This window comes from Ascidia mentula, chromosome 9 (genome assembly GCF_947561715.1).
Source record: "Ascidia mentula chromosome 9, kaAscMent1.1, whole genome shotgun sequence".
Classification (NCBI taxonomy): domain Eukaryota; kingdom Metazoa; phylum Chordata; class Ascidiacea; order Phlebobranchia; family Ascidiidae; genus Ascidia; species Ascidia mentula.
The window spans coordinates 8,246,884-8,494,635 of NC_138574.1; the positions used below are offsets into that span (position 1 = coordinate 8,246,884).

General features: G+C 37.4%; 40 protein-coding genes and 1 pseudogene across 54 annotated transcripts; 26 read left to right on the forward strand and 15 right to left on the reverse strand.

Moving 5' to 3' along the window:
* Nucleotides 1-685: 685 nt before the first annotated feature.
* On the forward strand, nucleotides 686-2,589 carry LOC145914497 (carnitine O-acetyltransferase pseudogene; annotated as a pseudogene).
* A 2,366-nt stretch (nucleotides 2,590-4,955) lies between these two features.
* Nucleotides 4,956-11,856, forward strand: LOC145914387 (TGF-beta receptor type-1-like). Its single transcript, XM_083002216.1, has 12 exons — nucleotides 4,956-5,092; nucleotides 5,192-5,310; nucleotides 5,616-5,793; nucleotides 6,641-6,685; nucleotides 7,421-7,546; nucleotides 9,040-9,157; nucleotides 9,365-9,525; nucleotides 9,741-9,908; nucleotides 10,040-10,196; nucleotides 10,274-10,398; nucleotides 10,634-10,764; nucleotides 10,921-11,856. Exons 1-12 carry the CDS (start codon nucleotides 5,023-5,025, stop codon nucleotides 11,044-11,046), a joined length of 1,524 nt encoding a protein of 507 aa, XP_082858342.1. The 5' UTR covers nucleotides 4,956-5,022; the 3' UTR covers nucleotides 11,047-11,856.
* A 46-nt stretch (nucleotides 11,857-11,902) lies between these two features.
* Nucleotides 11,903-13,011, reverse strand: LOC145914395 (U7 snRNA-associated Sm-like protein LSm10). Of its 2 annotated transcripts, XM_083002229.1 has the most exons (3): nucleotides 12,798-13,011; nucleotides 12,243-12,593; nucleotides 11,905-12,022 (listed from the first exon to the last, which is right to left on the reverse strand). In XM_083002229.1, exons 2-3 carry the CDS (start codon nucleotides 12,382-12,384, stop codon nucleotides 11,910-11,912), a joined length of 255 nt encoding a protein of 84 aa, XP_082858355.1. In that variant the 5' UTR covers nucleotides 12,385-12,593; nucleotides 12,798-13,011; the 3' UTR covers nucleotides 11,905-11,909. The 2 variants fall into 2 exon arrangements, with proteins under 2 accessions (XP_082858356.1, XP_082858355.1); XM_083002230.1 differs by lacking the exon at nucleotides 12,798-13,011 and having other exon boundaries at nucleotides 11,903-12,022; nucleotides 12,166-12,384.
* Nucleotides 13,012-15,683: 2,672 nt separating this feature from the next.
* On the forward strand, nucleotides 15,684-17,051 carry LOC145914394 (uncharacterized). Its single transcript, XM_083002228.1, has 4 exons — nucleotides 15,684-15,743; nucleotides 15,882-16,006; nucleotides 16,077-16,467; nucleotides 16,687-17,051. Exons 1-4 carry the CDS (start codon nucleotides 15,704-15,706, stop codon nucleotides 17,034-17,036), a joined length of 906 nt encoding a protein of 301 aa, XP_082858354.1. The 5' UTR covers nucleotides 15,684-15,703; the 3' UTR covers nucleotides 17,037-17,051.
* A 521-nt stretch (nucleotides 17,052-17,572) lies between these two features.
* On the forward strand, nucleotides 17,573-31,256 carry LOC145914380 (transforming growth factor-beta-induced protein ig-h3-like). Its single transcript, XM_083002207.1, has 13 exons — nucleotides 17,573-18,680; nucleotides 24,520-24,639; nucleotides 25,103-25,197; nucleotides 25,767-25,916; nucleotides 26,240-26,364; nucleotides 26,921-27,125; nucleotides 27,430-27,609; nucleotides 27,945-28,103; nucleotides 28,680-28,819; nucleotides 29,678-29,977; nucleotides 30,050-30,157; nucleotides 30,232-30,370; nucleotides 30,563-31,256. The coding sequence occupies exons 1-13, from the start codon at nucleotides 17,626-17,628 to the stop codon at nucleotides 30,778-30,780; spliced, it is 2,994 nt and encodes a 997-aa protein (XP_082858333.1). The 5' UTR covers nucleotides 17,573-17,625; the 3' UTR covers nucleotides 30,781-31,256.
* Nucleotides 31,257-32,080: 824 nt separating this feature from the next.
* Nucleotides 32,081-36,158, reverse strand: LOC145914498 (uncharacterized). The gene is made up of 8 exons (XM_083002321.1): nucleotides 36,027-36,158; nucleotides 35,169-35,324; nucleotides 34,888-35,025; nucleotides 34,613-34,770; nucleotides 34,196-34,376; nucleotides 33,798-34,016; nucleotides 33,399-33,589; nucleotides 32,081-33,038 (listed from the first exon to the last, which is right to left on the reverse strand). The coding sequence occupies exons 1-8, from the start codon at nucleotides 36,156-36,158 to the stop codon at nucleotides 32,081-32,083; spliced, it is 2,133 nt and encodes a 710-aa protein (XP_082858447.1).
* An 869-nt stretch (nucleotides 36,159-37,027) lies between these two features.
* On the reverse strand, nucleotides 37,028-38,483 carry LOC145914500 (uncharacterized). Its single transcript, XM_083002322.1, has 5 exons — nucleotides 38,271-38,483; nucleotides 37,950-38,193; nucleotides 37,709-37,807; nucleotides 37,430-37,525; nucleotides 37,028-37,215 (listed from the first exon to the last, which is right to left on the reverse strand). The coding sequence occupies exons 1-5, from the start codon at nucleotides 38,481-38,483 to the stop codon at nucleotides 37,028-37,030; spliced, it is 840 nt and encodes a 279-aa protein (XP_082858448.1).
* A 1,238-nt stretch (nucleotides 38,484-39,721) lies between these two features.
* On the forward strand, nucleotides 39,722-45,428 carry LOC145914501 (integrin alpha-11-like). The gene is made up of 14 exons (XM_083002323.1): nucleotides 39,722-39,825; nucleotides 39,982-40,110; nucleotides 40,176-40,315; nucleotides 40,546-40,784; nucleotides 41,072-41,210; nucleotides 42,402-42,689; nucleotides 43,021-43,252; nucleotides 43,538-43,655; nucleotides 43,714-43,879; nucleotides 43,971-44,046; nucleotides 44,496-44,638; nucleotides 44,950-45,055; nucleotides 45,156-45,270; nucleotides 45,334-45,428. The coding sequence occupies exons 2-14, from the start codon at nucleotides 40,006-40,008 to the stop codon at nucleotides 45,414-45,416; spliced, it is 1,950 nt and encodes a 649-aa protein (XP_082858449.1). The 5' UTR covers nucleotides 39,722-39,825; nucleotides 39,982-40,005; the 3' UTR covers nucleotides 45,417-45,428.
* Nucleotides 45,429-50,544: 5,116 nt separating this feature from the next.
* Nucleotides 50,545-58,431, reverse strand: LOC145914385 (uncharacterized). 2 transcript variants are annotated; one of them, XM_083002212.1, is made up of 16 exons: nucleotides 58,133-58,427; nucleotides 57,907-58,008; nucleotides 57,597-57,707; nucleotides 57,392-57,480; nucleotides 57,084-57,221; nucleotides 56,906-57,001; nucleotides 56,238-56,397; nucleotides 56,051-56,148; nucleotides 55,413-55,529; nucleotides 55,010-55,119; nucleotides 53,457-53,572; nucleotides 53,138-53,239; nucleotides 52,974-53,045; nucleotides 52,731-52,824; nucleotides 52,090-52,296; nucleotides 50,545-51,718 (listed from the first exon to the last, which is right to left on the reverse strand). In XM_083002212.1, the coding sequence occupies exons 3-16, from the start codon at nucleotides 57,703-57,705 to the stop codon at nucleotides 51,517-51,519; spliced, it is 1,710 nt and encodes a 569-aa protein (XP_082858338.1). In that variant the 5' UTR covers nucleotides 57,706-57,707; nucleotides 57,907-58,008; nucleotides 58,133-58,427; the 3' UTR covers nucleotides 50,545-51,516. The 2 variants fall into 2 exon arrangements, with proteins under 2 accessions (XP_082858338.1, XP_082858339.1); XM_083002213.1 differs by lacking the exon at nucleotides 57,907-58,008 and having other exon boundaries at nucleotides 58,133-58,431.
* A 174-nt stretch (nucleotides 58,432-58,605) lies between these two features.
* LOC145914384 (hyccin-like) lies at nucleotides 58,606-62,283 on the forward strand. 2 transcript variants are annotated; one of them, XM_083002211.1, is made up of 11 exons: nucleotides 58,606-59,362; nucleotides 59,491-59,722; nucleotides 59,782-59,889; nucleotides 59,996-60,135; nucleotides 60,197-60,350; nucleotides 60,515-60,740; nucleotides 60,847-60,910; nucleotides 61,148-61,254; nucleotides 61,359-61,435; nucleotides 61,736-61,901; nucleotides 62,036-62,283. In XM_083002211.1, the coding sequence occupies exons 1-11, from the start codon at nucleotides 59,139-59,141 to the stop codon at nucleotides 62,263-62,265; spliced, it is 1,728 nt and encodes a 575-aa protein (XP_082858337.1). In that variant the 5' UTR covers nucleotides 58,606-59,138; the 3' UTR covers nucleotides 62,266-62,283. The 2 variants fall into 2 exon arrangements, with proteins under 2 accessions (XP_082858337.1, XP_082858336.1); XM_083002210.1 differs by having other exon boundaries at nucleotides 61,148-61,236; nucleotides 61,341-61,435.
* A 569-nt stretch (nucleotides 62,284-62,852) lies between these two features.
* Nucleotides 62,853-65,617, reverse strand: LOC145914391 (uncharacterized). Its single transcript, XM_083002220.1, has 8 exons — nucleotides 64,870-65,617; nucleotides 64,582-64,725; nucleotides 64,383-64,504; nucleotides 64,160-64,301; nucleotides 63,873-63,947; nucleotides 63,409-63,549; nucleotides 63,133-63,349; nucleotides 62,853-63,048 (listed from the first exon to the last, which is right to left on the reverse strand). Exons 1-8 carry the CDS (start codon nucleotides 65,090-65,092, stop codon nucleotides 62,853-62,855), a joined length of 1,260 nt encoding a protein of 419 aa, XP_082858346.1. The 5' UTR covers nucleotides 65,093-65,617.
* On the reverse strand, nucleotides 65,197-68,315 carry LOC145914392 (uncharacterized). Of its 5 annotated transcripts, XM_083002223.1 has the most exons (11): nucleotides 68,079-68,315; nucleotides 67,732-67,909; nucleotides 67,608-67,677; nucleotides 67,345-67,467; nucleotides 66,946-67,073; nucleotides 66,578-66,719; nucleotides 66,367-66,411; nucleotides 66,069-66,221; nucleotides 65,896-65,955; nucleotides 65,658-65,816; nucleotides 65,197-65,311 (listed from the first exon to the last, which is right to left on the reverse strand). In XM_083002223.1, exons 2-11 carry the CDS (start codon nucleotides 67,750-67,752, stop codon nucleotides 65,271-65,273), a joined length of 942 nt encoding a protein of 313 aa, XP_082858349.1. In that variant the 5' UTR covers nucleotides 67,753-67,909; nucleotides 68,079-68,315; the 3' UTR covers nucleotides 65,197-65,270. The 5 variants fall into 5 exon arrangements, with proteins under 5 accessions (XP_082858349.1, XP_082858348.1, XP_082858350.1 ...); XM_083002222.1 differs by having other exon boundaries at nucleotides 67,608-67,909; XM_083002224.1 differs by lacking the exon at nucleotides 65,896-65,955 and having other exon boundaries at nucleotides 67,608-67,909.
* A 1,723-nt stretch (nucleotides 68,316-70,038) lies between these two features.
* On the reverse strand, nucleotides 70,039-78,080 carry LOC145914381 (E3 ubiquitin-protein ligase LRSAM1-like). Its single transcript, XM_083002208.1, has 17 exons — nucleotides 77,759-78,080; nucleotides 77,622-77,690; nucleotides 76,820-76,904; nucleotides 76,492-76,662; nucleotides 76,076-76,123; nucleotides 75,902-76,008; nucleotides 75,472-75,501; nucleotides 75,087-75,209; nucleotides 74,476-74,615; nucleotides 73,737-73,852; nucleotides 73,339-73,526; nucleotides 72,973-73,128; nucleotides 72,720-72,815; nucleotides 72,565-72,663; nucleotides 72,172-72,344; nucleotides 71,610-71,796; nucleotides 70,039-71,354 (listed from the first exon to the last, which is right to left on the reverse strand). The coding sequence occupies exons 1-17, from the start codon at nucleotides 78,008-78,010 to the stop codon at nucleotides 71,232-71,234; spliced, it is 2,163 nt and encodes a 720-aa protein (XP_082858334.1). The 5' UTR covers nucleotides 78,011-78,080; the 3' UTR covers nucleotides 70,039-71,231.
* Nucleotides 78,081-79,039: 959 nt separating this feature from the next.
* LOC145914502 (monocarboxylate transporter 13-like) lies at nucleotides 79,040-83,273 on the forward strand. Its single transcript, XM_083002324.1, has 14 exons — nucleotides 79,040-79,108; nucleotides 79,222-79,371; nucleotides 79,582-79,771; nucleotides 79,852-79,988; nucleotides 80,099-80,270; nucleotides 80,615-80,759; nucleotides 80,958-81,117; nucleotides 81,385-81,602; nucleotides 81,715-81,872; nucleotides 82,150-82,275; nucleotides 82,414-82,571; nucleotides 82,826-82,907; nucleotides 83,011-83,128; nucleotides 83,201-83,273. The coding sequence occupies exons 1-14, from the start codon at nucleotides 79,040-79,042 to the stop codon at nucleotides 83,271-83,273; spliced, it is 1,956 nt and encodes a 651-aa protein (XP_082858450.1).
* A 3,347-nt stretch (nucleotides 83,274-86,620) lies between these two features.
* LOC145914386 (uncharacterized) lies at nucleotides 86,621-88,901 on the forward strand. Its single transcript, XM_083002215.1, has 4 exons — nucleotides 86,621-87,076; nucleotides 87,236-87,374; nucleotides 87,518-87,679; nucleotides 87,970-88,901. Exons 1-4 carry the CDS (start codon nucleotides 86,692-86,694, stop codon nucleotides 88,826-88,828), a joined length of 1,545 nt encoding a protein of 514 aa, XP_082858341.1. The 5' UTR covers nucleotides 86,621-86,691; the 3' UTR covers nucleotides 88,829-88,901.
* A 473-nt stretch (nucleotides 88,902-89,374) lies between these two features.
* LOC145913363 (metal-response element-binding transcription factor 2-like) lies at nucleotides 89,375-94,208 on the reverse strand. Its single transcript, XM_083000988.1, has 14 exons — nucleotides 93,646-94,208; nucleotides 93,360-93,585; nucleotides 93,154-93,288; nucleotides 92,977-93,065; nucleotides 92,830-92,911; nucleotides 92,665-92,776; nucleotides 92,397-92,520; nucleotides 92,203-92,276; nucleotides 91,869-92,027; nucleotides 91,507-91,588; nucleotides 91,231-91,298; nucleotides 91,078-91,131; nucleotides 90,359-90,586; nucleotides 89,375-90,018 (listed from the first exon to the last, which is right to left on the reverse strand). Exons 1-14 carry the CDS (start codon nucleotides 94,144-94,146, stop codon nucleotides 89,817-89,819), a joined length of 2,136 nt encoding a protein of 711 aa, XP_082857114.1. The 5' UTR covers nucleotides 94,147-94,208; the 3' UTR covers nucleotides 89,375-89,816.
* Nucleotides 94,209-95,155: 947 nt separating this feature from the next.
* Nucleotides 95,156-98,681, reverse strand: LOC145912926 (general transcription factor IIH subunit 4-like). The gene is made up of 12 exons (XM_083000373.1): nucleotides 98,406-98,681; nucleotides 98,211-98,315; nucleotides 98,016-98,150; nucleotides 97,586-97,768; nucleotides 97,223-97,307; nucleotides 97,056-97,163; nucleotides 96,899-96,982; nucleotides 96,647-96,788; nucleotides 96,294-96,345; nucleotides 96,102-96,228; nucleotides 95,761-95,901; nucleotides 95,156-95,471 (listed from the first exon to the last, which is right to left on the reverse strand). The coding sequence occupies exons 1-12, from the start codon at nucleotides 98,525-98,527 to the stop codon at nucleotides 95,352-95,354; spliced, it is 1,404 nt and encodes a 467-aa protein (XP_082856499.1). The 5' UTR covers nucleotides 98,528-98,681; the 3' UTR covers nucleotides 95,156-95,351.
* LOC145912927 (Golgi pH regulator-like) lies at nucleotides 98,655-100,299 on the reverse strand. The gene has a single exon (XM_083000374.1). It carries the CDS (start codon nucleotides 100,265-100,267, stop codon nucleotides 98,864-98,866), a length of 1,404 nt encoding a protein of 467 aa, XP_082856500.1. The 5' UTR covers nucleotides 100,268-100,299; the 3' UTR covers nucleotides 98,655-98,863.
* Nucleotides 100,300-100,852: 553 nt separating this feature from the next.
* Nucleotides 100,853-102,609, forward strand: LOC145913980 (uncharacterized). The gene has a single exon (XM_083001750.1). It carries the CDS (start codon nucleotides 100,864-100,866, stop codon nucleotides 102,493-102,495), a length of 1,632 nt encoding a protein of 543 aa, XP_082857876.1. The 5' UTR covers nucleotides 100,853-100,863; the 3' UTR covers nucleotides 102,496-102,609.
* Nucleotides 102,610-102,711: 102 nt separating this feature from the next.
* Nucleotides 102,712-104,593, forward strand: LOC145914078 (uncharacterized). The gene is made up of 5 exons (XM_083001856.1): nucleotides 102,712-102,890; nucleotides 102,963-103,223; nucleotides 103,291-103,479; nucleotides 103,574-103,840; nucleotides 103,980-104,593. Exons 1-5 carry the CDS (start codon nucleotides 102,770-102,772, stop codon nucleotides 104,315-104,317), a joined length of 1,176 nt encoding a protein of 391 aa, XP_082857982.1. The 5' UTR covers nucleotides 102,712-102,769; the 3' UTR covers nucleotides 104,318-104,593.
* Nucleotides 104,594-107,397: 2,804 nt separating this feature from the next.
* Nucleotides 107,398-111,350, forward strand: LOC145913654 (uncharacterized). 2 transcript variants are annotated; one of them, XM_083001386.1, is made up of 5 exons: nucleotides 107,398-108,467; nucleotides 108,810-109,029; nucleotides 109,855-110,029; nucleotides 110,360-110,561; nucleotides 110,998-111,350. In XM_083001386.1, the coding sequence occupies exons 1-5, from the start codon at nucleotides 107,491-107,493 to the stop codon at nucleotides 111,182-111,184; spliced, it is 1,761 nt and encodes a 586-aa protein (XP_082857512.1). In that variant the 5' UTR covers nucleotides 107,398-107,490; the 3' UTR covers nucleotides 111,185-111,350. The 2 variants fall into 2 exon arrangements, with proteins under 2 accessions (XP_082857512.1, XP_082857513.1); XM_083001387.1 differs by having other exon boundaries at nucleotides 107,398-108,464; nucleotides 108,798-109,029.
* A 1,266-nt stretch (nucleotides 111,351-112,616) lies between these two features.
* Nucleotides 112,617-122,072, forward strand: LOC145913359 (uncharacterized). Its single transcript, XM_083000983.1, has 28 exons — nucleotides 112,617-112,750; nucleotides 112,900-112,962; nucleotides 113,395-113,471; nucleotides 114,271-114,475; nucleotides 114,618-114,784; nucleotides 115,246-115,386; nucleotides 115,490-115,554; nucleotides 115,689-115,747; nucleotides 115,840-115,920; nucleotides 116,262-116,455; nucleotides 116,541-116,681; nucleotides 116,835-116,979; nucleotides 117,116-117,229; nucleotides 118,007-118,194; nucleotides 118,305-118,382; nucleotides 118,493-118,600; nucleotides 118,659-118,765; nucleotides 118,881-119,150; nucleotides 119,327-119,454; nucleotides 119,525-119,598; nucleotides 119,656-119,786; nucleotides 119,972-120,062; nucleotides 120,123-120,166; nucleotides 120,354-120,474; nucleotides 120,589-120,673; nucleotides 120,800-120,934; nucleotides 121,000-121,071; nucleotides 121,138-122,072. The coding sequence occupies exons 1-28, from the start codon at nucleotides 112,690-112,692 to the stop codon at nucleotides 121,215-121,217; spliced, it is 3,225 nt and encodes a 1,074-aa protein (XP_082857109.1). The 5' UTR covers nucleotides 112,617-112,689; the 3' UTR covers nucleotides 121,218-122,072.
* A 956-nt stretch (nucleotides 122,073-123,028) lies between these two features.
* LOC145913318 (uncharacterized) lies at nucleotides 123,029-130,571 on the forward strand. The gene is made up of 16 exons (XM_083000935.1): nucleotides 123,029-123,315; nucleotides 123,501-123,731; nucleotides 123,968-124,272; nucleotides 124,708-124,811; nucleotides 124,999-125,386; nucleotides 125,574-125,715; nucleotides 125,973-126,450; nucleotides 127,105-127,243; nucleotides 127,668-127,838; nucleotides 128,183-128,221; nucleotides 128,353-128,465; nucleotides 128,616-128,778; nucleotides 128,921-129,088; nucleotides 129,153-129,293; nucleotides 129,369-129,475; nucleotides 129,613-130,571. Exons 1-16 carry the CDS (start codon nucleotides 123,102-123,104, stop codon nucleotides 129,821-129,823), a joined length of 3,114 nt encoding a protein of 1,037 aa, XP_082857061.1. The 5' UTR covers nucleotides 123,029-123,101; the 3' UTR covers nucleotides 129,824-130,571.
* A 669-nt stretch (nucleotides 130,572-131,240) lies between these two features.
* Nucleotides 131,241-134,395, reverse strand: LOC145913586 (MPN domain-containing protein-like). The gene is made up of 11 exons (XM_083001304.1): nucleotides 134,088-134,395; nucleotides 133,832-133,942; nucleotides 133,607-133,759; nucleotides 133,429-133,509; nucleotides 133,261-133,370; nucleotides 132,879-133,051; nucleotides 132,737-132,813; nucleotides 132,304-132,457; nucleotides 132,075-132,241; nucleotides 131,924-132,016; nucleotides 131,241-131,865 (listed from the first exon to the last, which is right to left on the reverse strand). Exons 1-11 carry the CDS (start codon nucleotides 134,271-134,273, stop codon nucleotides 131,761-131,763), a joined length of 1,410 nt encoding a protein of 469 aa, XP_082857430.1. The 5' UTR covers nucleotides 134,274-134,395; the 3' UTR covers nucleotides 131,241-131,760.
* Nucleotides 134,396-135,687: 1,292 nt separating this feature from the next.
* Nucleotides 135,688-141,547, forward strand: LOC145914504 (prothrombin-like). The gene is made up of 19 exons (XM_083002326.1): nucleotides 135,688-135,748; nucleotides 136,055-136,168; nucleotides 136,264-136,360; nucleotides 136,714-136,802; nucleotides 136,909-137,085; nucleotides 137,616-137,715; nucleotides 137,905-138,035; nucleotides 138,381-138,545; nucleotides 138,606-138,822; nucleotides 139,034-139,164; nucleotides 139,341-139,473; nucleotides 139,537-139,678; nucleotides 139,734-139,806; nucleotides 140,001-140,127; nucleotides 140,347-140,503; nucleotides 140,666-140,789; nucleotides 140,976-141,115; nucleotides 141,289-141,396; nucleotides 141,477-141,547. Exons 1-19 carry the CDS (start codon nucleotides 135,688-135,690, stop codon nucleotides 141,528-141,530), a joined length of 2,340 nt encoding a protein of 779 aa, XP_082858452.1. The 3' UTR covers nucleotides 141,531-141,547.
* A 600-nt stretch (nucleotides 141,548-142,147) lies between these two features.
* Nucleotides 142,148-144,465, forward strand: LOC145913835 (carbohydrate sulfotransferase 13-like). The gene is made up of 5 exons (XM_083001594.1): nucleotides 142,148-142,281; nucleotides 142,561-142,670; nucleotides 143,082-143,191; nucleotides 143,472-143,672; nucleotides 143,904-144,465. Exons 1-5 carry the CDS (start codon nucleotides 142,149-142,151, stop codon nucleotides 144,457-144,459), a joined length of 1,110 nt encoding a protein of 369 aa, XP_082857720.1. The 5' UTR covers nucleotide 142,148; the 3' UTR covers nucleotides 144,460-144,465.
* A 169-nt stretch (nucleotides 144,466-144,634) lies between these two features.
* LOC145913836 (uncharacterized) lies at nucleotides 144,635-148,721 on the reverse strand. Its single transcript, XM_083001596.1, has 9 exons — nucleotides 148,593-148,721; nucleotides 146,555-146,760; nucleotides 146,068-146,200; nucleotides 145,897-145,998; nucleotides 145,703-145,802; nucleotides 145,543-145,627; nucleotides 145,352-145,479; nucleotides 144,929-145,115; nucleotides 144,635-144,757 (listed from the first exon to the last, which is right to left on the reverse strand). The coding sequence occupies exons 1-9, from the start codon at nucleotides 148,643-148,645 to the stop codon at nucleotides 144,717-144,719; spliced, it is 1,035 nt and encodes a 344-aa protein (XP_082857722.1). The 5' UTR covers nucleotides 148,646-148,721; the 3' UTR covers nucleotides 144,635-144,716.
* A 2,722-nt stretch (nucleotides 148,722-151,443) lies between these two features.
* On the forward strand, nucleotides 151,444-160,584 carry LOC145914179 (serine/threonine-protein kinase DCLK2-like). Of its 2 annotated transcripts, XM_083001966.1 has the most exons (16): nucleotides 151,444-151,582; nucleotides 152,066-152,162; nucleotides 153,006-153,207; nucleotides 153,329-153,453; nucleotides 153,526-153,666; nucleotides 153,731-153,853; nucleotides 153,930-154,026; nucleotides 155,667-155,842; nucleotides 156,175-156,354; nucleotides 156,928-157,047; nucleotides 157,256-157,402; nucleotides 157,571-157,704; nucleotides 158,140-158,395; nucleotides 158,716-158,853; nucleotides 159,402-159,442; nucleotides 159,669-159,803. In XM_083001966.1, exons 1-15 carry the CDS (start codon nucleotides 151,527-151,529, stop codon nucleotides 159,417-159,419), a joined length of 2,010 nt encoding a protein of 669 aa, XP_082858092.1. In that variant the 5' UTR covers nucleotides 151,444-151,526; the 3' UTR covers nucleotides 159,420-159,442; nucleotides 159,669-159,803. The 2 variants fall into 2 exon arrangements, with proteins under 2 accessions (XP_082858092.1, XP_082858091.1); XM_083001965.1 differs by lacking the exon at nucleotides 159,402-159,442 and having other exon boundaries at nucleotides 159,669-160,584.
* A 2,680-nt stretch (nucleotides 160,585-163,264) lies between these two features.
* LOC145914700 (ras-related protein Rac1) lies at nucleotides 163,265-168,904 on the forward strand. Its single transcript, XM_083002520.1, has 5 exons — nucleotides 163,265-163,421; nucleotides 164,899-165,007; nucleotides 165,131-165,321; nucleotides 166,680-166,851; nucleotides 167,531-168,904. Exons 2-5 carry the CDS (start codon nucleotides 165,002-165,004, stop codon nucleotides 167,738-167,740), a joined length of 579 nt encoding a protein of 192 aa, XP_082858646.1. The 5' UTR covers nucleotides 163,265-163,421; nucleotides 164,899-165,001; the 3' UTR covers nucleotides 167,741-168,904.
* A 2,111-nt stretch (nucleotides 168,905-171,015) lies between these two features.
* On the forward strand, nucleotides 171,016-175,545 carry LOC145913009 (receptor-interacting serine/threonine-protein kinase 4-like). The gene is made up of 11 exons (XM_083000514.1): nucleotides 171,016-171,093; nucleotides 171,183-171,386; nucleotides 171,856-172,320; nucleotides 172,381-172,622; nucleotides 172,699-172,905; nucleotides 173,030-173,121; nucleotides 173,229-173,421; nucleotides 173,652-173,795; nucleotides 173,890-174,048; nucleotides 174,300-174,450; nucleotides 174,941-175,545. Exons 2-11 carry the CDS (start codon nucleotides 171,208-171,210, stop codon nucleotides 175,056-175,058), a joined length of 1,950 nt encoding a protein of 649 aa, XP_082856640.1. The 5' UTR covers nucleotides 171,016-171,093; nucleotides 171,183-171,207; the 3' UTR covers nucleotides 175,059-175,545.
* A 2,018-nt stretch (nucleotides 175,546-177,563) lies between these two features.
* LOC145914136 (sulfotransferase ssu-1-like) lies at nucleotides 177,564-178,516 on the reverse strand. The gene is made up of 2 exons (XM_083001917.1): nucleotides 177,792-178,516; nucleotides 177,564-177,738 (listed from the first exon to the last, which is right to left on the reverse strand). The coding sequence occupies exons 1-2, from the start codon at nucleotides 178,514-178,516 to the stop codon at nucleotides 177,564-177,566; spliced, it is 900 nt and encodes a 299-aa protein (XP_082858043.1).
* Nucleotides 178,517-181,950: 3,434 nt separating this feature from the next.
* On the forward strand, nucleotides 181,951-184,520 carry LOC145914101 (uncharacterized). Of its 4 annotated transcripts, none has more exons than XM_083001878.1 (6): nucleotides 181,951-182,166; nucleotides 182,227-182,381; nucleotides 183,043-183,184; nucleotides 183,238-183,348; nucleotides 183,973-184,063; nucleotides 184,147-184,520. In XM_083001878.1, the coding sequence occupies exons 3-6, from the start codon at nucleotides 183,107-183,109 to the stop codon at nucleotides 184,185-184,187; spliced, it is 321 nt and encodes a 106-aa protein (XP_082858004.1). In that variant the 5' UTR covers nucleotides 181,951-182,166; nucleotides 182,227-182,381; nucleotides 183,043-183,106; the 3' UTR covers nucleotides 184,188-184,520. The 4 variants fall into 4 exon arrangements, 3 of the variants coding, with proteins under 3 accessions (XP_082858004.1, XP_082858005.1, XP_082858003.1); XR_014403357.1 differs by lacking the exons at nucleotides 181,951-182,166; nucleotides 182,227-182,381 and adding exons at nucleotides 183,414-183,564; nucleotides 183,630-183,791 and having other exon boundaries at nucleotides 182,687-183,184; XM_083001879.1 differs by lacking the exons at nucleotides 181,951-182,166; nucleotides 182,227-182,381 and adding an exon at nucleotides 182,564-182,669.
* A 1,599-nt stretch (nucleotides 184,521-186,119) lies between these two features.
* LOC145913007 (receptor-interacting serine/threonine-protein kinase 4-like) lies at nucleotides 186,120-190,356 on the forward strand. 3 transcript variants are annotated; one of them, XM_083000511.1, is made up of 11 exons: nucleotides 186,120-186,557; nucleotides 186,636-186,815; nucleotides 186,904-187,368; nucleotides 187,430-187,668; nucleotides 187,753-187,938; nucleotides 188,042-188,136; nucleotides 188,378-188,570; nucleotides 188,851-188,994; nucleotides 189,128-189,286; nucleotides 189,486-189,636; nucleotides 189,800-190,356. In XM_083000511.1, the coding sequence occupies exons 2-11, from the start codon at nucleotides 186,637-186,639 to the stop codon at nucleotides 189,939-189,941; spliced, it is 1,953 nt and encodes a 650-aa protein (XP_082856637.1). In that variant the 5' UTR covers nucleotides 186,120-186,557; nucleotide 186,636; the 3' UTR covers nucleotides 189,942-190,356. The 3 variants fall into 3 exon arrangements, with proteins under 3 accessions (XP_082856637.1, XP_082856639.1, XP_082856638.1); XM_083000513.1 differs by having other exon boundaries at nucleotides 186,199-186,557; nucleotides 188,045-188,136; XM_083000512.1 differs by lacking the exon at nucleotides 186,120-186,557 and having other exon boundaries at nucleotides 186,578-186,815.
* A 1,010-nt stretch (nucleotides 190,357-191,366) lies between these two features.
* Nucleotides 191,367-193,091, forward strand: LOC145913348 (protein ABHD18-like). Its single transcript, XM_083000969.1, has 3 exons — nucleotides 191,367-192,282; nucleotides 192,344-192,570; nucleotides 192,727-193,091. The coding sequence occupies exons 1-3, from the start codon at nucleotides 191,424-191,426 to the stop codon at nucleotides 192,976-192,978; spliced, it is 1,338 nt and encodes a 445-aa protein (XP_082857095.1). The 5' UTR covers nucleotides 191,367-191,423; the 3' UTR covers nucleotides 192,979-193,091.
* A 2,125-nt stretch (nucleotides 193,092-195,216) lies between these two features.
* Nucleotides 195,217-204,145, forward strand: LOC145913093 (5'-nucleotidase-like). The gene is made up of 11 exons (XM_083000626.1): nucleotides 195,217-195,371; nucleotides 197,016-197,460; nucleotides 197,586-197,955; nucleotides 199,501-199,740; nucleotides 199,950-200,123; nucleotides 200,214-200,333; nucleotides 200,958-201,093; nucleotides 201,515-201,720; nucleotides 202,073-202,363; nucleotides 202,608-202,886; nucleotides 203,304-204,145. The coding sequence occupies exons 1-11, from the start codon at nucleotides 195,353-195,355 to the stop codon at nucleotides 203,712-203,714; spliced, it is 2,691 nt and encodes an 896-aa protein (XP_082856752.1). The 5' UTR covers nucleotides 195,217-195,352; the 3' UTR covers nucleotides 203,715-204,145.
* A 139-nt stretch (nucleotides 204,146-204,284) lies between these two features.
* Nucleotides 204,285-206,112, reverse strand: LOC145913094 (deoxynucleotidyltransferase terminal-interacting protein 2-like). The gene is made up of 6 exons (XM_083000627.1): nucleotides 205,757-206,112; nucleotides 205,556-205,673; nucleotides 205,302-205,426; nucleotides 205,081-205,213; nucleotides 204,802-204,926; nucleotides 204,285-204,568 (listed from the first exon to the last, which is right to left on the reverse strand). The coding sequence occupies exons 1-6, from the start codon at nucleotides 206,062-206,064 to the stop codon at nucleotides 204,481-204,483; spliced, it is 897 nt and encodes a 298-aa protein (XP_082856753.1). The 5' UTR covers nucleotides 206,065-206,112; the 3' UTR covers nucleotides 204,285-204,480.
* A 484-nt stretch (nucleotides 206,113-206,596) lies between these two features.
* Nucleotides 206,597-208,454, forward strand: LOC145913426 (ATP-dependent RNA helicase DDX18-like). The gene has a single exon (XM_083001076.1). The coding sequence runs from the start codon at nucleotides 206,673-206,675 to the stop codon at nucleotides 208,452-208,454; it is 1,782 nt and encodes a 593-aa protein (XP_082857202.1). The 5' UTR covers nucleotides 206,597-206,672.
* A 2,132-nt stretch (nucleotides 208,455-210,586) lies between these two features.
* LOC145913842 (torsin-1A-interacting protein 1-like) lies at nucleotides 210,587-214,763 on the forward strand. Its single transcript, XM_083001602.1, has 7 exons — nucleotides 210,587-211,016; nucleotides 211,254-211,306; nucleotides 211,550-211,595; nucleotides 212,256-212,445; nucleotides 212,588-212,741; nucleotides 213,121-213,330; nucleotides 214,104-214,763. Exons 1-7 carry the CDS (start codon nucleotides 210,776-210,778, stop codon nucleotides 214,317-214,319), a joined length of 1,110 nt encoding a protein of 369 aa, XP_082857728.1. The 5' UTR covers nucleotides 210,587-210,775; the 3' UTR covers nucleotides 214,320-214,763.
* Nucleotides 214,764-215,682: 919 nt separating this feature from the next.
* Nucleotides 215,683-218,448, forward strand: LOC145914505 (L-proline trans-4-hydroxylase-like). Its single transcript, XM_083002327.1, has 9 exons — nucleotides 215,683-215,766; nucleotides 215,826-215,922; nucleotides 216,045-216,234; nucleotides 216,466-216,557; nucleotides 216,664-216,754; nucleotides 217,363-217,449; nucleotides 217,630-217,712; nucleotides 217,938-218,049; nucleotides 218,305-218,448. The coding sequence occupies exons 1-9, from the start codon at nucleotides 215,748-215,750 to the stop codon at nucleotides 218,446-218,448; spliced, it is 915 nt and encodes a 304-aa protein (XP_082858453.1). The 5' UTR covers nucleotides 215,683-215,747.
* Nucleotides 218,449-219,572: 1,124 nt separating this feature from the next.
* Nucleotides 219,573-223,488, forward strand: LOC145914043 (nucleolar protein 8-like). The gene is made up of 10 exons (XM_083001820.1): nucleotides 219,573-219,769; nucleotides 219,894-219,998; nucleotides 220,222-220,352; nucleotides 220,448-220,554; nucleotides 220,697-220,853; nucleotides 221,235-221,367; nucleotides 221,474-221,627; nucleotides 221,952-222,065; nucleotides 222,438-222,589; nucleotides 223,055-223,488. The coding sequence occupies exons 1-10, from the start codon at nucleotides 219,653-219,655 to the stop codon at nucleotides 223,136-223,138; spliced, it is 1,254 nt and encodes a 417-aa protein (XP_082857946.1). The 5' UTR covers nucleotides 219,573-219,652; the 3' UTR covers nucleotides 223,139-223,488.
* A 39-nt stretch (nucleotides 223,489-223,527) lies between these two features.
* LOC145913420 (neuron navigator 3-like) lies at nucleotides 223,528-236,050 on the reverse strand. Its single transcript, XM_083001070.1, has 15 exons — nucleotides 235,820-236,050; nucleotides 230,164-230,481; nucleotides 229,825-229,970; nucleotides 228,889-229,022; nucleotides 227,937-228,090; nucleotides 227,524-227,725; nucleotides 227,253-227,449; nucleotides 226,817-226,985; nucleotides 226,461-226,608; nucleotides 226,223-226,313; nucleotides 225,924-226,101; nucleotides 225,570-225,690; nucleotides 225,293-225,441; nucleotides 224,824-225,001; nucleotides 223,528-224,584 (listed from the first exon to the last, which is right to left on the reverse strand). Exons 2-15 carry the CDS (start codon nucleotides 230,393-230,395, stop codon nucleotides 224,269-224,271), a joined length of 2,415 nt encoding a protein of 804 aa, XP_082857196.1. The 5' UTR covers nucleotides 230,396-230,481; nucleotides 235,820-236,050; the 3' UTR covers nucleotides 223,528-224,268.
* Nucleotides 236,051-247,752: the final 11,702 nt, after the last annotated feature.

Consider the following 247,752-nt stretch of genomic DNA (forward strand, 5'->3'; position numbering starts at 1 on the left):
TCAGATTACGTCATCACAAAGTTAAAGTTAAACTTATATCATCACACAAAACATACGTCAATGTGACGTCACTGATCGGAGAAACGCAACCATCCCTGTCCTTTGAAGTACAGAGTAATGTCGTTGCCGCTGTATAATTTGTTATACCGATAAAAAGCGACAAATAAGCTTGGAACTTTGGTTAGTAAAGTCACAGTGACGTATTTTTTGTCTAATGACATATCTTGCCCTGACTCTTGTGGTTACGTAAATGGGGGTTCTTCTAAATTCAGAATCATTCGGTATCCTTAGCATAAGCCGCTTTTCCGGAATCCAAACAAAGGCCTTTTTTTCGACCGTAAAACGAGGTGAACCACATTACACACAAAGAATTTTACGTTTCAGTGCGCACAAACTTGCAACGCACAAACTTGGCAACGAACTTCGAGGGCATCTGCTAGTACAGCAACCGGTGGTACAAGAGAAAAAGAAGAGTTGTTTTGACAATCGTTTAGTATTGATTCATGCAGCAATATGTGTCGATGGTTATACAGCCCAATTCTGTTTTTCTTTGGTGTATTTAAATATACCCACCTTCGCGGCTATTATACTATAAAAATATTGCAGAGCACTGGATTAGATCACATTTATACGAATTTCATGCTAATAAAAATATGCAATAATACGTTAACAGGTACATCTTATGTCAGTGGTATAGTGTAAACGAAACTTAAAGTACTATTGCTTCGCAATTGTGACACTGATATGCAATCGCAGTTATTGTCAAAGTCAAGTTACAATCCTGGACGCTTTTACAGTCATCGTGAAAGTTTACCTTTCCTACCGGTTCCACAACTTGACAAGACTTTAAACAAGTATTTAAAAACCATTAAACCATTGGTAAGTGATGTAGAATTTCAAAAAACAAAAAGTTTGGTGGAAGAGTTTGGCAAATCCAATGGACTTGCAGAAAGGCTTCAAAAAATTCTGCTTGAGCGTGCTAATGCAAAAGAAAACTGGTTGTCTGATTGGTGGCTTGAACAGGCGTATCTTCTTTCAAGAGCTTCGGTGGTTGTGCATTGCAGTCCATCTGCAATATTTCCCCGATACAATTTTCAAGGAACTTCTGGCCAAATTCACCAAGCAGCGAAGGTCATTTCTGCCATAATTGCTTATAAAGTGGACATTGACAATGAAGCTCTACCTGTGGAGAAGTTGGGAGGTAAACCTCTTTGTATGGATCAGTATTATAAAGTGCTATCATCATGTAGAATACCACAGCTCGTAAAAGATGATGTAAGGTCATTTGCGGAAACACTTCCCAGACACATTTCTGTGGTGTACAAAAATAATTTCTTCGAATTGATGGTTTATCATGATGATGGTACTCCTCTGACTATAGATGAGCTTGAAAGTCAATTGCATAAAATAACACGGTTGTGTAAATATAATGGCCCTGCTGTTGGAATCCTTTCGTCGTTTGATAGGGATAGATGGGCGAAAGCCTACATCAAACTATCGAGGGACAGTTCAAACCAATCATCAGTTAATTCAATTCAGCAGTCCATTTTCACACTGTGTCTTGATCAATCTAATTCAACATCCAATAAAAACTGGAGAAGTGAGTTTGCTTTGAATTGTCTACATGGTGGAGGAAGCCATCTAAACACTGGCAACCGATGGTTTGACAAAACTATCCAAATGGTTGTAGATGAAGATGGTGGAGTTGGGTTGGTCTGTGAGCATTCAGTAGGAGATGGTGCTCCTATTGCAGCACTTTCAGATCATATTTGCCTTAACCTTGCGAATCAATCCTTTAAATCCCGTCAGAACAGGTCTGGTGAAACAAAAGAGTTGCTCCCACCTAAATCTCTTCCTTTCAATGTAACTGATGATCTATTGACACAAATAAAGGAGGCTTCAATATTTATTGATAAATTGGCATCAAGCATTAAATTGCAGGTGGTTGACTTCAAAGAATTTGGCAAAGAATTTATTAGGACACAAAAAATTAGCTCTGATTCATTCGTTCAAATTGGATTACAGCTTGCATATTGGAGGTTGCATCATAAGCAACCTGCAACTTATGAAAGTGCATCTTTGCGTCAGTTTCGACTTGGTCGCACTGACAATATTAGGTCTTGTTCCATTGAATCTCAGATGTTTGTGGAAAATGTTGATTCCCAATTTATGCAAGCAACAGAAAAGGCAAAACTTTTAAAAGATGCAATAACTTCTCATCGTCAGTATGTAAATGACGCTATAACAGGCCAAGGAATTGACCGACATTTACTTGGATTAAAGCTTGCAGCCAAAGAAATTGGCCTACCAGTTCCGGAATTTTTTAAGGATCATTCTTACAAGCGTGTAATGCGCTTTAATTTGTCTACAAGCCAATTACCATCTAAAGCAGATCTTGGTATGGCTTTTGGGCCTGCAGTCCTTGATGGGTATGGGATATGCTACAGTCCAAAAAGTAACAAGATTATACTGGCTGTCTCCGCCTTTGACTCCAACTCTGAATATGACCCGGTTGTTTTCTGCAATCATTTGTTTGAAGTGTTTTGTGATATGAGATATATTCTTATAGCTGGATCTGCTAAGCTTTAATTGTAAAAAATAATTTTGCTGACACATTTGTGTTTTAAAATTTCTTTTTGCAATAAACATTTGACAATGACTGCACAACTTACTTGGAGAATCCACCAAAAAGAAGTAGCCATTTAATTAGGTGGGGATGGGACCTACGGTAAGAAATAATTGTTTTGCAAAAAGACCAGTGAGTTGCAGACAGTTGTGCACACTGCTTTGACCTATAGGGCGACGACGGTCTTACTGGTTAAAACAACCAGACAGAGAATATGTTCCACTTTCTGACGTCGATCCTTTTGTTCCCCAGCAGTTTTAAAAATTTAACAAAATCACCACTGCTGTCGTGGAAGTGTCATTTTCCTAAATGGATTTTAGAAAAACAAAATTGGGTAATCAAATGGAGCTAGGAATGTTGAACACACTGTAATTCGCCTTCGGTAGTTCGTGCCAAGTTTGGTACCAAACGGATGGACGTCGGCAAGACGATCGAAATTAAAGAGTGTGCATAAATGTCTGCAGTTCACGTGTTTCCGCCGTTGTACTGTACCTTTCCGGCTCAACAACCAACAATAAATAAATATGTGTTTGCATACTTAGCTATACTGGAAAATGTGTTTTTTTGTGATCGTAAAAAATGGCATTTCAACTTTATATCTGTTTGAAACAAAATCCCAATTATAGGCATATCATGACGAAAAAAGAAAAACCTCGTCTCCATATAAATGCAATAACTTTCATCATTAAATTTCAAAAAATATCCTTGGTGTCTTGCGACCCAAATAATAGCATAATAAGCGGTTGCAAAGTCTTTGTGTGACAACATAAGGCAAGCAATGAGAGTAAGAAAAACAAACAGGCACTTGACAATGGCTGACCAGGCGGTGTGCATTAAAAACTAAAGAAAAGTGCGTCGTTACATTTACATTATTCGCCAGTCGCCACCCGAAACGGACAGTCTGGCGAACCAATTCTGGGCAGCCACGCACTATTTGTAAACCCCTGCTATAGCATACTAATTACTAATAAATTAATATACGACAATAGTACTGTATATTGTCATTTGCATCCAGAATCAGTACGAGTGAAGTTTAGAACGAAATAGAAATCATACTCAAAAAAGATAGAAGCTGACAAACGAGACAGCTTTGTTGACACTGTCTAGAAAGTTGTCGGAAATTTTTTTACCAGGGAAGGATTGAGTGTTAGGTTGGTTGTGTAAAACACATCCCAGAGTCATGTATATTGTACATGAATGTTGTTAAATCACTACTTTGAAATTCTTGTTGCCAATAGTTAACGATAAAAGTGAAAAAGTGTTGGAACAAAATACAGTAGGTTGGTTGTGATTTGTAAATCTTGGGGTTAAACTAGTCTTATTTAGTTACTCTTATGTTTATACAATACGGCTTAAGCTTGAAAAAACTAATGTGCTGTGTAAAATGTTGTATTAAAGAACAGATTATTAAATTACAGTATGCCTGGCAGCAACAGAAACATTGTATATTTGTCAAAAATAGGTGCTTGGCCATTCCTATGTTTTTTTTTTATAATTAGTGTAACAGGAGCTTATATGATGTTACACTCTCTTAGACAAGTGCAGTTCATGGTTCAGATTTTGTGTCATCAATAAGTCTGAAGTCACAATGTTGCAGGTAAAAATTAGATTAAATTACATTGGTTTAAATAGAAGTTCTTTAACAAAACGTGTAGCTCAGCAGTAAATCCTTTTTGGGAAAAAAGGTTTATTTGGGAAAAGGCATAATTTGTCAAAGAATGTGAGTACCAAGCACCAAAAACAATAATGTATTTATAAGCGAAGTGAAGCATCAGTAATTGACAGTAACTAGTCCATCTGGTAGCTACTTGGCTTTGGTGTGCGTTTGTACTGTTGTGATAAGGTCTTGATCATATGGAAAATGGCAGCAGATGGACAGTTTATCTGTTATGTTTTTTTTTGTGATCAACTAAGTACCTTTTGCAGAACTTTCTAAACTGACCTAAACAACTAGGAGAACACATAATTAATATTTAGGTTGGTGTCTTTGGATTGATTTTTTATACTATAATGGACAGCAAAAGCGCCAACCAAATCCAAGTAACTGCCAGAAGTGCTAGTTGCTGTTAATTCCAGGCATAATTCTTCAGCTAAAACTTGTTTTTGGTGCCTGGCAGTTATGTTCCCCTACAATTTCTACTTTAAATTGTGCTGCATGCATTTTATTGAAAAACTACTATTCAAACCAAAGCAGTTTCAATCAATTTGTACCTGCAGCATTGTGAAGTCAAGTCCATTAAAGTTGAAACCATAAATAAAGGTGTCTGACATTTTGTGGAACAATTTCGTTGTTTTAATTTTGTCCAAAACATTTTCTCTTTTCAGTGTGAGCAGTAAAACCTGTTTATAAAGTCTATAAATTAACTACAAACTGTTTTTTATTAACTGGTTATGAAATGACGAAACTTCACAGCATAATATTATTCAGTGTGATTTTGTTACTAGTATGTGCTCATTGCACTCTTGGTAAGTAAACTTGTTAAAAGTATATAGTGACAAATACATTTGCTAAAGTGTGACAAAACTAAGTATTGTTATTATTTACAACACCTTTTTAATTTCTAGGTATTTCATGTAATTGTGGTGGGAATTTGCCAAATGACAAATGCAATGGGTCACATGTATGCACTGTTCCAAATTCAGTTTGTTACATTAACATACAAAAACTGGAGAAAAAAGATAAGGTACCACACTATGTCATACAAACTACTTTTAGCAATGCTATGGAAACAACTATCTGTGATTCCATGCATTTTTTATTTTATAATGCATTTAAATCTTGCCTAAAGTTGGTGCCAAAAAACTTTTGGCATGTTTGTTAAATGGACTTTTAAATCAAGTGTAAACTTCCTTGGAAATCCAAAATGAGTACATTTCAATTATAATATTATATATGTATATATTGAATCTAAATTTGTTCCAAAAGTATTTTTAAGCAAATATTATTGCATTTGTTAATTTTGCGTAACTTTTATTCTGGTTTTTGCAGGTCGTAATTCAGTGGGGTTGCCTACAGGGCAATGATCTTTTCCCCCTAGGTCATCCATTCATATGCTCATCTGTACGCAACACACTTATACAAACTAAATGCTGTTATGAAGATTATTGCAACAACCCTGAAGAACCACCCACATTTAGTCCGATTACTGATTCTACACCAAATGAAGGTGTGTAATGGGGACTGTAGAGCATGGTTCCCAAACTTTCTTGCTTGCAACCCCTATCATTTAGTTTTTACATAACCTTTGGTGATCGATAGTCGTCTAATTTATGATATTTTGTTGTCAATATAACTGAAATGAAAAAAAACTTCTATAAATCGGGAACATACAAAAATGTAAAGTAGGTTTATTTCTGTTAACTGCCTATGTACTGGCTCAGTATACATGTTAAGGTGCAGATTTTGTGAAATAGTAGTACAAATAAATGTGTATTTTTTCAGAAATTGATACTTCATGCATTATGTCTTCCATTACCAAATTTATGTTTTTTGTAAGACTTGTTACAAGGACTATGTTATGTAAAGATGCTTTGTAGTTCCTGGCCCTTATTCAGAAATAGGTCAAATGTGTCTCACACACATCAAATCCAGCTGGAGAAAGAAAATGATTTTGCATTGTCCATAGAGAAAGAAATGGGTCGCCAGCTTTGGGTCAGTAGGTTAACACCGTGGCTATTGTAACGCACGCTTCGCCACCAAACAGCCAATATCCTTGATAAGTCCTGCGATCCGCATGCAAACCGGTAACTTTCGTTAGTGCCGATCGATGGGTTTGCCACAATGCCAAATGACTGCTTTTAATTTGGCGTGCAGTGACGTAAAAGCTGTCTCTATTGTTCTGTTTTTCCAGACAGCGCGACACACATGTTAGATACGCTGTCTCCCTTGCAAACTTGTGGTGACAGTTTCTCACGCTGGAATAATGGGCGTAGTTATTATAACCATTTCAGTGGACTAACAAATGCTGTTCGTTTGTCTGCCGTGTTGCCATTTACCAAATTTTATGTTTTTAGAAGGACGTCCGTTGACTGTCTTGGAACTCACCATAATACTTACAAGTAGGTACTTTGCAACGGTAAAAGATTTGTCCAAGCCAGAAATATCTAAAAAAAAGGCAAATTTACTTTAGTAATATCGCACACCCACACAAGTTTCGCCTTGAATGAGCGTTTCACGCAGTGTACACGCCTCACTAAACCTTCTACAACCCCACGCCACCTTACTTTTTTTCATTGTTTTCCTTTTTGATACTTTATCTGTGTTGAAATTCGGCGGTTAAAGTTAACTAAACAGAAGTTTCAAAAAGCTTTAAAGCGGAATTAGGTATGTGTTGCGTAATCCATCTACTAATAACCACCAAAACTTGCGGTACAGCCGATTCTATCAAAAACCTTATGCAATTTTTTTTGCCCATTGGTAATTTTCCGAAATGCCAATTAATCAGAGTTTTGTGCCAGCGAAGCCGGCGAAAATATCTAGGCAAAATCGTGTTGCTGTATAGTTTGGTCTGTCACGTTATGGCATATTTGTATGCAGTCTGTTTGGCTTCCGCATTACGTTATATGACATTCTACCAGCACACCACAAAGCTGTTTCGACGGAAAGCCTGTGTGTTTGCAGGAAGACCTAATACGTTATAAAAATCGTGCAAATACGCATTTGTGTTCTGTGCCGTATACGTTTTCAACCTTTTCACTAATTCCTAATATTTGTCCTCGCCTACAGGACGTGTGATTTCTACCAACTAATTTTGCATAAAGAAACAAAGCCATAAAATAAATTTGTACTTATAGGCAGCATTGGCTGTGCTTTGCTTCTCATTCTGGCAGTGGGAATAGTTTGTTTCAAGCAGAGAAGAATTCCTGGAAAAAGTTTGGTCAATGATTCATCAACTGGGAGTATTCCGCAAGCAATTATTGGTACGTCACATATACGTGATAGGTGGTCATGGATCCTCTTTCATATCCCATTTCAAATGTAAATTTGACAGAAAATGGTACTTGTTTTGTAACAATGCAATATGTTTGGTAACAATGCCACGTTTTCGGTAACAGTGCTCCATGTTTGGAAACAATGGTTAGTTTTAGGTATAACGTGCTTGTTCACTGAACGTTAAAGCAAGTGGTGACAGGTTTTTGCATATATTTTGTATACAAATTGGGGGTTCCCAAACGATGATGCCATCAAGTTTTCAACACTACGTAACCGTTCAGTCAAATGCTGTTGTTTAAAAGTGACTCGAAATAGGCTACAAATTTCTCCCCAACTAATTGTTTGCGGTTTGAAATTAAACGACTTATACTGGCACCAAAGTCTTCGAGCTACTTTTGCCACCAGCATCTACGGCAAAAAAAATGACAACTGTGTGTTAACAGGAAAATCGTTGGCGTCCAATCTTCGAAAAAAAATGATCGATGTGAATGTTGCAAGATTGGCGTGACCGATATGTCAGGCTTTATTAGGTTATCATAGCAATTCAATTTATGGACATTTGCAGATAACAATAGCGTTTGTCTGTTCGTGGTACTGCATACCGGTAACTTAACATTTATTGACGCCGCCCGTGTCGAACAGTGACGTCGCGTGTCGATGGCGAAAAAGGCATAAATCGACACCCTGCATGTATGTAGTCTTTGTGCAAGGTACAATGCAAAGTCTCTTGTGTTATCTTGTATTGATAAAGCAGTGCATTTCTGGTTGCACATATCTGATACCAATGGGCCCTTCTCTCACCTCAACATGCTAACTGATAACGAATGTTTTTGCAGTGAACATCTGATGCCTGTATTGCCTGTCAAGCAGCATGTGGTCCATAATACCTTCCCTAAATAATTTAATCTCTCCCATATTCCTATTTTTCTGTGTTGTACATTTTGTTTGGGTAAAACATGGCATAGAAGGTGATGCTCCCCTATAAATATATGATTTTACAATACTCATCACTTTTTTGTAGTGTCAGGATATCCGATCTGATTATACCAGGCATAGCTTCGGGCGGAAACTTTCGCATGTCACTGTTTTATGCCATCTGCCTATTCAAAGATTTTAACCAACTTACAAATTTGTCCATGTACATACAGTTATAACCATTAGACTGCAAACTGCAGCCCCTAAACTAATATTACCCTTGTAATGCAGTCAAAGCTACCAATATTAAAAACAAACCACAGTTACATTTTTGCGCAAAGTTTAGAGATATAGTTTTGCGGAAGAAACTAAGATGTTGCGGTCAATTGGAAATTGTTTTCACTTCTTAAAATTTATTTCATATCATGGGCTACATTTTTTTTATTTCAGCATTTTATCCATTCTACTGTATTGGTGTATTTTTAAAAAAGTAGTTTTTGACAAACATACAAAGGGTTGTACATTGTTGTATTGAAAGTTTAAAACTGCAATTGTTTTTTCACAGATGAACGCATGCCAGACCTTGATAATTCTACTAGCGGATCTGGTCAAGGCCTGCCTCTACTGGTTCATCGCACACTTGCAAGACAAGTTGTTTTACAGGAAGTCATTGGAAAAGGAAGGTAATTGCCATTTGATATCAAATTGCAAATAATTTTGTTGTTATGATAATATTTGATCCAAACTTTTGTTAAATAATATATTTGTTTCCTACTATATTATATTAAAAAAATGTTTGTGACCAGACAGCTATTGTTTGAAATATAAGTTATAGCAACACTGGAAAATTGGTGTCAAAAGTGAGTGTTATGGGAATTTGTATCTTTAAGGTATGGTGAAGTGTTCCGAGGAATTTGGAGAGGTGAAGATGTGGCTGTCAAAAAGTTTGTGACAAGAGATGAACGCTCATGGTTTAGAGAAGCTGAAATCTATCAAACTAATATGCTTCGACATGAACACATCCTTGGTTTCATTGCTGCAGACAATAAAGGTGCAATGTTTACAAATTTATAACATGTCTCATCATGCACTAAGCTTTTACTTGACACTGCTACTCAAAACAAACTTGGTCTTGAGTCAATATATTTCTTTGTGGCATTGCTTAAAAAATATAAATATTGGCCATATATACTTTAGTTTTTGTAGCATTTCATATAATATAATAAATATTTCATCATATGATTTGCGAAATTTAATGATTTTCAGATGTTGGTACCTGGACTGAATTATGGTTGGTCACCGAGTACCACAGTAATGGATCACTATTTGATTACCTTGGTGAAACCACTGTTGACATACCGACAATGTTCAAACTTGCGTGGTCCATTGCAAGCGGTTTAGCACATCTACATATGGAGATCGTAGGAACACTAGGTGAATAAAAACAAAAAGGACTAGCCAGACATGTTTTTTTTTTGCAAGAGAAGTGAAGTTTATTTATAGTATAAAGTTCGTATCATTTAACAATGCCAAATTGGAAAAATTCACTAATGTTTAAATTTTAGGCAAACCACCTATTGCTCATCGTGACCTGAAATCCAAGAATATTTTGGTGAAGAAAAACACAGAATGTGCAATTGCTGACCTTGGCCTTGCTGTCAGACACGATTCAACCAATGACACTATTGACATACCTTCAAATGATCGTGTCGGTACCAAACGGTAAAACAATTTCTAAGATGCTGTCTCATTATTTTATGACTTTAGGATGTTAAAATGGTAATATGTTACTTCGGCAGATATATGGCACCAGAGGTACTGGATGACAGTCTAAATGTTCAACACTTTGATGCATTTAAGAGGGCAGACATATATTCTCTTGGCTTGGTATTTTGGGAAATACTTCGCAGATGCAAAATTGGGGGTGAGAATGGGAACAACAATAATTTGACCAGCAATTTTACCTCGTAATGTCAATTGGTTTGAACAACACTTGTGTTGTAGATAGCACGTTAATCTGAAATATTTAGATATATTTTGACAATAGCATCACTGTAAATTATAAACCCCAATCATGCTTAGCACATCTAGAAAAGCTAAAATATTTTTACAGCTACAGGCAATTTTTGTAAATTGCAATTATTTTTTTGCAATTCCAGGAAATAACTATGAATATCAGCTGCCATATTTTGATGTTGTACCGGATGACCCTACAATTGATGACATGAAAGCTGTGGTTTGTAAACAACATCTCAGACCAACCAAAGTAGAATCTTGGAACAAATATGATGTAAGATCACCTTTCACTTTGTTATACATGATGGAAAAATTGTTTCCAGTTTGTTTGGATTGTGTTTATGTACCAAACTACTAGATTTGATATTATCAAAGCTGTTCATTCATTTTCATTTCTCAAACTCTAGTGACTAACCACACATCCTTACAGAGCACCAAGGGCATGTGGAGTCTCATGCAGGAATGTTGGTATGAGAATGCCTGTGCTCGTTTGACCGCCCTCCGTGTTAAGAAATCAATAGCTCGTCTACAAGAAGAGGAGGGAGTAAAAGTTTAATGAACTTCATATCAAGTTTTGCGGAAATAATGTTTTTGCTGTTTTAATCAAAAGTTTTTGACAATCAAAAAGATATAAAAACAAAAGTACATTTAGTACCTTACAATTGTGGTCTTTGGTACAAATTAATCTGATCTAAAAAATACAAGTTACCTCAAATAATTACTGCCACCTTACATCTCAGATACATGTTGCATCCAGCGCAAATCAATACATTTCTATGAAAAAGACTGTTTTGAAATAATTTGGAAAGAATATGTGCCACAGTCCTGACCTTTTATTTTTTTCTGTTTTTATCAAATGTTTTTTCATTATTGCCTTTTCACAAAACAACTTTCTTTCATAATTGTTACCATTATGTTTCTTGTGTCCCTCGCACATCACACTTTTTTATAGAATTGGATTTTACTTGTGACAATTGTTGGCATTGTCACCATAAAGTTCAATGTTTTGCCTTGTTCAGCATCTACTACATACCTGATTCCCTAATATGTACAGATAAAGTTTCCACAGCGTACGCAATGGTTTGAAAGCCCCTTTTTTGTATTCGCCCAGAAAACACAAGGCCTCACACTGTTGCAAGATTTATTGATGTAAATCAGCATTATGTGAGAAGGTTGCCCAAATATTCATACTTCATATATGGCACTAGACTCAAAGGAAGTGTATTTCTTGTTTTTATTTTCAGGAAACTCAATCTAATGACATGCTCTTGTGTACAATGTATTTGACAAAAACCCAAAGCAAAATATATCTTCTATTTTGTGTATAATTGTTGTAAACAAATTTTCTGCTTGCTTGTTTGTAAATAAACCTTTATTGCGCAAAATGTGTTGCACATGAAAAGCTGAATAGTTCAAGTTTTAAATTTCTTTACTTTGAACTTTCCGGAGCTTTTTGGCCTGTTTAACTGGTTTGTAATTGCCTTTATTGGATCCACTTCTCTGGGAAGATGAACATACCGCACTGATGAAGCCTTTAAAAAGCAAACAATTTGTCACCAATGGAAGCCACCACAACATTGACAATCCTATTTCACCGAATAATCTTTGCCGATAACATAGTATGAACTTATGAGAAAGTACAAAATATCTTACAACAATTAGTGATCAAAACTACCTTTACAAAAGTTTGTTTTAATTTGACTGCAGGTGCTGTAAGTGGGAAAATAGTGGCATGGGACAGCCACATATTACCAAAGCCATCTGCCTCATCCAGTTTTCCACAAATCATTGATTCATTGACAGTTTCGACTTCAACAGTTTTGTTTTTCATGGCAATCAAAAGAACAGATAGAGTGTTGTGAGCCAAAAACTTTTCCTTTCCACTTGTTGCCATACTTTATTGTGTTAATGTAGGTTTGAATACTGAGTTGTAGTTTCAGGGGTTATGGGTTGTGGTTCAAACCCAATTCTTTGCTGTACTTCAGCTTGTCGAGCAGCAGTATCACTTACACCCTTGATTGAGTTCAGTATTGTGAATGTCTCATTTGCCGACTTTGTTGAACTCAGTTGTTGTGCTTCTGTGTTCTTATCTTGTTGTTCTTTCTAAAAGTAAAATGTCAACTTGGATTATACAATAGGTACTTTAGTTTATCAACAAAGTGTGCCCCCACTACAAAGTATTTGCACTATTGCTTTCTATAGTAAAATTGAGCTATTTACTTTCTTTGTACAAAGTGGTATTGTTTTACATAAGCTAAGCAAACACGAGGTGCACATTTTATTCTTCAAATGACAAAATTAACTTACACAGTGTTCAAGATACTCAGGCAAATCTTCAACTTGCAGTTTGATTTTTGATGGTTTTCTTCGTAGCATATCCGCGTTTCCCGAACAAAACAGTAATTAGCACAAACGTCCAAAAATAGGGACTAAATACAACATACAACTCTGAACTAAATATTAAGGGCAAATCCAACCGCGTAAAACTGTTCAAGCAATCATTTGAAAAAAAGTGATTGTTATTTTTCGGCCCATTCGAAGGGTATTACCCTACTTCGAAAAATATTTTTTGTCTGTGCATAGTAAAATCAATATTCACAGGCAACTAACATACTGTGGTTTATTCATATGTTTGGACTAGTACCCATTTAAGACATTATTAGCTGAAGAATGTACTGAAGGACATTGACTAATATCTCAACAGTAAATTTATAAAGGCGCAACAATAATATAGTTATTTCCATTACTATTATGATGTGATAATTATTGATCCTATTTCCGTGTGAGTAGACATGTATGACAATATCACGTTGTGCCTCTCTTTATTTGACAGTGGTGTAAAAGCAAACACGTATAAATCAATTTTATTTTTGTTTATTTGTTGGTCCCTAACAAATACTAAAGGTTCAAAGTGACAGGAAGCACTGAATCAGCTCGATCAAAAATATAACTACAGAAACTCTGATTGTACAACCGTACAACGTATCTTAATTGGTTACAACCAAGGTTGCCATATCGAAAAAAGGTCCTGTTTTGGACTAAAGCTTTCTTAGTTTTTAATTCTATACCATTAATAATAATAATAATTTTATTTTTCGCGTTGTGATAGCAGTCTAATTACGCGGTAAACATGTGCAGTGAACTTAAAACCGATTATCAGTGATAATGCGATACTGACAGTTTTAGACAAACCGGTGTAACTAAAAAACAGTTTGCATACGAATTATCGCTGTCGCCCACCCAAATAAAAAAGGTTCATCATCCTGACAAAATCGGACAAAGTTTCTGAAATATCTGAAATATCTAAAAATATATCAAAATTTAGCATCAAAATTCATCGTGCTTATATTTTATCCAGACTAATTGTGACCCTGGCTCCTATGGATAACATTCGAATAATTTATATCGTTTCTGTGCGACTCGGTCACAAATGTCTCAAGGACCCACATGGACATGACCCGGAGGTTTGATACAAAATTCTTTATTAGTGCTATGATTTGCCATCTGTCGATTTCTGGGGATCAGACACGGGTCGCGTTTTACTGCGGAAATACCGACATGTGCGTGTTTCGCGCTAAATCTCGGCGTTTTTGCAGGACATGTTGCACTGATGAAGGTGCCTGAATTAAGTAAATCAAACATGAAAACGTCGTATTTAATCCACGAAATCCGAAATTGAAGTCTGACACAAGTTTGCATAATATAAAACTTTATATGCAAGTTAATAGTTTTTAAATCAGTGCAGCAGAATATAAATTGATTCAATCAATATATGATAGAAACTGTGAATAAGAACTAGCAGATAGCAACGACAAGGAAACGTCAATCATACGCACAATATTTGATTGCAAATGACATTTCTGAAAAAGGTGCAGTTGAATAGTCCTATATACGTCTTCACTTCTGCCTCCTTCGAAGTGAGTACGGAAGATTTGAGTTTCACCGATAGCTGCAAGGGTTCATAGTGATTAGATTTTGTGGGAAAGTGAACACAGCTCGGCAGAGAATTTGGCTGTTTTCACTTTATAAGAAGGTTTTCGAAACTTAAGTGCCAAAGTGACAATTCCTATTAATTTCATCAGCTGGTTTGTCAAAAGTGATGTTTTTGCCAGCTGTTTAATATTTCCATATGTCTATTCTCACTAGTGGTGACAAGCGCAATGTTTCAGCTAGTCTTGTTGCTTTGCCTATTCGTAACATCACAAAGTTTAAAGAGTAGCAATAAGTGGTTTAGTGAAACGTATGAAAATGTCACAAACGACTTCTGTAATTGTACAAAATGGGAACAGCAGATGCCCAACATGAACTACTCAACGCATCAAACCAGCAACTGGTCTTGTATCTACGGCATTGAGACTACAACTACGGAGTGTATAGATCGTCAAACACCAGAATGCAAGAGTTTCAAAGTTACCAAACGGTATTTTCTCCCTAAGAAAAGGTGTATTTGGAAAAATAAGAAGTTTGTGGACAAACCGGACAAATGCTCCAAACAGTGTGGGGGTGGTCTTCGCACTAAATATAATCTGTGTTACTCCATCCAAAACAACACCAGTAATCAAGCGAATTTACAATACTACTGTAGAGTTAAACAAGTGCCTTGCAACACACAATCCTGTGGAGGATATGAATGGTCGTTGACCTGGTCGGAGTGTTCAGTTCCTTGTTTTGACGGAAAGAACCCTGGAAAAGTTGAACTTGTTCGTAAAAACTGCATCAAGTTGGCCTTAAATGGAAGAAGTAAGATGGAAGATGTTGTCGCAGATGACAAGTGTCAGCCTTTTGACAAGCAAACGGCGCGGAACTGCACAGATCTACCGCCTTGTCACCCTTTAATTTCTCAAAACTCTACCATGAAGACTTTATCTTCTGCTTCACTGCTTAATACCACCGGTGCTACTACCAGTGCTAACGCCTATACAAAAGCAAAAAACTTTAGCTCAACGTTTCAAACAACGGAATGGGCAACAGAAGCATTAACAAAACAACCGACACCACCAGAGACTGGCTTGCATCCGCAAGACATGGATACCACTAAAGGAGTTTACACGACAAAAACAACCCGTTACACCTTGTTGAATCGAGTAAAGTTTTTGTTGCTTTGTTCACTTGTCACGTTTGTAGTATCTGTGTTCAGTGCATGCGCTGTTTCGTATTGCTGCTTTAACAGCTTGGAGCGAAAAAGGCGTAAACGTGTGCGCCGCGGAAGGAATATGGATATCAGCTCACCCATACCATCAACGCTGGCAATTGGTATGTTTTGATGTATATTAACCGCACATTTTTCCTTGCTCATACAGAAAAAATAGAAAAACCTAATGTCGGTTGAACAAAACAACGCAAGTGGTAAACTTTTAGGAAAAAGTGATTTTTTTCATTGCATGCTTTCAGGGAGAAATTCAACGAACGCTCTACAAGTGCTGAACAATACTATACCAATTAACCAAGCCGCTGATAACAGCAACGAACCTCCACAAGAAGCCACAGGGACAGGAAACCAATTGCCAAAAACATTGGTAAAATATATGCACAAAATATTCTGTACAAGTTTAGGACGTGTTTCTCAAACGCTTTGTTTCGTTTAAGAGCAAGAAGAAGCACAGTCCAAGAAGACCCAATGGTGAAGGCAATCGAAAATTGAATGCACAACAGACGGCCAGCATGCATAACCACACTGGACAAAACTCAATTCGCCGTAAGAACTGCGACGGCGTCTATGACGTATGCTGCTCGAATGAAGATACCGTCACAGGGCGTCATAAGATATCGGCCAAGTTGACTCCACGCAAGGAGACACATGATTCCGTTGCTTCCACTGTTTACTTGACTCCTCACGAACATGGCGCAAATTGTCCACCAGAGTGTGCTGGAGAGCAATTCGACGCCCCATTTCTTCCACCCAGCTATTCAGACATTCAATCTATTTCTGAACTTGGTCTCCCCCCACCTGTTCCTGTTGGCCTTTGTGGCGACCCAGGTAATTGTGTACATATTATCAATCTCGTATATTTTCGTTGTAAAAGAGTTTTTACCAATATCATGAGACTGGAATAATTCCATGTTTAACAAAAAAAAACTTAACCGCTTGGAAAAAGTCGAACAATATTGTTTTTCCTTGCTTATAATTGCTGAAGAAAAAATAGCGTTTTGTTGTAAATTTAATATAGTCATAGTAAAAGAGGTTTTGCTCTGGCAGGTTCCTTTCCGAGTCCCGAATCTCCTTCGGTCGAAATTGATTCCGGTCGTGGACAATACAAAGACATAATGGAGGATCTCACCAAAGTTCTCAGCGAGCTGCAAAACGGCACAGGGAGCAAACAATCCGCTCAACTGTCGCCAGGCGTCAATCAACACCCCAGACAGGGAGACTTGCAGCACATTTATGACGAGGTCTTCGAAGCCGGTGAAACAGCATCGCAAGGTCAAGGCAGCAGGGAAATGAAGGATTACGGAGGTGGTTGCCACGATTCCGCGCAAGGATTTGCCAGTTCGTCGATGCCACACGCTGGAATACAGAGTCTTTACGCCGCCGTTCAGAGGAAGTAATGGATTATAGAAATGCAGCTGTCAGACCTACAAAAAGATTTTATCGTCTGTGCTTGATTCGGGTTACTTAGCCGCTATTACGCGTTTGTTCCGAACACCTTATAATTTCTTTTTTTTCGTTGTCGGTTTACATACAATTAATCATCTTAGTTTACACGGCGCTGATTTTTAAGACACGGCGCTGATTTTACGCTGACTGCGTTTGCCACCGTGCAATTCTCTATTGTTGCTTGTATATATAGCTATCGTTTTTGTAATGAGATGTGAATTCCAAGAACATGGATCTTTCAATGGTGTAATGTACACACAGATTTTGTTTAGTTATGAAACCAACGAGAATATTTATCTTCTTCAACCAGCAGTTGACGAATATGTAACGTGTTTTAAACACACTTTGCTCTCAAACAGAAAACTTTACGCGAGCGGGAATTAGACTCCTTATAGCTTCGCGTCGCTTTTTTCCTACTTCGTTAGGCGGCGAATATAAGTCCAGCGTCTTGCGTAGCGAAAGCTTCAATCGCGGCGAGTCGGTGGAACTTATAGCAAAGGCAGGATTGTTCGACGTTTGCGATTGGTGAAGATCGACAAAATGTCGCCAAGCAAACTAGATATTTTGATTTGGCGATGTTGTCTCATTGCGATAGTGTGTATGTGCTGCGCATTGGAATCAGAAGGGGTTCAGGCGTCCAGAGCTTACAACAGAAGATTGGTGCGACCATCTATGTACAAATATTCGCCCCGAATGGGTTCCCGTCGTCGTGGGTCGGTTTATAATTTGCGCAGCGTTTACTCACAACCCAGATCGCGTCCGACCTCGGCTCGTTTCTATTCGTCCCCAACTACAGTGCAAAGATACAGTGTTCGGCCAACGCGAGAACGCGCCCCACCAACCAGAGTTAACTACGGAGGCAGCACGTACGGCTACCCGGCCACAACGGGTGTAGTAAAAGTACACAACGGAATTCGGTACGTTTTCCACAAAAACCGTCACAATCTTCGCCCGAGGTTTCCAACCAGGTTTACGCCGAAGCACGCCAACTACCTTCGATCAACGGTTCACAGCAAATCACCCTCTACCTCGTTCAATCTGCCGACAACACGTGTTGCGGCTCCAACCACAGTTCATAAGGCGACGAGCAGAGCTGTGCTTGTGGAATTGAACACGCCGGTTTCTCGTTCGCCCACCAAGGTGCCGACACAATTGTATAAAACAACCACTGCCCACAGTTCTGCCACCCCCACTACAAAAACAGCCAGTAACGGTGAACGTTTGTTTGATGTCGACCCCAGTATGCACGCAAGACCAAGAGGCAATCGTCGAAACCCAACGAAAACGTCGCGGATCTCCAAGCCTACCAACCCATCTTCAGTTCTTCGCGTATCCACCACCTCCATGAGCGAAGCCAAGAAGTTGGTCAAAAGTCTCGGTGGAGGCTTCAAAATTTCGTTTGCAAAAACCAGACCAAAAAACATTGGAAAGTTTGATGTAAACGCGACTACCGCAGTTCACAACAGAAGTTCATCAACCGTGGCCATTAGATCTGTCGTTAAGCCTACATTGAGCAACGCAACCCTCATTACTAAAAGACCAGTCGGATCATCAAGAAGAGACACAACAAGACTTCGGAAAAGATGGTGGAAAGGGTAGGATAGCTTATTTCTTGATTGCACTTTGCTAAGTTTTGGTGGAATTCAATGGTCGAATTTCTCCTTCATTTTAAATAAGTAGTAGTTGCTGGACAAAGCTTCACGCTTCGTTTCTTAAGGAATGTGTTCGTTTTTCAGTCTTAAACCCGCTTAAATGTGAGCGTCGGCATACGAGGGCAGGCGACGAGCCTTGTTAGCTGTATGTAGAGTAGAAAAAAGTCTCGAGACGTAACGTTTGCTTAATTAGCGCAAACGAAACATACTTTCGCACTTTGTACTTCGTTCGTTTGAGGGTTGAAATGATTTAAACAATAACGTAGTCATGGTAATAAATCCCAAGGGAATGACGCAATAATAATCTGAGTTTCCGCGCCAGTGTCAAACATCTGCATCACATACAATCAAATCCCGCATGTTTATCAATGCGGCCGAGATGATCCAAATAATCGGATAAAGCGATTTTGGCAACAAACACCTGTTTCCCTTGGGTCGTCTCAAAACGGACTTTGAAGTTAACAGCACAGAACCAAATTTATTTTGTTTGCCTAGAATGTAATAAATATTTTATAGACCCTTGCAATAACACTTATTTCTAAATTCTATTTCTAAAATGATTTAAACGGATTTTGCATTTGCGATATTTTCTTAAATAACTGCGACGAAAAAACGGGTTTCCGGCGCCAGTGCAAAGTCATCTTACCTGCGACCGACTCTTCGCTACATGACTCAATGACAACAACATCTCCGCTTACGCTTGCGATGCGTGTACGGTTTCCTTGCTCGCAGCCGCCGGTTTAGGGACAATTAACCGCAAGTATGCGACCGCCGCGGTAATCAACGCGCCATCGGACTCCCTAAGTTATTGCAGGCGGTACCGGGCGCTGCTCCACACGCCCGGCAACTGGATATACACAAATATACAGGCTAAAAGGGTTACGCATGTCGCTATTAGTAAAAATATTTCTAAAAGGTTTGTTTTACCGAATCGTTGCATTTCACTTCTTCTAAAGATACTGTGGGGGTATTTTTTGTCTAAAATGTCCTTTTAACGTTAAGATATATATGGCATATAAGTGACATACGAAAGCGTATAGTTTGGACGTACGGTAACCTTTACTTTTCCGGTACAACTTTATCGTAAACGCGGTAGTTAAATTGCTTCCGTGAGGATAGGTTCGCAAACTTTCTAACATTCTTGTTTGGGAGAAACTCGACCAACTTCAGTTTGCTTCTGCCTGAGCAAACAAACATGTGGTATCATAGTATTGGGTCACGACGCTTGTGACATTTACGGACTTGCAGATGCCTTACCGTTCGATCGCTATCTAAATGGCCTTTGGCTTATTGCTCAACCATTGTTTATTTTAGACTATCGGTGTATGAGTGTTAAGAAATATATGATATTCGTTCCAAGACCGAAAGCGCGAAATTTAAATGGCTTTCAATTGGACAAAGGGCGCGTGCACCTCGTTATGGCCGACAACAGCGAAGAACGATTGGTGCGGTCTGAGGTTCCTATAAGCCGAAGGCTGCCCGAGGTCGGAAACAAATAAGCTTATTGTTCGCAACGGTTCTTCAGTCGGTATCACATGTTGTGCGGATGCAACTGTAGATAATCTGCGGCTTTCGGTAGGATTACTAAATTGCTCTCGCATCCTTTCGCAAAAATGGATTTTCAAAACCGAACGATTGCTAACAATTAATTACTACGATATTTAGCTTTGCTGCACGGTTCACTATAATAAGCATATATATTAAACATATTTAACATCACCATCAGACTGACAACCCGTACCGATTCACCGTAAAGCCACAAATGTTGCTTCTGCGCGGTTCCAGTTGTTAATAATATTCTATGATAAATATGCAAAGATTAAGTTCATTTGCACAATTATAGCAGGTTAAGTAAATTGTGGTTTGGCAATAAAACTTTTCTCCTTTCAACATTCCGGAGTTTTGTTTTATGTTTCGATCTCGAACATGTGTGTTAACTGGAAGGCCTCACCACAAAACGCTTTTAGCCCGCTGCTGTGTGGTTTTGTAGCGATGCGATTTGAGAACAATGCTAAAATTGGGGAAAATCTTTCGATACAGGACATGTGATACCCGAGCTTTAGATTTATATACTTATAAACTACTCGTTTATACTGTCTTGGCACAACTGTTTTATAAAACTTCTATATGAAGCGAGTTTTCGCGCCGACGGCATATTGCATAATTTGACTGATATAAATGCTTTACTTCAATATAAAATCCTTCGTTCAATCTTATGTGTTTGCGTTGTTTTGTGTTTTCTCCACCAAATTTTGCGTGAAAAGTAGTTGACCCAAGTCTTTTCATATTGACACAAAACCTAAATTATTCTGATAAAAGTGCGCCCAAAAACGTCATAAATTTTGTCGCGACTTCAATCTTGGATCACGCTTGACCTATTTTTAAACCGCAGCCCGATTTATGTTTGGCTTGACGCGATGCTAACTCCATGTTTGCGGGAGAAAACGGATCAAATGCTTGGCGCTGACTTGCACTTGGTCAATAGAGCGCAGAGTTTGTCAATCAACAACTAATCGATACGAGATTTACCGTCGGGCGCGAACCTCACTTTTCACACGCCCCGCCCGCTTCACACATGGACAAGACAACACACTGAAATCGGCTCCATCAGCACAATGATGTGTATTATGTGCGACTGTGGGGGGCGTGTTACGGCGTTATTTCTTGTTTAAAACACTTGCTGTAGTTTAAAAGAGCTTTAAAAAGTTTTTTAAACGATCCTTTGGTGTCATTTTAGGGGGGCTGTTTCATAACGATTTTTTTGGTAAAATAGAACCCACGGGCAACACATTAAAACAGAATAAATATTGTTGATGTTTGTATTACTGATTAAAACGCCAACCTGCACCATCCGCTGTGTAAGACACGGTTTTTGTTTGCAAAACGAACAGGCATTGGAGCAAATTCTTGCGTACCGAAGTGATGTATAACACGGTGTCATGTGCAAAGACACTCCGTTAAGAGCAAGTAATATGTTAGCTAGCAAAAATGTGTGCCCTGTGTTATGCAAGTAAACATTCGGCTTTCGTTGGAGATAAAACTAAACGAGCTAATAATTGGCTTCAGGCATAGCAGCAATCCCTTTCACGGATTTGCAAGACAAAGAGATTTATGGAGGTACCTTCGGCAGTTTAAATTGTAAACGGAAATCGCCTTTCCAGCAGCTTAATACCAAACAAAAACCAAATAATTTGATCTTTTAAGCAAACAACGGTGTAAAGTACTTTTCTGCTGCTTTCAAGTAATTGCCTTTTGCCTTCTGGTGGTTGAAAGCTCTCGGGGAAGGAATTAAGCTAACGGATAAATCCTCCTTTTGTTAAGGACACGGTTGCTTGGTATAATCCTCGAAAATCCTAATTCTGCTAACGACGAAAAGCATGATTGCAGGCAAAAAACGGAGTGGGGATTTAGTCTGTCCAATGAGCCCTATCAAGCGATTGGTCATCATTGTGCCTACAAAGCCTTTGTCTTACAACACCCTATAGCGCACTGGAGGATAATCGTTTTTTGAATGTTTGGTTTTTTGTAGACAACTTCAGCATTCAATCTAAATCTCCACAAGCCGTTTTCTCAGTTTTATCAAACACAACACAACTATACAATGGGGTGGTACACGTGGATTATTGAGTGGACATGACGGAGATTAGAGGTCAGAGTATTCGATCAGAATATTCGCTATCTTTTCTTTGGTCGTTGGACATGGAAGCGGTCGGCATCAAAATAATGAATCGTAGCATTGGCGCCGCGGGGATTGCGGAACTCTTGCTAGGTCAAGTCGACGACAATGAATTTGTCGTCTGTGCGTTAAGAAACCTAATGGATTTCCCCGCACAGCAGGCTGTTAAGCCTCGTCTTTTAGTCCCAAAACGCGGCGCGAAATGGTCTACAAGAAAGCGCGGCAAAAAGAAACCCTTCGTTTTTTGACGAGTTATCTCCTGTCCCACTGATGCAGATTGATGTGGCGAGGAAAATCGATTTGGCAAATCTTATCGTCCGGGGTATTAATGTCTGGACATTGTAAACCAAACACACTGGTCGGTAAACCGGCCACGACACCTTGGATCATTGATGCCGTTTAGACTTCTCGATGCGAGATTAACCGAACTTGGCTCTGTCTCACGGCTGGATTTGCCTCAATCATTCAGCACAGTTTATCTGCAAATCGCAGGTCAGCCGGCGACTCGACTTTCATGGCGAAACCGCTTTTCGTCAGCCTTCGTGTTGCGTTGTTCGTGCCTCTTCAACTTGGAGTTGTGCGGAGCTAAACAGACTAAATTGCGCAAGCCTACATCAATCACTTGAACGTAAACATTCTTGCCGCCAGGAGTATCAGAACAAAGAAAGTTCAAGTAAAGGTTGACGCAGGAGTATCACGGTTTCCTTTCCGTTATATTTACATTATATCTACACTTGGTTGGAAAACTTGGTTGTTTGAAAAGTAGAAGTTCTACAGAAACTAAATTTAGTTCGTCGTTTTTTTGTGATATGCGTGTTGTCTCTGACACCAAATAGTTGTTGCATGATAAATTGCGCTCTTCTGGTTATTTTATGAAGTTTCTGAAAATATTTTTTTGAAGAGAAAAGCCAAAGCTAAGATGCTGTTAATCATGTTAAGTAAATGTTTCGAGCCTATACTTGGTTTATCATCGGTAATACTACAGCTGGTTGCAGAAAAGCGTCGAGTTAATAAAGGACTTTTTCTGGAAATATTAGGACGATATTCAGCGCACGATCTTATGTATTTCAAACTCGCCTTTGTACTTTTTCGCTGTTTGTTGATACTTGTTACTTGGGCCTAACAAAACACTGCATCGGCCACTGCAACGTACGGGAGTTGAATGGAAGGCGAATCGCAAACTTGCTTCACCCGAGTCAATATTTTGTTTCAAAGAAAAGGAGGCGGCTTGTAAGTGTGTTTGGTGTAAACTGGCACAACAAGGTTGGTCTTTGTTCTCAACCTTGCCAGCTGGATGCGCTCAGCGGATTTGCTTGGGAGGTTTGATAAAATCATCGGAATCGCAAAATACAATGTCATACTTGTTTGATACACGGTTCACGTCGATATATTTATCATACTTGGGTTTAATTTAATGAAGTTGTGTCGTTTATGTTGAAATCGTGACAACCAATAGTTTTACGCCTTTTCACAAAACGATAAAAACAAACTTTTTGCAGTTTTTGACGACGTATGTGGCTCGTTCTCAAAAGGTAGTGTCTGTATTCATAAAATTTGGTTGATTAACTTTAATTTCAGTAAATGCGAATTTCATAACCGGTATTCAATGAATTTTCCCCAAGTCACATCCACTGTGACCTTTACAAGCGATTTTTAAAGAGGATCTCCAGGAAAAATCGCACAAGTCTTGGTTTCACTTTCCTCCGATAAGGAAAGATGTCGCATGTATCGCCTGTCTCCCTTCCCGACTTGCGGCAGACGCGACGGAGACGAAGCGCGATACAAACCTTATCGCGTTGCCGCCCTCCTCTCGCACCACTTTGACACCACCAACGATGCCCAAATGGGCCCCAAAGCTTGTGGTTACGCCTCACTTGCAATTCAAGCGGCGACCTTTGCGACAGTGCGATAAAACGTTCAGAAAAGTTTTGCAAGAGAGGTTGGCAATGAAATTTGGCCTCTGTGGGAACGGGATCAATCACTTGCTTGCAATAGAAGGGTCAAAAACGACTATAGCAAACTATGGCTTCTCTCATACTGCGGTGATAAAGGGATTTTTTTGAACTGTCATATACTTTACTGAATGCTGTGAACTTTGCGTTACAGACAACACGTGTGCGTATCCGAGAGTCCTGGATTGTTCGGTCTTCCTTCTGAGATTTTGAGGAGAATTCGCACCGAAGTGAAATGCAAGGAACGAAGAAGAAAATATGTTTGCGTGGAGAGGTACAGGCTGGAATTTTAAACCGGGATCTTTGTTTCAAAGTTATGTGCTAAATGATGAGGATCAAGGGTTTTTGTACTTCTTCCTGATAACCTAAACATTGAAACCCTATTTCGCCTCATACAATTTTGCCATGGGATTATGTTAAACACAGGCTAATTCTCCCATTTTTCGAGAAACAACCTAGGGTGATTTTGTAAATCTCGCGTATATTATCGTGAACCAAACCGACAACAGTATTCGTAAACCTTTTAACAAATAACAACAACGTGATTTAATATTCACGTGCAATGGACAGAGTCGCAATGTCAGCGTACATTTTTTGCATAGCATCACAACGCTGGCGTGTAAGCACCTGCCGTTCGGCTTACGTCAATCTAATCAAGTTTCGCTGCCATGTAACCTTAGTTGCAACGTGATCATTTGTCACATATACAACATCACTCAAAGTCGCTTGATTCGCAGTTACGGGTACGGCGGTCGACGTCCAAAGAAGACTATCACGCACTATTGCTGTAGCGGCTTCCATATCGACAAAGCGCGCTCGTCCTGTCAGCCAGGTATGTGAGGATGAGTACCACTTGAGCGTGCGTAATTACTCTGTTTGCGGCTGGGAATGCGTGGCTTTGAAGTGATGTTCTGCTGCACTGCGTAGCCACAACTGGACACGTGCGGACGATGACAAGCTGCGCTGAGGTTGTTTTGTTATTGCGCCCGAAGAGAATGACTGCGGTATTTTCTTACAGCATTTTTGAAACGGTTGGCTGCCTGGTTGACGCCTATCTGAAATAAAAAGATTACGGTTTTCACCGTGGAAATTTGATCACTTTAAGGTTGACTTGGTTTTGACCGTTACGAGCTTATGAAGACAAAAGACTCAATGCGCACAATAGTTTAATCAACTCATTTACATTTTGTCATGTACCTTGGTTCAAATGAACAAGAAATAAGTGATGTAAAATGACATCCACTGAAGACATTGAGTCACATGTGACAAGAACTAACCCTCTGCGCTCATGTATACAAGGGAAATTCCGTACCGAAAATCATGTCTGCCGTGGGATCCCAACCTTAACTATCGAATTAACAATAAACATAAATGATTTTCCATGAAAGACCTCACATTTAGGAAGCATTACCCGAAGATCAGAGAGAACAGATCCAACGATGTTGATTAACAGAGGCCAATCGCCCGATCTTTCAGGCCGCGGTCCCCCGCAAGCTACCGGCGACGAAAAGTTGACAGTTTTTATGCCTAACGACGACGTGCTTGTTGAAGGTCGGGTTCATATGTTTTTTGTTCAATATTTTGTGTGAAAGCGGGAAATAAATTTAAGCGGGGATTTCGTGCAATTAAAACGTTATAAATATGACACAATGGTACTACCTTTGAACAAGAAATGTTTGTTGAAGTAATTTCAAACTTATAACAGCACTTTTTAAATCTCAATGATGGTGCTGCTCCTACTTGTAAAATTGTGTCTTGGTACTATATAAATCACATAAATTATGTGCGACATTTACGATTTAGAAGTCACAAATGGTCTGTTTCAATTAACTTAACGAACAAGCATAAAGTATAACCTTCAATTTATGATGCAGCACTTGCCAGTTCAAGCGACGCACAACAGAACGACAGCAGCTTAGTGCGACAGTTCCTTGAAAATCACGTCATTCCCGATCAAATGCTGCTCTCCACCGAGATCAAGAACGACCAAATTTTTACGGTGAGCGCATTAGAAGGAGGCGAGCCAGAAATCGATCATAACAAGATTTACTTCAGCACTAAACGAAATATGTATTAAACGTTAAAAAAGCTAAAAAAAGTAAATTTGCGTTACGTTACCCTTGACCTTGCACTTTGTGTGTCAATCAAATCGTTTTCTTGGACAGGACAAAGCACTTAGCTCGGCGGGAAAATAAATGCGATCCAGCGGATAATATCTACAATACATTACGTCAGGCCAAACAAAATTGCCGTGATAATGAATGTGGGATATAATAATCGGAAACAAAATTGTGCGATATTGAGAGCCTTAAATGTCTTTGTATTTCTTTAAGGCCAACTCTTGAATTTTTACTAATATTTGTATCAAAGTCAAGTTTGAGTTTAGTAAAAGTAGTACAGCCATATATGTTACCATCGTACAACATATTACTTCGAAGTGGTTTAAATTGAGTATAAATTCAAAATATAAGCTATAATGTAAATGAGCGTATTGCAGAACAAAGAGAATTTTTTTATGCCGTTAAGAATCACAATTGTGATTTCAATTTTTGTAGGCAATTTCTGGAAACTCGATCCGGGTGAATTTCTTTCCGGCCGATTTGGAACCGATCATGACAGTCAATTGCAAAAAAGTGGGGGTGCGCGACGTCATCAACGACAACTCGGTCGTTTACTTTATTGATGACATTATCAAACCGGTAACAGAAAGCGTTGTGGAATATCTCACGTCAAGGGATGAATATTCACAGTTCCGTGCAGGTGATACAAAAATCTATGTTCAAGTCAGTTCAACTCCGAATCCATTTATATATGTTGTTGTGTTACGTGATTGTTGTTGAATATTAATCCATTGTTTATCTTCTTCCAATTGATATACAGAATTAACACTGATGTTATTCAGCATTTTATTTTTGCAAGAACAAAGCAAACAAACGCAGTGGCAGCAACAAAAGGAACGCCAGCATTTAGTTGCAAGATAGTTGATAATCGTAAATAGGGCTTGACCGACTTAAAACGATCGCGGTTGCAAAAGTTTACAATTGTCGGCCGCATTTTTTCGCAGCACTACAAGAAACCGGCCTGGATCAAGGGCTCATGTCGACAAACGGCTCATTTACTCTCTTTGCGCCCGGCAACACAGCTTTCGAAAATGTCCCCGCGACCCACAAGGCGGGAGGCTGTCTGAAAGCGCTAATGCAGAACCACATCATCAATCACGTGATCTGCACTCCATTTGCAGTTGGTTAGTTGCGTTTTTATGTTAAAGTTATACGATTACGAGGTTTTGTTTTCATGTAAAAAACAACCAAAGGTGAAAAATACAATGAAGTTCTAAATGCAACAGGCATTTTACACGACATTATTCTATTATAGTATGGATGGTGATTCGTTGAGCCAGTTATATACCATATTCGCACGAACAAAACTATATTTCGCTGTAATCCTGTGGATCCTTCGTAACATCGACCGAACCCAGAAACTAACACGTGCTTCCCAGCTTACTCACCTCGTTCTTTTATTTCGGGGAACAAGGTGATGACCCGCAAACACAAAATCGTTCCATTTTTATTTCAACAGTTCACAGCGCTCACGTGATCACTCATCTGGGCGAGAACGTGACAATGGAACGACGAAACGGTGAAATGCGGGTGAAAGAAAGCGAGTTGATCACTTCCGACGTGATGGCGACCAACGGTGTAATCCACATCGTAAATCGAATGTTGGAACCAACATCACGTGAGTGGGCACGACTTCGCGAGGCACGTTTACATTTGTCATCACATCCACATTACACATAACTTTATTATTTCGACGTAAGGGTTTGAATGGGCTTCAAGTGGGATTTTTTGGCATCTGGGTTAAGGTGCTGGGGTGTAAGAGGGGAGTCTCTGTTATTGTTGCTCAGTAGGAAACCACTTACTTTGAGTCATGGTAGAAAATGACTTGAATCCTGGAGAAAATCTGACGGTGTTTGAATAAGAGGAATAAAACTGTGTACACGTTGACTTTGCTAATAATCCAGAAAATCCAACCTAATGTTTGCATAAACTAAGTGTGAGTCATTTTGCTTGGCAAAGGTGTTTAAGTTCAGGGTGCTGGTATAACATATTACAATTGTCCGGGTAATATAATTGCATTTATCTCATGTGACAATTTTACCTAAAATGTAACCATTTTTACCTAAAAAACAACAAATGCGAACCGTTGAATTTTTCACCAAGACTGACGACAACCAATAAGAGTTTTCTGCAAAATAAACTGAACTTAAATGAATCTGTCCTTTCAAATAATGTTTTGTCCTGATTTTCTCAGTTACCGCCGTCCTGGATGTCATACTTTCCGACTCCCGACTATCCGATATGATGGAGATGCTTCAAGCAGCGGGGACACGAAATGTACTTCAAAGACACCACAACTTCACCGTTGTAGCTCCTACCAACAAGGCCTTCAAGGTTTGAAAATTACACTTACGTTCGTCGGGAATTGCACACCAAAAGGAAACCCTACATGCATTAGACGTATAAAAAATGTATGCTGTACTTTGAGCTGGTTAGACGCCATGCTTGGAGTGGTAATGAGGGTTTGGCATATAGACCAGTTGTTGTGGGAGTATCAAAATAAGCGTGAGAGCGAGCCAAACCGGCCCGAGTTTAATTGAATTAGGATGGCTTGAAGTTAATACGGTTTACTTTAGTGCGCGTTGAGAGTATACTTTATTCGAAACACTATACCCTCTCAAAACATACCCGATTGTTATGGAAACCGGTATTATGCGATTAAACACAACTCCTCGGGTGTTTTTTCGAGGAACGCGTGATTTCGGTGTGTATGTGTTTTACGCCCGGCCGTTAAACGGCGTTTGACAAACGAAGGTCGTTTGCCACTACATCTTGTGGTGTCGAATTTCGCCGAACGCATTCTTAGCACCGCCAGCAACAAAAGTCGCTTTCCCTGTGCTGTTGCCGCACACCGCAAACTCGTACGTCTACATTACCGCAACTGCGCATCACTACAGCCTCGCCTGTTGCGAATCAATCTGACTTCAGAGACCAAAAATAGAGCGACTAATCATATTGAATGCGCGTGTTCGTACACGAAATACCGATCTCCCCGTCTGCTTGTTGACAGCGTCCTGCGGTGACATATGTCACACACGCGGTACCATTCCGCGGCACCCACACTTCAATCAGCATTTGTCAAATGCGCGAAAATTGCCTCCTTCAACTTGCAATTGTGGTTTAAAAAGTTTTAATACAGTGCTATTTTTGCTGCCAGGCATAGTAAATTAATTATAATTTCGATGTTTGCAGAAACTCGAGCGGTCCGTTGTCATGCATTTACTTTCCGACCTCGAACGACTGAGGGCGGTGTTGAAATTCCACGTCATACCCGACACGGTCACGGTTGACGGGTTACGATCACGTGACAGCATGGACACATCGGCGGAACCAAACCGAATATTCGTGGAGCGATACAAGCGCAATATTCGAGTTATGCACAAAGGTCGCAAGCGCGTTGTTCGCAAGGAATCGTTCCTCCTGCAATGTGCCAGAGTGTTGCGTAGCCCTAAACTGGAACCATGCAATGGGGCTGTGCTCGTTGTCGACAAGGTTGGAGAAAATAACTTAAGCTTTGCATATGTATGTATTTGGTTGCTCATTTGCCAAAATGTTTTTGTTAAGGTTCTTTTTCCACCCGATGGTCCAATCCTCGCGACGCTCAAACACGATTTAACCCGAAGCAAGTTCTCTATTATTTTGACAGCAATTAAAAAGGCCAAGTTGGAACAGGTTTCAGCTGACGTTGCATGTGTATTGAGGTGGAGATGTAGTTGGTCTCTTATTTATTTGTTTATTTTTTGCAGATGTTCACGACCCCTGGAGAGTTCACTTTTTTTGCTCCAACCGATCAAGCATTTCAACGTCTTGCCCCAAGTGTTTTGCGCAAGTTGCTTGGCAACACCTACCGATTAGCACGAGTTATAAAACTGCACTTGGTTGAAGGTCAGATGTTTATCATTTTGCAGCTAGTAACAAGATCCACTTACACCATTTAATTATTTGAAATCAAGTCCAACTGCTAAACCGGAATCGGGGTTAAAAGGATTTTAAAAGTATAAACATAGCTAAAACAGCATGTGTGAAAACCTACAGAAGAATAATTTCTTCAACTTATTGTAAAACATTCATTTCCAGGTGCGCATTGCTCACACGCGCTGCTGCAGAGAGCAGTTCGCCTTCGTTCAATGCTCGGCTCATCAATTACGTCATGCCCGAGGAAGAAACGGATCATGCTCGGGCGCCGAAGGAGGCGCCTAAGGGCTCATGTCACTGAAGGCGATCTGATCTCAACCAATGGCATCGTTTTTGGGATAGACAACATTCTGCTGCCTCGCCGCTTCAGTCTTCATTGATATCTCATCACAACCAGGGTTTTACGATACTTTTATAGAAAACCAGGCTCTTTGTTTAGTTACTAGTCCTGCCACTGTTACTACGTCTGCGTGTTTGATACGTGGCTCTCTCGCTTATGCGAAAAGGTTATTGCACTGTAGCCATTAAATTATGTAGTGCAGGGCGCTACGCCGCTTGCAATAAGAGATAACTCGAGCGAATCCTCGATTTGAATAGGCCAATTATATTTCGCTGCGCTGAGCTGCATATATAGCAGTACGCACCCCAATACGTTGTCGAGGCCAGTAGCATGTTGCTACTCCAAAACTGTTCAATTTACCATTCCATTCACCATTTGTACCATTGGGCCTTGCACAAATTATATTGCCTTGCCAACTTTTTGCGGCGGTTTGTATCTGTTTATTCACCTCGTTCAGCATAACCCTAACCTTGTTCCAACTTTTTACGCTTATGTTTGCGTTTTGCTGTGGAAATATAACTGCTTCCCTTGTTACCTGAAGTGAGGTTATGTACAGTGGGATGTCGTAAACTTAATACAGGAGCTATCATCAAATGAGACGCATTTCACACATATTTATTTCCATAATTCGTGAGAAAAGTGAGGTTAAATGTACACAAGGCATATTGTGTAAACATGGGAACAGCCTGCGGTATTTTTCAAGCGTTGTGTATTTTTTGCTACCAAGAGGGAGGTGATTGCCAGGTCATATATTTTAGATCCAACTGCAAGCAAACAAGTCAACTTTGCAACTTTAATCTCTGTTGAAATCTCAATTACACAAGCCCAAACTTCTGAAGCTTTATTTTCAAGTGTTGCACTTTGCAAAAAAATAACGCAAACTGCAATTATCTGAATGGGTGAGAAGTGTGTGACGCGAATTCGAGCAAAACAAGCTCTAAGAAGTGTGTGACAAGAATGTCGAAGAGCGTGGAATGGCATGTCAAAGTTGTGAGACTTTCTTGGCCTTGTTCCACGTCACAGAAAATAGATCCTGTCAAAAACGTTGAACGGATTTTCTTGTCGCGAATCTTGCGTGTATCTGGTAGTTATCACAAAAGGAGAATCGACTGTGTCACTGTTTCAATGAGAAAATGAAAATCCCAACGTGTTGATATTTAACGACTGATTCCATGCGCCATTAATTAGGTTGGAATGAAGGCTGGCTTGGGACACATTTTCTTAAACCACATACAAAGTAAGTTTTGCGAAGTAACAACACTTTTATGCAGAATGACCTAGGTAACTACACTGCTTGTTGTATGATGGCCTGCACAATAAAAAAAATCCATGTGTTATCTTCAGTGAAAACGTGATGCGTAACGTCCATGTGGAATCGGGTCATTTCTTAGTACTTCCCAGGTTGGACGCTCCCCTCTCAACGAAGTCTGACTCTCATCACTCAGTTTGTCTCCAGTCGGTCGCGACAGAGTTGGCGGGTATAAGTGGCCGTAATTGTCGCCATACATTCTATCATCATAGCGGCGTTCTACCTGGCGGTTTGAACCTGTTGCAAAAGGAGCAGGTATCGGGTGGCGAGAAACAGACGGGGACGCGAAGTTGTTCTGCGCCATTAGCCTCTGTACGCGACGCTTTACCGCTCCCGGGCGGGGAAAGCTTGGATTACGAGCAAGTGGAGAGTGTTTCGGTGTTGGACCGAACGTCACATTGCGTTTTGCTGAAATTCGTCGAGGACGCGGTTGAGACAGGGGGTCGTCACGTGCCGGCGAAAGTCTTTCGCGGCGCCTGCTCTTCCTCGAAGAAGAAATATTTCTCCAGTAGCGTTGCACCATTTTTGGAATTGAGCCATCACGATAAATCTGCGGCCAACCACGACTGACGATATTTTTACGACTACGCTGCTCGTAGCGAGCTGGATGCGGTCTTTGGTTGTAAGCGTTATACGGATCGAACATGTTTTGTCTGGGCACCCGCGGGTTGTTATTACCCACAGCTTGCGATTCATCCATGTTGCGCCATTTTCGTCGATAGTCAGGGTTGGATTCAAGGGTTGAATACGGGTAGTCCCTTTGTAACGTGTCGTTGTATCCGCTGTCACTTTCCTCGGCTAAAGTTCGAAATGGTTGGTTACGAAAATGCCTTGCTTCTATCATTGGTCCCTTGTCGGTGGTTCTGGGATAACCCCTGTACCTTTCCACTATAAAACTTCTACCGGTGTTGTTCCACGTATCGTGTCCGTATCCTGGTGTAATATCGTCGCTATCGAGGCTGTTCATCTCAAATGACAATGGAGAAACCCTGAATATTTTGAACAAATTTAAACCTTTTTGCAGAGTATTTTTTAGTGCTATACTTTCACAACCATGTTTCCAGCACAAATGGAAGTCATTATACATTAGTAGTTGTAGCAAACGATTTGCAATATGATACTCTGTGACCCTTAATTATAGCCCATTGTCAACAATGTGAGTATAACGTCAGTCAATAAGTAACAGCAGCAGTGCACAACACAGGGCAAGCGTGCTTAATTTAATAGGCCATTAAGTTCCCTTGGCTACAGAATCTCAACATGGCGTTAGCAATATAAAACTACCGCACGTATAATTGAAACAGGAAGCTGGCGTTACGTAATACAATTAACAGTAAATAGGACATAACCTGTTTTTCTTGACTGGTTTGTTGCAACCTGCAAACGTCAACTCCGCTGTCTGACGGTAAGGTTTAAACTGGGTCAGGTTAATGATTGGAATAACGGCAGGAGGGAGTAGCAGGGATGCGTAGATAATAATATCAAACCAAATAAGGACATCGCGCGGAAAGATGAGCGTGAACCTGAGGATGATTCCAACCTAACAAGCAAAAATAGACTTATTTTTGTGAAATCAATTGAAAATAAATAAAATAGTTATTTGAACATTTGAATTAAAACGTGTGACAAATCGGTTCACGTGAAATTTCACCTGAAACATATATTTGCAGACGCATTTGACACATATTTAAAATGATATCTACACAATAAATAAAATTTATATAATTCCTTTCTAATTTAGAACTTGCCGTTAGAGGGAGGTAAAGTATTATGGTCGCCATAGTGATCCAAACAGCGGCGTGACTGTGCATCGACCAGAATTTTGTCTTCATTATAATAATGCCAAAAATAATTGAACATCGGTTTCCAGTACTTTTGTTAAAACTGTTCTCGGATCTATGAGCTTGTATCAGAAGATAGAAGAATCCGAGAAGTAGGAACAAAATGAAAGACAGAAACCCAAATGCCTGTAAATTATTTGATTAGAGGACAAAAATATTGGAATCTTTCTTTTTTTAAAAAAAAGCTTAATTTTTGTACCAATAAATCGTTGGAAAAAATGTATGTTTATGTGGGCTTTTGCTAATTTTTAACATGAAAACCAAGCTGTGCAAGTTAATGATATTTTGCTGTCAGTAAAACTCACGAAGAAGACGAATCTAGTTTCCATGTTTTTTTCCAAGTGAGTTGGTAACCAACATAGCTTGAGGAAAGTATTATAATGGTAATGAGCGCCCGCTTCTACTGCGGGAAGCCCGAATGAGATGACAACAGCCAGGATCATGCACAGAAATACAATGAGACGTATCGACGAGATCGTATGAACCCTGTAAAGGCAATAATATCATAGTAAAAATAGGCAAATTCAATATTTTTAACGACACAATAGCGATAAATTGCTGTGGTTCTCAGATTTGTATGCATAAGAAATTTCTTTTTTTATCAACTTGCCGTGTAAGTACACTCAAACATATTACCCAACTGCGAGTTGATCAAAATCCCGTTTTTTTTCCTTTGCAATCGAAAATATTTGTTCGCTTTTCATAAACCTTATATAACTTACTTAAGTTTATACATTTTCCAACAGAACGCAGCCATGGATGTGTTCAAGCAAATCATTGTGTTTGATACGAAAGGAATAAAGACAAGCAGACTTAAAATCCAACCAATTGCACGACAAAACTGACCTCCAGATTGCTGACAGTGATGATCGCCATTAACCTGCAATTGCAATTGCTACCTATTATACCGACAGCAATAGGACAGCATGTTATATGAGCCCCATCATCTCTTTCGCAAATTAGATGTATGAAAAGTAACAAGCGAAGAAAAACTAACTTTCACAAATTTATAAATCAGACTGCCGTTGGTGTCGAGTTGGTTATAAGTACTTTCCGAAACTGTCTCGGTCGATTTAGAAAAATCTTCTCTGCTCAACCATTGGAACATAAGAGGAACAAGTAGAAGAACCAACATCTGCAGCACAAACAAGTAAATATGTTGTAAAACACATTATGCAGCTGTTAAAAAATCCATCGTTCCGTTGTAATAGTTGCAAATTACTGCAGAATGGCGCTCTGTTAAAATCAGAGGCATAACAATATAAAAGCGTTGGTTACCAATGCTATTCCGCTAAATGCTCCGATGAGGACACAAGTGCTAAAAAACGTCCTTTCCGATCTCTTGAACGAAACGATGACAATATAAACAAGATATAGGTTTTCCAACATCACAAAGAAAGCGTAAAACTCCACCGAAATCCTCGGGGTTGTCCACTGCAAAACAACAAAAGTTTTAGTAGGAAACGACATATGCGACCACATAACGTGTTTTCAGTGAGCACTCTATGGCAATTTTCATTGTCGGTTATAAACAGACATAATGCTCAATAATCGGGGTGTTTCTAATTCCAGAAGGTGCAATATGCTCCGTTCGTGTTCATAATGTTTTTTAAACAACATAAATTATGCAAATAATTTTCTCTTTTCGGTTGCTTTGTTATGACAAGTGAACTTGAACGTGCGCACATGAGAGCATCATTTCATAGAGCCTGGTTCATTGATAATCCTGCAACACACTTAGGGCTTTGTCCACGTTAAATAAGTAACAAACCATACGTAAATCAGACAGTTACAAGGAATTTTTCGCGCGTTCCACATATGTAAACAAAAAAATTTGCCTCTGACTTGAATTTTATCATTTGATATTGATTATATCGGTTTTCCACGTCCCTTTTTCTATTCAGATTTATTTCTGGGTTTTATATTTCTTTGCGTTTAAGGTTTTGGGTAAATCTAAGCTACAATACTACAATATTAAAACAGCAAATAATCAAAATACTAATCTACTCCCGAACCCGTTGACTTTTATTTCAAATATAACCACGACGTACTGTTTTGGGAACGACAATAACGAAACACAGCGACAAACAACAGATGGCCATACGTTGAAAAAAACACAAAAATGTTAAAACTTACTTCCCAACAAGCTTTATATTCTTTCCACGCCGCATCATCATCGTAAGTCTGTCGGGTTTGAGCTTGAAAGCTTGTTGTATCGGGAATAGGTGGAGCAGTAGTTGCTACTTCATCACCACTTCCCTCAAACATTCTTTTCTACCAAACTTTTTTGAACCGACAAACACTCACAACATACAGGTGTCGCGAATTAACTTTGCAGCGCAAATTATTCTCGACTGGACATGCGAAACGTATAGCAGGAAGCGCAAACTGCTTCTGGCGATGTTTTTATGCAGAGCGCCTATTTGCGCTGTTAAAAAATTCATGAAAAGCAGGAGAGACAACAACGGCCCAACGACATCATTCCACTTTGTGTTGTTGAATTGCAACTTATTTTCGGATTTCGCGCCTCATTTCAAAAACCTTCATTCTAAAGCGGTTTTAAATCTATTTTTTCATTGGACCGAAAGTTTGTCAAAAACAAATAGTGATTTAGAAAGTTCGGGTATTTGTATACGCGAAGTTTTTAAACGTCCTTATAAATGTCGGATATCGCGTGGCCATAATTACGTTTCTGTGCACTACAAGTGTATTATTATTTTTAGCATTCCGCAAGACAAAAAAAAATCAATTACAATTACAATTAAAGTCTTACATCAAAAGTTTTTCGCGTGGTTGTCTGTACCGATCTAGGACCACCAACGAAATTTTCCAACACGCTTGAAAACGACCACAAAACCAGCTGCAAAAAAGCCAATTATAATGCCGACAAAAATTATAGAAAAACGACATGTAAACGTTCTGGTGAAATTTTGCAACTATTTCAGTGCCTTTAGCGTTTTGTCTCACTGACCGCACAAGCAATGTAGTGTGTTCGGTTTTCAGCAGCAAGCAAAGGTTTAGCAGGAAAGAAATATTTTCTTAATACACAAGAACATGATTTTTTAATGCAAGGAAGAATGTATTGATAAATATTTAGGACTGCATCTATGGTTCAAAGACAGACTGTCACGAGGTGTTCAAATATTGTCAGGTAGATTGTGAACACTTCGGTTGGAGCCCGAAACATCTTGAAACGACAAGTAAATGGCATCATGTTGTGAAGTTGTCACTCTAGGGGAGTTGGTAGGGGTGCCTGCAGAGAGGTTGTTGCCAATTGCAGAAACCGTAGACGAAATACGAGAAGGGATCGATCGAAATACTGAAGCTGGTGGTGATTTAAAAAAAAATTTTCTTATTTGATGTCAGCGTATATTCTTACGTTTTGGGCAGTATATACACGTAGAAGCGAAAAATACGATACAACCGAACAACAAGAGAATCGCGTTTATTTGCCGAGAAAATTTCTAAACCTCTTTCGTATTTAGCAAAAAGTTTGCCAGCTATATCTAGATATTCCTTAATCAACCAAACTTTGTTACCGATTCGGGATCTCATTCCCAGTCTAACGTCGTTGTCAAAAACTTCTGACGAATCATTGCCGCTGTTTTGTGAACGCTTGTTCCTGTGGTACTGCACTATTTAAAAAATATCAATGTTAAAAAAGGTTCCGGGAAAGTGAAAAAGTAACAAACCTTCACAGACTGATATATATTTCACGCCATTTTTACTTGTTAAGGTTTGTCGAAATGATAAAATATTTAAACTTCTAAAGAATCCAAACTTTAGAGTTTGTTTTTTGTATTGTTACAGTTTAATACCTGGGCTAATGTAAGTTCGTTCTTGAGAAGAAGCAACGGAATGGCCGTAAAATGGCGTACTTGTGTTTGAAGGAGTAACAGTTCCACCTTGGTGACGTCCTTTACAAAAAATATTTATTATCGGTTTTAAATACTCATTAAGATATTTTTTGTCTTTATCCATCGAAAGTCCATCATATCACACGCTGTTCTGACGAGTCTCGCCTTTTTCGGTTATAAGCAATGCGCAGGTGTAACTTACTTGAGGCGTTAGAATCTATGAGGTCAGCGTAATCACCCGAAGGCTTAGAGCAGTTTGCATCTCTCGGTCCGTTAATAGGACGTTTGTTATGTGCACCTCTGATACGAGCGTAAACTAGGTCTCTGCTGGAAGCGTTGGAATCTTGGTCGTCTGGCACGTATGGAGTAATTTGGATCGATGGTATGACGACAGGACATGCCGCGTTGCCTTTGTTGTTGTTCGGTCGCATGTTGTTGTTGCATAACTATAAGAATGTGAAGATACGGTAAACCCGACAAACCTTACATGGAATGATAGATGATAGCATCTATAGGTGCTTACGTTGTCGCTTTCCTTGGCTCGGGACGCGCGATTAGCTCTGCCGATGACCACCATTCCGTTATTCTTTGTAATTTTTCTCTTAAGTTTATTTTTGCGAAATCTCCAAGACAGTACCGCTATCCCACCAGCTAGTATGAGCAATCCGAGAACGGTTGACAACACAGCAACCGCCAGCACGTACGAAAAGCATCCGCTCTCTTGCGTGGAAGACATTCTTCTGCTGAAATGTGGTCAAGTTGTTCTGCTACTCTGTGGTTTCAAACGAGTGGTTTGAACCGCAATATAAGGCTTTCGAGGTAGACACAGCGCCGACATTCTGTTGATTGCAGTACACGGAAGTTGCCCGAAACGATAATCGTTCTACGTTTTTGACAAGCCTTTAATTGCTCGCATGATTTTGTCCTCAAAGAGTCTTCAGGCTTCTTTCGACCTAGCGTGTATTTCTGACGTGCCTAGGTCGTCTCTAGTTAATTTTGTACATTAAAGGATATTGTTGCCAGGGATTTTCCATGAAATAATGTATTTTCTTCTCAAATGTACTTTTAACGACGTGTGTGATACACTTATATTAAAGACTGGATTAATAAGCTCCGCAAAGTAAAGTGTGACTGATGGTTGGTGGCGATAGCTCGTAAGTTTGGCATTGTTTGCTGCCAAAACCGAATATGTTGCTGAGAAACTACTGGACTCAAGGTTTGGGCAAAGTTGATTCTGCTTTGCGGCTAAATTTAAAGTAATTTTGTGGACCTGCTTGTACATACCAGAAAACTTGCGACCCCTATTTGTAAATAATGTTTCTTATTTAATTGAAATGCATTTGGCCGATATTTGTCCTTGTTCTATGCAAACTACCTGAAACCCGATATATCAGCGGCAGTTTTATTACAGGGGATAAATAAAGACAAGGTTCACAACCGCATATATTTTTTTGCAAAAAGCGCATTTGTAAGAGTTTTGTTTATTGTCCAACCATTTAAATAAATAACTTACCTGATAAAAAAGGACGTTGCTGAACAAAACATATCACAATTTGTTGACGATGAGATATGAGCACCATCAGCAATTGGACCAATGTAACTAGCAACATATCAGATTTCAGGTACAACATCTTCGTGTTACAAACCCTTTCTATGCCACTTCTCCCACTATAGGAAGTTTGCATTTCTCAACACTAAATTATCTGTGCAAAAATCTAAAACAAAACAGCGACAAATTTATGTTCAAATTTGTTATTTGTATAGTGACATAGTTCCGTTTACTCAATCCGAGTTGGTGATGGTCAACGTGACACAGTCGTTACTTTGGTTACTCTGCATAATTGGCAACGTTACCTTGATTCTGGTCCTGCGCAACCTTGGAAAGGAAAGGTAAACGCTTTCCTGATATTTGCTTTTATAAATTTACATACTTTTTTATTATCCCCAGGTCGATGCTTGATTTATTCATCATCAGCTTATGTTTTGCCGATCTTTTCTCCTCCTCGATTGCGTGGATCGACGTTTACAACAGAACATGGGGCTACAGCGACTTCTCCTTGCCAAGTTTTTTGTGTGCAGTAAGTTTTACATTCGTTTGCTCGGTTAATGTATTTCCTACATATTTGTGTGCGTTTTTAATGAAATTGGTATTTGTAACAGATATACAGTGACTGTTTGTATGGTGGAAAAGTTTTTGCAGATAATCAAGGCGTAAGCATTTAAATTTTGTGCAGACGTTTTGGAGTGTAAACCTATGGATGTCCTACGTGACTTCAGTTCACATTTTGAGTTACGCCGTTTTACGTTTCGTTGCAGTATATTATCCAGTGAAAATCAGACAAATAAGTTTAAAAACTATTAAGGTTGGTTTTGCATCATTCCGGGCATTTTAAACGAAACATGTCAATAAAATAAACTATTTTTTAAGATTTGGGTTCTTTCTATATGGATCGCTACATGTGTCTGTGGCTTTGTTCCAATGTTTGTTTTTAGCGGGATCGAAAACAGACCGCGGTTGACAAAAATTGTAGACGCGGCATGGCCTCTCTGCGCCCAAAGGAGGGAATGGTAAAATTAACATACAACAGCAAATACTTATTTACTAATTTTGTTCATGTATTTTCTTGCAAGTATTTTTAACGAAACGCAGACAATTAATATTAGATTTTGTTTATATCTTCTTGTATCCTACAGTAAATTTAACCACATAATTAAATATTATTAAAACGTATAGTTTTTAGCAGTTTCTGAATATTCTTTTAATCGTGTAGTTTTTAATTAAAATTTGTTATTTAAAGGATAGGAGTTTTTAAGAGGTACACCCACTTCGCTTATCCTGTATTCTTCTACATCCCTATCCTCGTAACTGCGGTTGTGTCGGTGGGAATTACACTGATTATTTTAAAACGACGGCGGGAAGTTTCTCAAATCATTTCCACGGCTGCGATGCGCTCCAGAGTGGAAAGGGAAAATATGGCCTTTCTTCAGTTGTCGGTTATCGTCCAAGTTTTCCTTCTTGGTTACATTCCATTTACAGGTTAGCACGCCGCAAGTAATTGAACATATTGTTTCTGTATACATACTAGTTGTTCTCATGTATAGACTCATCAACACAATTAATTCGTCCCGTAAGGTGGTGGTGTTGTCACAGTTTGTCTATTAATCACTTGTCCATTGATTAAACAGACAAAGCAACTCATATCAAGCCAAATAAAATATGGCATGTTCAATTTAAAGACATGTCGATTTGTGATGAAGTATTTAAGTTACACAAAATTACAACAATTGCTAAACTGAACTTTATACGTAAACTGTTTTAATCAGCTTATGAGTTTTTCACTACCACCATTGACGGAGATACGATGGACGAATGGCAAAGTAACTGGAGATTTGATGCAGCTCAGAACATTTGCATGCGCATATCAGACTGCTTGAACCCGTTTCTTTACACTCTTACCTCAAGGTAAACGGGTTTCCTCCTCTCATTTCCTTGTAATATCACGAACTTTGCAGGAAACTCAAGACAGCTACACGAAACCTGTTCGCCGGATTTTGCCGTTACAAACGATAATGAAGTGATATCAAAGTTTGGTTCTGTGTCATTGTTCGTATATCTCAAACATGCGTATTGCAAAATACAGATCCAAAATCACAAAACATTGTGGATGTTTTAGGTAAAAAGATGCGGAAGGACAATAGTGTGGTGAGTGTAAACGGGTTCTTTTAGTGGCGCTGTACTAACACCAATGCGCGTTACGTGACACTATGAACTCAAGGTATTTGGTGATTACTTTCGCGCATGACTTTTATCATATATATATATATATATATATATTTAAGTAACGACACTTGGTGCTAGTCACCACGCTATGTCATCCGTATCACGCAAAGCAATTTTGCCGGAAAATGTCGTTAATTCAATGATGTTTTGCTTTTAATTGATTGCATTGGTCAAAAATTGAGTTGGCACATAGGTCAAAACGTAGGTACATGGGTATATATAACAACAACATACCTCACAACTATAGGTCAAGGTTGACCATCTCTTGTCCTCTGAATAAACAAATCGTATGACAGTGTTTTTTTGGCTTTTAAAGAAAGTATGTCCAAAGAGGCAAGTAACTAAAAGTAACTATTTTATTTATTACATGAGCGACGAATAGGATGGATAAAATTCGGAGTATATGCATGTCCAGAGATATAACCTGGACTCGCAAACCGTTGTAATTGAAATCAAACAATATATTACACCTTCCTGTACCCACAACAAACAGAAAGGTCCAAACCAATATAAATCATATATTAAATTGCTACCTTTTCAATATGATTTAATTGCATGTACGTGTGTACGACGTAGAATTACAGCTGGCTCGTTGGCGATGCTTAATAACACCCGGAAATTGCCCTGTGTCACAGGCCTTGTTTCCTATTACCGATTACCGTCCTGCAGACCACCGCCAGTCATAATACCCCTGTTTAAATCGATGACGTATCAACATGATGACTCCCGTTGTAGATAAGTGACGCAAACCGATGAGGGTTCATCTGATTCTGTGGCGTTTATTAGTGAATGGCAGATGAGAATAGGAGGAAAGTTTTTTCGAAAGCTTTCGGTTTTGGACGCACGGTTATTACGTTTTTTTTCTGCGTTTAGATCGAAATGTACCGATATTAGCAAAAAGATTGTTAATTGTGCGTTTACCTGTTCGACCAAAGCAAAGCCTCTTTGGCATTTTACTTGTGGAACTTTGGACATGGATCTAAAGCTCTTGTTCGTTCTTTTGACATTATTTTTAATGGACCATGTCGTCGCTTACAACGTAGCAACGCTGAACACGAAAGCAATCATGAGTGACAATGTTAACGGATCTTCTGGGTCTTCTTACTTTGGATTCAGTTTCACAATTCACGTAAACGATTCATACAACCCTCCGGATGTACGGTACGTATTTTTTACGATACAACGTTAATCTACTGAAGTGTGTGAGATGCATGCAATTAGTTTTGATCAGCTGTTTCGCACTGCTGATGAATATATAGTTTTGTGTTGAAAACAACTTTATATTTACTTGCTATATGGTCAGCTATTCCTTAGTTTTTGTTACTTAATGTTTAGGCATGTAAGTAATTAACTTATAACTATAACTTGCTATAAAACTTTTCCATGAGAAACGTTTATTCAAGTTAATTTGTCATGAAATTACAAACATTGTTTGGATTTAAGTGCCGGATTGTTTTGCACTGCTGTAAAAAAATACGAATATTTCAAACAGATTGATGGTTGGATCACCAAAATCAAGCAGTGGAGTAGCGGAAAACGCAACAAACCCTCTTACACCTCCCAGCCCTCTAACACCAGGAGATATCCACGACTGTTCATTAAGTTTTACTTCACAACATATTTGTACTTCAGTGTTGCCAGGTTTATCCGCTTCGAGTTCAATAAGTGACGGAGATGCTGTAGGTTTAAGCATTGTTTCACATCCCAATGCTGAAGCCGTGACGGTAAGATATGCAGTACGAATTTGTTTACATACACAGCAGACAATTAATCAAACATGCTGAAAGTCTCGCTTGCGTGGCGATGTAGGCAAAACGATGCTTTTATGTAAACATTGTTACATACAGCCTAATGTGCAAAATACATTTACATTCTAAAGTCCTGGAGTCCATCCATATTTTGTCCAGATTAAAACTATGCAACAGTATATGCTATCACTTTTTTTTATCAACTGTTTATTCATATCACAGTTTTTTTCTTATTATTTCTGTGTATTTGACACTTTGTAGACTTGCGCTCCTCTCAGAAAAAGAAATTGCACTCAATTTTATTTTAACACCGGTGCCTGTTTTACAACTCATGATTACGGACTGACGTGGAATGACGACGTGTCTGCATCAACAACAGGTCTGGCGCCGTAAAACGCATGTTCACTACGTAAACACAGTGTTTGCATAATTTTCAGACTGTCCGGGAGCTCCATTGGACCTTATGATTGTTCTTGATGGCTCTGGATCAGTAACACCAAGAAACTTTGAAATTGTAAAGAACTGGACAAAAGATGTGGCCTCTTCCTTCGACTTTATGAGCGCCAACATCGGTGTTGTGCAATATTCCCATCTCCTAGAAAAGTCAGAATATATTGCATTGTAGAATTTGTTCATGTATTTAGAATATTTTTATGTGGAAAAAGATATGACACAAACATCATTTGTTTTCCAGTGTCTCCTTATTGGATCAACCAGAAATGAAGGTCGAAATCAAAATTGGAGAATATAATAATTTTGCTTCATTTTCAGTACGTTACATATAAATAGCGTTTATATTTTTATCATTTTTACCAGTAGCATTAAAATTTTTCAAATCAAAGTGTGGGATAGGAAGAATAGTAATTTTTGTATCATCATACGTGCGTAAAATATTTGACTGCATGTTATCCCGCAAAACGATCTGTAGACAGCTCAGATGGATGTTTTAATGAGAAAAATATATTTCGCCTAAAAAGGCATCATCAGTTTCTCCAACTGCCAAAAAGGAAAAACAGAAAGGAAAAAGTCAAGTACCTAACGCAAAAAAACATCCATCTGAGCTGTCTCCAGATAGTTTTATGGAATTTAATATATAATTGTATCTATACGGTGTGCGATCGACAGCCTGCCAGGGGCCTTTGGTTTTTTAAATTGAACCAGTTTTTATTCATTAATCACATTGGGATGTTATCCCGTTTATTATAATTTGTTCTTGTAGAGAGCTGTGGATAACATTGTCTATTTCCAACATACAACTTACACCGCTCACGCTATCAACAGAACTGTCATCGAGTTTATGAACTCCCCGAGGTTTTTTGACCCAGACGTACCAAAAGTGATGATAGTTTTGACGGATGGATAGTAAGTTGTACTGCTATTGCTGTCAGGCATATTACAATATAAAATAGACTGATCTTCTGGCATAAAATTAACGTACTGTATTCTTCCGACGTTTCGTCTACCATACAGTCAGACTTCACCAAGGTTGAAATGTTAATTTAATGCCAGAAGATCAGTCTATTTTGGATGGTAAGTTGTTATAAAATTCGAAAATGTGAGCAAGAGAATGTTAAGTTGATATGTCATTACAAAAAGTATAATTTTAAAAAAGTTATTGGAATAGGTTTCATTGTTTTTAGCTGTAATTTATTTAGGTCTATTGTTGATTACAGTTCTTCAGATCCTGACAAATTGCCGGGTGCCGCAGAATATGCCAGAAGCATGGGCATCATACCGTATGCCATTGGCGTCGGTGGGTTCAATCGCAGAGAGCTTGAGGTAAGATTAAACCAAAATCTTGCACATAAAAATTAGGTCTGTAAGAATACGGGTCCCACTTGGACTTGTTGTCAATGGTTTCTCTTTATGGATATTCCAGACTATTGCCACTGGTATCAGATACAACAGTACTCGTGTTTTCACTTTGGCCAACTTTCAACTGCTCGGAACGCTCGTGGACCAACTATCAACTTCCATCCTTGGAATTCTGGAAGGTAAAAATACTTCCGAATTTAGCGACTATTTTTGCCCATGTATTAAGTGGAGAGTGTTTTAAGGTGGATCAATTGTAAACAGCAACACCACCAACGAGTTGCAGCAAGCAGAAGTCGGACTACATGGGATCTACGGACAGGTATAAAGCGTAAGAAGGTGCAATGTGTGTGTGTTCTGGTTGTTGGGCTGACTTGTGCTGGTTGTCTGCCTGTTGAGTGGTTGATTGAATCGCGCGTTAGGAGACACAGAGGTCAGGTTGAATCCTAAAAGACGAACGTTGCAAAAAAGAACAATACAAGGTTTGATTCATCAAAGGTTAGTATTCTTCTGTTGTTGGAATTCGTGTTACGTATGTTTCGTTTGATGCATTGCGTATAATGCATCACAGATATCCCCGCGTCACAGCAAGTGGATGAAAATATCGATGACAAGGCTATGATTTTCAATTACGCACGTTTCAATGACCACTGTTTCTGGTGGTAGGTTTATACATCAGATGACAATGAATTGCCTCGAACGCAGGACAACGATTTTAGACTGACTTCCGACAAATACATCATATAAGTTTTGTTTGAAATTTAAACTTTTGCGCATGTCGCCAAGCTTTCTTACAAGGTTTATGTTTCGAAATACTGATTTCTGTATCAAGACCAGGAAGCTAACCTTTATTCACCAATATGGTAAACTTGTCTTCACAAAAAAAATTACAATCAGTTTTAAACGTGCAAGAACAATCCTAGTCAACCGTTTTGTAATTTAAATCTTTGAAACGTTGGGTGCAACAATTTAAAAGTAGTTCCAAACCGTTAATTGGTCAGCAGGACTTCGCAAAGTTAGTTCTCCGTAACTCTTGTATTTCATGCAATGTTAACAGGTTTTCGTGATCTTCAAAGATTGCTCTGGGGCTCCCAAAAGTTTGGTATAAATATCGAGTTAAGACATAGGAATTCGGTGTCATAACTTTGCATAACAATAAAATCATATTTTTATTTTGCCGAAATCTTTACAAAGATAAACAACACAGCGTACGATTTTCATTTTCCTAGCGAGTGATAAATTGATCAACCATGTATGGCAGGCATTCCGCAGGATAAGGTTTCGTGCAAAGCTGTAAATCAACTAAAAACCCATTATTCGATTATTCCTGCACAATGCAACGCATAAAGTAACACTTCAAACGCAACAGTATGCTCTTGTGTCAAGTTGATCAGATAAGAATAAAAAGTACACATTGGACGTAAATTAGAAAACTTTAAAGACACCAGTGACGTCATAAGGACAAAGAATAACGTACCAAAGACGAAACGTGTAAGTGATGGGGATAGACATTTAATCATTTGATATAGGTGTCCTTGTTCTCAGCACATTCTGGCCACGAATCTCGATCAGGCTTTTTATATATGGGTCGAGCCACATGACCGATCTGGCAATTTTCAGCAGATTACCGAATGATTTTTATGTTGTGTAAGCTGCATACAGATGGCCACAGTTTCGAACTAAAAGGTCTCATCAGTGCAGCTGGTGTGACTTTCAGACGACTTTGCTGACAAAACGGCCAAGCAAAGACTTCAACCTTGTGGTGACTATACAATCGCCGTCATCCGTTGGGCACCAAACTAGGTGCAACTTTACGGAGAAAACAAGGTGGTTACACTACGGCCAAGCAAAGCTCAACCAATAGTGCCGTCAGGCCCCGTGTCACAAAAATCATATGATAAGCAAAGTGGAGCCAATAATATGAATTGTGTACGCTGTTTGGCTCCACTTTGCTTATCATATTATTGGCTCCACTTTGCTTATCATACGATTTTTATGTTTTAGCGACACTTGCGGCGACAGATAATGCAAAGAGCACTTTAAAGTTTTTTTTAGGTAATTCGAAATGTGAAGGAGATGAGGCAGGGTTGGGAGGTCAGTTTTTTCAAATTAGTTATTTTCCTTTTTATTCAATTAAAAAAAACAAAAAAACTGTAAGAACAATCCCAGCCTTTTAGTAATTTAAATATCCAAAACATTAGGCGCGAGAATGTAAAAATAGTTCAAAACCGTTACTTGGTCAATAGGGTCGCCAATTGGTCGCTAAACTCCTGTGTTTTTTGAAACATTCACAGACGGTTCGTGATCTTTAAAGGTCGCCCTGAGACTCCTTAACATTTAGTTTAATTGTCAAGGAACAATTTAAATTATACAATAGGTCGTATCAGTCGCTTTGCTACTTGACAGTTGCTTTCTAATATCTTGGCCCTTTGAGACAAATTGATTTTAAAAATTGGTAAATTGGAAGCAGTAGCTTTTGCGAGTTTCCCCGCATGCATTTTAAAACGATAGAGGTGCATTTTGTGACATCTTTCAAGTTTTTTAGTTTCAAGCAACACTAACATTGTGTCATTCCAAAAACAAGGATGTAAATATGATAAACACAGGAGGAAGAAATCTGTAGACGACAAATCTTCCCAAAAACTATTTCCAACAAATTGCTTTGTTGATTGAAAAAATTGCCGGAAGGTTACAAAATAGATTTCAAAACATTATGAACTCAGCCGGAACTAGTGGTCATTATCATGTGATTCAACAATTTAATCACAACAAATAGTTAAAAAAGAAATATTTGCTCTCATATCTGCATATATTCAAAGTTTTGTTCTGTAGTGGATTAATTATTTTTATTTGTCCGGAGTTTAGTTGCTAAAATGAAAGTTTTTGACGTTTTACTGATTTTGGATACAATTCCGTTTGCCATTGGTTTTAATGTTGCAGCCAATGCAAGCAATCTCCTCTTTGACAGCAAAACCGAAGAATCTTCAACATCTTACTTTGGATATAGTTTTGTCACAAGCAAAAACTCAACTGTAGTTGAGTAAGAGAAATAATTGTGAATAACGTTTGGTAATATGAAAGAATTGAGTGTTCTAACTTTGATTTTTAGATTTTTAATCGGATCACCCAAGGCTGGAAGTGGAAGGGAAAACAACATTGCACCTGGAAATGTTAAAAACTGTGGCATTAATTTCTATGACGCGATAAACGCTAGCTGTTATGATACTTCCCCCAATAGCAGCGATAAAGACACGATCACAGATGGCGAAGCAATGGGATTGAATATATTCTCTCCTCCAGGCAGCAATAATGTAACGGTAATTTCCATTCACGTATATGTGAAGGTTGCCTGGCAAGTTGTGCGCCTACGCACCAGTGTACCTTGGCCACAATATACCCCGTGAAACCACTGAGTTCCTAAACCTTAGTTGGTAGATCGATGGGCCTGGTTAGCCCAGGGTCGTGAGTTCAAATCTCGCCGCGAGCTTGATTTTTCAAATCTTGCTCCGACTTATCAGGAAAAAGTGGCTGATCCAGCTAGGCTGCAATGCCTGGGCTGCCAAGCCTGCACACCAAATAATTTCTGTTCACATTCTTTTCAAAACGCCCTGTGTTTCCTGAATGTTAGTGTTGTTACAAATTGCAGAATTGCTGTTCTTCGGCGCTTTTATTTTGCAATCCTATTTTTTGACATAAGCATATCGCACGTACCATTAAGCATAATTATGAGCATACGTATACTCAGACAATTATGTTTGTTTCATGCAACTTGAATTAGGACTAATGGCGTTTGATCTTTTTATTGTCAAACGAACGACAAAATGTAGAGATTTTTGGAGATACTGAGACATGTTTGTTTTGTAGACTTGCGCCCCATTAAGAGCAAAAGTGTGCACGAACGCTCATGTTGCGTCAGGTGCTTGCTTCAGTTCAAATACGTTTGGTCAATCGTGGAAAGAATTAATCGAAAGCATCCTTACAGGTAGCTACAGTAACTATACCCTTGCTGAATGGAAATTTTGTTTAAGCTGTCATTTGCAGAATGTCCGTATAATCGATTGGACCTCATGCTGGTTATTGACGGTTCTGGGTCGGTGTCAGAATCAGATTTTGTTGAAATAAAACGCTGGGTGCGAAATCTGACTTCCGGCTTTGACATTGAATCTAGAGTGAAAATCGGCGTCGTCCAATATTCATTGTATCTGCCTGGGTAACATTTAATTTAAATACATATCGAAAAAACCCTTTGCAAACAGCGAATTTTAATATCTTGCAGTGTAATTCTGACGGAACAACCGTACATGAGGGTTGAAGTGGGACTTGGACAATATCGCAGCCTCCCTGCTTTTTGGGTAAGTTATGAGTGATATTAATATGAGGTAAAATTGTGCAAACACACAAAAACAATAGCGGCAAGTAATAATTCCAATGCAACGTCCATCACTTTATATTTTGCAGAATGCTGTTGACGGAATTTCGCAACTGACTGGCCTGACTTACACAGCGCACGCAATCAATCTGACAATTCTAGAATTTCAAAACTCGTCACGCTTTAGTGACAACACAACTATGAAAGTGATGATCGTTCTAACCGACGGAGCGTAAGTTGCGCGATTCAACAATTCAACTCTCAATTTGTCCAAATAAAACATTTTTTTTGTGATAGGTCTGATGACCGCGGAGATCTCAGCAAAGTGACTGCGTATGCACGAACTTTCGGCATCCAATTTTTTGCTATCGGAGTTGGCAATTATAATATTGATGAACTAAGGGTGCTTGACTATCGTTTGGTGAATGTCATCAATATAATGCTGTTCATTAATACTCATTGTGCTTGACAGATAATTGCATCTGGTGACTTGAATAGCGACGAACGGGTTTTCGTATTGCAAGATTTCAAAAGTCTGAATCTGATTGTGGGTTCACTTCTTTCTTCAATTTTCGACATTCTGGAAGGTAAATAAAATCATGTCGTTAAACAAAAACCAATCGACTATGTCTCTTTGTCAGGGGGATCCATTACCAGAAATATGGTAACAAACCAATTCCAAAATGGAGAAATTGGTTTAGCCGGTGCCTACATGCAGGTATTGTGCATGCGGTAAAGGTAAAGATTATTGGTGTGTGTATGTTGAGTGTGGTTGATATGTTGACTGTTAGCGCGCGAAAAATATGACAACATAGGCAACCTCTGGGACAAAAGTGCAATTTTGAATAACATACCAGGTGAGTGTTTTTTTTTGTGTGGTATGTCCGCATTTTTACCGATAGACGTTCTTGTTGCAGAGTATACACGGATGGCTCACATTCCTCACTAGCTGAACAAGTATTTCCAACAGACAGCTCTATGCATGATATTTTAGAAAACTACATATCTCAATAAAAGGCATCGGTCTTCTTATTTTTTGTATCTCACTTACATCTATAAGCTGGATGAGTCACTTGAATTAATTTAAGAAACAATTATATTTTTGCACAAGAAGAAATTTGCATTGGTCGTGCCACAAACAGAATAATGCAAAAAAAAGTTGCAGCAATAAGAAAATGCAGAAAGATGTGTTAATATTAGGCTGCGTGAAAATAGAAAATTGCAAAGACCGCAACATTGCGTTTGCACTGACAGAAAAACATGCAATTGTACAAAATGACGAAATGCCAAAGAACAGTAAAGATCATTAGTGCGAAGAAACAAAATGCTAAAAACAAATCGTTTGATTAACATCCCGCAAACTTATCTTGATATTTTAGGATAAAATTCGATACAGATTTGGCTCCCTTAAAAGACAAAAATACAATTTGCTTCACGATGCAATAATGCGTTTGCATTGGTCGCGAGCAGTCGATGGAAATAAAATGTAACAAGATTGGATTCACTTCCCAATCTAAATCACATTTCAAACCACACAAGTTGCGCGCACGAATTTTCGAGAGCTGTCGCTGATGATTTACATCAGGGTCAAAACTAAACACAGAATTGAAATGGAACACCGATTAAGTTGCAACAACCCACTTTTTGATAATCTCAACTGCATTCCAGCAAGTAATTCACAAACAAATGGATTGCCTGTTTTTGCAAGTAATAATAAAAATTCAGGCAAATTTAAAAACCCAGTAAGTGGCCAAGATAGTAAAAGCGATCAGAAATGAAACGACTCCGGTAGAGGTACAGAGCTTATGTGGAATTAAGACTGCTGCATCCGAGAACCCAAATACCTGCGGCGATGTAGAAAAGGGATGTATATGAATATTGTAACGAATAAACGTGTAACTTTCCGTGTGATACAAACAAACCAACATATGTTAGATCTGTGGAGTGCACTCTACAAACACAAGTGATTTCCACGCACATAAAAGCGTTTTGCAAACTTTTACCATTTGAAAACAACGACGTAAAACGAATAAATAATACATTCGCACACCAAGCCCCATTACATGACGCGAAGTCCTTCATCAACAATCGCGTTAACAGGCGCCACGTCGTCACCTTCGATGACGTCATACTGTACATCGACAACTGCATTTTGCCGGTCGCAGTGTTTGGGGTTATTTTGGGTATTACGGTAGTTTAGAACACGAAGGGCTGACATCCGGGTCACTTGATACAACTTGGTGAAGTTTACTCCCAGGATTCTGCAACAAATTATTAAATAAATCGTTATTCACATCCAAACTGTGACCAATGTATCTATCTTGGCCAAGTGTTTCAAATGATCCAATTTAATATGAAAATAAATGATATTGGAGTGCTGCTGGGCCTATCGCAAAGAACGCAATTAACTGGCAATTTTTTACTTTTGCTGACTTGTAAATAAATGGCTGAATATTTTATTATTCTAAATGAATACAACACATATGTTATACGTCAATAAAAATTAATATCAAGTACCAAATCGAAAATTCATAAATGTTTGAATTCTGACAAAAATATGCAAATAACAGTTTAAATTTTAACTTTTTAAATATGTTTAATCAAGAAATCTGAAAAAAAAATTAGCCCTCACTTGAATGCTATCAACTCGGCAAGGATTGTACCACCAAGAACAAGAATCTTCACAGGAGTTTCAAGATAGTCACAAAGCAGAAAAACAAGGACAGAGGAGCAAGGTGCAATAACAGCTACTACTATAGCAGGAATGATAAGGGAGGATGCACGTTTGGAACTCAAGATCATTGCTCCAAATCTCAACCTCTGCTGTTGGATTGTGTACCTGGAGAAATACTTTTGTTAAAAAACTGATACAAAAATAAAAAATTAAACTAACATAAAAATAAAAAAAAAATCTTACAAAAAGCATTGATTACTTTTAAGAGTCTGACCGACACTTAAAGGTTTTAACAATAAACTATTGTTTGTACAAAAAGATAGATAAAATTACCAAGGCTTTCCAGTTGTTTTAAGAATAAACCACATTAACTATGCATGGTTTTGGAATTACATGAAACTTTTTTTTTTTCACGAAAACTGCATTTTGTAAGAATTTAAGAAAAGAAATATACAGAATAACACAAGACCAAAACACTAAATAACTAAAATAAGCATTTTTTTGCATTATGGGCCATCCTTTTTGTTATTGGGATTATGACAAAAGTGTTTCCTTTACCATAACAAAAGGGCATTACAATTTCTCAGCAAAGATAGTACCTGTGTTTACAGACTTTGCAGCAGGCATCCTCTACATTTGGATGTTGTATAAGCCACTTTTTCAAACATTCGTGATGCACTTGTGCCATTCCACCTACGTTTTAGAGAACATGAGTAATTAAGTAAACAGTAATTAAATATTATTTTAAATAGACTCTAATATCTGTTTTTATTTATGATGTGGAATGGAGAGATTGGTGTTTTTGTAATTGAAAGGTTTTCTAGAAGTAAGAAGTTTCTCACCTTTGCAGAGACATGGTTTAATGAACTCGCCAGCATCTGTCCTTTCTGGGTCGTAACAGATCCAGCATTCTCCTAAAAGTACACAATTTATTGGTTAAAGCAACCGTTTAAAAAACACTTTAAAACAACAAAAAAGTAAGTTGCAACATGGGAATTTTTATAACCTGGTTCTATAACCTCCTGTACCAGGTCGGAATCTGGTTGAGAAAAGGTGTTGTAAGATTTTTTCCTTCTTGAAACAGATGGTGATGACAGCAAACGTTCACCTGCAGAGAGCAGCATATATTTTTGACTGTAAGGTTAGGGATTGAGTAATCCAAGAATAAGATCAAAATTTTGCACAAATATGTTTAATAAAATGATCACATATGTACATCTTGTCATTGGACACAACTTGCAATTTTAAAATTCGTAAAAACATTTTGTAACAGATAAACATGATTTATATATCAGTTTAAAAACCTAAAATACAAATTTTTGAACCTGCATCAGTGGTCAATTTTAGCAGACAGCGTGGGTTGAGAAACCAGAGTGACTCTGGTTGTGCAGTGTTCCATAACACACACGGAAACCACAACACAGCCCCAACCTCAGCTATTCTGCAAAACAGCAAGCAACACAGAGAATAACCAACCTGTAACTCACAGGTAATGCAGAAATTTAGATATCATCAAAATTACACAAAAACTCCTATTGTTTTTACATGTATTAAAATAAAAGCAGTTAAACCCACGTAATAAAATTGACATGAGACAGCCTTCAAACAGTAGACTGACACTAAAGTCAGGATGACAAGAAACACAGTATGGCAAAAAATATAAAGATTTATGATCAGCTTCAGTCATTGCATCCAAACATGCATTCTCTTTTTAGTATATATTTGGGTTTGTGACTAATGCAAGTGGTAACTAAAGTTACAAAATGAGTCACCAGTTGTTTGTGTCAAAAAAACATGGGGGTGCTCAGTGGCGGATCTAGAGGGGGTGTTTAGGTGTCAGAACACCCCCCTCAGCATTATGGCACATTGTTTTGTGGGGTGTGAAAGTGCGATTAATTTCCTGCCCCGCAGGAACGAATACTACGGTCAAGCGTTCGTCCTCGCTGTTTCTTTGTTTCTCGGTCGCGCGCGCTGCATTCACGCGGCGATGACTCTTATGAAACAATCGTTTGTTGTGCCGTTGGTCAATAACCCGTCAACAATACTGTTTTCGAAAGCACGGCCGTATAAGTTTATTCATTTCTGCTACAATTTCTATGCAGAAGCCGCACTCTGTAAGAGTTGTAATTGTTTGACAAAATTGCACCAAAATAAATGTAGCTAAACGATTATTTTCTATTTCGTCTGTTTTTTTTGTATATTTCGCAAATTATCTACTGCTAAAACATCGATGTGTATTTGGTGGTGCAAGACCACGTCCTAGACCATTACAGATTTGTTTTTAGAGCGGGAGGTCGAAATTTTTTGGGAATTTTCCAATTTTCCGCTGTAAACTAAGGTTAATTGTGGTCGAGCATTGCAAAATACGAACGCCAGTGTTGGCGCGAATCGCCACATAAACGGTGGCTTCCTGGCTTTCGCAATTGCGTAACACTGTTGAACACTCGATGCGAGTTTTTGCAGTAGTGCTTGCGCCGTAGTTTCATTACCATGACTTTGAAAGAAAGGTTTAAATATACTTGTTATCTAAAAAGGAATTAAATGTGGGCTTATGTTATCAAGAAAACATACAAATAAAATCTATGTTGCATGCGGTGGCCTTATATTTCTCTTTGCACATAACAGTTGTTTTTAACATGCGTAATATAGGCAACGTGTTCAACAACTAAACTGGTTTCCACCGAGATTTTGACAAAAAATTACAGCATGATAAATGTCCGAAAAAAAATTGTAACCGCATCTAACGGCTTCATTAATTAGGTACCGAAACCGAACACCCCCCTCATATTTTTTCTAGATCCGCCACTGGGGGTGCTTAACAGTTATTAAAATTGTATTACTTTTTGTTGGAAAAAAAGGTTTAGCTATAGTAAAATACCTGTAAATAACTTCGTGAGTGTTTTTCGTACTTGAATTCACTTTGTATTTCCACAAGTTTCCAGCAGCATCGAATACAACACACAAAACTGTCAGCAGAGTAAGTAAGGCCTTAAAAAAAGGTTTGAGGTAAGAAGTGTTGCATTATGACTAACTTAATGCTAAGCAACAAATTCTTTACCCAGAAACAGTAACCAAAGAACCTTACAGAAAGCGTGTATTAGCAGGTATATTTTATTAAAGATTAGGTTGCATAAAAAAGAACAGTGCCAAAGGTGTTGTGTGTTTCTAGAACAAAAACAGTTTCACATATTTTAGACCAAAAGTATTCAAACTACTGGTTTAGGTCGAGATAAACATAGGTAAGTAATTTCAAAAAAGCATGTGTTTGGCAAACTAATCACCTGGAAAACAAGAGCAATTCTTGATTTAAACACTTCGGATTTGTTTATAGTTTCCTGGCAATCACTTGTGCTACTTGTTTGAATGTCATTGTTACCCAGTGTAAATGCTCCACGAACCTGGAAACATAAAGGACACAGTTTCACACAATATCATTTTTCTAAAGCATAGGTTTGTCTGATGTACTCCTTGACAAACTCAGACAATGAATTATGCACACAATAAGCCAGTGCAAATGTTCATATATTTGAGAGCTAAGTACACATTGTAATGTTTGTCATTTAATAGTCACCATTATGAGTCAATCAAACATTGCCCCACCCAGGCAAAAGTTGATCAAAACAAGGGCTTACTTTGGATCATAGGAGAAGACACACATACGTAAGGAATATATAACAATGGAAAGCAAACATGAAATAATACATGAGGAAACTGAGATCCAACACAGACACGCACATAAGTAAAAGTAAAGTTAATAATATGTGCATCACAGAGTGTTAAAAAGGTGAGTAATAGACAACAGGACACATTATAAATATGTAATATGCCCACAGGGCCCAACAAATACATTGGGTATAAACATTAAACTGTTTAAAAGCCATTCGCTAAAACTGATTCAACAATCACAAAATGTACCTACCTTAAAATATATTTCAACACCAATTGCTAGGAAAACCACGTAAACAACAAAAAGAAGTATTGCAAATGAGGCTTGGAATGCACCATTAATCCATAGTTCTGAAAAATGTACAGAGGTTATATTTCAATATATGTGTGACATTTAAAAGTTTTTTGTTTCGTCTAATTTTAAAAGAATTTTAAAGTACCTTCATTGGCAGTGTTGCAACATCCCACACCCGTAACAACAAACTGTGCAATCAGCAAAATATACAGAACAATGTTAAAAATAGAAAATGCAGCAAATGATTTGGAAAGGAATTGGGCTCGGCGTGAAGCATCAACACTTGCTGTCTCAATAAAGAATGCCTAAAATACCAGCTCAAAATTTACTATTCAGTAAAAAAGAATATTTAGCATGTTTTAAGTGCTCCACACAATTACACAATTAGGAACTTTAGTAGTACACCAGTTTAAAATTCTAGAAATCAGATTAATTTAGACATGGTTTCCTTCAGGAAATGCCAAACATCTTGGAGGCTGACAGACTATTGATAACTATCAGGTTTCACTTGTGTATATTTTTTGTGCAAACTGACACCAGATGACCTATTTCGTTACCAGATTATCAACTGAGTGATGAGAAATGTTCTGAGATCAGCTGGGTTCATGCTATGAAGGTGCATAAACAATACTACTGAATGGTAAACTTTTTCCCTGGGGCTTAATTTCTGGGGCAAACTCTACAACTTCATTAAAAGCTCTATGGCCATGAAATATAGTTGTTAAGATCGTTATGAAGAGTAATTTCAACTTTCTTTTATGATGAAAAAGTACAAAAATTAAGTTTCTATTTTAAAATCATATAAAAGCCTACCTCACTCCAGTAACAAACAACTAGTGATAATCCAGTTATCAGTAATGGATGATAAGCACTTTCAATTGGGACTAACCATTGGTTTGGAATCACTCCCTGTTAATTAGGCCAAGATTACTTTTGGTACAATGTTTAGTAGTAGGACATACTATGCTAATGTTTAGTATCCAAGTTTTACCTGTAAGGAAAAATAAAGAACTCTCGTCAAGGACGCCACAATAACAACTCCATGAAGTAGTTTTTGGGTTGTTACACGAAAAGCTGACCAGATATTTGGATGTTTTAAATGTTTGTATTCCGCATTAATACAAATCACCTATGAGGAAACAGTACAGTAGTAACTTACTAATACAATGGGGCAAAACTAATTTTGAAAAAGTATTGCACAATGATGAATGAGAACCAATTTATCTGATGAAGCTGATTGTCTATGGGTTGAAAAGGAAGTCTCATTAAAGTTCAAGATAATTAATTGGAGTGACTCACGAGTTGCACAATGCTGATCAAAACCACTGTAGAAAATATACTGCTGAAAGCTGCTATGTAGCCCACATTTGCATCTGAACATGAATAACCTGTTAAAACCATCAGAACATTAAACAAAATGATAATTCACAACATAAAAGACAGTACTGTTGTTAATTTCAATTCATTCAGCATGTCACCAATCAGTATGTAACCACACACCCACCTGAAAATTGCACCTGACAAACACAAATTCCATTTTCACATGTTCCATGATCTGAACAGTTAGAAGTATTGTTACAAGCCATGAGTTCAAACACTTGATTGAAGAACATGTCTAAAAAACAAGTTGTTGTACATTTCCACAATTAAACCTGAAAAAATTTACTTTTTAAGTTCAGAATCAGATATTAAATTTTCACTATTTTTAAAACTTTGTGTTTTTTAACAGCAGAAAAGAAATGAAAACAGATTATCAATAATGGCATGCTGCTTCGGAAAGCAATGTGTGAAATACATGTTAGTTAAAAAGTAACCTTATGTAGATGAATGAGGTGTCAAATGAATGATACAAAACATCACAAATGACCGTTTGATTCAGTGACACAAGACAATGGTCATGAGGATTTCATCCAAATCTACAAAATCATCTCTTTTTTACATGGAAATGCAACACAACAGAAATATACTCAACTCACCAAGCAAACCAAAAGCACTACAACTATTGATCAATCAGAGCACAATACAAATGACATGACTTACCAGCCTTTCCTTGAAGAAACAGAAAACTGGCAACGTTGTTCAGCAGGTAAGGACGACTTCCCTCTTTATAATATGGAAACTTTGCGCTGAAATATGCCAAAGTTGATCAGAACCTAGCGCAAGCTTCTTGTTTACGATCATCATCACCCATGTCTGCGGAAAGTCGGTATTTTGCACTCATGTGATTTAAACAGTGACGTAGGGCATTCTGTTTATCCGCGCGTGAAGAGAATGGGCTATTGCCGATGATAATAAATAGACTATTTTGTACAAAAGATGCATATGGTTGATGTGATATTTAGCTATTCAATAAGGCGTTTGTGTAGCCTACAAATACCTATTATCATAGAATACCAAACATGGAATCATATTCATTCCCAAGCATAACTTCTGTGAAAACAGTAAAGCGTATCGAAAAACATCTGTGCTATGTCAACCATAACCGTCTAAGATTTTTAACTCAAAATAAATAAATGTAATATTATTATTGAAGTTGGTTAGCATTTTTTTTAGTTAACGAAAGTTTAAACATCAGTAATTGGATGAAGCTTGATAAATAAAACCCTAAAAAAAATCTATTTTTTTCATATTTTATGCTTGTTATTGAAATGTGCCTAGTATTTCTGTATCATTGAGAAAGCCGTTCACTAATTATGTCTCAACAAAGTAAGGAAACATGAAGAATTTACTAAATTTCAATAAAATATGAATATCATATTCACAACACCATCACTTATGCCTAAAAAAAATATCCTTAATTAAGTGTTGCTCCAGTTTGTAATTTGGGGGATGTTTTATTCAGTGAACATTAATTGTGTGGGTTAACAAATGTTTTTTTTGTATATGAAGGTTTACTTCATAGCCCAACGCAATCAGCCACTTTTTTCCAACAAGTTGTGACGAGAATTTTTTTAATTTTCAAAAACAGGCCTATAATATGTGTAGTTTGCATGCAACACAGTATTAACTAATGGTTTTTCGTGAAAAAATACATTTTCGATAGAACATGACAAATTATAAGTCATCACAACATGAGCAAGTGTTGAAAGAATGGCTTTCACAATATAAAAGCCTTCCAGAATCATCCCTCAAGAAGTACTCAGAAACTGTTTGTGAAAAAAATGATGTGGTCACTGCATTCAAGCTCATAGCTTCACACATTTCAAGTGATGCAATGTTAAACTTGGTACAGTCATCATGTCACCAACTATTTGACTTCTATCGGAGTGGGTAAGATTTAGTTTGAACTGGGTTTTCATAAACAATCAAATATAAAAAACAACTATTTTGACTAACAGGTTACTTTTAATGAAAACATAAAAAAGGTTCTGTAACTTCCTGTTTTTATTTTTTTTCAGAAACCAAAATCTCAAAATATACTCTCTTGCATTTCTTCCTGCCATGATCAATGGATATCTTTTATCATGCTACTCGAGAGACCAACTTGCAGCAGAAAGCAAAGCTTCTTTTGAAACCTACTTGCTTGCCATTTACAACTTGATATGTGTAGAAAACAGTGAAGCAGAATACCTCCATTCCATGGAAATACCAAATCTTGCTAGACCATCAATTTACCATGATCCAATGACTGTATGTACTGTTTATTCTGTGTGGTTTTGTTTGTTACACTAGTGAACTTGTTTGTTCAGTATCCCTTCTCTGAACACACAATTACTATGTCAAACACTGACAGCACATATGTTGAACTTCCTGTACCAGTAACATATGAAACTGTGGGACCTTCAAACCGTTACAAGGTATTTTTTGTCCCAATATTCAATTCACAGTTAAATAATTTTGCTTAGCATAAATGTTTCAAGCATTTTTCAGCCTAAAAATCACAAATTTTAACTTTATTTTCAGATTTTAAACACTATACTGAGGTCATACTGTGACCACATATCAGTGGTTTCCAAGACTTCTCTTGTTCAGTTGTGCAATATTTGTGAAAAACTTGCAACTCATGGTTTTCCGTGGTCCGAGGAATATTCCACAGCGGATATGTAGGAATTGTTGTGAAAATTAACATATATTTTCATCACATTTAATGCTTGATATTTGCAGGTTGAAAAAGAATCGACGCATACAGTTGGACACAAATTTTACTACGACTCTAGTAAAATGTGTGTATTATGCTCTTTATAACCACTGTAAGGCAAAGGGAATCAAAGCCCTTGAAGCAGTTTTGAAGCGGGCAGAATATGAATTAAACACACAGGTATTGAAACAGTAACTGTTTATAAATCTACATATGTATGTGTGTGTTAACAACAAGTATTTATTAATTTTATGCATGTTAGAATCGATAAGAAAGTAAGAAAATCGAACTAAAGTCAGAATTTCTGGTCAGTGAACAATAATAGCCCAATGTTTTACACACAGGTGCTACTTTTATGCAATGCAATACTGAACACTGTATACCAAGAGGGTGGTACAGCATCAACAGATGATCCACTTGGAGTATCAGCTGCACTCACCCCAATACTTGTGCGATCCAATAGCGGTATTTCTCGCTTGGCAGTCACTGCATCATCAATTCGACATCACCGCTGGAGGCACAGAAGTGAAGAAGTTTCTGGCGATGTCACAGAAAGTTTACATCAAGAAAGTAAGTGTTCCCATATTCTACCAATTCCAATTGACAGTATTTTGTGTTATATTGAAGCACATGCCAGTATTTGTATGAGAAAAAAACCTAAAACGAAATTTTACAGACTTGTCTCTGAACCCAAAGGTTTCCAACAGAACTTTACAACCGCATGATGAAGAAGGGACAAGGTTGATTGAGATTGTTTATACTTGAAGAAAGAATAATTATGTATAATTGCCTTTGCTTTAAACACACCAGAACTAATTATCAAAGAGATCAATTTTTGAAGTTACTTTGTTCCTACAATGGTAAATTTGTTTACATTCGGGGAAAAAGTATGGTTTTTACAAAATGGCTGCTCAGTAATGAATTTTGATGATTACTTGATCTTGAATTTTTAATTTTAAAATACTTTTTCTCTGAAGTTTCAGCAGAAATGACAAACAGTCTGCCATTTCTCCATCAAAACTAATCAAAACAAAATTGAAGAAAAATGTCCCTATCCCAAGTGCAGGTAAGTTTGTTAATAAAAGTGAATGTTTGCCAATTAAAAATATCATTGAATGACATACTTTGTATGTTTGATCAAAAACATGTTCATTCTGATTTTTGATGCAGTTGACCGAGGGCAAAAAGCAAACAACCCAAATGAGAAGAAAGGTAAAAAGTGGTTGTCAGCAATGTCGTCACAGGAAGATGAAAGCCATGAACAGGTAACTTTCAACTGTATGCATTTTCTAATTCCTTAAGATACAAGTAAAGTGTGCATTAGTTTTCATAAACTGTGGTTGGGTTGTAAAAAACAAATTTTGTTTTAGCACCTTGCTTAATCCCTCCGAACTAATTTAATGCCTATATGATGGATAACATGTTTTTCGTTTAAAATTGATGTTGGATTTTGGCATAAAACAAAATTACTTTAAAATGGGCACTTTATGACATATGTCACTGATGGCTGTGTCAGTTAAATTTCGACCAGAAGTTCACATTTTGCTTTTTAAATCATTTTGCAGCCAAGAATTAGAACACCATCAGGTAATTCTGGAGAAGGATCATCATCACAAAATCCTTTTTCTTCTGCAAGTTTGCCATCACTTAAACAAATTTCCATTGATGGGCCAAATGTTGATGAATCTACTAAGCTCCCTACATCAAAGAGCATTGATTCAAATACCAAAAGTTAGTATTGGATTGTGATTGCTGTCTGTAGGATGGTTAGATAATTACAATTAACTATTAGAGCTATATTAAAAAATGTGAAAGCACTATTTATTCTGTCCAAAAACGTGTAATAATGCAATTGATTTGTATAGATGGGTCTGCTGAAAGCCCAACTACTCAAAAAAAGGGCAAAGCAGAAAAGTCTAAACACAAAGGAAAGTTGAATTCTGACACAGAGATCCTGGACTTGTTGTCTGGTTTACGACGCTCCGGCAGTAAAAAACACAAAGAAACAAAAACGACCACCCAACCTTCTGTGTCAGTTCCTTTATTAAATTCCTCCGAAATTGAAAATGAAGACAATGTGACCACAGAATTATAGAACCAAACCCAAACTGTGAACACTTTTGTCTAGTGGTTTAGGTGTCTCATGCATGAAAGTCTCATGGTTTATGTATGCACCAATAATTAACTTTGTGTGCTTTGTGCAGTAAACATGTACTCTTGTGCAATACTGTGAAAAATACATGTTGTGCTATTACTAATAGAAAAACTTGGTTTGTTGTCTCTGCATATGTATGACAGTGAATATAGACCACACACTGAATCTACAAAGTAGAATTTGTTCAGGGCCACTATTTTGACTTATTGTGTCTCACCTGAGCTGCTTTGGTGACTACATAATGATCTTGCCAGCTAAATAGCCAAGCGAGACTTTTACTTTGTGGTGACTATGCAGCGCCTGGTGCCAAACCAGGGTGGAAATACGTTGGCCAAGCAAATGATAAAACCAATAGTGAAATCATGTATTGGCTAAATTGCCTATAGATTTTTTTCGCCACTGCGAGTATAAGTATAAATTGTTTCGTTTCAAGTTTATTAGTTTCCACCTTAAAGTTACTACTGTTTTTAATATTTTCTCCTCAAACTTAACCACACATACAAGCATGAAGTAAAAACAGCATAGCTTTAAACCTGTGACATGTTGGACTGTAATATGTCTTTTTTAAATTTTTGAATAAATGCAGATACATGCGAATGTTCTGTGACACATCGGGGAAGGTGTTCCTTGTCATTTTGAAAGAAATATACTCCAAGTTTTAGAACCCCATGTAATGCCTTGGCACAGTTGTAGGTTTGCAACAGATGTTGGTCTTCGTCATTACTGTCCATAAAATAGTTTGATTAAAACCTTGGATGTTTTCAACAAACGTTTCTGTAAAAAATACAGAAATAATACATGTCTAACCTTCCAGTGGGTGCAACAAAAATTATGCAGTTAGCTTCATCAACATTTTTTTCCAGCCATCCATAATCAGATATCAAGTTCATGGAATGCAGGAAACTGTTCACAGTGGAAAAGTAGGACAGATCCTCAATAAAACTTTGCACCAGCTGATTTTGTGTGTTGTCGTTTACATCACTTACAACCAAAACTGTAGGTAGCTGACTGTGTCCTGTGAACACTACAAAACCAGGTTCAATAGACAGTATTTACCAGAAAATGTTTCCATAGTTTTACAACCTTTTCGAGATTTCAAAAATGTTTTGTAGAATACCACCAACAATACAATAAGAATGGCTGCAGAGGCACTTCCAACAATGAAACCAATTGCAATAGATTTATCAGGTTGAACACTTGTGCTTGGGGATACTGAAACTGTCACTGAAAACAGTTACAAAATATCATTGTACAACTATTTACCCAAATAATAAAATAATGTGCAACACTCCAAATGAAGAAACAGATGCAATTGTATTTTTTGCACTAATTTTTTTTAAATAAATTATAATATAAAGGTATGGTAATAAAATAAATGTGATGCTTTGTTGCATTTACCGAAGGCTTATGTTTCATGTAGTTGCATGACCTAAGTAACAAAATTATGTTTTTTGTTTTTTTGTCAGTAAGACATTTTCTTGCTTGAAAAACAGTAACTACAGCATTATAATAAAAACCATAAATACTACAAACAAGACTGTATTTACCATGTTTTGATATTGGGACAGTATTGTGCTTCTCCAGGCATTGTTTACTTTTCTTCATATTTTTATCTTTACAATCTGTAAAATTATTAAAAACAAACAAACAACTCAAACAATGCACATAAAATTAACAAAGGTATGAAAATTGCATAATATGGTATTTTTTGCACGAATAATTTGTCAGAAAACATGAAACAAAATATTGTAGAACTCTTATTTTAGCTCCACTCACAACAAAGAAATGTGCAGCTTGTCAAACAGTTTATAATAAGCAGTGTTTTTCAAATTACCAGGCAAAGCAACACTGTCAGTTACTGAAGAGTGCCGATCTGTGTAAGATTCTGGTAAACTAGAAACTTCAACTGTAATGTAGTCTTCCCCTGGTTCAAGCAGGAAATTTGTCCCATAACACATGTAGTTAAAGTAAACAATCTTAAAAAATATATTGGTTTTGTGGTTCTATTTTCAATATTAGGCCACAGAAAAATATGAAACAATTTATCCATAAAATACCGAATTGCCATCATATTCTTGAAAACTGCCTGGCAACATCTTTAAATCAAACTTTTGAGAGTCACAAGTAGCATCTTGATAGAATCGTAACATAAACCCTTCGTACTTTCGCACATGTTTAACTAAAATAATGTACAAACACATAACAATATGATGCACATTTATTTAGTACAGAATAAAAGACAAATTAAAAAAATACCATGTTGCCACCAAGTGATGTTTAGTGCTGGAATATTTTCTCCATTTCTTAAATTGTAGAAATACCAAGACACAGTTACATCCACAGGAGCATTGGCAGTAACTTTGTTTGTTTCCCTCTCATCACAGTCATTGGTTGTACTTTCTAAGCAATTAACCATATGATTACTTATAAACTACTTTTTGTTCCAAATGATGATAAACGTTTCTCAATAGGATTGTTTTTTAGTCCAATTATTTGGTCGTATCAATCAGTACAAAAGTAATCTTAAATTGTATGCTTCAGTACTTATTTCACTGCATGCAAATGACGCATTTTCATCAGTTTCATCTCCACAATCTGTGCTGCATGATAAAACAATATCCTTCCTTGATAAAACAGGACATACCAAAACAGAAAGTAACAATGTAATTCTGAGCATTGTTAACACAACCAGGTGCACCTGACAAACATCAACACATTTGTTTTTGTATTGTATTTTGTGTATTATTGACAAGCTAAAATCAGACATGAAAGTAAGTTACAAATTGCCACATAGTACAACTGTCTTGTGCCAGTATTTTGACCAAATGGAGTGGCGTGAATCACTTTGTCCATGGTATCACCACCAGCAATGTTAATTCATGAGTGTCCAATTTCCTCAGACAAAGGAAGAAAATACCCAGTTCCATTTACAGTGTGAGATTAACTTACTTCATCAGTTGAAACGAATTTTCAAATGAAGACACACCTGAATGTATATTTATATGCTAAAAATAATGTAAAATAAAATACATTGATAAGCACAATCAATGAAAACATTCCACAACAAGATTTTATTGTAATAAAATAATAATCCACAGACAAAAATTATGTTTTTGACAGGTATAAACAAACAATTTGTGTTGCATGATTGGCAAAAAAAGCATTGAAATGTAAGAGAAGAGAATCAAAAAAAAGAAAGGCTCTTGCCCTAAAAAAACATCAAAACAACATTTAGAACACAAACATTTATACTCATATAAAAATCAACATAACTGATTGCAAGACAATTTCATTTCAACATACCAACACAACATATAGCACATATATCTCACCATAGCTGTTGTACCGCAGACATCCGAAAATTGCAAGGATTACAATTGTTAAAACCACACCATCAATAATAAAGCATAATTGCAAATGACTTGATAAAAATGCAGTTCTTTTGAAAATTATTTTGTTGGAATTTGTAAATGCTTTTGTTGTCATTGCTTCTAATAAATGAACGAAGATTGCTTAATTAATAGAGACAGCATCTTGGCGCCTATATTTTGAGTCATGGTTGATACCCACCAACAAACACAGTCATATTAGCACCAGTGGCCTTTTCTTTGTCCACTGTTTGCATGTTGTCTAAAAAAGGTAAAAAACATAATTTTCAATACATAATTTTGATGTAATTTTTACGACACAATTCAGTATTTTCCAATAGAAAACAACTATAAAATATGTAGTTTGTAAATAACCTTTTTTCGGCTTATCTGCTACAAGATCATTATCAACCACTTTGCTTGTCCAAGTGTTTTCTGTTACTTTTGGCTCGTTTAATACATCTGTTTGACTGCTCTTAGTCACATCATATGTGGCAATCTCATCAGAATATTCATCTTCATAGAAGTCTAAAAATAAACCATTTGACACCTTTCCAACAAAAAATTTTGAGCACTGCAATACCACATTCCAACAAAGTTCTAATTTAAATTTACTGTATAACAGCATATCTTAGTTTTAAACAGTAAATTCATGTCACCAAAAGTAACTTACCTTGCTTGCATGGGGTTATTTTTTTCAGTGACTTGTGTCTGCATCCTGTAAGCATTAACATCAAAAACAATTAAAAAATCGTAAGCAGACAAAATTTGTATGAAAGTAATGCTTCAAAGGTTCACTGGTACCACAGCCAACATAATGCTGTGACCTAATTTTGTACTTTATAACATGTTTCGGAAAGTATTGTTTGTAATTAGTCATATACCTGGGACTGCAACAAAAGTTTGACGTTTAAATTCTTTTTTCTGTCTATAAACTGGAAATGACATCATGGTCCAGTAGTATGCCATGCTTGGTTCAATATAGTTGCTGTACTCAGAATTACAAAAGTCAAACTGAAATTTTATCTGAAAAACATAAAGGGTCATTTCACCTTTTTTTACGGACTTTTTTTCTGTAGTTAAAAAACTTTCTCAATGCAAATTACCAAACAGGTGACTAAATTTATTTTTCATACAGAAAATAGCTTCATAACAAAAATAAAACTAACAATTTAGGAAATGTGTTTAATTGGGTGCAAATCAGACAATGCATTACATTGTTGTACTATTTAACCTAAAATCTTTAACAAACCTTTTTGTGATCATATTTTTTTTTGTAAAAGTTGGTTTTTGTCACAACAATTTTGAACTTTTTTTCATATGCTCGTGCCCGTATAACCAACAACAAAAAAACTGTACGATCTTGTTTGAGATGATTTCCTAAAATATATTTGTTATTATTATTAATTACACCCATACAGTGCTAACAATAAATCGTATTAAGTTTATAAATATTTATGATGATCAAATTAAACCTTTTTTAACTTTGACTTACAAATTGGAAGCCAATTAAAATTTCCACCTATTAAATTTAAACGATCACTTCTATCAAATTTAATGCTTTTTAAAATAAAAAGTTTTTGTTTCTGAACAATGTTGTATATAAACTTGGTCTTCTTTTTTGTGCCCAATTTTTTTTTTAAATTCCCACCTTCCATTTTCCACTTCACAGAAAGTTGAACAGCTGATGGTTTTGAATTGATTGACCAAGATGCTTTAATGTCATTTGGTAAGTTTGCGTTGTCTTCATCTGTCCATTGTATTCGGTTGGCAGCTTTAAAAAAAACAGTAATACATATATACAAATTATCAGCACATTGTAAGCACTACAGACATTGCATACCACTATAGACACCATACTGGGCTACATTTAAAGATTTTTTTTTCTGAATCACTTAAACCAACTATTCTTACCCAGGGCACTGCAAATAAAAGGATTGTTTTTGCCTGTTGCGATTCCTCTGAGGCCACACATTCCTTGACACTTAATCAAAATTGCACTGCAGCAAATTACAGAAAACAACAGAACAAGACACACATGTATAAGATTTTGTCCCATCTTTATGCAAGCTTGATTCGTTTTCCATTTACAAAAAAACTTCTGATCAGCAAATTTTTGTAGCACACCAGCATAATATAGACATCTTCTATGCAAAGCAGTTTCAGAAGCTTGAGCTAATCCATAGGATTTTTACATTCCAATGAATTTTATCAATCTACAACCAAAAAGCTGTTACTTGTGTTGCTACAATAAAATTTTGAGTGTGGAGATCTAATTACCCTATTAAAACTTTATTTTCCACAATGTTTTATTTTGATAATGCTTTACAAAATGTAGAAACGCTTGTATGAAACAATGTTTTTTTGTTCAACTGAAGTGCTTACCTGAAGTCTTGCGACTCCTTTGACATGGCCATATAAACGATTCATCATATATGCGTTGAGCGTACACGTATCGTATAGCAACAAGCACCTTTTTCCTGAAATACCGAATGTGTACGAATGACAGAACAACCGAAAATGTGACTAGAATTTTTGGTATTTACGTGTAAAAGTACATAACAAATGTTAAAATTTTCAAAATGATTAGATACATCAACAATTCAAGCAATGATTGCATTTACCCGTACACACAGAGTTACATTTTGAAGAATTAATCAGGGAATACCCCTCATTTCAAAAATTACGCTCATTTAAAAAAAAGAACTTTAAAAGGGAAAAATTTGTTGGGCAAAAATTTTCCTTTAAAAAGGGAAAATTTTGCTGGGCAAAACTTTTGTGAAATGTTTCGTGGCAAAATAATTTTGTTTGTGGTAAAAAACAATGCTTTTTATGTTGTGTTATTGTATTGTCGACACAACAATATCCAATACGTACAGAAATCAAAAGTAAAACAAATAGTGTTTGACCTCTAAAAAGCCTGAGGCACAAAAATAACCCAATTGCTCTTATTACTTAATAGTTTTCAACAAACAAACTAACACAAAACTCGTCATTAGGCCTATTTATCACAACACAGAAAATGCAAATATATGCTGGGTTCAATGTTCGAGAGAACAATGCCATCTGTTGATAAACCGTGTTCGTTTCATATCAAAACAGGCCAGGAGAACGATACTTATTTGTTAAATGACTCATTTTGATAGGAATTTGATGACTATACCTATCCAGTTCAAAACATCAGATCCAAATATACGGATATGAAACTTATTTGTATGCAAATCGAATTTAAAGTCGGATGCAAATCAATCATTTGAGTTTCACATCTGCCTAACCTGCCTGTAAAAGTTGCTTTGAAAATCGTTGGCATTTACGTTTGTAAAATATCACCGAGTCAAAACTACATGAACCAATAATGAACTAAGCGGTATTTTTTTAAGTGTTTTTACCAAGTGACCAACCGCCAATATATTAGTAACATTTGTCAGGATAATATGAAAACGGTTAAAAAGTGCTATTCAGTTGCTCGACCTGGCCTGTAGACAATTTAAATGACCATCTGTTGGCAGAAAGAGTAATGTTTGATTTGAAAGGTCGATGGCAAATACGAATGACCTACATTCGACAATCGAGTAATTCTTTCTCAACCATTGTGCATGTCCGTTAAATAAAAGGTAATTTTTAACCTAATCAAAGAAACGTAAGAAAAATATTTTTCAAATAGGAAACAAGATTTCTCGGTCTCGGCCTTGTAGGAAAACTGTTTAGTTACGTTTTTACAGAGCATTGTAGTTTGAAGGTTACAATATAATATATTTACATCAGGATTGAGAATAACTGAGCACTGAGCAAATCTGCGTTCCTCAGGACGAAATCAATTTGAATGTTAAAATTGGGCCTTTTAACAAGCAAATGATACTGTCAGAATAGGCCATTTGTTTAGGTAGGTTAAACAAACGTGCCACGATACCTGAATGAAACACGCTACAAATAGGTTCTCCATACTGGTTGATTTCGCCCTCCTTGTGTTTGGGCCATCCCCGTATTTTATTGATCCATGTTTATTCAAATTTTGGCTTCAGGTTTTGTGGGCCATAACTATGTACTGTTGCTTGGAAACGAAACGAACCAATAACCGTTAAGTGGGGACGACGTCAAATGCCCTCTATAGCTGAAGTGGGTATAAGGAAATCATTTAATTGCTTAGTCACATAACGTTTGGACAAGATTTTAATTTCACTGAAAACTTGCCCCACTCGAACTCATTTTTAATTTTAAGATGCAGGAAGTTTTTATTTAACATAAAGATAGTAAATGGAATGAATGCACAGCTTTTAGTGAAAAAGTGAAGCAAGCGCGCTGTACATACGCCTAATCCATCTTATTAAATCTCACATTCGCTATATTAGGCATGTCGTTTTGAATAATGGTGCTCGTATTGTTTTACTCTGCATAATAACAAATAGTTTGAATATTGTTCTTTTTATAACCGCTTCTAAAACAAGGTAATGGACGAAGTATATTTCAACAGTAGGTTATACTTTAAATGGCAGATGTGACCATAAAGGTTGGTAAATTTTGTAGCACTTTGTTCTCTCCATTACTTGGTGCATGGCAAAATACGACAGAACAGTTGGAATTCTCCCATTAACCTTTTTGTGTTATTTTGTGAAAATCAGGGAATTAAAATTCCCCATACACACACAAGCCATATCGCACTGTCGATTGTTTTAAATCGGATTCATATATGTTTTAGAACACTCTATGACTACTGGTAAGTTGACCACTGTCAGATAAACTATGATAAGTGGATAAAAGCAATATAATATTTACAACTGGAACACAAATGTTCATAACTGTTAAAACATTAAGTGCTCGATCAGAAGACAACAAAAAATGAAACTTTATGACAATACTTCTTCAAGTGGTGCAACAAACCACATGTCAACGTACAATTTATCGTGTAACGTATGGACCGTTAAGACTTTATGGGTTCCTTTATTGGACAAATATCATACGAGAACCGTATGTTTATTTGCTACGGAATAAAATGGTGATTGATTACCTTTTCCAAAAATTGAAAGTCATTTAACCAGAAATACATCGTTTGTTGGCGGTTCTAGAAATAGAATTTCCTGCTGTCAATCGAAACAATATTTATGTGAATGAAATATGATTAACAACGCATCTTGAAACGTTAGGTAAAAAATCCATTTCCAATATTGTGGGGATTTCCTTTCGTGGGGGGCGTTGTCACAACAAATTATCGAAGGACAATATTGAGGTAAGCGAGGAACAACCCAGGATGGGTAGTTTTGTAATTTCGTTCAAGCATATAAAAATCTATCGTCCAGATCATTTATACACTAAACAATAGGATTAAAATTTGCAGTCACCAAGCTTGCGGTAAAGTGAGATCAAAAGTGCCTGAAAATTGCAAAATACAACACGACCAAAGAACAACAAGTTTGCCATCAAGCAGCAAAATCATAGGAAAAAAATGAAATTAGGCATACAGGAAGGAAATGTTAGACTGTATTCGGCTGTTAAGGTGTGTTACTGCCAAATATGCATCAAATAAAGCCGAAACTCTTCTTTTTAGCTCCGGAATATCTTGATCTTCTGCGTTATACCACTGCGACACATCGGGCACGTGACGAGACTTTGTGCGCATGCGTAACACGCGCACACGTGACCACAAGGCAACAGGACACAGTCGCTCTGAGAAAAAAAGGTTTGATTTTTTTAAGAAATCTCGGACTAACATATTTTTTTGAACATAATGATTAGTATTCAGAAACACAGGCAATTATTGTACGTTTGTAAAGGCTAATTTTCATTTCAAACTACACATCATAAACTTGGGTGTGAAAGGTGATTTGTAGGATACTTTCACATTTCCCTCAAAACGCATATGAATGAAGGACAAATATCCCATTTCAGGAATATGTTTATAAACTTTGATGTGATTCGAACCTGTTGATCGAGGCATACAACACATTCGTTTTCAATTTCCACATTTTCTTCAGCAGGTGATGGGGCGCTGGGTGTCGCTGTTGACGTTTCTGGTTCAGGTTGAAGTTCTTCAACCGGCGTTGGCTCTTTGCTGACATCTTGCGGTATATAGACCTTTTTCTTTTCGGCGATATAATTCTCTACTTCCCTAGAGAGAAACGGTGAAAAATGAACAAGCACAATACACTTTTTGCAAACCAAAATTCTTTTAGATGCCTTGGACCAAGAAGAATAGATTTAAACAAATTTGGGATTTTAATTATTTATGAGCGACTCTCAACCGTCACACACCAAATTTGTTCAATAAAATCCCACAAAGCGGGAACAAAAATTTTGAACACATTGTCATGACAACCCAGCAAGGCTTGTTACAACACCAATATCCTTTCAAAACATTTGTTTAAAGTTTAAAATTGCATTGCCAACTTTTTTGTCAAGGCCTATTCATACATATATTTTTTTCTTTCAGCATAGTTTATTATGGAAAAGGTAAGGACGATTTGATGGAAAAGTAAGATCTTACTTCATAATGTTTTGACGCAACCCGACTTCAAAAACTCCAATGGATTGTAATTTCCTTTCGTCGAGTTCTAACAAATTGTCCATGCTTATCTTGTGTCGTGCAAATGATGATGCATGGTGTTCGGCATTGCAATGCTGGAGTAGCTTGATTACACCAACATCCAAGCCCTCTTCCTAAATACACATCACACAGTGTAGTGTATTTAAAAGGCAATACACATCACACAGTGTAGTGGCAGATTAACTTCCAACAAAATATTTTTTTGTTTGTGATCATATCCACATAGAATAGATTCTTGAACCTGAACGTTCTGGGAATAAATTTGTTTACAATCAAGTGTTACTGTGGTATCTGTGGTGTTCTTAAATGGGGCTTGCTAACTGTATGATTTACCTTCTGAATTAGGACTTGTGGTTTAGTGTCAAGTAGTTTCTGATACTGCACCAACCAAAAGTCGATCTGGTCATCTTCTCTTTGTTGTTCCATCTCCATCTGTTAGTTGTGAGATGTTTATGGTAAATACAAAATTAAAAGTGTTATGAACATACCAGTCTTTGCTTCATCATTTCTTCATGATTTGCCTTTTCCTTTAGAAGTTGAACCAAAAGATCTGTGAGTTCAGCACGTAGGTTTTTCAACAGGTTCTGTCACAATTTACAACAATTTTAAACTCAATAATACAAAAAGAACAGCAACAAAGCAGCAACCAGGTAACACAAAATCTTCATGGGATAATGATTAAAAATACTTTCTCCTGTGTAACATTTGAAACAAGAAAGCTATCTAATTGGAGAGCACTACCTTGTCCTGCTGCATTTTTAGTTTAGTTTTCTTTGATTCCAGCATAGAAAGATCAGCAAGCTTTTCCTGCAACTCAGAGATTTCTGACAACAAACGTGACTGGACAGCATCTCGTTGGAAAAGTAATGTAGCAAATGCTTCTTTTTGAAGTCGTTCCTTATCAGAGTCAAAGTTGTACACATCAGATATTTATCAAAATACATAAAAATCCACAATATAAAGAGTTTGGGAAGTTACGAGATTACATCAGCTTAATTTTTACACATTTGCATAAAATTTGTTTGAAAAATACAATAAATGATAAGGAAAAAATGTAATCAGACTAATTTCTTGATACACTGCCACAAGAATAATATCAAGTGGTACCTGGTGAAGAATTTTTCCCACAAGCTCTTTCTGTGTTTTTCCTTGCTTCTTAAGTTCGTGCTGCAACTTGTATCCTTCCTCTCCAATTGATTCCTGTGCCCTTCTCATAACTAAGTCCTTCTCACCGAGATACTGGTCAATCATCATTTTGTATTGAGCATTTTCAGACAGAATTGACTCCATTGCAGCTAGAAATAAAGGTAATTAAAAGTTTTGCAAAATTTCAATCTTTGCTCAGCGTCGGCAAATAGAGAATGCCCAGTATCTAACAAATAAGGATTAAACAAAAAAATTAAAAATTCAATAAAGTTATTTCCTCACTTGCCACATAATATTAATAATGGTTGGAAAAAGTTGTAGTTGTGTTATATGTTGTTGTTTGGATGTAAAACCCCTACCTAACGTTTCTTCTTTTCTTTGTTGGTCGAGAACTTCTTTGGAAACACGGAACATCTCTATTTGCTGCTCTCTCTGTTTCCGCAATTCTTCAAGAAGTTGCTGCTGATTTTCTGACCTTAAATAAACACCAGTTAGTGTTACCCAACTGATTTGGACATTGTTACATCTGAAATTCATAATATATTTTAGAGGTCAAACATAATGATGAGATTTTTAAATGAAAACCATTAAAATTTTAAAGTTCATAAAATGGAGTTTCTAAAACAAACACTGATAAATGTATGTAAAACAGCTGTTTTAAATATTTTTTTCGATTTTAATTTTGATGCCAATATGACAAACTTGAATTTAATTTTTGAAAAAAGTACAATCTAAGGTTTATGGCATGGGCGGGCAACATACGGCCCGTGGGCCAGATCGGCCCACGACGGAATTTTGAGCAGCCCGCAGACAGTTTCCGGTCGTACATGATAATGTGGCCCGCGGCCACAGTCTGCCGCAATCCCCTACTACTTGCTTACTACGTCAAATTATAGTGATTGTTAGTTATTCTTTAGTTCTTTTTTTTCTTTGTGTTTTTAGATTTTTTGTTTTCGGTTGAAATTAGATTTAGAATTTACAGTAAATATGCGGCCCGCCAAGTACTTCATTTTCCCATATTAGGCCCGACGACTGGAGATGTTGCCCGCCCCTGGTTTAAGGTATAGTTTAAAGAATTGTTTTGTTTAGTATCATTACTTTTCCTTGTCATTGAGCAACTTGTCAACAAGCTGTTTTGACTCAATCTCAACTTGTTTCACCAACTGCAGAGCCATTGCCTTTTCTTGGTCTTTCTTTGCTTGTTGCTCCTTCATGGTCTTGTCAAATTTGATCGTTTCCTTGTTTGAAAAACAAACAAAGATATTGGTTATCTTTAGACCATGCATACATCTAACACCACAGGTCATATCCTCAGCATGATTTTGTATGTTTAGAAAGAGGTTGTGATTGCTAGTAGCCCTGGATGACTCATGGCCTGCAGACTTTTAGAAAAAAACATGTTGCGTGGTTATGTGCTACTTGTCTATGTGTTAATGTAAAGGTTTAAACAATCAGGTATTTCAAAGTTAATTGCAATTGCTTTAAAATTATAAAATTATTCTTGATGAAAAGTTTGATGAAAAGTTCAGTTGTGCTACATGTGCAATTGTTTTCTTCCAAGACACATACACCCTGCAATACTTTATTATGACACATAATTCAATTTTTTTTCAGCACTGTTTTCAAGAGAAAATGCATTCACTCAAGTGAAACATAAACTGGCAAACATCTGTACCTAAATTGGCAATGTCCAACAAAAATGATGGTACCTCTCTTAAAAAAGCTTGAGCTTTTTGTTTGTCATCTTTGGCCTGGCTTGATAAAACTGCTTGCAGGCGTTGTTCTTCAGCCAACTGTCTTTCCAGTTCGAGCTGTTGTTTGACCCTTTCCTCCTTGTTCCATAAGACAGTGAATTTTAATCAGAAAAATGAACAAATCAACAACCAACATAATCTTATGCTATAAATTATTTTTATAAAGTAAGTAACAGATTGTCATGCACAACTGTAAAATAATTTAAGTAAAATAAAAATGTTCATTCCAAAAGCTTATGACTGCCCATGCAACATATAGGGCAAAAAGTAGCCACTCACGCACTCAAGAAACACTGTAGTTCAAGTATTTGAACAAATATTTCTTTAAAATATATGTTACCTTTTTTCTTTGGTACTGCTCAATGGTGTTCTAAAAAGAACAAAAATGTGACATGCAATATTTTGGGCCATGCAAGCAGCCATCTACAAGTAATGACTTCGCCAAAATCAAAGCAATAAACACCATAGTCAATATTCATTATTGTTTCTACTACTACAAAGCATAATGGAGCTTGAGCAATAAAAGCAGGTTTGGATTCGCAAATGACTGCACTAAAAACAGCCTAAAACTAGCCCTAAGGTGGATGAATTAATCAAATTGTACAAGCATTATAACAGCGTATTGCCATCATTAAATGTCCAGCCATATCAGGAATAGTGCTTGTTGAGGCAAAAAACACATCACTTGCAAAAAAGGAAACACACATGACGACACTGCATCTGTCATACACGAGACATACATGAAAATAAGATACTGCATGTGGACTTACAGTGGTTGCAATGCCAGGATCAATGCGAGGGGAAACTGGTCCGCCATCAGTTTCAGTAAGAACACTTGCCAATGCTTGGGAGGGAGGAATATAATCGATACCTATATCTGTGATTAGTTGTTGATTATTACAAAATAAGTGGTGGAAATTTGAAGGTAAATAATGCCAACCCACCTTTGCACATAAACTTTTGCATTTCTTCCAATCCTTCAGTGGCGATCACTGTCAAAAAAGGCACATTCAATAGTTTACAGACAATCTATCTTGAGTCACCGTATCATATGTATAAATGGATATATCAGTTATCAGCCTCTTACTGAGACAACAATTTTTCCCTGTTTCTGACCAACTTAACAGAAATGTTTACGCTTTGGCATGTCATAAGATCTGGGTTATTTAACCCTCTGTCTGACAGGAAACAAATATATATAAATACAAATATATATGTTTTTATTTCAAATCATTCAGTGGTACCTGATTACAAACATGCTGAAAATAATTTATTTTTTCACTGGCCAATTTTGAAGTAAATTTCAAAAAACAAACAGCAATTATTTTAATACAAAGAATGAAGAAATAATTTTACTTACTTGGTGGTGGGTACTCCATCAATGAAGCATTCGAAAGCACAAGGACCTCTAATGTTCGCACATGGCACAATGTTTTTGGCAGGTAATACACTTTATTGGTGCCACTTATATCCAGTGTACGCAGGCAACTGAGCTTTTGCACACTAGCCGGTAAACAGTTGAGAAAATTGTCTACAAGTACAGTTTGATCCATTTGTTATAGTCTTACCGAATTAGGCATTGTTCTCATATACTTCTTTATTAGAAAAAACTGCACTGTATATGAAATGTATTTGCAAACTCCTACAACAATTATTAACAAGTAGATGGGATTGTTTGAATAAAATACCTCTTAGCAAAAGTGTTTGCAGGCGTTTAAGATTGCCGAAGGACGGAGGTAGTTCCGACAACTGGTTGTTTTCCACATTTAATACCTAAAGGAAAGTTCATTATGGTTATTATTTGCTATAAACCCATGGTTGCTAGCTATTTTTCCAATGGCCACAAGTAAAGGGTGTATTTTTCACCAAAATAAACTATTGATAAAAATTAAGTTTGTGGTTAAAATATTAAATTAATTCAAAAGTAAATCTATGTAACCATGGTGCTTGACTAGTCCTACCATTTTTATTGAACTCATAGTTATAGTTAAACTGTCAAAAATACATAAAACCTATTTTTGCAATGTGGGCTAGTCTTTTACTTGTGTGCCAGTCAAAAATTAGTTTGTCCCAGTTTGTGAAACAATAATCTACTACAATTACAATCATTTATGTGGTGCATAATGTTTGCTTACACAGAATTCATGCAACCGCATTGGATATTGGGTTACATTTAAGGATGATTATTTTTGTTAAAATAGTACTGTGTGTAGCATACTGTAATTGTCAGGGCTTGTCTGAATACAGATCTCACTAATAATCAGAAACGCTTATGTGGGCTAGGTATGAAAATCCTGCAGGCAAAAACCTTAATTGGGAACAAAATAAGGAAAATCCTTGCCAGTGGCAACAACAAACAAAATTCTACTCAAAAAAAAATAGAAAAAAATTCATAATTCTGGATTGACTCTGCTGTCACACATTAAAAAGTCATAGTAGTAGCCCAAATACACCAATTTCCACCCAAAACAATAATGTTTTTAACTGTACCTGCAAGTTCACCAATTCTCCCAAGTCATCAGGCAGTTGGGTAATCCTGTTTTTGTGCAAATCCAATATCTTAATCATTTAAACATTAGTTTAGGTCAAATTAAAACCCAAAACCTTAAAAGCTTAAGGTATGTTACCTTCAAGGTTGAAAAATCTGACATCTTTCCCCCTTCAGGTCCAGGTTGAAATAACTTTAGCAAATTTGTGTGTAAAATCAAACTTTCCATTCGCAGAACACGACATTGTGAAAACACGGATTGGGAAATTGCTCTTATTTCACAAGCGCTCAAATCAAACACCCTGTTAGGATTGTCTTTGGCAAGCACCATAAGATGTTCAAAGCGTTTTCTTGCCTCCTTGCTCTGTTTTTTGCTTCCAAAAACAGGCATGTTTTGGAATTTGTGCAACAGCACACACAAATCAAACAATAGTTGTTCTTTACAGAAAATTAGCTTTTAGTGCCCTGGGGAATGTGCGGATGCAATAGTTAAATAATTTAATTATTTTATTGGCTCAAAAAAAAAACGAACAAGCAATTAGGAAATTAGTTTAGGGTAGCATTCTTTACAAGATTGTAACAATATATTCTCCCAACACAATTTAAATGTTGACAACTTGGCATGCAAAAGGTATTTTTGATCACTGCAACTACAACAAAACATACATAAAGCTTGAAAAGCGGTCATGCATCTACTTCAAATGTGAGTGTTTTAACTTTGTTTACCTTTTGAAGCACAACAACAAACAATTGACCGTGGGGCAGTTGATTAGTATAGTATGTTGTATAAGTGGTACAAAGTTAAATACAACTAGGATGCACCCACGTGTGTTTGTCGAAAACGCAAAACCTACAAATCGTTTGTTTCTGCAAACAAAATAATATCCCAGTTCAGTTGAACGACACAAACCTGATTGGCAAGATGACAAGTTTCCGAATAGTGACGTCAAAGCACGTGATCCTAAGGGAAATCACCTGTATATGTTCGATGTCCTGCAAAACGAGAGGTTTTTTCAAAGGCGCAAAAGCGTAAATTTGTTTCGCAATGGCCTCTTTACTGTCGGCCCTTGTCAATACCAGCTGTAGACCGCCTCTATGTAGCCACTGTTTGTTGCTAAATAGCCTTCGTGTCATATCCAGGTGGAATAACGTCAGTTGCAGACTTAATCAATGACAAAACCTTGCTGCCGAAAAAAGGAATTCTAAACATTCTGCATAATGAGGAAAGTTGTCAAATTGTTGTTTGTTGAATTGACTTATCTTCTATTAGAAGGCAACGTTTATACATCTGCTGCGTTTTTTAAGGATTTGTCACGTTGATGTTAATAGCCCAAAACGTCATTTAAACCCAAATTAGTTTCATAAGTCAGTGGTTGTGTGAATAAACTATAAAGTTTTTAGGAATATATAAAGTTTGGTGATGAAAGACTCCGCAAAGTGCAAGAAATCAAACTGCGCCCCTGTGCAGCACACAGAAGAGTCAAAAACGGTGAGATTTTATGCGCAAATATACCAACAAATATTCAAGCCTACATAAAACAACTTTTTAAGCTTGAGTTAGAAATAACTTTTTGATACTGGTGTATTAAAAATTGCCCAAAGGCAGAAGTACCGGAAGGACATGATGGCGGATTCGGGTGGGTGATTGTGTTTAGTTGTTTCGTTATTGAAGGCTATGTGTTCGGAACCATTCGATGCTTCTCCGTCTTTCTTAACCCCTTTCAACAGGAATATAAAACAACAAATAACATGGTATGTTTATGCAATCTTAAAATTCTAAAGTAAGTTGGATTTTTGTGATAGTATAGTCTTTTCTCTGCAACATTTCCAAGCATGTTTTCTTTGTTCGTCTGCAAATTCCAGTGTTTTAACCTAAAAGTAGATATTATGTCACCATGCAACCGGTCATAAACGTTCACGAATAAAGCTTTTGGTGCGATGTATCATCCTATTTTGAAAAAGGTATCTTGGATTCCGTCCATATGCCTCGCTTTACTTCATTCCTCTGGTATGCTGGCTAGTCAGATGAGTAAAAGGTTGGGTGCCCGGACGGTGGTTATAATCGGCGGTTTACTGACCTCTAGTGGATTTATCGTAGCTTCGTTTGCCAACAACATAGCGTATGTCTATCTCGGTATCGGACTGGCTTCAGGTAGGTTAAAGTTACAACGTACAAAAATCTTAGTCTGGTAGGAAAAATGTTGAATTTAACGTGTTTCTGTTTATTTCAAGGTTTGGGCTTTGGTCTTGCCTATATTCCTTCCAATGTTCTTGTTGGACAATATTTCACAAAACGAAAAGCCCTGGCCTATTGCATCACATCAACTGGAGGACCAGTTGCTTCTTTTGTGTTTGCACCTCTGTTTCAAGTGCGTTTTCTATGAAATAATTTTTTTTCAACCTTCAAGTCACCTTATTTGTATTTGGTTTAACAAGAACATAACTTATACAAATCACTGACTTGTTTGCATGCTTGAAGGTACTGGTGGATCGCTATTCCCTCAGCACAGCGCTGCGTATTATCGCCGGTTTATTATCAACCATATCTATTTGCGGGATCTCAATGATTTTACCAAAGAAGACTTCAGACGTTGAAAATGGAATAATCAATTCTGCGTTTACAGTTGACGACACCCCGTTTCGTGAGCACGGTTAGTTTTCCTAAATATACTTCACATAAATGCCAATAATTTTACAGTTTTTTGAACAGCATAATAAACAATGTGGAGCCAATAATATAAATTGTGTATAAGCTGCAGACAGATGGCCACTGTTTCGACCTAAAACGTCTCATCAGTGCAGCTGGTGTTTGGTCAGCAAAGTCGTCTGATAGTCACACCAGCTGCACTGATGGGACCTTTTAGGTCGAAACAGTGGCCATCTGTCTGTAGCTTATACACAGCATAATAAACTTTTACCTTTTGATATGCAACGATTGTTGAGACTTGGTGTTGATTCGCATGTAATGACATTTATCATACGTTGCCCTTTTTAGTATTGTCAGACATTCCTGAAATGACGGATGTGGATTCAAGCAGCTCTGAGGACGAAGGCGAGGCAAAGAAACGATCAATTAGGGAAATTTTACAAAGAAGAAAGAGCTTCGGTGGCTTTGATCATTTTCCTATTATGAACACAAGGCAATCTGCTATGCTTTTTTCCTTTTGTGGTTCGCGTTGTTATGTTACGTCGTACTGATGTGTATCTATTTCTGCGCTTGAATGAAAATTACCAACATGCCATTAAATATTAAGGAAACACAACTGAAATTCCACAAGCTTGCTTTGTTAACACATACCGCTATTTCTAACATCTAATCAACAATCGCATGTATTCAGCAAACGACACTCCACCCAACGTAAACGAAGACATTTTGAATTTGCTCCCCAAAGGGACGAATTGATTCGCTGCAGAGAAGTGCAAAACAAAAAGGAAATGGTTGCATATCAATCCACATCCGAGCAAAAACAATCCAACCTACATCCTATCACGAATGAGGTAAAAATAACTGTTTTGTCTTATGTGCGGAAGTATTATGCTGCTGAATCAACTTACTGAATATATATACTGTCTTTGGCCTTACATTTACGAACTTAAGTTATTACCAAACCAACTTCCCCTCGGGTTTTTTTGCCAGGCTAGTTAGCACAATAGCACTGTATCAAAATCTTACCGTATTAGCAATTGTTTGGCGTCCTCCAAACCAATTTAAATTTTAAAATGGTTGGTGTAACTTTTGTTTCACAACACGCGACTCTTTTTCAGAATTTATCCGAAAATTTTACTGAAAGTCAAGACGGATTGCAATGGGAATTACTCACACAATCTCCGTTTGTTGTGTATTGCTTTGTGGGGTTGTGCATTGGTGCCGGAGCGTTTACACCCAATGTATTTCTTGTCCCCCATGTCGTATCGCGGGGTTTCGTCAGTTTCGATGCCGCAATCCTAGTTTCAATTATGAGTGGAGTTTCAATTATAAGCAGGTAAACAGAACCATGTTAAATAATTTATATTTTGCAGCAGCTTTTCATGTCTACCTTTTCATTGTAGTGCTTTTGCCAGTGACTTGCTTGATATTAATTTCGTTTTTAACAGCTTGGCGAGTGGTTGGTTCATCGCAATCTCTTCCGCAATGCTTATGTACTATGATGTAATATCACTTTTCTTGCTGGGACTTTCCTGCATCCTATGTCCTTTAGCCGAATCCTACAACCAATTGGTGATATTTTGCGTGTGCTTTGGACTTTTTCTCGGTTGGTCAAAATTATTTTATTTTCACCGGCCTTATTTTTCGTCAATTGTGTTTTTTGCTAAAATGAAAAAAAAATTTTGCTTCAATGAAAAAAGCGTAGCCTGGGTACTTTTTACCAGGTAGCAAGGACCATATATATTATGATACACATTTACATGGGTCTACACCAGAGGTTTCCGAAAATGCGACATACGTATACTGGTGGTCGGATTTATTCGCTTTACAGCTCATGCTATAAATGTATTGCCATATATAATAACCATGATGTTTAACAACAGGTGCGACAATGGCCCTACCCTTTTCTGTTCTGTGTGAAGTGGTCGGCACAGATTGCTTGTACAGTGGCTTTGCGTTTTTTATGATGGTGACAAGCATCGCCGTTCTTATCACACCACCCTTCGCAGGTTAGTCGGTGATAATAAGTCATCAGTGGCAACAATATTCCTCACAATTCACGTGCAATTATAACGGATGCATTAGCTCCTAAAGGACGAGTTTCAGTAACATGAAATTCACAACTGATGACAATCCCTGTGCCGCAGGTTGGCTTGTCGACGTCACTGGATCGCACGATGCCATCTTTTACGTCTCCGGGGCTGCTCTTTTGTTGGCTTCACTTGGTGTTCTATTCATCACACTTTGTACAGAAGTATCAGTCGAAGAAACAGAAACCGAAGTTGAAAATGATGGGACAAGCAATGTACCTAATGATAAATACTATTTGGTTGTGCAAAAATATCTCAGACAAGTACTGATGTGCCTTTTGTTGCTGTTTCCTTTAGAAGCAAGTGTGATCATATGCAATATGTAACCAGAGTTTATCCCAATTTGCACTGTTTATTTGCGTACTTCGTCCCTGAGGAAACGGGTTTGAGATAAAGCATAACCATACTTTAACTAACCCTAATCAGGTAACTTACAAAAACGTCGTTTTACGACAATTTTAACTTCTAGGTTCCTTCAACCGCGGTTGAAAAACAAGAAACAACATCGTTTTCTGTAACCAGACAGCAACGTATCAACTCGTCCCACGGCAGTGAGTGGATTTGTAAAATAGTCTAATATTTTAAGAACAATATAGTTCTTACCAACATTTAAACTGAGTAATCCTTTTCTAACAGTTAATTTGTTTTGATTAGGTTTGTACAGTGGTGAAAGCATGGAGCAGACACAACCACAAGAACGTAGTAATAAGAATATACCGGTTCCAAGAGGTCAGCGTATCAGAAGACAAAGCATATTGCTAAGCACAGGAAGGTTGGTCACTGTTTCTTTTTTCAAGACATTGATGCCCTGTTTTGCATATTTTACTTCCATATATTTTTGAAGGCCGAAGAGAAGGAACACAGATCGGGCGAAACAAGTTCTGCCGCCTTTAAAACGAAGAAAATCACTCGTATAGGAAAGTTTGATCGAAAGTCTTTTTGACATGTCGGTTTTGATTAATGTAATCGATGTTGTAGACGAAAATGTCATCTTCATTGTACAGGAACACAAAAAGCGCAAGAGTTTCATTTTCCATGCACATTTTTATTGCAAACTTTTGTTAAAGTTTAAATGTGTTATTTTATCTAACATACAGATCTTGTGCATGTAAACAAGCGTTTTTGGTGTCGATTTGTCAATGTCAAAACAAAGATTGGTATCACAAAAAAACTACTGCGCTGTATACTGTAAAGTTAAAGCGATGTTTTGTGTGTCCTGCAAAGTGCTCATCTCAGTTAAATTGTATGTACTTGAAGTGACACAAAATTCCGTGTATTAATGTGTCAATGTATGGTTCCAGCAAAGCTGTAGAGCTTGTGCATTATTGATGCAGCGGTTAACACCTTTTCTTGAATAATACAACATGGTGGGTATAGTGGTGCCACAATGTGTCGTCTCAGTCGTTTAACGCGACAGCAGTTGGAATGGCAATGCGTTGTGCCGGAAAGTTAACACATAAATCAATACCTATTTTTTGCTCAATGGATTTTCGTTCAATTGTGCAGAAAGAAATATAAAGTAAAGATGAAAAAGGGCAGAGGATGATGCACATCTCCATAGTTTTAGTTTTTTTGATTTGTTTATTTCTGTTATTGGTGCCTATATATATTTTTTTGCTGCTTGTGGTAGAAAATGAGAGAATGCAAAGGCCGCCAAATGGCCCTATTAAAATTTTATGAGCGAATTGCATTTTCATGCATTGGAATAGAAGGCACGGTACATCTTAATCATGGTCGGGAATCTTGCAGCGCAGTTTTAAAGCAATTGCCTTCACCCAGGTCCTCACAATGCATAGATGCCTCTATAGAGAGTTTGTTATGCCAGGTTGCCAATTCTTTTCGGTAATAATGGAAAGGAAAGTTTAACTTTGGTTTGGAGTGTTTTGCTGAGCATAGCCTTAAAATACTTTCCAAGTGTACTTGTATATGAGCTGACATACCGTTAATTTAAAGAATTATTGTGCATTTACTATGTAACTATTAAGTGAGGTCGTTCGGCCATTCTTTGTATGGCATTGGCGCACGATGGAAGGGTTAAAGCCAGTTAATACCACTGCATCCTGCCTCAGTCTTATGGCTTACCTCATACTACATCTGTCCTATGTCTGTCGATCGACTGCTAACGCACACGTTCTATATAGAGAGTAAAGGATCAAAAATAGCAACCAAAGCCCGCTGGAAAGTAGTTTGGAATGCGTCGTCACGTCATGACGTAACCAGTAGCGATGGTGCTTTGAACTGTCCCATAACATTGCTGCAACAGAATTAACTTATCACTTGATTGGCGTGTCGATAGCGTGGCTCATTGATTTATTGGCGCCAGGCCTGTGGTACGAACACAGGACCAGGACGTCCGCACGCATACGATACGACGTACTTGTGGCCACTTTGTACCTGCAGCGGTGCTGACCATATTTCAGTTCAGGAAGAAACACGTTTATTGAGAAAATACAGTTAATATTCAGCTTTCTGAGCAGTGATAGTTGGTAGCGAAAATAAACCGACTTGTTTGATGTACAAGTCTACTAAATCAACGCAATATTGTAGGAGAGGTTTTAGTGATTCTTAATTGTATTCATGCGTCTAAACCTATGCTTTCGTATCGAGCTTCGGCGCTTACCTTTCAATGGCACTGTCGTTTACAGACGCATCGTTGTGACATTTGAGATTTAATTTCCTTGCTGTACGAAGTGCGGGAGAAGGTTTATCTTAAAGCAGCCTCTTGTCCGCCAAATTCCCGTACGCTATCCTGTGGATCAATGCCTGATCGATAAAAACAAATAGCAAGCAGGTGGAGCAGGGAAATCACCCGCTGCGGCAGGCAAGTGAGGAGGTTGATTGCTAATAAATGCTTATATTTTTTAGATTGCCTGCCTTACGAGTAGCGGCGCGGGACTGCAATAAAACGATCAAGATTATTAAAAAATATCGACTGGTAATGTTGCGATGCCTGTTTTTTATTTACAAGGGAGCATATAACTAATGGAAAGCATTGCTAGTTTACCGTCAGCTGCAAAGGAACCATAGGAAGCAGACTTCCCGTGGGGATGTTCAACGTCATACGACTACATTGAATTACATAAAGCCGCCTTATCGGATTTGTCAAGGCGTTATTAGTCATGTGGAGGTCTGAAGCATATTTCTGGCAAAAAAGCACATATGTGCATACGCCCAAGTATCAACTTTCGCGATTTATAAGTTGCATAGAGATGGAATGGTAGCAAATGTCAGATCGATATAGCAGCTGTGTCAGGTTACATTGCAGGGTCAAGACAGGCTGTGTGTATAGTAGAGCAATAAAAACAGTAGAGAGTGACTCCCACCAAGGCTAGAGGTGCTCATTCTGTATATGCTGTGTTTGTTTCTTCGCAGCCTTTCTGTCCACAGCACGAGCCACGTTTGCTTTCCGCTTGGAACATCAATTGAAAATCGTTTGTGTAACACCAGATTGTGCACTGACGTAGTTAAACAAGTATTGATCCAAATTTTGCCTGATATGGCGATATCTGCTGAGTACAACATATGTCGGAATATGGTGGTTATTGCCTTTTTGTCACTTGTCACGCCTGCTGCCAAAAGGGCTTGACAAATGTTAATAGTGTAATGTAACATAGGAGGTGTGAAACGAAGTGTTTCGTCCTTCGTAAATTTGTCAAACTGCTTTTATCACTTCTGTTGTAAATTGTAGATATGCATACATTGTCGTCGGCTTTGTGCCAAAGTTCTGTCCAATACGGTACGAAATGACAACCATTTGCTTGACCTGGCAATATGTAATCTATGATCTCGAGCTTTTACGTCAATACGAGGCGACAAATGTCAAATCAATATATTATATTGTCCCTTGTGGCGGGCCTTTCATTTTTCTTGTCTAAATTTGGTTGGAAAATATGCGTCCAACTCTTGGCCCAGGGGCAAAATGCGACCAGGTTTTAAATGATATTTCATAATTTTGATACGAAAAACTATCTGCCACTATTTTTCTGTTTTCAGTATCAAAAATAAAGACTTTCGAACGACATACATATTCGTGTTTGTGTAAAAGAACATAAGCGCTAAATTAATATATTACTGTCGTTTTATAACTGCGACTAGTTTATATGAACTCATGAGGTTAAAAATTTAAAAATCCTTGTCGTGTAAAGCGGTTTATAAAGTCCATATAGACATATCTTTTTAAGTGTGTACATATATGAAATAAAACCAAGCTCATATTTTAACTTCATACTTTGACGTGATCACAGCATTTTATGTTCATAGGTGGATATCGTGTATTGGTAGACGGAAAAAATACATAGCTACCTTTTAGTGCACTAGAAATGACATGAAAGGGACATGCTGGTTGTAGCGCTCATAGCGGCCTCTCTTGTTAAACTGGGAAGCGGTTCATACTCCAAAATCTGCGCCGACGTTTGCCAGTGTTCGAAAGGAGTCACGGATCAGTCTTTTACGGAGACGATGCGAGTTGACTGCCATGGTCAGGATTTAACTACCGTGCCATCAAGCAAACTTATTTACGATGCTTGGCACGCATCCTCAATAGACTTAAGCAACAACCTAATTACAAGGTTAGACCGAAACGCCTTTCGAAGTCAAAAGCTAGTGGAACTAAGATTGGACCAAAATGACATCGAAGAAGTTGACGATGCCGCTTTTAACGTCACAACGCCTGGGTGGCCTTTCGTTAGGACTTCCCCCTTGCGTTTTCTTAATTTAAAAGGTTGGAAGTAATTTGAATATTGCTGTCTGGAATCTATGTTTTTGTGTAACGTGTGATTTCACACAAAGTCAACAAAATAAAACAAATTGGCGTAAGCATACTTAACATTGTTTGATGAATAAGACTTTGACTTATTCAAACCAAAGATATGTTTTCCAGGTAACAACTTACACAGCATTCCCAAAGCCTTTGGCACAACCGATAAAACTACCGCCGATCTCAATAACCTTTGGTCTTTGCAACTGGGCGGAAATCCGTTTGGAAAGAACATTCATAGCGACTCATTTTCAGGCGTTGAGTAAGCGGCTTGAGACATGATGATATGTGATTATAAAAGACGAAAGAGAAACCAATAAAGTTAATAGTAAATGTAAAATGTAAACAACAGGCCCAATTACTTGTATGTGGGTATAACAGCTCCTAACATCTTTTGTGTTTCAGGCAAGTCGTCAAATTGGATCTTTCGAGATGCATGCTCACCAGCTTGCCCGGCATTATCTTCAAAAACATGCATAACCTAAGGGAACTTAATTTATCCTTTAACAGTTTGTCTGTGATACCACAGACCTCTTTCGGAAAGAACTTGGCCTTAACAATCTTAAGGTAAAACTATCGAGTTTGGCAAGTTTGCCTTTGGTTATTAGGCAGTCATTCGCAACACGTTACGTACACAAAGTTCCACATTCAATTAACATTACCTTATAACATAAAGGTTCGCAATGGGGCGTGGTTGAGGCTTCGCAAGTCGCAAGCTATAATGTTTTATTATTATATTCGTTGGGTTTAATAGAAGCAAACTTTACTCCCGTTTGACATATCGTATAGCAAAGCTTAAGCCTTTTAGTTGATGTGCGGATTACAGTACATATAAGATCACAATAATTTTTATGCAGGCTTGACGGAAACAATTTAGCAGGAATTCCGCACCGATTGCCGAAAAACATCAAAGTGCTTTGCTTGGCATCCAACATGATTCGCAATCTCACTGAAGAAGATCGATTTTCTCTGGCGCGCCTCCGGAAATTGGAAATTCTCGATCTCAGCGGCAACTTGCTGCGGCTGCATCCGTTTGGCAGTTTCTCCACTTTATCAAACCTCAAACTTCTGGATCTTTCGCACAACCACATTGACCGAGTAACTTTCAACACTTTTGCGGGACTGGGGAACCTACACTATTTATTCCTAAACAATAATCCAATTTTGACAAGCTTTGAGCATGGAGCACTGGAACCATTAGCCTCTGTTCGTTACCTCTTTCTGAATGGGTGCACACTGGCTAAAATATTTATGTCCCCATCTTCTCCCGGAGTTGCCTCACTGCGTTTCCTGTGGCTTTACGGTAACCCTATTAACTGCAACTGCGAGGTGGCGCCCTTCATCCAAACGATGCGAAAAAACGAAATTCAGCTTGATGCCGACGTGCGGGAAATTCCATCGCAGGAATCTGATGAGGAGTTAAAAGGAATTTTACAATCGAAGCTGGAGAATTTCGATAAGGAAGCTTCTCCAACAGTGTGTGCAGGGCCATCGAACCGACTTCGAAAGGTTGTTGGCAGAACGATCGCCAACGTGCCAGTGGAATACCTAACCTGTCCGGATGAGCCAATCTATGTGGTGGTATCAGTGTTCCTGGGCATCTTTCTCTTTGCTGCCGCCATCCCGGTTGTTTTCTGTATGATTGGATTTTATCTGCTACTCGTCCGTTTAGCTAAAACTCAGCTTGGTTGGAAGTTTGACGACGCCGAAGACTGAGCATTGTTTTCAGCAGCAAATGGGGTTTGGTTTTAAGGCATGAAACAGTCCTGCTCTTTCAGGTGGGCCGAGAAGCAACAGAGAGCAATTGTTACTGGGACAAACTCTCAAACCAATTATGACGTTTTTGTCGTGCGTTCAGCACGCTGCTACGCGTTTTACGCACTTTCATGTTTTACTCTTTCCATAGTTTCTGTTTTTATTTGCACTTGTATTCTTGTGGACGCCAAGTAAATAAAAACTTTCGTGGTAAGTCTGTTGGGATCAAACAGCGGGAACGGGAGACCATCAACTACTTTTTGCGCGTATTAACAATTTAACATCCTGTGGGACGTTTTCCCAATAGGACAAAACATACTTCGGTCTCGACTCAAGTTTTGCGACCATAATTTGTTGCCTGCTCAGCCACATGTGTCGATGTTATTGTGCGAAGCACTTCCTGCATTTTCCAACGCGTGGTTTTCAGAGCTCAGAGCAGATGAAATTCACACGCTTTTTTTGCAGCATATCTCCTGCTATATTTCCATTTTCGACAATGATAAAAAAGATTGAATGCCAGTGAGTATCGAAACACGTTCGTAGCGGTATAAGAGTCAAACTTGACGAGGTAGCCAAGTAATGAGCATAGTTCAGCAATTTGCAGCGGGACGAATGCTTAGACTTAAACTAACAAGTATGGTCAATAAGGGAATAATTTATCGCATATACAACAGTAGCGTGACGTCTATACGGAAACCAAAATATAGACCCAGCTTAGTGGTTATTAAACAATCACTACCTCCAACAATCGTTTCAGTGATCGGATACAAATACCTTTTCTAGATTGCTCTGCTATAGGCAAAAAAACGACGCAACACAAAACATAATTAAAAACCACCAAGTTCCTTTAGAGTGGAAACCTTAGGTCCGGGGTCCTCTTGGGGAGGATTTCCTTCTTTACGGACGACACGATTTTTACTGTGAGCCAGTCTATAGATCCTACACTGCGTCAGCGCATGTGAGTCGATTCATGAAGTTGGCGAGCAGTGAAACCCTCCCATGCAATCAGGTACTCCACCCTCGGGGTCTTTCCCGAATTAGCGACCACTCGCTTGGCAAGGACACGATATCGTTCGCCACAAGCGATTCGACCTTCTGCACCGAAGTAGCGCGCCATCGTGCGGCGTAGGTCTTTGTCGTTTGACTCCCGCCTGTTGGCAAATAGTACAGTTCATAATTCTGTCACATTTGGATTTAAAAGTGAATTATGCTTATCTTTATACAAAGACTATCAGATTTTGGCCTGAAAACTAACGTTTCTGTGTTTTGGGTATAATTATACATAAGGTGGAAATTGTCAGGGCCAATTGCAACAGAATGGGAAATGATTACAAGAATCAATTAACAAGCATTTGGGTCAAAAAGAAAAATGTTGGTATGCAGGAGACGGGGAATCGATTGGAAATTTTCTGTGATATTTCAATACTTTCGAGTAATACCGAAAATTTTCCCAAATGGCAGAGGTTGGGAATTACGAAATATCTCACTCACATCGATATGAAGGAGCCAGTCTCGCCATCAGGCGCCGTTTCATGCAAGAGGTCGGTAATGGGAATAACGCTTGAAGATTCGCTACTGAATGAAGATTGCCGTTTGCGTCTCTTAGTTTTACTTCCACCAGTTGAGGGTCTTCCCCGCCCACGTGTGCTTGTGGATTTGGGAGGAACCACCTGATCTTTGCGGGGTCGCCCCCTCCGTCGTTTCGGATGTTCGTCCAAACTGAACAAGTGCAACAACTTTTTTAACGATTTTACAGAGTTCGCAGCATTGGTGAATGTTATTCGACATTGAAATACATTGATAAAAAATTATAACCGAATTATTTAATTGTATTACATATCCTGTTGTTACAAAACAACACACAACAGAAAAGTCAGCGTTTCTGATCAGTGACGTTCAAACACACAAAAAAAGAGTCTATAACATACAGGTGGTCAAACATTCGGCCCGCAGGCCAAATAATGCCACGCCAAGCCCTGTTTTTTTGTCCGCGTATTTAATAGCTTTCGCTTACAAGTACTAACACTGCAATAGAACTATTTTTAGGGACTCGAATGTTTAGTGACTTAGTTTTTCTGTGACTCAAGGTCGTTTGCTCTATAAGCTTCGAAAAATTTAAATAATGAGCTACCCTTTGAAGGTACGCTAAATAATATTTCGCGAAAAAAGCGCCAGGAAAAGGACATGAAAAACAGTTTATAAATCCAAACCTATTTGAGGTTTCCGAGGATTTCACGGAACTTCTTCGAGAATCAAAGGAAAACCTGGGACAAAGCATAAATTACGAATCAAGTAACACAAACAAAACGCGAGTATTGGTACTTCTGGAGTTAAGAAATAAATCTATACGAGCACGAAGTTACCTGTCAAAAATATTATCCTGTGATGTGTCAAAGTTATCCGACGCTCTGTTTGGTGAAATCCAGCCGCCCTAGATTATAAATCGTTTGTATGTGAAAACCAAAACTGAAATTGCCTTTTTATTACATTTTAACCCAAAACTATAACAATATGACCCGTTTTTCGTATGAAACATGACAATGTTAACAACAGCATGGGCCTGTCTCTTTCTTCTCAGAATTAAGAGCAAATCCGTTAATAATGTCACTATAACCAACATATTTGCAAAAACACCCCACCTCATTCGAGTCCCTCAGTTTCTTGGGTACGGGAGAAGTTTGATCACCCGGCGCGTTCCTTTTCAGTGGCGTAGGAGAATCGCTAAATATAATTGCTTTCAGAACACCATATTACCACCATTATTTACGGGACGCAGAAAGATTATTATCGTCAGATATGCATGGTCATTGTTATCCATGTTTTCTTTTAACGACGCATTTCAAGCCCTGCTAAATTAATAGGAAGTACATCTACAATGTATTGGCCAAATTTAAAGTGGAACAATGTTGCGAAATTTGTCTTCAAAAGGATTGGGCCAAGTTCTACATTTTGTTACTCCTTTATGTGAATTATGAATGAAAAGTGACAAATCTATTCAAACCTTAAGAAAACTGAACCATGACGCAGATCCATTGATGTCATGAGTTCATTGTCAATCACCCGACAAGTTGGAACACTGACAGATGGAGGAACGGGAGGGGACCGAGTCCGTAATCCCCAACTCATCTTCGCCTTCTTCGTTTCACTTCCACACTGAAACCTTTCAAAACCAATTAAGGATTTAGTCCACTGTTTTTACATCAATGAATAAAATAATGTGCAACATATGTTTATATACACTTCATTTTTTTCAATTAATACTGAGCAGGTCGACAACTAAATTCACTAATTCAGCCTAAACCATAAACAGAGATATCAAAAAGTTGTTTAGGAACCTTGTTTTGTTGTTTTGTAGGGTTTCCAGAACTCTGTCCTTGAGCTGACTTCTGGTGGATGCTTCATGCACAAGCTACAATGTCATTGTAGGTTAAACCAGCTGGTTAACTATTATTTGTAAATAAACCAGTAACATTAACAACAAATGAAGATTTGTTTACAAGGCCAATACATAAGAGTCAGAATTTCTTACATCTCCCAACTGAAGTGATTCCCAATTTTGAGCAAAGAAAGGCATAATTGCACCATAGAAATCATAATATTTCACGGTTTTAGCAATGGTAATGTTGTACAGTACAAGATGGACAACATCAACCCTGCAAACATTTAAAAAAGGTTCAACAGCACATTCTTTTTAAAAAAAATTGTTTACAAAATGAGATCTGTTTCGCAAAATGCATATAATGTTCACAAATATTAGTATGTAATGATAAAGAACAGACAAGAATGAATAATCTCACCATCTCATTGGCAGTCTGTGTACAAATTCTTCACCTTCATTGCATAATGCACACACAAAGATATAAAATCTATCTCCGTACAGAATTGGAGTCTTCAGGCATTGTATACAAGCTAACAGAAATAGCTGTTAGAAAATACTTAAAATCACACAAAAATGCTGTTACCTTCATGAAACCATTGCTGACAACGGCAACATTGCAGCATTTTTAAGTACCAATCACCAGGACCTCCACAATAGCAATACACCTAACATAGATAGGTTGACAAAAAAATACCAGAAACAATTAAAATCAGCCAAATTTACAACTTACCTCCTCAGTATTAACTTTGTTACCTTTGCACCAGGTAAGAGAAGATATGTCATAAGGCAAAACCTGCTTCATAACTTTCAATGCTGCAGCTACAGAGTAAAGTTTATATAACGTGTTTAAAAACTCTTATCAAGAAGATTTTTTGTTGCATTTAGTTGTTAAATAACACAATTGTACCTGCAGGACCCTCTGATTCTGCCCCTCCCCGCTTGGCTACAGCAGCAAAAACACATGTGCGACACTGCCAAGGGGCATCCTCAGTATGAAGAACATATGTGTCAATAGTAGGGGCATGGCATAGTTGGTGGTAACCTGACAGGCATAATAAAGTCATACTAAACAAAACTAGAGAACAAAAGAAAAATCTTACAACCCAAACATACCTTGACCACATTTGTCACATAGAACTATTTGATTTGGTGCGTCAGATTTACCATCACGACATAAGGTACATGTTACATCAGACTCCATGTCATCTTCTGCATTTGTTTCGCTCTCATCTTCATCATCACTTTTCGGCCCATTTAGGAGCTGCATGTCTTTAAAGTGAACTGCCGATATTGACTTGTCCTCAAACTGCACATGGCACTGGTGTTTCAGGTCATCCACCTTTCAAACACATATACAATCAGACTCATATTGGTAAACGTAATATTACTTTAGCCTTACCCTGTAAACTGTGCCAAGATAATACAATCCATCTGACCAACGTGCTAAAACATCACTTTCCTCCTTAAAAATGCCAAACATTTTACGATACAGAGCAGGTTGAACTTTCATCCTTGAAATGTGGTAATAACTCTGCCCAGTTTTATCCTTAACTGGGCTTGGATGAGGACTTTTGGTCTTATTGTTGCTCATTGCTGTGGTCAAACAGCCATTAATCAGACCATTTGTTTGTTTCACAGGTGAAAGACTTTTGTTTCTGTTGTGTTTTGAAGAGTCAACAGAAAAAAAGCGACGGATGTCATTGTTTGGTTTTGACAGAGTCGAGTTGCTTTTGAACAAGTTGCCCAATTCCTTGGTGTTTACAGTGGCCCCAAGTTTCGTAAAACTGCCAGTTTGAAAAACAGACAATGGGGAATGACTTTTGTGACTCTGTGTCACATGGTTCTCAAATATTGGTGGATGCTTGTTCGGAGACAATCCACCTGATTTGCTTCTAACCATGTTGGGCCTATTTTGATTAAGGCTAAAATAAAACAAAATTGTTTCTAAATGTTTTTTTTCTACTGGTCTGCAAAATATTGAATTAAATTAAAACTTAACCATCTTGCTGATGTTACTGTTCACAACAATGGACATCTAAATATCATATCTTACATTCCTATTCGTTTATTGTGCAGAAAACACACCATGAAAAGTCCACAATCACACATAAAAAAGCAACAATACACCCTTTCTAAAAATAATTTATTTTCAAAAGCGAATATTAAATGCATGACAGGCACTGGGTTTCTTAAAGTTGCAAATAAAAAGAATAGAAAGCGCATGAAGCTCGAAATACTCGTCCGTTTAAAAACTAAAACTTACAAGACAAGCTCGAAAATGTAGCTTATTTGGAAAATGTTACAAATATTATCTTCTCAAAACTAGCTTAATGAATTTCTTACACTTTTTACGGTCATTTTAATGAAAATAACGCTTTCCAAACAAGTTTTTTTTGAAGTTCACGTTTCTAGCAAAAGTCGGGAATTATCTCGCGCCTTTACAGAAAAGTAGACTCGTCGCAGCCTCGCTACGAACCAAAAGTAAAATATTTTTGCATTTAGTATCAAAAAGATTCGTATTACAGAATCACCAGGCCTTGTTGAAAGTTTTAAAATATCATTACATGGTGACTGATAATGTAATACATATAATGGTGACGGATAATGTTTTCATTACTGTGAAAAAGTTTCTAACATGCATTAGCCGGAAATCCCAGCATAGATTGTTGCTTCAAATACGTTGGTTTTATAGAATTTATAAAATCTTTGCAAAGCTGCAGCTTTGCAATAATATGGCTTTTTTTGCACATATATAAAATCTTTGTTGTCATACTTTGGGGGCAGGCCTATCCGTTGTGCAGAATATAACAGTAAATTTTATGTGTAAGACACCTCCAATGGCTGCGGCCTACTGGTCACTTGATCTACTGTTTGGAATGACTGTTCTGTTCAACGTTATGCAACGGACGATAAGTTCGTTAAAACAGTACACTGGTTAATAAAGTGAAACAAAAATACGTTTTATTAACCTTTCTAGTAAGCATAACTGCGGACACGATAGCCGTTAGACTGAACGCCACAAACTCGTCGCAACAAAAATCCCTTCATCTCCAAAAATATCGTGAGCAGCCCAGTCATTTCCTTTCCAACATCGTAGACCGGATATCATCCAGTTTCAGAATCTTTCTTATGTCGTTTCCAGAACTTCTTAACTTGATCATGAGCTTCTCGAGTGACGATCATGTTTCGCTTCGCGGCGTTTTCCCAAATTAAAGCGCCCAAGTCCTGTCAAATACATTCGCCTTTACTTCAATGGGGCTTGTAAGTGAATTGGTATAAAACAGAGCTTTATCATTCTTCTTTAGTGGAGTTGTTACCGTAACGATTCGACAGCCTAATACACTGCTTAAGGTACCGAACCACTGGAACATTTGTGTAAAAATGTAGGCTAAATTTTGTTTTGACGCAAAAAGTAAGTTTAAGAACCACTTTGGATTGTAAAAATGCGTCCAACAGTTTTACCAGAGCGCTTGCTATTAGGGGGTTTCCCCAGTAAACGATGATTTCGCCTTACTCTAGCATAGTTTCGTAAAACTTCGTAGTCGCCAGGAGTTAGAAATTGATTGTAGAGGACTCCCTCGCGAAACGAAAGGCGGTCACGCTCCATCGCCCACAGCCGGATCTGATCGGCGAGAGTTGAGGGAATAATCGGGTCCTAGACAATAGAATAACATCAAGTCGACACCGGTTTGATAGCGTAAGAGAGGAAAAACTACTGCATTGTAAACATTAAGTCGATATCGTCTGAAACATTTGACGATTTCAGGCACAGAATGGATAAAAGGATATATATTTTGACTCGATATTACAATGTCACGAATACAAAACTCTTAAGATTTCCGGTAGACTACTTGCATTTTTTAGCATGTCTGGGTGTGCATTGGCTTTTATGTAGTGCAAAATTTGGTCGGCGGTAATACCATTCACCACTGCAGTTTGAACACTTTCCCTTGTCATCTGAAGTACACATACGTTCGGAAATCTGAAAAGGGGGACGTCAAATTTGTCAGATTTATAATATAAACATTTATTACTATTGTTTCTGACCTGTACAACATTTCACAGAAAAGAGACAAAATTGCATACTGCAGCTCAGAATCTATAATGAAAGATAAAAAATATTTGATGATTTTTCTACCGAATGAAAATTGCGTTGTCGAAAACGATAAGTTGGGATGAAATACATTAAAACCACCATGTTTTTTTCTGGCGGGTAGTGAAAGTTGCGATTGTGAATGGGTCGAATAAACGCGGTGTAATTGCGCAATATTTCAAACCGTGTTATACGTGGGCTGTGTAACCGCTACATGAAACTTGTCACAATCAAGTACAAAACTAAACCTTTTTTGAAAACTGAAATGTTTTTTTATTTGTATGGTCAAACATATAATCAATCTGACCTGTGTATGCGTAAACTCTGTAATTTGTTTCGGCGATAATAAATCCTTGGTTAGTTGCAGAGTTGGTCGACAACGATGTTGTCCCGCTTCGGTTGACAAGATTTATTGCCAAGAGCGTGGGATAAAACCGACGGGATTTCCTCTACAAAAAAAGGAAATTTGTAAAAGGCATAAAAATTTTATTCAATATTTGTAAGTGAAATTGCGATTAGGGTTTATTATAAGTATAAAAACAGACAGTCGTAAACATACTTTGCGCTGCATTATTAAACCCATTTCGCGAAAATGTTGGAGACAAAGGAGAACATGATCATCCCGGCCATCAGTAGGAAGATCCTACGAACAGGTGTAAGTGACATGCAACGTCAGGTTAAGATTAGATCTTTTTATGCATACTTTTCCAACTAACCTTACCAACAGATGAAAAGCTAAGTTCGAAGAGAAACCGGAGAATGGAAACCAGATTCATGCCACGATCTCGCACCCAGTTTAAATATTCAAGAATGAAAAACCACACCTTGTAATAACCATAATGAACTTTAGCACAAACTTATACACTGAAATGAGCATTTTAACCTGTGAAGCAGTGTCCAGGAGTAGGAACTGAAATCCTTTGGCTGTGATTATCGAGAATCTTCTTCCATCATTATCTTCATCTTGTCTATTTTTTAAATTATGATTAAACATTAGCATAGTACCAATCTCAAAGATTTTCTAAAACAGTGATCCCCAACCTTTTTTGCACTACCAGCCCTTGGCCTTTAACGTGTAGCAGATAAACTATAATAAGAATGGCATATTTGTCTTTAATTGTCCTTTTGTACAAACTAAAAACAAATGACTCTCAGACCATTACTGTCCACAGCCTAATGACTGAGTATCCCGCTATAAAGTATAGTTTGTGCATAACTGTAAAACGAACAACACTCAATAATCCACCTCATCAAGTTTGATTGAATTAGAAGATCTTTCAGGTCTTGGCTGATCACAGCACTTGATTCTGATCCGACAAGATAATGAAGCAGGATTTCCCACCTTTCTACTGCATATTTATCAAGTGCTTGCTCATCCTTGACATGCTTGTCTGGTCCCAAGTGTTCGGTACTCGACCATGTTTCACCACTAAAAATTAAATGAACAAATGCTATTTCATTGTTGTTGTATTCTATATTACTAAAAATCATTAAAAATAAAAAATTACCTGCATGGTTTTATTTGGGTTCAAAAAACAAAACACTAACTATTAATATTTCATGTAATGGCACGATTGGCATTGCCTGGGCTGCCAAGCCTGTAAACCTAATGCTAACTATTAATAGCTTGAAACATACTGTATGTCACTATCAAAATGTGTTCACAATTTTCTCACCCTCCAACTAAAGCTCTTTGAAGATTTCTCCGAAACACTGTGTTCAGTGTATACGCAGATGACAAACTCCCTTGAAGTTTTGACTCATTCCAAACATGAAGGTCGCATAATGCTTTTACAGCTCTAGCATGATCCCTACAGAAACAACAGGAAATGCAAAATCTGAATAACAGCACGGTCAAGTAATAAACCTACTCCTTGGCTTCATTTGTTGTCCATGAAGATGTTGCTGCTTTCGTGATTGGTTGCTCCACAAACAAAACTCTCATCACATAGTATTTTGCCAGTTCAGGTAATTCCCTAAAAACAACACAAGAATATATTTTGATAACATCCATTGAATCATGTTGTGTGTAGAGTCATTAGTTGACTGTAACTTTCCAGCATTACCTGAAAACAGCCATACATGTTGCAGGATGTTCATAGAGCGAATCCAGTAACACTGATGGTAGACCGCAAAGATAGTCATGCAAATTCTTGCACTCTAGTTTCACCCGTTCTAGGGTGTTCATCACCAATAGCAATATTACTAGTTAATACCACATAATAAGTCAGGTCCCAAGAAACAATTATGTTTTGGAAGAGCAAAGTATGTGCACAGAATTAATCTAAAATTGAGAAGTAACTCTTTTGAAATACCTGCAATAAATTTTATTATTATACTGAACAGCATTATATTTCTAAACATTTGAGAACATGTAAACAACAAAAATGTAACATTTTTAGCTTTCAACTGTCAAAATTTTGAGTGGATTTTATGTTTTCAAATTGTTTGCAGCATTTTTATAAACCTCTATGAAACGGGACACATAATTGCAACAAATATAACATCTGCCATAATAGAACTATTAATCACGAAAGGATTGCGACAAAGTAAGGTCTTTGACAGTGTGCTTCTCCGGTGCCTGTTTATGGGCAAGGTAAAGAAATCCAATGCTGCTAAGAGCACTGACTAAAAATATCACATCAAACCATCGGTGATAAAACTGAAATTGAAGAGCACCTAAGACTTCAGTAATTATCGTCCGGTATGACTCGGGCATGTTCATTCGCATCAATAACACTGACGACACAAAGTACATGCCCATGATCTGTGCTAATCCCATTACAATGATATTGGATGATTTGCTGCTTGAGATGGCATAAAAAAACTTTGTAAGAGTAATTAGCAATCCTCTGATGGAAGTTACTATCATCACACCAACTAAAATGAATGACACATGTTGTGCCCAGAATGCAACATCGAACTCGAAACCAAGATAATGCACGAGTATTTCTATGCCTTTAGTCACAGGGTCTTTTTTTCCAACACGGTTGAAGACAATGTTAATGGTGCACATAAATATTTTCCACATACAATAAAGTGAGAAAAAGTATCCCAGTATGTTGAAGTAACGACCTTTCAGAGTTTTTGAGTATTCAATCCTTTGCTTAGTTGCATGAAGATCCACAGTTTCCAAAAAAAGTTGGCGACTCAGTTCCTCATGGATATTCACATCTTGCTGCAATTGTGGAATATTTTCACTTGGAATAGGTGAAGGAGCTGTTGCTGTCCTAAACCTGGACCATATTCCACCACTTGATGGCACTGCTGAACCTCTTTCCAGTGCGGCTTTTCGCTTGGCAATAGCAATACGCTTTTTAATGTTGATGATACGTTCATTTGTTTGCATCAGTTTTTTCTCCATAGAATGGATGTCCGCATCAGTAACATGCCTGAGAAAGTATGAGGAATAGGTGTATGGACAGTTTACTGCACCAAAACCAGATAAAAGTGCCATCACTGTGACACCTATTACTCCAACTCTACTTATGACTTGTTCAATTGACAAGATTCCATGTTGGGCACTCAATATTGGAAAAGGGTCACCAATTTTCCAGAAGAAATACACAAATAAGCCCCAAACAATGACAGCAGCTCCCATTTTGTATCGCTGCAAAAAGCGGATGTTACTCACCACAAAGTAGGAGATGCAGAACGGTACCAGAAATACAACCACAAACAGCATACCATAAAGGTTCAGCTTCCAGTGAAAAAAGCGTGATGATGCATTTAACAGGCCAACAATTTCAAAGATAATAAGTTCAAACATTGTGCAAGAAAGCGCAAATGTGACAGCAAAAATAACTTGCACTGTCTGATGATGACATTCATAATCTTTGAAGAGTTGCCAAAGAAAAAACACCCATCCAAATGCAAAGAAAAGAATTTGTGTTGAAAACATAACAATTGAATCGAATAAAAATGTCATATTTACAATCAGTTTTTATCTTCCTATTTTCCAATGCTGCAAAATAGTGTAAAAGTTCATAGAGGTGTAACTATCTAGCCATATAAAAAAAATGGTGAAAAAAAAGCATAATTTTGTAGGTAATTGATAAGAATGTACAAAATTGAAATCTAACTGTAGCAATGTACAAATATTATTACATGATATGATTTAATCTGTGATTTCACTTAATAACATGAGGCTTATATCTTTATTTGTTACACTTGTCATTTTTGCTAGTGACATGTAGGAATAGGCCTAGATATATGTTATAATGTTAATTCATTTTTGGATCAAGTCAAGTCCATCGCTATTTCTCTGGATATCAAAAATTGTTACTTAAAACATAACGAAAACTTAATAAGTCATTTAAATGGGGATATATATATCCTTTGTCAATAACTTTCGTTTATTGTGGTTAAATAACAACAAAAATACACGTGTTGCAGAAACCAGAAATAATTTTTTGTGATGTTTTGCTTCACTGGGCATCTTTCACACGATGTGTCCTGGACCGTAACGTCCATTGAACATTTCCTGATTATTTGTTACGAATGTCAACAAAACATTCGTGCAAGATGGAAAACATTTGTTGTCGCAAGCAATGGTACATGGAAACTATATCAAAACTTGTACGACAGTCAATTCTGTCGGGCAAGTGCGAGCAAAGTGATGTTAAAGTTATTACGCTGCCAATAAAACGAAAGCAATCTAAAAGATTTGTGGATTTTGCCATACCCAACAACGTCGCCAAAAGAATTGCAGCGGCAATAAACGGCCACATGCCCGGGGAAGGTTTAGACAGTTTGTATAAGCACTGTTGTTATGTAAAAGATGCAACTGCGGAATGGAAAGTTCCAATGGAGTTTGTGGATATAAGTGACGGAAGTTTGCACTTTTCTGTCAAGTCGGATATGCTAGCTAGGCTTTTGTGTAATGAAATTTTGCTCAAAGGTTTTTACCAGTGTAACAATCAATGTGCTATGCAAAGGACAACGCTTGTTTGCTGTTTTCCATCATCTGTTTCAATTGTCAGAACGTTGTCTTTATGTTCTAGCCTAAAATCGATTCTAAAGAAAAGTCCGCTTTGTAATGCTTCATATGTGCATTTGTCCAAGTCCAATGAAGCAACTATTCCAGACTCATTAAGTACTGCATTTAATTTGAAACCTGAAGGGTTTTGGTTGAGCAAGCAAATGGACAAAGATATTGTATTGTGCACTCTAAACAGCAGTAACCTTCTGTCCATCAGTGAAACTGTCCAACAAATAAGTTTTAACCAAGAAACTCTGAACCTTTTAGAAAGTGTCTGTTGTCAATCTTTTTGCAAGACAGTTCTCAATACAAAACTAAACATTAATGATAGTGTTGTAAATTGTTTAGCCCAGATGCATAGCGAATTGTTACTTGCAAACTTGGACAATAATGTTAACTTTTGGTTTGCGGGTTGTCAAAGTGATAGCATTTTTATACAACAGGTAAAAGTAACACTTGTGTTGTTATGGAATATAAACCACAAAGAAACGACTGAAAAGGGTGTTAAATGTGTGTGTATTCGCCTGTTGAGTAACTGTGATTCATTGCATGGTCCTGTGTCTTTCAAGCAAGAGTCACTACCAATAAACCAGTTAATGGAAAATTACAGTAATGAAATAAAGAATAGCTTTGAAGCAAAGTATGGCCCAGATGCTGCATGGATGCCTATGGTCAATGTTATTGCCAACTCAGTATTGAGGCTTGATTTGTTTTCTGTCTCAATGCAATCAAATATTCGACTTGACTCTGACTCAAGCCAGATCAATTCTGTATTTATTCTTTACAATTATTCCAGACTTTCAAGCATAATGCAGAAGTTTGAAAAAAGTGTAGCAGGAGGCATATATCCAGATTTGCCTGACATAGAAGAAATTGACTTTTGTTTGTTAATTGAAACTGAAGAGAGGGAGTTGATTGATCATCTTTGGGAGATTGGATGTACATCAATCGGTTATTCAGATATCCATTCATTTAAACCCCATTTACTTGTGGCCTTTCTCAAAAAACTTTGCAAAACCCTTAGTTGCTACTATTCAAGACATCATATTTTAGGAAAAAGTTTACCACACCTTTATCCAACTATGTTTGCAAGACTTTACCTCGTAAAGGCTGTCAAAAAAACTTTGAAAAGAATTTTTGATATTCTTGATGTGATTCCAGTTGACCAAATGTGATGTTTTGTATTGAAATCTTGGAGGATTTAGTTTGTTGTTTGTGTGATCAGGTTGAGATTGTCTATATCCTGAGGCGAATTAGGTTACCACCTGCAGTAAGCATATTTGTGCCTGGAGGGGCTAGCAGATGTGTATCTATTTCTATTAGCTTCATGATATGTTGTGACTTTATGTACATATTTTAAACTCTTCTTTTTTGTCAATCTTCTTAGGTGTAGTTTTTACAGCATCTAAGGTGTAGTTTTGCACATGGATATGTCAGTACTTTATACAAATGACTGAAAATGAATGTGATCATTGTTCTTCTATGGTGGAGAATACACAAATAGCAGGCAATGGAGATGCACTCCAGGATGAAGTACATGATGCTGCTACATCACTAAATGCCAGTGCTGGTAAGTTGTACCATCCTATAATAGTGTGTTTTTTCAGCTTGTAAATGTTTTCCTTTCTATTTCACTAAACAGTGCAAAAACAAAAGAAAAGATGTACTAAATGCTACCCATTGGTGCTGAAATGCATTTACATCAGCTCATTCTCTATGCTTGGATGTTTGATTCGTGTTGGTCTTGACCATGCTGTTGGTAGTGAATTGGCCAACATTGAAAACCCAAGCTCAGTCATATTCAAATCATTTTTTTCCAACATGTTGGGTAGCTTTATGATGGGATTCACACATGCCCTTCCCTTCAATCACAGCACTTTCTTATTTATTGGTTTAACAACAGGTATTATCATCATTTCTTCTTAGACAAGTTATTTTCGGTAACGGTTGCATTTAATGACTGTTTAAAGGTTTGTGTGGGTCTTTAACAACTTATTCAAAGTGGAATCAGCAGGTTAGCATGTTGCTTGTTGGGGCTGTTTATGCTCAAAGTCAGTCCCAACTTGTTGCATTGTCAGCTGTGGTGGTTGGCCTTCTTTCATTTGTATGCTCATACCAAATGGGCAGAGACACTTGCAGAATATTTTCTTTAAAACAAGGTAACCTTCTGATTATAAACTAAATTGAAATAATGTTGGTGTCGTTTTAGCAATAAGTTTCCAGATAGTTAAACATGATCAATTTTTGTTGCAGCTCCACCATGGAAACTAAACAAAAATGTTGCCAACTTATGGATTTGTTTTTTATTTGCGAGTCTTCTGATTCTTTTGACAACTATTGCTTCCTTGTACTGGAACACTCAACCGTTTATTGCTGCATTGTGTCTAAGTGCAATTTTTGGACCTGTTGGGGCATTAGGACGATATTTCATATCCAAAAAAACACCAGCTTTTGCATTCAAAGGTCCACTGGATATTCTGAACAACTTACCTAGTGGCACTTTAGTTGCAAATATGTTTGGTGAGCACAATTTTTGATGCAAAAAGAAAAATATTGCTTTTGTTAGCAACAAAAAATGTTGTTTGTTTTTCAAATTCAAATATGATACTTTGACCATGTAACTGATTTTTTATTTAACCTACTTTTGTATATTTTTTAGGTTCAATACTTCTAGCAATAACAGTGGTAGTGGAGTGTTGGATAAAGTTAACATGCACCTGGCAGATAGTATTAATGGCAATCCAGAGTGGTACAATAGCTTCATTGACCACTGTTTCTACTTTTGTTGCGGAAGTAGTGAAGTTGCGAACCCTGGAGCACAGAACAAGCAGTTACATATATGCTGTTGCTACATTGATACTGTGCGTTTCTGCGGCATCGTTAATTTCAGGCATCAATCATACATTGCTCTGGACATCGTATGGTGAATTTTATTTTGTCAAAAATGGAACTTTTTATGATTGGAAGGCAAAATTCCAGCCATATTGCTCCTTATAGATTCAGTGTTATGAGTTATACACAGCTTTGTAACTGCCCATCTCGTTTAGACTACAATATGTGATATACACAGTTTGCAGATAAAATAGCACTGTCAAAGTACATTCATTTTCTTGTTTTATGTATTGCATATGTTTTTGTGTGGTGTGCCTTACACAAAATATTTCGTTAAAGAGTTGCAGTGTACTTTGTAGCAATATGGTTTTTGTTCAGACTTTTTTAATCGCGTACTAACACTTGTCTAAACAAGAATTGTTCTGTCATTCAGCGATTAAATTGCCAAATGCTGGTCACTGTGTTGCGATTAATACAATATGAGTTCATAACTCGTTGAGATCTAGTTTGCACTGGTGATTTTACAAATCAAATATTTCAATTTTGCATCTTTTCACGTTTAAATAATGTGACGGCCAAAATTTATTTGTTGAATGTCACGCATAGGCCTGCGCTATCGGTCTGCCTATACCGGGTCTTCGTAGGTACCAACGTCAGGTACGATGAGTCAGAAATTCGCAATCGCACCCCAGTCTCTTGGTTTTTAGTAAATATATTGTGCAGTGAAAGAACAACGAATCAGTACGCTAAATCGTTCACAGATTCGGGATGACAGCAGTGTAAAATGGGTGAGACACAATACATCAGCAACAAGACAGTATCGGGGTAGACAGTTGGAGTGTTTTTATGGTATTCCTTATCAGCAAGAGGTAGTGTTTGTATGAAACAGAATATTGTGGTGAATAAGGAATTATTTTAAATATTTAAACACGCCTGAACCCAAACTTTCACAGTTAAAGCCAATATAATTTTTTAGAAAGGCCAAAATTTCAAACTCTCCGTAATGATAATGTTCAAAAAATAGTAACCCGTACCATCTATCCCAGTATAACTATACTGTTCACAGAGTATCGACTGCATACGCGGCACAAATTACTCGTTACCCGATGACAGCACAGGAAATAACACCGTAATCCTGTCTGGCATTTACCTTGAATGATCAAAAAAGTGCCAAACTAAGGTCAAATTTCGAAAGCCAAACTGTTTCAAAAATCTGGCAACCTTGCTCAGAAGCCGAAAAAGCTTTAAGTTTTTTGTGTGCGGAACATATATGTATATGCACATTCAAAGAAAAAAATCAGAATTTAATTTGGGAATAGTGGATCACCTACAATCGTAATCCATAGGTTTGACATTCCCCGAAGAAGGCGCCAAAAATTACGTGGTACGCACGAATAAAATATTATACAATAGTCCAGTATTTTTCAATCTTTTTGAGCCACGTAACACTTTTTTTATTGAAATAATCTTGCGGAACACCAAACTGTTGGAAGTACTGCGGCATTGTACTTAACGAGCAACAGGCTCGCGCCATTACATTCTTAATATTACAAAACGAGTCTTATTGTTACACAACATTAAATTAAGCAATTCACGATGGAACATACAAACTGGCCATAATGGATGATTACTTTTATAAAGCTATTTACGCCCTTCGTGATAAACAAGTGATTTCCGACCCGTGTACCAAGGAACATCAGTCAAACTAATAAATTTCTCGCGGAACACCTGACGATCTTTCACGGAGCACTGATGTTCCGCGGAACACCGGTTGAAAATCACTGCATTAGTCGATGCATCGTTTTGAAAAACATTTGTGTCTCGTTTACGTTTCAAGGAGTCGCGTGACACATTAAACTAAAACAATTGAACTTTTTTGAATATGAAGACAAACAGCAAGTTCAGTTTTCTTCGACTGAAAATTAAAATTCGAGCATATACTAAATTAGCCGAACTTAATAAATAAAAATTAGGAAGAAATCTTTCCCAGTTACATCCAAATGATCGCGTGTAAGCATACATCAAATAAAAATATTAGAGGTCGTTACCAAGACTCGTTATCATGTAAGTTATAAGTTAATAACAAACTTTTGACTATCGTCGGTGGACAGACACGCATAATATTTACATCGAAAGCTTTTCATAGGAAAGTTGTCCCAGTAATCCTTTGTGACTCAATAAGTGGTTTCGACTCCCTGTTTTGTGGTTGAAAACTGTATCATGAGTGAGTGATTTTTATTTAACGCCCGGGGCTATAATAACACATGTCTGCGCGTCCAAACTAATGAACGTTGGTATTTACATGTACGGTTTTCAGTGCACAAGGATTTACGAAGCAAATGTATTTTGAAGTAAAGCCGACGAGGTGGTAAATTTGCGAAGGAAGATGGTTTGTCAAAGAATAAGACATTGAGTTTAAAATACTGAGTTCAGAAAAAAGGAGCATCGAATAAAATCAAACTTTTTTTCAGTATGGGCGGCGAAGCATAACAAAATATAGGAAGGCAAGGTCAAGTGTACTGTACAGCACTTTTGTACTATTTCTGCTAAAAGTTAGTTCCACACATTATGTGTGTTAGCATCCGAGAGTTACCAAAGTGTTTTCAAAGTGTTTTTCATCGTTCCAAAGCTAGTTGTATTACAGCATATTATATTGAGTATATCGCTTACGAGTAGCCTATAGGCCATAGTTGACTTTTAGGTATGTCTCCAATTGTTCACTGATTTTATTCATGTATTGTTGAAAAACATCCTTTGCAAGTCTGTTAAACTTGCTGCAAGCAAGTTACGTTTAGAATTCTTCGTTTTTCTGTTTGTGTCACGCATCACAGAGTTTTGTCTGATTCACTGCCCAAGCGTGAGTCTAAAATACCAAACTATTCAGACGAGTTGTGTGCCACTTGAATTTGTTTGCAGCTAGCGTTATAATCTTTTCGGACTGATTTGCAAATTTAGAACAGGCTTGATATGTGAACTAACGATTTCCATGTTTGGATCGAAATATAGGGTTGACCGTGTACTTTGATGGTGGTAAGCAGGATAAGAGGTAGCATTTTATCGCCGTAAATCACCAATTTTCTCACCGTAAATGAGATATTTATAACTTTATTCCAAACCTACAGTTGTGATAAGAAACAGAATTATTCATAAAGCGTTTTGTGTAGGTATAGTCCTTCAACTTAATTAATAGTACTGATGTTGTTAATTTGTTGTTGTGTTCAAAATGAATATTATGTTGCAGACAGTAAAACTCTGATACATATTCCTGCACCTTGTGTCAAGATAGCAAACACTTTACTGCCGGACAAGTTTTAATTGTTTTTTATATTGCGATTATCATGAAAAACAAACGCACTAAAGATAATACATCAAAGGGATCGAGCAAAACAAATGAAGATTACCCGGATACCCAAAACCCTTTTAGTGAAGATTACAGGAATCCTGAACCGGTCAAAAATGGAAAATCCGCTCGAGAGCGAACAACGTCAGATGCCAAAGGGTTGAAAGGAAAGAAGAGCAAAATAAAAAAAGCCAAAAAAGCCAAGAAACTCCAGGGCAAACGGGAGAGAGCTGTATCCAGAGCGGTGGCTACGCAAATAGAGAAAGAGGGAGATTCCATGCGAACGCGCGCTCCAACTATTGTCATCAGCGAAGAATTGGAAGTCATGAACACTGATAAAAAGGCCAAAGCCAAAGCTGACAAAAAGGCGAAGAAAATAGAAAAAAAGGAAATAAAAAGGGAAAAGAAAGTGCGGAAGAAAGAAAAGAAAGCTATAAAAAAGCAAAATCACAATGACATCAACAAGCCACAAAGTGCAGACATTGAAACAAAACAGTCTTTACCCACGTACGAAGCCCAGATCAAACCACAGCCTTCAAACGAACCACCCGTTCAATCTTTTCCAGCTGTTACGCCAGAAAGAATAAGGCAACTGCAAATGGAAGACAATTTCTCATCACTTCCCAGTGCCGCAAAGCGAAAAGCCAAAGCAAACAAATCTTCGGCTCACGAGAAAACTAAACGACACAGTGCCGGAGATATAACTGAACTACACCAGCATTCATCTTCAACCCCTTCCGCTTCCCGGGCCGGTTTAATATTAAACGTTAACGAAAAAACGAAATCATCCAATGAGATGCTCTCGCCCATCGCCGAAAGCCCTGTTGATGCGGTTGCGCCAGAACCAGTTACACGCAACCGACGTCGCACTGGCTCTGTTCTAGTGTCGTCCAAGGAACGAAGGAAAAAGAAAAGATTGCGGCTGAGGAAGAAATGGAAACGATTAAAACATAAAAATGCGGCAGATGATGATGAAGTTAAGTATTTTTAACACCTAAAACTTTTTTGCTTATTAGTTGCAAGATTTCAAGTATTTTCTTTGCTGGAATTTATGAGAACTGTCTTTTTCGACTGATTTATTTTAATTTTTATAGACACGTTCAGCCAAGTTAACGTAACAAATCAAATCGACGAAAAACAAAGCATAAAAAGAAACATACTTTTGAGAAATAGGCACAAAACGTAACCTTGCTCAGAAGTAATGTAGTAGAATCCTTACCATGCTGTGACTCCAATTTGTTTAAATTCTTGTTACCTAATCCTTGAATAGCGTACAGGTTGCTGGTGTCCATCCAATTTCACGCTGTGTGCGTCTACAGGAGCCAATCTTCACTATGGCGAAAACGATTACAACCCCATTGCAAAACCGCCGGCGAATAACGGCCAAAGAGTGGAAGAATTGCGAAATCGCGTTGAAGAAGTAAAGAATATTGTTTCGTCAAATGTGGCTACAGACCTGGAGAAGAGACATACTTTGCTTACGGAGCTCAACACCAAGGCAGAACTACTTGAAACAAGTTCACATACCTTTGCAAAGGTGGTAAAAATCGGATTCTTTGGTAACGACATGATAAGATTAACATATTTTGCGTCGGCCATTCGGTTGTTTCTTGCTTTGTTGTAGTTGAATGGATTTGGAAGCATCCGATTGTTGCATATTTAACTTAAACGGTTGATTCTGACGAATTAATGCTAAAATCATTCAACTTATAACAACAATATAACTGCACAGCGCATTTCTTGAAATGCTTTAATAATATTGGCGAGCTGCAGACAGGGTATGTACACGCACTGTTTCGACCTGTGAGGTCTCATCAGTGCAGCTGTTGCAGTGGCACTGTGCTAGCTTTTACACTAACGGGCACACTAGATTCCACTTTGTGGTACTGTTCCGGTCAACGTCGTACCAAACAACAGAGACGAACCACTGTGGAGCGCACTATGGCCAAACGGATCTGCTTGGTAACCGATAGCGCTAAAGGCAAAAACACCAATGCAATATATGTGCAAAAAAAGCCATAATGGCTTGCAAATATATTGCTTTAATAATGTTTTCCAGAAAACGTTCTTTGCAAGACAAAAATGCTCAGCAAGCTGATGTTTTGCCAATCGCGTGTACATGAAGTATATGCGGCTTTTGTCGCATATAATCGTGTTGTCGTTAACGCCCTCCAGTTCAAACAGCGTACGCAATTGCCTCGGGGTTATTTTGTTTAATTGTACTATGCCGTCCGAAATATAATGCAAATTTCTATGACCAAGTTACAGAACTGCAACTCGAGAAACGTGTAAAAAAAATATGTAATTTCCTTTTTGCCGGTCTTCTATGCAACATTTCTCATTATATCCATCTTCAATGCAGGTTGCAACAGAAACACGACTGAAGAAACAAAGTCAAGCACGGTGTTGTGGGATGTTCTCTAAATATCGAGTGTGTTGGTACATATGCGCTTGCCAAAGTAGTAGGGTGAAGAAAGCCCCAATGAAGAAACGTACAACAGAAAATCGTGAAGCTGAGGCAAAGTTTTTGACGAGAGGTCAGTACAAACATGTAAATTACATCTAACGTACAAAATTTAGGTATTTGTCTATACAATTAACAAAATCGTTGTTAACGACTCTCGGCGGTGTATAACTATGGTTATCTGCACCAAGGGTGCGTCACTTAAACGGTTATGTGTGCCGCATTGTTGTAGATAGTGATCTGACGTGAAAAAAAATTTTTTTTTTTTTGCATGTTGGCAAAGAAGTTTAATAACAAAGGACACGATGTTGTGCACCCTGATCTAAACTATAATTTAAACAAAAATATCTTAAATGAAATCCAATATTTGAATAAAAGGCTTAAAAATTGGTTCGTTTTGCAGGCGAGATAGAAGATGAAGACGATTTTGACGATGGACCGTTTGCCCTTGTCGACGAAGCTAAAGTGATGAAACGCAGCAACCTCAGTTTAGCTCCAAGCAGTACAAAGCGGTCTTCAACCTCTTCGATATTACCAATGCTTAAAAATTCGAAAGCATATCTCAGTGTTTCTCGAACTTCTTTGCCAATAGTGGGAAACTTAAGGTATGTGCAAGTTCAAACAATATATGTTATCGAATAGTAGGAATACATATAGTTCAGCTAATTGCCTTTGCTGATTTTATTATTACTGGATCGATATTCATTCACATTAGAGTGCTCATTTATTTTGCTCATTCATCCATTTTTGCCACACCACGAACTCAGGTTATCCGGGGCACGAATCCATATCAGGTTTTCTACTTAGCCTGTATAGGCCGGGCAACATCAGTCAAGCGCCCGACCCATATACCAAGAAAAACTTGATAGGGATTCGTGGCCAGGATATTCTGGATTCAAATCCCAGTTTTTATTTGAATCTTTTATTAAAAAACGAACGATAAGCGGCAAATTAAGAGTAGTGAACAATTTTCACTGTTTCTAATCGGCATCGAAGACAAATTATTATGGGTAAAAGTCTACAAAATGTTCATGTAAACAGATCGCTGGGTCGGATGAGAAAGGCGTCATCAAGCGGAAAATTAGAAGATGAGGCGCGAAGTCGTTTGGCAACAAGAACTAAAGAGGAAATTGAAAAAGATGTTCGGTCGTTTGCAGCGAAATATGAAGATGATGAAACTCGAAATAGAGTTACGGAGCTTCTGATGTTGGATCATACGAATAAATAAATATTGGCGCCGCAGTGATAATCCGATTACCTTTGGTAGTAACGGATGCTAAAAGACGACGTTGTTTTTTTACTATGTATTACATTTCTTTCTTCGTTTTCGCGTAAACTTTTGCAACGCTAAACGGAATTTTCCAACAAAGATCTATGTGCAAAATGCCTTTAGTCTTATATGAGGTGGTGTATATTATTTGTTTATTCAAGCGGCAAATGCAAAGTATATGTAGCAGTAGTAAGAATATAATAACCTCTCGTTCAAAATACAACACTAACACAGGAGTTGACTTTAAGTCAACAAATATTAACTCTCTTACTGTAGTATTTAAGTGACCACGTCTTTTCAAAGTACTTTGGCACTGCCCCGGTATGCTACGTGCAACCTCTGTCGGTTATAAAAGCTGGAAGCAGCGCCAGGGAGGCTACATGCACTACTTTAAACACAGTAGGTCAAATTTAAAAGAGTAAAAAAAAGACAACATTTTGTTCTGGCGAGAAATCGGCATCGAAAACCAATTAGTTAGTTAAAAGTCAAGTAGCATTCGACCACATCCTTTTAAATATATATTTAGTTTGATTTACCGAGCGATATTTATAGCAATTGTTCTTGTAGCGGCACCAGCATTGTTTTAATTTTTTTTTATTGAGAAAAGGACGCTAAAGGCGTAAAATTAAAGAAGAGGCTAAGCAAGAAGACAAACAAAACAGGTAACAATGTTTAAACATAATGGCGAGAAATCAGCACAAGAAGTCAAGTTGCATAGGTATGCTTCACGTCAAGCAGCGTACGACCACTTTCTTTTGTAATAATTCAGTTCGGTATTTCTCACTGGCGATGTTTAATTCAATGGATCTTGTTGTTTGCAACATATTTACAAATTCTGTTGTTGTTGGTTGCCTCTTAGTGTATTTGCATCTATAAATTTTAAATCGGACACAAAGAATAGCGCAGTTTAAAAATCATTTAAAAAAAGTGTTATTTTGATGTTTTCCGAACAGTAAATGCGAAGGAGAAAAATACAAGGGGTTACGAAGTTTAGCACTGAACCAACCGCATACACTTTCCCAGTAATGTGTTACAATATGGCAATTTACAAATAGATGTAAAACAGTTTCCGCGGCATTTTCGCAAAAGACACGCGAACCTGTGTCTGTAAAATAGCAGCACCAGAAATCAACACCTTATGTACGCTCAACAAAATGCGTCACCATGCGGTTTATTTTACCTAAAACAACTTTCGCAAGAGGCGCAAATGATTTGGTGACGTCGTCGCGTGGGTTTACCACAAATGAAAACAACGGGTTTCTGTTCGAAGAAGAACCAGTATCGGTTACGTCTGGAGTCAGTACCAGGATAGTAATTCGTAACAAAGTATTTTGTTTAAGTGTATCTATCAACGCCATTCAACAGTCATTACCGTACTTTGTGTCTTTTTAGAATTGTAATGGATAAAATGAAAACATGTATCTGATTTAAAAATAAAGAACAAGGGTCTAGAGTTGAACATCATGGCAGCACAGTTTAATTCCAATTTTTTGGAGGACAACTTCCTTTCTGATGATGATTGGGGTAACTTTAAACAAATTAAACTTTGTTGGTTTAAGTGTTTGTGCGAAGTACAGTATATAATCATCCTTTTTAATTTTTCACATGGTGCTTGCTGGTTTTACTATCAATGTGATGAGTGGTGCAGTTTCTTTTTATTTTATTTTGCACAGGTGCACAAACTGACATTAATTTTGTTTCATTTGGTGCTGGAGTTGAAAACGCAAGTGATAGTGGTGAGCGTTTTCGCTGTTTTGCTGTTAAGGGCTGACTGGGTTATAAACTAGTGGAAAAATTGTTGCTGATTTCTATTTTGTAATATAAGTTGGAAAGAAAAAATGTCAGTTACAATTTTGCTAAATGTCAATGTTTTACTATATGTTTTTGTAGTTTTGTAGACATAAACCAATGAGCATTACTATATACCCATATGCTATACACTACAAAGTGTTTAAAATTACCAGGCAGTTCCCATACAACAAGCAATGCTGATGTAGCATATCATGTTGCAACTGCTTTTCAAACTATTGTTCAAATGTCTGTTTCCTGTCAGCAATTACAATGCATTCCAAAGTTTGATCACTGTTTAAAACTCTTGATTGAGAAGTAGTGGGAAGCAGCCTTTCCTCTCTGTACGTTTGATGTTAAATATAATCAATGATTTTTAGGTTCTGGTGACAGTCCATGTCTAGATGAGATGATGGACATTTTACCAAACCACCAACCAGACAAGTGTGAATTCCTGGTAATGTTTATTAATGTCGACCCTATTTAACATTTTGTGAATCACATGACATTTTATTGGTGATTTAATATTTTTTACCTTCAAAGTTGTTTTCAAAACTTAGATTATCCTTGTCAAGCATTGATATCATAATTCAAAATAGTGAGAAAAAACACCATTGTAAAAAATTGTCCATTCAGGCACATGTTAAACATGGTTGGATAGTCTTAACTACTCATGAGTCAAGTACTGTCCTCTCTCTCTGTCACAGAGTGCTTTGTTACTTACAACAGTCCATTGATAGAGTGTCTGAACATGGCAATTACCGGTTCACTTCAATAATTCCAAACCTGGACTCTTGAATATTTTACAACATTGTGAAATATGTTTCTGTGCTTTTTTTATTTATTATACCTTGGCCAGTGTGTTTCATGAATTTACTGCTTTAGGGATTTCATAGTTTAACTAATCTGTACCACAGACTGTTCTTTTGTCACTGTCCAAGTTGATGAGGAAATGTGCAGCATAATTTTGTGCAGTAACAAACAAACAGCTGTTTTACACCTGTCACATGAAAATTATACCCTGTGTACAATTACACCTTCTCATGATCAAATCATCCTAAGATACTTTGTTCATGATGTGAAGAAAACAATATTCTGCCATTTAAACATACTTGTTATATACTGTTCAGGCTGTATTTGTTCTATTTTTGTGGACTATTGTATTTAAAGCTATTGAATATTTTGCAACATTAATTTACTAATAAAGTTTTTTTTTTACTACCCAAAGAATTTTAGGATTTTTTGTTTTTTGTTAGAATGATAATGGAATGATTCCATTTGGCAACGGTATTGAATCACCCCCACTAACTCCTCCTGACGATGATCCAAATACAAACTACAGACACTCATCTGATTCCATGTATTCTGGTCAAACTACTGTTGACGAACTGTTGGCTGGTTTAATTCCTCCTGAACACCAACAAATAAACATGGTTCCATACAACAATTCAGGTGGCCAAGGTAACTAATACAAAAAATTCAAGATTATGCTGGATCAAATATTATCTTCTAATTTACAATGCCATATCTTGACCTGTCACTGTAGTGTTAGTCTCTTCTATTACATGACATATTATGATGAATGAAACATTTTTTGTCACAGATGTCTTTGATGCTCATCTTAGTTCAAGAGGTCGGAGTCAGTCTTCTGGTTCCTGTTCCTCGACTTCAGCTTATTCCTCAAAATCTTCAACTCCGCCACCTGTTTCCAATTCCATGTCTGACCTTTTTGAACAGGCTTTTGTTTCCAATGGATCCCATTTCAATATGGTTAGCTATCTAAGTATATATTTTGTATTTATAAATATGCACACTAAGCACTAGTTTTTGACAACAGAATCAGTCTGTCTGTTGTTTGGAATAAATAAATCGCCCTGTGGGCATTTTTAGTTCTCCAGTTAACACAATAATAAAATGATTTGAAAAGTGTTTTATTCAAATATAATCATTGTATTTAAAAATGTTTGTGATACTGATACACTATACTTATAAATTATTACTTGTTTAGATTGTTTTGCCAATCCTGAACTTTAAAATTAAATTTAAAAAATAGGCTTACTTGGTGGAAATTTCAGTGTCTGCACCAAATTTTTTTTAATTTGTTATTTTAATATCTAAGACTGCAAACAGTAGGTTTTTGGTAACTCAAAATTGTTCTTACGGTAACAATCATAACAAAATGGTTTTGTTGTATTTGAGGCAAGCCATAAAATGTAGTTTCCTTTTAAAAGAATGAATTCAGCAATGATGAAGGCTTCCACGAAACTGGGTTTCAAATGACAAGACCTATTGATGGTGATGTGAGCCACATTAAAACGCAGGAAATCGTCAAACATTTAAAACGGGTTCATGGTGCAAAACAATCACACAAAGTAAGTGCTTTCTTTCTAACTTAGATATACAATCATTTAACTTTTTATGTGTTGTCTATTTATTGTAAAGTTTTTTTTTGTTGATGGCTACATTTTGTTTCAGAAAAACAATGTAGATGTGGATGAATTTGACCAAAAAGTACAGGAAGCATTGAGAGAAACAAACAGGTAAACTGTGATTTACTATTTTCCAAACTCAAAAAAATATATTCCAAAATGAAAGTAGTAAAACATGTTTGTCTTCTGTTACAATAAGAAAAGTAACAATTTTTTTCTGTAAAATCCCTATTTTTGCTTTGCAGATTGTTATGTATGCACAATACCAATGATGTCGTATCATCTGAGCACAACGGGCAGTCAGGTGAGTAATTTAAAGTGTAAAGAATAAGCTAGTCAATCCTTTTATTGGATATATGCATTATCTCTTGTACTACTGATCCAATTCAAATTTAGAAACACACCACAACTTATGCCAGTATGTCAATGATGTTGCTCCATGTGGTGAAGTTGTTCCAGCAAGTATCGCCAGTAAAAGTAGGTCTTCATTAAATCTTTTTAAACTTCTTAACTTGACCTGGTCATAATCTGTTTATTTGAATAAAATTATCATGTATAATTCTTGCCTCTATTGTGTTTAGTAGTTTTGTGGATGGTTGCTGAAGTGTCTCTAATAGTAGTGGTATCTTGTCATAGTGGTTGTTATTGTGGCAGCTCCACACCATTAGTCTACAGAGGTTTCAGTTTAACAGTGTGTTAATATTTAACAACTTGTTACTTTCACTTCTTATTCCATATCGACTCTACGCTCACTCATTATTTACTGCTGATAACAATTTAAAATATTAACTAGTGAATTTATTACGTGGTTACTTCAGGTAAACCAAGAAACAGGGGGCCTGATGCCAAAGTGAAGCGAAAAGCAACTGATTACTTAAAACCACGCATGAAAAAGGTTCTGATTTCGGAAACTACTCCCACTTCACCTGGCAATATGACCTTTGTTAAAGAAAACAATCAACCTTCCTTTTCCACTTCCATTTGTACCTCAGCATCCGTAAGCAACCTACAGGTCATTAATCTAATGTGTTTGTGTATAATTAATAAAATTACCGACTAAACCCTGCCGGGTTTCTTCATTCAAATTGTTCTTATAGATACCATTGCAAACCATGAGTAACAATCCACCCATGCAGTTGATTGTGAAGAAAGAACCGGTAAACACAGGTTTGTTTCTGACCACAGCAACATCCAGAGTCACTGCCTTGCCCAACAATGTTACAATTGCAAATAATGTGGTAAGTTACGTAAATCACACTAGTCATGTCATGCCATAGACTAAAATAAACCAATCTGTGGCCTAAGTTTTAGCGTGTTTATGCTAATATATCATTTTTTTGCGACCAAAAACAACACATTACTTCTATTCCATTTAAGTGATTTTCTTGTAGTTGACAGTGCCAGTGACACACGGACAAATGATAAACCCACCAGCTAATGTACGAAACACCCCTTACATTATAAAAGATGAATCAACAAACAATCTGGTTACAATTCCTGCCGCCCAATCTGCCCCACAACTCACCCTAAATGCAGGTATTTTCAGTAAATTACTTCTAGTTATTAACTGACGAACAAAGCTGGTAGATGGCCAGTAAAGGGTCCACCAACAACTGTAGTCCTAGATGTCAACACAATATAATTGTTTAATACAATATTGAACATATTTCAGGTATTGGTACCCCACAAGTGATCAAGGTTCTTACAACCGGAAACCAAATAAAACCTCAGCCGAAAATTCTTCCAACCTCTCAACAATACAAACAAGAAACCAACAATACAGAATGTACGTATTGTGTAGAATAAATAAAATACCATTACATAGAAATATTTATCTTTAAATAATATATTTGTTTAAAATAACATTTGTGTTATAATCCACTGTGTTTTTTGTCAAAGGAAATTGGAAAGTTAATTTTAAGGTTAAAGTATATATATATAGTCAGGGGCGTATCCAGGAATTTTTAAAGGGGGGGTCCAAATTTGTTTAGGGAATTCCCCGATTTTCAAGTACAAACTAAGTATAAACTATTGTGGGCGAGAATCGCAAAATACGAACGCCGGTGTTCGCGCCAATCGTCACATAAACGGTGGCTTTCTGGCTTGCGCAATAGTGTAACGCTATGGAAAGTTTAACAACTAAACTAATTGACTATCACGCAAATAAACCGCTTGTCATTACAACGTGGCCACTGAAAAACGACGTTTCGTCCATGAACTGACGAAAAATGACACTTGTTTCGTAACAATGCAACATGTTTGGCAACAATGCCAAGTGTTCGGTAACAATGCTCCCTGTTTGGAAACAATGGCGAATGCAACACGATGCGGTTTTTGGGTCAACGTCAAAGAAAATTTCTGGTTTTCACGCGGATTTTGACAAAAAATACAGTGGCGTTTGTTTAGTTATCAAAAAAGACCAAAATATTTCACAAAAGGGGGGGGTCCGGACCCCTCGGACCCCCCCCCTGGATACGCCCATGTATATAGTACCATCTAAATATCTGCCAGCAAAGATTAATTCTACAAATAAGTGTCTAATAACTGTAAAAATTGTTGACAGCCAAAATGATTGATTCCAAGTCAAGCAAACCGCTTATGGGGTCAATGAGTGGACCCAAAAAGCCAATCATTCCAGCCTTCCACACTGTAAACCAACCACCAACCCCCTCTAATACACTACCCACTATTGGACAGTGCCAGAATCAAAAGAAAGATTCTCTTCTCAGCACAACACAAGTTGTTGATAGTGTGAGCCATTTTTCTTTGTTTGCTTAGCATTCTAATTTCTCTTGTTTAAATTTTTTGAGGTAGCATTTTATGTGGCCAGTGCATTTTTAAAAGATGGTGTTTTTGTCTAGGCACTTGTTTCTAAGCGCCAACAGCGGATGATTAAAAATCGTGAATCAGCTTGCCAGTCAAGACAGAGAAAAAAAGAGGTACAAAATTATTTAAAAACATGAAATAATTTTTATCCACAAAAGGATTTTCTTTTATGTTTTGTTGCATATTAAAATTTCATGACTAAACTGAACTCTTTTACATCAAGTACGTGCAATCTCTTGAGCAACAAATGCACGAATATATTGAAGAAAACATGCAGCTTAAAAATATGAACCACCAGCTCAAGAAGCGTGTTGTAGAACTAGAACAAGAGGTAATGCTTTTTTATTTGTACTTTCGTTGAAATTTTTTTTACATAATTTCTGATGCAGAATGCTAATCTACGCAAGCTTACTTTGGTGTCCATGACTGGACAGAGAAAGGCAGCCTGTGTTCTCATGTTGGTTTTGTTCATTGGTTTCAATGTTCACCCCCTCAGGTGATTTTTGTTGACTAATTTTGACTAAATTGTGCGATCTGCTTTTTACTTTATGTGACTTGTCACTGAACTTCATGTAACTTTGTATTACATTTGTGTTGCTTTTGTGTCACAGCTTTCTTGCCAACCAAAATATTTCCTCTTATCCACAAATGGAAAGTGAAAAGATAGCTAACAGTAGCCATGGCAACTGGCCAGTTTCTGTTGACACAAGTTTCCGTGCAAGACAACTTTTGTCACATGAGGAACAGTTGGCTGCTGGCACAAAAACAGTCAGTAATGTTCAGCCAAGCACAGAAAAGTACCCTGTTACTGATATTCAACCACAACATGCATTCTGGGTGGATGATTTAGTGAAGGATTGCAAGAAAAATCACTTTGGGAGGTATGACAATATAATATTCCATTTTCAAGGTTAAATCTGTAACTATGTTGTTTTAACCAGTTTAATACATTTGTTTAAAAACACAGTTATAATATGTTGCCAATGAGCTCTAATAATTTGACAATTGGTACATAAACGTGATGCTTATGAAGGTTTTTTTTTCTTTGTTGCACCAGAATACAAGCAGTGCTACAGGATGGAGCATCTATTCCTTTACAGCGATTGCTTCGTCGCAAACTAAAAGAGGAATTGGGGATTCGAGTTCCACTAATTCTGCCAAGAATAAGAAGAATATCATATTCAGGTATGTAACATGGCCTGCATGTGAACCAAATACTAAATGAAAATTGACAAAATGTTACAAATGAATTTAGGTTCTGCAATGCTTGACAAAAGCATGAGTTCCAATGCTCTGCCACCTAATGATGCCATGGTGTTGGAAGCCAATGTAAGTTTTTTTATTTTGTTGCTCACATTGCTTTATTAAGCAAACAATTTCCTGCAGACACCAAAGCACGACCTTCCACCAACCCCAATCTCAGTTGAAAACGGAGGAGCAAATGAGCCATTACAACCATCCTCTTGCGAACATATTGGAAAAAGTGTTGAGCTACCTAATGAGACCGACTCTGCCAGGTACTGGTAAAAGTTTAAGATTTTTTAAGCTTTTTTTTGTTCAAACACTAGAATAAAGTAACCGGCGCATACTGTTGAAAACATTGATGTTTCATTTATTCAAAACGTTTCCACTAGAATTTATGCTGTCCAGAATTATGAGTAAATCCATTATTAGTTTCCTAATGTATATTTGTGTTATGAAGAGTAAGTGATGATTTGGCTCAGTGGGTGCAGCGCCACAAAGTGGAAGGAAAGTCACAGATTAAACCACCGACACACGGAAACAGTGGTCAGGTATGAACAAAAATAAAACACACTCATCTATCGCCATTTTAAATGTAAAATACATTCCAGAATGAAGAAAGCAAGGACACAAAAAATACTCACAAGAAACACAGGTTAGCAATTATTTTGTTTCAAATTGCTTTATGTTTGTGCAAAAGTTATAAAAACATCCAGGTCCTGCTAAGGACATCTTTTTTGTGTACTTAGAAACTCATTCTGTTCATACCAAGCCCAAATGCAGCTTTGTGTTCGTGGTAGGCTTACCAAGTATATTTAAATTCAAACATTTTGTTCTTCAAGATCAAACAAGCCTGACAAAACTGGAGTTGCTGTGTACAACAAACGCGATGAAAAACTCAAAAAGTTGCTTAAAGCCATAGATCGCAGAAATGACACAGTTTATGTAATTTCCCTAAATCAGGTAAGCCTCAAGCCTCAAAATTTTCATTTTTTGTGATCCAATTTTAAATTATATTAACTCTTTGATTCTGTGGGGAAATGCTTTACTTGAAATTATTAAGAGGTGTTTTTTTAGGATCACATACTGTTGCCGGCAATGACTCGCAACTCATCTCAACAAACAAGAATGTCACTTGTGCTGCCTACAGTTGCTCCCAATGGTAAATTAATTAGCAAATTTAAATATTTTCGGTTGCTTGAGGTACCACTTTCACAATATATTTCATGCTTGCACCCTTTTTAAACATATAGCAGACTTGCTGCAAAGTATTTGATCATTTTTTCAGAATCATATGCCAATGATGCAGAATATCAGACCATGATTCAAATAAACTGTGAAGTAATTGCAACCGAATATTTTCGAATAAGGCGGGATGCATTGCCAGAAGATATAGATTATGGCAGAAGCACCAGATCCAAAGGTAAATGCTGAAGTAAAAGCACATATTCCTTTTTTCAACTAACTGATTTAACTCTGTAATGCCAGACAAGAAATTAGTGAGGCGCAAATATGAAAAGCCTGCAGAAAATCCAAAAAGAAATGCGTTTCATGGTTCAGGTAGGATGTCTTCAATGCACAAATCCGCACATGATTGGTAAGTTTTCATTATTTGTTTGTTCACAGGCACAAGACACAAAGCACCATCAGAGAGTTCCAAAGCTGTTGATGATGATGCAACTGTCATGGATGTAGTAGAGTTGTAAAAAGGATCCAGTTTATCCGCACATAGAAAAATACTTGCTCAGTTTGCTTTTGTAGACCAAATTAAAATGGTTGCCTCATTTTTAGATTTAGATGTATTTCGCACATTCGTTTATGATCTACTGATGCACTCGCTAAAGACAACTGCTATTAAACAGTAAAAGGTTGATATTTTGTTTATTAGAAACACCTTTGTTTTAAGTGAGTTGATTGTAGTTTCCCTTTTTTGCATTGTGAATGTACAGTAATATGTTTTTGAATCTATTTACCAACTCTGCTCACAGTGCAATCATGTTATGATTTGCCTTTTTATATGTGTAATGTTTGCATGGGTCTTTGTATTTTTTGCATTTAAATAGTAGTCTGTAATGACGAAAGTTGTCCTCTGATTTACAATCATAGTCATGAAATTTAAGTTCATCCAAATTTGAGTACTGTTCCAGCCATGTAGTGTAAGTAATATTATGTCATCAGATTGTTTTTGTATCGCACACAATTTTTCAATTTTGCAAAGTCTCTTTTTCTTCATATGGTGCTGCAAGGCTGAAATTAGATTTTACTTTTATCCTTTTTGATTGGCCATGCCTTTTTTTAAGCACTGATGGAAGCTGGTCAATGCAGCAACCATGTTTTCTGAACCTGAATGGCCATCTAAAGCCATTGCACATGATATGCTATTGCAATACTTGATTTTTTCATACCTTGCGAGGTCAGTGGAGTAATTTGTCACGTAAACCTTTTGTCCCACAATGTTCCAAAAATAAGTTTGTGGTGACCTGGTACTGGTGTGATTGGTTTTGCACTGTGCGTGTGGTGATTTTTTTTTATAAACGGAGTAATACAAATACTCGTTGGTATTGTACTGTGTGAGTTCCTTTTAATGAAAAAGTGGGAGTTCAGACTTTCAGTAAAATACTTCAAAACAAACCGGAGTTGTTTCGGAACGATACGGTGCCGCTTTGCTGAAATCCCCAAAAAACATCCAATGCGTTTAAATTGTAAAACTTGTTTACAAAGACAAAGCTGGATACTTACACCAAACATGAACCAACACGATATTTAAGAAATAATTAATAAGGTTTTATCAGGACAGGTATAAATAAGGCAAGGATTTAATTAAAAATCAACACATTTAAACCGGAACTCACCCCAAAGTCGAACTGTACTGTCGAGGATCTAGCAACTTTGAACAAAAGTTTACGGTGTGTTTTAAATTGATTGGCGTATATTTTGTTTGTAAGCGTGAATGAATGTTTGTTCCTGGGTATGTCAAAACCCAATGATGCGCGAAAGTGTTGACTTAATGTAATAATTCGGGGTTATTTTTACCGTAGTTAGTTTAGAAATGGTGTGAACATCGTCATGTTTTGAAAAAATTATCACCTCGTATAGCTACAGTTGACACCGCGACACGGAGCTATTATATCCAAGTTTAGGTTTCTGGTCACTACGCACATGTTATACGTTTATTGTTCACCAAGTAAATGTCCTGAGAAAAGCAATGCTTATAGTCATTGGAAATAAATACAATAAGTTAGTTGTCATTGCTGCACAAAGTTCAGCTTTGGCATGTTTGATCAGTGTTTCCAATTGTGGAAACTAATAATAGATGTTTTGCAATATTCTAAAATAATCAAATATTGTTTCTGTTGCTATAAACAGTTAATGATATAATTGTGTTCACTGGGCTTATAATACAGTTTAGAAAATGGAAAAAATTAGCTAGTCCATACAGTATAGATTACCCCAAAACATTCTGCAAATCATGAACTTTTTAATGTGGCATGTGCTTTAAAATTTTGTTTGCAGAGCTACAACCTTAACTTCTGCATTGAAAATGACTACCAGAAAATGTATGACATGATATGATATGAACTAACACCAGAATGAAAACCAGTAGCAGCCCATTGGGTCGTGGAAAACGCAAACTAAGTGTTTCTTCAATAAATGGAAAAAGTCCATTGGAAGGAAGAGGAGTTGCTAAAAGAACCCGATCCAACAGTAACTTTCCTGATCAAGTTAGACTGAAGCGAAAGACAAGGAGTTCGTCGAACGATGCATTCTTTGAATTACCATACTACAGTCCCAAAAATGGAAAAGGTTGTGTTATTACCATCACTGAGTGTAGTATTTAATTGGTCTGCTTATAACACATTGTAATTAGTAGTTTTAGAAAATCTTTTAACAATGCCGCAACATACTGGTTGAATTTATTTTGCAAATTTGATGTAAATTCATAACGTGGTATACAATCAGATTTAATTGTTTGTATATTTCACATGCAGATGGTGATGCAGTAAATGGTTCAGTCAGGAGCAGGGTTCGTGGAAGGGGGCGTGGACAGAGGCGTGGCCGCTTTCGCAACAAGCGTTCTTCCACTTGTTCTTCTTCCTCTTCATCAAACCACTCAAATGATTCTGTTTCCAGCGTGCAACTTGATGATGAAAAGGGATCACCCAGCTCAATATCAAGTAAAGTTGAGGAAGAAATTATGAACAACGAAGATAACATTTCAGGTTTATTAAGTTATGTTGTTCATAAGGAGTTCCCCCCCCATGGCAAATAAAACTCCAAAATTATGCTTTTTAAGATCATAGGTACATGATTTATGCAAAACAAGGAAAAATGAAGTTGTAATTGTAACATGCATTCTTGATAACTATGTTAGTTAAACTGGATTTCAACAAATTTATGTTTAACCCACTGATTTGCTTCATGTAGGTTCAAAAGTAAGCCTTTTTTATTTTGTTAGATTTGGGCATCAAAGAACTGTCACCCAAATTTAAACTCAGGAATGCTGATATCGATGCAAACAAACAGTCTCCTCCACTGAACGGAAACACCCCTTTTTCAAATAATGAAAATGATGTTGATGCGTTGAACGAAGCAAATTCAGTCACACAAGACAGAAATGAGCACAAACCTATTGAAAATGGAACCATAAATGGATTAACGAATGAAAAAACTAAACAGGGAGAATCTGTCAGTTCTCAAACCTTTGCCAACAAGGTGCCTTCAATGATCAAAAGTGCATCAAGAAAGCGGCACTTTTCCGAGGTTTGATCATTTTTTTATCCTACTGTACCAACAATTTGGCTGCTTAAATTGTATGAATTTGGCCATGTAAAGTAGTTGTATTATTAATCACATATTATGTGTTCAAATGTAAACCATTCACTGTTTGTCCTCGTGGGAATTTCCCTGTAAGTTACATACAGTCCAAGGGGAAGCCCCTATGAGCTTGTGTGAAAGTGCCATTTGTAGTAGCAGTGTCTAGACTAGCAGACAGAGTCTTATTCTGACAAATACCTTTGCATGAACCAATCATATCAGGCAATAGTGTAAATGTAATAAAATATTTTTTCTGTAGTTAAGCAAACACTTAAACAGTTGATGGTTATTATAAATGGGTAAATTTTACAAACAATACTTCTGCTCTCGTGATTGATCTGCTTGAGATTGTAGCATTCAATGTAGTGTACGTTTTTGAAGGATACTTCAAGATCATTAAACTTCAATAGAATACGACGCATGTCAGAAAAAGGTGAAATGGCGTCTGTGATGGAATTTGTTTTCAACCACAAGAAAGCAAACAGGTAAAGGTGCTGTTATCTGTAAATATAGTTGGTAGAATGTGTACTGAAGGATATTTTGAAATTTTTAAGTTTTAACATTTTAGCTTTATTAGCATTTTATCACAATAAATTACAACTCATCAAACCAAATGAATGCAGTAATATACATATATTTATTAATGGATTTATATTTGATTAAATTTTGCAGTTCAGTTTCACCAAAAGCAGCCCAAACTAATCAAGACAGGGAAAATTCACCACCAGTTTCAAAAGATTCCTTCCTCAAAACTGTTTCCAGCACAAAACATGCAAAACAAAGACTCTGGTTTTCTGATTCAGAATGCGACATTGTCACTTCAACAAATCACAAGAAGTTGTCCTCAGCTAACATCAGCCACACATGCAACAGTATATATGACTGTAAACTGTGTGCAAAAACCACCAGACATTTGGCATTGTGCAAGGATGAAAAATCTGTAGAAACAAACAATTTACACTGTGAAAAAAATGCAGCACTGGAGCTTAGTAAGGCGTACCCACCTCTGGATTGTGATGTTAAGAAGGAAATAACTGAGCATGATATAAAGCTGCCCAGTGTAGGTTTTGTTTCAAATATGTTTGTTCATAAAATTTCACAATCAAAGTTATTGCTGTTTGAAATAAAATGTTGTTGGTATTACCAAGTACATACCAGTATTAGGTATAAAATTCACTTGCATAAAATGGATATATTACATTTTTTTAAAATCAGATTGTCTGCAAAATTACTGTAATATATTGTAGGGAAACACCGACAGCAAATTAATCAAATGGAGACGACGGAATCTAAGAAGTTCTGGTATTAAATGTCAACCGGACTTCTATGCCCTAAGCTTAGACCTGATGATTCACAGACCTCGTAGAAAATATGCAAGCACAAGTTCAGGTATTGCCTCATTTATCAAATGAACTAGGTTGGTTCACCCAGCTCCGGTCATGGCATCATTATAGCTCCGGTCATGGAATCATTATAGTTTACTACCTTTTACTGTGTGCACATATTGTGTAGAAGCGAAACCTCATTAAATTTTTTTACGCTAATATTATTTGCAAAGATTGTTTGGACACTGAACTATTTTGGGAAGGCATTTTTGGGTTATTGCAATTAAATGTTGCTCTTAAACACTCGTTTTGATTTTTCAGGCCCAAAATTTTTGTCTGATGTTGAGTCGTTAACTAGTGAGCAGTCAGTGGACAAAAAATTGCTCTCTGATGATGAACAAGAACGAACAGAAAATGATGACAGTCTGACAGATGCCAATGCACAAAAATTAGACTCTACTTTCGAAGATGTGGTGATGACTGAACAAACTGCAAACAGCTCTATTGAATCACCATCAAACTCCTCTGCCATGACAGAAAGTGTATCAAAATCTAGAACATTTTCACCTGTTCGACAGCAGTCCACTCCAACCTCAACTTATTCAAGAGGAAGGGGGCGTGGTCGGGGAAGAGGCCGAGGTCGGGGTAGAGCTGTTGTTATTCACCAGGCTGCCATTGCCCCTTCTGTCCCTGTTGTGGACTCTGCAGAACCACTGCCACTGTTTGATGAGGACCCACCAACTGGACCTGAAGTTTATTATTTTGAATCTGATCATGTTGCCCTGAAGCACAACCAAGAGTAAGTTATGTTCAGAATAATTTATTTTAGGCAGAAATGTATCAAGTTATCTTATGACAAGGCAGGATCGTTTCAACATGAAGACCCTTTTATAGTGATCTCAGCTATCGTATGAAGATCCTTAGGTTCACACGCTTTGAAGCCAAGCTAACTCAAGGCCACTTTTTTCTGACAAGTCATAGCTAGATATAAAAAATTGAATGATGTCTGAATACAGTTGCAGAGATTCTATAAATGTGAAGGTCACCTGTCAAGTTGTGCTTTGTATTTTGATCACAATATATCCGCTTTAACCACTAAGCTTCAGTCGTTACGCAGTGGACCTGGTTAGTTTAGGGTTGTGAGTTCAAACCCTATCCAGAGCTTAGTTTTTTTTATTTTTCACCACGACTTGTTAGGAAAAAGTGTCATTGATTTCAGCTTGGCTGCAATGATGTTAGTGAACCTAATGACCCCAGTTGAATATAGAATAAACTTATTTAATGTACATGTTCTTGGTATCACAGAGCCACCTACCACAGAAATTTTGGTTAACTCATAAATTTATCACCTGTGCGACAAGCAGTTTTGTATTATTTACAAATAGCTGTCTACTGATTTCATTTTGTTCTATCTACAATTAAAAGTTTCATAATTCCTTTATTTTTATTGTAGCTACCATTCGGTGTTAAGAGTAGCTGCCATATTAGAATCACAGAGGAAGCAAGCTATGGCTGACCTTGATGTTTTAGAAGAGAGGTTGCAACAATCTCTTGACAATCCTATTGAGTTTGTAGACAAACTTCAAAACAAGGTACGAGTGACAGTGCTTTTTTACACTTGACGAAATTCACAAACTGTATTACCAAGCAACTGTTGCACAATAACAATAAAAAAAAATATTTTGACAAACTCAAAGTACAGTATATGTGTACTAAAAAATATGTTTGTTTATCCAAGTTAAAAGAAAACCAGTGTATACACATTTTAGTAATGCTTGAATGCAGTGGTTCTCACCTGTTTAATGTTAGGAGCTGCATACACATTACACAGGTTTTAACAAAAACAATTAAAGAGAAACATCAAACAACGAGAATGCAGCATAATTATACAAAGCACTTCAATATGAATTTGTATTTGAATGCATTTTTTTCGTTTTTTCACAGCAAAAGTGTCGATAGTTGTCACACAAAATTAATAATGGCCACAACAATGATAAGTTTGTTTGTTTATTGCAGGTTGATGTCGGTTTACCAAATTCCCTTGATGTACCTAATCTTCCAGCAATCGATTGGTCAAAGTATTTGTCACAATTTGGAACATTTGACCAGGTGTTTTCCAATATTACCCCAACACCATCAAAACCCTTAACTAGACGAAAAAAGATCAATTTCGGTTTCAAGTCTAGGGTGAGTTGCGTCATAATTTTATGTAGATTTTTTTGTCTCATTCAGATGAGCAAACAATGACACACAGGCTTGTTTCAGATGTTTTATTGGCCTGTCATTTGTTGGTGTAATTTAGTGTTGCATTTAAAAGCATTACTTACACAAATGTTGAATGGAATTTTTTTTTTAAGTTACAGTTACACAATATTATTGTAAAAAGCTTAGTTTATAAACTTTCGTGTTGTCATTGTTTTTTAAGTTGTAATTTTGATTTGACAAGGGATTTACTCTCACTCTAACTTTAATTGCCACTAAGACTAAAAGGGCTAAATGCTACAATTTTAAAAATATAAATTATATTTTAGGAACCTTCCACTGAGGAACCAGGGACAAGCACATCAACAGTATGTGTTGTTTTTTAATTATTACCATACGTTCTAATCACTAAAAGCAGCTAAAATGCACATAAACCTAGCAATGTTAACAAAAACTTATTGTGGAAAATATAACAATGCAAGTCCATATGTTACAATAGGAAAACAACAAAGTTCAAAAACAATCATCTAAGAAGCTTTGGACAGTTGAAGACCAAAGAAAATTGGAAGAACTTCTTATTAAGTTCCCACAGGAATCTGTTGAATTTAACAGGTTTGATGTAAATTATGTCAATTACTACCAATACACTATGTGTATCAGACACACATTAAAATTGACACTGGTATAACTTTTATTTCACATAAACAAACCTGATGTAGTAAACATGGTAAAATAAAAGATATTTTACTGTGTTTTGTATAGATATCGAAAGATAGCTGCTGATTTTGGTGATCGAACACCCCTACAAGTGCAATCTCGTGTGCAAAAGTATTTCATTAAACTTGCCAAAGCTGGACTTCCAATTCCAGGAAGAATGCCCAGACTTGAACGATTGCAAAGTTGCAAGCCAAGAAGATTATACAAGGTTCCTATTGAATTAAATTATTTTCTTGTGCAATATTTCTATTTAGTTTGGTTTTATTTCACTTTATTTCTTGTACACATCAAAGTTATGGTTTAAATTTATTACTTTTTTTTTCAATATCTTAACCCATCCTGTTTTTAAGAGCAAACCACATCCACAGATGGCTCTCACCCGCATCTCAACCTTTTTCTCCGACTTCCATGTTCCAGTACGAATGCAGGATGAAGAAGAGTTCCAGTTCTCGGGCAGAGGATCAAAGGATGATGAGGAGGAAGATGGTTGGGATGCAATCAAGTCTGAACAAGTTTCAGTGAGTTTATATAAAGTTTTGTTGTATTTTTAGTAAAAATATAATTATTACTTTTCTATTAAAGGATGAGGAGGATATTCCCGCTGACCTGCGCTACTCTGACGAGTATTTGGAAATTCTCCGGCTGAAACGACAACGTCGACAACAACTCAACATGTTTGACAACAACGGGAAACAAATGCTAGCACAACATTATGGCTTTCAGGTTAGTGAGCAAATCATTCTGTGAAGTGTTATACATATGATGAGACAACTTAATTAAACTGTTTGTTATTCACAGTGTGACATTTGCAAGTGCGAGCCGATTCAAGGGGTTAGGTATCATTGCATTGATTGTCCACATGCCGAGTCGGTCGACCTCTGCCAATCCTGTATGCGCAACAGAAGGTAATTCTGTTAATGACTAAGAAATTACCATTTCAAAACCAGTGTCAGAAAGTTATCTTTTTTGACTTAAAATATTTTTTTCGTCGTTTAACTGTGGGAAAGTCATAATTGAAGCAATTAACCATCGTACTTTTCAGGAATTTCGAAACAAATACCCACAAAGTCAACCACCGACTTGAGCCAGTTTGCGCTAGCGCCGTTGCAAGTCACGTGCCAGCCGAGGGCGAGTCTTTCTCTTATCTGGGGAGTCCCCGACCTTTCGCTGACGACGATTACACAAGAATGGCCGCCCAGCGACCTGGCGAGTACAACTACCTCGACCCAAACTATCTTCCCCCGTCAGGGTGATCCAAGCGGTGTTTTGCGTTGCTGTGTTCTTCCTATACCAACTCGTTATATTTACTGAACCACAAAGAGAATCTTGCGCCTGTTCAAGTAACGACAGGTTTGGTAATTGACCCGCGGTTGTTGTGATGCAAAAATACATGGAATTGTTGTCTCCGATTGGAAGCATTAATATGTTTTGTCATTTGCGCTATACCCTTTGCTGAACGAACGAAAAATCAATTCGATGCACTTTTTCCAATCAACTCTACACACGTCTTTCGCCGAGCGAGTTCCATGCAGTAAAATTGTCCACAATAAGGCCCATTCATCTTCAACACTTTCCCTGTGTTCAAGGACTTTTCTCAATTACTGTTCCCAACCATTTCACGCGGCGTCAATCATAACATTACACCCGGGATATTCTGTTGTTCGTTGATCAAGGTGTCAATTTGCGGTCGTTCTTCATTTTGCATCTCGGTACTCATGACCCTTTGAACAAAGTTGCCTTCAACTCCGAATATTAGTAATGTATCGCTTGCTCTTAAAAGTGACAAGCAAATGACTGTTTTCCGGAAAATTTTGCTGTGACTTCCTGCCATCAGAACCAAACTAAACCGTGTCTATTCGGTACCGAGTTCTCGCGAAGGTTTATTGTCGTTTAAAATTTATGCACAGCTCTATGTGTTTGCCTCAGTGCTCGAAAATGATTTTTTTTGCAAATGTCTTTCTCCGATCGTGTCTTCAACGAATAAAGAGTCCATTGGAATAAAACTCGTCCAACTGAGCTGCGATTGTTACCTAACTTAAAAATAATTCCACCACCAGTGGTTCCGGAGGTACATTCGGCTCTTTTAATCCTCTGTTCCGGTTCTGTAGAGCAGATTTGTTTAGAAACGAGAAATGCTGATTAAATTTAAAAGTCAACACTTTCGAATCGCTTGTGCGTATCTGTACGATTTGGAAGAGTGGTTTTGAATATAATACCGTGTAATGACGCCGACGCTTTCGTGGGCACTAAAATTTTAAAACAGTTTTACGGCTCCGAAAACGTTTTACTTTTGTACAAGAAGGGTCCAGCTGGCTCTTCGAACGCTAATAGTTGGCTTCTGATCGGCGCATTTGCAGTATTGTGCTTTTCCTAAAATGAAAAAAATACCACTTACTTAAAATTCCGCCAAGCTTTTTCAAAAATCGGAACGCACAGACTTTTGGAAAAACTGACTGGTGAGCTGCAAGGTTGTCTATTTTTTCCTGTCGAAAGGGGGAACAATTTTAAACAGATTTATTTGTTTTGAGAACTGTACTTAAAAGCAAACAACATATTTTGTTCGAAACACTAGTTTGAGATTTGATTTAAACCCCACCCAGCATTCCTGACTAAATTATCTAAATTACCCTTCTACAATCTACCACTAAACCATCATTTTTTCACAGTATATGACGTGCTTGGTCTTAATAGACCACAGTTTTGTGCCCAAATTCCTTCATTTGGTCGCTTTGAAATACCATTGATGAGAATAAAAAGCAATGCTGAACGTGGAAGTGAAGCCGGACTAGAAAATAATGTCTTACACTCACTGAAGAAAGGCAAGTTGCAACATATTCCATACATATAGGTGTATGGCTGAAGACAGCCTAAGCAGACTTCACGCACGTTCAAGTTTTTTCGAGAAAACTGCACCAAACCATAAAAAATACCACACAAGCAGTTTATAAGATACTGCATTCGCTAGCATTACATTTCATGCAAAAGAAACACGACAAAAGCACACCATGTGATGACATTAATTCCTGTTTGGTGAAATACAAAAAACTAAGCAGTGGAAAAATGACATGATTTGAAGGCCTTAGTTTTTGCAAAATGCAACTTAGTTGCTTTCAACATTGAAGGCACAGTTGGACTATTTGCACCAATGGTTTTTGGCAGGAGAACACAAACATGTCTTGCACCATTCAAGTTAAGTTGCATTGGCAGGTTGAGCCACATTGGTGAGAACTTCTTGTACGAATTGAATTAACTGGGCACCAGACTTGTCTTTGGGCAGTTTGACAGTCAATGACAACTGTATAAAGTGGATGCATTTTAGAGAAATACTATTGGGGCATATTTTTGTTCAATACCTTGATTTTGTCCAGGTAGGTCATTGTACCTCTCCAAAGTTTAGTGAACATAATTATATCAGGTTGCTGTTTGTAATATTCAATCATCTGTCTCTGTGAAATCAATTATTTTACATGTGTTAAAGGTTTGGTTTCAATAAATGATGAATACCATTTCATGAAGTATATCAGCATGTATGGTTTGATCAATCGACTCTGTGTATTTGATTTGCATTGGTATGCCATAAGCCTGATCTGGACTGCCTTCAGGGGGTGATGCAACCCAAAATGCACTGAACACAGACTCTGATCGTGTTGTGTCACGAACGTCAAATGGAGCTTTACATTAAAAACATTTCTGGATAAAATATAACAGTATACACTACCACATATATACTTACAGTTTATAAAAGCAACAGTTGGATGTGCCATATTGTTACATTGCAACTCATATTGAACATCAATGTCTCTTAATGTTGGCTCTGCTTGACTTGTTGGATGGGAATGATACCAACCTACTCTCGACAGCTGTTGCGTTGCAAGACTATTACTGATCTGAAAGAATACATATTTACTATTTCAACAACATTCGTTTTTGTTTCGGATTGCAAAATTAAAATAGTCCCAAAGTTTTTTTATCTTTAGAGGAGGTAAACCAGTCAAAATAACTATACATCTGAATGATTGGTCATTGTACAAGTTGGAATACTTTCTGGACGGTTAAATCTTACAATTTGCACATAATTTTGCTAAGGTGTATTTCTTATTGTTACCGTGATATTATTTAGTCATAAGAAATGATTTTCAAGATCAAAAAATCTGAGTGGTACTAACCTCTTGCTCAACAGCAATGGCACTTTCTTGATCACACAATTTACATTTACAAGGTAACGCCTGCATTATGTACAGACCTGTGGATAACAAAACATAATTTCTTTTTATTATTCCAGGTAAAATTCATTTAACATCTATGTACATCTATCATTTGGGTTCCACCTTCCCCCAAGATAACCGGCCACTTCACTGGTTGTCAGATGACTGTGAAAGTCTATGATCAGGAGTACAGATGTTGATATGACAACTGAAAATGGTTGACTTTGTCCGATGCTGTCATTGAATTGCTCAAACTCAACAATGGTGTTCGGGTCTCTGAATAAAATCAGTAAAACTACATTAAATAGGTTTAATTGTAGAGAGGTGGTTGGTATTTTCTGTTACCAACATGAGTACAGATATGTTTGTAGCAAGTAAAAAATTATTTCCTAATTATAGGAAAAACCTCAAGTACAATACTATTGAAGAACAATATCCTAAAATAAACTGAATTTACTGCTTTTAACAAATCCTTTACAACATACAATGTGGTTTGCAATTTAATCTCTGAGTACTTGATTGTTTTCCTCTCTCTAACCATCTTGTTGTCCAGAATTAAAGGTGCATTTGGAGCGTTAACATCCTCGTCACAATTCTGTGAATAATTTTATCAATCAAAAATATTTCAGCAGTTATACAAAAAGCCAACTTACAGATGCAGGTGAAAGGCCTGGTGCAACACTTCCACTGTTTTTCCTAAACCAGTTATGCTTTAGTTTGTCCAGCTTTTTGCCCTTCACAAAGATAAATTTTACTCCCAAAATAATAGCATTAAGATTTACTAGTTGACATAAACAAGGTCACCAAACATTTCTATAACCATTCGCTTACTTTGTATTTTACTGAGTTCCACCCACAGCCAGATTTCTTCGATGGGTTTATCTTTTTTTTTATATAAGTGGCCCATGAGCTCGGCGAAGCAAACTGAACATTTTCCCAGAATATTTTTCCATTGGGCAACAAATCACCACAGTATTTTTGACCCTTGAATACAAATAAATCATATGCCTATATTCAATGAGAAATTTAGGGAATGACGTAAAGCAGCAATATTACCAAATAGTCAATAGACAAAACACCAGGGCCCGGTTCTAAAACTCCCTCTTGCACAAGTGTGTGCATTGTTACACTTCTTGAAAAGTTTCTTCCATTTCTTGGAGAAGTATCCTGCAGGTTAAAACAATGTTTAGTTACAAGTAATGAACAACCAAAATAAAATACATTGCATTCAAATTTATAGATTTTTCCAACAATGTGCATAATGTCAAAGTAGTTTTAAACATATTCAATACAAATCTTAATATAAAAACACCTTGCGGCTACTGTTGGAGTCGAGACTTTCAGTATCATCAGGAGTCCCTTCGTCCTCATCATTATCCATGCTTGGTTGACGAGAAGAAGGTTTTTCTGGTTCACATGGTTGGACTGGCACTGTGGGCATCATGTCTGTATTTGTTATTCCAACGTCACTGTTTGCAGTAGGTATTTGTCCGGCCATTTTAGGCGATCCTCAATGTTCGCAGCTATACCAATTACAACACATGAGCCACTTGTTTTGTAAACAAACTATCCGCTCACACGATACTGCAATACGGACCACCAGGATCCTTTTTATCTACAAGTTGGACCAGCGAAACGACAAATTATTTCTCTGCTAATCCAGCATTGCATTCACTACCTGCAAACATTTATGCCCCACAAATGAAGTGAGTCATATTATCTTTTAGGAAATACGCTTGTTGTTTTTCTAAAAAGTTTTTTTCGGAAATAAGATCCGATCCGACATGAGATCGTTGGGTTCATGGGATATACCCATGTGGGCTATAAAAGTTCTCTGCAAATTTTTATTAAATATTAACCTTTTATTTATGCCTCTGCTGCAACTTCCGGTTTATATTGAATGAAATTTAGTTCCACAACATTTTATTTTCGCCCCTTCCCACCAAAAATTGTCATAAAAAAAGCATTGCAAACTAACAGCATTTACTTTGTTGGGTATTATCAACAAAGATGTAAATTCGTCCTTGTACTGAATCAGTGACACCCGTTTGTTTAATAACTCTGTTGTTTATTTAGACACTGTTTTATATCTTCTGCTTATTTGGTATATGTTTCGTTGTACCCAGTCGCACAATTTACTTACATCTTGTGTTTTTTAATTAGCACTTATCGGATTGACATTATTGAGGCTGAAAAAAGATTTGGCAAATTATTTGAAAGAAGAAACATAACACACGTTTATACCGATTTCCTTTTCTGGTTGTTGGTTTCAATTAAATGTATAACAATATATTTACGTTTGACGTTTCCGTCTTTCAAATAATTTGCCTAATACTATTTCACTATATTTGTGCTCTGAAATGCAATTCCTGATTATTATGTTCAGCGTAGCCTTGGAACAATATTAATATATAGCCTAATGGTAATGCTACAAAGTCAAGGTTAAATCAGCTTTTCCAAAAGGTAAATAATTAAACCGGAGTATGGTTACGCGAAACACCAAAGTTATAATATAAATGTCTTTTTGGTAACGCAATATTGTGTCAATCGTATTGTTTGCGGCAGAAGATATTTAATTGGGTGCACGTCAGTCATAATAACATAAGTATTTTTGTCGGCAGTCGCCTTGAAAGCCGCTGGGCAAGACTTCTAAACCGTCTGAAGAGAAAAAGCAATTATAGGCTACACTATGTTTTGAAAAAGCAAAACTGCACCAGTTGCAACCAACAGCCAACAGTAAACAAAATTATTTGTCGCTTTTCGTTTCCGTCTGTCCCAGTTCAATGGACTGGTTAGGTGTATAGCCTACGTATAATGGATGACGTTAAGATGCAGGTTGTGTTGCAGGAACTTTTAGGATTCTGCGTTCATACGCTCCAAGCTCATGTAGTACAGATCTACGATTAGCAACAATGGCAAAATGTCTGATTATTGCTGTTCTCATGGGCGCTCTTCTAGGAGTTTCACTTGGCCGTAAGTATAGTTTTAACATATTGCAATGCTAGTCCTTTTTCATATTTGTATATTGGTTCTGTTAATGAGAACTCTACCCAACACTAATAGTAAGTTATGGCTGGCATTGTGTGATATCTACAATATTTTGGCGTCCTGATATTCCACCCTCCCTTTGCAGTACAGTTGCTGATCATTAACCGATCTTTTAATATACGTTTTCACAAACCCTCCACAAATTGCTTGTTATACAATAAGTCACAAACAATGCTGGAAATAGATAAAATACTAATTTATTACAAACGTTTCAATGTATTTAAATTTCAGAAAAAGGTTGTCCGCAGGAAAATATATGTGAGCAGACGAACTGTTTAGTTGTAAGAGACCAAGATGGCTGCAGCATCTGTAAATGCAACAAAAATCCCTCATCCGTAATCACAGGTAGCGTTTTAATCATATTTAAAATTAATATCAAATAAAAAACATACCGTGTAATCCAAAATCCTTGCTTAAATTAATAAAAAAAAAATTGTTAGGTGTTGGACTGGAAAGGCAAGTGCGAACAGGTGTGTGGGGTGCATGGAGTGAATTTGGTCCATGTTCTGTTACCTGCAATTTCGGATTTAAATACAGGTAATCAGAAATAACTGCGTTTTAAAAGTAAACGTTTTTTGAGATATCACCAGCATGAACCAAGAAAGGTAATAGGCCGGCTTCAGCAAAAACAAAATATTAAATCAACGTGTATCCCCCAACATTTGACATGGTGCTTTTCGTTGCAATTTGCAATGCAAAGACCATTTGGGATTCTATAAATAAGGCGTTTTGATGCTATTCAATTAACCGTAAGATAGTATTGTCAGGTTTTCATCGAGATAACAAATAAGTTATACAAGGATATTGTCACTCACATATTTATCACACATTCAATGTCTGATAGAGACTCGAATTTTTCCATGTTGCGAGTTCTTATTTTTTTGTTGTAGAACGCGCGAATGTTTGGACGGAGCAGGACAGCAGTGTGTAGGAGATTACTACGAATATTTGTCTTGCGGCGAAACAACATGCAATGGAGGTAATCCCTTGTCTTGACACATAACATTACACGCAACATACAACGTCATTACCAATGTTTATATCCTTCCAGTACAATGCAGTTGATCCATGTGCTCACATTTTAGTTGCAGCCGCTCTAAGTTGGTATTCAGTGTGGTCATCGTGCAACACTTCATGTGGTCCTGGAGTGAAATTCAGAGTGCGTAGATGCAGAGGCGGTGTAATGGGACATGACGGATGCACAAGAGGAACTCCTTTACTGCAACAGAAAACATGCAATGTGCCCAGACCTTGTCCATACGGTATGGATACATGGTTGAAAATTCGAATTCGAAAAACGCACTCGTCTGAATTTGATATTTTTGTATATGACTTTAGATACATATGTACAAAAAAAAGTCTCTGCTTAAACAAAGATAATATGCGGAAATATCCTGCAAACTTCAAAAAATCAACCTCCCTGGGTGACCCGAATTTTGAAACATTGTTCGTTTAACGCAGTGTTTCTTAACCTTTTTTGGATCACGAACCACTAAAACATTATTTGAAAAGCTATGGACCCCTTTGCAAGAAACACATTGCAGATGTCGAAAAATTAAAATTCGCGGACAGCGAAACCTTATGGACAAAGGAAAATACGTGGATTTTCGGAATAATTGTATTTCGTTCTATGGACCCCTCAATGCGTCTTCTCGGACCCCTTGGGGGTCCATGGACCCCAGGTTAAGAACCCCTGGTTTAACGCATCTCTCCACTTTTTTACAGAAGTCAAATGCTTGCCTGTTTATCAACCCTGATTATTGCAAACGAAATTATTTACATTCTTATTTAGAGAAGTGCTACGACCACGAATTTCCCTGGAGATTCCGGGGCTTCAACAATAGAGGAAACAATGGCGTGTTGTGCCAGACTTGGAGGCGTTCTTCCCTCTTGTGAGTATAAAACTGGAGATTTAACATTACATTTCCTACCCACAAAGCAGCTGGCTTATTTAATTAAAACAGCTATGAGATTCTGAACAGTAAATTAATTTTGACTTACCGTTAAATTTAGTAATGTCGTATGTATCCCGTCTTTACTGCATTTTCAATTAAACAGCAAAAAAACACAATTTTAAACAGCCGGCCCAGCAATTTTCCCAAATACAACCTAATTGGAAGACGCTGCCGAAATCCCAACAAGACAATGAGCGGGCCGTGGTGTTTCCAGAATAACTACAGCCGAAAGCAACTTTGTAAAGTCAGAATTTGTAGTAAGTTTGTTATGTAGCGACATCTACATTTAATCAACAGCTTGCTGGCACAGTGTAAATACATGTTGCAAAGGTGTTCTATGAACAAAAAGTTCTGAGATAAAACAAGCCAATACCAAAGGATGTGAATCCAAAATACGAGTAAAAACAATAAAAATAAACTGCTGCATAAACTATATGCTATAATTGTATGGTTGGTCACTTTTGCGTCCAAGGTGTTTTTCAGCAGCTGCTTTTGCATTCAATTTCATAACCTTTTATTTAATGTATTGGAACGTATTCACCTCCACTTTGTGATTTATTCCAATCGTTGACCCAAATGTCCCAATTAAACCTTATTGACAGACGCGTTCTGGTCAAAGTGGTCAAGCTGGTCCACTTGCAGCGTTTCCTGCGGCGGGGGAGTAAAATACAGAGTTCGTAAGTGTGTCCGTGGCACTGTAGGAATGAGCAAGTGCGGCGGTGACATCATTGTCAGCTCACCTTGTTCAGCTAGGCCTTGTCCAACACGTAAGCTGGTGGCTTTTAACTAGCTCTAAATGATTGTGCAAATTTCATTTGCATTTTTAGCACAACCGCCAACTACCACACCCGCACCAACCACAGTAGAAACTACCACACAGCCAATCATGGCACCAACAACAACTCCACAACCAGATGTTGATGGTCTTACATGCATTTCAAACCCGCGCCCAACCAACTACAGAGGCACCATCAGTAGGACCATCCACGGTCTTGAATGTCAACCTTGGAACGCAGATGCACCACATAAACATAATTTTAAACCGTACGATAAAAATATTTAGTTTTTTTGCAAAACACGTTTGAATTGTTTCTGGTAATGTATATTCTTGATGTCGCCTTTAATCACGATTAATACAACAACTCGTCAAAATATTTTTTTCTGAAACTGGCTAAAGATCATAAAATTGGTGCATTATGTTTCGACAATTTCAAGGAAATAAGTTGCATACTTAAGAAACCTTTCCAAATTGCAGCTTGTCATACCCAAATGCTGACCTTGTGAGCAATTTTTGCCGTAACCCGGATGGTGATAAATGGGCGTGGTGCGTGACAAACGACCCTGCCACCTTCTGGTCCTACTGTGATGTTCCCGAATGCCCGTCAGGTAAAAACGCTTTTAGCTAACCTTTGCCCATGAGCCTTTTGATCAATAGGTCGGTCACGGATTGCGCTCTTGCAACCCCACTAGGCATTGCTCGCTGGGATACTAAAAATATAGTGAATTTACAATCAAAATTGTATCCCTGATTTGGTCTGACGAATAAAATTTGCTTTCTGCAGAAGAAGGAATTAACCAAGACGAAATGTGCTACTATCCGTCTCAAGCTGCCTTGTACCGTGGGACAGTAAGCACGACCCAAAGTGGATTCCCGTGTCAATATTGGGACTCCAACACTCCAAATTCGCACGCAATGTAAGTAAGAGGTTATAATGTTTATTAAAAGCGTCTGTGCACATGTCCGTTGTCTTATTTAAGCCATTCCTACACATTTCCCGGCAAAGGACTTGGTCACCACAACTACTGCCGCGCCCCGGATTCGACTTCAAGGCCTTGGTGCTTTAGTACAAATCCTGAATACATTACCGAAAACTGTGACATTGGAGTATGCTCTGGTAGGGTTAACGCAAAAAAACGGTTAATTTAATTTGAAACGCAAATATAAAAATATAAAGATTTTTTCTAAACCTTTAGGTGGTACATTGTGCGGCAATCCTGACGTTCCAATCGCTGGAAAGATTGTCGGAGGTAAGAGTGCAGTCTTGGTTTCCAGCGTGAGATCGTTTAAGTATAATTTAAACGTTTACTGTTAGTTGTTTACAGTTTTCGCAGCTTCTGCAGAATAAAAATTTTTGTTTAAAAACACAGTACCCGACTGAAATGCACAAAATTCAAAACCGTTGCATGAAATCACATATATTCAACAATCTCTCCTCGCACAGGTCAGACTGCTAACGAAGGAAGCATTCCGTGGATGGTTCATCTGCGTTACGTCCCCACAAGTGTTCTAACCTGCGGAGCATCCCTCATATCAGACAGATGGATCATCACAGCCGCACATTGCATTTCGTACGTTAAACCAAAAAGCCAAAGCAATGTTCATTTAACAGCATTCTAATTTTGGCTTTTCTTTTGAAATTAGTATTTTGCACCAAGTCCGAAATTTGGTTTAATTTGGGGCTTCAGGGCCTTGGTAAGTTTGGCTTGGACCCATTGGTTCAAGCTAATTCTACTTTATAACAGTAATAGACTAGTTACATTGTAATATGTGAACAATTACCGTCACAGGACTCCGCAACAACCTGATAACTATCTGGCGTACGTGGGAAGTTACAGGGCAACTGTGGTAGATGAACATGAAGCTACGGTTCAACTCGAACGAATCATCAATCACCCTAACTATAATGCTGACCAGTCATGGGATTACGACATTTCTCTCATGAAGGTAATAGAGACATTCTAACCAAAAATCACGTATTTTTCATACAGGTGCCGATCTGCATATTTACATTATTAGCTATAAATGTCGTGACATTGCACTTGTTTCGGTATTTGAAAAAAAATTTCTTGGAAAGACATCGCGTTAGTAAGTTTCACTGTTCTTTAGTCGAAGTCCGTCATACAGTTCAACAGATACGTGAAGCCTGTGTGCTTACCGCCCTTCTCTGATCAACACGATTACACGGTCGGTGAGAAGGTTCTTGTCAGTGGATGGGGAAATACTCTGTCAGGTATAAACTTTGCCAAAATTGCTGGACCATAGTGTAGATAATAATATCGTAGTTTTCTGGACAGCTTGAACTTTAAACGGCCGTTTTCAGTTCGTGCTATAATAACATTGAACAATGCAATAAAACGTCTAAATATACCGCAAAAGGTCATGCAATTGCCAACATGACACAAACAAATTTGTTTAGTTGTAAAGTTCCCCGACCTTCTCCAGCAAGTATTTGTCGAACTTATGAGTCATTCAGATTGTCAACGTTACTATCCAGGATCTATAACAAGTCGGATGATTTGTGCAGGTTATCCTGAAGGCGAAAAGGATTCCTGTCAGGTGAAACTCTTGCTTGAAATAGTGTCCGTAGTTTATATCCTAATGCTTTGTGCAGTTATTCAGCAACAAAACAGCATTTTTTTTCTGCACAATGGGTTTATTTTTTACAATCAAGTTTTGATCTTTGTTGCCTTCGATATCCCTAAAATTGTATGATGGAAAATTTCTCACAGGGCGACAGTGGTGGGCCGTTGGTAAGTTTAACCAAATATGAACTCTTGGGAATCGTGTCTTGGGGCAGTGGATGTGCTCAAGCTGGAAAACCTGGAGTCTACACAAATGTAAGCAATATAATAAAGAATTAGAACTTAATCAAACCGCGTTTCTCTAAAACGCAGTTTAAACAAGCGATTTACTTTAGGTTGCATTGCTCAGAAAATGGATTGACCAACAAATCGCCGCTAACTCCAAATAAGAAGATTTTTTGTGCACAACGATTTCTATGATTTAATAATTAATTTAATGCATTCCAATGACCTGTGCATTTTGTTTATATGTACCTACGTATTTTTGGAAAATGGTTTCTTAATTTTGCAATAAAAATCATTTATTACAATTCAATGACCACCTGCCCTTCAGCTTTACCGATTTAAGTGAAGCCAAACATTGCAACATCAAAATATCATCGTTAACCCACAACTTTATGCCTGGGGGAAATGCCGCGCAATTGACTTTGGCGTTTCACGCAGTTTCGATGCGAAATTGCAATCGTTAAAAGCAGTGGACGTAGTTGTTCAAGTTGACGCCCTGTTAGCAAATTACACATGTCAGGATCCGCTTTCGTTACAGGCATCTGTAGTCATGGCACAGGTTTGTGTATAGACATGGTTACTATCAGTCTAGACCAAAAACGTAAGCACGCTGAGTTTCGACGACTTTGTGGTACATCAATATAAGTGAAAGACACATTGCGATTTTGAAAACTATTGTTACGTCAGGATGATTGTACAAAGATGCTTAGCTGTTTAGTCTCATGACTTATAAAATCAGCGTAAAAAAACCTCAGCACGCAAATTTTCTGTGTAGACAAAAGATGACAAAAACATTTACAAATAAACTTGCGCTATTAGCAGCTACTCTGACGAGTTTGTTGGGATGTGCATACTGGAGTTGGGATTGTAAACCAAACGTACGTGTTGTCATACAGCCGACTTACAGATACCCAGGTTGGTATTTAGACTACGTTTTAGAGCAGCATGAAATTATGTTATCGCACACCTTGGGCGGTTAAACGACATTTTAAGCGCGCTACGTGACACCATTGAAGGTTAATTAAAGCAGTAACAGCAAATCGAATGAGCAGAATCTCAACTGTATTAAACAGTGTGTTGCATTTCATCAAAATAGCCTATTTTTATTTCGGTATTTCGGTACTACAAGTACTGCAAGCGATATTAAAATGCTTAGTATGTTCGTGTAAATGTTGCTCATGCAATTTTTTGTAGATGAGTGGAACAGAGTCAATTATGTTTGGTCTCCCACTGGTAAGGAAAAAAACCTTCTGCACAATCTAATGGTAAAAAGGTATACTAAGAGGAGGCAAGATTTGCAAAAGGTATGAGCGCCAAAAAACTTTATTCCTGTTTGAATTTATGGATATAAGCACCGCACACGCTGCATTGCTTGACATTGCATAGCAAAATAACCCATTATACATGAAAACAAGTTGAAAACCACACGCTTGTTCTTCATAGTCTGTTACATCATAAACATATTTCTTCTTTCGTGTGAAAATATGGAAAAAATATCCTGTCACCTTGAACGAGATTAAATCCAATCTTATCAGTTAATCTTTATCAACAACCGTCTTAAACATTGATAATTACTTGGACTATCGGTGTGATTAGGTGAACGATCTTAATTTGGCGTTTTATGCGGCATGGAGCAAGACCTCTACAGAATATTGTCAAAGTGAAAAAAAAACATTATGTGACAAAACGCCTAAGAGTGTTAATGTTTTATGCAGTTTTGTTCCGAAAACAATTCAACCGACAAAACTCCACCATCTCAATTAATTTCTGCAAGCAGCAAAAAACTCACTGTGTGTTATATTCAAAAAGCTGGAAGTACGAGTTGGTAAGCTTGACAATAAGCGTTTCGAAATAACAGCAACTCAGCATTATGTAACATATACAGCATCACAAACGGGCGAATCGATGTGTGCAAAAAATCTAAACAGAGGATAAGCATATTGCTAATGTTATAATACAAGAAGTGCAAATTTGATCATTACAGTTCTAAACACTTTTTTAATGAATTAGTTAAATCCAAGATAAAAACAAGTGTGTGCTGAAAAATGAACATAAGCGTTGTTATAATTTTTATTCCATGCAAGTAAGTGATTGAAAATTTGTAGGAATAGGTTGGTTTGGAGGCTGCGACACAACGTGGTAAGCATTCCTAATGGAGTTGGCCAGTTTCGAAGTGACAACCTTCGCGACACCAGACATCTAAGTTACGAAAAGAAGTGGGCGTTGGTAAACTCTTCATTAAGTGTTTTGACTGTTCGTCATCCATTTGGGAGACTGATATCAGGTTGGAACAACAAACTTCACAGGTGATGTTTTTTTACTGACAACCAGGGTGGGTAAAATAAAATATAGGTACAGGGTCATTGCATTAACGAAATAACAATCATTGCAACTACATGCCCTCCTAAATACTCACACGTCTTGTCACATTGTATCGTTATCCGAAAAGGCAGGATAATCACTACTAATTAGCATGTAACTTGACCATAAACTGGTTGAATCGATGGCAAACAAACGCGACATGCTTTCATTTGCAGAGAGTTCATAAGGACCCATGGAAATACGGTGTTGCGATCTATGCCCTCTCTTAAATATTATCTTATGGCTGAAGAGGAATCTCCGGACCATGCACTCACATTTGAACGCTTTTTGGAATTTATCATAAATGAGTCTTTTAACCGCACGAGGGCGGAATGGATTCAAAACCTGGACGCCCACTTTCGCCCGATGTTTGACATTTGTTATCCCTGCAAATTTCCGTACAAATATATTGTAAAAGTTGAAACGGCCCCTGATGACATTTGGTACGTTCTTGATCAAATCAACGTCACTATGACGTCATTTATATCACAAACAAACGTCACATCCAAGACATGGATGAACAGCGAACGCAAAAACAACCCTAAGATACCGAAACATTTTTCTGAACGAACAAAAGAAGTGAATCAAGAAATTGCCTTCTCAATCGAAACGTATTTTCGAAACGTTGAAAATTGGGTGACAAGAAAACTCATGGATTTATACAGAAGTGACTTTGAAGCCTTTGATTACAGCTTTGATATTCAAGCTGGTACAGTCGGAAAAATCACATGAAGAAAATATTTTGTAGAAATTCTTTGACATTTTGCTGAACTTACTCCAAAAGCGATTACCGGTCTTAGTGGAAAAAAGAATGCATGTCTTATTTGCGTAAAATAAATGTGAGCATAGGCGCATGGCTGCATTGCAATTATTATTACAAAAATTTTCAAATAACATAACACTGATTGCGACAAAAATATACAAAGATGATGTCATTATCCGTAATAAACCGCTCATAGACGAACAATGCCGAACAATTGTTCCAAAGTTTAAACTTTAAACCGGCTTGGAGAAGCGTGGAGACTCGAACCTGTAACGACAAATGTTTGTTTCCATTAACAGCTTTGAAAGAGCTCAATACAAGACAGGTTTTTTTGTGTCTGTGATGGAAACCAACGATGCTCAAGTGATCGCCTGGTCAACATTCGCAATTTATTGGTTTTCGATGTGCATACAACTGTTTTTTTCAGGAAAAACTTACCTTTGCTCGCTACTCTGGTGCCAGTTGCTTTTACACACATAATCTCTATGGCAGCTTTGAGTCCACCGAGGTGGCGCATTAACATGAAGGGACAAATAATGCAGTAGGTTAGGCCAAGTGAAAGAAGTAAGAATGAGACAGTGGTCGAGATGGGCTGAGGAGCAAATATATCGATCAACACAACAACCTGCAAAAAGAAATAAACCTTCAGGTTCTACAAGAATAACACATTTATAATAAGCCAATTATTGCCAGTTTAATTCAGTCGTCGTGTAAACGGTTATTTACATTTTAATGTTACATAGTTTTTCGTTGGAATAAAACCTTTCAAATATTTACTTGGTAATTGTGCTTATTCGTCACAGTAGGAGTATCAGGAGCAACCGCAAGTAATTCAAAGGTCCTTAAACGTTAAACACTTACCATAGTGGGGGCAGTGCACACAACAAAAAGAACCAACAGAATGCATAATTCCTTAGTAGCTGAACGAGACCAGGTGTAGTGAAGGAGTCGCTTCTGCCAGACTGTTTCACTGCTCTCTGAATTCGCCACTGCGTAGTTGGTTTGTCGTTATTTATAAGCCGCAATCACTTCGACAAATACCAAATACACACCTTCCGAACTGGTGTTATCCTTGCTTTCATCGGCTTGGTAACTGGCCTGTATAGTGCAATCACCATTCTCGTCAATGTTCACCGACTGTATGTTGTTCGGGACATTGTCAAAATGTGCTGATCAGTGTTTATCCACATATTGAACTGTTCAAACTCTTACCGTGTTTGCTTTTTGATCAGACTGTGGAACAGCCAAGTTGTTCCTCATTTCTATCGCGTTTCCTTGAACCCCGCTCGATCTTCGTCTTTGAATTGTTTTTCTGTAGCAAGCAAAACAAGCGTTGCGATATGTGCATGTATATAACACATGCATTTGAATTGCATTAAACTCGCATTGGGGTGCGCAGAACTTACGTCAAAGTTTTGAATATTAGAATAAGCAAAACTCCAAGCTCCAATACCCATACGATGACCAGCAAACTCATGTAACCGCTTGTCATCGGTGTCCACAGGCGACTAAACAACGCAAAATTGTTTTGTTCAAACCACAAGGTTTTCAGAACTCCAGGTACTCTTCTGTTTTACCTGCATCGTTGCAAAGGCGAATCAATTTGGGTATTGTTCAATCTGTAACAGCCCGAAGTGCAATGACAAATCTTGCTGCAGTTCCAACCAGCAATTGCTGCGAGAGCGAAGATGACCGGCACAGTCCAAATCACTGATAAACAATCGCTTGTTATAGGTGTAGTTTTCTAGTTGTGGAAAATTAATTGCTTTTTATGTCCCGAAGAATTCAGATTGTTAAAAGTGTTAGGTCGCGCCATTTTTTAATATTGTGAGGTTTTCTGTTTAAAACAAAACAAAAAAGACAAGTGTAAAAAGTGAAATGTTGAAACAGGTCAGCAATATAAGCTGCAGGTGCCAACTCAGTAAAAGCCACTTTGCGCAGTATAAGTTTTCTTAAATACACTTTGATTCGTGATAAAGACTCATTTTTTACACTTTGTGCTTGTGTTGATACAAAGAACATATTTCCAATGCAATATACTCTTATTAGACCAATTGAAGATACCTGCTATCAAAATCCAAGCCTTGTTGCGTTGGTAGCGAAATGAACGATATTTTTGGCCATTTTTCTTTTGACTTCTGGCAATTATGTTTGCTCCGTCTCTGATGGCCAATATAAGAAGGAATATGTTCCCAATCATTACGAGGTAAATCGCAGGCAAGATTGCTTTTCGGAATATCCACCAGTTGATCTGTGCAGTGCTCGTCGTCCTACAAAATACAAGCTAAAGTGAAAAAAAGCAACCACGAATCTTAGTAGCCTTCAAATCAAACGAACAAACAAAATATTAAATATTTAATTTACAGCGCTTACTAAAAATCATTAGCTTATATCAAGTGATTGTAAAGTTTTTGAATTCGCAAAACGTGCACGAAATTCAAACGGATTTTTGGAAGTGTTGAAAGCAGTTTATAATTTATCTGAATTGCTCTTCTGGCACTTAGTTTCTAAAGTGTTTATTGGAAACCAACGTTTCGTCTGCTATCCGGCGAGACTTCTTCAGGGTTATGTCAACAGTGAAGCATCACGCACATAAAACACTAAAAACGCAGGAAAAACGCAAGAAAAACACAAGGAAAAAGGAATAGATAACACTGGCACCGCTTGCATCGTCACGTGAACCAGGTGTGTAGCGGGGCGTAATAGTTACAACAAGTTGTTGTATACAGCTGGAAAATATACGCATTGCTCCTTATCGTTTATGCAATGGTCGTTTTTGTGGATGTGGAGCGTCTCCAGGAACAGACGTTTTGTATGATCGTCCTCCATCTCTAGGATTTGCACCTCATCAAAGTTAACTCGGTGGCCGAGTGTGGCAGCGTGTTTTGCCAGCGCTGTCCTCTGGCTGATCTTCGCTGCAACGTCGCGGCGATGCTCTTTTAACCGAGTCTGTAACCTTCTCCCTGTCTCACCGATGTACGCTCCACCGCAGTCCTTGCACGGAATGTAATAGACAACGCCTTTTGGTTGGCCCGTACCCTTCTCGATAGGGTGAGACAACATCCTGCCCAGTGTTCTGTGTGGCTTAGTGTAGACCGCAATAAACATCCATGACGGATAAAGAAGGTACTGCGGAAACATCTGTATCCGTCATGGATGTTTAGAAGAAAGCCTGCGGTCAAGCCACAAGAAACAGCGCCAACTACCGGTACGATCGTTTTGCCATATGTTCCGGTTCTAACAGACACGCTAAGGCGTATGATGTTGGAATATGATATTGCGGTCTACACTAAGCCACACAGAACACTGGGCAGGATGTTGTCTCACCCTATCGAGAAGGGTACGGGCCAACCAAAAGACGTTGTCTATTACATTCCGTGCAAGGACTGCGGTGGAGCGTACATCGGTGAGACAGGGAGAAGGTTACAGACTCGGTTAAAAGAGCATCGCCGCGACGTTGCAGCGAAGATCAGCCAGAGGACAGCACTGGCAAAACACGTTGCCACACTCGGCCACCGAGTTAACTTTGATGAGGTGCAAATCCTAGAGATGGAGGACGATCATACAAAACGTCTGTTCCTGGAGACGCTCCACATCCACAAAAACGACCATTGCATAAACGATAAGGAGCAATGCGTATATTTTCCAGCTGTATACAACAACTTGTTGTAAATATTACGCCCCGCTACAAACCTGGTTCACGTGACGATGCAAGCGGTGCCAGTGTTATGTATTCCTTTTTTCTTGTGTTTTTCTTGCGTTTTTCCTGCGTTTTTAGTATTTTATGTGCGTGATGCTTCACTGTTGACATAACCCTGAAGAAGTCTCGCCGGATGGCAGACGAAACGTTGGTTTCCAATAAACACTTTAGAAACTAAGTGCCAGAAGAGCAATTCCGATTATTTAGTATGCCTGGCAACAAAAATAGCAGTTTATAATGTTCAGCTTTTCAAAACGCGAAAAGGAAAAATTCCTTTGCATCACCGAATAACAACCCAATAATTCATTAATAACGTCAAAAATCTGGAAAAACCCTGCTTGCTCATTGGGGGCTCAATAAATCCAACATCAAATTTACTCAAACGGAAAGCTTTTTACTTACGGTAGAAGCGGATTTGTTTCAATGCCACTGGGTACCACAGTCATTTGATACATGGTCAAGACTCCGAATACAGCGTTGGCCACCAATGTACTGGAGACGTAGATATACACGTTCTTTTGACGCAAACGAGATCTGCGTAAAGTTGCACTATCAGTTTACAAATCGCATTTTTAACTTCATTACAAGACTCTTGACTATGGCAGACATTATTACATGTCATCGGCTGTGGATTACATAAATTATTTTTCGCTTGCCTGTAATTGATGACGGCAGCTGTTAAGATAACGTTGACAATGACGACCAAAGCAGGAATGACAATAAGACCTGTCAGAGCATTGACAGTCTCACATGATTCTCGTTTAGCTGTTGTCACTGTAGCTGTTGACTGGTTAGAAAAAAATGTCGTCCCACCAGTTGTGTTCAGCATACCTATGTTTCTACATAAATCCTATTTACAACAAAGGGGTAAAAGCGGTGTAGTCAAATTTGACCCTCGTTTGTTTTGTACTGCTTATAAGTACCCAAATGTGTTGAACTTTTTTTGGCCATATCAACGTCGCCTTTGCTAAAAATGCAAAAGGACTCCATGACCTATTGGACAACAATCAGCAGAAGGTCCGGCCGTATAGTTGCAAAAAGGTTGATGTGCGAATATTGGCATGTGCGATCAAAACAAGTTGTAATAAGGAAATCCGCCCGGGAGTTTCCTCACAGCGCATCGATTCATGCGCCAGCTATTTTCATTGAAACGCGTGAGCAGCAAGGGGTCGTTCCTCGCTTAATATTATGCTTCCTGGTCAGCATACATTGCTGAACCATATTTTTGTTTACATTAAAACCACGTGACAATGCAACGTGCTTTAATTTCCTGGAAAAGTCTAAAAAACATTCTCGGTGATCCAAAACATGGATTCTATTTTCACTAACACCTATATCAATTTATACATCAGAAACACATACGGTATTGACAGCTTCCTGTCCTAAACACAAAATTTATTTCCAATACAGGTACCCGCACTATTGCTTTCACAGCAATAAGACTTTATTAATAAACTTGCAACGAAGAGCCTGAAGCTAAAAAAAAACACGAACCGCAGCCACCAGGAAACTGTTTGTTGTGACCATTTTAAACTTTGTTTTCAGTTGACTAATGCCATCCTCCGTCATCGACCAGTTATAAAGCATAGAACTCACAAAAGGGTTGACAACGACCCTACCATATATGGTGGCACGACCCGGATAATTACAGATATCCTCACTTGCACTTTACGAATTGCTGGCTCTGTTACAGACAATTGGAAAGCAAATACGCTCAAAATTTATACGTGCTAAACTCCAGTACACCAATTAAGCGTATGCGTGCACGCAGAAATGGTGCACCCAAAACATGACCCTCTAACGCAAAAAAGGCCACTTCCACAATTAAGCGGCAGTGTGTAGCGGCAACACGTACTGTACGTACAGGTGTAGAACAAAATCAGTCACCCAAGAGTGGCTCGCCTGATTTGTCCGTCTCTGCTAACATTAACACCTGCGCAAAAGCACTGTAAGACGTAACACATTTTGACCAATACTATGACCTTTATCTGGGTGCATTCTGTTTGTTAGAAGCTTAATTGTCCAGTATTGGCATTTTTCCTAATCTTATCTGAAGAACCATCCATTTTTGGACAAAACTAAACGTCAGATTTGTGCAAAGTGAACTCAAGAGATATAGTTCAAAACATTAACACGCTAATGCGCATCCCCGCTGCAGCGTGTAACGGCGGTGGAAGATCGTCACTTACCCGCCGAAAAGTAAGTTTCTTGTTCGTTATTTCACGAGATCAAGGAACAAAACGTCAACAAAATGTGACGATTGCGGATCGCGATTTTTCATCTGATGAACCGAAGCCATGACTTCATATGACAACTTCTCCTTAGTTGCCAAGAAAAATACTGACAAATTTAAACGGTGATGATATAGGGTTTCTAGGATGAATTAATCCTCAATTCATTCAACGCGATAAAACTTAGATATTAAATAAGCTTCTGAAACAAAGCTACACCTTGTTTACAGGAATGTTAAAAATTGTGGGCTTGCATTTTTCTTGAAAACACAGAGACGAAAAAGTATTTTTGCCGAATCTGTGGTTCAACAGAAGGCAGATAAGTAGGCTACCTAACATAACAAATATGATTGTCTGTAGGCGACTGTGGGCGACTGTGCACGTAATTGGTACACAGTGGGATGAGTTAAAGTTTAAACTCGGTGAAACTCGATCAAATATCACCAAACCATGAGAAAAAACTTTTCAGGCCGCGGCATACAATCGAATAACACGGTTTCGTCAAAAGATGTCCATAAAAAATACAGCCAATGGGGTTTGCAATTTAATGTTTTAGGGAGCTATGCTGTTTTATCGTAAATGTGCTTACTTCAAACACAAAACTTGGTACAAGGGGGCTTAATAGTTCTTCGTGTTTCCATGCCAACAAACAACCGCACTACAACTTAGCTTTACAATTCACACCAAACACACATTTCTAACTTACTAATTTTGACAGAAAAAACAATTATATTTTAATTTTTCAGTGTTCAAAGCAATTAAAATCCAAAATTGTCACACAAAAATCCGATGCCACACATGTCGTTGGTGGTTTGTTATTTTCACAATCATTCGATTTTGTTGTCAGGGCTGACTGTAATTTGTTGATACGTAATGTAAAAAAGCATGATTAGAGCAATATAAATGTCGGCGACAGGTTTTCACTGTGGTGCGCTGCAGTGTTGTGTCTAGCTGGAACGTATTGTTGTGAAGAGAGAGTTTATTTGTTTATGGAGCAACGATTTGTATGTTGGCATGGTTTCAGAACGTGTATAGTGGATGATATACATGTAAATACGAATGGTTTTTGTTTATTTTAATTAGTTCGATTTTATATTTGTTTATCATGCTGCCTGATTCTGCTGCACAACATTTTGCCGATGAGGACAAATTGAGAAGAAGGTAATTTAGCAAATATAAATGACAAATTACCAAAATCTTTATTATATCCACAGAAAAAAAACTTGTGCTTATTCATATCGTAGCTTAACGTTAGCCTGATTGGAAAGAATGCCAAATTTTCGCACAAAAACAATTTGCCATTGCATTAACATATGAAAAACTTCAGTTTGTTCGTGCAAAATGAGCATTTAGCCTCATACAAAACATACCCACACACACACACATGTCAGATATGATCGGCTCCTAAAAGATAAAGTAGGCCTAATGCAACTTCTATCATCAATTTAAAGCAACTTGAAATGTTACAAATTTGTACAATTTGTTTTGGTCTTGGTGGTGCAATTGTGGCTGTTATCGTCTTGCACCAATCTGTTCACTAATTTTGTGCATAGATAACATGTAATTTAACTCTAAATGCTGGTTGTTTATCAGCATTAAACAATAAAAATTTACATATAAAGCTTTTATGTGTATGATTTGTAGATCTGGGTCTTTGCGAAGTCCAGCACACAGTGCTCACACCAGTTTATACCGCACCAGATCTTTACAAAGAATCGCTGAGGAAAAAAAAGCCAAAAAGGTTCACTGAATATGTTTGTTCTTGTTGAAAATGTGTTGTTTGTTAGGAGGTATTTATTTTAGTAAACATAGTTATTTCTGTTGTTAATAGACTTCATAGGTAGTAGCTAAGTTATTTTCAAAAATAATAATATTAGTAAGCATGGAGCTAATAAGATGAAGTGAGTTGCATATAGATGGCGACTGTTTCAACCTGTGTTGATGAGTTATTGACGAAGCTGCACTGACAAAAACTTATTGGTCGAAACAGTGCCCATCTGTATGCAGCTCACAAAACAAAAATATTGTCCAAACTTTTTTTGTGATTGTTACAAAAGCATTATGGACTTAACTCTAAAGTGTGTTCTTATTTTGTCTGCCAAATTCTTGTGTAAATTATTTGCAAATTAAACACAGTGCAGTGGGACAAAATTTTTACTGGCAAGGTTTTTGCAAAACCAACACTCTCATTTTTAGTTATTCTGGCCAAAAACTATTGACCTGTGGGTGACCTTTTTGCCGTAAACTAGAGAACCATTCAATTCGCTGTCAAGAAAAAGGAGGGGGGACACAACACGAGAAGGCACTTGTTAAAAGAGTTAGTTTCAAGTAGCTATCCCTTTTCTACTTGCAGCCAGGCAACAAAATGTAATCTATTGTTTGTGAGGGCTTCGCTCTTGTATATTGTGCCTAAGTGTAGGGATTAGCAGTCTACAGCACCAAAATTGTTTCAATATCACCTTTATCTGTTTGTCACTGCAAAATGGTAATTTTTGGTATTTATGGATTTTTTTATGGTATAGATTAGCAGTACGAAGAAAATTTGCTCAAGAAAACAGAAATGTAACAAAGACATTTTTGTTAGGTACGATTTTACCGCAATGGAGATCGTTTTCACCAGGGGCTTGTGTATGCAATTTCATCAAATCGCTTTCGATCTTTTGACTTCCTGCTTGCTGACCTCACCAACAGACTTGCAGACAAAGCTAATCTTCCACAAGGAGTGAGGGTTGTGTTTTCAATTGAAGGAACAAGAAAAATTACCTCACTTCAAGAGCTAGAACAAGGTTTGCATGTTTATTGATGTCACATGCGTAAAATTAGCAACTTTACGCAATTGCATTAGTAGTGTTTTTGCCTGATTGTAGTGAAATTTCTATTTGTGTTAAGTTTTTGTTAAACACTCAGGTGAAAGCTATGTTTGTGCGTCAAATGATGTCTTCAAGAGGATTGACTACACAAGAAATGTAAATCCAAACTGGTGTCACAATGTTAGAACAGGCAGCTCATTGTCTCTAAGACTGCGACAACAGGTACAGTTTAATCATCAGTTATAAGAATATATTCCACTTGGTAATTTATATATATTTCTTCTTTGTTATAAGGAAAAGAATGGTTGGGGTGATGATCTAAGAAATTGTGTCAGCCACGAAACTCTCTGTCGGACATTTGAAAAAGAGAGTCGTGATTTTGTTCGACCAAAACTTGTCACATTTATTCGAAGTGGGGTTAAGCCAAGAAAAGCGGTGAGCACTATTGCCTTATTTTTTATGGCTAATTTTTTAAAAGAATGCATATTTTGTTGAGTAGGTACGCATGCTGTTAAACAAAAAGACCGCCCACTCACTGGAACAAGTAATGAACGATGTGACCAAATCAATTAAACTTGACACAGGAGCTGTAAGAAAAATCTACACAATACAAGGAAAGCAGGTTAGTTATTTGTGCAATAACATAGCAGTGTTGTGATTTACTGGTAAGAATTTATTTATGGAACATTTGGTTGCAGGTTATAAGTTTGCAAGACTTCTTTGGTGATGACGATATTTTTATCGCATATGGCCATGAAAGATTGTCCCATGATGACTTTGATATCGACACAGATGGTAAAAGAATTTTATTCACTTCTTAAACATACCATTAAGTTTTCCTTTCAGCTTGATTTATCACAGACAATAGTGCTGACATATGTCATGTAACATTGTCTTTTGTTTCTGGTTGCTCTTGTTAACTGTAACAATTGTTTTTTGGCATTCGTAAAAGCCGCATAAAGTTACGCCCACAAATGCACAAATGTTTGATACATTTTAGTATTTTGACATGTTATCTGCCATCTGGCAGCCCTCACCCCCCTGGGCATAATATTAGTTTTCCATATGCCATGCTCAGTTCAAGACGGGCAGTAAATTTGATGTATTACTTCCATATGTCGATTTCCAAGGAACAACCTGAAAAGGTTATTTTTTCAAAAATAATGGTTAGAACCTTTTACTTAAATTCCACCTATTTTGTGTAAAACATCCTCCAATATTGTTATTTTTTCGTGATTTGATTCCACCCTCGTGGGACTTACCAACAAATCAGCAACACAAATATTTTCCTTTGTGCTGTGTCGCCATTTAATTTAATTCGAATCACGCGTAACCCTCCTGTCCCTGTTTTCATGAAATATTCAAATCCTGGGTAGTTCCGCCTCTTTCTGGTGTATTGGCGCCAAAAAGTCACGGCTGTAAACGACAATAAAAAACAACTTTGTTGTCACATTTATCATGTTTCCAATTTAGGCAACGTGTAACTGAGCTTTTTAAACAGTTTGTAAGGCCCGAAACTTTCGATGCGTGCCAATATCACCCCCACTTAAAAGTTAATAAAGATTTTACTTTGTGTTGAAACACTGTCACACTATTATAACACTTCGTTTTTTTCTAACCCACTGTAAATTATAGACACCTGAAAATGTTAGACGACGAACAAAATACCCCAAAATATCCTCTCTTTAAGGGATGATTCAGTTTTTCAACTAACTTTAATTATTATACAAACGCGTATTTATAAATATTATCACGGATATTTGGTTATTGTGTTTCGGTTCCTGTATTTAATCCGTTGCCTAATTACAGCCCCCTTGGTTTCTTACGCAATATTGGATTTGGATTTATTTCGTTTTCTGCAGTTCTCGTCTGCTCAACAGGCCGCGCGTAAAATTGCAGCCGACTCAACGTTAAATTATTAATATCTTCTAAAGTCGCCTTGTGTCGGTTAACGACGCCCCCGAGTCCAAAAACGCCCAGATCTGATCGATTCTTCGTTTCTGTCACCGTATTTGTTCGGTTTTGCATCCCCCTTGCAGTATTTTTAATCTATTGTTTCAGGTCACCAAAGATATCCGTTTAAAATAATATTGTATTTTAACCTAATGAGGCTGCCGACTTTTGAGACGAATTTTAACATACCTGGCCCTGGGTGTCCCAACTGTGCAGAAAATAGCTCAACCAAACTAGTCACAAATATTTAAGAAATCAGTACAAGAAATAAACTGTGGATTGCTTGCTTCACGCACAACGTCGCTCACAGCATATAACTGTATGACAGGAAAATACACATGAAATACCACAGTGTAATGTTACGCACTGTAGACACACCTAGAGTTTGGCACTCCAAACGTGCAAGACACTTTATTTTGCCTTGATTTGTAGCTCCAGCTTCAACCATCAAATTCGTTTTTTCGTAATTGTTTTTTACGCAGAAGCAAAATTTATTCGACCTTACCAGTCCGGTCCGCGCACCCCCCGCATCACGTTGGAAAGGAAAGGAAGCTCGCGCATGAACCGGAGTGCGGATAGCGAGCGTGTGCTCCCCCAACCTCACCACAGGAGGTCGCAATCGCTCAGGGGATCTTCCTATAAGAAACCACTTGCCATTGTAAGTAATATACTTTAAACCCACTCCCAACAAACAACTTACAGTTTTTTTTTATATGTATCTGTATGTTGTTGTGGAACGATGCATTGGTAACAAACGCATCGTAACACTTATTTCATTGATAAGTTAAGGTTTTTTCGCGACATTATGTAGGTATCGGTATGTTGTAATGCTCAGAGAAAATGTCTGAGAATTTGTGTGGAACCAATCTTCAGTAATGCGTACCTTGTGTTGACAAGGAAGCCAATTTAAACAAACCTTTAACGTCAAGATTATATGCTGAAAGGTTGTCAACAGGTAAAACAAATTTACGAGTCTTATTTCTAACACAGCACGTACCCGACGTCATTAACACTGATGACGGCAAATGGCCATCACTGGTGAGCGAGCGGTATGAAGTTGGTGACGTCATCGGCGACGGAAACTTCGCAACTGTGAGAGAATGTGTGGAAAGGTCGACTGGTATCAAGTACGCCCTGAAGATAATCGACAAAACGAAATGCGTTGGAAAGGTGGGAAAAAGAAAATTGCTGCCAACTTTTGGCACAACTGTTCTCCATGCATAAATCGTACTTAAATTACATTTTCAGCGTTGGTGTAACATAAACATTATTGTAATCCAGTCATAAGCAGATTAAGCAATCAATTTACATCCAAATCAGCCCTCCTATATCATGTGCACAAGAGCCTTATCCGTTACACGAGTTAAAAATTAACTTTGTGTGTGTAATAACCTCATGGTAAATGGATTTAAATCGTTTCAATCGCTTCTTGGTGCGTCCACTAAGACGTTTGTGTGTATTTTGCAATTATAAGACGGCTTTAATCCTCTATATTATTAATAACCTCTCGCTAATGTGTGGGAATTCACCACGAGTTGTACCAACTCATAATGTCCAACCTACCTTCGATCGATCCAAGACGTAATACACCAACACGTCTCCACCCGCAAGTTGCGTTGTTACACGCCATACACTGATCGCCACGTATTTTGCATCACTTCCTGGTTCGCATCAGCGTGGGCTCGCCCTGCATTGTGACGTGTCTTGTTATGTAGCCAATGACCAACTGTTTTTCTTGCATAGGAACACATGATATTGAGCGAGGTTTCCATCCTGCGGCGAGTGAAGCATCCTAACATCGTGCAGTTGCTTCAGGAGTTTGACACAAAACGTGAAATATACCTTGTCATGGAACTTGTCAACGTAGGTCCAAGTTCATCAGTATAAACTCTACGATTAATCACATGAAAATAATAACTGCCCGTTTTTAATTGCTGACGAGCATCATACTTATTTAAAATGTATAATATACGTTCAGCGAAACGCAGTTACTCTAAAGTAAATGTCTGAGTAAATTTTGTTGCCGAATATATTTGGAAATTTTTTACAATTTTTGACATTTTCGTTTTAGGGTGGTGACCTGTTTGATGCAATATCATCAGCTTCACGCTACACTGAGCGTGATGCAAGTGGAATGTTGCACAACCTTGCAAGTGCGTTGACCCATCTGCACAAACTGCGAGTTGTGCATCGTGACATCAAACCTGAAAATCTGCTGGTAAGTTCATATTCCCTTACAACAATGTAACTATAGACCACATGGTTGACAATTTCGTTATTGCTTGTGATTAAACAAGAAAATGTGAAGTGTAATATAATGGAATAATAGGAAACAATAGAACAACAGTTATAGAATAAAGCATTCCTGTTAACCTGTACATTTTAGGTGTGTGAATACAAAGATGGCAGCAAAGCATTGAAGTTGGCTGATTTTGGTCTCGCAACAAGTGTCACTGGACCACTGTATACTGTATGTGGAACTCCAACTTATGTTGCACCTGAGATTATAGCACAGACTGGGTAGGTTGCTTAAATCAAGTAGAAACATGTTTGGTAATAAATCTAGATGTAAGTATTGTATTATCAAGTAAAATATTTTTTGTTGGGCAAAACTTCTTTTAATGTAAGTAGAGTGGCACCAAAGTCAAATCCCATACAGGATAATGTATGTAGCTTTGACGCATAAGAACCAGAAGAATAATACACTATTAATGTCTGTGTAGTTTGGGGGTTATCGAACATATTGTCTCGTTGTGGAGGTTGAGCATAATGGTTTTTTAATTGGGATCGCATGGAAATTTCTTTTTTAAAATGAAACCATGAATAAAAAAGTTTTGAAGCTACTTTCAGATTAAAAATCAATTTTTTTTATTTGTGAAACAAATTCCTGTAATTTTCGTAGTTAAAACAAATAGCTTGTGATGCTCCAATGTTGTTTAATGACATTGTTATTAGATATGGAATAAAAGTGGATGTTTGGGCTGCGGGAATCATCACCTACATTCTTCTCTGTGGTTTTCCACCATTTCGATCAGAGACAAACTCCCAAGAAGAGCTCTTTGATGCAATCCTATCCGGTGAGGTGGAATTTCCTTCAGAACACTGGGATCACATATCAGACTCTGCTCGGGATCTTATCCGAGGAACATTAAATGTTGATGCCAAACTGAGAATGAGCGCAGAGGAGGTTTTGCGACATCCATGGCTTGCAGTATGTTTTTTACTATTTTTCACAACCTGACTAGAACACATGAATTATTTCATGTTTGTTTTGATCATTTATTGACTAGATTTGTTCAAGCTGATGTGCTACATGTATAACTCTTACTAGGATTCGTTAGTTGTATAAAAATGTTATTTTATTTTTTTACTTACACAGTCTCTGAAAGATGAATACCAACCCACTGGTATTGTACAACTAAGACATTTGGAAAAAAATGAAACTTTGAAATGAGTCTTTATAAATTAGTTTTGTAAGAATTAATGTGATACCTCAAAACACAAAAATGAAAAATAAAGTTTTTCATTTAGTCCGATGCCGCTTTGGACAGGGACATGAAAAAATCTGTTTCCAACTGCCTTTCATCCATGCAAACATGGACCCGGGAACCTGTCAGTCCAACTAGAGGTCATAAGAAAAGACTAAATGTCGGCGGTCGAGTTTTGGCAGTAAGTGTGTGCTAATGTTTGTTCAATGTTGTGCCAGCACGGACGTAGAAATAAATTCCATGTTCACCCCATTAACTGCTGAGGCTAGAAACCATGACTGTAGATGTATTGATCTGTAAAACTGTGTTCCTTGTTCTTGTAAATATTTTGCATGTGGGTGGAAACTTTTGCAAGAATTTTGTCATTATAGTGTCTGTGCCGAACTGTATGTATGTGAAATTATTTCTACATCTAGCATGGGTGAAGAATATCTTATTTGTGAACAGTATATTATAAAAGAAGTCCTACCTGGCTTGAAGCAGCCTAATTTAAGGAAGACACATACTTGAATGATAACCTTTGATTTCACTTTCCCTTCTTGCACCACCATAAATATACAATATTTTTTCAAACTAGTCGAGCATATATCCAATAAAGCTTAGTATAAAAAATATCTGATGGCTTAACAATAATGCTTAGCTTTTAAAGCGATATGCAGCTTGCTGATCATACATACACTAGTTAGTATATCACCAAATTATGTAGTGACCAGGCTTGCTTTCTTTCAGGATTATTCGACAAGATGAAGTTATAGGTTCAAGTGTTTAAGGTATTTTATAAACCTTAATTTGGAAAAAAAAATTACAAGTTCAAAAAATACGAAGTATGTTGAGATAAATGTGTCATGCATTTGTCACATACATTTTGTTAGTTGGTTTATGCTTGTATTTGTGCATTTTGTAACTGTTGTCCAGTGTATATTCCGTACTGTCTAGTTTGCTTTTGTCCTGTTGAGTATTTTTAGAGCCAGAATAACAGGTATTTGTGAATTTTAGATGACTTCACTTGACAAAAATGAAAAGCTTTTGATAATGCCCAATCGAGGAGCTAACACAGTGACGGACACCAAGCAGAATGATGAGGTTGAAAGTAATGAAGATGAAGACACATCTGATGATTTCTAACAATTTATTAAAAGGCTAAATTTTGATGCGGAGATTGAGAACAAATCTTAAGTTGACACCTTTTTTGAGTTTAGTTTTTTTTTAAAACTGTGAATAACGAACAATCATAAGAATTCATGACACATGTTACTTAGTTTGCACACACATGGAAAAATTACCACTGGGTAAACCTTGTAGAACGCTGCTCCACATTAGTTAACTAGCAATGTCTGAAGCCATTTTTTGTGGTAAAATTGTATCTACTACCCTTGCTATAAATGCAGCCTTTGATATCTTAAAATTAAGTGTCTTTTCCATCATTTTTTGGAAAAAAACAGATTTTAGTGTCATAGCTGGCTATTTCTGCAATTTTTTACATTTGTTTCCTTGCTGGCCTTTTTTGGGGGTAAAGTATTACTCATGGCAGTTCATTTGTCCAGTTGCCATATTAGTACATTCAGATATGTTTTTTATAAGTCCTGTTGCAAGGCCGGTTTGTTGAACAAAGACACTTTTTGACTTTTTTTTACTTAACCTGCATGAATGCTTGGAACTCTTGGTGTATTGTAACATGTACGTTGTGTTTTTCTTCATGTACTGTGAGTAAAAGGTTCAGTATTATAAATCTTTTCAAAAATTTGTACAATTTTGTATTAACTTGTTATTGTGTACGTACAAATGCCTGAGTGAAGGTTCCTACTACCTATTATGTAACATGTTTGTTTGTTTCAGTGTTCTGTGTTCAACTCGTCTGCTTATAACAGTAACGCATTTCGTTGTTGTTTTTGTAGCCAAACATGAAAGTAATGTTTTATGTAAAGTGTGAAGAAAATATTTTGTGTGTTAGTCAACAAAGTAGCAATTTGGTATTGTTAGTCCTTGTGGGTTTTATAGGGTTATATAACTGTAGGAATATGTAGCAATGTTCCGTTAAAAAAAAATAACAAAATTGCCCTGGTCAAATCAGGGGACTGTAGAGAATTCGCATAGTAATCAACATGTTCGTATAGAAAGAGTTTTTTTTTTACAAAGGAGGTAATTCGCAGAGATGCGACGAAACAGAAAAGATCCTGTCAAATCCATCTTTGGTGATTAGTCAATGCTAAGCCGATTCCAAACATTCAATGACGCCATTGATTTCATAATTGTCAAAAAACGGGACTGCAAAAACAAGTTTGCTAACTATTCGTTGTGTATTAAAATGAGCTAGCAAAGAAAAGCAAGTATTATAGAGCCATTGTCTGATGATTGTTCTTCATACCATATTGTTCTGTTACACAGTTTTAAATCCCAACCATCAGGAGCAAATGTTTAATATTTTCGATCTAACGTTTCTGTTTCTTTTGATCACATGATAATTGGAATTAGTACTATTTGGGTAGGAGGTTGCGACATGTCGCTTCAGACTTTGGTTGGCCATAACCAACTGAAGCAAACCCAGCAAAACATAAACGCCAACTTGGTAAATAGAACGTTTGTTTCGATCCAAATCGACAGACTTAAGAGTGGGGGTTGGGATTAGCTGCAAACTACGTTGTTTTGAACCATCGTATTTCTTGTTTATGATCAATCGCACATGTTGGTGCGGTAAAACGTGTGCAAAATATTCGTTCAGGTGTAGAGTCCACAGTGGTGTTTAAAAATGTTGCAGACATTGCGGAATTCCCTTTTAAGTTAAATGAAGGACGAGACAGATGACCTGGTGAAAGCAAATATTTCCTTTCGTGTTTTTGCAGCAGCCAAACTTAAATGATCCATGAGACCAAGCCTTTTAATCTCTTTGCACAAAAGTGTTTCGATGTGATTGCTAATAATCATTTTGCATCATTTATAAGGTGATTTACGAAGGAAGACTGGATATCTACAATCAACTCTTTGTAGTTTCTTTTCTGTCAAAAACTACGGATGAAACTTTCCCTACAGAAATAGCCTAGGCCTAAGCGCATGTAATGCGAAGATCTTTATCATAGTGACTTGTTGCGGAGGTGACAATAAGAAGGACGACGATACAGCGCCAGGAAAAAATGGAGAAAGAATTCTTTTGCATCGGGTAAACCTGGACAATTTGGTTTACTAAATATTATATGTTTTATAACTATCACCATTGTTGTAAAAGCCAGAAATTTCGGCGGCCCCAAATTTATTCTTTAGCTTAGTTAAAAAATTGTTTCAAGCACCGCCTCATGACAGGAATAACCTAAACATTAGGCCAAAAATGATAAATTTCGAAAAACACGAACTAACATGTGGTGTAGCCTAACAACAATCCATTCCATTAAAAATCACGTGCCAGGCGTCTGTAATTTTTAAATTGGAAATAACAAAAAGCGCCTAATACCCAGAATTTGAACATTGCGGTTTCAATACGACATGGTTATTTACCGCCAAAAGCCGGTGTTTTGACAGACATGATAACCTTTATTAAACTGCGAACAAGCGCAAATTGTGTTTCTCGAAAACACTTCAGAACAAGTGCGAATATTTTTCAAACAATTGTGAAAAAATGATCCCATTTGTTGAAATATTTTAATTTGAAAAATTGATGTATACCCTATTATTTTTGTCTATTGAAGCAAACCAGCAATTAGAAATTTGGCAATTAAAAAATGTATAAGGGCGGGAACGCCCAGCTTAGTAACCTCTGACCCATCGCTTTTATTTCTATGTTGTCAATCAGATTTGCAGTGTGTTATATACACATCGGTTCAGCTTAGGAGACTTTTCTAATTATGGATTTATCAAAGTTTACAGTTATGCCTCTCTCTGATACTTTTGGTTAGCATATTGTTGTTGTGCCTCGACGTGGTGGATATTGTAGAGACATATTTCCATCATTGTCAGTTCATGAATGACTTGAATTCGTTGTGTTGAAGTTTAGAGTTAATTTCAATAAAAAACGTGCAACACGAACATAGCCTTAAGCCTTTTGCCCTTTTTAAACTTTATCTGAATTGCCGATTCTTTCTTAATGCTTTTTTAGATGTAAGGATGCAAATACTAAAACAGCAGTGTCCTAGATGGAGTTTACCTCATAAAAAATAGTGTATTTTCGTAACTTAAATAAAATATTTCAGTGGACCTATACCTTGTAAAGACAAGTGCATGTTGTGTACCATAGGACTGAATTTTATTTTTAAATAGTAGCAAGCCTATTTTTTATGGTCGCCAAATAGAAAGCAATGTGTATGGAAGATGTATACTCTGTGTGTGTTTGTTGAAAAACGTTTGGGAACAATAAAGTAATACAAATACCAAACATGTAGGCCAGTCCGTGTAATGAACAATAAATCCTGTGCACTCCTGTGTAAATCCTGTGTTTTTCATATGTTAATGCTAATTTTTAATGCCCTGTTTATTGGTAAATTTTGCAAGTATTACATTTTTTTTAACCTAGCCCTTGGATGTTGGATATGTCACTAAAATTGTATATGCCACTGAAACTGTTGTTGTATATATACAAATTATGATTGTGTATCATTAAAATAGCGTTTATGTATAATTGTTTTTAGATCATCTATTTTCGCTGGTAAAAAAATATTGATTCCTACAAAAGCAAATGCCATATTAGGACTTGATCAAGACATCATTTTGTTGCTACAACTGTGCAATCAACAACTACTTGCTGTTTGCTAAGGTTTTCTGAAGGTAGTTTTGCTTATTTTGCTGTATACTACTTTAAAAACTAATTGCCCCACTGGTGAAAGAAGCTGGCTCTTGTCTACGAACACGCTAAAAATAGCATATGTGCAGGTTTAAACATGGCAACATGTGTGTCAGTGTTCACACACTGTTGATTGACTCACAAAATGACCAGAGGCAACTTAACAGGAAACTATTAAGCATTACTCTGAACATGAAGCAATTCTTCAATGTAACGTCACAACAGTCAGGGCAGCAAATATCACTGATAGTAATGTTTTTTCTATGGCTTATATAGTGTTACTACTACTGATATATAGATATGTGACAAAAGTAACAAGATAGTGCTAAATACGCGATTATTGCTACAGTTTACTTGAGAAAGTTGAAAGAATATTATTTCATTTGAAATTAAGGGCTTTTTTGAAAATGCTATTTGCCAAACTTGTAAACTTAATGACGATGTAATGGTAGCCCTATGCTGGAGTGTACCTCTATGCTAATTTCTCCTCTATACTCAAATTATTACTTTTCACTTCATAGCATAATTTTGTTAACTGTGTTCTAACAGAAACCCTATTGTTAATACTAATCAAAATGGCATTTTGACAGCCACCATCAAAATATTGCTTCAGATTTGATTTAAATTGCTTTCAGTGTCAGCAATTGGTATGTTATAAATGTATTATGTGGTAGCGGCAACTTCCTGTTTAAAGCATGGGCATATCCAGGCCTCTTTGAAGTGTTTCCTTCTAAGCAATGTGTACAGTTTAGACTGGGAGGGCTGCAGTGCAATTTCAGTTTTTTAAGGATAGTTTTAACCACTATGCAGTCAACTAGCAGGTTTTTGTTAAAACTGAATGGACAGAGTATTAAACTGACAAACATTTTTAAAAACAAAATATTAACAAGGCTTTGTTATTGGATGTAAAAAAGAACAGTGAAGTCTTGTAAAGTTCAATACACAAATGAAAATGTCAATATACAGTACAGTAGTCAGCAGTATTGCATCCACCCATGAAACCTTTCTGTGTCATCTTGTATTTCCTTGTTGGACCCCATACTGTGTGTTGTGTCAGATCACTTGTGTTACTAATGTCATGATGCCAAACAGTAAAGTTACAAGGCAATGCAACGTCATACTGAAATTAATAATGCTTGACTAGGTCTCCTTCAAAATTTTGTATACAAAATTTTAAGAATATTTGTTTTGAGTCAGACTTTTTAGTTTAGCTGAAATAAGTCTTGGGTCAAATCAGAAAGAAGTTTCGGGTCAATTGTAAATTAAGTACAGTTTAAAAGATCTGTGAGATTCACTGTGGAACTTACAAGTTTTAAATCCCATTACCTCAGGAAGCAGCTACATATATTACAAAAGTTGCAAGTTTAAAATGACCTAAACTGGCTTAATTTTATATGCTATTGTTTTTCATGGTATAAGTTTAACCCTTGCTTTTTCTTTTTGTTAACTTGCTGATAACAGATAAATCACGAAGTCATTACGTGCGGAGCACCCCACGTACATTGTAGAGGATTCATCCAGCCCTGGACAATCCCCTCAACACCTTGCTTCTGGAACAAAAATCATGCAGGTGTGACAAGTTGTTGAGTTTAAGTGCTTAATGTTTATCAGGAGTTAATGAGAAACAAGCCCTGCTGTGTTTGTGATAAATTACATTGGGAATGACTGACAATGTGTTGCTGCATGTTTTTAGGCTATCAAGTGCGTAGTGGTTGGAGATGGTGCTGTGGGTAAAACTTGTTTGCTCATCAGTTATACCACCAACGCTTTTCCTGGCGAATACATTCCAACTGTATTTGACAATTATTCTGCCAATGTGATGGTAGATGGACGACCAGTCAACTTGGGTCTTTGGGATACTGCTGGCCAAGAGGATTATGACAGGTGGATTATTCTTCTTCTGTCTTATGAATAACAAACATCATATTTCAGAACTAGGTTTTTTGTTTTCACTAAAAAAATTTTTGTCCAATGACGGAAATGCCAGCAAAAATTTAGGACATTTTCAATTTATTTTGGTCATTTACGACATAGAGAATTATAAAAATGACATCCGGGGCAACACAAAGGGCATTTTCGCCTACTGATGAGACGCTCGAATAATCTACCAGTCAATTTCCTTTGGGACATTGTGTCCGAAACGGCTTTTATTTTTTGTGACATTTCTAAAAAAATTTAGTCACTGGCAGACAAATGACACAAAAAAAAACAGTTTCAGAATACGCAGAAGTAATGCCATGCTTATGCATAGCAGTTTCAGATTATAGTGCAAATTGCACTGTGCAATTATAAGTTAATCGAAATAGAAACTTACAGCTCTAACAATGGTTGATTATTTTTAGCAATTAAGTATATATACCAATACCATAATAAGGTCCTAAAATATAGTAGTCTTTCAAGCACCAAACTGCAATGCTTATTACTTCAACTTAATAGTTTTCACTTTTTGTATCCTTCAGGGTAACTCTTCCTTTTTTTGTAAATGTATTAAATTATGAAGTTAAACAATATGTTTTGTAATAAATATGTATACCAGAATTTTTGCAAATTGCACAAATAAAAATTAGTAAATTGTACTAAGTCGGTGCTTTTACAGTCAAATAATTTATATATATGAAAGGTGGACATTGTCATTTTTTATCACATGCTAATAGTGCATTAAACAACTAGGGTGATGTAACTTTTAGCGGGCATATATTAGCTATGCTCTAAAAGCATCTATGATGTATTGACGTTTTTGCGTTGCTTCATGAATAATTAAAAAAAGACAATTAAATGTATTGTTAAAGGGAACGAGCTGGTAGTGCATTTTCCCATACTGTTGCATAAGTGAAGACCCAAAAGTAGATGTATATTCAGCATTTAAGTTGTTTGTCCTACTATGCACTTTCTGTTGGTTGGGTCAGATCACAACTTGTTGAACTTTCCATGTCTTGTCAAATATGTTCTGTGCCCATTGGTAAACATTACAAACCCAATAAAAAGCAGTATCATCTGTTTCACTTTCTTACATGCCGTTGCCTCTCCTGGGGTCTACAAATTGTTCACTCCTGATAGGCCTTGGATATATTCCGCCTCTAATACTATGTGGAGATTGCATTGTTTGTCAATAATATCATGGTTTCTAGGTCAACAAGAACCACACATGTCTGTAGTTATTTGTATACAAGTAGTAATGCACTTCAGTCTCTTAGTTTTGTGATTGTATTTTGTTTAAAGTTCCAATATCATTTTTCTTGTAGACTTCGACCTTTGTCGTATCCTCAAACTGATGTGTTCCTAATTTGCTTCTCACTGGTATCTCCAGCATCATATGAAAATGTTCGTGCCAAATGGTTCCCTGAGGTCTCCCATCATTGCCCAAACACTCCTATTATTCTGGTTGGAACAAAGCTTGATCTTAGAGATGACCAGGTATAAATACTCAAATATCTACCTTCAGCACATTGCAGTGAGTAGATGTGCTGTTGCTTATAATTCGTTGCTAATTAACTCTAAAAACTGTACAGTAGTTTTTAACACAAACAGGTATGTTGTTAGAACCAAACCAGTGCTTAAATTTACAATCATCAGCATTAGGTAGATGTAGAGAATTTTGTTGCATTCCCAGTCATTCTCCCCAGTGTACATTCCCGTGGGCACCTGCACAGCACAGTTGTGCAATTGCTTTGAATATTTATTTTATGCCACATGGTGCAGCTCGATTCCCAAGGCATTACTGTAAGTGTGATTTAAATGGAATGCTCTTCTTGCTGATGTTGGTTGGGACAAAAAAATGAAATTTCAACGACCAAAACTTGGGATAACAGATTTTATGGAATTGTAAAACTTCGGTCAATATATGCAATAAAATAGATCTGTACACAAGAAACCCTTTATGTACTACCTGCATATATGGCTTAATCTTAACTGTTGAAAACACCTTTACACTATTTATTGCTTGCTAATTATTTAAGTTAGTTGTAGGTGGGTTTTATAACAAATAGTGACAATCATTCAAAAATATGTATTCTGTATTGAAATTTATGAATGTTTTGTATAGGATTTGTGGGTTAGTTTTTGGTCTATTGAACAATGTACCTCTGTATTGCAGGAAACTATCGCTAAACTGAAAGAAAAGAAACTAGCACCGATCAGCTACCCTGCAGGTCTGCAAATGTCCAAGGAAATCAGAGCAGTAAAATATCTTGAGTGCTCTGCCTTGACACAAAAAGGTTTGAAGACTGTCTTCGATGAAGCGATCCGAGCAGTTCTTTGTCCAGAAACCAAGCCAAATAAACCCAAGAAGTGCGAGATCTTGTAAAAACATTTCTGTTCCTTGTCAAGTCCAGTAGGCGGATATGTGAAAAGAAGTTGGCTAGACACACAAAATTAAACTTTAGTGAATTTGTGACCTACCAATAACCTGTAAAATTTTCCAAACTATAGGAATGTCCATTGCTTTTGGCATGGTGTGTTTAGGTGCAATTGCCCTTCCTGCAGTATTGTCCCGACTTAAAGTAAAATACTATCTTTGACATCTCTTTTCCAGTATTTCACAAACCATGTATATAAATCCCTAACACGTAGTCACCCCAGCATGCTCATTTATTTAAAGGGGCAAAAATAATCAAACAGCACCACCAACAGATGTGTTGTGGTTTACGTTCCTATGGTAATACCCTCTTGGCTGTTTTATTTTCATGTTCTGCTCTATCTTGTATTGGTATTCTTTTCCTAAAAAATCCTGTTGATATAAAATGCTTACAGCCGAAGCACCTTAATGCTAAGGTAAATGTGTCATTATATGTTTTATGTCACTGTTTTCTTTTTCATCTTCGGTGGACTTATCCATGTAGTGTTGCCTATATGCTCAATTGGAAATGATAGGCCATATAATGTATAAAGTTGAAATGTAAATGTAAAGATATCCTCCTTTGTTGTTACCCATGTACAGAATTAGATCTAATCAATAATTCGTTGTGTTGGCCTATTTATTATGTAAGGTTTGCCAAGAATTTTAACATGTCATTTCCAAAGAAAACAATTTTTTGTGGAAAATCTAAATGCCATGTAAAAATGGTGATTTGCTAAAAATGCTCGTGTGTACTTTTTAATAATGACACTACGCCTTGTGTGGATTTGCCCTTCATTAAATGCACTACTTTTTTACACTACTTGGTTTGGGGAAATGGCAAGGTTTCCATGATTATTGTATTGGTGTGCTAACCAAGTCAATGCTGGCTTTTTGGTAATTTTCAATATTTAAGTTTCTTTATTAAAAGACAGCCATCAAATGTTGTTTGTAACTAATTGCTTTAGTTATGGTTTGGTAACAAATTGGCCATTTTTGGTTGGGTAAACTGCAGGATTGCATTCGATTGTGTCCCTGACACTTTACATCACACTTGTCAGTATGCCCTTGCTTTCATGTAGTGATGAAACGACTTTTTCATGTTGAAATGACTCATAAATACATTAATCCAGCAAATCATGTGGAATTGTGTTTTGTTTGAGTATTCAGTCTTCATTTTATGCTTGGTAGGCTAATAATAGCCCTATTATAATGTAAATATTACTCCCATACAAAAAGGTGATTTGTTAATCTTAAGCAATGTGGTTAAAGATGTGGTTCCACAGACCTCGGCAGGTTAAAATTTGTTAACGTACAGTGCAGGAGCTCTACATCTGTGAATTTGTTTGGAATCCTGTAGTCGCGGGGAGATTAAGAGAATCGGATTGTGTTTCCCAACAAAGATATCACTAGTGATGTTTTGCGCCAAATCTGGAGGCCTAGACCCAGTCAGATAAAACACTTCAATTTACCGGATATAGTGGAGATAGCATTTAATACACAAAACACATGCAACAAATTTTTGATTTTTTAGTTTATAGAGCCTTGTTGCGAAAAACAATACTTACCGGTGAAGGGTCACAGTTGGTATGTGGAAAGGTGTAGACAGAATTGCATCACCGCGAACCCAACATCAAACCTGTCCAGAAAGTCCCAGTAAGACAACATGCTGCCTGTAGGTCCTGTCAGAACAAAACCGAGATCTGTGCTGGTCGATGAGACCAAAAGCCATGATCTGAGACCGAACACGTGATCTATGAGATCACATTGCGATCTGTTAGACCGAAAACTATGATCTGTTTATTTGTGGAAAGAGTCGCAAATATATAGGGATACATCAAAGATGAGGCAGAAACAAAGATATAATTGCTGCGTTTACGCGACAAAGGAGAAGAAGTAGCGCAAGTTCAAGACGAATAAAGCAAGCGAGATAACTAGCGATGACGTCAGAAAGTCTGGATGTAAATGTAAGAGTGTAGAAAGCGGTTTCAAAAAATCAAGTTTAAACAACATATTGAGAATGAAAATTCCCTACACTGGCTTTCGTTTTAGGGTTTACTGTGTTTGTTCGTGGCGTGTTGTTCCACATTCGCTAAACAAGGTTATTGTTGATTTGTGACGTATAATTATACAAAAACAATATAATTATAATTATACTGTTGAAATTGTTTTTTAACATTGAGTAAATCAACGCAATATAGAGATATGATAAAAAGAGGTTTGAGCCACTTTAGAAAGGAGCAGTTTATAGTACATTTATAAATTCCCACCTCTTATCTGTTTTACTCATTATAACTTCACCTTAACACGGCATTATCTTCTGTTGTTTACTATTTTTGCCAGATCCAAATTACCCGGCCGGATTTGGTTGACAACTATCCAGATGCGGTCATCGGGCCTGATAATTTTAAACTGCATGGGAACATCAATAGATATAAGGGCACCAAATGGCCGCTACGAATGTGGCAATCAGCCTTTCTGTCTGGTTCTTTGTTTCCTCGATATACGTCAGCACAAATTATCACATATTCTTGCACCAAATTGGCCTACGTGGACAAATTTGGCGCAAATTTACTCAATGATTACTTTTATACACGCCTAAGCCGACAGCTCAAACCCAGATAGGGAATTTTGCTAATCATTCGATGCAAGAGCAGCGTTAAATATTCTAAACTGCGATTGCTCTAGGTTTTGTTATTTTTATCTTCTTATGTGCCCTTATGGTTTTCAATTTGTTCATCTCATAACCAATGTGTAACAGCCTATACAAATGCCAAAATGCCCCACCCTCCCCCCCAAAAAAGGCGATTCACAAAATTTTGTACTTGAAAGTAACTAAATATAACACATTAACCATAGAAGAACACAATGTAAGATTTATTGCCATTAAATTTGCCAGTATCAACAAAAAAAAACTTTTTTGTCAGTATTGTGGTACATTGGGATGATCACATTGCAGCAACACTGCAACACTGCAACATGTACAAACCCAATTTAAAGTGGGCTCAATTTATGTGATAAATTTTAAAGCTTTAGAGCAATGAAAGCGCACTTTAAGTAGCTGCCAGGCGTGCTAGTTGCCGTTAATTCCAAAAATTTTTCTTCGCCTAAAGGTAATTTTTTTGTTTTGTCAGAATCAGAACCATGAATTTACGCAAAAATCGTCAACGCAATTGTTCATGTGAAATTAAAAATCGTGCTTATTTGTTATGCTTCATTGATCAAGCGTTAACATGTGTTTTAGGAACCAATACAAACCAAAAAACAAAAACTGCCTTGGGCGGTCATGGTCTTCACGAAGGTGCATATCATTACATCTCCAAGTAAGTGTTTAGTGTCCATGGTTAAAATTGTATAAATAATGATGTTCTTTGTTTGTTTGTTTGTAAAAGAACGAAAGAAATATTTGCAGGTGATGCTGAATTGCTTTCAATAGAATGGCATTGAAAGAATATGAGCCAACCAGTTTCCATACAAGCTGGAATGAAACGGACCTATTGGGTACAGGTGGTTTTGCAGCTGTAAGACAATGCTCTCACCAAGCACTTGGCATAGTGGCTGTAAAATGCTATGCCACAACTGGCAGTACAAGTGGAATTAAACAAGTTATAGATAGGTATATGTTTTGCTGTTATGATTTGGTGATTTATGGTTACAACAATTTTAACAATGTCTTTTGCATAGAAATGTTAGAAACCCAAATTACGTCACCACACAGCTAGGTTAAGTTATGACATCACAACAAAAATTATGCACTATCAAAGATACACTCCTACACCATCCCATTAACATTTCTCATATAAAATTTATTCTGTATGGCACAACAGCAATAAATTAACAACACTACATATTTTCACACTTTCACAGCATGGTTGAACACAAACTGGGCAGAAGCTAAACTGGTAAAGGGTTAAGAGTTAGAGGGTACTTTATAATATTAATATCCCCTTACCCAAAACCAAAAATGCAATTATTTTGTGTGGTGTCACATGTACACTACTTCTCTGGTGATTTTATTTAGGGGTCCCCTATTTTGAGAACATAGCTACAGGCAATTGTAAACTTTATCGTTTTTGTATATCTAGGCAAATGCAAGAAGCAAAGGTTTTAACAAAAATCATTCACAAACACATTATTCAAGTTTATGGCATTACCAAATGGTCCAATTGTTTTGGAGTGGTTATGGAATTGGTGGAAGGTGGAAGTCTTGGTGATCTTTTGCAAAATGTTGTAAAAATTGAAACCATTCCTTGGGGTCTAAGGCTACGGATTGCTAAGCAACTAGCTGATGCATTGTGCTACTTACATTACTTCAACAAGAATTACTCGTTTGTGCATGGTGATCTGAAACCAGAAAATATTCTTTTGACCCTTGAATTAAATGTAAAGTTGGCTGATTTTGGGTCTGTTAACTTGGTGCTTGCCACTGGAGCTTCCAAAATGCCATCTATAAATGTTGAGAAAAACAAGCAACATACTCAACTGTATTGTGCACCAGAATTTCTTAAAAACATAGATAGTAAACGAAATGTAAAAATGGATGTTTACAGGTAATTGCATTTGAAAGTATCCAGTGATTCAAATTATCTTCTGATTTTTTTGCATTTTAGCTTTGCAATGATTGTATTTGAGTTAATCACAAGAAAGTCAGTTTTTCAAGATGCCCTTGCAAACCAAGGACTTTTGGTTACTGTTATTATGACTCTGGGACAAAGGCCCAATGCAACTGAAGTGGATGAGGTCAAGAACAAATTGAAGGACAGGGTCGACTTAGATATAGTTACCCTGTTGGAGAAGATCATGAAATTGTGCTGGTCACAATCGCCAGATGACCGACCCACCATAGACAATGGTACCGTTTTATAATTACTGCTTATTCCAGGATTTTGTGCTGTTGAAAATTAAAGGATATTTGTGTAAACTTTCAGTTCGTGGTGAGTTGACAACACTTCTTCACATATTGGATATGAATGACATAGCAGTGCAAGCATCAGACATCAGCACTGTTCTTAGATCAATCAAGCCACAATCTTACAATGAAACTCAAGTTTCATTATCCAAGTTTTCCAAACCTTTTGGGAGAGTTCAACATCCTGGACCTTTTTATTCTGAAAGTAACAACATGAGCATTTCAGGTGGATGATACTTGTGAATGTAAAATTTAATTATCTTGATGAAAGACACAATTATTTGCATATTACAAAACACAGACAGTTTGTCAATAGCCACTTGTTGGCTAAGCTATATTTTTTTAAACAGATCCTACTTCTATTATTATTCTCGGAGGATGGTATACACCTAAGCAAGTACTGCGTTATACACCTTCAAACAATTCGGTTGAATCTCTTCCTGTAAGATTTTATTGTTTTGTAAATTTTACCTTGCATACCAAAACATGTATGTAAGTATGAAAAATTAAACAAATTCTTCATCAATATTATTGTTTCCAATTAAACAGAACATGATAACAGGAAGATGGCTTCTTTGTGCAGCTGCTATTGGTGACATGCTTTTTGCCTTTGGTGGAAAAGCTGAAGGTGATGTGCCAACTGATGAAGTTGAGTGTTTGGATTTAAAAGGCTCGAAGTCCTGGATTAAAAAATCTCCGATGAAATCAAAGCGATATCATGCAGGAGCAGCTACTCTTGGTGGTATTTATTGTTGTCCTACCTACAATAAGAAATGACACATATACATTTTAAACTTGTTGTTACCTACAGGTCTAAGTTTTCTTTTTTTAATATTAGGGGAATCATCCGCCCCTCAAAATCATGCAATGTGCTATAGGTTTGCAGTTAAGCATTGTGCTATTGTTGCTTCCGATATTTTATGTAAAATGGCTTTTGCATTTACACTTTTTTTATTGAACACTATTTTTTAGAGTATGTTTATGTTTGTGGGGGTTGGAATGATGTTAAAATTTGCCTTGCCTCCATTGAGTGCTACAAACTAAGTGAAGATGATTGGACAAATGTTGGAAGCTTACGAAATGCTAGGGAAGGCCACTCTGTTGTTGCTGCCAAAGGTTTGTTTTTTGTCATTATTAGGATGGAAATATTTAATGTTTTTTTTAGGAATATGACAAATAAAGAAATACATGAAAAATGCTGTTTTTGTAGGAAAGTTGTTTGTGTTTGGGGGTTATGATGGCAAAGACCGCCTCAGTTCCACTGAGTGCTTTGATCCATCTACTGGTCAGTCAACGTTTTTAAAAGACATGCCTGATGTAAATTCTCATCATGCAGCATCACTACTAAATGGATCAATTTACAAAATGGGTAATGCTTAAAAAATAGAGAAAAGGCAGAAATATCAAACCATTGAAAAGCTAAAAAAAAAATTTATTTTTATTTTTTGAAAAAAGTAAGCATTTTCTCAGTATCTGTTTATTTCAATATTGTATTGAGTTGGCCAATGAAAAGAAAACAAGGTCAAATAACGACTTAGTTATTCCTACTTTCTTAGCGTTAAATATTTTTTTTGTTACTACACATATTGTGTTAATATATTACATGGTTATAATATGCAGGTGGTCTTGATGGTGATCTGACATTTCTTCGGAAACTTTCCAGGTACGATGTGGAAAAAAATGAATGGGATTTATCACTTCCAAGCATGAAGGAAAATCGAGTATCATTTGGTTCATGTGTTATAAGTGGGAAACTTTATGCAATAGGAGGGTAAGAAATAACATGGTGGAAATGTAGTCAGTCAAGCAGAACTTACTCATATTTTTTGGCCAGATATCTACATTAGTGAGAGGGAATTGTAGTATATAGCATGCTTGTTTGTGGGGTCAATTTTCTTACTAAAAGGAAATTGTTTAGGCTTATTTATAAATCTTATTGCCAGAAGAGCCTTTTGTAAATTGTTTTAGCTTACCTTATGCTAATAGTCATATACATGTTTTTCTGGTCTTTCTGCTGTTGTAAACATTTAATGGTGTAAGGCTAGCAACCAATAGTATTAGGTTGGTAACTGCAACCCATGATTCTTCCTGTTTCATAGGACGGGAAGCTCATCTGGGAATAAACATTAGTATGAATGAATAATAATTATCACACTTCTAGTGTGCTTGGATATAACTGCATGTTTTGTAACTTTTTCTTTTTTGCATTATTGACTTACGCTATGATAAATCTCTCTAATCGTGTAAATTTTTTATTCTAGAAGAAGTTATGGTGATTCTATGATAACAATTGAATGTTTCAATGAAGCCGAAAACGAATGGAACATTGTTTATCACTTGGAAAAGCAGTGCTATCGTCATAGTGTTGTACCTGTATAAAAGAACAAGTGGAAGTTTGTCTTGCAGCAGCATATTACTTTTATATTGTTTCAGCCTTTACACATTTGCTCTCATCTACACAATGTTTATTTTGGGTACTAAAATTTTCTAATCATATAGATTTTACCTTTGGTGTTTTACCTGTTTTGTGTTGAATATTGCATTTCATTGTACGTTTTGTTTTAAATAGAAGCAACTTCAATCTCAAAAGCAATTCTATGCCCAATCACTACTGATCTGTAAGTGTCTGTATTTCATATGCAAAATGTTTGATTTCGAGAATTTTCCTTTACCATTGCTTACATTGCATTTGTTTTGCTACATTTTTATTTTGTGCTTCTTTTGTCTTATTACAAACGAGGTATTGCTGAAAATATTTTTGTGAAAGCTTTGCAATGTCTGTAGAATGATCTTCCTGTCGAGCTGTAACAAAAGTCATGGGTGAAGGACTGATATTTTTCATAATGGTTATGTTTAATATTCCATGAGTTCCATTCTATTTCTTTTGTGTATTGTTCAATACACGTAAGTTAATTGATTTGGTGTCGCGAATCGTACACAAGTCCGGTATCACTTGAGAAGTTTTTAAATAAGCTTTGCAATGGTGAAAGAATATCATAAATTAGTTATGTCGTCTGAAGAAAAATTTGTAACGCTGCACCGGATTCAATCTTTCTCGTTGGGCATGGTGGTGCTTTTCAGTTGACAATTGTAGTAGGCTTACTTCAGGCGAAACCTAATGATTTGCTTCTGTAAGACGAAGACAAAGTGACCAAAAAGGACAAGTTGTAAAAATAACTTTTGGTTGAAAAGTACTATCTGGCACTGTTTCCGAAATATTTCTGAGAAAAGCAGTTTTGCATACATGCCATAACGCATCGGTTGTGGTGCAGAGAAAAAACACGTAATATCAATGCCTGTGTGGTTTGGTTACTTCTTTGACCATGTTATGTCTGTTGGTAAAGAAAAGATCGGCCAAAAATCTTCCTTTTATCTGTAAAAGAGTGGTTGGCGATTGGAAATGACCTCAGCTCGAAAGTTATCTAAGAAATGATATGAAAATATGCGGTCTCTAGTGGTTGTGATCAATTGTGGGATCCGCAAATTGCTTGCGTGAGGTGAAATAAAGTGTTTTATATTGGTGATTAATGAAATGCAACTTAATGCCACGGACAATAACGCTCCCCAGTATGGAATAAATCGTTCTGGCCACCACAGTTTTGCCGCGTGAGGGGCATAATTGTGTCGTAATAACCTCCCAATATTTTCTCCTCTTTCTATTCGGTTTTCCTCCTCTCAGAATGTGTTAAGTAAGTGTAAACTGGAAAGCAAACATTTGTCACACGTCAGCAGTGAAGTTGTTGCATAGTTTTATGTGGTTTTTACTAGAAGAGGTAGGCTATGCGTTACAAACTATAACTTAAACAATAAAACGTTACAAATAATAGGGCGCGGTTTAGGAATTTTTTAAAAAAATTCCAATTTATGTTTTGAAACTCCTTTGTTTGGGACGTGATCGTACATAAAGTTATTGTTATTATTTTCCGACCGACCAAATTCTACACCAGTTAAAGAACGGACAGATTCATAAAGTAGAATGCTTTGAATTCTGTATAATTTTTTGATGTTTTAGGTTGAGATAGTGATACTGTTAATATCACAATGACAAATATGAAGAACTGCACTTTCTTGGTGTTGACACTATCAAAAAGACTGACTTTTTTATTTTCTTACAAACACGAGCTTTCGCGAGTTCCTCTCATTTCATCTGGTGTAAATACGCAAAAATCATAAACCGTCGTTCAGTTCCGTCCTGTGGCATTCGGATACACATGAGTTTAAGGAGTCATATAATCCCTTTCAGCTTGAAAGCAACAATGGTATACATAAGCTCCCGCTTTGATGTTCATGTCCGCCCCCCAATATAGACTCTTTAATTATTGGCTCCGGTGCGGCGCATCGGTTGTGTTTCGTGGGGCCCAGCCGCAGACCAACTTGCGCAGCCAAGCCACAAAGTCCTGTCGAGATTTCCAGTGTATTTTCCAGAGGATCCGGCCCTGCAGTTTCTGCTGCGCATGACAGATGTGCGGGGCACAACATTTGCTTTCCAGCATATAACTCTTGTTTTGTTTCTGATTTTAAACTTTTAGTCTTATTTACACAATGTTTTTTTTAAAGTACTGATATTTTCTCATCATATAACAACTTATATTTTAGTTTTACACAATAGGCTATTGCTATACATCCCGAGAGAATCATAGTATACAGTAATAATTCCGGGTTGGGGAAGTTTATTGTCCGTAACCTTCAGACACAAGCTACTTCAAAACTTACCGAATATACAACATTTTATTTAACCCCTAACACAAAAATCACAGAAACGTGCAACTTCTCACATATATGTACAAAAAGAGACAAAATAGTTCCTGATACAAATTTAGTTTAAAATTCACAGATTTGTGTTATTGCATAATTTCCTTTACAAAATACGTTTCGATTTTGTCATTATTTATTTTCCCAGACTCCCTCATGGTTATCCCATAATTTATCCCAACCACTAGAACTCCCATATTTTCGTATCATTTCTTCGATAATTTCGGATTGTTTCGAGCTCAGGTGATTTTTCCAGTCGCCCACCACTCCTTTGCGGACAAAAGGAAGATTTTTTGGACGATCTTTTCTCTACCAATATAGGAATACAATAAGTTATGTATCTTAAAGAAGTAATCAAACTGCACAAGCATTCGACTTACCACAATCGATGTTTGCATGTATGTAAAACTGCTTTTCTCCAGAACTTTCCGCAACACTTTTTTGTCATCCTTCAACAGTGCCAGGTAGTACTTTTCACCCAAAAACTTTGCTATTTTTAGAACTTGACCTTCTTGATCACCCTTTATATCCTCGTATAGCAGAAACAAATAGTTAGGTTCGTTTCGCTTTAGGTACCAATCAGTCACGTGATTAAAGTAACCAAAAAATTCCACCTCATTTTTCACGTAAAGATCGAAAAGCTTATCAAAGTCAAGATCCTTGCAGTCGAAATAACTGTAGCCCTTGCAGTGATAATAGTAAGAAACACAAGCATCCTTCGGGTTGCGAGTGATGTAAATGTATTTTGCTTTGGGGTGGTAAGGAATCCAACTGTGTTTATAGTGTGACTTTTTTAATGTCTTGTCCAATTGTTCTGCTTCGTTTCCATCAAATTCCAGATAAGGCATGCGTTTTCTGATATCTCCCTCAAACATCTGTCCTTCGTGGACGATAAGCCATACCATGGTTTGAAGCCACGTTGTACCACATTTTGGATGCGAACATATAAAGATGTCGCCCTCTTTTGCTTGGTACTGAGTCGCCGAATCCAAGTGCCTTTGCTCAAAGTAACAAGGGTACCTACAAACCTCGCCGGTAACGGGGTGCTTTAAACTTAGATATGATGGTACTGTCTTATCACTCATATTGTTATCCACAGTCTGAAAAAAAAACATAACAAAGAACCTAGTGCGATTTCTTTGTGCATTGCGTAATGTTCTACGTCTTCTGTCTCTGCCATATGATACTAATTTATTTGGATCATCAAGAAAGCAAATCGAAGGTAAACGTTTATTAAAATGACTACGTATATCAAAAACATAATGTCACCTCTTATTCACTCCTATCGCAATCAATCTTGTCGCACGTCTTTCTGGCACATTTTACAACACCAGCAGTGGGAAACTAGCACACATTAAACTCCAGCTGCGTTAGCGGATGTACAAACATCAGCATTCATTCTCTAGCTCCCGGAAATGCCTGTAAAACACATGGTTGCCAAAAATAACATTCCTATATCTGCTGCCGGCTCATATGGGCACTGCAACGTGTTTTTATGTCACGTTTATATGTAAGAGCGTATTTCACTTACTTATGAGATTTGCCAGACAAATAAGCCAATTTCCTTTCATAGAATTTACCGCTACTTATGTTGTAATACCACATTCATTTGCAGAATGTCACATTTTTGGCAAGAGCGGTTCCTGTTAGCATGGGGAATGGAGACAAAGCTTTTGATACAGTGTTTTAACAATACCTAATTGTGACGTAAAATATCCGGTCCGAGGTATTCCTGGTCTACCCTAGCCATTAGCCTACCTGATAGTCCGTCAAGTGTTGGAGAGTATAGGCCTATACAAGCAATTAAACATGAACACTGCAGACAGACCAACACTCGCGCCAGCTAAGTTAGCACTGTACTGATGAGACCTATTATGTCTGAACATTGGCCCTGTGCTTACCAAAAACTCATTGTTTGCTCTATTGCTTATACATGATTTTTTGTGACGCGCAGCCTGATTTAGATTGGTTTAGCTTTTGATTAGCCACAGTGTTTCCCCCTTGGTTGGTTTTCGGCGGGTTACACCTAGTTTGGTACCCGATGGTTTATGGTGGCTGTATATAGCCACCATAAAATGGAAGTGTTGCCGGCTCACATATCTGCACTTATGAGATCTATTAGTTTGGAACAGTGGCCCTGTCAGCAAATAATCTGCCTTCAAGGCCAAAACTCGATCCGATCATTTGTACAGATTGTGCGACTTTTTCGACTTGTTAGCACCTCTATTGTCAGCGGTAAGATTTGTTTCCTTAAAAACCAAGAGAGGGAACTATACAGATCACGTTGCAACTGCATTTTTAACAATAAAAAACGCTACAATAGAAAGAAGAAGTAAAAAAAACGATAAGAAAGGGGCGAACACACCTGCACGGTATACTTATCATTAACCACGCGGGTTATCAAGGTTTTTGGAGTGCGCGATGTTCAACGGCACATTTTTTTAGCAAGTGTCGTACACCGGTGGAAACATAGTTTGCTTTTTGTCATTGAGTGATGACGCTTGCGTATTAATGTTCAATGACTCCAAAAAACCCCTTTTTATACCTATCGGACTCGCGTTCCAAAATGATCGTTCTTGTGAAGTCCACCGCATGACCTGTTGCAGGTAATGTTGCAACAATGCAAACATTCAATTCGTATTTACATTTTATTAAAAAGAACTGATGAAATGAAATTTGGTGCTACTGTATTACAAATTACATAAATAATCTGCAATGGTGGTGCGAACTTGACTGTCCACTGCAGCATCTGGTTGTGAAGTGGACCCATGGGTCAGAGTAATTTCAGTATCCCTTGGGACAGGTGTTTGGGCCTCTTCGCACATGTTATGCATTATGCAACATGCTGCAATAATGAAAGGAGCTTCTTTAATGTCAACATCTAGTTGTCACTTCAATATTCGCCAACGAGCCTTAAGCCTCCCAAAAGCATTCTCAACTACAATACGAACACTGCTATGGTGATAATTAAATGTCTCCTGTTTGTCAGTTAAGCTAGACCCAGTGTACGGCCTCATGAGCCATGGCAGCAAGGGATATGCAGAATCTCCAACAATCATCAAAGGAATCTGTACAAAATTTTGATTGGTAATGGTGCCCTATTAAACACAAACATAACAACTTAAATTGGTTGAAGCATGGTGATATTAAAAACTTTGTACTTTTGGTAGGTTGGATGCATTTTTGTACAAATGAGATGCACGCAGCACAGATGCGTCATGTACACTGCCAGGCATTTTGACTGAGACATCTCTGAATCTTAAAAACATATATTAAATGTAATGAAATATAAACAGAATCATACAATCTTCACCTATACTGATTATCAACCACTGCTTGAAGCACAAGAGATGGGAACCTTTTTCTGTTTATAAAATCTCTCATTCCATGTCTTGGTGGTTTTACATGTATATGGCATCCATCAATTGCCCCAAATACTTGTGGAAATCCAGACTTTTGATGATTCTGATTTGCTATTATTTGGGCTTCAGTGGATTTAGGAAGATAAATGAACTGTTTGTGTTTCTTGCAAAGAGCCTTACAAAACCTACAAGAAAAACATTTTAGCTGCGATATATTTTCCTGTATTTGCTCAGTACCTGTGCAAACACCGGTGAACGGATGTCTTGTGTATTCCGAAGGCAACTCCAACAACTCTAAATTCAGCTGCTGAAGCTAATTTATACAAGGCAACTGCAATCCTTTTTTCAAGGGGTATAGGTGCCCTAACTGATCTATCATCTACAAATGACAATGTTTTTAAGTTTATGGAAAGTTCACAAAAAATCTAGTTCAAAATGTATAACCTGGTTTCAAATCTTCACCAAGCAGCAAAATAAGCTGTTGAAAAGTAGACTTTTTAATCCGGAAATGTTTTAGCCAATCGGAGTCATCGAAGTTTTTCACAACAGTGTCCCACCAATCAGTAGATCTGTATTATTATTAAGATAACATAAACTGTACTCATAGAAAGGAAGAAATACTCCTTCAAACCTTTGAAGCATCCAAAACCTTCTTTTTTTAACTGTAGCCTGGCCACTGAGGTCATGTGCAATAAGCATGCTTGTTGCCTGAAGGCATGTAGTTTGGTTCTGCACCATAACAATCAAAACAGCTAATTGTAATGCAAAAACAGTTAACAGAACTAAATCTTGTGATATTTGAGGTTCCATGGCACGTTTTGTTCAAAACCACTTTGTCCGATACTCTGCAAGACAGCATCTGCCAGCTGCCGCGCAAGGGAAATCCCAAAAATCTATACGCCTCACCGGTCACAAAACGGCCATGGAAACGCGAGCGGTTTTGCGCCTGTTCGTTCGGGCCGAGTATGCGATCGGGCCATGTTTTCGGGCTATGTGCGAAAGTGGCTATGGAAACGGGTTATCACACTTACACCTCCTCCGAAAGTCAGACGCATAACTGACGCAAACCTTGTTTGTGCGGTCACAATGGGTTTTGCCATGCGTCGGTTAGCGTCGTGCGTCAGTGCTTCCATAGGATTACTATTTCGCGGAAAAGCTGCGCACATGTAGCAGAGGGCATGCTGTGCGACGCCACAGGTTTCCTTTTGGATTTGTTGGTTATAACTGTTTGTTCAGATTATTTTTAACTAATTTTGTACGAGAAACACGGAAAAGACAATTATTGACGTTAGTAAGTCTCGGTGATTTAAACATTGCGTGGCATCAATACCAAGGTGATTGCTAGTTTCTGAAGGTGTTACTGATGATACACGGTACGGTAGGTTGTACAGGTGTGCTGTAACTCTTATTTAAATGGTGTAATGTTTCTTTAGCAGCTATGATCGAGTATCAATTTCCTTGATTGATTTTACAAATTCAAATACTGTGGAAAAGGTTGATTAATTGGAATTCTTTGACAGTGGCATGAGTCTCAGTTTTGAAAAATCACTTGATCTAACCTTAAAGCCGTCTTCAATTTAATCATACGGTGAGTTAAATTCTACTTTCTTTTTGAAACTCCACTTCACACTGTTTTTGTCAATGAGTTTCTTTTTTAAAGATTCATGTAACAGCTCTGTGCACTGGATTGATGCTGGCATTCTATATATTATTACCCAGTCTGAGTGCTTCGAATCACTTTGGCATTTTAACAGGCACAATATTTGTCAGTATGTGATAACTATCTGTCCAAAGTAGAGGTGTTTCACAGGAAGCAAGATGTTTTTTGAACGTTGTGAAGAACAAGTTCACAACAAACATTAATTTGAGTAAAATGGTGAGTAGATGGTTTAGCTTAACACAAAACTTTAAGCATATTTACAAATTTTACCCAAATACATCAGAACCAGCACAGAAGAAAAATGAGCAAAATTTGCAGGTTGTTGTTGTTGACTAGTTCAGTTAATATGTCAAAAGATTTTCATACTAAATTCAGCCAATGTTGCAGTGGGTATGTTCAATGGAACAAGCAAAGAATTTAGTTCAGAAATTTGAAATTTTCACAATGACCAAGTTCATTGCATTGCGAAAGAGATCATTTGGTATAAAGAAAGCAGTGAAGTATTTTTTTATTTAGTTTCCCTTTCAGGGCAGTAGGACAGTTTTCTGGTGCAAATTAATTTATAACCCATGTTGTTGTATGTTTGCAGATATATCAAAACTCGTTTGAATAAGGACAATAGCTCCTGCACCCCTTACATCATTTTACAAACTATGGTCTTGGAATGTCAGCATTCAAAGGACCGTAACAAAATAAAAAACGAAAGACGTCGAGCTGCAATTCCTACACAGGTATATATGTGACTTTATATCGAAAATGGTTAAACAATGCTCTCCTTTTTCAGTTACAAGATCACCCAAATTTTTGCAGAAAGCATTTGTGTATTCAAGGGACAAGAAAAAATTGCAAGGCGAATATTGTAATTCAGAAAATTATAAAGTTCCCACAGTTTGAGGTATTTTTTGACTTGTTGGAAGTAAATTGCTTTATTTTATTGTTATTTTGATGACAAATGTTTAGTTGGTCTCAAAATGTACATCCAAACTGAAAAAAGACAAGTGTTGTCATAAAACATTTGCTGCAAAACAATGACAAGCGCTTAATAAAGGAACAAACTGGCAGTGTTTGCTTCCCCAAAGAGGACGACCATATAGATCATGTTTTAGAGAAAGTGAGTTTTCTATGAAAAACAAGTTATGTATAACTGAAGTCTGGAAATAAATCTTTTTTGTTAAGGCTGCAAGATTTCTTCAACCTGTTGATCAAAGATTAATTGCCAGAATTGATCAATCGGTTACAGAAGGTGTAGGCAGTATTGAAGAGAAATGAATTCTGAGAAGCCTAAAACATTATGTCACCCATGAACTTTTCAAAAATGATACACCACAGAAAGCAAAGGTATGCGAGAAAAATGAATGCTGTGATGCGGATTTTATAGATAGAGTGGAGAACATGAAGTCAGTAGTGCAACAAAACACTACAGATCATATTAAGGGCTTTAAACCTTCCAAGGAAATTTTAAAAAATGGCCCTCATTCAATTTCTTTGTTGGAGTTGAAATATATCATAATATTTGCAGATTTCTCATTCCAGCATTAAGGAAGCAAGCTGTGTAAAAGTTTGTGCGCATGGGAAAAGCATCATTGGGTTTGAGTTAAGAGGAAGCAAGGGTATGTTATTTTGAAAATAAAAATGTTAATTTTGAAGTAATTGATTTTTAATGTAGAGTCTAACAAAATGTGTTTGATTACAGAAAAATACAACAGTTTCAGAAATAGTGACAGCAATACCTGACCATCTACACAACACCAACTAAAAATAACTTTGTGTATTGATCAGTCCCCTGTTTTAGATGTTCATGAAATTTTTCAAGGTATTGTTGCTGTAATGGTGTATCACCATGTTTTAAATTATGAATACAGCCAGCATGCAAAAAAATGCAATTTCTGCAAGTGTACTTGTTTAAGTTAGATGTGGAAAAATACACTCTGTGATAGTCTGCTGGAGTTGGCACTGTTGTTAAAGTGTACTTAGTGAAACTGTTTTCATGTGTTTTTTTTATGCGTCCTTCAATGTATTTATCATTTGCTGTGACACTTACTAATGGTACCAGTGTATAATGTTCAAGTTCCAGTGTTCTTTTCTATTCCATTCTTGCCACTTTCATATTTATTGCAGTTTTTTTCATTGTTCAAGTGGCTGTTCTCTTTCCATTCCAAATACACTTCGTTTTTTTATTATTGTGCAATGCTTTGTGTGATTGGGAAAAAGTGTTTTTGCCCAATATCAGCTACCCCAAAAAATGGGGTTTCTGCACATTGGAACCCAACTGAACTGGGTAAAATAGTTAGTGCCCAATTTAGGTGAAACGATAATCTACCCAACAAACTAGGGTAGTGACAACCGAATAAAATTTTATGGGTTTCTGCACATTTCTTCCCAAACTTTTGGGTAGCCACTACCCAACTTTTTCCACAGTGCATGCACTTTAATTTTGACATTTTTAAAAATGAAACGAAACAAATTTTATTTTGGAGACCTTGCAATAAAAATAAAATGTTTCATGAAAACACATTCCACTCATTCCAAGACTTCTCGCCTGCAAAACACGTACACCAGTTTTACCACCAAACTTGTTAATCATATGTTAGCTGCAGCAATTTGTTCATAACTATCCCTATTGAATTTATTATCAACAACTTTTCACTAAATGAGAAAAAATTATATCATACTACAAAGAAATATTACCCAGCTCACCCGCTTAGCGAAGTATAAAATAGAAATCATATGTAAGCACTGACGCACGACGACAACCGACGCATGCCAACACCCATTGTGACCGCACAAACAAGCAGGGTTGCCAGGGTGGCGGTATTCCCGCCCAATTGGGCTGGTTTTCAACATCGAGTTGCGGGTTATTTTTACGAGTTGCGGGTTGCGGTTTATTGGGCGGGTTCGCCAATGACATTTTCAACCCCTATAATCACGCATTCTGGCACTGATGTCTCATACCAACAGTAAACCAATGCGTTCATTTCCCGACAAACGAAACAATCGTACGGCGCAGAGAGTAATAATGCGTTCAGAGAAACACGCAGTGGGTGGGTGGGTTCGACAGAAACTTGAACCATGCAACTGGAGTTGTTTTTGCAAAGCAGCAATGGTGCGGAGAAAATGTTATTTTTGCAAACAAATTTAAAAAATATAGTAACCAATGAACTAAGGATTACTTGAGGAAACAATGCAGTCAATAGGACTTTCGTAGTGTTTAAATTTTTTGCCATAATGCTTACAGCTTCCACGTTTGATCGCTTTACGCACGCGTATGACGAAACTACGGAATACAGATGTACGAGATTTTGTAGTTCTAAACATACATGTTTTAATTGATTGCGTTTTTTAAAGTTGTTAGTTTCAGTTATATTATGACCCAAATTCATCGAATATTGCAATGTTTTTACTATGTATTAATGCTCCTTGCAATTAAAGAAAACGTAATAGGTAGCGCCATGGTCAGAACCAAGTGTGAAAAAACGTAACCGCGGTAGGTTACAGCTACCGAGTGCGACAATTCACTAACAGTTGTCGATTTCAAGCTAAGTCAGAGTAAAATTGGGCTGGTTTTGGGCTTGTTTCAGAAATTTCTTGTTTGGGCGGTTTTTGGGCTAGTTTTGACAAGGCGTTGGGCGGTTTTTGAAAATTTTACCTGGCAACACTGCAAACAAGGTTTGCGTCAGTAATGCGTCTGACTTTCGGAGGAGGTGTAAGTGTGATAACCATGGAAACGTAGTATTATACTTCATCAATCAAGCGCAACCTCAAGGGGAACCACTTTTCCAAAACAAACTTTGTACCCTGTAAATTTGTGAGAAGATATTTGATTGAAAAAGGAAAACAATTTATGGTGTTTCTGTCACACTTTTGTTAACTTATCACGTTACTTACGTTATTTCGTACGCCCTGTAATATACAGCCAATACAGGTATATACACCTAACACCTATCTCCGTATGTTGCAGTGGTGGCTTTCAAATTTTAAGAAAATTGAAAAAGAATATGGAACCATTATAAGCCGGGTTACCTTGTTTAACAACTGGTTCATAAATGCATTCAAAAATGACATTGAAAAATATTAGTCAAACAATTTTTCACTAAAAACTCACAAGTAAGTGTTTGTATCAAATTTTAAAATTGTATGGCTAATTTTGTAGAAATACTTGTGTTGCTAAATTACTTTCAATAGAATGGCATTGAACGAATATGAGCCAACCAGTTTCCATACAAGCTGGAATGAAACGGACCTATTGGGTACAGGTGGTTTTGCAGCTGTAAGAAAATGCTCTCACCAAGCACTTGGCATAGTGGCTGTAAAATGCTACACCAAGACTGGCAGTACGAATGGAATTAAAGAAGTTATTGATAGGCAAGTTTTGCTGTAATGATTTAGGGGAGAATATGTATTATTTGTGTTTCTGGTTATTTATGGTTTCTTTATACTTCTGTATATTTAGTCAAATGAAAGAAGCAAAAGTTTTGACAAAAATTGATCACAAACACATTATTCAAGTACATGGCATCACCAAATGGCAAAATTGTTTTGGAGTGGTTATGGAATTGGTGGAAGGTGGAAGTCTTGGTGATCTGTTGCAAAATGTTGTAAAGGTTGAAACCATTCCTTGGGGTCTGAGGCTACGGATTGCTAAGCAACTAGCTGATGCATTGTGCTACTTACATTACTTCAACAAGAATTACTCGTTTGTGCATGGTGATCTGAAACCAGAAAATATTCTTTTGACCCTTGAATTAAATGTAAAGTTGGCTGATTTTGGGTCTGTTAATTTGGTTCTTGTTACTGGAGCTTCCCAAATGCCATCTATAGATGTTGTGAAAAGCAAGCAACGTAGTGAACTGTATTGTGCACCAGAGTTTCTTGAGCACCCAGAAAGTGAACGAAATGTTAAAATGGATGTTTACAGGTAATTGTATTTGAATGCATCCAGTGATACAAATTATCTTTTAATTGTTTTGCAATTTTAGCTTTGCAATGATTGTATATGAGTTAATCACAAGAAAGTCAGTTTTCCATGGTGCTGCAATACCAGGTGCTTTGGTTTGTCTTATTATAACTCAGCAACAAAGACCCAATGAAGCAGACCTACAACGTGTCCAACAGAATCTAAAGGACATACAAGACTTGGATATGTTTACCTTGTTGAAAAATATAATGAAATTGTGTTGGTCACAAAAGCCAGAGGACAGGCCCACGACAGAAAGTGGTAGGATTGTGAAACTGATGCTTTTTTCATGTTTTTGTTGAAATTGTGCTGTTAAAATTAAAAGGTATTTGTGTAAACTTTCAGTTCGTGGTGAGTTGACACAGCATCTTGGAACAGTAGATATGAATGACATAGCAGTGAAAGCAGCAAAAATTAGCACTGCATTAAATTCAACTAAGCCACAACGTCACAATGAAACTTGTGTTTCTTTGTCCAACTTTTCCAACCCTTTTGTGAGAGTTCCTGAAATAAACAACATGAGCATTTTAGGTGAGTGAAGGTTGGAAATATAAAATTTAGTTATAATGATAAAGGACTTACTTACAGAATTCTGCAACTTGTTATTCACAAAATAAAGCTGTTTTTGTTGTAGCAGATTCTACTTCAATTATTGTTCTTGGAGGATGGTATACACCCAAACAAATTCTGCGTTACATGCCTTCAACCAATTCCATTGCAGCTCTTCCTGTAAGACTAGCAATTATTATCCTTTGTTTTGTGAATAGTACCTTTTGAACATGTAGTTCTTAACCTGGAATTCACAGCCTCACAAGGGGTCCTGGAACGGGTTCAGGGGGGTCCCTGAATGAGCAATGGTAGCCTTTTCGTTAAAATGTGCTCAACTTATTTTTCACTAGAGGTTTAGTTAAATATTCTGCCGTTGACTGCATGGTTATACCTGTAAACCTTATTTCTAATATTTTAACAGAACATGACAACTGGAAGATGGCTTCTTTGTGCAGCCGCTATTGGTGACAACCTTCTTGCCGTTGGTGGGAAAACTGAAGGTGATGTTTCAACTGGTGAAGTTGAGTGTTTGGATTTAAAAAACTGTGTTTCCTGGATTAAAAAATCTCCAATGAAGTTAAAACGATGTAATGCACAAGCTGCAACAATTGGGGGTAAGCAATGTGTTGACAATGATAAAAACCTATGTATTCATTAAAATGTTGTAACTGGGAAACATTTTAATGGGCGTATTCAGAAATATTTGGCTTTAAAATACTTTTAAGGCTTTTGCACTATTACATTTTGGGGGTTTTGATAATATTTTGTGGTAAGTACAGAATTTTTTGCTGCAAAAAGTATTGTTTTTGTTTTTTGCTAATTCCATATGAATGCTGATATTATATAATGTGACTTTCTGCAGTTTCATTTGGTTTAACAAATGCTATTTTTTAGAATGTCTATACGTTTGTGGCGGTGTTAATGACCTCAAATTATGTCTTGCCTCCATTGAGTGCTACAAACTAAGTGGAGATGATTGGACAAATGTTGGAAACTTACAGAATGCCAGGGAAGGCCACTCTGTTGTTGCTGCCAAAGGTTTGTTTTTATAATTAAAACTTTTTTAGTTAAATAGCAGTTGTGGTTTTATTAGAGACATGTGATTTTGCACTTTGTAAAGTTTGGCTACAAATAAACATTAAAGACAAAACAAGCACGATTTTTTTTGTAGGAAAGTTGTTTGTATTTGGAGGATGTGATGGAGGGAATCTCCTCAGATCTACTGAGTGCTTTGATCCATCTACTGGCCAGTCAACGTTTTTGAAAGACATGTCTGATGTAAATTCTCACCATGCAGCATCACTACTTAATGGATCAATTTACAAAATGGGTAAGACTGTAAAAGAAAATGCATGCCCAAATTTTAGTATCTGTGCATTTTGGTGATGGTCTGAGTGGAATTAAACACGAGGTCAAATTAAGTTTTTTTTGTTGCTTCTTTGATTTTTAGAGTCAACATACTTTTAATTATGGTTGTTACTCATTGCACTTATGCATACCTGTAAATATTACATGGTTGTAACATGTAGGTGGCCTTAATGGCAATCGGAAATTCCAAAAGAAAGTTTCCAGGTACGATGTGGAAAAAAATGAATGGGATTTATCACTTCCAAGCATGGAGGAAAATCGTGTATCATTTGGTTCATGTGTTATAAGTGGAAAACTTTATGCAATTGGAGGGTAAGAAGTGTGTACAATTGCACAAATATATCATCGTTATAATCCAGTTAAGTCGGTCATAGATTATTATCACAGTAATTATTTTTGACAGTTTAGGTATTTCATCAAAGAAATGTTCAATTATTTTAAAATTAAAACATGTTTGGGCTTCTTTTTATTTCAGAAGAAGTTATGGTGATTCAATGATCACAATTGAGTGTTTTGATGAAACTGCAAACAAATGGGACATTGTTTGTCAATTGGAAAAGCAACTCTTTCGACATAGCGTTGTGGCTGCATGTTTAAAGTATGAAGGGAACTTTTAAGCAGCATATTATGTTTGTAATGTTTCACCTTTTAATAATGTTATGCAAATCTGCTGATCAACCTTGCCTTTATTATTTAACATAGTCTAATTCTTGTATCAAATTGTAAGTTTTAGTTTTGAAATTGTGAAAAGAAAGTGTAGAGTTTTTTGCTGGTGTATACTTGTGTATGTATTTTTGTGTGCAAAAAGTTTCATTTTTAGAGTTTTTATTTTGAAATCTTAAATTTTTATTGTTTTCATATATATATGTATGCATTTTACATTTTTCAAATCAAACACTGTTGTGTCTCCAGTTGCCCGTCAAAATCCCTAAAAAAAAAACAATAAAATATTGTGTTGTTTTTAACATATCGGTAATTTTAGCGAAAATAAAAGTACTACACTAACAAGAAACACCAAGAACACGTGCATTTCATTTCAGTGGATCACGTTCCTTTTTTAGAATTTACGTGCTCCGCAACACTGCACAAAAGCTTAGCATACATACACCCTGAAGTTATAAAGGTAATGTATATTATGTGACTATTAAAACTTGTTTCAAATTTAATAATTGTGGCATTCAACGCATAGCGCAAAAGATGACAACGCTGCGTACTTCTAAATGTATTTCAAGAGTTTCGTTGGCCGGGTTTGCAGGATTTGTCTTGACCTAATTGCACATGACTTTGCAAGTGTCAATGTTAAGGTTACAAACTTCGCGGGCTCGCCCTTTTTTGAGAATAAAAATGATTTTGTGCGCTATTTTACCTGAAAATACGTTGCACCAGGATTGCAGACTACAATGAAACCTCGAAGCCAAATTCTTAGAATTCAGAGAATTTTTTTCAAAAAAGGCCAAACTTCCTATGATTATGATGTAAAATCAAAAATCGACCTCATATATAGCAGAAATTACACACTTTTTTAAATCACAAAAATAGAGAGTTTCCACCGATGAGTAGGCCTACTGAAAGTAACACCGGAAATTAACAAGAAATCACTTTCAATTTATCAACATACATTTCCGTACTATATATAAAAAGCCCAGAATAAATCAAAATTTCAACGGCCACAATTTTTTAAGGACCACACTGTTTCAAAAAAGGCCAGATCAGCGAAAATGGGGCCAATCTTGGCAACCCTGCGCTGCGCTGCGTTGCAAGTCATAAAAAAAGATTATTATGACGTCACATTAAGGCACACGCTTGGTGCAATTTCTCCTTGGCGACATCACAGTTCAGTTCAATCATTGAACTTCAATGCCTACGTGATATGCTGCAACTATCATCATTTTGTTGGTTGTAGTTAATTGTGCTTGACTGCTTGTCGGTTAGTTTAATATAACACGCAACAGCTTGTTTGGCAGCAAATAGTGACAAGTTTGACTTTGCATGAAGAAACTGGTGAAAACATTAAGGTTAAATTTGTGGTGTTGATGCAAGTTAAAGTCATCTTTAATTTACAGATTTTTGTACATATTACTGTACACTGTTGATTTGTAATGTCTGGTCTGAGCAAAATTGACTTATTTTATCGCAAGTTGGTTTTGACCAAGTTCTACACTGAAGGATGGGGCAAGCCAGAAGACTTGAAAGAAATTTTGAAATTGCACAAACTGATTTCCAATCGTGGCACTTGTTCAAAGTTGGTTAACCCTCACCATGAAATAAAAATTGACAAGGAAATAAAGTCAAGTAACTACACTCTCATTAAAGGCCACTTTACAACCCCTGTAATGGAAATTATACCGAAGCTTGTTCCAAGTTCAATACAAACAGCGTATTTTGAATTAGTTCTTCCTAGAGATGATAAATTAAAAACTTCTCAACCAAAACCAGCTTGCATTCACATGGCAGGAACTGGTGACCATGGATTCAGCAGAAGGAGAGAGCTTCTTGCCAAGCCATTGTTAAGCTCTGGAATTACTTCTCTTCTTCTAGAAAATCCTTTTTATGGCGTAAGGAAACCAAAACAACAGTGGCGTTCTGGACTTTTGAAAGTTAGTGACTTATTTGTTATGGGTTCTTGCCTCATTTTAGAGGCACAAGTTCTGCTTCATTGGCTGAAGAAACTAGGGTATGGGCCACTTGGACTCACTGGAATCTCTATGGGTGGGCACATGGCATCACTTGCCGCAACCAACTGGCCAGAGCCCCTGGCCCTTATTCCTTGTATGTCTTGGACATCAGCGTCTGTTGTATGGACAGACGGTGTGTTGAGTAAAGCAGTACCTTGGAGGGTCCTAGAGTCCGAATATGCATCAAATCCCCAATATGAGCAGGAGATACTTGGCCTTCTGGACGGTATTGACTCATACCAGCTTGGCAAAACTTTTGGATTCAAATCAGATTTAAACATAGGTATTATTATTATTAACCAAATTAACATTGCTGCAATACTTTGTGGTATTAATTTCTACAGAAAAATCTGAGGTACATCCTGAAATGAGTCCAAAAATGGTGGACAGTGGAAGGCGACAGCGCGAGGCAATTCAATTTATGAGAGGTGTAATGGACCAAGTAACCCATCTTGGCAATTTCTCTGTACCCGTTGACCCATCTGCAGTGACGTTTGTTTTAGCCAAGGGTGATGCTTATTTTCCTCGTTCCTTTGTGAAGCCAATGGATGAAATCTGGCCTGGATGCCAGGTACCACAATGCTGGGGTTTTTATACTAAAGCAAAACATGCATTAGGAACAAAAACAAAAGAAAATAAATTTTAGTGAGCATGTAGATGTATAGTAATTTCCCAATTTTTTTTTTGAAAATTGAATGTTGTTTGTCTTAAACATTCTATTTTTCAGGTGAGAGAGTTCGATGCGGGCCATGTTGCAGGAATATTGATTCATTATCCAAATTTCGTTCAAGCCATCATTGATACCTTTACTAGGGTTTTAGTAAAGCAAGAAAAGTTGAGTGAACAAAATGGCGACCCAAAAAACACCTTACCTCCAATTTACAGGCACATGTTGACGCAAGTGCAACACAAACCATCAAAACTTACCCTGCCCTTGTCCATGTCAGTTTGGCTAAAAGCATTTGCCTTGAAATCTTGAAGTGTGACTTATTGTTTGTTTAAGAATGGTGTTATTCAAAGGCCTATTTGCGTTATGCAACTCTTGTGATCTTTTTGTTGTGGTGCTGCAGAAAAATATTTCTATTAACTGTGTATTCAACGTGTAACTTTTCTTCATAAACGATTTTTTGAGACTGTGACTAAAGATCTCCCATTTAATTTATATGCCAGTAACAAACTGCATTGTGTTTGGGTCCCGGAACCAGGAGTGACACGAATAGTTTCCAAAGAGAGTTAGCGTAAAATAAGGGTGATTTCAAAAATATAAACCGGTTTGATGCGCAGGCTGGAAAAGAATATCCTTTCATATTTGTAGAATGCTCGTCCGGAGTTTATTCTGAGAAATTTAAGTTAACACTTCCCCAGTTCAACTCGAGGTCGCTACAGCGGATATTTAGCTGAATTGTATCATTACACTTTGCACAAACCTGGGTAATTCGTTATCAAACGACCTGCAGAAATTACTATTCCACGTTTTGGCAAAAAGTCTGGGAAACGATCCAGAGAAAATTTTCCGATCCTTTTCGATAAAAAGAATGCTTATGTTTCGTTCCTTGAGCAATCACTTGCATTATAATTATTGCGTAAGTATAAATTGGAACTGGTCAACATATTGTTCACCTGGTGGTGAGATGGAGCAACTCGGAGTGTCACTTCAACATATCGAACAGCATCATTCCTCTTGGCCGCATAAAACAGCTCAAGGATAGCCTACAATAAGCCGATTACAATTAAAGGACTTCATTTTCCTTTTTCGGCTTACCTTTTTGTTTGCTTTTGCAGTTAATTGCTACTTTAATCTTTATTTAATTGCGAAGAGAAACTGAGACAACAAACATAACAAATATTTAAATCACATTTGTATGTTTTTCTACTCGGCAAAATTCATTATCTAAAAAATCGCGCCTTTACGTATTGGTTGTTTATAATATCTTTGCTATAGAGTACCGTGCTTTTTAACTATTGTATCAATTTCAACAAAAATATGTTTGAGTTTTCAGATTTAACGATGTGCAAGTTAGTGAGATGTTTTCCTTCCAGTGGTAATAACATGCTTTTTATCAAGCCGTCTCAAGTATAGTTTGCATTGCATATTAGGTATAAAAATAGTTTTAGGCTGTATTACGGTAGGTTTTCTCAAAGCAAATTCATATGGCCTACCAACCGCACAACCAGTTAAAAAAAGATGAACGTTCGTCAGAGGGTAGGCGTACATCAAGGCGAGGAATCTAAATTTATGGTGTTACATACTGATGATGCTACAGCTGAGGCATACGTTCTCGTAGGCGTCATACCATTATAAAACGTTCAGAAGTAGTTTCAACACTACCCAGGCCCATTTTGCGTTAGACAAGCACACCGACAATCATTTGTAATCAGAATAATGTTTCTCTATCATCCAATATTCATAGAAAATATGTTACCGCGTAGTATACTATGACATTACACTACAACAGTTTGAACTAGGAGAAAAAATGTACAGTTATGGAAAAGTGTGTAGATATAGCCTATCATGTGCAGAGTTTATTTTCAACAAACAGAGTTTACGACAGGACCAAAATAAAACGAATGTTCGTCTATGGCAGAAAATTTAATTTACCAAGAAATCAGCTAGGTTAGACCAGAGTTAATAAAATAGTAAAAGGTTGCAGTATGACCACTCATGTGTAGAGAGTTTGTTATGGTTCTGACGCAAGATCACATGACTAAAGCGTCAGCTGTTTCGTCCACACGTAAAATCAATATGGTAGCTCACCCGCCGTTTCAAATATTGTTGTTAATCTTATATAGCGGCAATATTTTTTCTATTTAAAAAAATTGTTTGCAAAATTTAGCACTAATGTAAAAGCTAGAGAGAAATTTGTTGTTAAAATAATTAAACTTCACGAACAAGTTAATGTGGTGACTGCAAATACGCCAAACCTATTTTTGTAACGCCGTGTATGGCAACGGGCGTTGCTTTATGTGCGGTCGTTGCGCTGTTTTATGTTTCCTTTTGTGTGAGCCATCGTTCAGACTGAAGTCAGCCTTGTTGTTAACGGAGTACATGCCTGACAACACTGCTCCATTTGACTTTCTGATGTTTTTCTTGTCAAATTATATTCATCTTTTGACAAATTATAACAATTTTCAGTATGCAAACCGCACCATTGCTAAAGTTAATCATGTTTATAACCCAATATGTACTAGATATCATTATCTTACACACAGATAATCAACAATCGTTATTTATATGTGAGAGTGCATGCTTCTGTTAATTGTACAGATACACTCAAAAAGTTTAGGCTGAGTAGTAGTTAGGAAGACAGCATATCACCAGTGCAAGGCAAGACGAAGGGTAACCGAAGGACAGTATGAAGGAACTTTGCAAAGGTAAGTGCATTCATTTTGTTTCTATTTATTCGGTGGCGAGATACACCACCCTTAGCCTGTTACGCAACCATCATGTAATGGGTTTTTACTTCAATATTTAAAGAAGAATGTTTGTTCCAGCTTGACATTGATTTGACTGAGCTTGTGCAGATTTGCTATGTTGTCGCCGTCGCACCAATCGTATGTTAACAATTCTGTGTGCTTTTGCATTCTGCGAGGTTGTAAACCAATTTAAATACCCAATTGGCCAATCCTGCAAATCATTCCGGATTTGGTGGTGCTAATCGCACTAAATGTTTATGAACCAATATCATGCGTCGTTTTCCTGAAAATGTTGTGTACACTGCAGTTATAAACTTGCAATGCATAAAAAATAGTTTACGATCTTATTACACGGACATATTTGTTGTTGTTATGCCGCCGTTGAGTGCCTGAACAGTAACCTATTGCAAAGCAAGGTCATGGAAGTTCAATATCAAGGTCCAGTCGCCGGTACCTGGCAATCAATCGGCGATTCGGGGTTTCGTCGCCGAGCGTTGTTGCGCGTTCGCACACACTCGCACATGCACTCATAATGGACGTTGCCATTAGCGTCATAGTACAATACTCTCGTCTAGCGCTCCCACCTGTCCAGTATATATAGAAGCCAACGCTGACGGGCAATTTATTAGTCTGCAATGAATGAGTGTTTTATATTGACTTGGCCCGTGAGAAAAAATGTTTGACATAAAACCTGATGCCTTTCGTTAGCAATTGGGGCCGGATAAAAAATTTTAAACCTCATTTTTTTGTCTTCCTGGTTGAAGATTTTCGTAAACAATCCTAATTCGTTGCTTAAAATTTCTTTTTTGTTATACGGTTTCATAATTAATACGAAACAGCCTTCAATCGAAAATTGACAAGATTAACTTCCCTAGCTACTCGCCAACTTCGGGGATAAAATGTACGGATGTTGACAGTTCACAATTGCCGATAAACCCAGTAATGCGTTAATGTAATTACGCAAATGGCAACGTAGCTCAGAAAACTACAGTAACATCTCTTAATGTGACTAAAAAGGTCACCTGATTGCTCCTCTTGCGAACGTAGCCTACCGCGTAACAAGAACACTGTAACGACGCGTATATGAATAACATATAGACGTCAAGACCTGTCGTATTACGAGTTACTGCATCATAGACTTCGTCCGAAGGCTCAACTACAAACTGCTGCTACCTGACTAATACACAAATTCTTGTAGAGACAAACACAAAGTTGAGATTAAATCTTGTCATTGTATTGAAGTTATGTTCGTTTGTCGCATCACAATAGCAATAATGTAAAATAAATGACTTGTTCTCAATTATGTGGAAAATGAAATATTTTCGTGTCCAAAGCTTTTTGTTTGGTGATGTAGCCCTGCAGTGTCTTTTTTTGTAAGTATGTTGATTATTGCTTACTCATAAATTTTGACCCAAGTGTTTGTGTTAAGTGCCCTAGCGTTTCGGAACAAATATTTTCGTTGTGGTGATAGTAACTGCGGTAACTTTCAAACGTATTTTAATATGATAGACATTTGTGCTTGTTGATGTGATAGGCGCTGTTGTTTTCATGTAATGCGTGGCCAAAGTAAAATGTTTTAAATATTTCTTATTTTTTGCTTAGATGGAAGGAAAAACCTTGAAAATAGCGAACATTTCGAAGAACAGTTCTTAGGCGGCACAGAAGTCTATCAAGTTGAGAGCACTTGTCCAACCACAGAAGATTGTAACAATCACCACCAAATCCAACAAAATATCCACAGTTCGAAGAATCACGAAAATTTTGTCAAAAACTGCACCACAAAATCGGCACTCGACCATCAACTAAAAGCGGTTTTTCATCTTTGTCGTGTGGAGGAGAAGGCTTCCAAAAGAAAGCAGAGTCTTCGCACAAGAAGTAGCGGCAGTACTTCCATTGAACCTAATCAGAGCAGGCTCCCAAAGAAAAACAGCAGCGACTCGTTGTCTTCGATTGGTAGCACAGCTGACGACGACGTGTATACTGAAAATGCCTGTAATTGTTTTCCCAAATTAACTTGTTGCAAAAAATCCACTACTTCGTGTACAAGGTAATTAAAAACTGCTCTTCTGTTTTATTTGTTTACTTATTGGCTTGGTTTAATTGAAAATATGGACATGATACCGTCAAATCCTTTCGGAAAGTTAGGTTTCCAACTTTGCTTTATGTTTTCAGTGCAAAGTTGATGGGCTGCACAACCAGCAAGAACGCTGTCACACAACAGAGCGCCATCTCGCGGCAAGACAGTTCTGTGGATGACGATTCAGATGACAACAAACAAATAGCATCTACTGACAATGACGTGGGTCTTAAAACGGCCAGCAAAGCCGACCTTTTGGAGACCCAGCGACTCGCAATAACTGACGTAACCAGGGGTCTGGAGAAACGTTGGCTTAAGAGTCATTTTGACAAACAAAGTGAAAAGGAGGTGGCCAAGGACAGAGGAGGAAAACGGAGAAAAGGTGGAAAAAAGACCGTTTCAAGTTCCGACCTAGATGTATTGGCACCGGAAAAGGTTGCTCCCGTTCAAGCTCTTCCACCTGGGGTAAGTTTTATTGTGTTCGTGGTGCCAACATGCTGACAATTAACTAAGCCCTGCATAGAGAATCAAAAATAGATCATTGCAAATGATACCGCACTTTATAATACAATTACATAACTATCGAATTTTTTCAATTGATTTCTAACGCCAGATGATTCCGAAAAACAAATTAGTTTTGGCTTTAAGAGGTAAAGAGAGTGCTTTGCTGTTTTGTATGGGTTTGGTTTAAGGGTTTAACCCACGTATCATCCCAGATCATGCAACAACGTTGGTATCGGCTCGTACAACGCAAAAAAATGCACAAGGCAGTGTGGGCGGTTGTGATTAATGCGTTTTTTTGCGACGTCACGTCCTAATGGCAGTTTTAGTGACACAGTCATTTAAATTTCAATGGTATATAAGCTTGTTGTATCGCCGCCCACAATGACATGTGGAATTTTCGAAACCGCTATATTTATATTGAGCGTATAGGCAACGTCTAGTACCTGAAAGTATCGGCTTGTATTGATCAACGGTCATTTTGCATTATTCATTGCAAGCAAACTCTAGTCTCTACTAGGGTAAAATCCCTTTGAGCTGAGCGTAGTTTCAATGAAACAATACTTTCGTATGCCCATGTATTAGGTGTGTACAATATTGTGCAACACGTGTTTTTGCAACCACGTTCTTGGCTTTAACTATCCCACAATCTACATCTCCAATAGTGCAGAACTGTCGATGTAAATGCCATCACTAGCAATTGGACTTGACAAAAAATATGACTTGGGCCAAACCCAAGTCCAATCTTGTTCAAACCCTAGCAACGAGTACAGCAAGCAAAACCACTTCTTGGCCAAGTGGTAAATCCCCGTCATCGAAAACTACTTCTCGCGACTATTGAACCCCGAGAGTCGTGTCTCGTCTTTTATGAGTCAGAGAGAGCAAACCATTGTGACTGAAATAGGTTCTCTTATGGGCGCAGTGCCAACAGGCGAACTTTGCAGGGTGAAAAACGCCAGCACCGCATTTACCCTTCAAGCGTACCTGGTGTATCCTGGTACGGCGTGTGTGTTTTAAGGTAACGCACACTGTGGAATTCAGTCTGTGCGTGTTACCTACTTTGTGCAACTTGACCCACTGTAAACACGTGAAAGAACGTGAAAGGTTTTTGAATAGGACAAAATACACAGGGTTTTTGATTACATTGTTTCCATGTGCTCGGTGACTTGCGACACCGGTTTTGTACCAATGGACAATAACTTCATTACAACATAACTTATTATTTTTTTAAAATTCGGTTTAATTTAATGAAAATATTGATTTGTTTGCAAATGAGTAACTATCATACACTTTTCGGGTAGATGGAGAAATCGCAAATGCCTTGCGTGTAACTCGTTTTTAGAGGGTATCAAGTTAATAACATATACAGCTGTTAATGTTGTAAAAGCAATCCCACCCCTAAAAAAATTGTACGCTTTTGTAACCAAGCTTCATTACTTATATGAATTTGTTTAAAGCTAACTAACTATTTTACCGAAGTAAACATAATCAATTGAAACGTATTGCAAGGTTCGAAAACGTCTGAGCATTCTCCACTTCAACGACGTGTACGAAATTTCTGAGCGTAGCAAGGAACCAGTTGGAGGTGCGTCTCGATTTGCAACCGCTATCAACCAGCAAGCCGAGAGGATTATACGGGAAACTGGGGAACGCCCTCTCATAATATTCGGTGGAGATTGCCTTAACCCTTCCACGCTCAGTTGCGCCACCCAGGGAGAGCACATGATTGAGGTTCTCAATTTGCTAAAGGTGAGTCTGAATGCTTGCTCGCAGACGTATTGTATTGCGTTTGTTGTATTTGACATTCGAGGTATTGTTATTCATGCTAACGTAAGAAGAGCGATTAATTATACTCGCTACACTGGTCGACGTTTGTTTGTCGCTTGCCGTGTAATGTTTCGTTACAAACATACAACCCATTAGGCCTTTCAAACACAATTCGGGCTGTTGGTTTGCAGATTGATTTGGCGGTGTTTGGCAACCACGAATTCGACTTCGGAGCGGAACACGCCACCAAGTGCATCAAGAAAATGGGATCGACGTGGTTGCTTAGCAACGTGATCGACCAGCTCACCGGGAAAAACTTAGCAGAAGGAAAAACTAAACATATGGTTGAGCACGCCGGATTAAAAGTAAGCTAATGTGACAAAACAAGGCACTCGACCCATGACAGTTCCAAACCCGATAAAGAATACAATATAAGCTTGAATCTTTCCATTTAGATTGGCTTGCTTGGTTTGGTTGAGGAAGAATGGTTGGACACACTGGCAACCATGGATAAAGGTCACCTCGACTTTCAAGACTACGTTAAAAGAGGAAGAGAAATTGCGGCCGAACTTAGAGTAAGTACAAGCTATGCTCTGTGATTTTGCGACCTCTAAAAATTACATGTTCATTATGCAGCAGTGTTTACTATTCATCTGTGTTGCTCATGTGACATCATCAGTCGGAATATGACAGAAAAATGTGAATAAATGTAGCTAATAATCCTTATTGATTCTCAGCTTTCCGAAATGTTATGATCAATAGCAGATTTAAAGATGCCAATCTAGAACGTTGTTATCCGCAATAATCTTTAGTAGTGAAACTCATATTAGGTGCAAAAAACTATGATAATTTTCGTTTGGTATCATAAACTTATATTTTGACAAGCAAAGTGGAGCCAATAATATGACTTTGCTTATCTTAGGATTATTTTGACACGGGGCCTGACGGCACTATTGGTTGAGCTTTGCTTGGCCATGGTGTTCCCACCTTGTTTTCTCCGTAAGGTTGCACCTAGTTTGGTGCCCAACGGATGACGGTGTATAGTGGAAGTCATACAAAGTGGAAGTCTTTGCTTGGCCGTTTGGTCAGCAAAGTCGTCTGAAAGTCACACCAGCTGCACTGATGAGACCTTTAAGGTCGAAACAGTGGCCATCTGTCTGCAGCTTACACTATTACATTTTGATGTTATTGTTTTGTAGGAGGAAGGTGCAGATTTCGTAATAGCCCTCACTCATATGAGATGGCCGAATGACGAACGTCTAGCTCGTCTTGTCCCAGATATTGATCTCATATTGGGAGGTCATGATCATGACTACGGCGTCAAAGAAATTGACGGTAAATATCAATAATTGTACATTAAGTTACAAGCATAGGTTACCACATGAACTACTGGAAGATTGCTGATTTGTTACCAGCAATAGTATAGTTGATCTTATTAGATTTTTTGTGCCAACATGTGCGACAATTTGTACCTTTAAGATTTTATTTGCACAAGACACTGCTTATAAGCGAAATATATTTGCGTTCAATGGTTAATCGACTGACCTTAGCCTTCGTGAACATTTTCCAATTGCAGTTCCCCTGTTAAATCATTCAATATCCGATGCACAAACAAGGTTTTATTACCAAGAATAATTTTCGAAATCAGTGATTGTACTTACGTACAGCTGGTACGGTTGATACTTGTTAAATTCATTTCTGCGATGCTTGTCTAATGTGGTTTGCCACAAAAACGCAACAATACATTGCATTGCAGAGTGCCTGGTTTTAAAAAGCGGCACCGACTTTCGAAACTTCTCTAGCGTTGACGTCTTTGTGCGTGACGATGGGTGTGTGGACATTCAACTTATCCGCTATGACGTCACAAAGCAGATACCAAAAAATGCGGAAATGGCGGGAATCGTACAGAAGTACATGTCAGCGTTGGAAACAAGCTTGGATAGAAAAATCGGCGAAATCAAGGTTGGTTTTAAATTTGTTATTCACATGAAAAAGTGCACGTGATGACTTCATACTCGTAGTACTGGGACAGAGCCTTGTTACATCACAACTGCGTAAAATAATTGAATTTACTTTCTGCCGCATTCGTCTCGTGTACTTTCGGGCCTAATTAAGACTTTCTAAAAAAATTGTAAAACAACGCAAAATGCCTTAAGTTTGCACATATCGAGTATTTGCTAGATATATTACACATAGTTAGAAATATTTACCTCATAAAATGTATTGTTTTATGGTTAGGTGCATCATATGCCATAAAATTCCTGCTCTGCATTAAGTGGGATATTTACAGAAATAATATCTATCTCATCAACAGGCTGACCTGGATGGGAGATTTGACTCCGTGCGAACGAAAGAAACGGCCCTCGGCAACCTCGTGGCCGACATAATGGCAGCGGTGACACGTGCTGATATTGTTCTCATCAACTCGGGTACGTTTCGTTCTGATGACATACACGCACGTGGCAACTTTCGATTGGACGATCTCATGAAGATTCTGCCAATCAGCGACACTGTGGTAACAATTGAGGTTACCGGGCGAGAACTTCTTGAAGCTTTAGAAAATGGAGTCAGCAAGTGGCCGAAACGTGAAGGACGTTTTCCACAGGTAGTTGATTTACAAAATGATGCCAAGCATCAAAAAACGGGATTGAATTCACGTTTGCATGATTTTGTAGCCTACTAAAGATTATTTGCGCACCTTTTGAATTAATAATTACGAAAAAAATACGTTTAAAAATACTAATGTTTGCAAAATGATGAAGTAAACGGTAGACCCGTACACGTACAACCACGCAATTCGTTCTAGTTTCAAAACGAAACGTAAACAAACAACAAACACTTGTGTACAGATTTCCAACTTTTGTTTTGCTTTCAATCCGAACGAGGAACCCAAAAAAAGGATTGTCCCAGGAAGTGTTGTTATTCGTGGAGTGCCGTTGGAAATGGAACGCGTCTACATTATGGCAACAAAGGCCTACGTTGCTCGAGGAAAAGACGGCTATGATTGTTTGAAGACATGTACAATCAAAACTGATCCCGATTCAGGTCCTTTACTCTCAACTGTGGTCAGAAACCACATCAAGAATGTTTCCCAACTGTTACAGTTCGAGGAAGAAAATTCATGCAAGGTAAACGAGTTTGATTGAAACAACGAGGTTAATATAATTAGATCATGTATGGTTTGCCCGTCATCATGAATTTTTGGTTTGTTTTTATGCTGGATGGCAAATATTAGGACGTATAAATTTTCGATTCCATGTAAAAATGTCCATGGCAGTGATGGTTTTTACATTTTGACGGCGACTAACGATTAAAATTAACAGTTTACAACTCATAAACAAACGCCATCTTGTTACTTGTGATAGAATAAAGCATAAATTTTGGATTATAGTATGTCAGTAGGATATACAGTACAATGACGAATTTAAAAGACTTCAGGCTCTTCGCGCTTACTTCTAACTTTCTCCCAACAACTATTAAGCCATAACCACGTGTAGCATATTTAAAATTTTATGGCCATATCGTAACAATTACCTATACGTCAGATCACAATATCAGAAGACGGAAAAATTCATTCCTCAAACAAGGATGCCAATCCCCACCAAGCTCTTATGGCGACTGGTCCAAACGGTTCGAATGAGGCCCCCCTTGAAATGATTAAAAGGTCAATGGGAATGTTGCCGGACATCAACAATAACAAACAAAGCTCTCCTGCACAAACTGAAACGCAAATCGTGCACACACCCAACTTTATCACATACGCCCCTAGTGGTCAAAACGATGGCTCAACTGTTGCGCTCGAGGTAGCAGCACAGAGACAACGTATTTTGCCCAAGGAAAGCCTAAAACTCCGCAAGGAACGAGATTCCTCGCTGCAGGATTTGAAATGGCAAGTTCTTCCGTTTATCGAAGGACGAATTATTCAATGCAAATCAACGGATTTTACGAAAAGTTAATTTTATTGCGCTTTTATGCCTTTTTGGCACCGCCTGCTTCAGTGTTTATACAATCGCTTATTGAATGCAAAATGATAATTGCACCTTTGCGCTTATTGTTATGCCTTTGGGCATATATTAATATATAGCATGTATGCTTTTTTAGGAGATTTATATATATATTGATGATTTAAACAAATTTATTTACTTTTAATTGTTGCTTGGTGATCGCCATCGCGCGAACGTTTTAATTGTTTTGTTATGAGGAAGCTATGAGTTCTGACGCAACGTCGGCATAGCGCAAAAGAAGCAATGAACAAATCGCTGATTTTTTTACTGCCATGTTCCGAATTGTTTCTTGTTTGTATCCCTGCTTTGTGTTGATGTTTCTATCAACACTTGTTATTCCATTTCACACCATGAGGTCACCTTGTCACAACGGGTGGCAAAACTTTCATACAGTTGAAATTCCATTGTGCCAGCTGACGCAGCGCACGATTTCATAAGGTGTTAATGTGGCAACTTAATTGTGTTGAATTAATGTGTGACTCGATTTAATGAAGTAATGCAAAAAAAATAGGCTTTCACAAGTGATAATCCGACAAAGTTTTATTGTTGCAATACATATTCAACCACATATTGTGTAGGCTGAAGAATGAATTTAGCTTTATTGCATATCCACCACTGCAAGCCTAAGTTTCAAATAAACACCAATCCAACATTTGGTTTCGTTCGACTCGCTCCAACGAGCTTACAGTTAAGGAGACAATTTTTATGGCACACAATTTTAAGCAGCCTTCCGCTTTCCTTTTCGTCGAGTTTGAAATTTTCGGAAACCACCCATGGCACGACGCTTTGCTTGTATTTCGTTAAACCTGGAGGAACAAAATGTCAAGTTTAACAACCTTTATATACTTGATCAAACATTTAAACAACTTTTTTCAAGAACTTTCATAAATGCATGGCTGATGTAAATACCCTGGTAAGAAAAATATTTGGGACACAAGCATTGGTGGTTTTTCAAATTGACAGAAGCCACTCATATAGTTTAGGGAAGTAGCACAATAAAACGAAAATTCCCTTTGTGTACCAATAATAAAAAACCTACTTTCTCTTCTGGTAGCGTTTAAAGTTGGCATCTGCAAGCAGTTCGTCGGCCAAAGTGGCTTTGCGCTGTTTCATTGGCACCCTTGAACTGTAGAAGTCAGCAGCATTGTCCATAACCTTCCCAATCTGTCAAGACATCAAAACCAATTAAAATTAGAGCCTTTTGTGTAAATGTGATAAGTAACAAAAAGTTGTTCTGCAACTAAAATAACTATTACAATAGCAAAATAGGAACTTCATTGTTTTAAAGTAATGGTTTACATAAACAACAAAATATAACCTGAAAGTATTTTGGAATAGTCTTTCTATCATTCTTTTTGTAGAATCTTTTCGGGTCAAGCACCGAACGCATTTGCAATATTTTCATGTCTCGTTTTACTTCCTCGGTCAACTCTGGGGCTTTCATGTTGAACCTACACAAAAACATAAAAATTATATTATGTGAATAAACTGTTGGACTTGCAAATTATGGAAAATTAAATGCAGGTTTCAAAAGTATACCATTTTTTTCCTGATGTTGCATTTCTTTCAGCTCTTCGCTGTTTTTTCAGGGCTCTTTTTCCAAGTTCTTTGGGTACTTCATGCTTTGTCTCAAAGTCTGGTGTAATCACAGAGTATTTCATCACCTGCCGAACAAACCAATATTTTGCAGTGTCTATGCTCATGTTAGTATCAAAAAGTCATCTTGCTATGTAACCAAAATAGAAGTGTATGACATTTTTACACCAACTTTATTTAACATAATATTTCATTACTGGATCGTCTTTTCCTGTCCCAGTGTAAAGGTCTAATATTTTTCTGTTTCCAACACTTGGTGTGTCCACTGAAATGTAGCCATCCAAATTAAGATCACCAACATCTATTGTTGACGAACTGAAATATATCAAAAGTAACACTATGAAAAGGTTAATAAAATTGGGCACAAAACAAAATCAAGGCTTGTATGATTTGCTTACGGTTTGCTTGTGCTTTCCTGCTTGTGTGAAATCATTGTTGATTTCTTGTTATTTTGGATACATAATCTATTTAACACTGTATCTGCAAAAGTGTCCGCAAATGATTCTAAATCATCACTATCCGCGTCTGAAAAACATTCATTCTCTACTTCGTCTGATGTGGTTGTTGGACTTTGGTCAAGGAGCAATGAAGTGGAGGACTTGACATAAGAAGAAACATCGTTTTTCTTTTCAGGCTGGGAGTCTATTTTTTCCACTTCATCTTCACTCTCCTTTCGTGATCGTATCCGCAAACTTCTGCGAGGCATTACTACGTTCACCAAACCTTAACCTGATACACTTAACATTAGTTCAACAAGTCTAAAAAAGAGAAATAGTTTAAGGAAAATGCTTGCCAAGCACGCAACATACGATGGGTTTAAAATAAACAACGCGTTAGCTTTTCAACGACCTCGTTTCTGTGAAATTATTTTCCTATGAGACACATTCTGGTTAATACATCACAACAACTAACAAAAACATTACATAGGAATCATTTATGTTATACGCTTTTACTTTAAAGAAAATTAACGTTTTTAGTGAAATTCAATGTAAGCTGTGAGTAGGGAAATCACCAGAATTGCTGTAGCGAAAATAAACCACGTGCTAAATTGTTCCAAGGAAATGTTAATTCAGGAAGAATAGTGCATTTCATACTGGGACATTCGGGCGCTTACAAAAGTTTTGAGAAAATGACGTTTGTTTAGATTTGTTTGTGTGTGTTTGCAACTTATTTCAACGATTCATTTAGGAATCAAAAAAACATCATTAATTACCCCAGCTCTTACTTATTAGGTTTTGTTTAGAAAAGTATTTTAGTTGACATAAATACTCATTGTAAACTCAAATATATTTAAAAACGTACATAGCATTAACTATGGCTGATCATATGAGGAAGGTTCGGCAAAAGTTGGCGAAACGGAAACAGAGGCAACAACAATTAAAGCTGCTCCGTGATAGAGTTCTACAAAATGAAGAAAGTGTTGTTCAGCCACAAACTGACTATTCTAAACTTCATGGTCAAACTACCTCAAAACAGGTAGAAGAAGCAGAAGATAGCAATACTCCTGAAACTGTAGTGAAAATCGATAATGACACAAATATGGAAAAGGAAAAATTGCATACTGTTGTTTCAACTGTTCCTGACACGTCATTGACGGTAAAAATGCTTGAAGAAAACCCTGTTGATGATACTTCCTTTTTATCATTAACTAAGTTGGGTGTAAGTGATCTTACATTAAAAGGAATTGAAGAAATGGGATTTACCCACATGATGGAAATTCAAGCAAAATCAATTCCACCTTTGCTTGAGGGGCGTGATCTGCTGGCTGCTGCAAAAACTGGAAGTGGCAAAACATTGGCATTTTTAATTCCTGCAGTTGAGCTCTTGTACAAGCTTAAATTCATGCCAAGAAATGGAACCGGAATAATTATTATATCCCCAACTAGAGAGCTGGCAATGCAAATTTATGGTGTTTGCCAAGATGTGATGAAACACCATTGTCAGACATTTGGACTCATCATGGGTGGAAGCAATCGATCTTCAGAAGCAAAGAAGTTGGGTAATGGCATTAACTTGTTGGTTGCAACACCTGGTAGGCTACTTGATCACTTGCAAAATACCCCAGAGTTTATGTATCGCAATCTGCAGTGTCTTGTAATAGATGAGGCTGATCGTATTTTAGAAGTTGGTTTTGAAGAAGAAATGAAACAGATCATTAGGCTTTTGCCCAAGCGCCGACAAACCATGCTCTTTTCTGCCACACAGACTAAAAAAACGGAAGATTTGGCAAGAGTTTCACTCAAGAAAATGCCCCTGTATGTTGGGGTAGATGATGTGAAGTCGGAGGCTACCAGAGAAGGCCTTGAACAGGGTTATGTTGTTTGTCCATCGGAAAAAAGATTTCTTGTGCTGTTCACATTTTTGCGGCGCAACAGGGACAAAAAGATTATGGTGTTCTTTTCTTCCTGCATGAGTGTGAAATATCATTATGAGCTGCTCAACTACATTGATTTGCCATGTTTGAGCATTCACGGAAGACAAAAACAAACCAAGCGTACAACCACATTCTTCCAATTTTGCAATGCAGAGAAGGGCACACTTTTGTGTACAGATGTCGCAGCAAGAGGTCTAGACATCCCAGAGGTCGATTGGATTGTTCAATGCGACCCACCTGATGATCCTAAGGAATACATTCATAGAGTTGGAAGAACAGCTCGTGGTGTACATGGCAAAGGGCATGCTTTATTAATTCTTCGCCCTGAAGAACTTGGGTTTCTTCGATACCTGAGGCATGCCAAAGTGCCTCTAAATGAGTTTGAGTTTTCTTGGTCCAAGATCGCAAACATACAAAATCAGCTGGAAAAACTTATTCAAAAGAACTATTTTCTCCACAAATCATCACAAGAGGCATACAAGTCTTATATCAGAGCTTATGCGTCCCATTCTCTCAAATCCATTTTCAATGTGGAGACTCTTGATTTACAGAAAGTGGCATCGTCGTTTGGATTTACTGTTCCACCTCATGTAGACCTCAATGTTCACAGTAAAAGAGCAAGCAAAGATGTACGCAGAAATCAATACAAGAATCAAAGTCAAAAATCCAAGATATTCAAACAGGTTGGCAAGAAGAAGAATGACAGAAGGCAATTTTCCTAAATGCTGCAATTTGTGGAGATGTGTGTTGTGTATACATAGGAAAAATACAAATTGTCAAAATGTTGTCATGTCTACAATATTAAAACGTAGTATTTAATTTTAACATTGATAACGCTAAAAAAGTTGTCACTTACAAATCTAACATATAAAGTTATTTGTTGATATTTCCACCCTGTTAGTCGACACATGCCATAAGTTAAACTTTAACTGCATACAGCCGGGGTTGGCAACATTTTCGAACTATTATACCATGTACAGTTTCGTTTAAAATTTGGTTAAAACCTGAAATATGGCGCATTTTATTCGAACTTTGCTGTAGCCCACGCCGAACTTATCTAGAGCCACTTGCTTGCAGAAAACATCAAACACCAGCGAGCCGCAAAATCTGTTTTAGTGTTTTCAATGCGATAAGCTCATCTGCGTAATAAGACTTGCTGCTGCCAAAAATCGCATTGGTTCGATTGAGATGTGTAGTGTTGACACGGTTTGATGGTCTTGCATTTTCACGAACCCGACATCGAGTCTGTCAAAAGTCTCAGTCAGACAGCATGATGACTGTAGGTCCCGTCACCGATGGTCTATTCCTGGACCCAAGTTCGAACTGAAACCAAAACTGAGATCTGGACTGATCCGTCAGAACAAAAGTTATGATCTCTGACCATAGGCGTCGATTTTTTACGTTTTGTAAAATATTAAGGGTGACTTTTCCAGGTTTTTGAAACACGCAAAAAACATTCCGTCAGTCGTATCGCCCTAAACGTAGGCAAACGACGCGAATTCCGTTTCGTGTCACTTTGTTGCGTAACAGTCCACGAGATACTTGTGTATCTCCTGATTGTGACGGTGATAACACAGGTCGTTTGAAACTAGCTTAACGCATGGTATAATGTATGTGATTTTTCTGACAATAATTTTTAATTTAAACAAAATCAAGGCATGCATTGTCACCCCTGTTTGTTTGTGAGGGGTGACATGTCACCCCTAAATCGACGCCAATGTCTCTGACCAAAAACCGTGATCTGTGAGACCACACGAAAGGATCCTAAAACCGTGAAATATGTGGGACAATATGAAAGACAATACAAAAGCCAAGAGATAATTACGGCGATTGTGCAACAAATGAGACTAAGAAGTAACGCAAGTTGAAAGACATACCACAAGCGACATAACTAGCGAAAGTGTCAAAAGACGGGTGTAAATGTAAAAGAGTGGAAAGTGGCTTCAAAAGAGCATGTTAAAGAAATATTCAAAGGATTTTGTAAATGGATTTCTTATGGTTCAAAGTGCATATTTTTGCCTTTTTAATCTTTATTTCCATGTTCTTTTTAATACATTTTGGCTAACATTTTATGAATATACCGGACTGTGGAAGTTGTTTTGAAACTTAAGGACCACTGCCCTAAATTATTGGATATAACGTTTGGCCTTTGCGGTAAAAAAGGATCCGCTGTGAAAAAATATGGTTGGCGTTACGGCTTGTGAGGTTTGAAAAGACTTACATCACATACAGGGGCGCCCTATACTTCTCCGGTATATCCAAAAACCATTTAATATTATAACATGTCCTAGTCGTTATCGCCCCATTCGCGACAGGTAAATGACGGTTATAGCTTGTGGCATCTATCAGATTAACAGTTGGTAGGCTATGGCGTGAGAAAGGTCCCACGCGTTGTATTTCTACAAATTCGAAGTGACACCGAAGTGTAACAAATAGCCTGTGACGAGACACTTCAGGTAAGACAGAATTTACTATGCGGGCAAAATGCCAGAAAAATTGAGGTGAAAAAAACGAACGTTGAGGTGAGGATCAAAGTCAAGCCCCGGCCCTCACCCGTCACAGCGCACAAGGTAAAATACAAATTCCAGACGCGACTTGATAGCAGTCAAGCGTAGAAGTGGGCTGCGTGAAAATGTTTGTATTTCAGCATTTTAACTTAAGTTTACTAATGGTAAATTACTATTAGTAATACAGCGAATGTTTCATCGGTAAACATGTTTGTTAATATTTTAATATGGTTTCCGACCTAACCATAGAATACCAAACATACCTGGTGAAATGCTGTTTAATCATGCGAAACGTGACAAATTTTGTAATGTATGGGGGGAATGTGCCAAAATATGAAAGATTTGGATTCGGCCGGCATATCTTGAAGGAATTGTGCGTGAAAACGGTTACATTGCATAAGCATTTGAGCAGGTTTGGGTGAAATGTTTTTTAAAAAAACTCATGTTTTCAAGTGAATTTTAAATTTTTTTGTCGTCATGTAACTGTAAAAAAGCTTTTGCAGAAGTTTTATGCCCAAGTAAGATACAGTTTAAGAATGGTAAGGACTAAAAGTCCAAAAGTCAACACGGATAGCAAAAAATCTAAACAAACTCCACCAAGACGCTCCTCTAGGATCAAAAAGATCAATCGAGACATACAGCCTGAAAGTTCACTCTTAGATGATTCACAACTAAATGAATCCACAGCTAACAACAGCAGCAGTGATGAGTTATATGATGAAGAAACAGATGTAAGCACTTTCACATATGGAACTCAACCTGAGAGTTCCAGCTTTGGTATGTATTGATAATCATTGCATTTGAAAAATATATATGCAGCCCAGATTGGAAGGTTTGTAATTTGCAGGGAGAACTTTTTCGGTAATCATTAATTGTGTGGATTATGATAACCTTTTTGTATGCTATTGCATGGACTAATTTATTTTGCATGAATTATTGGTGAACTTTCACACAACATTTTTTCCAATTTGCAAAGAAAGCAACAAGCTTGCAACTTTTATCTTTTTTATACAGATAGTGAAAGCTTTCATGCTGATGACCAAACAGCTAAAGATTCAACATTACAAGTACTTTTTACCACCTTGTTTAGTAGCCTATATTTATTGTGGGAATAGGTTTTTGTGTGTTGCCCAGTAACAAATAGCAAAAGGCTCATAAATGCAAATCCACGGAAATACACCACACAATGTTGCGTCAGTAGAGTGTTCTTGTCTAAAAGAAGATTTTTGTACTTGTTGTCTATGTAATGAATAAAGATATCTAGTCAACTGATACTAATAACTTTTTTACCTGACAAAAATTTGTTTTAGGAAACAAAAGTTGTAACAACCCCAGACAAAGCCCCCAAAAAGCAAGGTATATATATGTAATTAGGTGTTTATTTCGCATTATAGATTGGATCCTCCAGATGTGTTAGTTTGATGTGCAGCATAAATTATAATGTTCAAAGCAGTAAGATTCCGAAATAGCAGCAAACTTATTAGGGTAAAATATGACATTGTTTTGAAAAAAATATTTTTATTTTTTTTGCTTTTTTTTGTTATTTTCATATTTTGCAAGATACATTTGACTTATCTAATGCTACAACAGTTTATGCCCAGACATGTTCTATTTTTAGTCATTTTACTGTTTTTAAGTGGATGAATGATAAAACATGAGAAAAAACATATAGCTTACCAAGCATATGCTTTCTAATGACCTGGGACAAAGGATGGCAACCTTTAGTATGTCACAAGCTAGTTAACAAAGTTAAATTTTTTAAATTTGTACGACCTTATGTGCCAACCTATATATGCACCCTTAAAATGTGGACCTTTTTTTAGTCAACACTGTATGAATTTTTATGTGTACGTTTATACAATTCCAAGATATATGGGCACTTTTTATTACCTTTTCTGAAGGATTGTTGAATTGGACGTTTCATAGTTAATACACAAAAATTATCAGTTCTCAATTTTTCTGCCAAATTTTACAAACAAATAGTTAACATGTTTTTAAAATTATATTTCATAACAGAGCCAACGAGACTTGGGCCTCTATTGATCATCGCATTATTGGTACTTGCTATGGCTGTGTGGTTTGTATATTTTCCAACTGAAAACTCACATTTCACCATGGAAAATGCAGCCGATCAACTAAAAAACCAATTAAAATTAATGGCATCTGAAATTGGCTCACAAGATGCAATTCTTTGGAAAATAGCCAAGTAAGATGTTTTGACAACTATCACAAACATTACCTTTTGTGGTGTAACTAACACCTAATGAAAGCTAGTGTTAAAATGTAACTCACTGTAATTTACATGCTCTGTGCATAAGATTTACTAAAAGTGGTATTGTGTTGCGAAGGGTGAATCTGGTGAAACACAAAAATAATTCAGACAACCGACAGCCAGCTGTTTTAATGCTTGCCTCAGATAAAACTTCTTATTTAACGACCAAGTGTCTTGCCAGCAACATTGCTACTGCTTACTCAAACAACTGTACCAAGCCCAGCATGCAGGTTTGTATTGCTGTTTAATCATGCTGACTTTAAACAAATATTGAAAGGAAAATTTTGCAGTTCAACTACAGTGTGAAATACCTTTGTTTTTTTAGATAAAAAATACACTATCATTATTTTCTGTCAAGCCCCTCTGTGAAAACTAGAAACTTTCTTAGATGTTCACCTAAAAACCCTTGCCTTATAAAGGCATGTTTCCACTTTCCAAACATGTAGCATTGTCACAAAACTCATAAACAAAAGCATTTTTTATTGTAATTTTATTCAGAAGCCATGTTGCTACAAAAAATCTTGTCCAGGCGTATGGGTTGTAGCATGTCCAAAATTGTACACTATTACTCTTCATGCATGATATGATTAATTGACCCTGTTTTACCAGATATCTGGTGGCGACCTGAAAAATCTTCCAGACTCAGAAGCCAAGTTCGAACTTGACCGAATGCTTACTGCACACTTTGAGTCTGGTGCTTGTGCTGTGGTTGTCGACCGTTTGGATTTAATTCCAGCTGCAGCAACAACTGTGTTTTATCAATTCTGCGAAAATGATAATGCCCCATATAAAAATGTGGCAATAGTCTTCACCTTGCAGGTAAAGTATTTCATGTGTACTGTGTACAAGATTGTAAATAATGCAATTTGTTGTAAAAATTACCACGCTTTACTATGACTATGGTGACATTAAGGAATTGTACAGCTTTGCACTTACTGCAACACATACAATGATAGGCGTCGATTTTTTTCAATTTCCAGGTAGGGCCAGGTAAAATCTTTGCCCGGCCCCGAAGCTTCTTTGGCGAATAAACATATTTGTGACTGACGCCTCATGTGAGCTCAGAGTAAAAATATCGCTTTTAACTCGTTTGTTTAACAGAAAACCGACTCTGTCTTAGCAAGAAACTTGTCTGAAAGTTTTGTTAGGGTTTAGCATTTTGCCAAGCCTTGTGACGAATGACTACCCTATAAAGATAATACCTAATAATTTAGTTAAATACCCTTCATAAGTTTGGAGCAACCAATGTTGTATTTTATGATCATATCGCGTTTGTTCATACTCATAAAAATTAATGCACATGCAAGAAAAGATTCGGGTTTGAAACTTTTTTCTTGCGGAACATTAAGATTCATGTCTTGTGGCGATAAGATCATTCATGCCATGAATCGAAAAAATAACACAAAAAGCGTTACAATGGCACTATCACATGGCGCATGGCTACTAATACACAGACTACCGACTTAGATGTTTCATAAAAAGGATAGACTGGTCATCACCGGTAGGTAGAAACCGACGCTTATGCACCCAATTGCATTATTAAATTCAACTACAATGATGATATTTGTAACATGTAATGTTCCTATTGGCAGGTGGAAAATGGGGATTGGACGTCTTCACCTCAAGATTTAAGTAACTTGCCACCGAGGCTCTGGGATGAAACTGTAGATAAATTTCTCCAGCATTCCTTGCAAACCAGAGACCCAGGTGTTATGACTGATGACATGATTGCTGGGTTAATGTCCAGGATAACGCCTGCTGTAGCGTGGGTCAAGAAGGCTGATCCTCTAACACTTTGTAATGCTTGACGTTTTGCCTAAATTTGTATGTGTTGCTGAACCCTTTTGTCATATGAAAATAACATAAAGATAGAGAAATATATCGAATCAATTACAGTTGCAGGTAACTTATTGGACCTAATAGGCCTACTAATGTTTCAATCATCTAAAAGCGCACTTATTTCTTCAAAGGTCATTTAATATCACTGTGCTTACTGTGCATGTAAGAAAACGACCATGTTTGTTAGATGTGTTTGTGCCTAATTTCACCTAAGAGCAACGCATAACCTATTTGTTTAGTGCTGCCATATAAATTTTGTCTAATTGCTGGAATATTTTTTTTACATAAACTTTGCCGACTTGCAAATCACGACTTTGCTCCTTTTTGTAAGTTATTTGTTTCTTATCTTGTAGGCCCAGACTGTTATGTCATTCCCTGTTAGTCAGTTACTGATTAGTGCTCTGAAAATGGGCTCAGTTCATGTTTAAAGGCAATTATTCATCTTATTGTTAGCTATTTTGCACCAACGCAAGGTTCAGAAAAGCACGAAATTAAGGTTTTGGCCAGAGATATTGCCAACATACCAATACGTCTCCACAGTAAAGCCCGTACATATGTATTATGTAAGTAAGTTTGGCTGTAGCACTAAATCATTGTGCTGGAGTTTTTTCGACGATTGCAAAGATTGGCACGAACTTTCTAAACAAAAATTATTTTTATTTCGTGCTAATCTCTGTAATCTGTGAGTGTAGCCAGGTGCTCAAAACATATGACATCCTGTTTTCTCCCTGCTGCCCAACCTAGTTACGTTTTTCTGCATAAAACCGAAATTGTATAAGCGGTAGTTCAACGTTACGGCTTGAACATATCTGCTTTCTGACAAACTATCCCGTTGTACCGAAACATTTTTTGGTGACAAGAGCTGTCAATGAGATTCAAAATGCAGACGTGGGTTGTGTTATGTACAAATTGCACCGGAACTCCCGCTTCTTTCAAACATTTGACTTAGAATATACCACATTTAGTACATTATGGCAGAAAACGCCATAAACGGCCAAATGTTTCCTTTACTGTTGAACGATATTTTCGAGTTCAAGCCGCCAAATTTATAAAATCTGGCCAAATGGCAACAGTGGTGCCCTATGACTCTCCAACAGTATCCCATACTGTTTTTTTTAAATCGCTGAGGTGCGACGAATTCAATACCTCGAGTCCGCACCAGCTGGCAAATAAGAGATATTTTGATGCCGAAAACATTCCTGTTTACCAATTACCAAACTTTAGCCTGTCGATCATTCGGCGGATTCAACAAAGCCAAAGTTAATTATTTGCCAGACACAAGCCAGAATTTGCCGCTGTATGGATTCTCAGTGCATTGGTCACGTATACGTTTGCAAGCAACAAAACAGGATTAATGGTAAATCGTTTCTGCTCTGTTACAAAGTTAAGTCGGAAAAATGGAAAACCCTAAAACTGGTGAGCTTTGTAACATTCAAGTTATGGCAATTATTAAATTGTTTAAATTTTCCTTTAAGTTCCTGTGCCAGAGTTTGCGTTCACTCCGGGCGAGAACCTTACTGTTACCGATGACATGAAAAAAGCTTTCGAAACGGATGGATTTATTCTTGTGAGGTAATTAATGCCGCATTAAAACATTCACCAATTACGTAGAACAGACATCTGACGTCTTTTATCAACCAACTAGGCTAACTTTTAATCACGTTGGGAAAAAAATTATTTTCAAACTGTTTTAGAGGACTGTTCACGAAACCAGAAATAGACAAATTGGAACATTGTATTAAACTGGGTCATGTGACGAAACATGCCTTCGACATTGCGGATGGAAAGAACACAAACGCGCGTATGATTTTGTTCAACCACCCAGGCAACGATTATACCGGAATGTTTGGCAGATGTAGACGAGTTGTTGATACTACGGAAGAAGTAAGAACCTCTCCTAAGTTTGGGTTGCCGATATCAGCAATAATCTATGTCAGGCTATTTTCAGTGGACAGTGGCTAGCCTATATACCTAATGCCAATTTGTAACAATCAAAACAAGTTGTTTTTTGAAGTTAGCGTTAAAAACAATCGCTAATTAAGCGAACTCATGCAATTCAATCCTTTGCCAAGTTGTTATTAGTAGCTCAAAAATTTGATGTATTTTGTCTGGTAGCTTCTTGGTGGTGAGGTTTATCATTACCACACCAAGATCAACCTAAAGGAAAAGGGAAATGCTGGCGGTTTTGAATGGCACCAAGATTACGGGTAAGAATATTGTTGAGACGAAGCACATGCTATATACACGTACTGGTCTTATTGAATAATTGTGATCAGTAAAATCTCTCACTAACTAGCTACAATGTTTTCATAGTTACTGGTATAATAATGGATTGCTTTTCCCGGATCTTCTATCTGTGATGGTTGCTATTGATGAGTGTGAAAAGTCAAATGGTTGCCTGAAGGTCAGTTCTTAAAAAAATATATTTCAGGTTGTTCAAAAGCACGTATGGTGCTAAGTCGCACGTAACTACGTTCTAGAAATTGGGAAATTACAGCACCACGAAGTATAGGGGTCATGACGTCACACCAAAATGCATATAAATATGACGTCACTGAGCTAACGCTACGCGCTATCGATGCGTATCGTATCCTACTAGCGGTGTTCCCGTTAAGGGCAATTAATACCGCACGGCCCAACAGCAACGATACAACAAAATTTTACATACTTTCACATTTGTTTCATAGGTACGTGATTTGATACTTCATTATGTTAAGTCCCTATAAACCCTGAACAAATGTCTCAATATTTTTACGCTATTGGCTCTATGTAAGTACACTTCAAATGAGTTTGTAAGTACACGGAAATGTTCACAGAATAAAAGTAATGCTGTTTGATGCAAAATTTGAAATCACTTTACCAATAGTAAGTTCACAATACAAAAAATAATATTAGGTTATTACAAATATACCTTTATGACGCTAGGTTTAATTTCCACCAACTGGGAACAATCTTATGTGTAAATTTTGCTGATTGGCAGCTTATTTGTTTATGAAGAGGTAATTTTTTTAGGTTCTACGAGGAAGTCACAAACTCGGTCGAATTGATCACGTGCGTATGGGAGGACAGAACGGAGCTGAAAAAGAACGTCTTGCTGAGGTAATCGAAAAATCCATTTCATATACGTATTTACACGTGTAATTAACAATTTGTCTGTAGACAATTTAAACGTATTTTGCAAGTGTGTTTCAACACAAGCAATTTGACATGAAACGCTCTGGAATCTGGTTTGGGTTCATCGACAAATATAACGTAAATTATAGGCATTTATTTTTCAAGTGCCAAAAAGTTTTGGAAGAATTCTATGTGGAAATGAAACCGGGCGATGGACTATTTTTTCATTGCAACGTGCTACACTCCAGGTTATCTATGTGAAGGCCCAGAATATTGAAACATAGGATAACATCTGAAATAAATAAAAATAAAAAAGTTTTATCTGAAAGTGTGCATGGGGATGAGATAATAAGTATATTTTTTTCACATCGAAAAGATCAGTTCTCTATTTCACGACGTAGCTAACATCACATGGGCATATATCTGATTTCTTCTAATCTTATATCAAAAATGAACGGTAAATATCTTTACAGCGACCAAAACTGGTCCGACCGTAAAAGATGGGTCATAATTCCTTGCTACAGTCGAATGGACAATGACTCGTATGTTGACCATCATCACGCAAGAGCCACGAAGTTAAACAAAGTAAGAATATTATGTCTTGTTTGGAGTAGGCTAGTTTGAAATTTGACGTTATATAAATTACCCAAACATATGCTTGCTGAATTATGGTGCCGTTTAATCCGTTTAATTTAAGTTTTGAAACAAATTTGTAGCATATCAACTAATGGAAAGTATATGTAACATGGATATAGTGGCATAAAAATGAGCACCGGTATATATGTTACACACATAATTACCTCTTAAAAACATTTGGTCGATTCTTGCATTGCTATACAGGTGGAAGATTCAGAGCTAATTGCGTGTGAGGAGTTTGAAGATATCTCCGGTAAATGGTTCATGGATCCTAAAATAGACAAAACGATTATTGCAGAGAAAGTTAACGAAGATGTTCCATCTGAAACTGATCAAACACTAAAATAGGCTGAGACCAATTAACATTTTACGCACAGTAACTTTGTAACGGAACCGAAGATTATGTTTTCAAATTAACATGTTAACAGCCCAAAGAGTTCAATCTTTATAGAAAGCTTTTAATCGATATGCTCTGTCAAATTTGTGTGTTTTTATTAAATGTATTGCAATCTTGACTTGTTTATTTGTCGCTCTTCACCTACGTCGCAAATTTTGAAAATTAAACAAAGGCATGCAGCCCTTTGAGTTCCTTTTTGCACTTGAGGACCGGTCGGCCAAGTTTTGCAACAACTTTTACAGCCCAGTGATTTGGTAAAATTTTATCTAAAATGCAATGCAATTACCATATTAACAAAAATGGAAATTGAATATTCCAAAATTATGCACTTCATACCAAAGAAATCTTTTTACCGTATTTTACGGACCATAAGGCGCAACTTAAATCCTTTTTTTTCCTCATAAATTAATCGTGCGCCTTATAAGCCGGTGCGCCTAATGTATGGATCAAGTAGTGCTTTATTGCCTACACTCAAAACCAGTACCGATACTATTATAAATAAACCACCGTCTTACACAATAAACTACGGTAAAAGCAACTAGCAACTGTGATATTCATACTATTGTGACTTGCTTACATTTATTACCTAACAAGTTTTTGTTTAATGAGCTTTATACGGTAACCCATACTCCTTAAAATACGTTGCGTTCTATAGCCCGGTGCGCCTTATGTATGAACAAAAAACTAATCAAAGCAATTTATTGACAGTGCGCCTTATAATCGGGTGCGCTTTATGGTCCGTAAAATACGGTAACATGAAAATGACCTTTAATAGAGACCAGTACGCAACTATTTTACAAAAATATTTTTGTCTTTCTGTGCTTCTTTTCGAATGATTTGTCGTTGTCAATTAGTTGAATGTGATCGGTACGAATTGTTCCATACAAACTTGGGGTAAAAATCGTAAAAATCGTATAGATTTGTATATTTTGGTCGGAAGCATAAACTTGCCACTGTTGCAAAAAACATAAAACTCACCTGCAGGATGATAATGTACGTTAATTGGTTCGGAATAAGTTTCCAGATTTTTGTTTTGATTCCACAGCGCACGTGTTGCTGTTTATTGCATTCTGAGTCCAGACCCAAGGAGTTTGCAAAAAACTGTGGCCAAGTTAAAACACTTTGAGTGACGCCTTTGAAGAATTGTCCGTAATAATGAAAGGCCCCAATAAACAAGCATTATCCAATAAAGTACGTTTGGCGTCCCTTCATCAAAAGAAGGAAAATGCATTGAAGTCAAATCTGTTGATTAAAAACTCCCTTAAAAGCTTGGTAAGTAAAGTTTGTTGTGATAAAATGGACAAATTAAAATTATAGATGGTGAACTGCTTGATTATTTACATATGTTGCATACTGTAGTACTGTCATTTTAAGTCTAACATGTGTTAACTTGTAGGATCAAACAAAAAAATCTAATCAGCACATTAAATTTGATGATGAGAGCTCTGACGAGGAAGAAATTAATGAGGTTTCCAACACTCCTAATACTATTTATGACAAGGTACAGTATTAGACCACATTGGAAAAATCAAATCCTCCGCACACTTTAGCGAAAATTTGCCGACAATCTGCACAATATTAATGAGCTGATGCAATAACATACAAAAAAAATGAACGATCGCCAAAACGAAGTTATGTGATGTATTAAAAACTTAGCTTGCATGTTGCAGAATGTGTTTTTTCTGTGATGTTTGCATAATAGGAGCATATATTTTTATGTGCAGTCTAATTTAAAGACAAAATCACATGGAGATGTATTGGGACTAAACAATGCTTCCAGTGATGATGATGAAATTCAAATAAAACCCCAATTTGAAGGAAAATCTGGAAAAAAACTTTTGGAGATACAGGCAAGGTAAAAAAGCTTTGTGTGCTGCAGTTTTAAGTATAAATATTAAACTAGTCTTAAACTGTGGTTGCAATTGTGTAAAATTGTTTTCCTTTTAACAGATCTGGAATAGATGCCAGATTCAAAATGGATGAAAGGTTTATTGAAAGTGATTCTGCAAATGAAGAAGAAAAAAATATTGCAGAAGAAAACAATGAACATTTAGATGGTAGGCTTAAAAAGTGTGTGATTTAATGCTTTAATGTTATATCAAAATGCATGTTTCTCCTCATGGCAATACTTTGCTTTTGTAACATTTATATTAGTTTTTTCATTTTATCTGTAGAGTTAAAAAAGTAGATTGTGTTTAGAAAAAAAACGTAATTTGGCAATCCTGCAACAAGTTGTTGGAACAGCGGCTACAGCTAAATCTTTAAAGCGCAGAGGAAAAACATTTCAAGACCCAGATGCAAAAAGATATGACCCAAATAAAGAGGACCATGTTAAACTTGAAGTTGCCCCTAGCAGGTTTCTCAAGAAACAAAAAAAAAACTTTTTTGTTTTAAGATTTATGTTGATTAAAATCAAATCAATATTAGCTGGAAAGCTGCAGACAGGGTGTGTATACACACTGTTAAGACCTGTAAGGTCTTATCAGTGCAGCTGTTAAGTGGCACTGTGCTAGCTTTTACACTAGCTGGCACACTAGTCTACACTTTGTGGTACCTTTCGGTCAACATCTGCAGCTTTGCAATAACATGGCTTTTTTTGCACAAATATTTGCTGGGTTTGACAGAAACGTTAAAAAAATTTTGGCACAAAACCTCAGTATGGTTTTAATATAGTTAATTTTTTTGAAACTAAAACATCTCTTAACAATATCCAGACCTCAAAAGTAAATTATTGCAGCGAAACTGTTGAAAAGAAAAAGAAAAAAAGAAAAAAGAAACATGATAAACCCGTTCCTGTTGATGCTACAAAGTTTTTTGAGGCAAGCACCACAGATCTAAAAAGTGCTTTTGGCAAACACTTAAAGAAAGAGGTATATGAGCATACGTATATATTGCTTTTAATGAATTGGAATTTTTAACCCTGTGACATAAAAAACTGAGGGAAATTTGGTAGTTCCATATTATTGTTGTTGACAGACTAATGATGGCAATAAAAAGGACAACGCTACCACTATTAACGATGATGATGGTGGTGGAGAAACTCAAACCTTTTCATTTTTGAAAATGATGGGAAGAAAACCTGATGAAGACGATTCTTCTGATGAGGAGAGGTTTCCCTACTTTAATGAAGGTGGGTAAAAGTTTAAGCGTGAGCAAATTTGCTCATAAATTGTGTAAAAGATTGACATTTGAATGTAAAAATTCCATAACTGCTTTAACTGAAACAATCTTGCTAGTTTTTCTTTACTTCAGTTATGCATTTACTTCTGTGGGAAGGGTTAGGGATTTTTTCCAAAAAATCTGTGATTGTTTTAGGATTAGTTAATCTCTTAACATTGTTACAGAGGTCCCGTAAAAACTTTTTCTGCAAAGCTACACTTAAGTTAATAATATTAAAACTTGGAAGCAAATTGCTCCTTTTCACTAACATAAATTACCAATAATAAATTTGCAGAACTTCCTCAAAGAAATGAAAAGTCAAAATTAGAATCTCAGTTTGGAAGACGAGTATTTAAGCATGATAGCAGTGACAGTGAAATGGAAACAGAAGATTACCAAGTAAAAATTGGTGAGTTTTGGTTATATGTAAATAGCATGTTATATTGTTAAAAATATTATTTACTAAACATAAAGAGTTTTCCTTAAGGCTTTGCTGCAAATAGATCGCTAGTTTTGTTTGGCTCTACAAAATGGTAATTTTAATATTTCCAACTATATTTGACAAACTTTAGCAATCCTGAAATACTGTGAATTGTCCAGCACAATTTCGGTGTGTACGAGCACAACTTAGAATGGACAAATCATTGTGTCGAAAATAAACCTGCCTCCTAGCATAAGACCAACAAACAAACATTATTAGTTGTTGTTTAATTGTTGTTCAAACAGTGATAAACTAAACTGTTACCACTTCTGAACTAAAACCTCGTATTTTAATGTATAGAGAAAAAGGAAACTTCTAGAATCCCAACAACTTTGTTTCTAACTTCACGGAACGACCCTCGTGTGTTGGAAGGCCCGACCCTGTTTTGCTCCAACAAAAGTATGGATAAAATACGGGAGGAATGGCTGGAGTGCAAAGACATGCTAAAAGCGGTGATTTGCTTTGTTTTATGCTGTATTATCGTGCCTAGTTCTAAGAGTTGTGCTTTTTTCAAGAGCGCTGTCCTGGATAATACAAGTGTGGTTATTGTTAAGAAAGGTGCTTGTTTTTGGTCGGCGGGCTAGTTTTAAATTGTAATGTGTTTTTAGTTATACGACGCAATGTAGCAAACGTTTTAAATTATTTATGTGCATTTGTGCACCCCGTCGACAAATACAAACATATTGTTTTTTAAAAAAGATGATCGTCCTGACCTAATTAATAACAGACTTCAAAGTATGACGGAATAAATCACAATCGTATCTACTGCGTCATCAAAACGCAAGGTGTTTATTTATTGGTTGAGGCCGATGGAAGCGCGGTTTTTTGTCATATTGTACTTTTGTATACACACAGCGAACTTACGGAATTGCCGACCTGCATTTTTACTTTCCGTAACTTTCCGTTTTTTGATACAGGATTACAAGAAAAAACACAGGAACGCAAGAACGTTACTGAAGCGTGGAAGGTCCAGCCAACAAGATGGTTTTGGGGACCAATGATGCAAAAGCATTGACGCTCTTGGTTACCATTGTGGAGCATCTAAAAGGGGTGGATGCATTAGCTATAAGGCTGTATTAGAGAATGGTGCAAAAGGTATCGCATCGATCAGTGTGGTTGAGGCGATTTAGTGGGTTGCCAGAGATTGGGAACTGTACTTTCCATGTGTCCACAAAGCACTTTTTCTTTTGATTGAAATATTAAAAGTGAAGCCGTAGTTATGTTTCGTAACTACAAATAGTCCCTGAAAAAGCTGCAAAAATGAGTAAAAGCAAACTTGTTTTAATAAAGTTCGAAGTTCATCTGCATGTGCTACTTTTAGAATACTCCTGTATTGGTTGCGTTGACTCCTCGTTCTCAATTATAAAAAAATCAGGTCTTCGACTTATGCATCGCTTCTTTGTATTTCACGTCGCTAATGATTAGCGGCAAGCATACAATATTATACAACAGCACTACAGGAGAAAAAACTGAAGGAAAGCAGAAGAAAAAGAAAAAAAGGGAGCATACGTCCATGCCCGATGATGTTCTTTGTAAAATAAAACAATTCAGCCCAAGCTGAAATATTCCTTTTACGGATGACTGCGCACAAGTGGCCAATAGTTGGTCACACCAAGCTGTTATCAAGACATGAAAGGTTACAGAGCGCAAAGAGCTTTGCAGCGACAATACGTTTGTACACAAGGGTGGTCGGCTGCATGCGTCTTTTGGAGACCGTACAAGGCTTTCGAAGCGATATTATACATGCAACAGTGATGCACAATCAGCAGAGTCAAGTTCCTAAAACAAAGCTGTTTTCAGCACATTAAGTTACGACATTTAGCACCATGGGCTCAACAACCTTAGCAAAACGACAAAATTATTGAGGTAAAAGTCACTGCAAAGCGAAGGGCGCAGTGCAGGCGTAAAGCGCTTCAAAATAATGCAGTGGCCTTAAAGCAAAGAGTTGGAACTGAACTATACGCGTTTTACAATTCAGTTCTATTTCACGTGGGTTTTCGAACTGTGCTGCGCAAGCTTCAAATTAAATTTAAGCGATAATTACCACGTATCACCAGGCGAGCACACTAATTTCAAACACAGAAAATTAAAAAAGCAGCCACTGAAAAAAAGGCAAAATAACTAAAAAAACTCAGCGACTAAATCGCGCGGTTTTTGTGGGTGAGGTCATTGGACTTGTTTGTCTGTGCCACACGTCATAGTCCTCCACTGTGCCACCGTTGGTGACGTCATCAGCGGAGTGACGTTGCTGTTTCACAGGCCCGTTATCGTTGTAATTGCTCAAACTCGAAGCTCGAATTGGTATCATCGGTCTACCGCTGTTTATTTGACTCTTAGTCGCCAGATCTGGACGGGGAGGAACCGGAGGTGCCATGACGTCATCTTCAGTGATGCGCTTCAGGCGAAGAGTGTGATCGCAGCCCATGTCGCTTGCATTCCAAGGAAAACTGGAAAAACAATATTATTGTGTCAAAAGTGATTACTTTTTCAGGCAAATGTTATGATCATTTGCAAAGACTGGAAAGTTATGGTGGCTGCAGAAATCAACAAAAATATTTGCATGTAACAGACGCGGGAAAATGCAGCAAGCTAAACACAGTTAAAGAATTTATTATCATCCATATATGGCGTTGAATGCAGTTAAAACCAGTAATTCTATTCCACGACTATGAAAACATTCTTTTACCTGTCTATAACCCACTGGGCGGGATCCTTCCATGTCAAATCAGTGTCAAGCTTCTGTGATTGGCGAACTCGCTTAATGGCGGTGATGACGTAGGGAGCAATCACGTGGTTCCACACTTGCACAAACCACGTACAGGAAGCGTAAAAGTCTGGTGGACATGAAGCGAAAACTCTCGGTCCTGCAAAATGTAAAAACCCTCATTATTTTTTGTAGTACAGTGGGTGGTGCATGGACATATCACTATGTTGGAATTCAAATCAATAAATGTTCCCCTACATTGACTATTTTGTTTTTGTTCGTCTGGAACACACGAATTATAAATCTATTCACTTATTGTTATGTTATTTAACAAATCGGGATTCGAAGTCTAGTTAACCAGGGCAAGAATTCCGATCAGGTTTTCTATATTTGGAATATGGGTCGTTCGTGCTGACCGATCAGCCAATTATTTGTGGGGCATTTCACTTACCAACAGTGACATCTTTCGGACACTGCGTCTCGAGGCATCTGTTCACGTGGTGCCAGCAGAGAGGCAGCCAAGTAATCACGCGTAAAGTATTTTGAAACTCGTCTTCATCGTTCTGTTGTCCCGATATTTCGTGTTCCATGACTGCTCGCCTGCAATTGTTTTATTTACACGTTAACTACTGCATCAACACGTAAGAGATAAACCCAGAAATTTTTACTGGTATTGTTAGATACATTCGGGTTGTTAAGTTTTGTAAATAACTTTACATTCAGTATACCTTAGGAATCTTCCAAGATAATCTTTTACGTGGGGACTGCTGTTAGTGCATGAAATCCAATTAAAATCGTGCTTGGATTCTTCTGCCAAATTACCCTGAACTTTTCCTTGAAGAATGGTACCTGAAAGTGACGATATCAAAAAATTAATTAAGAAACTTACTTTTTAATGTCTCTGAACCACCGTAGTTCGCACAGTTCATACCGATGACTTTTTGGCTGTGTGGTAACTTGTTAAGTATTTTTTCCGCCCGATTGCGCCTTATTTATAATACATACGTATGGGCAGAAACTTGTGTCACCATAAGTGAAACATGTTTCTACAGTCACAAAACCTAAACCAGATAGAAGTTTACCTATGACGTAAGGACAATTCACGTCAGCTGGAAGATCAAACAGAGGGGCAAACATGTCTGTGAGTGACGTAACGAGATGCGTGTTTTCAACTATGATGACGTGGGGTAGGTTGATGACGTTTCCTGGACTCGTTCGGCGACAAATATCCGAGATGTTTTTTAAATAGTTTTGAAGCTCCTGTTAAAAAAGAAGTATATAAAATTTTCTTTGTTGAAACGAAATTGTGTTTGTTAATAAATAAAAGGAGAGAAGTTTAAGCAGTTCTTTGATCACTTGTAGCATTTCTACATATTTTTACCTGTTCTCCTTTTTGCTTCACATCGTATACGAATATCAACGTCGATGGATCATTTTGCTTTCGCAGTCTGGTCACCAGATGATGCGCCAAACTGTCATAAACAAACAGCATAATGTTTACATACACCTTTTTTGTAAATACGTACAAAACAAGTGCAATATCAGAATCTTAAAAAATCTCATTATTATAAAACAAGATGAACATAGAACGTTTTCTCAACAGAACAAATCGCACTTACCTGTGTGCTAATGATGTTTTTCCTGTGCCCGACGGCCCATGCAACATTATCCTCTTGTCGTGCATCACATTATTCACGTATCTCAGTAACATGTCCTTTGGAATCAGGGTGCTGAATGCGAGTAGGTCCACCGAACCACATGTGGCATCTGAAATGCAAATTTTTAATGGTCAGAGAAAGCCATACAAAAATATCTCGATTTCAAAGTAATTGTTTAATTCACATTGAAATGGTTTAAGTTGAAACCGAAACATCTTAATATGATTTTTTTAGGATCATTTAGTGCTTTAAAATTTAGTGGATGCGCGTGTAGTGTTATATGTTCCCAAACTAAAGTTCTATTTTGCGGTGGCTACCTTTCAATGATATCTCAACAGTGTTAACGTCTCCGATGATAAAAGCACATGGAAGAAGTTCTGGTGGCGAGGATCCGGGAATACGAACTTGTTCGCCAACTTTGTAGAAAGCTATGCTAGAGGTCGACAAACCAAGCCTGCTGTCACCGTCCACACACCTGCAGTATTCCTGCAAACAACGACAGTGCTTTAATTAAAAACAAGCGACAAAACAATTTCGTCAAAGATTATGAATATACGTTTTTTTTGTCAAAACAATTTACGTTTTCGGTTTTATCAAATACAAAATGCAAAGCCAAAATCAAATGCAAAGCTGCAAAGGTTTGCTCAAAATATTTTGCATTAAAGAAACGAAAAAATTAACAATCAGCATTATCTCCTAAATGTTATTGGGAATAAGTTAACATCAAACCCAATCCAGACAAGATTTACTCACGAGAAATATTTCGCTTGTTCTTCTGTCGAGATCATCCCAACTCGCCTTTCTCGGAATACGTACAGACCCGATCAACAGCTCGTTTCTTGACTGCGTGGAAGCGACTTTCGGAGTTCCAGCAGTTCGAACCACAAACCTTATCTGGGATCCCTCTTCCTCGCTCCCGGGCGACACCAAACGGTGAAGTTTACAACAATCTGTGTCGACAAAAAAATCCCTTAAATTCATATTTTTTACAGTTAAACTACAATCAGTAATTTGTAAAACGCACCTAATCTTGGTAGGTTAGGACTTAAAGACAATTCGTCAGGTGGTGCAGTTGAGGTGAATTTTTCTCTGTAGGGGGCGAGGTCGGTTGCGCGCTGCCTCCTGAGCGTGGAACGGTTCGATGTCAATGTATTCGCGGTGTAGTCGGGGGTGACCGTGTGTGCCTGAAGTCTCTCGTTTTCCATTCTCAACAATTGCATTTCGTGCTGGAAAAAAATTCTACGTTTCTGATTTTGCACACTCCATATTACACAACATTCTCATATTGAACTGGTAAAAAAACACATTCAACTACATTAATCTTTTTCTTTTTTGCTGAAATTAGGTGAATAAGTCATTTTAGTCGCTTCGTCGTCCTTGGCAAGAGGGCAAAAGTTGCCTCGCAAAGTCATAGGAATACATTAGTAAGTAGCGCACCTGCATTTGAAGAATCTGATCCTGAAGTTGATGCAGTTGATGTTGAGATGTGAGAGCAGCAAGACGAATATCCGTCAACTTCCTATCTTTCTCCTGAACAACCTGGAGGATCTCATCGTACGAGATTCTTCCATTCTGAGGAGTGAGCCCAAGACTAAAGAGAAAATAAATGATTTGAGTAAAATGTGGGATGGGAAAAAGATTTAACGTTGAAAATTTTAGGAAAACTTTTCATCAACACAAGAACTTTTGTAAACGCTTTCAAAGAAATGACAAACATAAGAAGTATAAAATACCATTGTCGTCAATAAAAGCGATTTTACACTAAAAACTGTATTTTGGTTATCAATGTCTGTTTGTTGCTAGCAGTACGTTACCAGTGAGAAGCTAGTTAATAGTTGCTATGACCACTAACGGTTATAATTGCAACCCACTAAAAGGCATTATGTGGTTAACAAATTGGTTTAGTTTAGTTTCGCCCAGCGGTGCACGATTTTATGCTTCTCTGGTCATTATAATAGAATTAGTGGAGAGATTAGTCACTACCCGAGGATTAATCCCATATGTTGCCTTAATACAATAGTAATTGCTAACATATCAGTTAAAAATAATCCAGCAGGTTTTAGCAAGCATATTAAAGTAATGCCTTTACGTAATGAAAGTACAATTAGCTATTGTGAAAATCAGATGTTCCAACGTCCAGCATCAAAGTTATCATGGTAAATTATAAAATATTTTAAACGCTATGGTAATCTTTCCTGCCCAAGTCGTTTGTTTGACATTGTTCAGGATATACATGTTTCGCCTGTATTTACAGGCATCATCGGTATCGCTTAATCAAATAGAATCTTGCTTTGTCTATTAGACAACTTTACATCACATTCTGGACAAATTCAACAATGCAGTTGACCTTAATGTGAAAAGTCAATGACCCATGGTGACCCCCACCTACCTCGGGTTGTGTAGGATTCTTCTGGCGGTAGTGGGTGATATCGGACACCCAGAATCGTCACCGTCTACGAATTCCTGACCTCCACTTGACTGAGACGACTTTGTGCCACGGGAGAAAGCGGACTTGAGCGGGAGCTGTTGGGTAAATACATGCTAGTCAGTATAATGTATTGTATTTTGTTGGCTATAATAGGTTCAAAGTTTTCATTGCCGACAGTTTGGTGAATTTGGAATAAAGGTGATGGTATATAAAAACTGTATTTTATACTAAAAGCAGTCATGCAAGGTTTCTAACACCAAGTACGGCACATAGTGTTTATACCAATACCAATGTACAAAAATTGATATGTACGTTTATCCTGATGACTTTTCCATCACAACAATGCAAAAAAAAATTTTTTTAAATCTTGGAGTCAGATTCCGAAACTTCAACAAGTCGTTTATATCAACCGATCGCAAAAAAGCCCACAGGTCGTTAGTTAAATAAAACACTATGGGGCAAACGGAGCCAGAGGCGTCGCGCCATGTCGGAGAAAATGAATCTGGCTCCACTTAAGAATGGCCGCCTCTCGCTGTCTGAAGCCGCGATCGAGACGACAGATGATCAATGCTAATCTAACGACGTCTACTGCCATTTGCTTTCTTGCTTTTTTGTACCCTAATCGTGCACATTGTGACACTATGACATTTTATTGCAGAACAAAAATATCCATTTTTTCAAAGGTAATTTTGAATTAAACCTTAACACGTAAAAACAGAAACTAGAAAATGCATTCGTATAACAAATATACCAAGACCCTATGAAATCAGTCCCAAGGAACGATACATGACTGAAGCTTGTGAGCACAAAAAAAAAGCTTTTAGACAGATCTGTCCATTACATAAATACCACTCGAATTTACTTGATTAATTAATGGATTACAAATGATTGACATACCCATCTTTTCTTTTTGGCTTCTTTCCGTTCATTATCGCCACTGCTTCCAGAACTGGACGATGACACGCTCGAGTGACTCGCGTGGGAACTCATGCTGGATAGACTTCCGGATGATACTCTTTTGCTGGCGTTTGGCGACAAAGGATCTACAAAAGAAAACCAAAATGTAAAAATTTGGCAAAGGGTTTGAAATAAACTATTAAAAAAATTTTATATCTCAGCCCCGCACTTTTTACAGTTGTACAGAACCCGTTAAAAATTCCAATACCGTTTACGTACTTTAAACAACATGTGAAAACACAGCACTCAAACATGCAAGAATCGTAACAAAAAAATCACCAGAGTTTCTTGAACTCGATCCCCAATGGCTTCCATCCGACGACGAAAATGAACTGTCGCTGTGAACGTGCATGGAATTGCCATGCTTTGCATCCGGAAAGAAGGTATTTCCACCATTAGGCGTCCCACAATATGGACCCAGGTTTCCACTCCGCTCCGCCTTGGCCCGGAAGTCCTCAATGGTCTTTCTTAATTTGTCCAATTCTTTTTCTTCACCGCAACCACGCTCCATAATGCCTGGACACGGGATAGATGGCACTCAAGGCTAACGATTTCAGCTTAGGCTCGCCTATTGGGCAATCGATCGTCTGTTTCTGTCTGCAAAAGAATAGACGGTGCTTTAGTTTCTATTGTTTAAGTTTTTGAGCCTTCCAAGTAATTCGATTTAAGGGGTCGCCTTAATTCCATTGTGATCCGGACAGTTGGCTGGTTGTTTTTGTAACCAGCGTAACCATTGCATAGAAATTTGACACTTTCTTTTAGTCTTAACAAAAGTCGACCGGGTAAGGTTGGTCGATCACATTGGAGTTCAATATAACCACCTCGGTTTAAATAGTGTCGTTAGGCAAAAAGTTGTATGTGCAATTCTAGATAAAACTATTTTTATATTCTTTTCTTCGAAGTTCTCTGTTGTAGATTTATTACGTTTCGCGGTACAACTGCATATATTATCAAGCAACATTACAAATCTTTCCAGACAGTAATTTCTAACAATACCTTTTAAATACCAAACCACAAAATAAAACAACACTTTATAGAGTATTACTTTCAATCGTAAATCTTCATCATCACAGACTCCTATAAAGAACAGGAGACAGTGAACAAAGCAAGACTGAATGGGTGAATCTATCTGTCAACAGACGATACGATATCTCCGACAGCAATGCAAACGCCTGTGAATGTCTGTCTGATTCTTTCCTCTCTGCGTTGGTCTCCGCAAATTACTCATAACCCTGGGTTACGCTCATACTTTTCACGTTAAAACTACTGCACCATATAATGCGTTGATGCAATGATGTATCTTTTTTGGCGAAGTAGGACTAGATGTGCATGTTTTTTTTTATTTTTTAATAAATGCTGCAAAGGCCTGTGATTATGGTTCTATACGTTGTACGGAAAAGCATGCATGTTAACTGTTTAGTTTTAAACAAAAAACCTGTTTAAACGGCCTGTCGAGGTTACATTTCCATCGTCATGCCATTAGAAACCTTACCAACAATTACCAATCTGTGCAATGCACAGAATCAGATTTAAAAACACACTCTTGCTCGTTAAAGCTGCATCACATCCCATAGCTCTGTGCTATATGTACAAATACTATTGCTGCTTTGAGTTGGACATAACAGCCTTTTCGCCACTCCACCAAGTCGCAATCTGAGCTAATGTCCGGCCTATTTCCCTCATACCGATCTCTAATCCGTTGCCACGATTCTTAGATTGTCCCGAACTATCGTGCGAACTCGTAACCGGCGCAATAAAGGGTGGTTCAGCTAATCCACTCTCAAACGATTACGCGATTATATCTCAGCGTTATGTGTTTTCTAGTGAAAGCGTTTGATGCCCTATAATGCTGATCAGAAGCTGTGTGACGAATTGACGTCCGTTTTACAAGAGGAAACTATTAAAAAATTTTACTGTAACTTAACATCCAGGGTTTGAACCACTATCTTCCTGCACTTTTTTCTTCATGAACAACTTTGGCGTGTAAATGATGCTAAATGACCATAGCATGACACGTTACCTGTTGTTTTCAGGCTTTGCACGCAAGGAAACAACAACCAAAACACATAACGTACTAAATATCTATAATCAACCCTGCTGCAGCACGCGAACTTGTTACACAACAAGCAATGCTTACAGACAACTCTAAAAACAACCACTGTTTTGGCAGCAGGCGCGACCAGGAAACTGGGGGTTTGTGGCCGACGACAAGTTAACGAGAAAGTTGATTAGATTAAAGAACTTCCATGAAGTACGGACCGCCAACGGTAAAGGCTTGTGCCCTGATCGCGCCTAACTCCCCAAGAGGTCAATTAAATTCATTGCAACTTCGGTTAAGTGCTTGGCGCCTTGCCAAGGTCAAGCAGCGTCATCCCACTTCGCTCTGCGGCATATCGAGCCTTGTTTTCCCGCAGAGGCCATTTGTACGTTTGCTTCGACCGCACGTCTATTTGCCGGCGCCAACAGTGGCAGAAAATTACTTTCACCTTACAACTTGCGGTGACGCAGGTAGCTAATTGTTGTTGTTGAATGCCACACATTAGCTTATAGCGCCCAAGAGAAATGTTGAACTCCCGCCTTTCGAACCTTTGGTTCTTGATTTGTAACCTAAATTTACAATTACTTTCTTCTTGGGTAACAAATTTTCCTTTGCTACAGACGTAGATACATCTGTTTGATGGTACCAACGCCCAGTTTGAAATATCTACCAGGCAAGCTTATAACACTGCAAAACCGAAAACCTCGCGTGTCCACTCCTTGCAATTTACCTAAACTAGGTGTTTGTTCTCGAACCTCGCGCGACAAAAACAGCTAGATACGATGACGCGCGTGGCGGGAAAATCGTTTGCACTCGAATGGTTCGATTGTGCTATCACAATGGCTCATTACGTAGTTAGCAGCACCGGTGTTGATAGGTTTTTTGTTGACAAAACGTAGCTGGAGGATTAGCACTGGTCGATTTAGGGACGACTATTGTGACAGATTTGCATCTAATTGCAAATCACAATACAGCCTTGCCAAATTTAGACGCATGTCACCCACATCGAATTCAAGGAATGTTTCCCGACTGCAAAGGTATGTGTGTTACATTGCAGTACTAAAGCATAACTTGCAATAGGTAAATCAGCTGTTTTGCTTGCAGTGCATTTGTCTGGTTTTGCGATTGTGACGCACAATGACTTGCGTTTGGAAAATAATTCAAGCAATCCGAATTGACCAAAAGAATCGACAACTGAAGACAGTTCTGGAACTAAATCATTTCCAGCAACAATCACAATTCGCAACACCTCTTGCCGACCTTTGACCGCACCAACAAAACCGTTAGCCCAGATGAATGTACAAAGAATCGTTGCAAATTTAATGTGGACTCTGCGCTGCCACATGTAGGGGCCATCAGAACCACGGGTCGATTCTCTGCAATCGATCGCATAAAGTGTGACGCACAGATGGTACGACTTGGAAAGTTGGTGAGTGCTCCAAGATTTACAAGCGATTTGCGATCGCTACTTTACTCGCATCGGTCAAACTCGCTGCCTGTAGGTTAGAGAAAAAGCATGCAACTGGAGGTTATTGTAGGCTGCTACGGTTAATTTCGATAACAGCTCGCATTGTTTGTAAACTTTCACGTTCAAACGGCGATAAACTTTCTGTCAACTGATATTCATAGTTATGACGTAACAATTATAGTTACCTAGAAAAACACATAGGCAATTTCGTCCTAAATTCTTTTCAAGGTGTTTTTTTCTGGTAAAATGCAACTCATATGCGCTAACTTCTGTGCATAGCTATTACAGAAGGTCAGTTCACTTTATTTAAACTTTAAATTTCTCACAAAAGGTTTCGTGATAAATATTAAGAGATAAAATTAATACACCTAGTTGTGAACTATATCCCCAAAAAACTCTTATCAACAGCAACGACACAGTTAACAGAAATAAAGAGCACTCAGCAACGCCAACATTTCTCTACCTCCTCACTTACTCTAATGCGGAAAGCTGCAACAAAACATGGAACAACAGAATTCCTGAAAGTTTGGGATTTTCCGACCACGCAAAACAACGAAAATCAATAAAATTCGAGAGATTCTCCTATAATTACTGAGCCTTCGATTCCCTCATTGAAATCTCGGGACATCGGGATGAGAGCCCTTCAAGGCAACTCAGAGGCTTCACGAGAATGAAGTCAAACTCGTAATTGACGTCAAAGGGTCAAGGGTCGTCGGTTGGGTCATGTGAGGCTAAAGGCTGCTCTCTTTCTGGCACAGGTGATAGGTAGCAAATGTGAGTTTAAGTGGAAATGCGGTCGCCCGAAGAATTCATGCACCTGTCGTGCGCGCAGTAGTTCTTGGGCACATTCAGATCTTTACTTGTGATCGCGATTTACCAAAGCTTCGAGTACACGTGTACTTTTATATCAAACTAAACCTCGCTTTATGTCGTATCAAACTTAAGGTTCGCATATAATTTGATAATTTTATTTTTCCTGTCGTAATAGCAGTCTAGTTATACGCCGTAAACATGGTGCAGTGAACTGAACAGCTTTGAACCGCATGGCGGTTATCGAGAAGCTGCATATATTCGGAAAGTACATATAAAACCTTGAAAACATGAAGCAAAACATCTGCACTTATACATTCTCACAAAGGCAGGTTACAATACCACGTCTGCTGCCTTAGTCGGGCATTTACAAGCTTTAAATAATTTCCAGTGTTATAACCTTCTTCATGATCTCTTACTGTGGGTATTTCCCACCGTGTATGATAGATAGCATTGCATGATGGCAAAGCAAGCGCGAGTTCCAGCGTTTGCAAAACACAGCAAGCCTCGCCACGGACACCACGTTCGTGAGCCGGTGATGTTTTCACTGTTGGGAGTATGAGCACATGGCAGGGCGTGCGCACACAAACAGATGTTATCTCAATAGTCTTCTCTAATGAATTTTCGACTATTTTTGTCGTTGTCTCAAATAGGCCTTATCTCCGATCAAACGTCTCTTCGTGGCGATGTTCGCATGACGTTTGGAAAATTTTAGACTCTTCGTGAGAAGACCACGAGGCGCCAGAACAACTTATGTGTGGTGTTGTTGCTGGGCACAACATAGATTTCAAAGAACTGGGCCTCTGTCGCAAATAATTTACTATAGTTATGTAAATTGCTCTGATACACAAGGACGGTCAACTGTTTTTCCGCCACCGAAGTAATTTTTGTCCTTTTGGTTGTTGGAAAACAATATGATAAACGTATGCAACAGCCTGTTATATCGAACCTTGCTTACATTGCTGCTAAGTTAAAACAGCGATTGTCAAAAACTGAACAATGAAAACCAACACGTTTTCGTAATATTCTGATCCCTTATATTTACAAACTGAACGAACAGAAATATTTGCAACCTAGCTGTCAGTGTATCAGTCAAATTAGTTACAGTTAAAGGTCTTCAGCAAACAGTCAGAACAAATCTCTTCAAGCGGTAACATCTGTCGTCGAGTTAACCAACTGATTGCTTCACCTCGGAGCACGCGAGGTCATGAAAAAGTACAGACACTTCATACGAAAGCATCAACTGCAGAAACGGTGCTAGGATTAAAGCGAGGGCATTAGCACCGTCATTTCTCTTGACACGAGTGTCAATTAACAATCGCTTTACTTGCTCCAGCTCCCCGGGTGGCCTCGAATCACGGTGACAGGAGATGCTCATTACAGCTAAAGCTAAATGTTGTCACCTATCCTTGGTATTTAGTCAATTTCTGCCATTTTAAACCGAAAGGTTTTTTTTAAGTCGAACCTTTAAGTGATACATAATGTCACTTTTTTTTCTGGATTAATATGAGCATTTTTTAACCGACGTTTAAAAACCCTTTTCCGTAACTGTAATAAATTTAAGCCAAAAATACAGAAAACGCAAAGAAAAACTAATAAAACTACACATGTTTACTCACTTTAGCAATTATGGAGTAGCAGATCATATACAGTCAAGATGAGGTCACGGGCAGTTCGCTGTCCTCGATTTTGGCAAGTTTGATTCTTGGTCGTGTCGGCGCCACCTCTTAGTTGTCTTCTTTTCACGAACCACGGCGTCCTTTCATCTTCAAATTTAATCCTCAGCGACACAGTTTACAGGCAGTTGCATGCGACAACATTTAGCTACAAGAACATCTAACACTCAACACCACGCTGCAAAGTAAAGTAACAAGTTTGCGTTAAACGCACAAACCAATATTTTTTTCTCGGGATTGTAAGGTGTGTTTTGTTTCTTTGAAATGAAATAATCACACTAGTATTTATAAAAATAAAACACTTATTTTATCTTTAAAAAGAAGATTTCAGTCTTTTCACGTAAAGTAACAAAACTTATTCTATAACTTAAAAAAAAAAAAAAAACATCACACAATACAACTTGTACTGTAGACATCAATCGACGGCTGCACTGACCCCACAGCGAAAATACAGAGTCTTATAAATACTTGCTAGACTATTCCTCTTTAAGCTCCCTTTCGGATTTCGGTACATCTTTTATTTGCCTTCATCTTTACTTCCTAATACCTCAGCAAACAAATAGCATTCCTTACCACACAGCACGTCATTGCGGTACGCATCAACATTACTTAGCGTGCTGACACGCCTTGGGGGCCGGTAATGCGCCGCTCAGTGAAAACCGAACCCTCTTCTACACCCTTGCCTCGTGCATACAGTGAGCTCAGTCGTGGGTCAATGGTACTTGACTAAATCGAAGACTACTTTGTGGAAAACGCGATCGTCTTCGTGTGCGGGTAAAGCATGAACGATCATAGATGCCAACGTACGGGACAGTATTTTGTCATTTTTTGCACAACTAAAAATTATGCTGCAGATAAAGAGCGATGGCGTCAAGACCATGGACTGATCTTCAGAGCCTGATTGTTATTGGGTGGATGCTACGTTAAGGGAGGCCAACCGCCGACAGATACCATTCTACAATGAAAATTACACGGATGAAATATTTTTCACACTTTCAGAAGCAAACTATCACAAAAGTTTTGATTCGGAAACATAAAAAGAATTATTCTCCCAGCAGTCGCACACGCAGCTCCTACTGTTTTCATGGACCTTACACTGCATCGCTTTCACACGTTTACAAACGCACCAGAAGCCTTAAACCTGAACCGCAACGCTGTGTTGAGTTTCAATGTTTTCACTGGCTGCGCAAGTGCCCGATACTAATAGCAGTTCAAAGGAACGAATTTCAAACGACCGTGAATCGTCACTTCGTCGGTTGTGCGACTTACGACACGCAGGAATCCGACGTTACAATGCTGTTTTCAAGGAATCCCGTTTTACAATAAATAATGCGATTTTGCTCAAAATACTTATAAGTCACGGGCAAAATCATTTTTAACGTGACACGCCTGGGGCCACAGCTATAGAGTATTATCCCCTCATTGAATTCGTATTTTTGGCGTTCAATGCTTCAATGAAAGCCACCGAGATCGTTTCCTTTTTGATATGAAAACTTCAGTGACCTACACCGTGGCGATGACCCCAGGTTTGCCACAAACAACTTTCAATAACCCGACGAAAGTTTCTTGAAAACGTCGGGAAATTGCAGGTCGCGCGACGATTAGCATCAATGACGCCGAATACTGGAATCCGGTTCTATTCTCACGAAACGTATGCGGTCGACTGATAGAGTGCGGATAAACGACTACCCCTCGACCTGGGGTACTGCGTCAAGGTTTCCATGACAACCGGTTTGTGTGCTCTACACACTGTAGTTTGGGGTTTTTAATGGGCAAACGCTCAGCAGGTTAAAACTGCGGCTTTACTCTGGGCTTGGCTGTTTTGCAGGACGGCAAACACTTATCCTGATGACGTTTGCTCTGATGCGGAAAAGACAAAAACAACAGATAATATAAAATACTCTGAAAATAATAATACCTTAAAAATACACTCAAAAATAAGCACATTACAATATGTTTAAACTACACCTTAACAACAAATATCTTTTCTGCACTAAAATGTTACTGCAATTTCGCAATGCAGAGACTTCATTTCAGCACCTAATAGAGCCAATGAGAAGCTGATCAATCACAATGGCAGTCGAGATTGACGCCCTTTTAGCAGCGCACACGTCACGGATTGCTGGACGAACGTGATCGCGAACTTTATGCAGGTGGCGACCTTTCACTCCACTAATCTACTCCTTTGGTTTGTTTACGATGCGACAAGACGGACATAGTTGGCCGAGGTTGTAACATATTTCGTCAAAGTGGCTTTACGTATTGTTTAGGAAAGAATTAACCTCATTGATAGTGCTGCACATAAGTCTAATCATGTGGACACATAGGTCTTATCACATATTCGTAACTTGCAAACTATTTTAAACGAAGTTACATAATTAAACTACGGAGTAGAAATGCGCAAAGCGCAAGTCTAAATACATTATACCACGCTCTTTTTCGCAACAAACATTCGTGTCCAATTTTTTTCCAGCTTTTCACTCTTCGCTAAAAACCCTCACAGCCCGGCACTCATGCTAATGGGGCAAAGGTGTAATGCCAAGTAATCCCCTCTGTGTCCAAGCCGGGCGCGTAACGCCCAGGAGAATTTGCATTAATTAGGTCCTTACAAAACGTCGAATTCCACCGCGGGATATCAATGAACAAATCTCTGTCGAATTAATCAACTATTTCTAATCTTTGTCGACAAAAACTTCATCAGTTTTACAACTATAAATTACTTACGATGGTTTGTGTTCTCTTATTTTGCGTAACGTATTTGATCAAATCGCTTTTAATAGATGCAAGCATACGTTTTATATTATTTAAATCTACAAGTTCGAGAACATATGGTAGCGGCGTAACATTGATTTTTATATCTGTTCAACGAAAGCTGACACAATTAGCGGCGTGAATTACATAGATCTGTAACAACAACTTCGATTCGTTCCAAATGCGAAACCACCCTATTTAGTAAGAAACAGAAAAAATGGTTGAACCACAAGTTGTGTGTGATGTTATTATGGAGATATAACAAAGAAAATTGCGTTTTCTCCTTAGATTACGACGTATTTAAAGCTTTATATATTGTTGCATCCTCTCCCAGAAACTCGACCACTAAACCACGGAGTCGGCTGAAGTACAAAAGGCAACCACCTGTCTTTCAGTGAATCACCAAATGTGGCCACAGCGCGGAGTTGTTTATCAGGGGTCGCATTTCTTTTGCGCGGATCACCGAAAACCTCTTTCACCTAAATCTAATCACTCTCACCCGGTGCCAAAACACGTTTCGCTTCCCGGATCGCTCGCAACACCCCGTGTGACGTCACAAAACTGTTCTAGCGTGACGTCACGAACGAGCGCTTTCAGTCGATCAGATCACTTGTCTCTGGGATCAGGTTATTTTTCTTTCAGACTTGGCGGTAGATAAACAATGCGGAGTCCACTTCACGAGGGGTCCAACCCGCGCCTTTTGCTGTGTACTTTGTGACAAGTGTCTTAGGTCTACGCGGAGGTTGATCTGTTTTCTCTGTCTTATTCGCATCCGAGCTATAATGTTGTCACCAGATCGTCGCTTTCGAGGACCTACCGGCGAGACCCAACACGACGATATACCGATTATTTGCCACAATTGCTTGCACAACAACCAAGATTTTGCCGAAAAAAGATTTAAATAAGCATATTTGTTGCATTACCGTTATCAAGGCATTTATAAGGAACAACATATACACTTGTACAGATCGGTAAAGCCACCCAACAAAATCGGTTTTTGTGTAGTATTACGCAATTTCTATATCCGCATCAAACAAAGGCCTCACATTTCAGAGGCAAAGCAACTCCTTTTGGAACAACAGTCTTAGCTGGGATTAGGAACCCACCAACATACTTAAGTCTACCGAGGCTGCACAATTCACGGTTATTTATCGTGCTTTTGTGTCGCACAAAGTATCGGCCGTTCGCGGATGAGAGTGAAAGAAAGCCGTCGCGACGAATGGAGTGAATCATATCCTTGCCACGTTAATTCAGGTGCCCAACATAAAGCCAAGAGCTTTCAACTGGATATCGAAGGGGCGGCTGTTTACGTAAGGGCACTTCAAACGACTGGTGTACAGCACTTAAGGAAGGATAAATGTTAAAACCTATTGATGTCCATTTCCTTCGCTTGCAATTGCTTTCTACTGTATACATTGTGTATTATGGATCTGCACCAGTGATTTTTAATCGGGGTTATATCTTCAGGTTTTATACGATATACTGCAATATACTGAGTTTATACGATATACTGCATGACATCTAACTTATATTGGAAGGGAGTGCCTAAACTGTTGGTGATTTCAAAGGTAGGTGCCGACAAGGAGAAAGGTTAAGAACCACTGATGGACACCTTATGTCATTCGAAAAAAATTGCGATGAATTTAAAGTTTTACCTCTATTTCATTCCCTTGCTGTTTACTTTGACACTCAACTGTGTCGCACGACCTTCAAAACATTTCCGCGAGGGAGCTTATAATCCCGATATGCGACGAGTGACGTCTTCCGCGACAGTCAGTCGAACACAACAATCTTTCAAACAGCTTTAACGCTTCGTGTCCACACAAGCGACGCGTCTAAATAAACTCCATCGAATATTACCACAACGCGGATAAACAGGCGATTTAATATCCCCGCAAGCTGCGCGACAGTTTTTTTCAAGGCCTACGTTATCACTTGTTATTTTCAAGGCACTTCTATACGTTTGAGATGTTTCACAATGAAACTAAAAAAAACAAAAAAATACACTCTTTGTGAGACATATTGCTGCAATTCTACTTTATTTTTACCAACAAAATCTGCTATACTTTATCACATAAGGTTTGGAACAAGATACATAAAACATTTTTTTAATATTGTGCCAGTAAAACAATTTCAGTTTAAGATTTTCCGTCTGCTCAAATATTTATACTATCGAATGTTGACAAAGGTGGCACTGAGAACATATATTTAACATTGGCAAACAAGTTGATAATATATGACCAAACTCAATATCTGCACACTCAACTTTCGTTGCAAACAATAGGGCCATTGTTGTGTAACAATATGCCCTGAAACGTCCATTAAAACTCTTGCTGGGTGAAGTGTATGCACAAGCTGCTAACGTCGATAACATATTATACCTAACAAACAATGGCAGCCGTGTTTTGCACGACTACCTTGTTACAAACCAACCGCTACCAAAATTTAATCTCTTACAAGCGGTGCAACAGAAAACTTTGCAAATTTACAACAAGTGTGCAAGCCCTTTGTTGCAAAAATACACGCATTTGAATTGGGAACAATGGTCGTTAATCCTTCACTACGTCACCTGAACTGCAAATCCTGGCAACAGGGCACGGCGTAATCCAATAGCAACGCTGTGTCACAAGACGGATGTGCCAGTTTTTGTGCCGCGGCCCCTTAACACGCAAGCGCAACGGCGTAATGGCAAACATACATTATCGCGACCCAGCGCGGCGGGAAATAAAGAAGAGGCTATTTCCTAAATCTCGCGTCTGAAATCGACGCTCCGATGAACGTAAACAGTGAAAAGGTAATAACTTTCTCCCCAATTTTCGGGCACCTAGGCACATTTTGACCCACAGTGGTCTTAATCATTGGCGCGTAAAGCCTGTTTTCATGTGTTTGAAGGCGGATAAAATGCCGTCTCTGACAAGCTTAAATTACAGACCTCTGCGGAAAATAGGCTATTACATCTGCCTGTGAAGCATCATTAAAATATACAGTGTCAATACACAACTGTGAATCGCTTTGTAATCCAACCGTACAACCTTTTGCAGCAAGTTGTTTGACAAGAAGCATGAAATTATTAGAAATTGCGATTAAAGTAAACTGTTTCACATGGCCTTTCTGAAATCTTTTAAAACTGTATCCAACTTTACGCAAATTTGCGTAAATCAATGCGAGTTTGTTATTAACCAAAGCATTTTGTCCATTCATGTTTTAGATTTGTTGTTAAAAGTTTCGTGCGCTGAACTGTTCCCTTATAAAATGCACAGTTTAGAGTTAAATTATCCTTTTTTTGCAATACATGTCACAATTTCTGCATCTGTCACTAATTAACACCTGTAAAAAAGTATGCAAAATAAATTTGCTACTCAACAACCAAAAAATCTTGACTTCTGCATGTCGTACAAAACAACTTCCTTCTTACAACCATGGAGCTACAAATTGGGTCAATTTGCCCTCTGCTCAATTGCACACCAACCTCCAGCAGCAAACAACTATATCCAGACCGGCGTAACAATATGGAAGTAGCTCACAGTGATCCAACTCCATCGCACTGCTGGTTAGCTTTGTTTTGAGAGTAGTAAAACTGTCGTTTCATGCGCAGAAGTAAACAAACGCGCATCTAATAATGCGTCTATGCGCTCATAATGACCGCCTTGTGTGGAGCTCCACGTCGTCGGGAGTGATTCTCTGATTTTCTGTGGAGCAACTAACAGGAAAGAAGGTGCAATTGCCGGGTCGCAGGGCACTGGATTGCAGCTGCATTGTCATTAATGAAAAAGGCACGCGTTTGACGGTTCATTGCGATAAACCAAGCTGATGCATCCAACCTTTTGCAACGACTATCACACAAAAAACAGCACGATAACAATTTGTTGCCACTAAATCAAAGTGTGTATGCCAAACAATTGTCGTGATTTTTACCCGTAAGTCGCGAAAATAATACCATCAGCAAATTAATGAGACAGAAATCTTCGCGGATATTTTAATATAAATTCCCCGTCACGCCGCACCGATGATCCGTAGAATTTTCGCCTTTGTTAGGCGACGAACTGCGGTGTACGCAAACAACAGTGCTATCCATCAGTTGGCTCGTGATTTTTAAACAACCACGCACTGTGTTTGTGTGCTACACAGAGATACGACAAGAGAACATGTGTTAATCCGACCTCTGCATGCACGAATTTACTGAAATCATCGTGTGAAATTTCCCGAAATAGGACAGGACGGTCCCACACCTTTTTGCACACGTTTGCTCGTTGAAAAGAAAGCAGCTTCTACATTATTTGGTAAAAAATCATCATGAAAGTTTTGGGGGTAGTTAAAATGTAAAACACGCCAACTATTCAGTAAGACTCAAGAAATTCAAACAGGGCAAATGATTAGTGTTAACAAGATCTTTAAATTCAAAAAACAGAAACATTAGTTTCGTCTGGTGGAAATGACATCATCAGTTTCTTTTTTAAAAGAATTACATAACAAACAAAAACAAATTCCGCAAAGATTACAATTAAATTACAAAGTCAAAAAAGTTACACATTTACTGCTTTTATTTTGCAATTACACACTTGATTTCAGTTCGCAAGGGAGTGGTTTCAGTTAGAATGGAACGATTAGTTCTTGTGGGAAATTCAATCTCTACCCGTCGTTAAAACGTCACGATTTGTTTCGCGCGGTAAAGAAATTAGGCGCCGGCGTCCCATCACCCGTACGTCGGCTGGCTGTCGGCCGTCTGCTGACCCCCGAGTAAACAATGGGCGTGTTCCGGGTGATTAATTTAACAGGCAATTAACAACGAAAATAAAAAAAAAACTTTTTCTTACTCGTGATGTTATAGATAAATACCTATGTCGTGCACACAGTACCTAAATATTATACGAAGGAATTTCTAATGAATTGCAGTGGCAATTTCACCCAGAAGAACGTTTCTGACACAAACAGCGTAACTCGGTTAACTGTAAATGAGAACAAACTATCTCATTGCAGGTTGTAATGCATTGATTCATTTTCAACTGATGCCCCAAAACAACATATTGAACTGTTTGAGAAAAGCACACGAAATACAGCTTAGTCTGATTTAATGTTTCGTACTTTTGCAAAACGCTAGGTCATAAAAATAAACAGTCCAGCTTGACAAAAAAAAAGGACTGTCAATAATCTTCCCCTTTGCCAACCAACAATAAACATAGCTGTATATCAACAGTTTCTCAAATCTTCGCAAATAATCACAAAAGCGAATGACTAATGACCGCAAAAGTAAACCGAGCCAAAAATTGTCACCTCAAGATCCCAACGAACTTCATGGCTCGCACGCAACACTTCACGATTCCCGCCCGTCGATCATGCAATACCCACGCTATGAACACAATACAACTTTCACACGCAAAGCATTCCTCTTGCGATGTGCTGTTGCCTTTAGGATTACCGTCCAGCCGCCCGTTTGCTCTAGTTACTGTGTCAGCCTGTGAAAGCACAAACATCTGTAAATCCGCGTCGGCACGCATCCAAACATGGGTGTGAAGGAAGGGGGTTGAGTTGTAATCCTTGATGGTGCTTCACTTAAGATTTTTATGTCACAGACTTGCTGGGTGTTTTGGAGTGATTGATGTTACGCGCTGTGTGTGCTCGGTTTAGCCTGTCAACTTATTCCATTTTTTACCTCAATTTCTCTTTGGAGTGATCTGATTATTGAAGTTGCTGGCGCTTTAATGCAAAAATTTCAACGAAAAGTTTCGAACTTTGTGTTTTGGGTGGGCGAGTTTTAAGTGCAATTGTTCGTTAATAACAAGAGCAAATAACGTTGCGGTTAAAAAACTAAATCTTCTTTTGAAAACTAAACATTAAAAAATCTGCTTAGGTGATTTACAAACAACAAGTTGCCTTCCTGGTGTCTAGAACGTTACACCACCTGGAAAAGGATATTTTTTACCTCCACTTGTCTCAAAACTGTTCGAAAAGAACTTACTCTAACTTTTCATGATATTCATTATGAACTTCCCATTTCATGACAAAAATTTAACCATAAGCGAAACAAATGGCAATAGCAATACCACGCAAAATTGTCTTCTGATACTACATACTTATCAACTCAAAAACCTTTCATATTTAATCGACAGACGACAGTACCAAATTTAATTGAGAAAACTTCGTAAAACTTTTCCATCCAAGCGACACGTGTGTCAGCCCATGTGCAAACAACGACGGGGGATAATATTTAATCTACGTTGCTTGAGAAAAAACAGAGTCGGTTGATTCATTGTTCTCGTCGCGGGACAGGTGTGCGTTCGCCACTAGGGGGTTGTTCTATCTGACAGGTTGATCTTCGATATTATTAAAGCAAATCTTTGCTGATTGTGATTGATTTTCTCCACGCGTGTGCTTTAGCACATTGTATACGATATGACGCTCCTAACTGCAGGTTATCAAAATGATTGAACTAGCAGAAACGGTGTTATGTATATGTATATATACATACATTGTAAAATTAAAAATAATACAAATGTCGGCAATTGTTTTGATTTTAGGTTGTTGCAATAAACGAGTTGCTAGTTGGAAGTAGAAATTCGTGGCATATTGAGCGATGCGTAAATTGCAAAAAAATATGTTATTATCCCAGAAATTAGGCTCAAACTAAATCCTCAAGCATTTGCAAACTAATCATCAGGCGTCAAACCAAAACTTGTCCATGGTCTGAGTCTAACGCAGCAATGATTCCTACACTCACACGAACTAGCAATGCGAACCAAAGAGGGCCTCACACCCCTTGGTAACAACCCAGAGAGCAAACCACAACTAAACACACGACCTGTTCCAACGACTAATCCTTGCTTTCTCACGTGATCATGTGATCGATGTTCGCTTTGGTTCCCTTTGCCACCCTGAGAGGTAATCCACATAATGGCTATTGGATCTTTTAACGTCTCACCACGCGCAAATAGCAACTCGACCAGAGTAACTCGTTGAAGCAACAAAGGCGGGCAGTTACTCCCCGATTCCGTGAGGGCAGTTCGCGCGCTTTCGTTGAATAGTAATCGAACACTGGCTGACATGTGTCATGGAAGCTAACGTTTGCGCTTCGCGAAGCCTAATGGTTGTTTGTTAACGGTAACCGGAGAATTTTACGCGATTGCTGCAAGATTGTTTTGTACTGACTCAACTTGCTAGTCCATATAACTTACTTCGTAACCACCAAGATTGCCATAGCACTAATTGCTGGACCTAAAGCAAAATACAAAGACGTGATTTTGGCCAATAGTTTTATTGTTAAGGCAATTGCGTTTAAAATTTTGTTACTAGTTCGGCCAAATTCACTGTTTTTAGCTTTCTGGTTACATGAAAACTTTCGCGTACTCCAGGAGTGCCAGCATGTGAAAAACAATTCGACCTTCGCAAACAACAGCGAAAATCGCACAACAAATAATTATCTATTAAAAATAATTGTGTCCTTTTTAGTTCAAATTCATATGTAAAGTTTTGCTTCATTTCTAAACTCTGGTAAAAGCTACTGCTGACATTTCTCACTCAAGTACGCAATATTTCTTACTTATTTTTACCTAACAATAAATTCAAGCACAACTGTTCGCCCTTAACAACTTTGCTGTCAGTCTAACGTCAATTTTATTGACGGCAAAGTAATTTCGGGGCGGTTTCGTGCTGCAAATTTGCTTGGGCCTATCTACGTAAAGTTCAAAGCATGTAGCACAGGTAAAGAAAATCATCTTAAGCTTATAAGACCTGATTCTGTTGTTCTGTGTGTTTCTACTGTAAAGTTTAGGAAACACCTTTAGGTTTTAAACCTCTCTAACTCCGAATTTCAAACACTTCTTTCGAACGAGAAAGTCAATACAATCCATAACCTCGCTTAAAAAGTTTTTGAACTCTAACGGCACTTTACCGTGCAAGTTTTACACCCAAGTGGCCTCGAACTCTTCGATTATAATTAAATTTTCATCGGTAATTGGCTACGTTGCATTAAAATCAATGGGTAGAGCTCTTTCAGTGCGAATTATAGAAACGTCATTCTGATTAGAATAGTTTTAAATGCCAAATTTGACAACAACTTTAAAACAGCAAGTGCTAAACAATTTTCTATAATTTGCATGTCGTTGTTTTGTTTATCTGGCAAGAAAAACCGCTTTTAAACAAAACATGGGTAAGTCAACCAGATTGAGATAAACCACTTCACAGCCCACACAGATATTCGGAATATTTGGGAACCAGTCTGTGTTACATCCAACCGCATTAATCTGTAGCTGCCACCAGCAGCTTGGTGATGGACGGCAGGCGTTTGCGACGTACTGCGTCAAGCTGTTATCGATAAGTAAGTGACAAGAATTCCGGCCTAGAGGTTTGATTGAAAAGCCAGATTACTAATTGGATAAGAATATTTAAGGTTGGCATAGAGCAGAGGAGTGGCGTTCATTCTAAGAACAGAGAAACAATACGTTTTTATCGCATGTTTTTCTGGCATTTGTCAACGCCTGATACCTTGATCCTTGTTCTGACTTAAAGTTAAAATGCAAACCTAGAGAAAAAAAACATGCTTTACATCACTACAGACATTACACTTAATTGTTACGTCATTATTCCAATAAAGGACTCGCATTCATTAGTTTTGCATCCAAAAATAGAACAAAAATCATTCATACAATTGACATTCTCACAATTCTTTGCTACGCCTTACGCACAATGTGATCGAACAGCTTCTAATCCATCACTTACATTTGTCAATTAGGCATTTACGGATTATTGAATCTCGAATTCACGAGGCGATAGGATCGGTGTCGCCAGCCAGCTGACAACCATTCTTTCCTTGGCGTCGTTAAACTGTCAACCTTTTAACGGGATGAGCTCCATGTAATATCTACGTAATTGGTTATGCATTAAATACAACATACGACTGACAAATAACATCGTTGTAGTTTTGTGGAATAACATTGGGAATATTCAGCCACAAACTGAGCCTCGTTCTCAATTTCATGAACTTTTGACGTGTCAAGATGTGCGGTTCCGCATCAACGCGCATCTAATGGTATCTGATATTGCATTTCCTCAGCGAAGGTTGATTCCTTTCAGAGAAAGTGCATCGACTCTTATTTGACGTCTGCACCTTTGTTGGCGAATCTGTGGGAACT

Excerpts from the sequence above, each read along its gene's own strand:
- LOC145913359 (XM_083000983.1), top strand. The coding sequence starts at position 112,690 with ATGGCAGCACAGTTTAATTCCAATTTTTTGGAGGACAACTTCCTTTCT. Across the intron at positions 115,748-115,839 it reads TGAGCACAACGGGCAGTCAG|AAACACACCACAACTTATGC; the intron begins GTGAGTAATTTA and ends ATTCAAATTTAG. Across the intron at positions 116,456-116,540 it reads CATCCGTAAGCAACCTACAG|ATACCATTGCAAACCATGAG; the intron begins GTCATTAATCTA and ends TTGTTCTTATAG.
- LOC145913835 (XM_083001594.1), top strand. The coding sequence starts at position 142,149 with ATGACAAAAACATTTACAAATAAACTTGCGCTATTAGCAGCTACTCTG. Across the intron at positions 142,282-142,560 it reads GCCGACTTACAGATACCCAG|ATGAGTGGAACAGAGTCAAT; the intron begins GTTGGTATTTAG and ends AATTTTTTGTAG. Across the intron at positions 142,671-143,081 it reads GGAGGCAAGATTTGCAAAAG|TTTTGTTCCGAAAACAATTC; the intron begins GTATGAGCGCCA and ends TGTTTTATGCAG.
- LOC145914392 (XM_083002222.1), bottom strand. The coding sequence starts at position 67,752 with ATGGGACAAAATCTTATACATGTGTGTCTTGTTCTGTTGTTTTCTGTA. Across the intron at positions 66,222-66,366 it reads AATAACCCCATGCAAGCAAG|ACTTCTATGAAGATGAATAT; the intron begins GTAAGTTACTTT and ends GTTTATTTTTAG. Across the intron at positions 65,312-65,657 it reads TCTGCGGTACAACAGCTATG|GTGTGTCTTCATTTGAAAAT; the intron begins GTGAGATATATG and ends ATATACATTCAG.
- LOC145914384 (XM_083002211.1), top strand. The coding sequence starts at position 59,139 with ATGACAAATTATAAGTCATCACAACATGAGCAAGTGTTGAAAGAATGG. Across the intron at positions 60,136-60,196 it reads GAATATTCCACAGCGGATAT|GTTGAAAAAGAATCGACGCA; the intron begins GTAGGAATTGTT and ends TGATATTTGCAG. Across the intron at positions 61,255-61,358 it reads AGGTAAGTTTGTTAATAAAA|CAAACAACCCAAATGAGAAG; the intron begins GTGAATGTTTGC and ends GAGGGCAAAAAG.
- LOC145913420 (XM_083001070.1), bottom strand. The coding sequence starts at position 230,395 with ATGGAGCGTGGTTGCGGTGAAGAAAAAGAATTGGACAAATTAAGAAAG. Across the intron at positions 229,023-229,824 it reads AAGCCAAAAAGAAAAGATGG|CTCCCGCTCAAGTCCGCTTT; the intron begins GTATGTCAATCA and ends TTTACCCAACAG. Across the intron at positions 225,442-225,569 it reads TATCTTGGAAGATTCCTAAG|GCGAGCAGTCATGGAACACG; the intron begins GTATACTGAATG and ends AAACAATTGCAG.
- LOC145914500 (XM_083002322.1), bottom strand. The coding sequence starts at position 38,483 with ATGTCTTCCACGCAAGAGAGCGGATGCTTTTCGTACGTGCTGGCGGTT. Across the intron at positions 37,808-37,949 it reads CATAGATTCTAACGCCTCAA|GACGTCACCAAGGTGGAACT; the intron begins GTAAGTTACACC and ends TTTTTTGTAAAG. Across the intron at positions 37,216-37,429 it reads GGGAATGAGATCCCGAATCG|CTTCAGTATTTCGATCGATC; the intron begins GTAACAAAGTTT and ends AATCACCACCAG.
- LOC145913586 (XM_083001304.1), bottom strand. The coding sequence starts at position 134,273 with ATGGCCGGACAAATACCTACTGCAAACAGTGACGTTGGAATAACAAAT. Across the intron at positions 132,242-132,303 it reads AACTGTTGCTTTTATAAACT|CTCCATTTGACGTTCGTGAC; the intron begins GTAAGTATATAT and ends TTTAATGTAAAG. Across the intron at positions 131,866-131,923 it reads CCTACCTGGACAAAATCAAG|TTGTCATTGACTGTCAAACT; the intron begins GTATTGAACAAA and ends CACTTTATACAG.
- LOC145914502 (XM_083002324.1), top strand. The coding sequence starts at position 79,040 with ATGAAAGACTCCGCAAAGTGCAAGAAATCAAACTGCGCCCCTGTGCAG. Across the intron at positions 82,572-82,825 it reads AAAATGATGGGACAAGCAAT|GTTCCTTCAACCGCGGTTGA; the intron begins GTACCTAATGAT and ends TTTAACTTCTAG. Across the intron at positions 83,129-83,200 it reads ATATTGCTAAGCACAGGAAG|GCCGAAGAGAAGGAACACAG; the intron begins GTTGGTCACTGT and ends ATATTTTTGAAG.
- LOC145914136 (XM_083001917.1), bottom strand. The coding sequence starts at position 178,516 with ATGAGTGATAAGACAGTACCATCATATCTAAGTTTAAAGCACCCCGTT. Across the intron at positions 177,739-177,791 it reads GTAAGTCGAATGCTTGTGCA|AAAAGATCGTCCAAAAAATC; the intron begins GTTTGATTACTT and ends ATATTGGTAGAG.
- LOC145914395 (XM_083002230.1), bottom strand. The coding sequence starts at position 12,384 with ATGGCAACAAGTGGAAAGGAAAAGTTTTTGGCTCACAACACTCTATCT. Across the intron at positions 12,023-12,165 it reads TAAAACAAACTTTTGTAAAG|GCTTCATCAGTGCGGTATGT; the intron begins GTAGTTTTGATC and ends TGCTTTTTAAAG.
- LOC145914385 (XM_083002213.1), bottom strand. The coding sequence starts at position 57,705 with ATGTTCTTCAATCAAGTGTTTGAACTCATGGCTTGTAACAATACTTCT. Across the intron at positions 55,120-55,412 it reads GAATTGCTCTTGTTTTCCAG|GCCTTACTTACTCTGCTGAC; the intron begins GTGATTAGTTTG and ends CCTTTTTTTAAG. Across the intron at positions 52,297-52,730 it reads TGCAAAGTCTGTAAACACAG|GTACACAATCCAACAGCAGA; the intron begins GTACTATCTTTG and ends GTATTTCTCCAG.
- LOC145913654 (XM_083001387.1), top strand. The coding sequence starts at position 107,491 with ATGAAAAACAAACGCACTAAAGATAATACATCAAAGGGATCGAGCAAA. Across the intron at positions 110,030-110,359 it reads GGCAAAGTTTTTGACGAGAG|GCGAGATAGAAGATGAAGAC; the intron begins GTCAGTACAAAC and ends TTCGTTTTGCAG. Across the intron at positions 110,562-110,997 it reads CCAATAGTGGGAAACTTAAG|ATCGCTGGGTCGGATGAGAA; the intron begins GTATGTGCAAGT and ends TCATGTAAACAG.
- LOC145913094 (XM_083000627.1), bottom strand. The coding sequence starts at position 206,064 with ATGCCTCGCAGAAGTTTGCGGATACGATCACGAAAGGAGAGTGAAGAT. Across the intron at positions 205,674-205,756 it reads CAGGAAAGCACAAGCAAACC|TTCGTCAACAATAGATGTTG; the intron begins GTAAGCAAATCA and ends GATATATTTCAG. Across the intron at positions 204,927-205,080 it reads CTATTCCAAAATACTTTCAG|ATTGGGAAGGTTATGGACAA; the intron begins GTTATATTTTGT and ends ATGTCTTGACAG.
- LOC145914394 (XM_083002228.1), top strand. The coding sequence starts at position 15,704 with ATGGATATCAGCTCACCCATACCATCAACGCTGGCAATTG. Across the intron at positions 15,744-15,881 it reads ACCATCAACGCTGGCAATTG|GGAGAAATTCAACGAACGCT; the intron begins GTATGTTTTGAT and ends GCATGCTTTCAG. Across the intron at positions 16,468-16,686 it reads TGGCCTTTGTGGCGACCCAG|GTTCCTTTCCGAGTCCCGAA; the intron begins GTAATTGTGTAC and ends TTGCTCTGGCAG.
- LOC145914386 (XM_083002215.1), top strand. The coding sequence starts at position 86,692 with ATGCTGGTTGTAGCGCTCATAGCGGCCTCTCTTGTTAAACTGGGAAGC. Across the intron at positions 87,077-87,235 it reads GCGTTTTCTTAATTTAAAAG|GTAACAACTTACACAGCATT; the intron begins GTTGGAAGTAAT and ends TATGTTTTCCAG. Across the intron at positions 87,375-87,517 it reads GACTCATTTTCAGGCGTTGA|GCAAGTCGTCAAATTGGATC; the intron begins GTAAGCGGCTTG and ends TTTGTGTTTCAG.
- LOC145914101 (XM_083001877.1), top strand. The coding sequence starts at position 183,023 with ATGTTGTTGTATGTTTGCAGATATATCAAAACTCGTTTGAATAAGGAC. Across the intron at positions 183,185-183,237 it reads GAGCTGCAATTCCTACACAG|TTACAAGATCACCCAAATTT; the intron begins GTATATATGTGA and ends CTCCTTTTTCAG. Across the intron at positions 184,064-184,146 it reads TGAGTTAAGAGGAAGCAAGG|AAAAATACAACAGTTTCAGA; the intron begins GTATGTTATTTT and ends GTTTGATTACAG.
- LOC145914505 (XM_083002327.1), top strand. Across the intron at positions 216,558-216,663 it reads GAATGGCACCAAGATTACGG|TTACTGGTATAATAATGGAT; the intron begins GTAAGAATATTG and ends ATGTTTTCATAG. Across the intron at positions 216,755-217,362 it reads AGTCAAATGGTTGCCTGAAG|GTTCTACGAGGAAGTCACAA; the intron begins GTCAGTTCTTAA and ends TAATTTTTTTAG.
- LOC145914504 (XM_083002326.1), top strand. The coding sequence starts at position 135,688 with ATGGCAAAATGTCTGATTATTGCTGTTCTCATGGGCGCTCTTCTAGGA. Across the intron at positions 137,716-137,904 it reads TGGAGGCGTTCTTCCCTCTT|CCGGCCCAGCAATTTTCCCA; the intron begins GTGAGTATAAAA and ends AATTTTAAACAG. Across the intron at positions 139,474-139,536 it reads ACTCCAAATTCGCACGCAAT|CCATTCCTACACATTTCCCG; the intron begins GTAAGTAAGAGG and ends GTCTTATTTAAG.
- LOC145914501 (XM_083002323.1), top strand. The coding sequence starts at position 40,006 with ATGTCCTACGTGACTTCAGTTCACATTTTGAGTTACGCCGTTTTACGT. Across the intron at positions 43,253-43,537 it reads CCAATGCTGAAGCCGTGACG|ACTTGCGCTCCTCTCAGAAA; the intron begins GTAAGATATGCA and ends GACACTTTGTAG. Across the intron at positions 45,271-45,333 it reads CATCCTTGGAATTCTGGAAG|GTGGATCAATTGTAAACAGC; the intron begins GTAAAAATACTT and ends GAGTGTTTTAAG.
- LOC145914387 (XM_083002216.1), top strand. The coding sequence starts at position 5,023 with ATGACGAAACTTCACAGCATAATATTATTCAGTGTGATTTTGTTACTA. Across the intron at positions 5,794-6,640 it reads TGATTCTACACCAAATGAAG|AAGGACGTCCGTTGACTGTC; the intron begins GTGTGTAATGGG and ends TTATGTTTTTAG. Across the intron at positions 9,526-9,740 it reads CATTGCTGCAGACAATAAAG|ATGTTGGTACCTGGACTGAA; the intron begins GTGCAATGTTTA and ends AATGATTTTCAG.
- LOC145913426 (XM_083001076.1), top strand. The coding sequence starts at position 206,673 with ATGGCTGATCATATGAGGAAGGTTCGGCAAAAGTTGGCGAAACGGAAA.
- LOC145913980 (XM_083001750.1), top strand. The coding sequence starts at position 100,864 with ATGGAAAACATTTGTTGTCGCAAGCAATGGTACATGGAAACTATATCA.
- LOC145914380 (XM_083002207.1), top strand. The coding sequence starts at position 17,626 with ATGTCGCCAAGCAAACTAGATATTTTGATTTGGCGATGTTGTCTCATT. Across the intron at positions 28,820-29,677 it reads CTACCAACAAGGCCTTCAAG|AAACTCGAGCGGTCCGTTGT; the intron begins GTTTGAAAATTA and ends CGATGTTTGCAG. Across the intron at positions 30,158-30,231 it reads AAAAGGCCAAGTTGGAACAG|ATGTTCACGACCCCTGGAGA; the intron begins GTTTCAGCTGAC and ends TATTTTTTGCAG.
- LOC145914391 (XM_083002220.1), bottom strand. The coding sequence starts at position 65,092 with ATGTCTGATTTTAGCTTGTCAATAATACACAAAATACAATACAAAAAC. Across the intron at positions 64,302-64,382 it reads AAGAATATGATGGCAATTCG|ATTGTTTACTTTAACTACAT; the intron begins GTATTTTATGGA and ends ATATTTTTTAAG. Across the intron at positions 63,049-63,132 it reads TTTGTTGCACCCACTGGAAG|TAATGACGAAGACCAACATC; the intron begins GTTAGACATGTA and ends TTTTATGGACAG.
- LOC145914498 (XM_083002321.1), bottom strand. The coding sequence starts at position 36,158 with ATGTTTGAGGGAAGTGGTGATGAAGTAGCAACTACTGCTCCACCTATT. Across the intron at positions 34,771-34,887 it reads TGATTTATAAATTTGTGAAA|GTTAATGGCGATCATCACTG; the intron begins GTTAGTTTTTCT and ends TTGCAATTGCAG. Across the intron at positions 33,590-33,797 it reads TACTTTACCTCCCTCTAACG|GTTGGAATCATCCTCAGGTT; the intron begins GCAAGTTCTAAA and ends TTTGCTTGTTAG.
- LOC145913836 (XM_083001596.1), bottom strand. The coding sequence starts at position 148,645 with ATGTATCAAATGACTGTGGTACCCAGTGGCATTGAAACAAATCCGCTT. Across the intron at positions 146,201-146,554 it reads GGCTTGGATTTTGATAGCAG|TGATTTGGACTGTGCCGGTC; the intron begins GTATCTTCAATT and ends ATTGTTTATCAG. Across the intron at positions 145,480-145,542 it reads GGATAACACCAGTTCGGAAG|TGGCGAATTCAGAGAGCAGT; the intron begins GTGTGTATTTGG and ends CCAACTACGCAG.
- LOC145914381 (XM_083002208.1), bottom strand. The coding sequence starts at position 78,010 with ATGCCTGTTTTTGGAAGCAAAAAACAGAGCAAGGAGGCAAGAAAACGC. Across the intron at positions 77,691-77,758 it reads CAGATTTTTCAACCTTGAAG|ATATTGGATTTGCACAAAAA; the intron begins GTAACATACCTT and ends TAAATGATTAAG. Across the intron at positions 76,905-77,621 it reads GAGAATTGGTGAACTTGCAG|GTATTAAATGTGGAAAACAA; the intron begins GTACAGTTAAAA and ends ACTTTCCTTTAG.
- LOC145913009 (XM_083000514.1), top strand. The coding sequence starts at position 171,208 with ATGGCATTGAAAGAATATGAGCCAACCAGTTTCCATACAAGCTGGAAT. Across the intron at positions 172,321-172,380 it reads GTAAAAATGGATGTTTACAG|CTTTGCAATGATTGTATTTG; the intron begins GTAATTGCATTT and ends TTTGCATTTTAG. Across the intron at positions 173,796-173,889 it reads CTCTGTTGTTGCTGCCAAAG|GAAAGTTGTTTGTGTTTGGG; the intron begins GTTTGTTTTTTG and ends CTGTTTTTGTAG.
- LOC145913007 (XM_083000511.1), top strand. The coding sequence starts at position 186,637 with ATGGCATTGAACGAATATGAGCCAACCAGTTTCCATACAAGCTGGAAT. Across the intron at positions 186,816-186,903 it reads ATTAAAGAAGTTATTGATAG|TCAAATGAAAGAAGCAAAAG; the intron begins GCAAGTTTTGCT and ends CTGTATATTTAG. Across the intron at positions 188,137-188,377 it reads ATTCCATTGCAGCTCTTCCT|AACATGACAACTGGAAGATG; the intron begins GTAAGACTAGCA and ends ATATTTTAACAG.
- LOC145913363 (XM_083000988.1), bottom strand. The coding sequence starts at position 94,146 with ATGGTTAGAAGCAAATCAGGTGGATTGTCTCCGAACAAGCATCCACCA. Across the intron at positions 91,589-91,868 it reads CATGGTTCAGTTTTCTTAAG|CGATTCTCCTACGCCACTGA; the intron begins GTTTGAATAGAT and ends AATTATATTTAG. Across the intron at positions 90,019-90,358 it reads ACTGGCTCCTTCATATCGAT|GCGGGAGTCAAACGACAAAG; the intron begins GTGAGTGAGATA and ends ATTTGCCAACAG.
- LOC145912927 (XM_083000374.1), bottom strand. The coding sequence starts at position 100,267 with ATGACATTTTTATTCGATTCAATTGTTATGTTTTCAACACAAATTCTT.
- LOC145913348 (XM_083000969.1), top strand. The coding sequence starts at position 191,424 with ATGTCTGGTCTGAGCAAAATTGACTTATTTTATCGCAAGTTGGTTTTG. Across the intron at positions 192,283-192,343 it reads CAAATCAGATTTAAACATAG|AAAAATCTGAGGTACATCCT; the intron begins GTATTATTATTA and ends TAATTTCTACAG. Across the intron at positions 192,571-192,726 it reads AAATCTGGCCTGGATGCCAG|GTGAGAGAGTTCGATGCGGG; the intron begins GTACCACAATGC and ends TCTATTTTTCAG.
- LOC145913093 (XM_083000626.1), top strand. Across the intron at positions 197,461-197,585 it reads TCCACTACTTCGTGTACAAG|TGCAAAGTTGATGGGCTGCA; the intron begins GTAATTAAAAAC and ends TTATGTTTTCAG. Across the intron at positions 201,721-202,072 it reads GAAAAATCGGCGAAATCAAG|GCTGACCTGGATGGGAGATT; the intron begins GTTGGTTTTAAA and ends TCTCATCAACAG.
- LOC145913318 (XM_083000935.1), top strand. The coding sequence starts at position 123,102 with ATGAAAACCAGTAGCAGCCCATTGGGTCGTGGAAAACGCAAACTAAGT. Across the intron at positions 125,387-125,573 it reads ATGATATAAAGCTGCCCAGT|GGAAACACCGACAGCAAATT; the intron begins GTAGGTTTTGTT and ends AATATATTGTAG. Across the intron at positions 128,466-128,615 it reads GAATCTGTTGAATTTAACAG|ATATCGAAAGATAGCTGCTG; the intron begins GTTTGATGTAAA and ends TGTTTTGTATAG.
- LOC145914179 (XM_083001965.1), top strand. The coding sequence starts at position 151,527 with ATGCTGCCTGATTCTGCTGCACAACATTTTGCCGATGAGGACAAATTG. Across the intron at positions 153,208-153,328 it reads ACTTCAAGAGCTAGAACAAG|GTGAAAGCTATGTTTGTGCG; the intron begins GTTTGCATGTTT and ends TTAAACACTCAG. Across the intron at positions 157,048-157,255 it reads TTGTCATGGAACTTGTCAAC|GGTGGTGACCTGTTTGATGC; the intron begins GTAGGTCCAAGT and ends TTTTCGTTTTAG.
- LOC145912926 (XM_083000373.1), bottom strand. The coding sequence starts at position 98,527 with ATGAACACCCTAGAACGGGTGAAACTAGAGTGCAAGAATTTGCATGAC. Across the intron at positions 98,151-98,210 it reads ACAACAAATGAAGCCAAGGA|GGATCATGCTAGAGCTGTAA; the intron begins GTAGGTTTATTA and ends TTGTTTCTGTAG. Across the intron at positions 96,346-96,646 it reads CAGAGTTTACGCATACACAG|ATTCTGAGCTGCAGTATGCA; the intron begins GTCAGATTGATT and ends CTTTCATTATAG.
- LOC145914078 (XM_083001856.1), top strand. The coding sequence starts at position 102,770 with ATGACTGAAAATGAATGTGATCATTGTTCTTCTATGGTGGAGAATACA. Across the intron at positions 103,480-103,573 it reads AATATTTTCTTTAAAACAAG|CTCCACCATGGAAACTAAAC; the intron begins GTAACCTTCTGA and ends TTTTTGTTGCAG. Across the intron at positions 103,841-103,979 it reads TTTAGTTGCAAATATGTTTG|GTTCAATACTTCTAGCAATA; the intron begins GTGAGCACAATT and ends TATATTTTTTAG.
- LOC145914043 (XM_083001820.1), top strand. The coding sequence starts at position 219,653 with ATGAAAGGCCCCAATAAACAAGCATTATCCAATAAAGTACGTTTGGCG. Across the intron at positions 220,555-220,696 it reads AAACAATGAACATTTAGATG|AAAAAAAACGTAATTTGGCA; the intron begins GTAGGCTTAAAA and ends GATTGTGTTTAG. Across the intron at positions 221,628-221,951 it reads GTTTCCCTACTTTAATGAAG|AACTTCCTCAAAGAAATGAA; the intron begins GTGGGTAAAAGT and ends ATAAATTTGCAG.
- LOC145914700 (XM_083002520.1), top strand. Across the intron at positions 165,322-166,679 it reads GGCCAAGAGGATTATGACAG|ACTTCGACCTTTGTCGTATC; the intron begins GTGGATTATTCT and ends TTTTTCTTGTAG. Across the intron at positions 166,852-167,530 it reads TTGATCTTAGAGATGACCAG|GAAACTATCGCTAAACTGAA; the intron begins GTATAAATACTC and ends TCTGTATTGCAG.
- LOC145913842 (XM_083001602.1), top strand. The coding sequence starts at position 210,776 with ATGGTAAGGACTAAAAGTCCAAAAGTCAACACGGATAGCAAAAAATCT. Across the intron at positions 211,017-211,253 it reads ACCTGAGAGTTCCAGCTTTG|ATAGTGAAAGCTTTCATGCT; the intron begins GTATGTATTGAT and ends TTTTTTATACAG. Across the intron at positions 211,596-212,255 it reads CAAAGCCCCCAAAAAGCAAG|AGCCAACGAGACTTGGGCCT; the intron begins GTATATATATGT and ends ATTTCATAACAG.